General features: G+C 38.1%; 5 protein-coding genes and 1 long non-coding RNA gene across 14 annotated transcripts in view; 2 read left to right on the top strand and 4 right to left on the bottom strand.

Annotated features, from left to right (window-relative positions):
- Positions 1-24,804: 24,804 nt before the first annotated feature.
- Positions 24,805-61,905, bottom strand: LNP1 (leukemia NUP98 fusion partner 1). 6 transcript variants are annotated; one of them, XM_023260089.2, is made up of 6 exons: positions 61,468-61,705; positions 57,522-57,561; positions 55,242-55,405; positions 40,801-41,001; positions 30,225-30,455; positions 24,805-25,308 (listed from the first exon to the last, which is right to left on the bottom strand). In XM_023260089.2, the coding sequence occupies exons 4-6, from the start codon at positions 40,960-40,962 to the stop codon at positions 25,159-25,161; spliced, it is 543 nt and encodes a 180-aa protein (XP_023115857.2). In that variant the 5' UTR covers positions 40,963-41,001; positions 55,242-55,405; positions 57,522-57,561; positions 61,468-61,705; the 3' UTR covers positions 24,805-25,158. The 6 variants fall into 6 exon arrangements, with proteins under 6 accessions (XP_023115857.2, XP_019695176.3, XP_006936058.3 ...); XM_019839617.3 differs by lacking the exons at positions 57,522-57,561; positions 61,468-61,705 and adding an exon at positions 61,735-61,905; XM_006935996.5 differs by lacking the exon at positions 57,522-57,561.
- Positions 47,035-54,424, top strand: LOC109503416. 2 transcript variants are annotated; one of them, XR_006584999.1, is made up of 3 exons: positions 47,035-47,136; positions 49,274-49,378; positions 54,031-54,424. It is a non-coding gene; the product is annotated as an uncharacterized LOC109503416 (long non-coding RNA). The 2 variants fall into 2 exon arrangements; XR_002162375.2 differs by having other exon boundaries at positions 54,065-54,418.
- A 126-nt stretch (positions 61,906-62,031) lies between the features above and the next one.
- On the top strand, positions 62,032-95,880 carry TOMM70 (translocase of outer mitochondrial membrane 70). The gene is made up of 12 exons (XM_003991582.5): positions 62,032-62,513; positions 75,572-75,745; positions 77,957-78,083; positions 79,689-79,798; positions 82,732-82,880; positions 84,484-84,691; positions 86,468-86,602; positions 87,611-87,718; positions 88,622-88,738; positions 91,996-92,093; positions 92,660-92,782; positions 93,780-95,880. The coding sequence occupies exons 1-12, from the start codon at positions 62,187-62,189 to the stop codon at positions 93,931-93,933; spliced, it is 1,830 nt and encodes a 609-aa protein (XP_003991631.1). The 5' UTR covers positions 62,032-62,186; the 3' UTR covers positions 93,934-95,880.
- Positions 95,881-115,847: 19,967 nt separating this feature from the next.
- Positions 115,848-136,675, bottom strand: NIT2 (nitrilase family member 2). 2 transcript variants are annotated; one of them, XM_045036813.1, is made up of 11 exons: positions 136,033-136,675; positions 132,607-132,725; positions 131,005-131,125; positions 129,859-129,947; positions 123,670-123,763; positions 123,084-123,158; positions 121,943-122,129; positions 120,119-120,217; positions 117,927-117,982; positions 117,486-117,578; positions 115,848-117,380 (listed from the first exon to the last, which is right to left on the bottom strand). In XM_045036813.1, the coding sequence occupies exons 1-10, from the start codon at positions 136,058-136,060 to the stop codon at positions 117,487-117,489; spliced, it is 960 nt and encodes a 319-aa protein (XP_044892748.1). In that variant the 5' UTR covers positions 136,061-136,675; the 3' UTR covers positions 115,848-117,380; position 117,486. The 2 variants fall into 2 exon arrangements, with proteins under 2 accessions (XP_044892748.1, XP_044892749.1); XM_045036814.1 differs by having other exon boundaries at positions 115,848-117,578; positions 121,943-122,021; positions 136,033-136,656.
- A 3,644-nt stretch (positions 136,676-140,319) lies between these two features.
- On the bottom strand, positions 140,320-199,615 carry TBC1D23 (TBC1 domain family member 23). The gene is given in 20 exon segments (XM_003991580.6): positions 140,320-141,989; positions 142,812-142,891; positions 142,893-143,007; positions 144,542-144,677; positions 146,994-147,082; positions 150,642-150,686; positions 152,077-152,216; positions 155,616-155,725; positions 157,422-157,464; positions 159,749-159,919; positions 163,482-163,574; positions 164,866-164,988; positions 166,604-166,707; positions 167,533-167,579; positions 167,673-167,797; positions 170,596-170,719; positions 174,586-174,790; positions 175,802-175,907; positions 177,270-177,381; positions 199,345-199,615. Coding segments are annotated over 20 exon segments (2,103 nt in total). The 5' UTR covers positions 199,398-199,615; the 3' UTR covers positions 140,320-141,907.
- A 36,620-nt stretch (positions 199,616-236,235) lies between these two features.
- LOC101098325 (cell cycle control protein 50C-like) overlaps positions 236,236-243,922 on the bottom strand; it is a 26,738-nt gene continuing 19,051 nt past the window's right edge. For both annotated transcript variants that reach the window (XM_003991597.6, XM_006935995.5), the window contains exons 7-8: positions 239,438-239,647; positions 236,236-236,688 (exon numbers count right to left, since the gene is read on the bottom strand). In XM_003991597.6, coding sequence (XP_003991646.3) covers positions 236,498-236,688; positions 239,438-239,647 — 401 coding nt within the window. In that variant the 3' untranslated portion in view covers positions 236,236-236,497. The remainder of the gene's footprint in view (positions 236,689-239,437; positions 239,648-243,922) is intronic.

Genomic DNA, 243,922 nt, shown 5'->3' with positions numbered 1-243,922 from the left:
CAGTTAATATTCACTTAATGTAAAAGGCTGGGTTTCTTTCATATATACATTGTGACTATATTTATATGACATCCTTACAATACAAAGTTATAGAAACAGAGAATGGATTCATGATTGCCAACAGTTAAGCAGGTGAGAGCGGGAGGGAAATGAGCGTGGCTATGAAAGGGCAACCTGAAGGATCCTGTGGTGAGGGGCATGTTCTGTAGCTTGACTGTATCCATGGCATGTTGTTGGGATATTGTACTATAACTTTGCAAAATGTTACCACTGAGGAAAACTGCTTAAATGGTGCATGAGCTGTCTCTGTGTTATTTCTTACAACTGTATGTGCATCTGCGATTATCACAAAATAAGAAGTGTAATTTAAAAAATATTTTTTACTTTATCTCCCTCACCTCCTCCTGGTCAACTTAGTAAAACAGTTTGGTCACTGAGCAAAAATGTGGCTGTCTCCAGAAAGGGATACTGTCCTCTTGGCAGCTTCCTGGGTACTGTTTGGGTGGAAGGGGTGGAGGGTTATACAGAGGTATTTTGAGAATTCAGAATTCTGCCTTGGTGATTCTTGGGCATGATGTTTCATTCTTTCCCCTACTGGCAACACTAGGTCATCTAGGTTGGTATAAGGTGCAGGCTGGCCAGAAGGGGGCCTAGAGGATTCAAATTTCATTCTGGTTCAGCCACCTCCATCCTCTTGTTGGATTGACATGGTCCTAGATCATAAGGAGAATGAACACTTGATTGCGTACACTGCCAAGTCCTCCTACAAAAGCCCATGCAGGCACAACTGGAGGACGTAATGGATCTCTGTAAGTTTCCTTAAACTGTGTTTGTCTTTCTTGCACCTGACCCTCTGAACAAAAGATGTGGGTGTGAAGTGGGTGTGATTAGGAAAGAGGTGAGGTTATAGTTACTGGAACGGACACACTGATTTTGTAGAGACACAGGGAGAGCAACAGCCCTAAGGAGGGACACCATAACCCCTGGAACACAGGGAGGAGTGGATGGGAACATTAATCATAAATTGTGTTTCAGAACTGCCCCTAGGGGCTTTCTCCCCAAGGAAAATACCAGTTTCTCCCAAACTGTTGCAAGCATCTCAGATGACACTGCGGGTATGTCATACCCTATCAGACAGCCCTCAGACAGCCCAGAACACAATTTAACCTTCCCAAAGAGTCTGGAAACAAGGGATGACTCCAGTTTCTGTAATGCCCTGACACAATACCTGTCAACACCTCTGAATGGTTTCTTCACTCCCATTCCCAGTCATCCTATGAGTTAGTAGCATAGACAAACAGGACAGGTTGGACTGACAACCCTGGGGTAGTCTTTCTAAAAACAGAGACTAGTGGGGCACCTGGGTGGCTCAGTCAGTTGAGTGTCTGACTTCAGCTCATATCATGATCTCATGATCTATGAGTTCAAGCCCCATGTCAGGCTCTGTGCTGACAGCTCAGAGCCTGGAGTCTGCTTCAGATTCTGTGTGTGTCTTTATCTCTGCCCCTCCCCCACTCACACTCTGTCTGTCTGTCTGTCTCTCTCTCTCTCTCACAAAAAATAAGCTTTAAAAATAAAATAAAATAAATTAAAAAAAAAACACAGACTAGCTTCAATTATTCTAACTTAACTAGGAACCCTAAGGCTTACTAACTCACCAGGGGGCTACATCGGAGACACTGTCAATCTATACCCCCTCCCCCACACCGCTGACCCCCCCCCCCCCCTGAGCAGAGACTTCCCAACAATTGTCAACAACCTTAGTCTTTCAAGGGACACCATGTGCATTCCTAAGAATGTACTTCTTGAAGTGAAAGCCAGGCACTAACTTGCCTCCCTCCCCAAAACACAGTGAATTGCACCTTCAGAATTGTCACAAGAGACCTACAAGTGTTTAAACAAATACCACCAGCAGATCACGTACCTCTCAGACCAAGGAGAAGATCTCTCAAAACTAAGACTATGCTTAGCTACTTGGAGATGCTTGCCAGAAGGATAAATGACTCATTACTCATGTGGAACTCTCATGTCCCCCTACAATGGGAGTCATCTAATTAGAAAAAAATGGTGCAAAATTTACCTCTTACTATAGTTGATCTTGTTCCTCAAAGGCATTCAGGTCAGGATTATTAAGGATGATAGACTGTCTCCTTATGGGCCAAGGCAGAGTTTGTGCAATCATAAATATATCCTGCTGAATTTAGAGTTATGCCTTGGGCCAAATGAAAAGATCAACAGAAATTTAAAGAGAAAGACATTTGGTTTTCTAAGGTTGACCCTGATGGTTTATGGGATCTGTTTAGCTGGTGAATCCAGAACCTTGGGCAGAGAAGGAGGGAGGTTTGAGGTCAGTCCAGCTGCTCGGAGTCCTATTGATGGTAATTAAATTACCATCAATAATGGTAATTATTGTTATCCAATACTGGTAAATGATTTAGCAATAATGGTAAATACTGCTGTCCAATCATTGTCCTTAGTTAAATGGTATCCAAGATAAATCAAAAGATTAATCAGATTGGCTGAAGGAGTGGCATACGTGTGGGAAAATATGCTCCAAGTAATGATGATAAAGAAACAAGAGATGGATATTGTTTGAAGACAATTTTCCATAAGACAACACTTCTGGTTGTCTTATGAGCAGAAGTACTGACAGCCTTTCTTCCAGATTATCTTTTCAAGAATGTTTGCATTTTGTTTAAGCAATGTTTAAGCAATGTTTAAGCAATATATCAGCCCTGGAAAATAGAGAACGTCTCCTTCCAGAGCAGAGGGCATAATAAAGAAAATGTCTCCTTCCAGGGCAGAGTTGAAATGGTTCGCTTGCAACCCATTATAAAATATTAGGGTTTTCTAAGCTCAGGAACCCATTATATGTTCAGGCATCAACTGTCTCTCATTCTATAGGATTTGAGGTTCTGAGAACCAGCCCACATGCTGACACTCTGGCTGCTGTTATTACTATGAATAGTAAATTGTCCTTCCACTCTGACCCAGAAATCTCATGTCCTTTTTCATCATTCATGACACTGTGACAGACTAACATGTTAGCTTACATGTAGGGGACAACTTCATAACCTTTACATTCCTTGATAGAAGCACCATGGTCTATTATCCATCACCCCAGATCTCTCTCAGTCAAGGCACTATAGTTGTTACTCTGACCTTGTTTGCCTTCAATCATTAAATCCACCCTTGTATCTGAGGTTAGGTGTCTCACCTGCAATCTCATATTCTGAAATCTCATCATTGCCTTCAGCAATGAAGCCCAGCACCATGACAGCATCTTCTATCATTACCCCTAGCCCATGGTAGTTTCTCAAAGACACCAGGTGTCCCACCTTGTCATTAGAGCATTCCTTATTACCTTATGAATGGAATGTCCCCTGGACCCTCTTAGAAAACATGATCAAGGGTGGGTCCTCTTGTCTCATATAATAAATCCACTCTAATATTCCCAACTTCCTGAGCCCCCTGACCCCTTTTTCAGTACTCTGCCAAGGCAGTTCTGGAATTTCCAACTGTTTTATTATAAATCTTTATCACGCCCAAGCTTCATTGAGTCATTCCAGCAGGCTACTAGGACAGACTGCAAGTGTCCTTGCCAGGTCATCAAATGCCAAGCACAGGAGAGTGCTACCATGTTTATAAACTTCTTCCCATCTGGTCTTACATTTCACCCTATGTACTCCAATGTTCACATGTATTTTTTTACTGGTTCCTGCTAGTTCATTATAGCTGGGTCCCACAATTCTTTTGGGAAGCAGTGTATTTCATCTTGGTGACAGAAGTGTATTTCTTCACTTAGGCTATTGGTTTAGAGGCAGTGAGGTGTAGGGGGCAAATCTAAGAAGAAGGAACACTGCCTTGTGAAGCAGCCACCTCAGGGGATCTTTCATGGCTACCAGGCAAAGTGACACCACTGTCCTCTAACAAAAGAAAGGCAACTGCTTTTGCCAACCTCAAGGATTTAGGGAAATTAGGAGGTCAAGATTCTAGAATACCTATTCAAATATCTTTATTGCAGGTGTCAGAGTCTCACTGCTTGGTCAGGGCTCTGGTTGTAGCATAGAAGACATATCAAGGCTACTTATTCAGTTTTATTTGCAGGTCTGCTAAGTTTTCTACTAAATCTTGGGCTTGATTTTCATCCCCATATGCTGATCCCTATCAGTGATGGAGTTCTCTTTAAACACTGCCTTTGAGGCTTCTCTGCTTTCATAGCCTAGGTCAAGTTTATAGTTGCCTGAATTGAGCCTGTCATTCTCTTCTTTGAGGCTTTTGAGGCAATTAACAAAAACCTGACAACTCCCTAATTCATAAAATCTGTTCTAATATAGTTCAAGTGCTGACCCTGTGGTATTGTCTAATGTTTCCTCTTCCACTTATATATACTTCATCCCAAGGCATGAAAAGTAACAATCTGAGGGTTAGGGTTAGGGTTAGATGTCTGAAGCCAAAAGTGAAAAGATCCACATTCAGTGTTTGAAGTGAGATGCTGTTCACCTGAGGTAAGACTTCTCACAGGGAATTATCTGCTACAGCTGCATTAGAGATCTGAAGTGGGCTCGAGGGATGTGACATAAGGCAGCAGAGGCATCAGCTATATCTACCAAGCAAACAGAAGGGGAAAGTGGAATAGTAGAAAATACTAAATTTTTTAAAAGTCAATAAGGGAGAAAAAAGAGGACCATAGAACAGGTGGGACAAATAGAAACCACTTAGCAATATGGTAGATTTAAGCAGCAATATATCAGTAATTATATCACACATAAATAAACCAAACAAAAGACGTATTGTCAGGGTAGACAAACACACACACACACACACACACACACACACACACACACACACAGAGCTGTATGCTATTTATCAAAAAAAAAAGCATCTATAAATATGAACACTAACCAAAAGAAAGCTAAAAAAATCATATTAATAACCAAACAGAATAGCCTTTACTGCAAAAAAATTAATAATAATAGATATTTCATAATGATAAAAGATTCAATGCACCAGGAAGATATAACCATTCTATTATATACACCCAGTAACACAGCCGCAAACTATACAAAGTGAAAACTGGCAGAACTACAAGAATAGAGGGACAAATCCACAATCATACAGGATATTTTTTTAAATTTTGTTAATGTTTACATATTCTTGAGAGAGAGGAGAGAGAGAGAGAGAGAGAGAGAGAGAGAGAGCATGAGCAGAGGAGAAACAGAGAGAAAGGGAGACACAGATTCACAATCAGGCTCCCGGCTCCAAGCTGTCAGCACAGAGCCCAATGTGGGGCTCAAACTCACAAACCATGAGATCATGACCTGAACCAAAGTCTGATGTTTAACCAACTGAGCCACCCGGGAGCCCCAATATGGCACATTTTAATAACCCCTCTCTGCGATTTATAAAACAAATAGACAAGACAAAATTCTAAAAGTGTAGACAATTAAAAAAAATTTTAATGTTTTTATTTATTTTTGAGACAGAGAGAGACAGAGCATGAGCAGGGGAGGGGCAGAAAGAGGCGAAGACACCGAATATGAAGCAGGCTCCAGGCTCTGAGCTGTCAGCACAGAACCCGATGCGGGGCTCGAACTCACGGACTGTGAGATCATGACCTGAGCTGAAGTCGGACGCCCAACCGACTGAGCCACCCAGGTGCCCCAAAAGTGTAGAAAATTTTAAACTCACAATTAACAAACAACTTGACATTTATAGAGTACGTAGAACCATATCAAACATCTGCATAATACATACTCTTTTCAAACACACACGAACGTTTACACAAGTTGATTATAAACTAGTCCATGAAATAAAAACCAACAATTACAAAGATTTTGAAGTCATACAAGATATGTGTTCTGACTACAATGAAATAAATCTAGAAATCAGTAACTGGAACTAAATATAATATATCCATGATTTGGAAATTTGGAAAAATATACTTCAACATAACCCATGAGTCAAAAATGCAATCACAATGCAATCACAATGGGAACAAGAAAATGTCTCAGCTGACTGACAGCATATCAGAACTTTTGGAATGTAGGGAAAGTTGAAACTTGATAGTATTAAATACATATTAGAAAATACCAGGGAGTGCCTGGGTGGCTCAGTTGGTTAAGCGTCCGACTTCAGCTCAGGGCATGATCTGGCCGCTTGTGAATTTAAGCCCCACATCAGGCTCTGTGTTTACAGTTTGGAGCCTAGAGCCTGCTTCTGATTCTGTGTCTCTCTCTCTCTCTGCCCCTCCCCTGTTCACGCTCTGTCTCTCACTCTCTCTAAAAATAAATAAACATTAAAAAAAAATTAAAAAAAGAAAATACAAGAATGGCTAGAAAACCAATGATTGAAGCATCAAGAATATGGTAAAAGAACAAATTAAACCCAAAGAAAATAGAAAAAGGGAAATAATAAAGTCAGAAATACATACATTTTGAAATGAAGGGGTGACTGTATGGCTCAGTCAGTTGAGCGTCCAGCTCTTAATTTCATTCAGCTCAGGTCATGATCTCACGGTTCATGAGTTCAAGCCCATATCAGACTCTGCACTGGCAGTATGGAGCCTGTTTTGAATTCTCTCTCTCTCCCTCTGTGTCTCTGCCCTCCCCCTCCTCAAAATAAATAAATAAACTTTTTAAAAAATGAAATAAATGACAAAAGTTGAGATATAGCCAAAGTAAAAGCGATGAATCACCGAAGTAGTAATTAGTAAAAGTTTATTGGGCACACACCAAAAAAAAAAAAAAAAAAAAAACAGTTTGCAAAAAAAGGAGACTCAAACCAAAACACGGAATGAGGTTCAGGGACATATTGCTGTAAAGCAGCTTCTATCAGGGGAAAGCAGTGACTGTTTATTCTTCACAGTGATTGGTGAAGTGATTGGTTACAGCATTGCAATTTTCTTAACTGATAGGGAATTGTTCAAGGGTTACTTCATATCAACCCTGAGAAACATTTTAAGTTTTGCTTATGGTTTTCAGAGGCATAAGCAAGAAATGGATCAGGTCAAGTTAGTCTTACAAAGTAAGCTAAATAAAGCTCTGTTTGTACGACTAAACTGGTTTTGTCTGCTCAGGGAAATTTCAAGGCTCATCTCTGCTTTTTATTTTAACAATGTATATATATCTATATATATATATCTATATATATATATAGATATATATATATAGATATATATACATATATATATAATGATATGAAAAGATATTCACAATATATTGCCAAATATTTTTTTTAAAGTAGAATATCAGGTATTTTAAGTCTGTTTATAAATGTATAAAAATGTTATCTCAGGAGATTGGTACTATGTATGACTTTTACTCTCCACTGCATATACTAGAATGTAGATTTATTTCAATGACTATACTTACATTATATATTTTCAACTTTTAATTTTTAAGTAATTTCAAAATTACAGAAAGATCAAGATCAGTACAAAGAACTCCTGTACATCCTTTATGCAGATTCTCCAATTATTAATACTTTCCTACCAAATTTGAGTTCACTCTGTCTCTGTCTCATATAAATATTTGTATTGAACACAAATACAATGTTAGCATTTAATCCAAAAAGTCAAGTTTCAACAACTGTTCCAATAATGTACTTTATACGTCAGGATCCGTTACAAGACCATGTGTGCATTTGCCACGTTTCTTTGCTCTCCTTCAATCTTTTTTAAAAAATGTGATTATTTATTTTTGAGAGAGAGACAGAGCATGAGTGGGGGAGGGACAGAGGTAGAGAAAGACACAGAATCCAAAGCAGGCTCCAGGCTCTGAGCTGCCAGCACAGAGCCTTATGCAAGGCTCAAACCTATGAACCGCACCGCAAGATCATGACCTGAGCCAGGTCAGATGCTTAACTGAGCCACCCAGGTGCCCCTACTCTCCTTCAATCTTAAACAGTTTTTTAGTGTTTCCTTGTCTTTCATGACCTAGATTCCTTTTGAAGAGTACAGGTCAGTTACTTTGTAGGACCTCCTTCATTTGGAATTTGCCAGATGTCTCCTTATGAGTTATGCATTTCTGGAAGCAATACCATCAGACCAGGAGGCACATGATATTGATTTGTCTTATTACTGGTGATATTAATTTTATCCTTTGTTAAGATGATGTCTGCCAGGTTTTCTACTATGAAGTTAATTATATACATATTGTACTTCTTACATAAGTAAGAAGTACTTTGTGGGAAAATACTTTGAAGCTGTGTCTACATTTGTTAGTTGGCATTCTACTGTAAAATAAGCCTTTCCTTCTTCCCCATTTATTTGCTTTTTTTTTTTAATTTAATCTGTATGGATTAATGGATTCCTACTTTATAACGGGTAACGTTGTAAAATTTTTTATTTTGAGTCTTAAATTGGCCCAGACTTGGCAAGTAGAAGTCCCTTCAATTTAGCTCATGAATTCTTTTGACACGTAGCCAGCATTCTTTGTTTATTTCTTTACTTTCTGGTATATGATGTTCCCAGATCAACTGGTCTTTTTATCTGCCTCAACCCTGGAGCCAACTATTTCTCCAAGTATCCCTGATTCCCTAGGGTGGACAATGGTATTTAGAAACCAAGAAAGGGGCTAGATGTGCTCACTGCTATTGTGTTATTGCTTCTAGGCCCTCTTAGTGGAGTGTGTGTGTGTGTGTGTGTGTGTATGTAAAATATAATCATTATATATGGTAATATTTTGTATTATCATACTTAGGGCAATATTTAATCAATGTCAATTTCATGATCTTAATGATTATGCTATGTCATGCAGGAGAATGTCATCATTTTTTAAAAGTACACATTAAATTATCCAGAGGTAATAGGGTATATTAACAAACTAAAATATTAAAAAATTCAACATTTATTTTTAAAAAATAAGGTTTCATGTCTGCCACTTGCTCTCAAGTGGTTCAGAAAATAATCGCAATAAAAGAGAGAAATTTATGTATATATATGCACATATATGCATTTATCCATATGTATTCACATATATATACACACACAGAGACATACATACCTATTTGTATATATTTAAAACCCCAGTTTCAGCCCCACACCATAGGGCTTATTCAACACACTCTCGCACTTTCCATATTTGAACCTCCTTTCTCTGACAGTGAGATAGTTGGCTTTCATGAACCTCAATATATTTATTTATAGACTCAATCTCCCTGAATGTAACTAACCTTCCAGCTTCACCCGCAGATTCCTTAGTCCTAAGACACGCCAACCAGTACACATAAACATACCTATGCATACCTATACATGCACATAAACCAACTACTATAGGTCTAACCCTTAATCCTGAGGAAGGGAGAAAGAAGAAGAAAGGAAGAAGAACAAAGAAAAGGAGGAGAAAGGGTAGAGGAGGAGGAAGAAAGACTACTAAATGGCCTTTTGACTAAATTACCCCTTATGGAAGGAGAAGAACAAGTAAGGAAGAAAAGAAGGAAGACAGGGAGGGAGGAAAGAAAGAAAGGAAGAGAAGGAGAGAGAGGAAGGATGTGGGAAGGAAGGAAGGAAGGAAGGAAGGAAGGAAGGAAGGAAGGAAGGAAGGAAAGAAATATGACCACTTATTATATAACTTCATAAAAGACTTAAAACTTCTTCCAAAAATAAATATGAAAAATATGTCTAGAAAAGACTGGAAAATGTTGCTAAAATATTAATCACACTTATGTCTAGGTAGTTAGGTTTTGAATCATTTTTATCTACTACTTGTTTGTTTTACACTTTTTTCAATAATCAACATATAGTACATTATACTTTTAAAATAAAATAATGGAACAGAACAAAAGTCCACAAATCGATTCACATGTGTATTGATGTTTGTCAAAGATGTGAAAAAAATTCAATGGAGAAAGGATAGAGCTTTCAACAAATTGTTGAAACAATTGGGTATTCATGTACAAAAAATAAATAAAATATCTTTCCAAAACCCATGTCTGCCCATACTCTGCAACATATACAAAATTTAGCTCAAAATTGATCATAGATTAAATGTAAAATTAAAACTATATAGCTTGTAGAATACATGGGAGAAAATCTTTCATAACCTTGGGTTCGGTAAAGATTTCTAAAATACACCAAAAGCACAATCCATTAAAAAAAAAAAGAAATGAGAATTTGAACTTCATTAAAATTAAGAACTTCTGCTCTTTGAAAAGCACCATTAAAAGAGTGAAAATACAAGCTATCTATTGGAAGAAGATATTTGCAAATCACATACCTGATATGAACTTGTATCCAGAACATATAAGAAACCCTCAAAAACCAAAGCAATTAAAAAAAAACTACCCAGTATTTTTAAATGGACAAAATACGTAACCATATTTTATTAAAAAAAAAAATACTGATAGCAAATAAGCACCTGCAAAGATGTTCAATATCATTCATTAGTCATTTGAGAAATGGAAAATTAGAACCACAGTGAGATACCATTACATACCTGTTAGCGTAACAGCACTCTGACTGATCTTGAGGGTTTACCTGCTTCAGCTTAGGCACTCTGCTTGCTGACCAAAACTCCAGAGTTTGTAGCAGGTTCTTCTTGACATACTGCAAACTGCTGGACTTGAGGAACAAAGGACCAGATTTTCTGGAAGGTAAGGCCTGACCACACTCGAAAACAGACACCACTGACCATGGTGTCCTCAGTAAGAGATTCTGGGTCCAGGGGCAGGAGTCCGTACTGCTTTGCCAGGACATGGCTTGATGGACTACAGGTGCAGCTTCTACTGAAACACCTGGGAGTCTGGCAGAGGCGAGGAATCTGAAAGCCCTACAAGAACAAGTGATCAACGGTTGAGGCCCAGCTTCTCCTACACGTGCCCCCTGACCATTTCCCCTGCTTCCCCCTTGAAAAGCTTCCTGCTACACCCAGACTGGGAAGCTGGTCTTTGGGACATCAGTCCACCATCTTATTTTAGCTTCCTGAATAAAGCAACCTTCCCTTTTCCACCAATATTTGTCTCTCCCATGTTGACTTTCAAGCAGCAAGCAGCAGAACCTGAGTTCAGAACCAGTCCTCTGTCCGGTAACATTAGAATGGCTAGAATCAAAAGATTGGCCCCACCAAGTGGTGAGGCTGTGGAGCAAGTAGAATTCCCATGTACAGCTAGTGGGGACAAAATAGTATAATTGCCGTGGAGAACAGTTTGACGGTTTCTTCCAAAGTTAAACTACACTTACCCTATGGCCCAGCAATCCCATCCCTAAAAAAATGAAACCCTAGGTCCACAGAAAGACTGGCACATAGATGCATAACTACTTTATTTGTAATAGTCAAAACTTACAAACAACCCAAACGTCCATCAATAAGTAATAGGATGTGGTACCTCCATATAATGCAATACTACTCAGCAACAATCACTGTAGATGAATCTCAAAATAATTGGGCAGGGTAAAATAAGTCAGACAAAAATTTCTGTATGATTCCATTTATATAAATTTCTTTAAAAAAACACAAATTAATCTTTAGTGGCAGAAAGTAAATAGATCCAGGACAGGGTAGGAGGGTTATGGGAAAGAGAAAAGGAGAACTTACAAAAGGGTACAAGTGTATACATGTGTCAATATTTATCAAATTGGTACCTTTTATGTGTATTTAATAATAAAAAAGAACAATTATTAAATTGTAAAATATAAATATGTACAGTTTATTTTATGCCCGTTATAACTTTATAAAGCTGTTTTAAAATGATGTTTTTAAATAAAATAATGCTACCCAAAATATCATTATGGCAGAAGTATTTTATCCCACAATTTTTTCCCAAAGAATCCATTCACAGATTCTTTTTTTTTTTTTAACACTTATTCATTTTTTGATAGAGACAGAGCGTGATTGGGGGAGGAGCAGAGAGAGAGGGAGACACAGAATCCGAAGCAGGCTTCCAGCTCTGAACTGACAGCACAGAGCCCAACACGTGGGGCTCGAACTCACCTCCCACAATTATTTTTTAAGAATAGATTCTTATAGGGACATGTGGGTGGCTCAGTTGGTTAAGTCCAACTTAGGCTCAGGTCATGATCTCACAGCTTGTGAGTTCAAGCCCTGCGTTGGGTTCTGCACTGACAGCTCAGAGCCTGGAGCCTGCTTTGGATTATGTGTCTCCCTCTCTCTCTGTCCCTCCCTGCTCGCACTCTCTCTCTCTCTCTCTCTCAAATATAAATAAGCATTTTAAAAATTTCAAAAAAGAATAGATTTTTATAAGTAAATTTACTAGATCAAATAGTAATGATATTTTTAATGTTCTTGAGACACAAATTACTTTCAAGAAAGGTTGAACAAATTGTTACTGTTAAATATCACATCTCACCCTCCCCAAGCTGAGAACTATTTTTTTTAATGTTTATTTTTGAGAGAGAGAGAGAGACTGAATGAAAGGAGGGATGGGACAGAGAGAAGGAGACACAGAATCCGAAGCAGGCTCCAGGCTCTGAGCTGTCTGCACAAAGCCCATCACGGGGCTCAAACCTGTCAACTGTGAGATCAGAACCTGAGCCCAAGTCTGATGCTTAACTGACTGAACCACCCAAGCACCCCTCTGAGAACTAATTTTTTAAAACATTTGCAAATTTGATGATTTTAAATGGCTTCTTATTTTTATTTACATTTTTATTACTATGGAAGCCATATTTTAAACAGAAAATTGACAAACTCGAGAGGCTCGAGGGAAGGCATTTAGGGTGAGGGAGCTGTGGAACTCAGGTTCTGTGAGGGATGATGAATAGCACAGGAATATTTGCCTGAGGAAGCCCCAAAGGACGCAGAGAAAGTCCTGAACTGTCCCTTCTAGGAACTGTAGGGCTATCTTTCAGGGAAGGAACAAGACCTATGGTATAGGGCACTAGAGGGAAAGAAAAAGATCAGATTCTATGTGGCCAGAGCTCTTACCAAAGGGAGATTGTAGGTCAGGATGAAAAAGGATCTGGTTTTGTTTTGTTTTGTTTTATTTTGTTTTGCTTTGTTTTGTTTTGGTGGTAAGAAGATGAGTGACCCATAACAGCAGTGTCAACACTGTGAGCCTTAACACAATGAAATAGGCTGCCTTCCCAGCCCTGGCAATCGTTAAGAAAAGCCTGGAACATATGTGGCAGACCCATTGCAAAGGGAATTCCTGACTCAAGGAGGAACTTGGATGAGACAGTCTTGAATCAGATGATCTTTATCACCCCCCCCTTTTATTGATATGTAAGTAGCATACATCACTGGATAAGTTTCAGCGTAAAGATCTGGCTTAACACATGTTGTGAAATGATTACCACAATAAGTTTAGCTAACATCCATCATCTCAGTAAATAGAATACAGATACAATAAAAAGAAATGGGAAAAATTTTTTTCCTAATACAAGATTAGGATTTACTCCCTTAACTGCTTTCATATATATCACATAGCAGTGGTAACTATAATCATCATGTTGTGCATTACATGCCTAGAACTTATTTATCACATGATGTTTAAAAGTCATCTGATTTTGTTTTTCTCATTCCTCCTCCTCTATTTTTCTTTTTTTTCTATTTGCTTCTACACTTCCCTGGGAATAGTGACTTGTCATTATCTTACTATGTTTGCAAATTGAAGGGTGAGAAATAAAGCCACTTGTTTATAAGAACATAGTGAGAAGCCTTTAAACACATATTAACTAATCACAGATGATGGATGTATTTCAGAGATGAGAAGAGAAATTCCTGAGAAAGTACTTGGCTGGCTCCATAATCATGTTAAAATGGCTCATGACCAGCACACCATTATTATTACCCCTTAATGAATGACTAACCAGTGCCCATCCCAGACAGAATATCCAAACAAAAAGACACAATAGTCATTACAAAGATTTCATCAGTTGCACTTATCTCTCCACCAAAACATTTGAAGGCAATTTATATACTGGCAATGAAACCATGTACTGTGAAGAAGGATGTATAACTCACAGAACACTGAGGAGGGAGGAAGTGAGAGGGAAGGAGGTAAGAGAGACAATGTCTTCTTCATTAAACCCTGAAAGCAGCTAGATGGGGTGTTTGATGCCATGCTAGAAGGTTTTGGTTTAATAATGAGGGGCAGGTCTTCAAGCTAGAGATTGACACAATCATGTGTTATTAAGAGTTATCTCTGAGGAAGTGATGTGTTGATTTTTGTATACTATCTGTCTTCTTCATTGGGATATGAGCGCCTGAAAGACAGGTGTTTTATCTGTTTTGTTCATTGGTGTAGCCCCAGCACAGCTCAGGCAGTCAAAATATTTTTGTTTAATGAACAAATGAATCCTAGCAATTAGCAGGCAAATGAGAGACTGAGCGATCAGGAGCCAAGGCAAGGTGTGAGTATGTTCTGGAGTCTAAGCCACTCAACAGCTGCTGGGCACACAAGGCTGCATAGGCTGGGGGAAAGAGAACAGGTAAGATGGAGGGGTGTCACAGTTACTGTTGTTTTTTGTTTGGTTGGTTGTTTACTGAGATAAGATTGACATATAACACTATGTTAGATTCAAGTGTGTGACATAATTATTCAATATGTGTATATGTTGGTAAATGATCGCCATAGTAAGTCCTCTTAATTAACATCCATCACCACACATACTTAGGATTTTTTTCCTTGTGATGAGAACTTTTAAGATCTACTCTTTAGCCGCTTTCAAATATGCAATACAATGTTGCTGACTATAGTCACTATGCTGTGCATATGTCTCCATGATTTACATATTCTGTAACTGGAAGTTTGTACCTTTTGACCACCTTCACCCATTTTGCCCACCCCCCCCCCCCATCCCACACCTCTGGCAACCACCAGCCTGGTCTCTGTATGTACTAGTTTGGGGGCTTTACATTTTTTGTTTTCGTTTTTTTAAGATTCCATATACAAATGAGATCATATGGTTTTTGTCTTTCTCTCTCTGATGTATTTCATGTAGCATAACCCCCTCAAGATCCACTCATGTTGTTACAAAGGCAAGATACCCTTCTTGTTATGGCTAAATAATACTCCATTATATAATACACACACACACACACACACACACACACCCCACATCTTTTTTATCCATTCATCAATTAATGGACACAAGTTGCTTCTATATCTTGGCTATTATAAAGAATGTTTCAATAAACATAGGAGTGCAGGTACCTTTTCCAGTTAGTGTTTTTATTTCCTCTAGATAAATACCCAGAAGTGGAGCTGCTGGATCATATGGTAGTTTTATTTTTAATTTTTTGAGTAATCTCCATACTGTTTTTCCATAGTGACCACACCAATTTACATTCCCACCAGTAATGCACAAGGGTTCCCATTCACTATTGTTTTTTTCCTCATATGTGCAGATGGGGCAGAACTGTGCTCATCCAATTAGTGTGATAACTGGGTGCAAAACTATAGCAGAAATTTGGCTAAAACATAAATATATAATCCAAGGTTAGAATAGGACGTTTAAAATTCCAAAGATGGAGAAAAATTGAATTTATAGTCCACCTCTTCCCTAGTTTAAAATTTACCATTGTACCAAATGCAAATCATCTGTACAGTATTTTAAGCCCTCTTTTTCCTTTTGTGCTCCATGGATATAACCAGTTTGTCACCTTCCTTCAGGTACATTTACCTTTAAATGTATTATAAATCATGAAAATTACCCACTATTTATTTTGTTTAAACCAGCCTCTGAGAGTTTTGATAAGAAATGCTACATTTCTTTCTATTTGAAAGTAAGGGTAGTGGTTTTGTCATCCATCAAACACAGGCTTCTCAATGCCCAGCATTACTTGTCCGAATGTCAGCTCAAGTCTGCCCCCTAGAGCAGAGTAAACCAGTGTCCTGACAGTGTTGCTGAACTGTATTAAGTTCATAGTTCTGACCCTGGGCTTTTCCAGACGACTGCCATTTTTCCATTTTATATGTTCCTGCATTATTTGAAAGTTCATCAGATACTACTTTTATAAGTATAAAAGTTTCCAGTTTAGGAGATACATATTAGCTATAAGAGACTAGTACATGACAGTGTCTTGACTAAAATAGGCCTCCAACTTCAGTTCAGGTCATGATCTCGTGGTCTGTGGGTTCAAGCCCCATGTCAGGCTCCGTGCTGACAGCTCAGAGCCTGGAGCCTGCTTTGGATTCCGTGTCTCTTCTCTCTCTGCCCCTCCCCGGCTCTCTCTCTCTCTCTCTCTCTCTCTCTCTCTCTCTCTCTCTCTTTCTCTCTCAAAAACAAACATTAAAAAAATTGAATGGAGATGAAGAGGAGCTCAGGATGGCTTCAAACCAACCAGGCTCCCACTTGATGACTGGTAAATGATGCTACCATTCACTGAGATAGGGACGACAGGGGCAGGGGCAGACTGCGGGCAGACAGGACACAAGACAGTAGTTTACTTTTAAAAGATGAGTTTGAGGGACACCTGAGTAGCTCAGTCAGTTAAGTGGCCAACTTCACCTCAGGTCATGATCTCATGGTTTGTGGGTTTGAGCCCAGCGTCGGGCTCTGTGCTGACAGCTCAGAGCCTGGAGCCTGCTTTGGATTCTCTCTCTCTCTCTCTCTCTCTGTCTCTCTGCCCCTCCCCTGCTTGTACTCTGTGTGTGTCTCTCTCTCAAAAATAAATAAACATTAAAAAAATTTTAAAGATGAGTTTGAAATGCTTGTGAAATCTGCAGCTAGTCGTACATCCAAGGGCCAGTTGTGTGTGTGCATGCATTGCTCTGGACAGAGGTCTGCACCCCAGGATATATTTGGGGATCTTCCACATGTATGTAGCTGATGCCATGGGAATGTTTGAAATTCTCCAGAGAGAATGAGGAGTGAGACAACTGCCTAGGCAGAGCCCAGAAGAAAAGCAGTATTCAAACGATAAGGATCCCTCACCAAAGACCAACCAGGAGTGATCAGAGGTACAAGGTAACCCAAAAGAATAGTAGGTCACAAGAACCAAAGAAAAAGTTTCAAAAGGGGCAGAGTGGACAGCAGTAGCAGATGCTGACAGAAAGTAAGTAGAGTGTATTTTCATAGAATGTGACAGTAAGGAGATAATAGGGTGACTTTCATGGAAACATTTTCTATAGAGGGTAGACAACCTCTACCTTATGCCACAGATTGAAGATTGCCACAGACTGAAAACTGAGAAAGAAATGTAGATATCTCTTCAAGTTTTCTTTGAAAGGGAAGATAGTTAAAATTGGTAGCTATTAAACATCATGGATGATACCTAGTGGTATATTATGAGAGAAGGTTTTTAAGATAGAAGGATCTTGAGCATGTTTCAAAGCTATTGGAGGGGCCCCTGGGTGGCTCAGTTGGTTAACCGTCCCATTCTTGATTTCAGCTCAGGTCATGATCTCACAGTTTGTGAGATCGAGCCCCGTGTCAGGCTCTGCTCTGACAGCAGGAAGCCTGCTTGGGATTCCCTCTCTCCTTCTCTCTCTGCCTCTCCCTCACTCATGCTCTCTCTTTCTCTCACAATCAATAAATAAACCTTAAACATTTTTTTTAATAAATAAAAGCTATTGGAAAGGAACCATTAAAATTATGCACTAGACTTACTGATTTGAAAAGGTGTTAATGTTATATTGCTAAATGAAATGAGTTCATGTCTCAAAAAAAGTTTTTATGTATGTGTGTATGGATACACACAGACAGTATTCTAGAAGGGCATATGGCAAAGTATTAACCATGTTTATCCTTGAGTAGGTAGAACAAAATATTTTAATTGTTATTATTTTCCTTTATCTGTATTTTTATTATGAGAAGTATTGTTTTGTGATATTTTTAAAAAGGCAATAAGCTAGCAACTTCCTTTTCAGAGTACTCTCTCCTCCATGTGCTATGGTCCTGAAAGCATATTGAAGACAGACATCATTCCAGTTTGATGAAATATATTATAAAATTCTTAACCATGATTTTTACAAGGACGGCTACCCTTGAGTTTGGGGAGGCGAAGGTAACCCAGGTAACCTGGCTCAAGTAGGAGTCGGCTACTGTGTCAGCCAGCCCACCACTCTATCCAGGGGTCTTCTCATCCCGAGGGTGGGCTACCTCTCCCCACACCTTTCTGTATTCTATTAGCAGACCATCACCAAATCTGAAACTTGGTTGGCAAGACTGAAAAGTATGTGAAGCAAGGATAGGGAAACAAATGTTTCCTTCACAACTACAGCATAATGCGGACCTTGATGGTGGGCCAGGCTCCATCCTCCTCCTCAGTGGTGGCAAATAACGGTCAAAACTCACCATGTAATAGCTTGAAGTCATCTTTTCATGTGTGAAAAGCATCATACTGCAGTCTAAGACCATATGAAAGTGCCAATCCAAAATGGATGAAAGTATCTACAAAGAACTTTTCACACTCAACACCCCAAAAATAAATAATCCAGTTAAGAAATGGACAGAAGACATGAAGACATCTTTCCAGAGAAGAAATCCAGATGGCTAACAGACATATAACAAGATTCTCTACATCACTCATCATCAGTAAAATACAAATCAAAACCACAGTGAGATACCACCTCATACCTGTCAGAATGAGTACAATTAACAACACAGGAAACAAACAGATGTTGGTCAGGATGCAGAGAAAGCAGAACCCTCTTACACTGTTGGCATGAATGCAAACTGGTGCAGCCACTCTGGAAAATAGTATAAAGGTTCCTCAAACAGTTAAAAATAGTACTACCCTACAACCCAGCAATTTTACTACTAGGTATTTACCTAAAGGATACAAAAATACAGATTCAAAGGGACACATGCACCCTGATATTTATAGCAGCATTATCAACAATAGCCAAAGTATGGAAAGAGCCAAAGTGTCAACTGGATAAAGAAGATATGGTGTATATGCATATACAATGGAATATAACTCAACCATCAAAAAAGAATGAAATTTTGCGATTTGCACTGACATGGATGGAACTAGAGGATATTATACTAAGCAAAATAAGTCAGAGAAAGACAAATACCATATATTTTACTCATATGTGGAATTTAAGAAGCAAAACAGATGAACATAGGTGAAGGGGAGAAAAAGAGAGAGAAGCAAACCATAAGAGACTCATAACTACAGAGAACAAACTGAGGGCTGATGGGGGGAGGTGGATGGGGTATGGGCTAAAAGGTTGATGGGTATTAAGGAGGGCACTTGTTGTGATGCACTAGGTGTTATATGTAAGTGATGAATCACTAAATTCTAAACCTGAAACCAATTCTACCATATATGTTAACTAGAATTTAAATAAAAACTTGAAATTAAAAAAAAGGATTAAGGTATAAATTGTATGAAAATTGAAAAAAATTCAACATCACTCACTTTCAGGGAAATACAAATCAAAACCACTGTGAAAGTGGTCCACTTTCTTACACCATACACATAAATAAATTCAAAATGGATGAAAGACCTAAATGTGAGACAGGAAACCATCAAAATCCTAGAGAATAACATAGGCAGCAACCTCTTTGACCTCGGCTGCAGTACCTTCTTATTTGACATGTCTCCAGAGGCAAGAGAAACTAAAGCAAAAATGAACTATTAGGACTCCATCAAGATAAAAAGCTTATGTGCAGTGAAGAAAACAACCAACAAAACTAAAAGGCAACCAACAGAATGGGAGAAGATATTTGCAAATGACACATCTGATAAAGGGTTAGTATCCAAAATCTAAAAAGAACTTATCAAACTCAAAACCCCCAAAACAAATAAACAAGTTACTAAATGGACAGAAGACATGAATAGACATTGGAGAAGACATCCAGGTGGCCAACAGACACAAGAAAAGAGGCTCATCATCACTCATCATCAGGGAAATACAAATCAAAATCATAATGAGGTATCACCTTCCACATGTCAGAACATCTCAAATTAACAACACAGGAAACGACAGGTATTGGCAAGGATGTGGAGAAAGGGGAACCCTCTTACACTGTTGGTGAGAATGCAAACTGCTACAGCCACTCTGGAGAACAGTATGGAGATTCCTCAAAAAGTTAAAAATGGAGCTACCCTACAATCCAGCAATTGCACTAGGTATTTACCAAAGGATATAAAAATACAGATTCAAAGGGAGACATGCACCCCAATATTTATACCACCATTACCAACAATAGCCAAATTATGGAAAGAACCCACATGTCCATCAACTGATGAATGGGTAAAGAAGATGTGAGATACACACACACACACACACACACACTGGAATATTACTCAACCATAAACAAGAATGAAATCTTGCCATTTGCAACAACGTGGATGGAGCTAGTGTATTATGCTAAGCAAAGTAAGTCAGTCAGAGAAAGACAAATACCATATGATTTCACTTATATGTGGAATTTAAGAAACAAAAGAGATGAACATGGGTGGAGGGAAGGAGTGAGGGAAACCATAAAATAGACTCCTAACTATAGACAACAAACAGGTTTGATGGAAGGAAGTGAGTGGGGGTCAGGTTAAATGGGTTATGGATATTAAGGAGGGCACTTGTGATGAGCCCTGGGTGTTGTATGTAAGTGATAAATCACTAAATTGTACTCCTGAAACTAATATTACATTATATGTTAACTAACTGGAATTTAAATAAAAACTTGAAATTAAAAAAAACACAATGAGGTATCACTTTACACCTGTCAGAATGGCTAAAATCAAACACAAGAAACATTGTTAGTAAGGATGTGGGAAAAAAGGAACCCTCATGCCCTGTTGGTGAGAATACAAACTGGTGCAGCCATGTAGAAAACATAGAAAACAGTATGGATGTTCCTCAAAAAATTAGAAAAAGAACTATCATATGATCCAGTAATCTCACTACTGGGTATTTACCAAAGAATACGAAAACACTAATTTGAAAGGATATATGCACCCCATGTTCATTTCAGCATTACTTACAATAGCCAAAGTATGGAAGCAGCCCAAATGTCCATCGATAATGAATGGATGAAGAAGATGTAGTATATATATCCAATGGAATATTATTCAGCCATAAACAAATAAACAAACAAACAAACAGAATCTTGCCATTTGCAATAACTCTCTTGCAATAAGCTAGAGAGTATAATGCTAAGCAAAATAGGCCAGTCAGAGAACGTCAAATACCATATGATTTCACTTATATGCAGAATTTTTTAAATTTATTTTAAGAGAGAGAGAGCACAAGCACAGGTGAGGAAGTGGCAGAGAGAGAGGGAGAGAATCTCAAGCAGGTTCCGCACTGCCAGCACAGAGCCTGACCCAGGACTCGATCTCATGAACCTTGAGATCGTGACCTGAGCTAGAATCAAGAGTGAGATTCTTAACTGACTGAGCCACCCAGGCACTCTCATAGGTGGAATTTAAGAAACAAAACAAACAAACAAAGGAAAAAAAGAAACAAACCAAAAAACATACTCTTAACTAAAGAGAACAAACTAACGGTTACCAGAGGGAAGGTGGGTGGGGGGATGGGTAACATACTAGAGAGAAGATTAAGAGTACATTTATCATGATGAGCACTGAGTAATGTACAGAATTATTGGATCACTATATTGTATACCTGAAAGTAATTTAACACTGAATATTAATGATACTGGAATTAAGATAAAATTTTTAAAAAGAAAATAAAAAAAATACAAACCATAGATTGCTATTTTACTTTTCTCTCAGTTTTCCTCCCCTTTTTTTTCTTTTTCTTTTTCCTTCTTTTTACTATCCATGACAAAGTTAGTGTGTATCTTACATAAGGAACCAGCTATAGTATTGATTATAACTAGTAGTTTTGGAGATATTCTTTACAGAATGGAGACTCTGGCTGCCCTTGGGCATTTGAAGAGCCAAGACAGAAACAAAGAACAAATAGGGGAAATGGGCAGAGGACCTGAAGAGACATTTTCCAAAGAAGACATACAGACATACATACATACAGACAGACAACAGACATATGAAAATATATTTAACATCACAAATCATCAGGGAAATAGAAATCAAAATCACAATCAGATATCACCTCATACCTGTCAAAATAGTCATGATCAAAAGGACAAGAAGTAACAAGTACTGATGAGGATGTGGAAAAAAGAGAACCATTGTGCACTGTTGGTGGGAATGTAAATTATACGGCCACTACAGAAAATCATATACAGTTACCTCAAAAAATTAAAAATAGAACTACCACATGATCCAGAAATGCTGACATTTATCTGAAGAAAAGAAAAACACAAATTCCAAAAGAAATACACTCCTGTGTTCACTGAAGCATTATTTACAATAGCCAAGATATAGAACAAACTAAGTGTCCATCAGTGGCTAAATGGATACAGAAGATGTGGTATATATATACAATGGAATGTTATTCATCCATTAAAAGAAAAAATGAAATCTTCCCATTTCCAACAATATGAACAGACCCTGAGGACATTATGCTAAATGAATAATAAGTGACACAGAGAAAGACGCTGTATGATTTCACTTATATGTGAAATCTAAAAAACAAAACAAAGGAACAAGTAAAACAAAACTCATAGATACAGGGAACAGACTGGTCGTTGCCTGAGAGGAGGGGGATAAGGAAGTGGGATCAAGAGGTACAAACTCCTTGGGGCATCTGGGTGGCCCAGTCAGCTAAGCATCTGACTTCAACTCAGGTCATGATCTCGAGGTTCGTGAGATTGAGCCCCATGTCGGGCTCTGTGCTGACAGCTCAGAGCCTGGAGCCTGCTTCGGATTCTGTCTCCCTCTCTCTCTGCCCCTCCCCCATTCATGCTCTGTCTCTCTCTCTCTCTCTGTCCAAAATAAATAAACATTAAAAAAAAAAAAGGTACAAACTCCCAATAATAAAATAAATAAGTCATAGGGATGTAAGTGAAGAATGGTGACTATAGTCAATAATATTGTGTTTCATATTTGAAAGTTGCTAAAGGAGTAGATATTAAAAAGTTCTTGCAAAATTTAAAAAAAAAAAAAAAAGGGGGCGCCTGGGTGGCGCAGTCGGTTAAGCGTCCGACTTCAGCCAGGTCACGATCTTGCGGTCCGTGAGTTCGAGCCCCGCGTCGGGCTCTGGGCTGATGGCTCAGAGCCTGGAGCCTGTTTCCGATTCTGTGTCTCCCTCTCTCTCTGCCCTTCCTCCGTTCATGCTCTGTCTCTCTCTGTCCCAAAAATAAATAAACGTTGAAAAAAAAAAGTTAAAAAAAAAAAAGTTCTTGTAGGAAAAAAAAGATTTTGTAACTATGTGTGGTGATGGATGTTAATGAGCATTATTGTGGTGATCATCTCACAATGTATACAAAAATAAAATCATTATGTCATTCACCTACAACTAATATAATATTAAATGTCAATTATACTTCAATATAAAAAAAACTAAATAGAGAGAATTCTGATGTCTTTTCTCCTAAAGAAGAAAAATTGTGGTAACCATATGGCCTCAATGTGTTAATTAACCCAATTGTTGTAATCACTTCACAAAGCATACACATGTCAAATCATCATGTTGTACTATTTAAAATACACAATTTTAGGGGCACCTGGGTGGCTCAGTCAGTTGAGTGTCTGACTCTTGGGTTTGGTTCAGGTCATGATCTCAGGGTTCGTGAGTTCAAGCCCCATGTCGGTCTCTGCACTGACAGCGCAGAGCCTGCTTGGGATTCTCTGTCTCTCTCTGCCCCTCTCCTGATCATGCTCTCTCTTTCTGAAAATAAATAAACTTTAAAAAATTATAAATAAATAAAATATACAATTTTATTTGTCAATCATATGTCAATAAAGGTGAAAATTAAGAAAAAAAAAAAAGTTCTCACTCCAGCAACACATATACTAAAATTGGAATGGCATGGCCCCTGAACAAGGCTGACATGTAAATTAATGGAGTGTTCGATATCTTTTCAATAAGTCATGGGATATAATGTAAGTATGGTGACTACAGTTAATAATAATGTATTGTATGTTTGCAGGTTGCTAAGAAAGGAGATCTTAAAAGTTCTTATCACAAGAAAAAATATTTTGTAACTTTGTGTGATAATGGATGTTAATTAGACTTATTGTGATAATTTCACAAAAGGTTAAAAATATCAAATCATATTGTAGACTTGAAACTAATGTTATATGTCAGTTATGTCTCAATATAAAATTAAAAAAATAAATAAGAATATGGTCTCATAAAGTTAAAACCCAGAGCATAAAGCTGACCTCAGTAAATCAATCTCCACCCATGTGATCAAAATCATAAGCTATTGCCAGGTCCTGCTTTTCTCATATCCACTCATTTCCATGCACATCACACACACACACACACACACACACACACACACACACACACACACACCAAGTAAGGAGCCAGCACTAAAAGGAAATTAAGGTGCAAGGGGCATCTGGGTGGCTCAGTTGGTTAAGCGTCTAACTTCGGCTCAGGTTATGATTTCGCGGTCTGGGAGTTCAAGTCCCACGTCAGGCTCTGTGCTGACAGCTCGGAACCTGGAGCCTGCTTTGGAGTCTGTGTCTCCCTTTCTCTCTCTGCTCCTCCCTTGCTTGCTCTCTCTCTCTCTCTCTCTCTCTCTCTCTCTCTCAAAAATAAACATTAAAAAAAATTTAAATAAAAAGGAAATTAAGGTCCTGCCTCAGGTTAGGAGCATGAGTCAGAATGAACTGGGCTCTGGCCCTAACCCTGCCACCTCATCAGTGAGTTCCTGAACTTGTCTAAACTTCAGTTTCCTCAGCCAGCAAGTGAAAAGAATAGTTCCAATCCCAGTGTAGTGAGGATTATTTTAGGTGAGCCATTGAAGAACCTGGCACAGTACTTGGCATGTTAATTACCAGTTCTCATTAAATGGTAGCCATTAGATGTACTTACATAATTACTTCTAATAAAGAAGTAAACCTAGAGTCACACCAATGTCTTTTATTTGAAATTATTTGCAAGGTTGATGTGGAAGAAGAAGAGTTTGTGAAGATGGGTGGGTGGTTCTTTAAATATCTCTCTTTACATTTTTAAGAATTACTTATTCTATTAAGATACCTTTGATTCTCCTTGTGCCCATAAAAGGACAACAACTCTCAACTAAGAGGCCAGAAGCAGCTGGAGCAGGTGCCCAGTCACCTTGGGGGACTGCCACACCCACTGCCGGCTGCAGTCACTCAGCACCCGCAGACACTCTCTTACAGCTACCTCCACCTGGCCTGGCATTCGGGGACCCGAAAAACACAGTGGCATCTGTAGTCATGATGTGGAGACAAAATACTATTTGGGCTCTTTTTCAAACAAGGAGGGCGTGTATTCTTCTCTGTGTTCTTCCTTCCTAGATTTCCTTCTTTCCTCCATTTTCTTTCGAGATTTTATCTCCATCCTCAGACATTCTCTTTCATTTCTCTCCTTTCTGCTCTCAGGTCCCTGAAAGAGAAAGGTCAGAAAAGGGTAGGAATGTACTAACAGCTAACAACGTGCAACATTTCTCCTATCAGAGATGAAGAAAGCCCTGCTCATGTAGTAGACTTGCCCATCTTAGTTTCTCATAATAAGTTAGCATAAGCCTAAGTGTGTTGCTAAAGGTTTTAGTCATAAATAAAGGGAATGAGCCTTGGGTGTCAGCAGAGAGACTGTGGAGGAAACTCAGCCTGTACACAACCCTGTGTCTGCCTCTGACATGTAGAAAAATGTGTTCTCACAGTACGATATGATTAATAGTCTCCTGTTGCTTTTCTGAAGAGGACTATGACAAGTGAATCATACATGGACTGATTCTAACTTCCCAGGGTCCACTTCTTTTAAATTACATTAATAGTAGGGTTTGCATTAGTTTTAATGTGTGAAGAATGGAGTGTTGAGGAATGACATCCAACCACATTGTCATTCCCCAACAGGTTGCCCAGGGGTCCACATTCACTGATTCACTGAACACACACTACTGCTCTAAGATCAGGGGATAACAGCACTAGCTAAAGCCCACTTCTTCAATATTACACCTAGGTGGACAGTGACAGGCAATCAATAAGCCTAAAAGGCAACAAACGATATAACAGATAGTGATAAGTACAACGATGATGAGCAAACAGGGTGATATGATAGGGAAGTGTGGAGCGGGGAGGGGAAAGTTTCTTCAGTTTCCATGGTCAAGGAGCATCTTTCAAAAGAATTACTGACTAAAGAATGGCACTGATAAATGTGCTGATGGTGCCTACTTACACTTCTATTTTTAAGAAAAAAAACCAAATAACATCATTACTGTCCCCCCGCCTCCCTATGAACTGGAAACGCGGGGGAACGCCTGAGTGTCTGTCAGTGTGATGAGAGGCAGTCAGATGAGCAAGATCGTGACTCAGTCCTGCAGGCTGAGTTATGAGGGTGTCCGGTTCCTGCAGTGGTGTCAGCTACTCTTCAGTGCTGAGTTGTTTTCACACCTACATGGCTTCATTTCTAACTATAGTGGTCCAGGGGTCAAAGCCACAAAGCCAAACAAACGGTGAAGCTGGGATGCAGCTTAAGAGAAACCTAAAAATTGTACCAGGTCTGTAAATGTGCCTCCAGATTGTGTTTGTCAGACCCGGTAGCTATATTAGATCCATCAGGCTGATCAAAGTTCATACTAAGCAGTCATGAATGTCTCTAATACTTATAAGAGCAGTACAAAAAAGGAGGAAATACAGTGATGAGTACTTTCAGTCTGGCTTTTTCCTTATTGAGAATAAAGATTCTCTGAGCAACACTCATTAATAATGAACTGAAATCAGGGTGCCTGGGTGGCTCAGTTGGTTGAGTGTCCCAATTCAGCTCAGGTCATGATCTCACAGATCGTGGGTTCAAGCCCCGCATCAGGCTCTGTGCTGACCGCTTGCTCAGAGCCTGGAGCCTGCTTCAGATTCTGTGTCTCCTTCTCTCCCTGCCCCTCCTCCACTCATGCTTTGTCTCACTCTGTTTCTCAAAAATAAATAAATGTAAAAAAAAAAATGAACTGAAATCTGTTTTCTTATTTCATTTAAAAACAAAATGTAAAAATTTTCGAAATAAGCCAGTTGAGTTTTTCAATATCAAAATGAAAGAATTTAATTTTGTTGGTCATGATCAGGTTACAAAATTAGCTTGTGGCTCTTTTTGATGCTGAAGGATAAAAAATTTTAATTTACATGTTACTATACATTTGGCTCCCAACCAAAATACATATCATTTTTAGATTTGCTAAGAAACCACACTTTTTAGTGTAGTTAGCTTTAGAAAAGTATGTCAAGGGGCGCCTGGGTGGCGCAGTCGGTTAAGCGTCCGACTTCAGCCAGGTCACGATCTCGCGGTCCAGGAGTTCGAGCCCCGCGTCGGGCTCTGGGCTGATGGCTCAGAGCCTGGAGCCTGTTTCCGATTCTGTGTCTCCCTCTCTCTCTGCCCCTCCCCCGTTCATGCTCTGTCTCTCTCTGTCCCAAAAATAAATAAACGTTGAAAAAAAAAATTAAAAAAAAAAGTATGTCAATTGTTAAGTAGGAACAAGTTTTAAAGTAAACATATGTTCTAAATTTTTAATTTTACATTAGGATAAACTTTAAAGTATATACTCTTTAAAAATTGATATAAAAGAGGGGCATCTGGATGGCTCAGTTGGTTAAGCGTCCAACACTTGGTTGATTCCACAGTTCATGAGTCCAAGCCCTGCATCAGACTCTGCACTGAAAGTATACAGCCTGCTTGGGATTCATTCTCTCTCTCTCTCTCTCTCTGCCCCTCCCCTGCTCACACACTCTCTCTCTCTCTTAAAATAAATAAAGAAACTTTTAAAAATTTATATAAAATAAAATATTCAATAAAATTATTTATCCTATATACATTTATGTATATAATATGAAAAAATAACTGATTTTGTGAATCCCTAGGAGGTTTCTAGCTATTATACATAGCCGTGAAAAGAGTTCTTGAGTCAAAAAATTGAAAATGCTGTCTTGATTGCCTCAACACTCAAAAGGAAGACCTTGGGAAATGAAATATTAGCAAATATTTTAGGGATAATATGATGAGTATCTTTTTAAATAGGAGAACTGATTTCATGCTTGCACACTGTTAGGACTTATAATATTAGCAAATGATATCATATAAGCAGTTATATAAGATGTGGATCATGAGGACATCAGATCAACAAAGAACTGTTAAGATTAAGGTTTTTTGTTTTTTTTTTTTCAAAATATACCGTGACTTGCTCTGGAAAAAAAAAAAATTAAGGCTGATATGTCTCCTGAATTAATATAATGAATTACTTTAACATGTAATTTTAAAACAAGAATCCTTTCATTTCTGTTTTATTCCTGCCGAAAGCTCATAATCTAAATCTAACCATGAGGAAATATCAGATAAACCGAAATTAAGCATCATTCTAAAAAGGTGTCTAAAAAAGAAGCCTGTATTCTTCACATGTCAGGGTCATGAAAGACAAGGAAAGACTGAGGAACTGTTCCAGAATAAAATCAATTGGGGGGATGTGAAAATTGGTTGCAATACATGATCTGGAATTTCACTATAGAGAATATTAATGGGGCAACTGACGAAATATGAACAAGGTCAATAAATTAGATATAAAAGTATTGTGTTGGTGTTAATTTCCTGAGTTTAACTATTATACTGTGTCTTTCTTTTTTTTTTTTTTAATTTTTTTTTTCAACATTTATTTATTTTTGGGACAGAGAGAGACAGATATTGAACGGGAGAGGGGCAGAGAGAGAGGGAGACACAGAATCGGAAACAGGCTCCAGGCTCTGAGCCATCAGCCCAGAGCCCGACGCGGGGCTCGAACTCACGGGCCGCGAGATCGTGACCTGGCTGAAGTCGGACGCTTAACCGACTGCGCCACCCAGGCGCCCCTATACTGTGTCTTTCTAAGAGAATGTTCTGCCCTTGTTTGGGATTGAGGAAGGGGAGAAAGATACAAGTAAATATAACATAATAACATTTGGACGGAATCTGAATGAAGAGTGTATTTTTTATACTATTCTTGCAGCACTGTTCTAAGTCTGAAACTGTAGTGTTTTGAAAAATGATATAAAGAGGGGCGCCTGGGTGGCTCAGTAGGTTAACTGTCCAACTTCGACTCAGGTCATGATCTCACAGTTTGTGAGTTCGGGCCCCACATCAGGCTTTGTGCTTTCAGCTCAGAGCCTGGAACCTGCTTCTGATTCTGTGTCTCCCCATCTCTCTGTCCCTCCCATGCTCATGCTCTGTCTGTCTCTATCACTCAATAATAAATAAACATTTAAAAAAAATTAAAAACGATATAAAGAAAAGACAAAACAGGAACTCTTAATAATATTTAGGTATGGTAAGTGACAGTTGCTCACTATTCTTCCTTCCTTACTCCTCTTATGATCAGGTGGAGAGAGCAGCCTACTGAAGGACAATCACACCCAGGGTCACTCTCTGATAGAAGTGAGGTGCCAGCTGCAAGGCAAAGATGAATGGTGACGGTCCCAACAGCCATCACTGCTAACCAGAAGGCATTGTGTTCACATGGACAATGAGGTAGGAAGCACCCGCAAGTCTTCCTCTGTACATTCATAGGACATAGCTCAAAAACCGGGTGGCAATATGCCTAGTTGCTTATTTTTCTGCCTGGTGCATGGCAGAGACATATTATTATTCCTGTTTTGCAAAATAAAACAAACAAAACACAGAAAAAAGAAGTTATTTTTCTCAAGGCCACTCAGCAAACATGTTGCATAGTTCAAAAACTATCCCCAAATTAATAGGTCTCTAGTTTATTACTTTATATATCAAGTTTGGCATTTGGAGTTTCTAGTTTCGCCCATTTCATGCCTGTCTCTCCTTCGTGTTTTACATAGACTCCCACAAGGCCCTCTGAATGCCTGGACAGCTCCTACTCCTGGACACTCACTAGATGGGGTTCAGAGATCTCCTTCTGTGTGCTTTTTAGAAGTGCAGGGGAACACACTGCCGTCACACACTATCTGCTACAGAATTAAATACGAAAGGAACAGTTGGGGTAGTTTTTCCCTTCTTCAAATAGTGAAAGAAGAACAAGTCACGATTATTTATAAGAGTGACAAAAATAGTCTCAAAGAACCAGAGGACCTCAGTAACAAAAACATTCCACCTATAGTCCTCCAGAAATTCTTCTTACACTTATTGGAATCCCCAATAAAAATAATTTAAAAGATGAATATGCATCTGGGCTATCTAAAACTGAGTGTCATTTTTCATAGACCTCATCACTAAACTGTAAATGAAGAAGTAAGAGTTGTTCTCCTCAAACTTGGGGAGGATGAACCCCTTTGGGTTTCCTTTTCTAAAGTGGTTAAATATTCAATAACTCTGTTACATACCAAAGAGACAGAGCGTCTGGTTCTAAAGCACAGTTGTTGTTCAAAGGACTCTGAGAATGCTTGAATTTTGGAATGGGATCTTCCTTTTGATTCCAGTGGCTCCTTGAATGACTCATCTGCTGAACATTTTCTATAATCCCGCATGTGGGTATGGCATCGAAATCCCTGGTCCTCATGAGAATGCCTTCTGGGATGGCTATCAGATGATGTGATTCTGGGAAGCACAGGAAACTGGAAATACAGAATAAAAATTTTTATAATATAAAGAGACTGTACAATATTAGCACAGGGACAGATTATCCATAAATTACCAACTAAACAAATCTCATGTTGAACTGAAATTTTACCTTTTTGATTAGCAGGACATTCCTTCTACAATGAAGGAGAGTCAATTGATTAAAACATTAAGTAGAACATCCCAAGACTAACTTTGTTCGTCCTCCACCATTAGGGCAATATAATGAAGCATTCCAGGCCCTAAATTGATACGTAAAAATAAATTCCGAAATAAAAAAAAAAAACTTTAAAGAAGCTATAAATGTTTAAGAAATAATGCAAAGGTGAATAGTTATATGATTGCTATATTTAGGAAGAATTTCTAAGCAAAAGCAATGGAAAAAGCCAAAAGGAAAAAACTAATTTAACTGCATAAAAATAAAGCTAATGTGCAGCACAAGCAACATAACAAAATTCATGGTAGATTTAAAAACTTTAAAAATATTTGCTACATTTTAGTAATGTTTAATAATAATATCCTGAAAAGAACTATCTCACATACATATAAACATACAAGTCATATAATATATAGTATCAATGTTAAAGTCATAATCAGAAAACAATCAAAGGACAGACAGTTCAGGGAAGCCAATCTTGAAAGAACTATTCTCTTAGGTCGCCTGGGTGGTTCAGTCAGCTAAGGGTCTGACTTTAGCTCAGGTCATGATCTTGAGGTTTGTGAATTTGAGCCCCTCATTGGGCTCTCTGCTGTCAGCACAGGGCCCATTTTGGATCCTCTGTCTCCCTCTCTCTTTGCTCCTCCCCCACTCGCTCACTCTCTCTTAAAAATAAATAAATATATATAAAAAAAAAAAAAGAGGGATGCCTGGGTGGCTCAGTTGTCCAGTTTCGGCTCAAGTCATGATCTCACAGTTTGTGGGTTTGGGCCCCGCGTCAGGCTCTGTGCTGACAGCTCGGAGCCTGAAGCCTCCCTCAGATTCTGTGTCTCCCTCTCTCTCTGCCCCTCCCCGGCTCTCGTTCTCTCTCTCTCTCTCTCAAAAATAAATAAACATTAAAAAATTAAAAAAAAAAAAAAGAACTGTTCTCTCAATTTTTCTCACTTCCCAACCGACTCCAATTTAGCTTTTGCACGCAAGGCTGATTTTGGTCAGGATATTGGTCTCAATGTTGCCAAACTCTGTGCACCTTTGCTCTTTAATCATTTTGTAGCATTCAATCCAGTAGCACAAGTGGCTCCCCTGGAAACAATCTTTCCTTGTCTTCTACCACTGCAGCTCAAGGGTGATCTTTCTGCATTGTGTTTTAGACATTGCTACTCCCTTGTTCCTCTAGCAGCTTACAACTATTGGAGTTCCTCTGGGTTCTAAACTAGTCTTTCTTCCCTTCCTTTCCTTTCTCACTCTACACTGTCCCCCTAAATATCTCATCCTCGGGCTTCAGTTTCTAGCTATATTATGATTTCCTAATGTGTACTGTTAGAGCAGACATCTCCTTGGAGTTTCTGCACCCTCAAGTTTCCTCATGGTATCCCACTAGCACCCAATCTGACTTGTGCAAATCTGAACTCATGACCTCTCCTCCCCAAACCTGCTCCTCCTGTGTCCCCTAACTTAGAAGATGGCACCACCATGCACTCAGTTACTCAGACCAGTAACTCAGGAGCCACTCTTCACATTCAATTGCCACGTCAGCAGATTCCACCTCTCAAATGTCTCTAAAAACTATCCATGCTTTTCTAGCACCACTGTTACTATTGTAATTCAAGGCACCCAGATCATCTTTCAGCCAGGTTACAGAAGCAGCCTCTTCATAGTGGATGTCCCATATCCACGCACTCATTTATTTTGTTGTTCCTGCAGCAGAAAGAGTGGGGAGGACAACCACCAAGTCACAACTGATCACTTTTCGTTTTGCACCTCATCTTGTACCACTTGCCCTTTTGGTGACAGTCTCACTGGTTAGTCACTTCCTCCAACTCCCATGCTCCTACCCGGCACAGGCACCTTCACAGGTGGTCCTCTGTGCTCATGACCACTCACCACCCCACCACATTACCTCAGGTAATGGCTAATCATACTCAGTCATTCTGCATTTCCACAGAAACCCTTCTCTACTGCCCTGGTTGGTTCCGGTCCCAGTTAGATGCCTTCCTGGGATCTCGTACTTCTCCTGTATGATACTCATCACAACTATACTCAATATTTGGGGTAATTTTGTTACACGTCTCTCTTCTCCATTAGACCATATGCTCCATCACATCAAGAGCCATGTTTCATCCTCTGCTAGAATCCCACTATGCAGCACTTTGCCTTATTCACAGCATGAGTTCATTAAATATATATTAGATGAGGGGTACCTGGCTGGCTCAGTTCGAAGAGCATGAGACTCTCAATCTTGGGGTTGTGAGTCTGAGCCCCACATTGGGTGTAGAGATTACCTTTTTAAAAATCTTAAACCTTTTAAAAATAAAACCTTAAAATATATATATGTATATGCATATACATATATATATACACATATATATTCTTTCATTCTCTCTCTATATATATATATGAATAAATATACAGAGAATGAATGAAAAATAAATACCAAAATACCAGCTGGTAAAAATTGTTTATGCTTATTAGTAGTCAAAGATTATGGAAAATGAAATAATACACAATCTTACCTTTCAGTTTTAAAACAAAAATGTTACTAATGGTACCAATACCATCAAGAGTGCAGGGATCTAGGCTGGTAGGACCACAAATGTGGATAGCCTTCCCAGAAAGCTGTTGGCAATATGTGCCAGGGGGCTTACAATATCCCCCTCCTTGGATCCATCCATTGCACATTGTTGTTTGCTGTATTGTGTCCCCCTGCCCCAAATTCATATGTTGAAGCCTTATATGAGTAGCTCAGAATATGACTACATTTGGAGATAGGGCCTTTAAAGATTAAGTCAAGGTAAGACCATTATGGTGGGTCTCATTCCAGTCTGACAAGTGCCATTATAAGAAAAAGAAATATGGACACACACGGAGCGATGCCAAAGATAGGCTCACACAGAGGAAGGACCGTGAAGACACAGCAAGAAAGTGGCCATCTGCAAGCTGAGAAGAGAGGCTTTGGAAGAAACCAAACCTGCTCACACCTTTATCTCAGACTACTAACCTCCAGAACTGTGAGAAAATAAATTCCTGCTGCTTCAGTCACCCAGTCACCCAGTCACCCAGTCTAGTCACCCGAAAAAACTAATACACATGTCTAGAAACTTTCTCTCAAAAAATAATCAAAAATGTGGTTCAAGATTGTAAAGCTACTAAAAAGACATGAGGTAAATTTGTATATATTATTCCATTTATTATAGGTAATACAGAGTACTTGGTGCTTTGGATAAACTGGGGAGCTAAACAGGCACAGTGTCCTGCAGAGAGATGATGTCTGCATAGGAGAAGGACACTAAACAAAAAGGGCATATGCCTACAACCTTGGCCAAATGCTGTAAAGGAAAAGTTCAAGGTGCCTTGAGAGGATATAATAGGGTAAAATAATGTATGTTTGTGTGGGTGCTGGAGTGGCTAAGAGGATCGGGGAGACTTTTGTGAAGGTGTGATGATTAAGATACAATCTGAAGGATGAGCAGGGTTAATTAGGGAACAGGGAACACTTTTCTGCCTGAGGATGAGCCCCATATGTGCCACAGAAGAGCTTGCCGGCTGGAAGGAAAAGAAGCTTGCTGAGCGGGAGCGCCTGGGAGGAGGGAGGTGGGAGGAGGGCTTGAACCAGGATAACATTGTAAGATGGACAACCTTAAAACATACCTGAATGTTTTGAAAGGTTTTCTTTGTGCCATGGAACTTTTTTTTTTTTTTTTTTAGTATTTTCTAAGTTTTCTGCAGTGATCATGTATTATATTATCGAGAAAAAAATGGTACTTTAAAAACTTGAGACTGAGACACAGAAGAACACATACTAAATGACTCCACTTGCATGAGGTCTCTAAATTCCTCAAACCCATAGAAGCGAGGAATAGAGTGGTGGTCGCCAGGACTTGAGAGAAGGGGGAAACAGGCAGTGGCGAATCAATGGGTATAAAGTTCCAGTTATGCAAAGATGAATGAGGTCTAAAGATCTACTGTACAGCCTTGGGCCTATAGTTAACAATACTGTATTGCACACTTAAAAACCTGCTAAGATGGTAGATCTAGTATTAAGTGTTCTTGCCACAATAAAATTTTAAAAATAAAATTTTTAGGGGCTCCTGGGTGGCTCAGTTGGTTGAATGTCCAACTTCGGCTCAGGTCATGATCCCGTGGTCTGTGAGTTCAAGCCTCGCACGGGGCTCTGTGCTGACAGCTCGGAGCCTGGAGCCTGCTTTGGATTCTGTCTCCCTCTCTCTCTGCCCCGCCCCCCGCCCCCCACTAACGCTCTGTCTCCCTCTGCCTCAGAAATAAACATTAAAAAAAAAATTTAAAATAAATAAATAAATATAATTTTTAAATTTGAGGTTGGATATGAAATGAGGATGTTTGCACAAAGGGCCTAAAAGAATGGCAAGAGTTATATACTTAATATTATATACTTAATATTTCCTATCAGATAGGTTTTTCCAGTTGTTTGTTTTTGTGTGTGACTTTGTGGGAAACAGGCTTAAAAGAGGTATCTAATCTATTACAGGGAGAAGTTCCCATTTTTTAATATGTTTACTTACCATGCAAGCTCTACTTTTGGAATTTTATATGCCCTTCTAGTGTAATTTTCCTGGCAAAGACATGAAACAGTGCCCTAGCTTATTTTTATGTAGCTTATTTTTACCAAGTACGTACATATCACCTCCACAGCCATGGACTAGCCTTAGAGGTTTCTCTCCCACACTGTGAGTGTGGGCTCTTGCCCATGGGATGGGATCCTTCATTTTGAGCTCACCAGCTGGGGTCCCAGATGACAGAGTGACAAAGCGTGTACAGACACTGCCTTCAGAGCAGTCACTGTCCAGTTCCCAGTTCTGACCCAAGGCATAGGTTCTCACTTTAATTAATTAATTAATTAATAAGAAATCGGTGGGGCACCTGGCTGGCTCAGTCCATGGAGCGTGTAACTCTGGATCTCAGGATTGTGAGTTTGAGCCCCATGTTGGGTGGAGAGATTACTTAAAAATAAAATCTTTAGGGGCGCCTGGGTGGCACAGTCGGTTAAGCGTCCGACTTCAGCCAGGTCACAATCTCGCGGTCTGTGAGTTCGAGCCCCGCGTCAGGCTCTGGGCTGATGGCTCGGAGCCTGGAGCCTGTTTCCGATTCTGTGTCTCCCTCTCTCTCTGCCCCTCCCCCGTTCATGCTCTGTCTCTCTCTGTCCCAAAAATAAATAAACGTTGAAAAAAAAAATTAAATAAATAAATAAAATAAAATAAAATAAAATCTTTAAAAATTATAATAATAAATAAATAAAAAGACATTGGTTATGTAAAATTTTCCTCTGGAGAGCTTAACTACTTGATATTCTTTGTCTTGGCTTTAATTGCAATCACCCTTCACTTGTACCCCTCCTGCTCTCTGTGTAAATACAAGCCCCTGAGACACCCATTAACAGCAAAATGAGAAACAATGAGGAGAAAGTTCCAGGTGCTGGGATAATAAGACCCATGTTAAGTCGTAGTGCACAGTACCAGAGTACCACACTCTCTGGGGACCATGTCCTTGACCTCTGACCTCAGAACAAATCCTGGGAGGGAATCATCCTTCCCTTTTACAGATGAGGAAAATGAATCTTAGGTCAGCTAAATGTCTCGCCTAAGACTTATGCATGCAGGTGGAGAGAAAGAGAAAGGGCAAGCTTTATGGTGTCTCTTCTTATAAGAGTAGTAATCCCATCTCACCTCATGAGCTCATCTACACCTAATTACTTCCAAAGGCCTCATCTCTAAATACCATCACATTCGGGGTTAGGACTTCAGCATATGAATTTTGGAGGGTTAGCAGGGGGAGGGGGCGACATCAGTCCATAAACAGAACATATGCCAAATGCCAACCACCAGTATAAAATTACCTACTGTCTTGCCATTGTGATATAAGAGAGAAAGAGAAACATTAGAGACAATGAGGGAAAGGCAAAATGAAAGACTCTAGAACTTTTTGCAGTACTTAACTAAAGCATCATCTGGAAAAAAATTCCCAATTTTCAACACTTCCAGCACATAATAATAAGAAGCATAGGTGCTCATTAGGTACCAGGCAATGTCCTAATTACATTACATAAATTACTTATTGAATCTTCCCTACACCCTTATGAGGCATATGCTGTTCCCATCAGTCACCTTTACATATGGTCAGAGAGACGTAGGTAACTCAGTCAGTTACGCTGCTAGTGGCCGACCCTGGGTGGCTGCCTCTGGAGCCCTCCCTTCCTCCTTCTCTACTCTGCTGCCCTTCCAGCGACTCCTCTACATCCAGTAGAAAATAGAAAACAAATCCATAGAGCGTTATGCTAAAAGTGCTACCGTAGAGTTGTCACTGTTGCCTGAAACTCTATCACTAGTTTCATCTTTGGGATTAAGGCATTGTCTCCTGTTGAAATTAAATATAAATTTAACCTGAAAAACAAGAAACCACTGTTACTCACGTAACTTTAGGGCATTCCTTCTCCTCAGGTTTATGAAAAATCCTCTGAGGGGGCCATGCCCCGCCCGCTCCGTGTAGTGAACAAACGCGGGCAAACCACCCCTATGGTGAGATACTGTAATGGTGACAGTGTGTAGCCATACTCAGGTCAGTCAGGATAAAAATGAAAATTATAAGTGTCTTCTATTGCTTTAAATTGAGACCATGAAGAGAGAATATAAAAATGGTTAAAGGAGATTATTTATTTATTTATTTTGAGGGAGACAGTGTGCCTGGGGGAGGGACAGACAGAAAGAATCCCAAGCAGGCTCTGGGATGTCAGCACAGAGCCCCACACAGGTTTTGAACTCAGAAACTGGGAGATCATGACCTGAGCTGAAACCAAGAGTCGGGTGCTTAACCAGCTGAGCCACCCAGATGCCCTAAAGGTGATTATTTTCAAAAAGAAAAAAATGGGGACACATAGGTGGCTCAGTCCGTTGAGCATCCAGCCTCTGCTCAGGTCATGATTTCTTGGTTCATGGGTTCAAGCCCTGCCTCGGACTCTGTGCTGACAGCATGAAGCCTGCTTCGGAGTTTCTTTCTTTCTGCCCCTCCCCTGCTTGTGTTCTCTCTCTCTCTCTCTCTCTCTCTCTCTCTCTCTCTCTCTCTCTCTCTCTCTCAAAAATGAATAAACATGAAAAAAAAATTTTTAATCCCTTGGGTGCAGACAGGTAGAGGCTTATTTTTATATCCCCTCAAATGATACCATGTGGGCAAGCATATACTGTGCCTACCTTGGAGCATAGAGGAAGTCCTGAGAAAGCATTTAGAATTAGCAAAGCTAGGGGTGCCGGAGTGGCTCAGTTGGTTATGCACCCAACTTGAGCTCGGGTCATGATTTCATAGCTCCTGAGTTCAAGCTCCCCACTGACCAGCTCTGTGCTGACAGCTCAGAGCCTGGGGCCTGATTGGGATTCTGTGTCTCCCTCTCTCTCTCTGCCTCTCCCCCACTCACACTCTGTCTCTTTCTCTCTCTCTCTCAAAAGTAAATAAACATTAAAAAATAAATTAAAAAATAGAATTAACAAAGCCCTTGGCCAGGGAATTTGGTTCTTCCTTGAAGACTCCTTTCATTTAGCATAATCTCCCTTTCCATAGGCCCAAACTGTGCCAAAGGATGGTAAGAGAACCATGGTAAGGTACAGAAGATGCCTAGAAAGCTGAATAGACTAAAGTCTTTAAAATCCGCTTTCAAAGAGCAGAATAAATAAGGAATACAGAAACTTTTACTTGTGGCGCTGGAGGTACAAGGCACATCAGTTCAGTTAATGAAAGGGACTTCATATCACTTCATTTTTTTCCACCAAGAACATCAGGACAGTAAAGTTAGATTTTTAAATTCACTTTAAATCAGCAATCATAGATCATTAAACTGAGGCTTGTTAAAAAATAGTGTTCTCTAAAAAGGACCACGCTCTACCCCTTGTCTACCTTGTTCTTTCTGACAAATTGTATTTTCCACTAGACTGGAAGTTCCACAAGCTCAGAGATTTTGTTTGTCTTCTTGTGCCCTATAAGCCTATAGAGGCTTGCATAATGTCTGGCACATAATAGGTATTCAATAAATATGTTCAATGAATCAAGGCTCCATCGCTATGGTTTTGCGGAAATCATGAGGCTGAAAGCCATATTAGAAACCACATTCAAATGGGAAAGAAGGAGAAAACTCTTCTCTTCCAACGCATGTAATATTGATGGATACAGGTTACTAATAGGTTGTGAGAGGGAAGAGCCTTAGATTGGAGCAGTGGGGAGAGAAGAAAAGAGATAAGGCTAAGAGTAAGCTTTTCTTTTTAAGTTATTCATTGAGCTCAAAGCAAAACACACACACAAAAAATGAAAACCTAATGGTTCTCATATCTCTAAGGTAAGAAAAACCTGAGTACATTTTAGAATTCAAACAGTTAAGTATCCAACTACAGGCTCTCTTCATAAATATGTGGCATAATGTGACCAGAGGTGGAGATTCAGACCCCTATTTCCCAGGACTCTGCTCACCTCACTCTGGGTCCCCTGCTCTGTGTTCTGTGCTTATGCTCTTGCTGTTCTATTGAATAATGTGTGGTCATATTTATTCCATGCTTTGCATCCTTAAATAAGCACATACTTTCTGCATGTTAGTCTGATAATTATGGAAGTCACTGTTGACTAAGAGAATCTGAAGAGGTTAATTCAGGCAAATGCTCAAAGCTAGTATGAGCAGGAAAAGATATATGGACATCTTTTAGAAATGTCATACATAACAAATTCCACCCTGATAGTTGAAGGCAAACAGCACTGAAACCTAAAAATGGATTCTCTAAAAAGGGTGGATTATCTCAGTATTAAAAGTCTAATAAATCCTAAAATTTATTCAACAAAACTGTATTTTAAAAGTCATGTGTCTTCTTTTGTTTTCCTATTTTCAGTGGCTCCAAAGGGCTGTTGAGATAAGTAGCAAATCAGAATTTTTCTCTTTGTTTCTCCCTGGTCCTCACTATCTGGAAACTGGAAACTAATTACACTTCTGGTTCACACATTGTGAATACCTCACTCAAAGTGGAACATAAGAGATTAAAACGAGAGTGTGATATGCAGGTGTTCATTTACAACAGAATCATGGACAGTTAGCACTCGAAGGGTTCCCAGGGATCATCCAGTCCAGCCTCTCTTCTTTTTTAGTTAAGGTACCTGAAGCTCAAAGAGCTGTTGAAACTTGCCCTTAGTCCCTGAGTATGCATTTGGTAAGAAACCTATTTTCAAATATTTGTGCCTCAAAGACATTCCTCAAAACTTGCTGGTCAGTGGGAGTAAAAGAGATTTTGCCTTACACACTTTTATATCCCTTATAAGCATTAAGCATCTGAGAACTCTAGGGATAAAAATGAAATAAAATAACATTACCCCAAAACTTACTTGTTTCTGGGGTTGACAGAGGCAGAAGGTTGAGAATGTATTCTCTACAGCTGGAATTCTAAGTGACTCATGAAAAAGAAAAGCTGTATTATTGTTGTGTAACTGGGAAGCAGAGGACACGTGTGTCTGCAGTGGAGTCTTCTAGCACCACAGTTGAACAAAGAGAACCACTGTCTGCACCTGCTGCGGAGTCCTCACCTGGTCAGGCCCACCCACTCCCCATCAGGGGCTTTCCTGCTTGCATCTTGTTCCCTAGACATTGGGTGTTTGCCTTGCTGAGGGCAGGACAATTGTGGCTCCTTCTACCCTCAGGAAACCAAAGGGGAACCAGAAGAAAAAGGATATCAAATTTTTTCAAAGGTGGTGATTTATTATGTGGAATCACCAATTCTTCAGAGGTTATCAAATAGTGGAGCTTATTTTCAGTATTTTAAAAAGACTATAGGAAATCACACATTGACCCATGCCGATGCTGCACAAACTATAATATCAAGTGTCTTTCCTTTGGCTTGAATTATATTATTAACCCTCAGAAGGATTGTCTCAGGTTTATCAGTAGCTCCAAATCGTAGTTAAAGATATCTTAGACTACTAAAAATGAAGAAATCTTTACCTAATAGATGAACATCAGTTCCCCTGGAGAACAAGATAAAGTAATAAAAGGGATTTTTGTGGATATAAAAAGGTTTAGAAGTACTGCTTTTTAACCAAAGAAAATTTTATACCAAAGGCCTCTTCAAAAATTATCCAATAGAAACCCCCCTCCCCTAGTCCAGCTCTCCCCTGGTTCTCTGATAATAACTCACTGGGCAGGGCAGGGAGGTTTTCCTGTAACTGGCAGCTTGTGATCCATGACGGTCTCGGAGTCCTCTCTCATTCTCTTCTATCCAGCTGTGACCCCAGAAGCTGCTCATCCATTTGGCAAAAGACACATCATCATCATCATCATCATCATCTTTGTGCTCCATGTATAGGTGATTCAAGGTACTGAAGGCCTGTCCCTAGATCTGACAGAGAGCAATATCATCCAACAGGGCTGACTTGATGAAACCCAGGATCTCCCCCAAAAGACAAAATGAAACTGGTATTTTCAAATGCTCTCCGATAATGGGATTCTTAAGGGAGAAAGATTTACTAAACAACCACTTCACCATCAGGCAGCCTCAGGGAATGTCTATTTATAAATTGTGCAGCCCACATTCCCTCCCCTCCCCCTGTCTTTTTAAATTGAGGCTTTTTAATCCTTCCATTGCTGGGGCTTGTGCCTCCAAGCCTAAGGGTGGGAAGCACAGTCCACTGCCTGGTTTTCCCTGTGCTTTGCTGCCGATGGCATGTGATGGCATCTCCAGCTGTCAATGATGATGGAGCATGACCTTATAATATGCCTGTCAGCTCCAGGCTAGTTCTGAAATGGGGCCACTTACAAGGGACAGACTGACTACAGCCTGCTAGATGGCCAGCTTTTGGCATGTTATATTGTCTGCTAGATACACTCCTAGTAAATAAAACTGCTATTGATACAAAATCCTGGGATTAAGGGAGCATTTTTTTTTACTGATGTATCATTTATATCTGCATAAATGTAAATTATATACATGTATGTATATAATGTACAAATATTAAGTGTTCAGTTTGATGAATTTTTTACATGCATATACCCATATATGATCACCACCATGCAGGTGAAGACAAAACATTTCCAGCATCTCAGCTGGCTCCCTTTGTCCTTCCTCCAATCCATCCTCCCTCCAAAAGGTTGTGACTTCTGGCTGCTGACTCTATAATTTTGCCTGTTTTTGAACTTTGTTTCAATGGTATTATACAGAATGTATTATTTCATATCATTCAATGTTATATTGGTGAGATTTATCCATACTTTTGTAGTAATGGTAGTTCATGCTATATAGTACTGCATTGGATGAATATCCCACATTTTAAAAAATTCAATCTACTAACTGATGGCCATTTTGGGCTGTCATTTGGGTTGTGTTCAGGTAGGGCTATTATAAAAAGCTTCTATGAACACTATAACCTTGCCTTTTAGTGGGCATTTTTTGAGATAACAGGAATAATACATTTATTAAACCCCTGCTTTGTACCAGGTATGAAGTCAAATATTTTACATATTTGTAAATGTACATATTTTTAAATGTATCCTGGGAGATTTGTATCACATTTTATAGATAAGGACAGTGAGATTCAAACAGATCATCACTTGCTCAAGGTTAAATTACTACTAAGCAGCATAGCCAAGTTTGAAGCAAGGAGTAGAATAATGAAGTCCAGACTCCACCATTCCACCAGTATTCCAAGAAAACTTTGAGAAATCTTGCATTTGTAAACAGAGGTATCTTGGCCATTTCCCATATGAAAACTCTTTGAGCTGCAAAAAGACACGCTTAATAATTGTGACCAGTGTTTCTAGAGCATGGTACCACAATTTCTAAGTTGCTAAGGGAAAATAACCAAAGCATAAAATAGCTTGCAACATTTTTACTTCTTGTTTTAAATAGTGAGAGATACAGGCTTGTAACTTTGTATATTTTTATTACAGAATGCAGAAAGCCTGCTTCTCAATGGCCCAGATGAGAAAAGTTATAACTATAAATGTATGCAACCACTATTGGTTGTCTCTATTATTAAAGAAAGAAACATGGTAACTTCATTGGGGAAGCAGGATAGGTATGTCCACAAAACTTAACTATGGATAAACCTCTTCTTTTCTATTCCTCTTAAGACAGGAATGTCTTTTCTTCCAATTTTTGAAACAAAATAATAAATCTATGACCAGAGGATTGAAAAACCAGAACAGGTCATACCTAATTATTGCTTAAAAGTATTTTGAGGAAAAGAAATAGGACATTATTTTAAAAACCTCTTTGAGTGACATCTATGTCTTGGAGTTCTGAACCCTTCTTATATTGGGAAATGTGCAGATAAAGTTATAAATATGGAGATTTATTATGTGGAATTGGCTTATGCAATTATAGAGGTTGATAAGCCTTACAATCTACCATCTGCAAACTAGAGACCCAGAAAAGCCAGTGGTGTAATTCAGTCCAAGTCTAAAAACCTGATAACCAGGGGAGCCAATGGTGTAAATCCAAGCCCAAGGGTAGGAGAAGATGAGATATCCCAATTTATGAAGTGAGGTGGGGAAAAAGGGCAAATTCCTCCTTCTGTCCTTTGTTCTAATCAGATCCTCAACTGATTGGATGAGGCCCACCACACTGGGGAGGACAATCAACTTTATTGAGCCCATCAATTCAAATGCTAATCTCATCTAAAAACACCCTTACAGACACATCCAGAAATAGTGTTTAATCTGGGCACCCCATAAAATTGACATAAAATTAACCATCACAGGCACTAACCCCATTCATGAGGGCTCCACTCTCTCATTTATCTCCCAAAGCCATTATCTACAAACCATCATATTATATTTAGGCTTCAACATATGAATTTTGTAGGATTACAACATACAGCCCATAGCAGGGTCCCACATAAACAGCACCCATTAAAAACCATGGGCACTAAGTCCCAAATGAGAATGTAGACACTTCACATGTGTTGCCAAAACTCATTACTGGAGAAATTAAACACATCCTATAATAAGGCTTCAATGGAAAAAATATATATATATTTTGGAAGCTTGTGCCTGGCTTTCTTCAGACTTCACCCAACATGCCCTTTACCATTTTAGATTTTATAAATTGTATCCTTTCAGTGTAACAAATCTTATCCATAAGTATAACTATATGCTGTGGATTTTTCTAGCAATCTTTAAACTGGGGTGCCAGTTGGTGTCAGAAGTGGGATTCATTAAAAACAGCTCTGACTCACTAAAATATGGCTAAAACAGTGTTTGGAGAAAGGAGGTATGAAAGGGATACAATTGTGAACCTTCACCTCCCAATGGCCACCTAGTCACCTGTGGTATGAAACAGCAGCGGAGATGATGTCTCTTGTGAAAGGTGAAGGTTACCTATGGAATTAAAAATGATAGATCCAACCCTAGGAGAATTAGGTTTATTGGCTGCTTTCGGCCATGGTAGCTAAGGTGAAGGAAATAAAAAGTGCAGGCTGAGTGACATCTTTAGGTTTTGTTCTGTCCTTCAGGTGGGAGGAGAATGGGTTCAAACATTCCTTTAAAACATTTTGTGTGAGCCAAAATGTTGTATGTTTGTATTGTTCACTCCCCCAAGTGGGAGGAAATAAGATTAAGTCAGTTCCAAGGCTGGAGAAAACTTTACACAAATTAGGAAAAAAAGACAGAGATGGGGGGGGGGCGGGAGAAGAAGAGGGGAAAAATAACAATCTACCCACTGGTGCAGCAGCCTGTTGCATTCCAGCTGGGATCTCTCAGTAGTTGTAATGTTAATCCTAAAAGTGTTGAATTTACTGCTAAGGTTTGAGTAAACTTGCAACAAAAAAAAAAAAAAAAAAAGAAAGAAAGAAAAGAAAAGAAAAAGAAAAGAAAGAAAGATTAAGAAACTTTCTAAAATGTGTTTATTTTTTGTTTTATGGCTATTGCATCTGGGTATATAATTTTTTTAATGATTAAAAAATATATGCTTGTAATTTCATAAAGGCTAGAAGGATTATTCTAATCTGGTGAAGTCTCCCAATAAAAGTGTTAATATAACATAACTTTCTTGTTTGGATGGATTAAAAATTTAAACTCTTTGAATTTCTGAATATTGAAATCTTCATAACTAATTATTTTTGCTATGATTTTTGCCTGTTGGACCCTATGAGAAAAGGCAGACAACAGAAAGAGAAATATTCTCCACAGGAAAATATAGTTTATTTTGAGAGAGAGAGAGTGCCTGTGGGCCCATGGGTGGGGGAGGCGCAGAGCAAGAAAGGGAGAGAATCCCAAGCAGGCTCCACAATGTCAGCACAAGATCATGTCATGAACTGCGAGATCATGACCTGAGCTGAAATCAAGAGTCAGACGCTTAACTGCCTGAGCCCCTTAGGAGCCCCTGACCTTTATTGTTAATGGGACTTGTTTGTTTAATTTTAATTTTTTAAATTTATTTTTAGAGAGAAAGCACGAGCAGAGGATAGGGGCAGAAGAGGAGACAGAGAGAGAGACAGAGAGAGAGAGAGAGAGAGACAGAGAGAGAGAGAGAGAGGGAGAGAGAGAAAGAGAGAACCTTAAGCAGGCCCCATGCTCAGCACAGAAGCCAACTCAGGTCTCAATCCCATGACCCTGGGATCATGACCTGAGCCTAAATCTTAACCAACTGAGCTACCCAGGCGTCCCAGTGGGATTGTTTTAATTGGCTAAATCCAGGACTGTGGAGGGCATAAGAGAGTCAGTACAGCAAGTTGCCTTCACCCTGCCGCATGGGGTTCTACTGATGATAATTTTGCTCTAAAAATGTCTTGGCCAAGTGGGGTAGACTATGTGGAAAAGAGTTAGCATAGTAGCCTGAGACTACATATCCTTAGAAAAGCCTTCCTGCAAGGTTGGACCTTGACTGGCATCTGGGAACCTGGCTGGTTAACTTTCCCTAGTATTATAAAATTTACCCTAATTAATGAGTAGTCTAAATAGCTTATCCAAACTTTGGTTTATGCTGAACAACTAGTTTTTTTTTTCTGGAAGTCTGGAATTTCTGTACATGCTAGACAGTGTGTGCCTCATGACCATCATCCAATAAAAGGCCTGGGGTCTGAGTTCCCGGTAAGTTTCTCTGGTAAACAACACTTCTCATTAATGGAAGAATTAAGCATGTTCTATATTCCAAGGGCTCTTGGAAGCTTGAGACAGGTTTCCTCCAGACTTCACTTATGTGTCTTTTTACTTTGATGATTTTTCTTTGCATCATTTTATCAACTGCATGTTGAGCCCTGTGAGTCCTGTGAGTCACTGCACCTAAGGCTGGTCTCCAGGACTCCCCAATACAGGAAGGAAAAGGAACCCTTCACAACTTTGGCCAAAAATTCTCCCAAAGAAATAAGCTATGAAGTTACCCCCCAAATGAAAAAGAATTTGGTCTACATTATATAAAATCAGTCCACTTCCATTTTTTCTCCTACTTTAGCTCATTTACTTAAAGGTATGAGAAAGATGGCTCCCTGATTTGCCTGAACAAAGGTCCTTATAACAAACCCGGAGTAGCAAGGGGACAGCAGCAGCAGTTGTCAGGTCTTGGCAGCTGGCGGAGAACTGCTCTTCCAGTCTGTCTTAGAATCCCTCACACAAGAGGAGGCCATGTCCCAACCTGGGAGCCTGGCCACCAGCTTCCCCTGGCAGATCCCTGGACACCTGCCTTGAGGAGACAGTGCCAGGGGCACTGGACCAAAGGGAGCTGCCCTTTGGCCCCTGCTCTAATGTTCTGCCTTGCCAGGCCCACGGTGTGTACTCAAAAGTGTCAAAGGGGCCAAGAGAGTTGAAATTTTCTAGAAAGTTTAAATGTGTGTTTTCTTATCATTCTTAATGTGAAAGGAATTACCTTCCCTTCGAGGGTAGGAAGCTCGTGGTGTGTGTGCTCTCATAAAGCAGTCAGACATCATGGGTACCCAGGGAATCAGTGAGAATAATCCTTGGGCTATGTGAAAATGAAGCGGCTTTTCGATGCCCCCTCTCACATTCACTGCTTCAGGAGATTACTATCATGAAAAAATGATTTTCTCTTTATTTCATTCTCTCATTTATTTATTTCCCTTTATTTACTGCAATGCATTCCCTTTATTTCATTCTCTATAGCCCCTATGGTTATAGTAATTTAATTTTTTAGTTCATTTTCTTCCTTGGCAGTTAAAGGGAAGAATTATTCCCCATACTATTTTAAAGCTTTCCTGAGCCAGTCTCATTCGAGAAAGGAGGTGCTATGTATGGGAGAACTGAGCTGCTACATCCTTATATATTTATGTATAGTCAAAATACATCAGCGGTTTTTATACAGTTTCTACTTGCCAGAAAGGAGTGCTTGAATATTTGAAACTGTGTGCTGTTATATTTAGTGTCCTGGTTGTTAGAATGTTCTTTTGCAGGCAACATGTCATAATGTAGTCATCCATTTCCATGATTGTTATCAAGTTACACTGAAGTTTGCAGTGTATCAGGTTACACTGTTGAAGTGATCATCAAAGGCACGACTGCTTGGTGTTTAACCAAGGGTCTGAAAGTATGTATTATTTGAGGGCAGATCATCATTATTTCTTATTCTAAAAAGTTATGTAGCTTATATCATGAAAACTATTTTTAAAATATACTATTGTTGATGTAAAAAAATATATGAGGAGGATGGGCGCCTGGGTGGCTCAGTCCATTAAGCCTCCAATTCTCTCATTCTCTCAGGTCATGATCTAACAGTTGGTGAGTTTGAGCCCTACAATGGGCTCTGAGCTGGCAGCACGGAGTCTGCTTGGAGAAGTCTCTCTCTTCCTCTCTTTCTGCCTCCCCATCACTCGCAAACACGCGTACTCTCTCTTTCTCAATATAAATAAATTTTAAAAATGTATGTATATGAGGGTGGAAAAGGTTTGCCTACAAAAATATTGGTTAGATAAATATCTAGTTACTTTGGCATTAAGCATCATTAAGTTCTGCAGGATTTGGGCTACTGGTGGGTTTCATAATAGTCAAAGTCATTAGATGCTGGAACAGGTTTTTATAAGACAATACATCATCTCTTCCACAGAGAACTTTAAGCATGGCATTCATTCTCATCTGCCAGAGATGGAATCTGTCTAGCTTTGCCTCCAGTAGTATTATTAATTTTATGGTCTCTCAAGGTCTTGTTGATCCCTGAGCAGCTATTATTCTAAAACAGATTGCACATCCTATTTGTTAAAATTTGCCATATATGGGGCGCCTGGGTGGCGCAGTCGGTTAAGCGTCCGACTTCAGCCAGGTCACAATCTCGCGGTCCGTGAGTTCGAGCCCCGCGTCGGGCTCTGCGCTGATGGCTCAGAGCCTGGAGCCTGTTTCCGATTCTGTGTCTCCCTGTCTCTCTGCCCCTCCCCCGTTCATGCTCTGTCTCTCTCTGTCCCAAAAATAAATAAACGTTGAAAAAAAAATTGCCATATGTAAAAGAAAAAAAAAACTTTATCAGTTTAGTTCATCAGTGTGTTATACTTCAGAAAAGGCTTCCTCCAAGTCATTAATTACAATTTCACCGAAACTAAGGGTAATGTCTCAGCACTTTCTTTTAATCTGAGTCTACAAGCCTCCCCATAAGAAATGCCTCAGAAAAGAACTGAAGGAATTAGAGAATCTTTTGAGCTCACTTCTAAGAGGGGCAAAATTGTGCATGTACAATAATGGTGTAGACCACCAAACATTTAAAGGAAACTGTGACAAAATATGACAGTTAGGAAAAGAAATTGGAAAGTCTGAGTCAATAAACAATGGGTGGTCTTCAGACTATTATAAATAAAAATTTTAATGAAGCTCCAGAACAATATTTTCTGAGGATCAAATGCCATATAATGTTAGTATGAATATAGTCTTTCTGGAAAGAAATATATCAAGATGTATTAAGAAGATTTTTAAAAAATATTTATATTCTTTGATCCAGAAATTTCTCTTCTTAGTATTATAGGTATATAAACAGGTACAACAAAAGATATTTGTTCATCATAACATTATTTAAAATAGCAAAAATATGGAAACATCTTAAACATATGACAATTGAAGACCATGCTAATAAATCATGATATATTCATATAACAGAATTCTGTGCAATCATAAAAAAGCGAGGGATTTAATGACACAGAAAACTTCTCAAAATATTTGTCAACTTGACTGGGCCATGTTACCCAGATGTTTGGTCAAACATTATCCTGTATATTTTTGTGAGGGTGTTTTTGGATGAGATTTACATTTTTTAAGTGTAAATTGTTATTTATTTATTTATGGCAAATAAAATTTCAAAAAAAATTTGAATATAGTTGACACACAATGGTACGTTAGTTTCAGGTGTACAACATAGTGATTCCACATCTTCATATGTTATATTATGCTCACCACAAGTGTAGCTATGTCTGCTACCATACAACATCATTACAATATCATCAACTATGTTCCCTATGCTGTGTCTTTTATTCCCATGCCTTCTTCACTCCATAACCAGAAGCCTGTATCTCCCATTCCTCTTCATCCATTTGCCCATCCCTCTGGCAACTATCACTTTGGTCTCTTTATTTATAGGTCTAATTCTTTTTTTGTTTATTCATTTGTTTTATTTTGTAGATTCCACATATAATTGAAATCATATGTTAATTGTCTTTCTCAATCTGATTTATTTCACTTAACATAAGACCCCTAGATCCATCCATGTTTGTTGCAAATGGCAAGATCTCTGGATGAGATTTATATTTCAACTGGTGGACTTTGAGTAAAGCAGATTGCCATCCATACTGCAGGTGAGCCTCATTTAATCAAATAAGCCTAAATAGAAAATAAGGTTGACCTACCCCCAAAACAGGGAATTCTACCAACAGACTGCCTTTGTACTTCAACTGCAATATTGCTTACCCATGAGTCTCTAGCCTGCTGGCCCACTCTGCAAATTTTGGACTTGCCAGCCTCCATATCATGTGAGCCAATTCTTTAAAATAAATCTCTCTCTCAATCTCTCTCTCACTCTCCATAACACACACACACACACACACACACACACACACACACACACACACACACACACACATATCCTATTGGTTTTGTTTCTCTGGAGAACCCTAATATATACAATTCATTAGTATGATCTCAAATATCAACTATGAATCATGGATTTCAGATAATTTTTATTTGTTCTTTATACTTATTTCTATTCTTCAAGTGATTATGCATCACTTTTGTAATCATGAAAAGATGCTACTTTAAAATTTTTTAATGTTTATTTATTTTTGAGAGAGAGAGAGAGAGAGAGAGAGAGAGCACAAGCAGGGGAGGGGCACAGAGAGAGGGAGACACAGACTCTGAAGCAGGCTCCAGACTCTGAGCTGTCAGCACAGAGCCTGATGCAGGGCTCTAACTCACGAACTGTGAGATCATGACCTGAGCCAAAGTCAGAGGCTTGACAACTGAGCCACCCAGGTGCCCTGAAAGATGTTATTTTAAAACAACTCATGCATGTCATACTTAATGGGGAAAGACTGAAAGCTTCCCCCCTGAGATAAGGAAAAAGGCAAGAATTCCCACTCTCACTACTTTTATTCAACACAGCGCTAGAAGTTCTATCCAGTTCAATAAGGGAAGAAAAATGGAAGTGAGGTGAGGGAAGGCATACAGATTTTAAAGAAAGAAATTAAATTGTCTCTATTTGTGATAATGATTGTCTCTATATAAAATCCCAAGGGATATACAAAAAACACTCCTAGAACCTAGAAGTGAGTTTCAGCAATGTTACAAGATACAGACTCAATACAAAGAAAAATTAACTGCATTTTCTACATACTGAAAATGAACACACAGAAATAAAATTAAAATTATAATACCATTTACAATTGCTCCAAAGAGAGTGAAATACCTAGATACAAATCTAACAAAACATGTACAGACACTGTATGCTGAAAAGGACAAAAAGCTGATAAAAAGAAATCAAAGAAGATGAAATAAATAGAAAGGCTTACTCATGAATTAGAAGAGTCAACAGAGTAAAGATGTCATTTCTCCCCATACTGACCTCTAGGTTTAATATAAATGCCTATCAAGGTGTTTGTAGACATAGAAAAGCTTACTCTAAAATTTATAGAAATTCAAAGGACATGAAATAGTTAAAAACAGTTCTGAAAATGAAAAATAAAGTAGGAAAATCATGCTATACAATGTGAAGTCTTACTGTATAGCTACAATAATAAAGAATGTTCTATTGATAGAGAAAGACACACATGGACCAATGGAACAGAACAGAGAATCCAGGAACAGATATAAATATATATATTTAAACTAGATTTTGCAAAAGTGCAAAAGCACTTTTGGCAGAGTGGGGGTGGGGAGTAAGGAACAATCTATTCAACAAATGGTGCTGGGACAATTGGACATTCACATTTTAAAAACTGAATCTTCCAGCAGCCATCTGGCAGTGCACATACATGTGTGTTTGCCCTGTTTAAAAAAATAAAAAAAGTAAAAACAAAGTAAAAAATGAATCTCGACCTATGTCTCACATCTTATACAAAAATTAACTCACAATGGATCACAGAATTAAATATAAGTTGTGATGTTATAAAGCTTCTAGGGAACAAAATGGAGACAATATTTGAGATCAAGAACTAGGTAAAGAGGGGTGCCTGGCTGGCTCAGTTGGTGGAACATGTAACTCGTGATCTCAGGGTTGTAGGTTTGGGTGTAGATATTACTTAAAAATAAAATCTTGGGGCACCTGGGTGGATCAGTGGGTTGGGTGTCCAACTCTTGATTTTGGCTAGGGTTGTCATCTCACAGTTTGTGGGATCAAGCCCTACATCAGGCTCTGCACTGACAGTACAGAGTCTACTTGGGATTCTCTCTTCTCTCTCTGCCTCTCTCCTACTCACACACACACTCTCTCTCAAAATAAATAAATAAATTTTTAAAAAATCTTTAAAAATAAAATTTAAAAAAATAAAAAATAACAAAGCAAAGAGTTCTTAGATTTGACACTAGACATATAATTCATAAAAGGAAAAACTGATTAGCTAGATTCCATCATATTAAGAACTTTTGCTCTGTAAATCACCCTGTTAAGAAAATGAAAAGAGGGGCGCCTGGGTGGCGCAGTCGGTTAAGCATCCGACTTCAGCCAGGTCACGATCTCGCAGTCTGTGAGTTCGAGCCCCGCGTCAGGCTCTGGGCTGATGGCTCAGAGCCTGGAGCCTGTTTCCGATTCTGTGTCTCCCTCTCTCTCTGCCCCTCCCCCGTTCATGCTCTGTCTCTCTCTGTCCCAAAAATAAATAAAAAACATTGAAAAAAAAATTTAAAAAAAAAAAAAAGAAAATGAAAAGAAAGGCTAAAGACTGGGAGAAAATATTTGCAAACAATGTATCCAACAAGGACTAGTTTCTAGAATATATATATATAACTGTCAAAATTCAACATTAAAAGAAGAGCAAAAGACATGAAAGACACTTCATTGAAAAAGACATATAGATAGCAAATAAGCACAAGGAAAGGTGTCGGCATCATTACCCATCAGGTAAATGCAAATTAAAGACAAAATCAGTTATCACTCTAAACACCTATCAGAATGGATAAAATTTATTAAGACTAGTGTAAACACCAAATGCTAGAGATGCAGCAGAGACGCTAACTCATTCTTGCCTTGCTGGTAGGACTTAAAAGTGGTACAGTCACTTTGGAAAACAGTTTGCTAGTTCATTTTAAAACTAAAAGTGTGGGGCTCCTGGGTGGCTCAGTTGTTTAAGTGTCTGACTGTTGATTTTGGCTCAGGTCATGATCTTATGGTTTGTGAGATCGAGCCCCAAATTGGAATCTGTGTTGACAGTGAGGAGCCTGCTTGGGATTCTCTGTCTCCCTATCTCTGCCCTTCCCCGACTCATGGCATGCACATGCATGCTCTCTCTCTTTCTCTCTCTCAAAATAAATCAGTATTGGGTATAATGCACTATTGGGTATTTACCCTTGAGGAATTAAAACCTATGTTCATGCTAAAACCTACACGTGAATGAATATACAGATTTGATATACACAATTTAGATTGTCCTCAAGAGAATTATGCTGAGTGAAAAGTCTTAAAAGAATTCATACTATATAATTTTATTTATACAACATTCTTGAAATAACACAATCATAGAAATGAAGAACAGATTAGTGATTGCCAAGGGTTAAGGATTGGGAGCAGGGGGTTGTGGCTATAAAAGTTTAGCATGAGAAAAACTTTGTGATGATGGAACAGTTCTGTATTTTGATTGCAATGGTAGTTACAAGAAACATGTGTGAAAACTGCACAGAATTTTAACACACACATACGAGTGCATGTATGGCTAATGAAATCTGAATAAATTTTGTAGATTGTATCAATGTCAATTTTCTGGTTTGATATTGTCCTATAGTTATGCAAGTTGTCAATACTGGAAGAAGTGGCATGAAGGGTACATGGGACCTCCGTGTGCATTTATTTGCAACTTTCTGCGAATCCATAATTATTTCATAATAAAAGTAAAAAGAAAAATGAGTACTACTAAGAAAAAGAAACTTCTCTAAATGGGTAGCTACAAGATCAAAATGCTGTTGAGCTAGAGGTATTCAGGGATGACAATAATGAAGACAGCATAGGTTTTCAATTTCTCTGAATCCCCACATAAAAAAGCCAGTAGAACAATTGTAGAGGAACATATCCATAGACAACTCTACAGCAAATATTGATGACAAAATGGGCTCCGCCCCCAAGTGGACAGTGTGAGTCAAACCACCAAAAGCTAAGACCTGGGACAGTTGTCCAAGCAGGAGGAAAAAGAAGGAAGCAACAGGGCATCTGCCAGACCTGAGAACAGGAGAACCACAAAATAGCCAATAGTTTGGCAAACATAAGGGACCAGTTTAAGAATAGTGCTAATCTTTCATCCACCAGCATTGCTAAATTATTTTATTATTTCTAGTAAATTATACTTTTGGGGGTTCTATGGAGACAACCAGATTGTTCATAGATAATGAAAAGTTACTTCTTCCTTTCCAATCTCCTTTTATTTCTTTTTTTGTCTTATTATTTTGTCTAACACCTTCAGTACTATGTAATAGAACCTGAAATCCCTGACTGATTCTTGACTTAAAAAAGAGAAAAGTACTAACATTTCATTGTTAGGTATGATAATTTATTTAGACTTCCAGATGATCTTTATAAAGCTTCCATAATAAAAATGTTTTTATAATTGTGTCATGGGCAATTATGGCAAGATAGTAACAATGGTTAAATCTTAGTAGAAGATGGTGGTAGAGTAAAAATAATTGCAACTTTTTTGCTACTTCTCCTATGGAAAGTTGGAGTCTAATTCACCTCCCCATGAATCTGTGCTGGCCCTAGTAACATGTCTGACCCATAAAATGTGGCAGAACAAGGCTTTACAAAGCTATGCAGCTTCTTCCTAGGGCTCTTGGGACATTCTCTCTAGGAACCCTGAGATGGCCCTGACTGCCATGCTGGAAAGGCCACAAGAAGGTGTCTCCCTGAGTAATCTGAAATGCATCCAGTCTTCAAGCCATTTTCACCAAGGTGTCAGGCACTGAGTGAAGCTTTCTGGAACCCTCCAGATCAGGCCATCTGCCAGGAGTATAAACTATTGACACCAACAGGAGAGTCAATCAAGCCTTGCCCAAACTCCTGAGCAATAAAACTTTAAGATATAATAAAATGGTTGTTCAAAGCCACTAAGTTGTTTTAAGCCACTGCTACTTGGGATAGGTTGTTAAGCAGCAATAGGTAACCAGAACATAGACACAGAAACTATCTTTTATGGTTTTACATTTTTTCATAATTTAGCAAAATTGAGTCTCCTCCTCATTGCTGGATTTGAAGCTAGTTTCCACTGGCTTGGAAAAACAACAAAAGGTAAAGATAGGGGAAGTATAGCCTAGAGGTCCTCAGGTTCAATGCTAGATCAAGGCTAAGATCAAGTTTGTATAACCAAGGTTCCTAGTCTAGTAGGAATGAATTAGAAAATGGTACCCTTTTTTTGGTGGATATTCCACTGCAGGCTGATCACTTAGTGATGGACAGTATCTTCATGCAATTCAGAAAAAGGAGCACCTTTCTCCAGGCAGACACAGCCTGATATCAGACTGAGGAACAAAATGCAGGCTGGACCTTAGCCCCCACTTGATCCAGCCTTCTTGTGTAGGGCACAATTCATGTAACCTATATATAATATCTTTATAAGTATAAGCAAGGCAACATTTCCACATGTGCAAATGACACAAATTCTTGTGGGTGGTGATGAACTAAATTGATGAGGATAGAAAGATCTTAACAAATCTGTGAGTGGGCAGAAAGGTAGCAAATGCGTGCATCAAGTATATGCATGCACGATCAGTCACAGCTAAGGAGAGGGAGCTAGGGTTAAGGATAAATGCAGAGGTTCCTTCTGACAGCAAAAAGAGCAGCTACTTGATTGAATCATAAAGTGACATTCCCCCTGAGAACAAAGAAGTACCACCCACTTAACTGATGCTTTGATGGAAGTTTAATAAGGCGGAATCCATCAGGAGAAAAATTAGAGAAAAATTAACAGCATGAGGGCTCAGAGGAAACATGGACTTCTATATATCATAAGTAGGGTATGAAGGACAAACCAGTCAGGTCCCAATGGAAGCAGCTTCAGTGGTGCAGATGGTAACAATGACTACAGCATGCTTGGACTGGAAACCAGTAGACAGGATGATGGTGGATGGTGGGGAAGCAGACTATTTCTGGTGATGGCAGCAGTGACAGCATGAGCTGGTCTCTTAGCTGATACCTGTGGTTGCACAGCAATGGTGGCATTAGATTATTAATTTTGGCAACAGTAATGGAAATGAAGCAGCAGTCAGGGAATTGTTCAACAAACGCTTCACCAACTCTTTATTCAGCACTGACCACGTTTCAGGTATCATGTTGGGTGGATAAAATAAGTATGTTAACAAACAATTATTATGTGCTCAGCCACGTAATAGATGTAGGAGCACAAAATGACCAGAACATTATTTCCACCCCTCAAGGACTCAGAATTGAATATGGGTAGCACATGAGAACAAATAATTATGGCAATGTAGGAGTTGTGAGGGGGAAATATATATTGTTGTGCAGGTCCAATGCAGGAAGAGAAAGCATATCCCTTTGCTCTGACATATAGCATTACAGGAGACATTGTGTTATGCACTGTTTAAGATAAAAGATGAATCAGATATACCTTCTGATCTAGGATGATTATAGTCTAATAGATGAGGCAGGACAAGTATAATTCTATAAAACAAGGTAAAAAGAGTTCTGCTTTAAGAAAGTTCCAGAGAAGTATTTTGGGAGTTTAAAGGAAGGCTCATATATAGTAGATATACTATATATACTATTAAAATAGACTATTTTAAGTAAATGAAAATTCTATTTATTCTATCCTAAATGTCATTTTTTTTCCTTTTTTGATACCCTTAAATATCATTTCCTTAAAACAGTATCTATTGAGTGCTGACTATATGCTTTGGCCTGAATGTTCGTGTCTCCCCTGCATATACCAAATTCTTAGGTTGAATTCTTAACCCTAATGTGATGGTATTTAGAGATGGAGCCTTTGGGAGATAATTAGAATTAAATGATATCATGAAGGCGGGTGGGGCCCTGGTCCTATGCAATTAGTGCCTTTCTAAGAAGAGGCACTAAAGAACTTGTGCACATAAGCACTCACTCTCACATGCTCTCTCTCTCTCTCTCTCTCTCTCTCTCTCTCTCTCTCTCTCTCCCTTAGTTACCACAAAAAAAAAAAAAGAGAGGTCATGTGAGGACATGCCAGGAATAGAGCTTTCACTAGAAACCAAATTGGCCAGAACCTTGATCTTGGACTTCCCCGCTTCCAGAACTGTGAAAAATAAATTTCTGCTGTCCAAGCCACCCAGTCTATGGTATTTGGTTATAGCAGCCCTAGGAGACTAATACAGATTTTGGCACAGTGAGTGAGGCACTATTCCCCCAAAACTCATGTCCTCACAGGTAAAATACATTCATTTCATCTCAATAGCCCCCAACTACTCATTCCAGCATATACTCTAAAAGCTAAAGTCCAAAGTCTTGTTTCAACATCATACAAATCAAACATGGATGACAGAAAAAAACTGAGTGAGACTTATGATTTATCCTGAGGCAAAATTCCTGTCCAGCTATGAACCTGTGAAACCACACATGTTACTTCCTTCTGAAATACAATGATGTGACAGACAGATTATAGACATTTCCATTCCAAAAAGGAGAAATATGAAAGAAGGGTTGAGGGGTCCCAAAAAAGTTCAAAATTTAGTAAGGCAAATTCCATTAGATCTTAAGGCTCAAAAATAATTTTCTTTGTTTCCATACTCTGCCCTCCAGGCCCAATTGGGTGGCAGGGTCACCTCAGTGAGGGAGGGGTACAGCCCAGTCCATGCAGCTTTCTACAAGGGTGACTGCCTCTGAGGCACCTGGTGGGCCCACCCTTTGAAATAGAGGAGGAACCAGCCCTGCCCTCTGACTCTGTAGTGGGAATGGCAGTCTTCATTTTTGAACAGCCTCTGGGGTCATTGTTCCCTTTTGAAAGATAAGGCATGCTTATAGCAGAGTAGCTCTATGGTCCCAGACGGTCTCATATATCACAAAAGTCCAATAGCCTTCCTTCATTCTGCCGTTCCCCCTTCATTTTGGTCCTCTTTAGTCCCAGCTGGCAGTGTTTCTTCTGGTATTACTCCTGGCTCTGCTGAGATGGCTGATGAAGCTCATGAGTTGTACTCAAGATCTACCAAACAGTTGTTCAGCCATACCATTAGTGTTTCTTTGAGAACAAGCTTTCTCATCTTTTGCAATATGGATAGGCTAAGAATTTTCCAACCTCCAGTTTTTAGTTCCTTTTTACTTACCAGTTTCTTCTTTGGTACATCTCTCTCCTCTTCCATTTTACTGAAAGCGATAGGAAGGACCCAGACCACAGCTTCCATATCCAATTTTATCACTCATAAGTTCTACCTTCTACAAAACACTAGGACACAATTCAGCCAAGTTCTTTGGCACTTTATAACAAAGATCATTTTCCTCCAGTTTCTAGTAACCTGTTCCTCATTTACTCTGAGACCTCACTGAAAGAGCCTTTAACATCTATATTTCTACCAACATTCTGTTCATGATTATTTATGTATTTCAGTAAGAAAATGGATGCTTGGTCTCCATCTCTCACTTTTTTCTTTCTGAGCCCTCAACAGAATTGCCTTAAATGTCTTTGTCTACCAATAGTTCCTTCACAGAAATCTTGGCTTTTTCTAGCACATAACTGAAAACTCTCTCAGCCTCCACCCATCACAACTCCAAAGCCACATCCACATTTTTAGATATTTCTCACAGCAGCACTCCACTCCTAGTACCAAAATTTGTATCACTTAGCATGCTCCAGAGAAACAATTTATTGGATATATATGTTTATAAAGATATTTGTTATAAGGAAGGGACTCATGCAATTATGGAAGCTGAGAAGTCTCAAGATCTGTAGTTGAGAGACACCCAAGAAAGCTGATGGTGCAAATTGCAGTCTGAAAGCTGGCAAATTCAAGACCCAAGAGCCAATGCTTCAGTTAATTCCAAAGGCAGGAAAACCAAACAAACAAAAAAAACAAAAAAACAAAAAACAAAAAAAAAAAAACCAAAAAAACAATGTCCCAGCTACAGGCAGTCAAGCAGTGGAACCTCCCTCTTACTGAGGGAAGATCAGCTTTTTTATTCCTTTCAAGCCTTCAACTGATTAGGGCCACTCACATTAGGAAGAGCAACCTGCTTTACCTAAATGTTAATCTCATCCAAAAGCAGCCTCACAGACACACCCAGAATAATATATGGCCAAATATCTGGGCACCGTGTGGACTAGTTGTCCAGATAAAATTAACCCTTACACTATCTTCTGGGCTCTGGAGTACAAGATGAACAAACTTTTTGTAGAGTTTATGTCCTATGAGGGGTCACATAAATAAATAATTTCAAATACTGCCAAGTGCTATGAGTGTTGACCAATAAAATAGATGAAGTGTATGGAAGGAGGTGGGGGTGGGCAGGCATTTAACCTTATAGGAAGTAGAGAAGGTCTAAAAGTTTCTGAGCTCAAGAATGAAATTGGAATTATGCTTTGGAAAGAGTAATCTAGTCGCTAGGTGCAGAGTAACACATAGAAGAGAGGTTCTGGAAGCTGGGAACCTAATACAGCATTCAGAAAAGATAAAATAGAGAAAAGAGGGTCTGTGGACTCACTGAAGGCTTGAACACCAATCAAGCAGCTATCTACCAATTCTACAAATAATAAAGTCTTTCAGGTAGCAATGACAATTAAGGGCATAGAATTATACAATTTTAAAGCTATGAGGAGCCTTAGAAATGATCTAATCTGGGGCACCTGCGTGGCTCAGTCAGTTAAGCGACCGACTCTTGATAATGGCTCAGGCTGTGCTCTCACTGTCTTGAGATCCAGCTGCTTAGAGCCCCAGATAGGGGTCCCCACGGGCTGAGTGCGGAACTGGCTTAGGATTCTCTCTCTTCCTCTGTCTCTGCCCCTCCCCCACTCATGCTTTCTCTCTCAAAAATAATAAACATTTTAAAAAAAGAAATCATCGAATCCACTGGTCACATCGGTGCTCACAGTCTCACACACACACACACACACACACACACACACACACAGCTCAGTAGTATTAAAATCTAGAATGAGAACTCGGGTCTTGCGACACCTGGCTGGCTCTGGCAGTAGAGGATGCAACTCTTGATGTCACAATCATGGGTTCAAGCCCTATGTTGGGTATAGAGCCTACCTAAAACAAAACAAAACTCAGGTCTTTTGCATCCCAGTCCATTAGATGTTCTACCTCATTCAAGTGACTCCTAAGATACAGACCAGAGAAGAGATAAAGAAATCTTCTATTGAGTGCCATGAATCTAGCAAGAGAAAGAAAATGTCTGTGTTCACATACACAAAACTTCAGTTTTCTTAGAAACTATTTTACTTCTCGCCTTTCAAATTTTAGAAATAGAAAATTAAGCAGTGAATGTCTGCTATTTTGCAACAAACAAGATACGAAGAAGACCTTAAATATTATCTAGTTAAATCTTTCATATAAAGGTGTGAGAGGTGTGTTTTCGCTATTTCACAGCTTAGAAATTTATGCATCAGGTCAATAAGGTCATAGAACTAGTGACATGCAGTTCTATATTATAATCAATTAGGAAATGATAGAGAAAGTGGGAAAAAAGATGAATAGGCTAGGGAATGAAAATGTTATGTTTAACAAATCACAAAAGAAACAAGAACAAATTCATTTACCGATGACAACCTTAAAAATCAAACCAACAAAAGCAGCCCTTTAGGTAAATATAAAAGTGTTTCAAGAAACTCTAACACTGATGTCTTTGGAAAGGGGACCTGGGTGGCTGGGGACAGGGAGATTTTTCACAGTAAAACTTTTATAACTTGTATTGCAACCATAACAATGTTACCTATTCTGATAAATAAGTAACAGCTAAAAATAAAAACCTTCAAATGACTTAGTTCCTGCCAATAGTAATTACTAGCATTCTACAATCCCCCGAGGCTGCTGAAAAATGGAAATTTCAAGAAAGAAAAATACTAATTCTATTCTGAAGAGGCAAGGGTGAAATTACATTAAGGGTCAGAAGACTTTCCTTTGAGGTTTGGGAATCAAGAAGGAAGAGGACTACCTACCCCAACCACTATTTGATCAACTCAATTCTATTGCTATTATTTTTAAATTTTTTTAACGTTTATTTATTTGTGTGACAGAGACAGAGCATGAATGGGGAGGGTCAGAGAGAGAGGGAGACACAGAATCCAAAGCAGGCTGCAGGCTCTGAGCTGTCAGCACAGAGCCCCACGCGGGGCTCCAACTCAGGGACCGTGAGATCCTGACCTAAGCCGAAGTCGGATGCCCAACTGACTGAGCCACCCAGGCGCCCCAATTGCTATTATTTTTAGCTCATCTTTTAGTCTGTTACTAAGGAATCCCTTTACCTGAAAGCAATTTACTAACTGGAATCTACATGAAGCGGGAGAAAAGCAATGATCCTGAAACATTCAAATCAGCCCATTCTAATTTAATCCGTCTATTTTGGTGCCACTTACTACATTGTATTTCAATCTTTATGTAGCTCTACTGTGATGTTGAAAATTCTGTTGTGCCCCAAAGCAAAATGATCATTTCTAAATTTTTAATATAAGGGTTTGCAGACCAGTGTATTTGAAATAGGGAGTCATAGCTCTGAATTGATTCTCTAGTAATACCTGCCTTTTCCAATTGAAAATACTATGACTTCCGAAAAATTCCTTGCAAGGGAAATGCTTGTATTTTAAGATGTCTGGTCCAGAGCACGGGGAAAGGACTTGACAAAGCCATTCGATATATGAAAGCTATGGATTGACATTTCGGTTTAGGAATGAAGCAAGAAATCTGAGACAGCTAGTGCAAAACACCCAAGGCAGCGGGCGGATCAAGCACTGCGGAGGGCGCGGGTGCTCCAGGGATCGCGATGTGGGCTGGTGTGTCAGGAGAAATCCAGCACAAGGCACAAATATGTACTGGAAAGCCGCTAGTAGGTGGGAACTCTGGGTCTTCGCATTTCTACCCACTCAGTTCCCGTACATCATCATCGCTTTCGTAACTGGTGCAGACGGTGAACCATAGGGACTTAAGCCGTTTTGGCCGAAGCAAATTTAGATTTACCCGTTTCCCCCAACTCTGATTTCTGCTATCTGCCCCCAATCTAAATGCCTCCAAACTAAAATCTGGCCATAGTAGAAATAAAAGAATCAGTGACTACCTATAGCTTTGAGCTCTTCTTTCATACACCTTTACAAGTCCTTCTAATCCACTGGCTTCACAGACATGAAGACATAAAACCAAGCTACAGGACCTGAGAATCTAAGAAGCGCCTACGTGGCTGAAACGGGTAAACGAGGCCCAAATTCTACCAATAAATTGGGCTATTTGGGCTACGCCCCGCCCACTGCTCCTGCCAGCCAATAACATTCACAACTCTTCAGCCACTCCCGCCCATTCGTAGGGCTGCTGCAAATCCTCCACTGACCGCCTGCGCACTGTAGATCCGACTTATATGCGCCCCTCCTCCGCTTCTCAAGATAAGAGGACCCTCTGAAGACGGAGAGGACGACACTGGCTACCACTGGAGGCCGAAAACTCCAGAAGCTAGTGTCACAAACAGCGAGGGGGCTTAAAGAAAGAGAAGGAGCCACTTACGACGACTCTCCCGCCCTGTTCCCCCTAACCCGGAAGTAATTCTCCCCTATTTCCGTTCCCGCCTACGGTTAAGACGGGAGGAGAAGGACGGTAGGGTCTGGCCCGGCATGCCCTGGGCTTCCGGTGACCTCTGGCCCTTTTCTGTCGTCCGCTCTTGCTTCCCAGCGTGCTCGCTCGCTCGCTCATTGCCTCCCTTCCCTCCTTCTGGTCTTCCTTCGCACGCTACCTGGTGACTGAGGCGCCCGCGACCAGCAGTGAGGCGGTGGCGGAGGACACTCAGTCATGGCCGCCTCTAAGCCTGTGGAGGCGGCGGTGGTCGCAGCGGCTGCGCCTAGCTCCGGGAGTGGGGTGGGCGGCGGCGGTGCGACTGCAGGCCCCGGCACTGGGGGCCTGCCGCGATGGCAGCTGGCGCTGGCAGTCGGGGCTCCCCTGCTGCTAGGTGCAGGTGCCATGTACCTGTGGAGCAGGCAGCGGCGGCGCCGGGAGGCTGGGGGCCGAGGAGACGCCGGCGGTTTAAAGCGCAACAGCGAGCGGAAGACCCCGGAGGGTAGGGCCAGTCCGGCCCCGGGCAGCGGACATCCCGACGGCTCCGGTGCTCACCTGGAAATGGTGAGAAGTAGCCCTGGGCCGTGGAGGTGGAACCCAGCGGGTGCAGCCTTTTCTTGACGAGTTGTGCAGGTCAGGGGGCTTCCCGTCAGACGAAAGCTGCCTGGAAGCACATGAGGTTAGGGACGCACATTTCTGGATGCTTTTGTAGGGATTGGAATAGCCCGAGGGCACAGGTTAGCGGCCTTCTTTGACAGTTTCCTTTTAGTTTCAGAAAAATACATATGTGGGGGTTTTTGTTGTTGTTGTTGTTTTTAGTTTTTTGTGAGTGACACAGCATTTATCTCTGGTGTTTTGGGTACGGGGGATATTTGCAAATGGGATGATTGTGTTTAACTAGTGAGGGAAGCCAAATTCCATGAATGATTAGTACATTGTGGTACAATGTAGTACATTGTGATAGGAATTGTGATTTCCAAGGCCTAGAATTTGATAGATAATAACCTTTAATAATGAGCCACCCCGTTATTTGAAGTCTTAGGGTATGGGATGGGTAAATACAGTGACTGTTGGTTGGCAAAGCGAAATGGTGTTGAGTAGCATTTGCTTTTTTATCTATGGGAATGAGTTTTTAAACTTTCTGGGTAGAAGCATCTTAAATTCGTTTTTAAATTTTACCTGAAAAATTACCAGACCAAGCCTGGCCTGCGTGATAAAGGTTCTTTGATGTCAGGCCACGCATCAGAGTATCTGCTGAACTACTTTGTATGGTTTTGTTGAACAGACTGTTAAATCCTTTTGGTATCTGACAGCTGTGGGCAATTGACCTGGCTACATTTAACAATACCGGGATAGGGTGGGGTGGAGGATTTTATCTGCCTCTCGGATTGTACAGTGGTAATTCCAGAGTAAATCAGAGTTCATTGAAACCTTTGATCAAAAAACTCCCAGTTAAATACATTTGCAAGTCATTTCCACCTTACATTATTCAGGTTAAAGACAGAGTTTTGCTAAGTAGTCAAATAAGCTTTAAAGGAAGTTTTATGTGGGAGTGAACTACCATAACTTCATGCCTAATATATGTCAGACATTGTGCTAGGCCATGAAGAGAGCCAGAGACAGTCTTTGCAATGGCAGAGTAAAACATTGCCCCCTCACCCTAGCTTTTTTTTTTTTTTTTAATGTAGAAAAATGCAGTGTAGTAAGCTGGAAGAACCTATGGACTGTGAGAACTAGGAAATGTGCACTCTATGGTGGGCTCTCCAGCATAGTTACCTTGGGAAAGTCATTTGATCACTCTGATCTTAGTGTCATCCCATACAATAAGAGAATTAAAATACTTTCTTTCAGTCTCATTTTTTCCAGCCCTGAAAATTGGTGATTCTGAATGCTAATGACAAATCTGAAATTCTCTGGTCATTTTTATTTCATTTGTTAGTTTAACTTTAATCACGGAAGAATAATGAATGAATGAAAAATATATAAAAGCTTTTAGTTCTATAATCACTAAAAAAAAATAATTCTTACACATGAAACTTTTTGACATTTTTTTGTAGTTTCAAAAACTTCTCTGTCTCACTCATTTGGTGTTTGAATTTAGTACACCATTGGTATAGAATTTAGCAAACTGTCTTACAGATTTTAGATTTTCTTGAGTCCATTTTTAGTTTTTCAGCATTGCCTGGGATAACAGGGTGATGATTTTTAAATTTTTGGAGTGTTTTGTCGTTTTATCAGAATAATTTTTTATTAATTCACTGCTGCTAAAAATTAGATTTTAAGATTGACTTCTTTGTGTAACTTGAAAATGATTTATTTTTGACCTTAAACTGAGCAAAACACACATATGGTTGTTCACCTTGTGGAATTTGTGGGCTTATATTCTTGCTTTGAATTACTAAATGATTCTTCACTAAAGCAACAGTAGGAATGTCTTTTCCATTTTTGTAAAGGAAATTTGTGTTTTTACTGATGGACCAATAAATACTGAAAGACTATTTTTTGTCTTTTTTATAGTCTGGTCCTTAGAATTATTATTAGATTTATCTAAATATAACTGACCGCTAGTTATAATTTATTTATTATCTGTGGTTGGAGAAATTGCTTTATATTTGAATAGCACCTTTCAGTTGGCAACCTTAGTGGGTTTTGTAAATAAGGAAGCCATTTGTTTCAACTGATGGAAAAACTGGCAGAATCCTGATGCTGTGTTCTTTCTCCACCTGAGCAATAGCTATAATTTTTAAGGGAATGAAGGAATGGACAAATACTGTCTGTTCAAGGTTCAGTGAATAAAAGAGAAAAGCATTGTTTTTTGTCTGTTGGCCTATGTTTGCCTTAATGTAAAATGAACTAATAAAACTGGCTGGCTTGAGATTTTTGTGTACAATGTAGACTGTATCCAGTTATCTTTTTTTCTGGAATAAACACCGGAAAGTAAAAGCAGAAATTCATATTTCTGTTTAATTAATGGGGATTTTAGGATTTCACTAAAGAAAGGCATCTAATTACAGTTGATAGCATCTGACATTGAAATACTTCAAGTATTAAATCATGTTCCATTTGGGGGCACTGGAAAACCTACCACAAGGTGCTATTTTGCTTCAGTAATGTTTTTAAAAAGACTTGAAGAATTACAGATTTCCAAAGTTGGATAGATTCTTTGAAGATCATCTTATCCATATGGCTTCTCAATCTCTGAGTCTCTGAGGTATCACAAGGGACTACCACACCCACATATATACCAAGTATGGTATTCTGGCTGCACAGATGTCTTAGGTTTTTTTTTTTTTTTTCAAACAGGATTTTTTGAAAGGTGCATTTATTTAAAACTTTGATTGGCTATAGTAGCATTCTATCCTGTTGTTTTTTAATTTGATAAAAAAAAATAGTTATTCTGGTGTTCAAGCTTTTTTAATGTTACACAGTAGTTATCCCACATGAAATGGTTAGAAACCACTAATCTAAGTCAGCCCTCTAGAATGGGAAAGGAGAAATGTACTTAAGCATTTTAATTAGGAGAGCAAAGACTGAGTGACCTGGTGTTTTCAGTCATCTTTGAAATGAAGTAATTCTCTCCCCTCAAATGATCTGTTTCTAGTCATTTTTTAAATTTTTTTTTTCAACGTTTATTTATTTTTGGGACAGAGAGAGACAGAGCATGAACGGGGGAGGGGCAGAGAGAGAGGGAGACACAGAATCGGAAACAGGCTCCAAGCTCTGAGCCATCAGCCCAGAGCCCGACGCGGGGCTCAAACTCACGGACCGCGAGATCGTGACCTGGCTGAAGTCGGACGCTTAACCGACTGCGCCACCCAGGCGCCCCAACTAGTCATTTTTTAAAAATCAGGGTCACTGGGGCACCTGGGTGGCTCAGTTAAGCATCTGACTCTTAGTATTGGCTCAGGTCGTCATCTCATGGTTTATGGGATCAAGCCCCACATCAGGCTCTGTGCTGACAGCACGGTGTCTGCCTGGGATTCTCTCTCTCCCTCTCTCTGCTCCTCCCCCACTTGTTCACTCTCAAATAAACTTTAAAGAAAAACCAGGGTCACCAGTGACATTTCTATGTAACTAAGTACAGTGAACACCTTTCAGTCTTTATCTTAACTTGATCCTTGGCAGTGTTTTACATTGTCTTCTCTTAATTTCATAACTTCTCCTGTGGCTTCTGACACATTGTATTCTGGTTTCCTTTGCCTTTTAAAAAATTCCTGATACCTCCCTTGCTGATTGTTCTTGGTCTCCTTTCCAGGCTCTTTTCTCTACCTTTTCCTTTTGGTGACCTTCATGGTTCTATCATAAGCATTCTCTTACTTTCCACACCTTCACTGGATGCTTGCTTGCTGTGCAGGAACTTATCACGTATACTGATAGCTTCCTAATTTCTTGTGTATAGCCTACACCTCTCAAGAGGCCCAAATTTAAGGGGGAATTCTCACTTCATTACCTTACAGCTATTTCACATCCAGACTCCTTCCTGTTTTTCTTGAGAATACCAACTAATGTGCCTCATCAGACTACTTTCCTAAGCCAGAGACTTGGGTATCATCCTTAACTTTTAACTATTGGCATATTTTCCACATCTAATCCAGAAAAACATCCAGAAGAGTTTTAAGCCTGACTGCTACATTCCCACAGCCATTATTTCTCAACTGAATAACTGCTACTCTCATTGTCTTCCTTGAATCCATTTGTCACTACCAGAATAAAATCCTGACAGTTATGTGCTTAAAATCATTAAGTGGTGTTCTGTTCATTGCCCAACAGATAAAGTTCAAACTCATCATCATTTAAGATCCTCCATGATCTTGATCCTGTTTACCTCTTCAACTTTATCTCTTGACATTTCCTCTTATTTCTTGGCTTTGGATATTCTGTGAACACTGCCTAATACTCTACCTTCTCATCCTTCAAGTCACAACATGTGGATCATTTAACCTTTTCTGAACCCTTTACCTGGGCATAGGTTATGTGATTACATAACACTGAACTTTTCCCTTCCATAGCACTTACCACGTGGTACTAGAGTTGCTTATTCATATCTTTCCTACTATACTCTTGAATATGTGAAGGCTGGGACTGGCTCTATCTCACTATTCTCAGAACCTAATAAATGCCTTGTACAAAGCAGGTGTTGAGTCAGTGTACCAATGAAGCTTCATTCTTTGACATGTGTGTGTGTGTGTCCACATCTCCACAAGTTGAATATTTTTTCAGAATTCAGCTTTTCATTTTTATTCCACCAGTCAACCTAGAACTTGGTGTAACAGTCTTAAACCTTACTTAGACATTCTTTTTATAAATCACTTGATTTTGTATGAACTACAACCATAATCCTAAAGAACCTGCATTCTTACAAATGAATTCTTAGGTAAAGAGTGTTCTGTATTATGATTCAGTGGGTGGGGTTGGTTGTAGATTTTTGAAATATTGGGATATAATACGGGAAAGGACTTATTATCTCAGGTGTTATTCATATAATAGGTTTTATTCATATAAAAGTATTTTTAAAAGACTTTCTCATGCTACAAGTTTTCCACAGTTGATTGCTACTTCTGTTAAGCTGGGATTCGAATTTTTAAATATGCTTTTGGAATTTGGTAAATTTAAGAGAATGAAGCCATTGAAAAGAAACAGTGTTAAACCACTTTGTCTATATTTTGATATATGTAAATGTGTATTATGGTGATACCCATTTTATTTTCTTACACATAGATTACCTGATTCCAGCTCATTTCCTTTCACAGTAACTATATGTGATTATCAGAATAATAATTTGTAAATATTTGCTGAGCATTTACAGTGAGTCCTTATTGCCAAATGTCTATCATTGAAAGCTTTCTATAATGTAGTCAATGTTACCATTGCAGGACTTGTTTTAAAGGACCCTTTCTGGTCTGAAGTGTGTGTGTGTGTGTGTGTGTGTGTGTGTGTGTGTGTGTGTGTGTGGTTTTTCCTCCTTGGAGTATTTTCCTGGCTGTTCTTTATTAGTCATTTTTGTTCCAGAGCACATTCCTGTAAGTAACCTTCACTGACTATCAAATCTCCATTACTTTTTTTTCAACTTTGTATTCTACTAAATTTACTGGCATTATACCTTAATATCTGTTCCTTTGGTCTTTAAATGTTACTTGTTTTTTCCAGAGTAGATTAGCCTCTGCAAAAGGTACAGGGTAGATTTGTAGGTTTTGCCTCTTGTTTGACAAGTTCTAGCACAGTGCTTATGGAGAGGAGACCTACATATTTACTGTGTTTTTCATTGTTTCCTTTTAGATTTATTACCTGAGTTACTTGTTTTTAATTCTTGTGTCTTACCCAAATACTTTTGGATATGTGTGTGTATATTTATATGTAGTTGCTACTTTGATTCTAATAATTTTCTGGTTATTAGTTACACAGTTTACTAATTACCTAATCACATTTTCCCGATGTGAATTGGGGTTTCGGGTTTTTTAATCAGTGGTGATTCTTTAGAGAAGCTGCCAGTCTACTTGTTTCTTGACCTGCCTCTAGTGTTCCTTCAGGGTAAAGACTATCCTGTTGATTGTGGAGTCACATCAGATGTGCTTTTTATTAAAATGAATTCAGTTATATTTCCTTGGCATAAAGAAAGAAAAAGATCTAATTGTGCTGATGACTCTCTTTGTCTTTTCATTTAAAGACCTTTTGCCCTAAAGTTAGTAGTTAGCAAGATAGGATATCTGAATCTGTTTTGTTTCAGTTCCAGAGTGTGAATCTGGATGTGATTGTAATAGTATTCTTCATAAAACGTGGATGACAATCCATGCAGTACAGAAGTAAAGTTTAGGCAACCTGGAGTGGAATTGCTAGAGTTTGAATCCTGCCTTGAGCAAGTTACTCAGACTGTCTGGCCTTCAGTTGCTCTTTATGTAAAATGAGGATAGTAATAGCACCTACCATGCATCTCCAGTGTGGTGCTCTGCTAAAGATTTGTCAAAAGTAATTTTGACAGTTGATTTTTTTAAATGTTTATTTATTTTTCACAGAGACACAGTGAGCAGGGGAGGGGCAGAGAGAGGGAGACAGAGGATCTGAAGCAGGCTCTGTGCTGACAGCAGAGAGCCCGATGTGGGGCTCGAAGTCAAGAACCACAAGATCGTGACCTGAGCCAAGTCCAGTGCTTAAGGGACTGAGCCACCCAGGTGCCCTTTTTACTTAATGCATTAACTTCAGGATTCCTTGTGAGATTTGGCTTCAAATATTTATTGAATTCATTTAGCAGAATCACATGGAATCATGGAGTTAACTCTGCTGAACAGTTATTCATTATGAAAGAGATGGAACTTACCCAAATCATGCATGGGGGGAAAAAAACTAAGTTTTCTAGTAGACCATTTTAAATCATACTTTATGTGACATACTAGGCAGATGTCAACATCTTTTTCATAGTTCTTCTGTATTCTAACCAGTATTGATGAAGTTTAAATTTACACTCATGTATGAAAATTGAGTATGTGGCTGAAGTGGAGTAACGAAAGTTTGGAGTCTTGTGTGTAGGTCTTGGTGGTGGGAAGTTCCTGGAAGGTTTTGAGCAAGGAATGACATGATACAATTTACTTGTTAAAAAGAATTTTCAGAGCAATTAGAAAATAGTTTGTTGTAATAAATGAAGAGAGAGCTGCATTTTCACATAACTTCAGTGTAAAATATTATGGAATGTTCAGAACCTGAAAACAACTACCCAAACCAAAAGTGATTTCCAGTAACATAAATGGCTTTTAAATGTCTTCTAAACATAAATGGTTTTTAAATGACTTTTAAACCACCTGAGTACATTTAGATATGCAAACACACCATATGAAATAAACTGGCATTTCAGGATGTTCCCATTATGTTTTAGATCAGTATGTCTGCATCTCATTTATCAAATATGCTTTCAAAATTGTCTTTGAGCTTGTTTTCTAACTCCAATCTTTAATTATGAAAGTTCTTATTATAACTCAAGAATGTAGACTGGTGGCGGCAGGTGGGGATTACTGAAAAGCAGTGTGAAGGATTCTTGTAGGATGGAATTAAAATCCCTCATAAAGAATTGTTCGTCATGTGTTCTCTAATACAAACTTTTTTGTCCAGTGCATTTATTTTAATTTCTGCCTGGTTTTGGCCTCAAAGCTTGTGAAAATAAGGTCTAGTTCCTGATGTAGGGGAAGTCTGGCATTGTGTTAACCAGCTTTTTGTCCTACATTTCATCAGTGGGCCAAAATGATTAGTTTTTCTGTACTGTCCTTGCTGTAATGCCATTCTTTCTCTGCATTTTTATTTTTTTTATTAAAAAAATATTTTAATGTTTATTTATTTTTTAGAGAGAAAGAGAGCACAAGCAGGGGAGGGGCAGAGAAAGAGAGGGAGACTAAGAATCTGAAGCAGGCTCCAGGCCCTGAGCTGTCAGTACAGAGCCCCTGTGCAGGGCTTGAACTCACAAGCTGCGAGATCATGACCTGAGCTGAAGTCGGACGCTTAACCCACCCAGGCCCCCCGTCTGCTTTTTTATTAAGGAAGGGAAATAGTTGGACAGAAAGTAATGAGGCAGACAGTGGGCTTGGGGTGATAGGGATGTTAACCAAGGTTGTGCTCTCCAGAAATGTGGTTTGGTTTGCTTTCTGGAGTGGCAGTGGAAGCAACTGAAAAAAATTTGCACTTGGTGATTTGCCTATGTAATTTGATCCTTTTCCACACAGTGTCATTCAAACCATTGTTTTTTTTACAGTATAATAAGGAAAAAACGTTAATCAGATTCTAATTTTGGCCTTAAGAGTTAAAAGATTTTTTTTTTTTTTTTAAGACTTTTCAAGCCCAACATGAGGCTTGAACTCAACAACACCGAGATCAAGAGTCGCATGCTCTACTAACTGAGCCAGCCAGGTGCCCTGGAGTTAAAGAATTTTTAATAACTTTTAAAAGGAGCTATTATAAAACGACTAATGGAGGAAAATAGCTAATTGAAAGATTCACTTGGTTGGTTTTAAGTTGATTTAGACTTTGCTGGATAAAAATAAGTATCCATCCTCTAAGTAGAGAAAGGAAAGCCTTGTGTACTCATCTCTCCAGATATGTCTGTTCTTTTAACTTGTTAGCCCTTGCTATAACTGCCTCCTCTTGTATTCTGTATGATATTATTTAGCCTTAAACTGCTAGTAGACAGGAAGGAGTTCATTACCTGTTTCTGCGGAGACAAGGTCATTACTCTGTCCAGAAGATGTTTTTATCTAATCTATAAATCTTTATTAAAAATACTGAATAAGGGCACCTGGGTGGCTTAGTCAATTGAGTGCCCGACTTCTGGTTTCAGCTCAGGTCATGATCCCAGGGTCGAATCAGGCTCCATGCATGGAGCCTGTGTAAGATTCTCCCTCTCTCCCTCTGCCCCTCTCCCCAGCTCATGCTCTCGCTTGCTCTCTCTCTCTCTCTCTCTCTCTCTCTCTCTAAAAAAATTAAAAAGTTAAAAAAAAAATACTGGGGCACCTGGGTGGCTCAGTCGGTTGAGCATCTGACTCTTGATTTCAGCTCAGGTCATGATCTCACAGTTGGTGGGATCGTGGGATCTAGTCCCTCGTTGGGCTTTGCACTGATAGTGCAGGGTCTGCTTGGAATTCTCTCTCTCCTTCTCTCTCTGCCCCTTCCCCCCTTCTCTCTCTCAAAATAAATAAATAAACTTTTAAAAACAGTCTTCAGTAGGTCTGTAGTCAAATATACTTCTCACATGCTTTTAATATGCCACATTATTTTCTACATAAACAGTCCCTAGTGTTTAAGGATGTGTATTAGCCATGTCCTAAATGAGTTAGAAACATTGTAAACGTTTTGCCAAAAATTGGAAGAATGTTTATCTTGATATTTAGTATCAAAAGTAACTTTCCTTATTTTGAAGTTTTATTAGCCCGTAAAGATTCCTGATTATGATGTGTTCTTGGCAAATTGAGCCTTTTATCAGTAAAGCTGTCCTTTTGTGTTCCATCTGAGGCTTTTTAATGTTTTTTTGGTCTGATACTGCCTTATTTTTCTTAGTGTTTGCCTTCTCTAACTTTTATAGTCTTTTTGACCTGTCGCTTTGTTTTAGGTCATGCCTGATAGCATAGTTTGAAATTTTTTTAATATGGAGATTTAACCTATTGACATTTGTTGTTATTAACCTGTTTAATGATTCCTGCCATATGTAACCTTTTTTGTTTCTTCCTTTATCCTCCCCTTTCTACTTGTATTGATAATTTGCCCTACTTTTGGGTCTATTTTTAGTGATAAGGAAGTTATACTACCTCTATTTCTGTTCTTGCAGTCAACCTTAAAAACTAGTTTGGCTAGGTATAAGATTCTAGATTGGAGATAATCTTTCTTCAGAACTTTAAAGTTGTTACTTCATTGTTTTTTAGTACCCCATGTTGGTGATATTCTAATACCACTTTGGTTCTTTTTCCTTTGTGGATAATCTGTTTTTTCTACCTAAAAACTTTTAGGATTTTTGTTGGCAAATTTCACCATGATGTGTCTAAAAATGTGTGTTATTTCAGCTCCAGGAATTTTCTTTTCTTTTCTTTTTTTCTTTTTTTTTTTTTAAGTAGGGCTCACACTCAATGTGGGGCTTGAACTCACAACCCTGATCAAGACTTGCATGCTCTGCTGACTGGGCTAGCCGGCGGCCCCTCCAGGAATTTTTCTAATATTTCCTTCAACACACCATTCTGTGCCTTTCCTTCTAAATTCCAGATAGGTAGATGTTGGAACATCTGAATTTATATTCCATGTCATTTAGGTTTTCCTCCAAATGTCTCATCTTCCTGTCCTCTATTTTCATTGCATTCTGACAGATTTCCTTGGCTCTATCTTCTACTTGTTAATTTGCTCCTCAGTTATGCCCATTCTAATATATAGTCCCAGACTGTCTATTAAGGTGATCTCAGCAGAAACTGAGTTTTTTCTTTTAATGTTTATTTTTGAGAGAGAGACAGGGAGGGAGAGAGAGAGGGAGAGCGAGAGATATCTCAAGCAGGGGTGGGCAGAGAGAAGGGAAGGCACAGAATCTGAAGCAGGCTCCAGGGTCCAAGCGGTCAGCACAGAGCCCGATGTGGGGCTCAAACCTATGAAATGTGAGATCATGACCTGAGCCAACGTCATATGCTTAACCGACAGAGCCACCCAGGCGCCCCAATCCCAGAACGTCTGTTGAGTTGATTATAATAATCCTTTTTAATTTTCAAGATGTCTAATTAGTATTCTTTCAAAGCAGACTCCTTTTAAAATGACTGTGATAGCCTCTTATTCCCCTGATGTTAAAGTTTCAGTTTGCCTGGTTTATCCTGTTTTCTCAAATACTAGTTTTTCTTTTTGAGTTGAGTGCCTCTCTCTTAGGGTATTAAATTTTTTTCTATGGTAGCAGTTCTCAGCAGTTTGGTCTCTTGTAAGACAGCCAAGGTATGCCTATCACTTACCTCTTGGGTGTAGGGGATCCTCGCTCCTTCTGGATGACAGCCCTAGTCCGGGCTCACTTCTCCTCTCAATGGAGTGGGAGGACTGTAGGGGCTGCTTCAAATGCACTTTTCCAGCAATAACTTGATAGTTACCCTCCTATAGTCTATAGATATATAAGAGATTCCTGATTGTCTATTATGGATATTTTGTGCTAAAGATTTTCACTGTCAAAGCGTTTGGAAGATGATTGAGGCTTTTGACAAATGGAAGATTTTATATTCATCTTTTAATTTATTTGTGGTTTATTTGGGTCTCCTACATCCTAGTTTTAAAATATGTTCCTTATTGACACTAGCTGGCTTAAACTAGCTGTTTAATATTCTGAACTTAGATAAAAGGAGTTTCCAACAAATCTTTGCACACTATACTTTTAAAAAATAATTAGAGGGGCGCCTGGGTGGCATAGTCGGTTAAGCGTCCGACTTCAGCCAGGTCACGATCTCACGGTCCGTGAGTTCGAGCCCCGCGTCGGGCTCTGGGCTGATGGCTCGGAGCCTGGAGCCTGTTTCCGATTCTGTGTCTCCCTCTCTCTCTGCCCTTCCCCCGTTCATGCTCTGTCTCTCTCTGTCCCAAAAATAAAAATAAAAACGTTGAAAAAAAAATTAAAAAAAAAAAAAATAATTAGAGTAGTACTTGGATTAAAGGAGAAGGGAAACAAAAGGTAAATAGTGGGGGGAAAGCAGCAAAGAAAAATGAAGCAAGAGTAAGGGGGAAAAAGAGCACATTCAAAAAAAGGTTGGTGTTTCACTTTTCTGTTTAGGAGTGAGATGCCCTGGTCCATAAGCAACTTGGCTTTCACGGCTCCTGTAAGTTATTTGTGAGGGCAACTACTTCTGCTTTTGTTTTGTCAGTGCTTACCTGTTGCAGACATTATGTATTCTTTCATAATCACATATTTGTTAAAGTTGGATGATGCTGGGGCGCCTGGTGGCTCAGTCGGTTGAGTGTCCAACTTCAGTTCAAGTCATGATCTCACGGTTTGTGGGTTCGAACCCCATGTTGGGCTCTGTGCTGGCAGCTCAGAACCTAGAGCCTGCTTCGGATTCTGTCTCTCTCTCTCTCTGTCTCTCTCTGTCTCTCTCTCTCTCTGCCCCTCCCCCACTTGCGCTCTGTCTCTCTCTCTTAAAAATAAACATAAAAAAATTAAAAAATAAAGTTGGATGATGCTGACAAACAATAAGTTTTGGGTAAAGACATGCCACAAAGCTCTTGGACTTAGCAGCTAGAACCTGGATAACTGGAATTGTCTCCAGAACGCTTCCCAAATGTTGACTGAAGTATTCACAACTGTCCTCAGTGGGTACTACCTACGAACTCTTCTTATTGTACACAGTATGTAAGTTGGGTCCTCTAGGAAGACTCTGAGACTAAGACAAGAGTACAGAAAATTTATTGATGAGCAAACAACAGATTTGGGATAACAATTATAATGAAGATGACAAAGTGTGTCTAGTATCTATTCTATACTATTGACAAACAGCCCAACAGAAAAATAGCAACACACATGAATAAGTGGTTTTCAGAATAAAAAAGCCTCATGGCCAATAAACATGAAAAGATTTTCAGATTCATTAATAGAGGAAAATAAATCAAAATAATATTGGAGTATTACTTTATACCATGGTTTTTCAATGAACTTGGCACTATTGACATTTTGGATTTGATAATTCTTTGTGTTGGGGGGCTGTCCTGTGCATTGCAGAATGTCAACAGCATCCCTGATGTCTACCCACTAGGTAACAGTAGCAGCTACCCAAACCTACCCCCTGCAGTTGTGACAATCAGAAATTTCTCCAGACATTGTCAAATGCATCCTAACTGGTAGTCACTTCTGACTGATAACCCATTAGGTTGGCAAAAATTAGCTATCACAACTCTTGCTGGCAGGAATGGCAGGAAAGTGGATTTTAAATATAAAGTACTACAGCAGTTTTTTTGAAATTAAAAATACATAAACCTTTGGCTTAGCAATCCTACTACTGAGACTTTATCCCATGAAGATATTTATATGAAGTGACTTACATCATAAACAGCTATTCTACATACCCATTTTTCTTCTGTGAGTTTATCACTGTTTAGTCTCTGATCTTAATCTATTCCTGAGTATTGATAAGTGTTCTTTCTTCTCATTTCAGAACTCTCTTGATAGAGCGCAAGCAGCCAAGAACAAAGGCAACAAATATTTTAAAGCAGGAAAATATGAACAAGCTATTCAGTGCTATACTGAGGCGATCAGTTTGTGCCCTATAGAGAAGAATGCTGACCTTTCCACATTTTATCAAAACAGAGCTGCTGCCTTTGAACAGTTGGTATGTATCTTAGGGGTTTTTTTTTTTTTCCTGTTCTTTTTGTTTTCTTTATTTGCATAATGTTTCAGTTAGTACCACTCAAACCTAATAAGTTTTTTGAAGTTTTGAAATTACAGGCTTTTTGTTTCCATATCTTTTAATTACATAACTTTTTTAAGAACAGATTTGAGTTTTGCTGGTTAAAAATATAATCTAAGGTTATATATATCAGGTTCTATAAAATTAGACAATACAGGAAACTACAGTGGAGTTTCTGGTAACCCCATCCTTCTCAACAGTTTGAGGCTATTTTTTTCAATTTTTTGTTTCCATAAATATTAATAGTAGCATGCGGGGAGACGAAACTTATTACACAGAATTGTTTGTGACATTCTTTAATTGCCACTATATCTTGTGCAGCTTTTCTTAGCACATGCAGATTTGTTTTATTCTTTCTGAAATGGTATATGTAGTAGCTGTTACATGGTTGTATACTGGAGAACATCTAGTGATGAACATTTGGGTTGTTTCCTGTTTTACCTATTGCATTCAGTATTTGAGTAAATATTTTCATTAAGTATTTTTTTGCATACTTTCGGGAGGATAAAATTCTAGAAATGGAAATCTAAAGAGATAGCATCAGCACCTACTCCCAACAATATGAGCATGCTTGTTTTCCATTACTCTCGCTGACTATATTATCAGTCTTAATATTATTTGCCATTTTTTCTCATTGTTTTAATTTGCACTTTTAGAAATGTTGCTGAAGTTCACTATTCTTTTCTGCGGTTATTGGGCATTTGTAGTCTCCGCATTTTTTTGTTCAACCAAATATTACTGACTATCTTCCTATACGGAAGGTTGCTATGGTACAGGCTGGGTCTATAAAAGCAAATCATTATGCATAGAACTCAAGAATAGCTAAACAATGAACTATTTAAATGACATTTTCACAAATGCTTTAAATAATTAACATGATTCAGTAATAAAAAAATGACTAGAGATAGGATTGGTGCATAAAACAGTAGAGGAGACAGTGTTACAAATAGAGGAAACGGTGTGTATAATTGCTCTGAGGCAGGAAAGAGTTTGGTGTGATTAAAGAATTATAAAGGATCCTGGAGTATAGAGAGATGCAATTGGAGAGGCAGCAGAGGGCAGATGAGACAAAGTCTACAGCAGTAAGGAATTTGGATTTGATTCTGAGTGTAATGGCAAATATTTAAGGGTTTTAAGTAAGGCAGGGACATCCTCTAAAATTGCTTTCAATGTTCTGTCAAGAATATATTGTAGGGAGGCAAGAGTGGAGATGGGGACACCAAGTAAGGATGTTGCTGAGGCAGCCTATGTGAAACATGAAGTAAGCTGAGACCAACAAGTTGCTGTTATATTGGATATGAAGGGTGAAGAAAAGCAGGAATGTAAATAATAGTGGAATGGGGAAGGAGTGAGACAGCTACGTAGAAGTTGAATTGAGAAATGTCTCTTTTGGGAGTCATCTAATTTTCTATTTTATATAATGCCAGGATGTTAGATGTGGTCACCTAGGGTGAGAGAAGAGATGAGACCTTGAGGACTCAAGTGGAGGGGAAGAATTTAGCAAAGGGAATTGAGAAGGAGCAGCCAGTGAAGTAGGTAGAAATCAATTAGAGCGGCAGTTCTTTGGAGGTTTGGCAATAAAGAGGAACCAAGAAATGGGGTAGTAGCTGCAGGGAATTATGGACTCAAAGGAGGGTTTTTAAAAGATGGAAAATAACTAGAGTAAGTGGTTTTTTTCGTTTTTTTTTTATATGCTCATGGGAATGATTCAGTAGAGATGTAGATTGATGTAGAGGTGAAATAGCTAACAAAGTAAAGTCTTTGAAGTGGAGAGAGTATGGATCCAGCTCACAAGTGGAGGATTGGCCTTTGATGAAGAGGGGTGCTTCCTCAGTTTTAACAGGAGGGAAGGAGATGATAGGAGCACAGAGATGCAGGTAGGTTTGTAGATTTGGTGGTAGAGAGATGGCCTAAGTATGTCCTTTGCCTCTTTTTGAAAATCAGGTTGCTTTTCTTTATTTACAGGTATTTACAGAGCTGTTGTAATATATTGTGGATCTTAACTCTTTTTATGTATTGGGAATATTTTTGTGTGTTGTGAGACTTAACACTCAGCCTGTTAAGTTTCGAAAAGTAATTTCTGTTGAACAGCGATTCCTTTAGTGTGACTTTTTTTAATACTTTCAATTACAGCAAAAATGGAAAGAGGTGGCACAAGATTGTACAAAGGCTGTTGAACTTAATCCCAAATATGTGAAAGCTCTCTTTAGACGTGCAAAAGCCCACGAGAAGCTAGACAATAAGAAGGAATGTTTAGAAGGTGAGGGTATTTTTGTGTTTACATATGAAAATTATATAAGGCTTTGTAGTCATTGGTAAGTTTATATGAAGTAGAGAAATCACTTGTATTTAAAAGTTAGATTCTTCCCCAACTGAGAATTTGTTTTCTAATTTAAATTGAGATTTCTGATACTTGAGTATTGTTTCTGTTCTCAATTATGGGACTAAATTAGTATTAAGATTTGAAGTTTATATACCATACATTTTTAACTTGGCAATTAATGAGCATCAGTGTAATTCCATGATAAAGAAATCAGAAAAGAGGTTTTAGTAAGTGATAGTGTTGCTAAGATTCTACATATTTTCAGTTAATGTCCTATATAAACATGAAATAATTTTCAGATGAGTCATTAAAGAAAACATTTGTATTTTTGTGCTTGGTATTTTCAAACATTATTTTATACCCAATTGGAAATTATGTATTTGGTACAAAGCATCAGGTGAATTTGCCATTCTGAGTAAATTCTGTAAGTAAATATTCTGCAGCCTCTAATTGGCCATATCTGCTTCTAAAACTCCAATTAGAATATAGGCTACTGGCTTATTTTAACGTACATTTTTGTGGGTGACGTGGAGCTAAACCAAACTGATTTCTACAAGCTAAATCTGCTTTAAAAGCATCAATAATCAGATTTAGCCATAATTACTTTGTAAAATAACATTATTTAAAAGGAAAAATCCATTTTATTTTTAAAAGTCTGGATTACCAAGTGAGAGTGGTTTAGAGAACATTTTAGAAAAATTTGAGGTTTTGTGGTGGTGTGTATTTTGGTGATGGGTAGAAGGACTGTTGCTTTGGAAAAAGAGAATTCTGAGTTTTGAGCCAGCCCTTGAAGTTATTACCAGTTAATAATTGGCAGAAAGCTGATTAAGTGGATTTTAGATAGGTGGACTGAGATGGGAAAAAGACAGTGACTTTGGCATTAGCCAGGTTATCCGGGGAACATATGGACAGATTGACTTGTTTGGAGGAGCAAAGATTTGGAATTCTGAGAAATTGAATTCAGAAAGAGTGGGAACAGCCAATGCTTGAATACTCTAAAAGGTTGAGAGGTTCAGGAACCACTGATCTTTTAAATTTCAAACCACTTTATCTTCAGCTATGGCATAACCAGATGAAAATGGTATTTTGAAGCAGATTTAATTGAGAGCTCCCTGGCAAGATGGCTTTGGACACAAGGAATAACTTGTGAGGTCTATAAAAAGAATCAGACATGAGAAAGCCACATTACATTGATAAGGCCTTTAGGTGCTGGGCACAAGGGAGTCTTCCTGGATTCTTCATTTATTTACTGTGTAGAATGTGAGGGTGGTAAGAAACATCACAAACCATACAGGATAGTTCCTTGGATTTCACAGGTGAGAAAAGTGAATAACCAGAGAAGTGGAATGAATTTCTGAGTTTCGAGTTTGAGTTATAGAGTATATAAAACTAAAGTGTTGAGAAGCAAATTATTGGAAATGGAATTGATAGCTACATCAGGCCATCAATTTGGTTTGGCTTTCTGTGGTACATGGTGCCCATTTGATGCTGCTAATCATCTTTGCAATAATTTTATACTTTTGTTTTTTCCATCATCTCTAGATGTCACTGCTGTGTGTATACTAGAAGGGTTCCAAAATCAACAAAGCATGCTGTTAGCTGATAAAGTTCTTAAACTTCTTGGAAAAGAGAAAGCCAAAGAAAAATATAAGGTAAATCTAAGTTGGTTAATAGAGGGGATATACATTGTGAAGAGTCATTTTAATTTACACTGCTTGAACTTGGGCATGATGGCAGTGGTAACAACTGAAATTAGATCTGTGTTACACTTCTTTTTCTGTAATATTGGGCTTTTGTGGCTTATCTTTTTAAAAGAAGAATGTAGGCTATATGCAATATTGTATCTGGAGAATACTGAAAGAATTCATCTGTATTAGAGGTTGCCAAACAAAGCCTATGGACCGCATCCAGTCTGCCACCTGTTTGTATAAAATTTTATTGGAACACAGCACTCAGCCATCATTTTTGGCTGCTTTTAAGCTAAAACAGCAGAGTGAGGTGGTTGTGACAGGGACTGCATGGCCTGTAAAGCCTAAAATACTTACTACCTGGTCTTTTATAGAAACAATTTGCCAGGCCCTGTCTATATCATTAAAGGTATATTTTTAAGTGTATACTGTATAAATTGGCATTGGTTTTAAGCAGTCTGTAACAGATAATTTAATTCAAGAAGCCTTATTGAACAAAACTCCATGGTGGCCATTTTAGAAATAAATGGTCCTTGCCCTTACAGAATTACAGTTTAGTGAGAGAGACCATTAATAAGTATAAAAGGCATGATGTGGGGAAGTGTCATGAGGGATAGAAGTAGTGTCATGGGATTACCACAGGCATCACTAAATATCTGTCACTGGAAAATTTCTGCTAAACTTCAGTAATATTAAGGCAATTGTTCCTTTTTTCTTTAAGAATAATGTTTCCCTTAAGTTGATTTTAATAAGCTGTGTGTTTTTTTAATTTTACACCCCTGAATATCAGCTGAGTTAAACAGTTAAAATGGGTTTCTTCACTGCAGGACTTTCATGTGCTAGGATATGTTGTGAATCTTGGAGAGGAGTATAGCTGTAGTTGTTCTCGGTCTCTTTAAACTGTTCTTTTTTTCCCCTTGAGCATTTCCTAGAACTGGGATTCCTCACAGCACTGTAAAATATCATTTAATAGTCTCACAACCTTGAGGGAGCCTAATTTCCTTGTGTATATTTATAATGTTATTGTGGAGTGATTATATTGGTTGGTCTTCAGGGTGCTCAGAAAATACAAGATAACCCACATTTACATAGGTTCCAAATTAGTTTCCACTTATATTTTCTTTGAAGTTTTTATTTAAGTAATCTTTACACCCATTATGGAGCTTGAACTCACAACCCCGAGATCAAGAGTCGTTTGCTCTTGTGACTGAGACAGCCAGGAGCCTCTCCACTGCTCATATGCTACCTTTGTAAATTACAAAATACTTTTCATGTTATTGTTTTTATTTCTACAACAGCCCTATGAGAAAAATAAGGCAAGTATATTTGTTGCCATTTTACAGATAAGAAAACTGAAAGTGACATGTGCAGGGTCACATGGCTAATTAGTGGCACAGCTGGAACTTGTATCTTATTCCTTTGTTACTTAAGTCCATCACTTCCATTGTATTTATTTTAAATGTGTAATTCTGTGTGGAAGGCAGGAAGATACCTTTTCCAAGCTGAAATAGTAAACTAAAAGTAACGATTTAGTCTGTCTTCAGCAACTGCTATTTAAAGTGGCAAATGATTGCCACTATATATTCCTATACAATCTTTAGTGAAATACTGAAGTTAAGCATACTTGTCATTTGATGGGTGACCAATTGATTTACAGTATTAACCTGTATAATCCTAAATGAAGACATTGAATTTCTCCCATAAAAGTAGGGCTTTCCCTAAGATTTCCTTTGTCTTCTTTCCCAATCTCATCTATTCTAGATTCGATAATTTACTTACAAAGCCAAATTCCCTTGGGGTGCTGGGGTGGCTCAGTAGGTTAAGCCTCCAATTCCTGCTTTCAGTTCAGGTCATGATCTCATGGTTAGTGGGATTGAGCCTGTTTAGGATTCTCTCTCCCTCTCTCTGCCCTCCCCTGCTTGTGCTTGCTCTGTCTTCTCCTCTCTCTCTCTCACTCGCTCTCTCAGAATAAATAAACTTAATAAAGAAAAAAGCCAAATTCCTTTTTGTCCTTCTTCAAATACAAAGGCATTGAATCTACCAAAAAAACAGGAATGGTATTTATTATGCATACAATTTAAAATACCGTATTTCAACTTAAAAATCTTTGGGTTAGATTTTCAAGATAAAGGATCCAAAATATAAGGGCCCTATGGTTATGTTATTCCCTGTACCCTCTTGAAGATTTTATCCTAATTGGACTAAAAGGAAATAATTCTATAATGGTGAATCACATTGCCATGCCAAAAAGTAATGAAAACAAGAAATGTGATTTCATTCAGACTTTCAGTGGCATTTACTGTAATGGAGATCTTCAGATGCAGTACAGCTGGAGGTCAGATGAAAGCCCATGGTAAATGGACTTAACATTATAGCACCTGTGTAAGATGTGGTCTTGAGTGGTAAATTAAGATGCTGATCTAGAACAGAGACCAGAAGGAGATAATTTTTATTTTTTATTACATTTTTTAAAAATTCATTTTTAAGTAATGTCTATACCCAAGGTGGGGCTCAAACTTACCAGCCCCAAGAGTTGCATGCTCTGCCAGCTGAGCCAGCCAGGTGCCCCAGGAAATAATTTTTAACTTGGCAGTTATTTGCCTCCTGTGTTTGAGATTTCCCTTTCTTGGACTTTAACATGTAGTCCTAGGAGGTCTGGATATTTTACATCTTTGGAGAGGAGAGGTGTCATTTAAAACCTGCTTTGAACAACTGGGATGAGTAGCTTTACCAGTTCTACTGTCTCTTGTCCTGTGGTTTGCAGTCTGATATTCTTCAGTTATTTGAGAATGAGATCCTAGTTTTTACAGCAGTCATTCTCAGTATTGTACAAATGTACCTGCTTCTTCGGTCGGTGTTTTCTCATTTTGAAATATTTAAATGTGATTGAATTTCAGAATCGTGAACCTCTGATGCCATCTCCACAGTTTATCAAATCTTACTTCAGTTCTTTCACGGATGATATAATTTCTCAGCCCATGCTTAAAGGAGAGAAGTCTGATGAAGATAAAGACAAGGAAGGAGAGGCCTCAGAAGTTAAAGAAAAGTAAGTTTATCAACTGTAGTGTCTACGTAGTACCACATGATACTCTCAAGAGGATTCCCAGTGAGTCGAATAGCTGACTGTATTTGAATAGGGGCACTAACTTGAAAATTATCATGTAGCTCAACATACAGATGTTTTAGTGCAGGGAAGTTTATAATTTATAACTGTGAGATGCTTAGGAGTGCCCCATAGAGTGACTTTCTTCCAAGTTTTTCCTGCTTGCCTAGCCATTCTTTGGGCTTCTTGTGTCTGTTTCTGTAGAAAACTGAAACCAAAGTACAAGATGCTGTGTTTACAACTGAGGATCAAGTCATGTATGTATAGAAGTCACCTAGTCTGCTCATCCATTTATATTTATCAGTATTGTGTTTTGCTGTTAAGGTTAGCTCTCCTTTCTAAGAGAAGGTATAATATTATTACCAACATGACATTTTTTAATGAGTTGGGAAGAAAAGGGAATATTTGTTCTAGTAGCAGAGCATAATTTTGTGTCCATGGAATATTGGAAAGTTTGAGGAAACATTGCTTTTTATTTGTATGTCCCTAATTTTTCAACCAATGTTGGCCACCTTTTAAGGGAGGATACCATGTATAATTGTAGTTGATACACAGTCTTTTCAGAAAATTGTAGTACAGCAGTAAATGTTGAAGACCATGCCAATAATTTCCTCTTCAGGTTAGGGAACATTCCTTGCTAGAAAAATTGCAGTGAAGTTAGAGTGCAGGGAATATTACCATGTAATTATAGGAGAAGTTAGCAGATTTACAAGATTTTGACTGATAAGTTACTTGCCAGTTTTCTCTACTCAGGATATATAATGAAGGAAATGAGAAATGTATTTTAACTTACAGAGACTTATATTTGTAAGACCCCTTAAAGGTCAGCTAGTCATCTTAGAAGAATACTGATGTCACTGTATTTTAAAAATTTAGGGAACGGTGATTTTTTTTAAAGTCCTACTTAATAGAAGAATCTTCCCTTAAATTTGCTTCTTTGATATTTCCACCTATTCATTCTAGGTCTGTTTTGTAAACAACACAACTTCTGGGTGAGAGTCCTTCAGATAATTCTTTGCCTCCAGTATTGCTCCTTGACAGTGCATTTTCTACAACATAGCCAGAGTGTTCTCTACCAAGCAGAGATCAGGTCACGTCTCTTCCCTTGGCTTAGTGACCTAAACTTAATTATCTCCTAATTCTCTGTTCTTTCTGTTAGGCATAAAATAACTGTTGAGTGACATCAGTATGCCACAGGTGTGAAGGTGAATAAGACTGGATCCTTATCCATGATGCAGATCAGTCAGTCATTAGCTCATCCTTTAACATATATAAATGTCGAAGCCTGGGCAGTAACCCTCGGTTTCTGCTGTTGACTCTGCTGTTTACTTTTTTTTCCTAGTCTCCAAGACATCGAGAAAAATCCCAGTCCACATCAGAAATCCTAGTCCGTTATTCCTCCACCACCACACCACCCCATTCCAGTCCTATACTGGAATGTTAAGGGGAAGTAGATAGTTGATTAACTCTAGCATATGAAATGTTGAAGTTTCAGCATTTGATCCTTCCTTAGTAAATAATTTCCTGTGTTCATTTTTATTTTCAGTTCTGGATATCTAAGGGCCAAACAGTATATGGAAGAAGAAAACTACGATAAAATCATAAGTGAATGCTCAAAAGAAATAGATGCTCAAGGCAAATACATGGCAGAAGCATTATTACTACGAGCCACCTTCTACCTGCTTATTGGCAATGCCAATGCGGCCAAACCAGATTTAGATAAGGTCATCAGTTTGAAAGAAGCTAATGTGAAGGTACATTTAAAAATGTGTGTGTGTGTAAAAATTGATTAAAAAAAGGGACTTACAGGTTTTCCCAAATTTTCAAATTTTAGTTGCTATTCTCCAAAAGGCTGTTTTTATTTTGGAAGGAACTACCCCTAATGATGATTGGGTCAGTATGGTGAAACTGAAACATAAATATGAGTGATGTTTATCTTTAGCTAGGAAAGGATTTTTTTTTCTTTTTTCTATGGCATCTGTTAACTTGAGCTTCCCGTTATAGCCACTGCTTACTGTATTAGACTATATTTGGATAGGGGTAAGGGTGATATAGCAGTGCTATAGGTAATACTGTAAATAAAAATACAATAGGGAACACAAGATTATAAAATGCATTCAATAAAATAAACACATTTAATCTGAAAGATTTTTGTTACATGAATTAAAAAATAGGTTCTAAAAATATACAGAGATATATTGAAATATACCAAAAGTTTTTGTAGTTGCGTAGTTGGAACAGCTTTTTATCTTCCAGGTATTCTTATGTGTACATAATTATTTTCATAATTAAGATTTAGGGGGACCTGTTGAATTATATGAGTCTTCTACTCAGTGTTAACAAGACAAAGCTTAGCTACCAATTAACTAAAATTTCTTACTAGTTTGTTACATTTGTTCGGCCTGTTTGCTCAGTGAATTAAGTGAATTCTGTCTTTTTTCACCTCCAGATAATTCATTCATGTATTTTGTGGAATATAAAAGTTATTTTCAAGGCCTGAATTTTTAACAAACTATCTTAACTTCTTATAAACAAAAATAATTACAACTAAGTATTATTAAAAGTTCCTTTTAGAACTACCCTACGACCCAGCAATAGCACTACTAGGAATTTACCCAGGGAATACAGGAGTGCTGATTCATAGGGGCACATGTACCCCAATGTTTATAGCAGTGCTTTGAACAATAGCCAAATTATGGAAAGGGCCTAAATGTCCATCAACTGATGAATGGATAAAGAAGATGTGGTTTATATATACAATGGAATACTACTTGGCAATGAGCAAGAATGAAATCATGCCATTTGCAGCAACATGGATGGAACTGGAAGGTATTATGCTGAGTGAAAAAAGTCAGTCAGAAAAAGATACTATGTTTTCACTCATGTGGATCTTGAGAAACTTAACAGAAGACCATGGGGGAAGGGAAGGGGAAAAAAATAGTTACAGAGAGGGAAGGAAGCAAACCATAAGAGACTCTTAAATACAGAGAACAGAGGGTGGATGGGAGGGTGGGGGAGAGGGGAAAATGGGTGATGGGCATTGAGGAGGGCACTTGTTGGGATGAGCACTGGGTGTTGTGTGTAAGCGATGAACCACGGGAATCTACCCCAAAAACCAAGAGCACGCTTTACACACTGTATGTTAGCCAATTTGACAATAAATTATATTTAAAAAAAAAAAAAGTTCCTTTTAAAATGAAGTTTTCAAATTGAAGATACACTAATAACATGATCTTTATTTTTATTTCCTAGTGATCACAAATATGTTCTGTTTTTGTTAAAATTGTGGGGGTGTTCTTATTTCATCGAAAGAAAATTTACATGTACTTTTACCTCAAAAAAATTTTTTTGGAGAAGAAACCTATTTCTTCCTTCATGACTATAACTTTTTGTTTTAATGGCAAGTAGTAATGATGCTTATCATATACCCTGTACAAAGATTCACTCAAAATGTCAAAATGTGGTGTTCTCTCTCTCTCTCTCTCAAAAGAAAAAAAAAGACCTTTTCTTTTCTCATTTTGGTTATGTAGCTTCGCGCAAATGCTCTCATCAAAAGAGGCAGCATGTACATGCAACAGCAGCAGCCTTTGCTGTCTACTCAGGATTTTAACATGGCTGCTGACATTGATCCTCAGAATGCAGACGTTTATCACCACCGAGGACAGGTACTTTTCTTATCAAGAGTTCTGACCTTTGTACTAAGGAATAGGATACTAGTTTTGAGAAGGTTGTCAAAAGTTTTCTTGTGTCACTTCTGATAGCGTGAACAAAGTATCAAAGTATTTCACAGTCTGGGTGGGCGTTTATGTAGTCCTGTCTTGAATATTTGTCCTTTATAAAAAAAGAAACAGAAGGCTACAATTACTGGCTTGCCGGTTTGAGTTTGTTTTTCACGTATTTCTGGCTTTTAGGCTTTCAGTGAGTAAAACATTAAAAGCATTTATTGAATATTTTAGGTTAATGCTAGAATCAACAGGATGATTTCTGTGGGCTTGCTGTAAGGAAATAGCATCCTAAACTATCCAAACAGTACAAAAAAAATCTCTTCTGAATGGAGTTTTATAGTATTTGGTTTTTTAGTAAAAACTTGGTTTTTAGTAAAAATACACAGTGAAGGAAATCATTTCCAATTCCACCCTTATCTGGGGAAAACATGTCTTTATAACCCGTTTAACATGGATGGCTTCTTGGACTACATTAGGGTGGAATGTATAGGCTACATTTCCATACAACAGAAAAGCTGAAGTTCTTTCTAATGTAGGAAAATTTTACCTAATACTTCTATCTGAAGGCTGTTAAGAGATGTTAAGATAATCTCTTAAAATTCTTGACATTTTGATCCTTACTGGTAGTGTCTTAAGATTAATTTGAAAGATAATTACTCTTGTCTGATATGTTTGATATTTGAAAGTAGGGATGTTTTAGTCTTCTAGGAGAACAGGTTTCTTGCTTAAGAGTGACCAAAACTGCAGTACAAAAATGGTGGGTTTAATAGTATTTAATGTTTTTGAAAAAACTGGACACTAGTTTTTAGAATCTTTCCTTTAAATGATAGGATTTTCTAGTTCATGGTTTCTAGAAAGTAATTTTGTATTGAATACTACATGCTTAGCATTATGCTAAATTGTGGTAAGAGACACTGTATAGATAATTGTTTTTTTTTTCTTCCTTAGCTGAAAATATTGCTTGATCAAGTTGAGGAAGCAGTGGCAGATTTCGATGAATGTATTAGATTAAGACCTGAGTCAGCCCTGGCACAAGCTCAGAAATGTTTTGCATTGGTGGGTTCTACTTTCTTTTGTATTTTCCTAAACATCATTTTTATTTCCCATTGTTAACAAAAATAAGTGTTTCATTGTCTACAAAACCATCACCTATTTTTCTGCCAAAGGAAGACTACAAGAGAAAAACTGTTGGTTTAGGGAAATGGAAGTATAGTTGCTAATTGAGGTTTTGCTCCTATATTTCTCTGGATGTTTTGAGTTTATCTTGATAGATGTTTGTCCCTGATTTCATCCTCCCCTAAACAGCACCGTTCTTCTTACTTTTCTACCATAAACTAGCACAAAAAACAAAAGCATTTTGAGGAAGTACTCTTCAGTCATACCACATAACTGCTTTCTCATCTCGCCTTTGTAAAGCTGTTAATACTCAGAAACATGAAGCTAAAAATCAGGTAAAATAAGTCCATTTCTAGTGAAATGAGGTACTTCCAGTTAGCCCTTAAAGTCTGAGTCCTAAAAGAGTTTTTCTTAAAGAAATTGGGTCACAAGCACATTTATATTATGGATGAAAAATGTTACTAGATGAAGCTTTATAACACCTGTAGTAAGGTGATAATAAATTATATTTAGAAGCCACCATTTACAAAATGGAGAGCGTACTGGACTTCTAAAAGCCCTCATTTATATGCAGTGGTAACTTATACGTTAGTATGCCTTCTTCTAGATTATTAAACATCTTGAAATTGTATAATGGCAATGAAGTCATAGTTGTACATAGCAAATGGAGATATATCCAGAGATAGTTTCTTGCAACCCTTTTAGATGCAGCAAATTAGGTTAGCAAATCACCTGCTTTTCTGGAAATAATTTTGTGATTTTTGTGTGACTTTTGTAATATGTTAAATTCCATGAGTTTTTGAGTTCTTGATTTGACAGGCCTCTTTTGATTTATTTCCACAGTATCGCCAGGCATATACAGGAAACAATTCTTCACAAATCCAAGCAGCTATGAAAGGTTTTGAAGAGGTTATAAAGAAATTCCCAAGGTGTGCTGAAGGCTATGCACTGTATGCTCAGGTAAATGTGATTTTTCATATTTTTTTAGTGGGCAGTCTTTTTTTTTTTTTCTTTTTTCTTTTAAGATTTTATGTATGTATGTTTATTTTTTGAGAGAGAGAGAGAAAGGGAGACACATAATCCAAAGCAGGCCGTAGACTCCGAGCTCAGAGCGGTCAGCCCAGAGCCCGACACGGCTTAAACTCACGAACTGTGAGATAATGACCTGAGCTGAAGTCGGACACTTAGCCTACTGAGCCACCCAGGTGCCCAGAACCCCTAGATGGAGAGTTACATGCTCCACTGACTGAGCCAGCCAACCAGGTACCCCCAATTACCAGTCCTTTTAAAGAACTGCATTCATATGCTGAATTCCATATGGAAATCCGAAAACTGTGCTTCCCTGTTGCAGCTTCTATGAATACAAATAGCTCTGTTCCTGTTTTGATTTTCCTGGCACCAAAATGGTCTTGAATCACCTCAGGAGTGGCTCTTATGTTAATACAGTTTGAAAACCCTGGCCCTAAACTCCTAACATGGGGAGTCTGAAGTAGAGCATTTCCCTGAAGTGTTCATTTGGATTGGGTTCGCAAAATTAATTCCTTTAGGAAAATTTACCCTGTGCAATTGGTGAGAAGAATGTCCAAGGAAAGGTTTTTCTTCCTCTTTGATCATTGTTCTTTTAAATGGCTAGATAGGCTGTAACAGCTTATTTTATTTCTCTATGGTTTGCCAACTCTTGAGCTTTCCTTGCTTTAGGATTGAAGGTGTGGAAAGTGGGATGTACATTTGAATTTTTTTCACTTTTTAATTGTAGTCTGAAGTCTCTGAGAAATTACTAATTTTCAGTCATCCATTTAAATGAAAATGGTTAGCTTCTTATAGCCACAGTTAGACTTTTTCCTGCAACTAAATGATCTTGGAATGGCTGTTTTCTTTCTTAGTCTTTAAGTTGAAATTTGCTTTTGATATATTCATAAACCAGACATCTCAATACACTGTATAATATCTTCTCTTACTCTTTTTTATTCTAAATAAATGTTTTCCCCCTGACCCAAACATCACAGAAATAGGAAACATTTAAAAATGACCATCTCTGGGGGCGCCTGGGTGGCTCATTCAGTTGTGTGTCTGACTCTTGATTTCAGCTCATGTCATGATCTCACTGTTGTGAGATCGAGCCCCATGTCAGGGTATGCCCTGAGCGTGGAATCTGCTTGGGATTCTCCCTCGCTCTCTCTCTGTCCCTCCTCTGCTCGCTCGTGCAATCTTTGTCTCAAAAGTAAACTTTTTTTTTTTTAAAAAATGACCATCTATGGTAGATTCCTACCTCCAAACCTTTCTGAAGGTTGTTTTTGTTTTTATTGTCTTTCATGCTACCTTTAGTCAAGTTGTAAGTGCCACAGGCCATAACTTTTTTTTTTTTTTTTTTTTTTTTTTTTTTGTGAGTGGGATGATGACAAGATGGACTCGTGTTAGCTCTGTTCTTTAAAAGTCCTAATATCACTGCATTGTTAGGAACTGAGATTCAGGATATGAAGTACAACCCAGAAATTCTTTAAATTGAGTGTGAGGAGTGCCTGGGTGGCTCAGTCAGTTAAGCGTCAAACTCTTGATCTCAGCCCAGGTCATGATCTCACAGGTTTATGAGTTTGAGCCCCACATTGGGTTCTGTGCTGACAGAGCAGAGCCTGCTTGAGATTCTCTGTCTCCCCCTCTCTTTGCCCCTTTCCTGCTTGCTTGCGCTGTCTCTGAAAAGTAAACATTTAAAAAAAAAAAAAAAGTAGGAGCACCTGGTGGCTCAGTTGTTTGAGTGACCGACTTATAGTTTCGGCTCACTTTATGATCTCATGGGGTCTGAGCCCTGCATCCTGCTCTGCACTGATAGCATGGAGCCTGCTTGGGATTCTCTCCCTCCTTGTCTCTCTACCCCTCCCCACTAGCACTCACTCATTGTCTCTCTCTCTCTCAAAAATAAAAACATTTAAAAACCTTTTTTTTTTTTTAAATGAATTGAGTTTGAAATGATCTTATCTCTCCTTAGAATTTCTAGACAGGATGATGAAACATTGCTGATTACGCACAGTATTTAATTGTGAAAGCATGTATAAGATAAAATTTTATAAAATGTATTATATAAGTTAAAATAGGACAAACACACATTATAATTGTATGACATTTTTATTGAAAGGTACACTTGGGTTTGATTAGGTTTGATTAGGAACAAACCAGAAGACGACAGTACCACCCTATTCTCATCACGGAAATGAAATTCAAAAGGATTTTTTTTAGCACAGATTTCTATAGGCAGCTAAAAGAACAAAGGCCACTGCATAGCTTTAAAGGAAACTCATACTAGGTACGGGTCTTCAGAGTTTTCCTTATTGCACATGCCCTGTCTCTATGCCATCTTCAGAACAGCTGTGGCTTACTCGGGCTATCTTCTTATCAGCCCTAACATTACTAGTCTGTTTGCACTAAAATAAGTATCCTTTGACCCCTCTTCTGCTTTTTACTTCACATATAATATATATGTTACTTTATACACAAATAGATGTGGTTACATAGTGTAACCTTTTTAACTCTCAAGCTTGAGCTTAGATGCTAGCCAGCTCTCAATAGTTTCAGTGTGAACTGATATCCATGTAACCAAGCCTTCCATTTCTGCCATGGGATTTGCCCTAAAATAGTTGACTGTAGCTGCTTTTTTTTTTTTCTTTTATCAGTCATTTTTAAGGAATCACTTTGGTAACAGTTAACACCTAATTGAATTTATTCTTCCAAACGAGTGGCTCAGTTGGTTGAGTACCCAACTGTTGATCTCGGCTCAGGTCATGATCTCGGAGTCCATGAGATCAAGCCCGGTGTCGGGGTCTGTGCTGACAGTATGAAGCCTGCTTGGGATTCTCTGTTTCCCTCTCTCTGCTCCTCCCCTGTTCTCTGTTTTAAAAATACATAAATGAACATTAAAAAAACAAAATAAGAACTGGCACCAAGAGTGGGATTTTCTCTACAGTGTACCAGATCATCTGTTCTTGTAATATCACTAACCACTTGCCAAAAAGAAAGAAAAGTTAATATTTCATATTTATAAGAATGCTTTGTAAAAAAAAAAAATAATACTAAGATGTAACATTTTTAAATAAGTTTATATCCCCAAAACAGAATTTGGTAATGAATGGATAAATTAAGTAAATTTTAATAATTAGTAAACAATATACTTTTAATTGTTTAGGTTGACAGTTACCTTAATATAACTGAAGTATCTCCTCATATAGGCATTAACAGATCAACAACAGTTTGGTAAAGCTGATGATATGTATGATAAATGTATTGATTTGGAACCAGATAATGCCACAACATATGTTCATAAAGGGTATGTATATTTGTGGTTCTCTTTGTTTCTGTAAGAAACTGTATTTCCTGCATAGTAATAAGATGGATTTCTTCTAGTCCTTAAGAAAGGAAGTGGGGGACTGTGATAGAGAGTGTCAGTGAGTTAACTGACAAATTTCCTAATGCTGTGTGGATGCTTTATTAATTTTTGAAATTGTACTTACATTTCATTTTTACACAGCAATTAATGTACTAGCATAAAGATTTCAGTTCTGAACATCCTGTCAAATATTACCTGTATCAAAGTAAGTTTTTTCAGTCCTTGTGTACTTGAATTATCATTAAGAAAAAAACTTAAATTATACAAAGTAAGAAAATAGGCCATGCAAGGTAAGTCAGTAGTAGAGCCTAGACCTTTGGACACTTTTTTCATAATAAGGAATTTGGACTATAAAACCAATATAAAATTGAGGGGGGGGAATTAATGCTGATTATGGTTTTAGTTGGGTTTTCCTTGTAAATTCATTGAGGTCGGAAATTGAGTCACGTACTTATCCTAATGATACTGTGCCATCGTCCCATCTGACTGCCTTGTTGCATTTGCAGTTTACTTCAGCTTCAGTGGAAGCAAGATCTGGATAGAGGTTTGGAGCTCATCAGCAAGGCTATTGAAATTGACAATAAATGTGATTTTGCATATGAAACCATGGGAACTATTGAAGTGCAAAGGTAACTCCTACAGTATGTTAGAAAATTTAAGGCAGCTCCATAGATACTTATCTTTTCATTCTTCTCATTACAGATATGTTATTGTCCATATCCATTAAGTCTTAATATGTCATGCCTTTTGAAGCAAGCTTCCCTTGGGGCGCCTGGGTGGCGCAGTCGGTTAAGCGTCCGACTTCAGCCAGGTCACGATCTCGCGGTCCGTGAGTTCGAGCCCCGCGTCAGGCTCTGGGCTGATGGCTCAGAGCCTGGAGCCTGTTTCTGATTCTGTGTCTCCCTCTCTCTCTGCCCCTCCCCCGTTCATGCTCTGTCTCTCTCTGTCCCAAAAATAAAATAAAACGAAAAAAAAAAAAAAAAATGAAGCAAGCTTCCCTTAAAAGTATACAACTTTGATTTGCCTTGTTTCATTACTTTTTCAATTTAAAAGTCACTCTTTAAGGCCCCTGGATACTATTGTTCTCTGAGGTTACGTCACTGCCTTTTTTTTTTTTTTAAATCTATCTTTGGGGGGTGGGGGGAGAATGCAAGCAGGGGAGGGGCAGGGTGAGGGCGACAGGATCTGAAGCAGGTTCAGCACTGACAGGCTGACAGCAGCGAGCCCTACGTGGGGCTCAAACTCACAAACTGCGAGATCATGACATGAGCTGAAGCTGGACACTCAACCGCCCCATGTCACTGCTTTCTAAAGGAGCCTTATGATTTAGTACAGAAACACAATGAATTTAGGAGCCAGACGGGATTATAATTTTGAGTAAGTCATTTAATTTCTAGTCTCACTGTTCTTATCTGTAAACAGAGACTACAGAGGTATAATGTAAGCACATAGTATTTATAATAGTAGCTAACATTGAGTGCTTTCTTTGTGCTAGGCACTATTTTGTTTCTTATAAAGGAACAAAGAATTTATTAGGATCATAGTTGAACCTTAGTGGTCAGAAACTTCACTGTATTCTGTAAAATTCCTATAGGATGTGAAACATTTAAAATTTTGTTCTTTTAGAGGAAACATGGAGAAAGCCATTGACATGTTCAACAAAGCTATTAACCTGGCCAAATCGGAGATGGAGATGGCTCATCTGTACTCACTGTGTGATGCTGCTCATGCCCAGACAGAAGTTGCAAAGAAATACGGATTAAAACCACCAACATTATAAAATAGGGGGAAAGAGAATGACCCTCTTTTTAGAAGTTTACTCCCTTTTCAACTGAACCCTAAAGACACTGTCATGAACTGTGTTGAATGGTGGAACTTAGTATTTCTGTTTGTGCTATTGTCATTCATTACAGGTTTCATGTCTAGGTGTTGTGGGAGTGGCTGTTGAAGGAAGTTTGCAGTGTTGCAGCTTTTATTCCCTGTGCAACAAAAGCTTAGAACCTGTTAAAGGGATATGAAAGCTGCAAAGAGTACAGATGATAATTAGCCATGCAAATAAAAACTTTGATTTGTTGATTTGGCTTTTTTTTTTTTGAGGCGGGGGATGGGGGGCGATGGTTATGTTCTGGATGATTTGTGTGTGTGTGTGTGTGTGAGTGTGCACGTACGTAATATATTTTACAGCATGTTGGTTTTTAAATTCATATAGTAAGTGCTGTAAAACTAGTTTCTTTGATTCAGTTAATCCCTTTAGTTTTTTATTTAAGGAAACAAAGCTTAAATGGGGATTTTGTTTTGAAGGCAGCAAAACTGAGACCCTTTAAACCACTGTCAGCGTGCACAATGCCTCTGATTCTGCAGAATTGTTAGATTCAGTGGCAACTTAAGCCTTTTGACCCCATTCAACTCCAATGGATAATGTACATTGTTCCTAAAGTCTATAGCAACTGGCTTTCATACAGTAAATCACACAGAACCAAATATTCTGGTATATATGCTGGAAGACTGAAAATTAATGGGTGAGTGAACCAGGCAAGAGGTAAGATGAAATAGAAATGGGTTTTAATTGCCTGTGGCTACTTTTTATATTAGGCACACTATTTAATAGTGTACTTTTGAAAGAAAATTCAGGTTGGTTGTGTGTATAAAGATGAAGTGTAATACATGGGAGTGTTTAATTAGCTTAAAATTTGTAGTGCAGAAATGTGGCTAAAGGTTCCAAAAGGATATGTTTTGGAGTCAGAAGCATAGTATTTCCTAAGGTGGTAAGTTTAGTGTTTTAACTATGGCTATGTGTGCTTAAAGAATTTTAAGCCAGTATTTTCAGAAGTGCTGAAGAAATGTGGAATGCTTTTTGTTTGGAGCTAACCTTGCTCTCTAGTGCCTGACTGCCCATGCCTAGATCTTTACTAGGGACACTGACAGTTTTATCTTTATTTCACCTTCTTACTGAAAAAAAAAAAAAAATTTGTTCTTGTTTTCCAATTGTCACTTTTCTAGACCATCCTTTTGTTTATATGCTGGATTTTTCTGGTGGGAGAGAGGTTGTGTTCTTAAAGTGTCTCGTTTTGAGATATTTGGAGTTGGGAGAGGTTTATTTAAGTCTGAGTATAATAAAAAAGCAAGCAAGCCTTTGGTTACACTCTGGAAATGAATTCTAATTGGTTTACATTTTTGGGAGTAAAGGAGCATTGTATCCCCCTGTAAGAGGGTGCTTTATCCTAATGAAGTCAAAAAGATTCTGTCTACAAGTGCTACTTTTTTAGAAACTATGAGAAATGACCCCTTCCAAAGTCAGTCTGGAAGACACTGAGGAGGCCTCTAGTGGGGACAGTTTAACATAACTGAAGATGGCCTGGATAATGGAAAGTTTGAGAGCTGTGCATTTTAGTTCTTAAACTATGTACCAATTATCATGATCCCTGAATACAGAAGTGTTCTACATATCTGAATAACCTCGGACTTAAAGTTTTTATTTGCATGGCTATATTTATATTAACACTGGTATTTTCTTCTCTTCTCCCTTCCTACCCTTTGGGGTTGGGTAGAAAAAGACACGAAGGAAACTGAAGCATGTGCCATTCAATACTATCATTCCAAATCCTCATGGACTATTGCTTGTTCTGAAAAATTTGAAACTGCACTGAAAGCTGCATTTGTCTGTATCTTTTCTTTTGTAAATGACCTCACATGTAAATTCACCAAATAAATATTACATTCAAGCTTTTCTATCTGTCCTTTAAATAAAAAGATAGGTACTTTATTTATCATAGTATTGAGTAAAACCATAATCATTCTCTTATGGGCTTAAACTAACTGAAAATAGGTCTCATTAGTATATGAAGCAAATTAAATTTTTGGTGTGAATTGTGGAGGTTCCTGAGAACATCTGTCCTTCCTGTTGGAGAAACAAAGCTCCAAGAAGGGCTACCAGAGCCAGCTTCCTTTATTGCTACCTATACCTGCCCTTACCTATGCTTGCATGGCAGCCTAGAAGTCTGCCAACCAGACCTGAGCCTTGTGTCTAACATGATCTTCGAACTGGTTTCACCAAGTTTTAGTCACAGTTTGCAACCACTCTAGTCTTTCAGAAAGGATGCCTGACATTATCTGTCTAGTAACTGAGGTATAAATAGGAATATATCCCAAAACAACAGTACAAAATTTGGTTTTAAAACAATTCTGGTAGAACTTTCAGGTCTCTGGGAACTCAAGGCTGCTTATAAACAGGAGGACCATATGATTTAAGCAAACCAGGAAACTTCTGAGTATAAAAGTAATAATTATTTAAGCCTGTTCTGGGTACACTGGGCTCTTTGCTATTTGTATATATAAGAAAATAACATACAAGGAGGGGGGAGTAATTAATCCTAAACTCAGTCCTCTTTAAAACTGATTTGTGAATAAAGTGATAGAACTTTAACTTGATCTATTTTCAAGCCTTAACACACTGATTGAATAATGGTCCCCCAAAATATACCCACATCTTGATCCATGGAATCTGTGAATGTTAATTTATATAGCAAAAATGAACTTGGTAGATATGATTGTTAATGATCTTGACATGGGAGGATTATGCTGGATTATCTGAGTAAACCCCAAATGTAATCCCAAGTGTGTTTGTAAGAGGGAAATTGCAGACAGGAGATTATGTGACTACAGGGAGAGAGTAGAGTGACGTGGCCACAAACCAAGGAATGCTGGCAGCCACCAGAAGCTGGAAAAGCAAGAAATAGATTCTGCCTTAAAGCAGATGTTGGCCCTGCCACTAAATTTGTGGCAACTTGGTTACAGGACTGATAGGAAACTAACATACACTCCTCCCATCTATTGTGTACACGTGGCTTACAATTTAAAGGAATTCTTTTAGGTATCTCAAAGTCCAGCACGTCTTCATGTACACTTAAATTTTGGCAAAAAGTGGTTTAGGCAATGAATGTATACCCAGGCCACAGTGTGGAGGTTTAATCAAGAGCTGGAACATTTGTGATGTAAAATACATGTGATCATGGTACACTCAACCAGACCAAAAGGCTGCTCCTTCAGTTATGAGGCAAAAGTTGACACACCAATCTCCGATGAATATAGATGCAAAATTCAACAAAATATTACCACACTAAATCATACATTAAAAAAAGTCATTTACCCCAGTCAAGTAGGATTTAATCCATGGAGATTCAAAATTTGCAAATCAATGTACTATATCACATTAATGAAAGATAAAAAGATATTATCGTCTCAATGGATGCAGAAAAAGCACATGACAAGTACAACATGCATTCTCTCAAAGTAGGTTTAGAGGAAACATCTCAACGTATTAAAAACGACATATGAAAAAACCTATAGTATACTAACATACTCAATGGTGAAAGCTTTACTTCTAAGATCAGAAACACACACGTGTCCACTCAACACTTACCTGGAAGCCGAGCCACAGCAATCAGACAAGCAAAAAAACAAAAGATATCCAAACTGGAAAGACGTAAAACTTTTGTGGATAGCACAATGCTATATACAGAAAATCCTAAAGACTCCACCAAAAAACTACTAGCACTAATAAATGAATTCAGTAAAGTTGCAGGATACAAATCGACATTATGTAACAGATTATGTAACATATATCTGTTACATTTCTACAGACTAATAATGTAGCAGAAAGAAAAATTAAGAAAGTCTTATTTACAATTGCATCAAAAAGAATAAACTTTAGGATGAACCTTAACCAAGGAGGTGAAAGACATGTACTCTGAAAACTATAAAACCATGATGAAACAAACTCAAAATGGAATAAAAAGATACCATGGTCATGGAATGGAGGAACCAATCTTGTTAAACTGCATACTACCCAGAGCAACCTACAGGTTTAATGTAATACCTGTCAAAATACCAACATTTTCCACAGAACTAGAAAAATTCTAAAATTTGTGTGGAACCCAAAAAGACTCCGAATAGCCAACGCAATCTTGAGAAGAACAAATTAGAGATGTATCACTATCCCAGATTACAAATTACACAACTGTAGTAATCAAAACAGTATGGTAGTAGCATGTTAAAGGACCCATAGATCAATGGAACAGAATAGACATCCCCAGAAATAAAACCATGCTTATATGCTCAATTAACCTATGACAAAGGAGGCTAGAACATAACAGGGAAATGACAGACCCTTCAATAAATGGTGCTGGGAAAACTAGACCACTTTCTAATGCCATACACAATAATAAACTCAAAATGGATTAAAGGTGAGACCTGAAACTATAAAACCTGCAAAAGAAAACAGTAATTTCTTAGACATCAGCTGTCACATTTTTCAAGATCTGTCTCAGCCAAGGGAAGCCAAAGCAAAATTAAATTGCTAGGACCACATCAAAATAAAACGCTTTTGCACAATGAAGGCAAACCATCAACAAAACAAAAAGGCAACCTACTGAATGGGAGGAGAAATTCACAAAAGATATATCCAATAAAGGGTTAATGTAAAAAACATAAAGAACTTCTACAACTCAATCCCCCCCCAAAACAAATAATTCACTTAAAAAATGGGCAAAGTACCTGAATAGACATTTTTTCAAAAAAGACATACAGATGGCCAACATACACATGAAAAGATACTCAACATCACTTATAAGGGAAATGCAAATCAAAACCAAAATGAATGGCTCAAATCAAATCAGAATGTCTCAAATAAAAAAGACGAAATAACAAGTGCTGACAAGGATATGGAGAAAAAGGAACCGTCCTGCCCATTGGTGGGAAGGCAAATTGGTGTAGCCACTGTGGAAAACAATATGGAGGTTCCTCAAAAAATTAGAATTACCAGATGACCTAGTAATTTCACTATGGGCTATTTGCCAAATAGGAAATACACTAATTTGAAAAGATATATGCACCCCTATGTTTACTACAGCATTATTTAGCTAAGTTATGGAAGCAGACTAAGTGTTCATTGATAGATGAATGGATAAAGAAAATGTGGTGTCAAGGCGCGTGGGTGGCTCGGTTGGGCATCCAACTCTTGATCTTGACTCAGGTCATGATCTCATGGTTTGTGGGATTGAGCCTTGGCTCTGCACTGACAGAATGGATCCTTCTTGGGATTCTCTCTCTGCTTCCTTCCCAGCTCACACACGTGCTTGCTCAAAATAAACAAACTTAAAAAAAAAAAAAAAAAAAGGTGGGGGCACCTGGGTGACTCAATTGGTTAAGCATCTGACTTCAGCTCAGGTCATGATCCCACAGTTTGTGAGTTCCAGCCCCACATAGGGCTCTGTGTTGACAGTTAAGAGCCTGGAACCTGCTTTGGATTGTGGCTCTCTCTCTCTCTCTGCCTCTCCCCTGCTTGCATGTGCACGCTCGCTCTCTCAAAAATAAACATTAAAAAAATTTTTTTAAGAAAAAATGTGATATACATATATATATCATATATATTATGTATATGTATGTATTATGTATATATATGTATATATATATGTATAGATAGGTAGATATAACACACACATATAGTGGTATATTAGCCATAAAACAGAATGAAATCATGCCATTTGTAACAACATGGATGGATCTAGAGGGTATAATGCTAAGTGAGATACATTAGAAAAATACCATATGATTGCACTCATGTAGAATTTAAGAAACAACAAAGAAAAAAGAGACAAACCACATTTCTATACACCAAATGGTCACCAGAGGGAAGGGAGGGATAATTGAAATAGGTGAAGGGGATTAAGAGTACACATACCATAATGAGGACTAACATATAGAGTTGTTAAATCATTACACTCGTGCCTGAAACTAACATAACACTATGTTAATAAAGAAAAAGTGGAGATGCCTCTGCCAATATATAAAAGAAACATGAAAGGATGACACTATTTCCAAGTATGTTTTAAGTGTTGAAATTAGACAATATGAAAAATAACTACACTCTGGTGTACTTTAAGGTGACAGAGCACAAATTCTATTGGGGATTGACAGCTAGTATTCTTTCTAGATGGTCTTCATGCTAGAGGGTATTTAAGGTCCTGCTGATCACTGGGACAGAAATGGCAGTGGTGCCTGTCACCAACCAAAGGAGGAAGCTAAAGGTGGGAACACACTAAGGACCAACATGACTACTGCCTTTCAGAGTGCAGAGCACTTAATCTTGCCAGTTCTTTTGTTGGCACTGGAAGAAAACAGAACTCTGTGCAAGCATTGTCCTAGAAGCCATGGGAGGGCTCAACAGATACAAAAGGCTTCCAGAGCAAGTGTAGGGGGGAAAGACTATGACTAAAACTAACATCTGGGCATCATGAAAAGTTTAAAGTACGGGGGACTGGACAAAGTACGTAAGATTCTCTGCAGAGATGTCCCATTGTCTAAATTATCAATGAACTGCTGTATTAAACAACTTGTACCCAATTTTATCTCCGAGTGTCTGCCTTATGTCAAGAATTGTGAAGGATCTAAGATTTTACCTAGGACTTGAGATCCTAGGTCAGAGACATGGACTTAATTAAGAACAGAAAGCTTCATGTTCGCTTTGCTTCCCTTGTACCCCAGATACTATGGAGATGATCTGAAATAATCTAAGTGGATGCTGCATGGGCAGTGGGACTGTGTCACAGATGAGAGACTCTGAACATAGGAAACGCAAATCTTAATGGGCTGATTGCAAGCAAAGCTGCCTGACTTTGGCAGCAGAGGAAAACATTTTTATTATACTGGTTTGTAAATAAACCTGTCCTAAGCTCCAGAAAGAGACAGTCTCTATATTCCAAAACTTTCACACTTCTTTGAAAGGACAGTCTGGAAGAAATGCCTCTGTTCACAAGACAGGCAGAAACTTAAGAGACTCACTGAGAAATGATTACCCATCTCTACATGTTTTTACCTTCTATTCACCTCAAGCTTAATCTTTCACCAGTTCAGAGGATGATGCTGTCTATCTGGGACGATAGCATGGTGCAGGGAAAAGTATTAATGGCCTCAGCATGAAGTGACTTAAGTTCTAACTAACGTTGCTTTCCACCAGTTGCATTATCTTAAGTAAATGAAGGTCCCACCCAGCTCTAAGTTACATGAAGTTATACCATGTCCCAGATCTTACCCAATTAGAATCCTTTAGGGTAAAGAAATGATTCCAGCAAACATAGAAAACTTATTTAGCCAGAAAACTTGTACATGTATTAGTGCAATCTGTAGGAAAAAAAGTCACTCCAATTCAACTTGTTTTTACTGAGCACCCATCATGGTGAGGACTAGCCACGTAAAGGGCATAAAGGCCTTGAGGAACTCCAAAACTAATATGACAAAATTGGTGCCATAAAGTTCTATACAATGTGGTATGGAAACACAACAGTAACGAATTCTGCTAAGACTTGAGGGATAAATAGTATTTGGGTAAAGAGCTTCCTAAAAGATGGGGAAACCACCAGAATTTAAAAATAAAACCTAAGTGAAGAGACATTATGAGTATGAGTTGAAATAAGCCTCTGAGTCCAGCAAGATGAAGCTTTTGTGTTTCAAAACTGGTGAGAAGATGCCAATAGTGTAGCTACATGTTTGAGAATTATCAGCATATATTTAAGACAACATGTAGATGAGCTTACTTCAGGAGAAAATTAAAATGGGCTAAAAATAAAACTTTTGGAAACATTAACATCTAAGGGAAAAAGGTGGCAATGAAAAAGTGGTCAGACCACTTACCACAGTGAGACCAAGGTCACATTGATGGTGTTAGGTTTCAGAGAGGCCAAATGAACAAGTCTACAAATAGATCATCAGTAATCTTCGTCAGGTAAGTGTCATTGGAATGGTGAGGGCAGACTCTGGCTGCCAGGCTCTGAAAAGTAACTGAAAGATCAGAATGGACTAGTAAGCCGAAATGACTCCTTTAAGAAATGTGTTTAAAAAAAAAAAAAGAAAAAAAGGGCAGTTCTAAACTAAATGAACCTCAGGAGGTCTACGCCAAAACACATAATAATTAAAATGGCAAAGTTTAAAGATAAAAAGAATTTTAGAAGTTGTAAAAGAGAAGCAAAAGTTATATATAAGGGGAACTCCATAAGGCTATCAGATGATTTTTCAGCAGAAACTTAATAGACCAGAAGGAGGTGGCATGATATATTCAAAGAACTACAATCAGGAATACTCCACTAGTCAAGGTTATCATTTAGAATTGAAGGAGAGATAAAGAGTTTCCCAAACAAAAGTAAAAGGAGTTCTGGTCTACACGAAATGTTAAAGGTACTTAATTGAGGGAGATGGGGGAGGTGGGGTAAGGCCATAAGTTGAAGTAAAAAAATTATGAATTAAAAAGATGTAAAATATGACAACATACACCTAAAACACGCAGGAGTAAAAAAGAAGAATGTGTTCAAACTTAAATGACCACCAACTTGATATAGTTTGCCAGATAGTTAGAATCCTATATATGAACTTCATAGTAACCACAAACCCAAAACCTCTAACAGATACACAAAAATAAAGAGAAAGAAAGCCAAGCCTAACACTATAGAAAGTCATCAATCACAAGGAAAAAGCAAGAGAAGAAACAAAAAAATACAAAAACATCCAGGAAACTAACAAAATGGCAATAAGTACATATCAATAATTACTTTAAATGTAAATGGTCTAAATATCCAATCAAAAGACAGAGTGGCAGAAGGGATGGGGACAAAAGCCATCTATATGGTGTCTACAAGAGACTCACTTCAGTCCTAAAGACACATACAGACTGAAAATGAAAGGCTAGAAAAAGATATACCATGCAAATAGAAGTGGGGGGAACAGGGGAAAGCCAGGTAGCAATAGTTAGACAAAATAGACTTTAAAACAAAGACTATAACAAGACAAAAAGAAGACCACTACATAATAAAGGGATCACTCCAACAATCCAAATCTCAGTAAGTTTAAGAAGGTTAAAGGCATATCATGCATTATTTCCAACAATGATATGAAACCAGAAATCAATCACAAGAACAAAACCAGTAAAAATATAAACATAGAAACTAAACCATATGCAACTACACAACCCATGAGTTACAAAGAAATCAAAGAGAAAATAAAAAAAAAAAAACTACACATAGAAAAATGAAAATGAAAACACAGCAGTCCAAAATCTTTGAGAAAAATCTCAAATTAACAATGTAAACTTACACCTAAAAGAACTAGAAAAAGAAGAAAATAAAATCTCAAGGTTAGGAGAAGGAAGAAAATAATATAGGTCAGGGCAGAAATACATGAAATAGAGACTGAAAAAGAAAAGATCAATGAAACCAAGAGTCAGTTCTCTGAATAAATAAATATTGATAAATCTTCAGTCAGATTTAAAAAAAGGACAAAAATAAAATCAGAAGTGAAAGAGGAAAAGTGACAACACCCACAGAAATGCAAAGGATTACAATAAAAAAAATTAGCAGCAAACTGGACAACCCTGAAGAAATGGATAAATTCCTAGAAACATATGTCTTTAAAAAATGAATTACATACATACATACAATGGAGTATTACTCAGCAATCAAAAAGAATGAAATCTTGCCATTTGCAACTATGTGGATGGAACTAGAGTATATTATGCCAAGCAAAATTAGTCAGAGAAACGCAAATATCCTATGACTTCACTCACATGAGGACTTTTAAGATACAAAACAGATGAACATAATGGAGGGGAAGCAAAAAAATATATAAAAACAGGGAGGAGGACAAAACATAAGAGACTGTTAAATATGGAAAACAGAGGGTTACTGGAGGGGTTGTGGGAGGCAGGATGGGCTAAATGGGTAAGGGGCATTAAGGAATCTACTCCTGAAATCACTGTTGCACTATATGCTAACTTGGATATAAATTTAAGTAAATAAATAAATAAACAAATAAATAGGAAAAAAAACTGAATCACAAAGAAATAGAAAATCTGAACAGACCAGTAACAAAATTGAATTAGTAATCAAAAAACTGACAAAGGAAAGTCCAGGACCAGATGAATTCACAGGTGAATTCAACCAAATATTTAAACAAGAGATAATACCTACTCCCCTCAATTATTCTAAAATAGAAGAGGAAGGAAAGCTTCCAAGTACATTTTCAAGGCTAGCATTACCTTGGTATCAAAACTAGACAAAGGCACTACTAAGGAAGAAAACTACAGTCCAATATCTCTGAACACAGATGCAAAACTCCTCAACAAAATATTAGCAAACTACATTCAACAATACATTAAAAGGATAATTCATTGCAATCAAGTGGTATTTATTCCAGGGATGCAAGGATGGCTATTTGCAAATCAATCAACATAACACCACATGAACAAAATGAAGGATATGAATCATATCATCTCAGATGAAGAAAAAGCATCTGACAAAATTAAACACCCATTCATGATACAAACTCTCAATAAAGTGGATTTTGAGGAATCATATCAACATAATAAAGGCCGTATGTGAAAAAAACCACAGCTGACATCATATTCAAAGGTAAAAACCTAGAAGTTTTCCTCTAAGACCAGACACAAGACAAAGATATCTGATAGCCTCACCACTTTTATTCAACATTACTACTGGAAGTCCTAGTCCTAGTCACAGGAATCAGACAAGAAAAAAGGAATAAAAGACATCCAAATTGGTAAAGAAGTAGTTAAAATGTCACTATTTGCAGAGACATACTAGACAGAGGAAACCCTAAAGACTCCACCAAAAAAACTATTAGGAATAATGAATACAAAATTAACACAAATCAAAAAAAAAACAAAAAAAAATTTAACACAAATCAGCTGAGCTTCTATACACTAATAATGAAGTAGCAGAAAGAGAAATTAAGAAATTAAGAAATTAGAGAAATTAAGAAAAAAATTTAATTTACAATTGCATCAAAAAGAATACAATACCTTGGGGCGCCTGGGTGGCTCAGTCGGTTAAGTGTCTGACTTCGGCTCAGGCCGTGATCTCACAGTTCATGAGCTCAAGCCCCGCACTGGGTTCTGTGCTGACGGCTCAGAGCCTGGAACCTGCTTTGGATTCTGTGTCTCCCTCCCTCTCTGTTCCTCTCCCACTCCCACTCTGTCTCTCTCAAAAATAAAGATTAAAAAAAATTTTTTTTAAAGAATACCTAGAAATAAACTTAACCAACGTGGTGAAAGATGTGTATTCTGAAGACTATAAAACAATGATGAAAGACATTGAAAATGACACAAATGTAAAGATTTCCTATGCTCACGATTGGAAGAACCAATCTTGTTAAAATGTCCATTCTACCCAAAGTAAACTACAGATTCAATGCAATCCCTATGAATATACCAAAGCATTTGTCACTGTAGTAGGATAATACTAAAATTTGTAAGGAATCACAAAAGATCTCAAAAAGCCAAAGCAACCTCAAAGAACAAAAACAAAGCTGGAAGTATCACAATCCCAGATCTTAAGATACAGTAATCAAAACAATATGGTACTGGCACACACACACACACACAAAAGAAGATACATAGATCAATGGAACAGAATAGACATCCCAGAAATAAAACCACGCTTATATGGTCAATTAATCTATGACAAAGGAGACAAGAACATACAACAGAGAAAAACAGTCTTATCAATAAATGGAGCTGGGAAAACTGGACAGCTACATGCAAAAGAATGAAACTGAACCACTTTCTTATACCATACATAAAAATAAACTCAAAATGGATTAGAGACCTAAATATGAGACCTGAAACCACAAAAGTCCTAGAAGAAAACATAGGCAGTAATTTCTCTGACATCAGCCACAGCACTATTTTTCTAGATCTATCTCCTCGGGCAAGGGAAACAAAAGCAAAATTAAACTTGTGACTACATCAAAATAAAAAGTTTTTACACAGTGAAGCATACTGTCAACAAAACAAAAAGGCAAACTACTAAATGAGAGAAGATATTCACAAATGATATATCCAATAAGAGGTTAATATCCAAAATATACAAAGAACTTATACACCTTAACTCCCAAAATACAAATAGCCCAATTAAAAAATGGGCAAGGGACCTAAATAGACACTTTTCCAAAGACATACAGATACAGATGTCCAATAGATACATGAAAAGATGGTCAACATCACTAATCATCAGGAAAATGCAAACCAAAACTATAATGAGGTATCTTATACCTGTCAGAATTGGTAGAATCAAAAAGACAAGAAATAACAAGTGTTGGTGAGAATGTGGAGAAAAAAGAAGCTTGTGAATACTGGTGGAATGCAAATTAGTGCAGGCACTGTGAAAAATGGTATGGAGGTTCCTCTAAAAAATTAAAAATAGAAATTCCATATAACCGAGTAATTCCACTATTGGGTATTTACACACACACACACACACACACACACAACCACAAAAGCACTAATTCAAAAAGTTATATACACCTCTATGTTTACTACAGCATTTATAATAACCAAAAAAATGCAAGCAACCCAAACGTCCATAGAGGAATGCATAAAGATATGATCTATATGTACAATGGAATATTAGCCATAAAATGGATGAGAACTTGCCTCTGAGACAACATGCGTGGACCTAAAGAGTATTATGCTAAATAAATCAGAGAAAGACAAATACCATATGATTTCACTTATATGTTGAATCTAAAAACCAAATGAATAAACAAAAAGCAGAAAGAGGTTCATAAATACAGACAACTGATGGTTGCAGGGGTGTGGAGGGAGGTGGAGTGTGCAGAATGGGTGAAAGAAAGTAGAAGACACAGACTTACAGTTATGGAATGAGTAAGTCATAGGGATGAAAGGTACAGTAGAAGGAATATAGTCAACAATATTGTAGTAGTGCTGTGTGGTGACAGAGGTAGTCACCCTTGAGGTGAGCACAGCATAATGTACGACTTACTGACTCATTATGTTGTACACCTGAAAATACTGTAACATTTTGATAAATTAGTAATAATAAAAAGAAATGTAGTTAAAAAATGGGAGTTTTTTTTTTATAGGATGGTATAGTTTTAAGGGAGAATGACTTTACAGATACAATAGTAATAATAGTTGAGCACAAAGGAACACATTTGTAGGTTTAAAATATTTCAAGAAGAGCTAGGCATCACAACACTTAGAATATTACTACACCTTGTCCACCATGCTCCATTTTTCCAGATTCATGTTCACTTGGTGAATTATGAGCCAGCTGTGAAGTAATCAGTGAACAAGAAGTAATGTCCTCACACGTTTGAGTTTTGGTATTTGATGGTAGATCTAGAACTTAAGTTTCTTTCTTTCTTTCTTTTTTTTTTTTTTAAGTAATCTCTACACCCAACATGGGGCCTAAACTCACAACCCCAAGATCAAGAGTTGCACGTTCCACCAACTAAGCCAGCCAGGGGCCCATGTGGCTTAACTTTTTAATTTCTGATTTTAACAAGACCATTTTATCCGAAAGCACATTCTTTCTTCCAACTAACTAGCTTTTATTTATCCTTCAATCTTTGATCAAAAAGATACAGAGCTGAATCAAGATAATAACTTGACAAGAAATATGAAACTGCAACACAAAAGTGGTTATAAGGCATAAAGGAAAAAAGCCCATATGAAACCTGCTACCCTGGCAATTATGTTTGGCCAGTGGAGACATCACAGAACACAGCTTTTCCCGTGCCATCCCCTGGCTTCATCAGACCCATTTACTACCAAAACACACCCCACAGTGCTTAGGAGGCAACATAAAAGACATAAAAACTACTGTCAGTAGAGCAGATCATTGATCCTGAAACCTCAACTCTTTGTCTAAACCTTTTTTCACTTGGTAGACTTTGCACAGACCTAATTCTTGGTGGCAGCAAGAAGTCTTTCCCTAAACACCCACTTGATGTCACAATCTGACTAGTAGTCAGTTTAAACCCTGTAATGTTAGTAATTTACTCATTTGCAACCAATGCAAAACCCATTCTCTGTTAGCCCTCAACTTTAAAAAGCTAGGCCAATGTTTAGGGCCACTTTCATGACTACCAGTATATCCTGGCTTATTTCAAACAAGGACATAATTTTTGTAAGGGAGTCACTTCGATTAGTTAAGTGTGTTGCCTTATCTAAACTGCAGAAGAGACAGCCTAGGAAAATTGCCAGGAAATGGAGAATGACTACTAATGTGTATGCAATTTCTCTTTGGTGTGATTAAAATGTTCGAAAATTGACTGTGGTGATCGGCACACGATTCTATGAATATACTAAAACCACTGAATTGCAAACTTTAAAAAAATAAACTGCAGGAGAAAGACTGCAACATATGATAACAGACTTCAAAGTATTATGCAAAAAAAGTATCATTGCCTAACTCAACAAAAAGTGAGGGATTACAGGGAGTGACCTTTGAACAGAACATTTTCATGGCCTTGAATTGCAGTGTTCTACTGTTTCAAGCAGACCAAATCCTGGGTTCATTTTGATCAGTATTACTTTATTAAAGGTAGAATCTGGGGCCATGTCACCACATACTGTATGAGAATAAAATGTAACACACTAATGTAGATGCCTACTTTATTCATTTACTTCACAGTCTTCAAATGCACCAGAAGGCAGGATCACCCAATATAACACCAAAAGGACAAGATGACTTGCATTTAATGAAATACAAAAACAAGTTCTAGTATCCATGTGCTTTATCTGATATAGGAATGCTACATAAAGATAAAGTGTCCTTCCTTCTAGAGCTTCAACTAGATAGTTAAGTTGGCTTGTCCACTGGTTTCCAAACTATTCTGAGCTCTTTGGAGGAAATACCATAAGGTGTTTTTTGGGGACTAAAGGAATCCAAGGCAGAGGGCTCCTAGACTCTCCACACCCACATCAGCCAGATCATTCTTTCATTGTTACAGATATAAGGTTTACTGCAAGATTTTCTATTAAAAAACTGTTTCAGGGCCACCTGGGTGGTTCAGTTAAGCATCCGACTCTAGATTTCAACTCACTGATTCATGAGCTTGAGGCCTGAGTCGGGCTCTGTGGAGGCTGCTTAACATTCTCTCTCCCTCTATGCCCCTCCCTTGCTCACGCACTCATGCTCTCTCAAACTTTAAAAAATTTTAAAAATAAAATAAAAAATTGATCACACTAAAATTATAATGTTTACATTTTTTTAATGTTTATTTATTTTTGAGAGAGAGGGTGGGAGGGGCAGAGAGGAGGATAGAGGATTTGAAGCTGGCTCCGTGCTGAGAGCAGACAGCCCAATGTTGGGCTCAAACTCACGAACTGTGAGATCATGACTTGAGCTGAAGTCAGACACTTAACCGACTGAGCCACCCAGGCGCCCCTAAAACTATAAAGTTTAAATATTTGTCTGTGGGCCTACCAGGATACACAGCAGTGATTCTCAAAGTGTAGCTCACAGTTACCTGAAAGTTTTGACATCCTTTAAAAGAATCTTTTAAAGTATTTAAAAATACTTTAAGTAAGCCTTTTAAAGTATTTTTTATAATATTATGAAGTTATTTGGGAACTTCTACTTCAGGCCAAGATGGAGTTACAGGGATCAGATTTACCCTCCCCTCCAAAATAGCTAAAAAAAAAAAAAGACTATGTATGAAACAGTAGTTTTCAGACATCAGACCTCAGGACAGTGATCCTAAGAGAAGGTAAACAAAAGAAGTGAACCCTCTAATTGCTCTAGCTTATGAAGTTTCCAGGTTGTAGCACAGGGAACATGGCTGGAGGTTAACAGTTTCCCTGAGTTGAGGAGGGAAAGTTGGCAGCCTTAGGAAGCAAAGATGGTAACAGTTCACAGGGCAGAGGTACTGGAGAGGAGAGAGTTGCATAAAGAGGTTCAAGAGATCTGCAGAGAGCTGTGTTCACATCTTCAGCTAAGTACTGATCAGCACATGGATATGAGGAAACTACCTGAAGCACAGGCAGGAACCACTTAACAGTAACAAAGAAAAGACAGATACTGATATATCAGACACCAATAAAGAAAAAAATACACTGAAGACCCAGAAATTAGCCAAAAGGAAGTATCAGGAAAAAGACTGGGTGGTGGGGGGGCAGAGAGGAAGGGAACAATAGCATCATTGTTGATGGGACAGTTCCAAGAACCCTGATGTATGCATAATTAAGAAGGGTTCCTAATATTTTAAGAAATCATAGCTGATGTTCTAAATTGGATGAAAATTATAAAACCAAGGATGTAAGAATAGTAAAGTACTTCTAAGTAGAAGATAACAACAACAAAAAATGCACTAAAGCACATCACAAAAAGTTCTATAAAATTAGTGATGAAGAGAAAAATCTTCAAAGCAGAGGAAAAAAAGGCATTATAGAGAAGGAGAAAGGATAATAATGACAGTACACTTTGCCTCTAGAATGCAAGCCAGAAAACAGTGTAGAAGCAAATTTAAAGCATTCAAAGGGGGGGGGGAAATGGTGAATTCTATTATCAGCAAAACTATATTTTAAAAAATGAAAGCAGGGGCACCTGGGTGGCTCAGCAACTGAATCATCCACTTCAGCTCAGGTCATGATCTTGTAGTTTCTGAGTTCAAGCTCTGCATCGGGCTCTGTGCTGACAGTTCAGAGCCTGGAGCCTGGTTTGGATTCTGTATCTCCCTTTCTCTCTGTCTCTCCCCGTCTTGTGCTCTCTCTCAAAAATAAACTTTAAAAAAATCTTTAAAAAAATGAAAGCAAAATAAGAACTTTTCAGACACACAAAAGCTAAAAGAATAAATCACCAGCAGAGCTACACTACCGAAAATGTTAAAGTGCTTCAAGCAGAAAGAAAATGGATCTACGTTAAGGAAGAATATCAGAAATGGTAAATATGTTGGTAAACAAAAGATGTTTATGTGCTTTTTAAGTATCTTCAATAATTACTGGGTATGTAAAACAAAAATAGCAATGCATTGTGGGATTCATACATGTTGAAGTACAATGTATGACAATACAAAGGGGGAGTAAAATGAAGTATAGTACTTTAAGATTCTTACATATCAAGTGGCATATTACTGTATAAATGTTGATTGTGATGTTAAAAATGTACACTATAAACCACAGAGCAACAAGTAAAATAACATAACAAAGAATTATAACTTGTAATCCAACAAAGGAGATAAAGTGAATCACAGAACAATATTTATTTAATCCAAGAGGAAGAAGAATAGGAGGAAAAAGAACAAATGGGATACAAAATAAAAAAGATGGTAGATTTAAATACAACCATATCAATAATCATAACAAATATAAATGGCCTAAATACCCCCAATTAAAAGGCAGGGATTGTCAAACTGGATAAAAATGCATGGCCCAGCTATATGCTGCTTAACAGAAACTCACTTTAAACATGAAGACACAAATAGGTTAAAATTAAAAGGTAAAATGGGCAAAAAACAGATACTTCAAATGGAAAAAGGGTCAATTCAGCAAGATGATATAACAGCCCTAAATATTTATGCACCTAATAAGAGAGCTTCAAAAAAACATGAAACAAAAACTGATAGAAGTATAAAAATAGACAAATCCATAATTATACTGAAATATCAACACCTCTGTTGATACAAAAATTAGAAAATCAGTATAGACAGAGAAGACTATGTCACATTATCAACCAATGTGATTTAATTGACATTTATAGAATACTCTAAACCTAAAATTAAAATATACAATCTTTTTTAATTTTTTTTAATTTATTTTTGAGAGAGACAGAGCATGAGCAGGGGAGAGGTAGGGGTAGACAGAGAGAGAGAGACACAGAATCTGAAGCAGGCTCCAGGCTCTGAGCTGTCAGCACAGAGACCAATGCAGGGATCAAACTCATAAACTGTGAGATCATGACCTGAGCTGAAGTCGCTTAACTGACTGAGCTACCCAGCTGCCCCAACATACATTCTTTTCAACTTCACATGGAACATTTACTAAGATAAAGCATACTCTGGCCCATAAAACAGTCTCAATAAATTTAAAAGGATTCAAATTATACAAAGTATGTTATCTGGCCACAGTGGGATCAAATTAGAAATCAGTAACAGAAAGATTTGGAAAATCCCCAAATCTTTATAAACTACATAACACATTGGGGTGCCTGGGTGGCTCAGTTGGTTAAGCGTCCGACTTTGACTCAAGTCATGATCTCACCGTTCCTGAGTTCAAGCCCCACATTGGGCTCTGTGCTGACAGTTCAGAGCTTAGAGCCTGCTTGGAATTCTGTGTCTCCCTCTCTCTCTTCTTCTCCCCTGCTCATGTGCTCTTTCTCTCCCTCTCACTCAAAAATGAATAAACATTAAAAAAAAAAAAAAGATAAAAACTAAATAACACAAACAACCCTTGGATCACAGAAGATGACTAAGAAAAGTCAGTATTTTTTTATAATTGTTTTCATGTTTATTTTTGAGAGAGAGAGAGAGAGAGAGAGAGAGAGAGAGAGAGAGAGAACACGAGAGAATGAGCAGGGGAGGGGCGGAGAGAGAGAAGGAGACACAGTATCTGAACTAGGCTCCAGGCTCTGAGCTGTCAGCACAGAGCCAGACATGGGTCCTGAACTCCGCAGCTGTGAGATCATAACCTGAGCTGAAGTCCAATGCCTAACCAACTGAGCCACCCAGGCACCCCTAGAGGTTAATATTTTAAATTGAATGACAATGAAAACACAACATATCAAAGGTTGGGCATGCAATTAAAGCAATCCTGGGCCATTTATAGCACTAAACTAACCTATATTGGAAAGAAGGAAAGGTCTCCAATCAAAGATACTCAGCACACACTTTAAGAAAGTAGAAAAATAAGAGCAAATGAAACCAAAAGTAAGCAGAAGAAAATAAATGAGCAGAAAGCGATGATATCAAATCTGAAAAAAAAAAGGTTAAAAAAATCAATGGAATCAGGGCAGCTGGGTGGCTCAGTCAGTCAGTTAAACATCCAACTTCGGCTCAGGTCATGATCTCACAGTTCATGAGTTCGAGCCCCACAATGGGCTCTCTGCTGACAGCTTGGAGCCTGGAGGCTGCTCAGATTCTGTGTCTGCCTCTCTCTCTCTGCCCTCCCCTGCTCGTGCTCTGTCTCTCTCTCTCTCAAAAATAAACATTAAAAAAATTATAAAAAACAAATCAATGGAATCAAAAAATGGTTCTATGAAAAGATCAATAAAATTGATAAACCTCCAATCAGAATAATCAAAATTAAGAGACAAGGTGCATATTATCACACAATTCTTAGACCACTAAAGAGAAGGAAATACTTCTCAAGTCATTTTATGAGGCCAGCAGACCCTGGTACATAAACCAGAAAGAGGTATTACAAGAAAACAAGAGACCAAACTCCCTATGAACAGAGATGCAAAACTTCTTAAAACATTAGCAAATTAAATTCAACAATATATAACAAAGGACTTTAATTCATTATGGTCAAGTGAAGTTTATGCAAAGAATGGAAGGTTTTACACCTTCAAAATCAATCAACGTAATTCACAATATAAACAGTCTAAAGAAGAAAAAAAAGACATGTTTGTCTCAATGAAGACTGGAAAGGCATTTAAAAAATTCCAGCATCCTATCCTGATAAAAACTCTCTGCACATAGCAATAAAAGGGAATTTCCCCAACCTGATAGATGGCATCTATGAAAGGTTACATGTTTTCAGGACCAATACAACTTATGTCCACTCACTACTTCTACTCAACATTGTTCTGGAACTTCTAGCCAATGCCATAGGCCATAATTAAATGAATGAAAGAATGAATACATGAATAAATTAATTATTTAATGAATAAATAAATATATAAATGAATGAATGAATGAATAAATAGGAACCAGATTGGAAAGGAACAAGCCTATTTATTTTACAAACTGTCTTCATTTGCAGACATGATCATCTATGTAAAAAAAAAAAAAAAATGCAAAATCTACCCCCAAAATGTTGCTAGAGTGAGTTTAGTGAGGTTGCAAGATGTAAGATCAAATACAGGAATAAATTATATTTTTACTAGCTATGAAAAATTGGAAATTGAAGTTTCTAAAACAATACTACAGCATCAAAAATATGTAGTCCCTATGGATAAATCTGACAAAAGATATATATTACCTTTACACTGAAACAAACAATCATTGCTAAGACAAATTAAAGGCCTAAATAAGGGAGAATATAGCTCACGTTCATGGGTTGATATTAAGATGTAAATTTTCCACAAAACTGTTCTATGGATTCAACATAATCCCAATCAAGATGCCAACAAGCTTTTCTTCTGTAGAAATTTACACTCTCATTCTGAAATTTATATGGGAATGTAAAAGACTTAAAATAGTCAAAACAAAAAAAGAGCTGGAAGACCAACACTTCCAGACTTTAATATTTATTATAAAGCTACAATAATCAACAGTTATTTGTGTAAAAATAGATGAATAGATTGATGGAACAGGAGAACACAGAAGTAGATCAAGATAAATACAGCCAATTCTTTTTCCATAAAGCTGCCAAGGCAATTCAATGAGAATAAAATAATCTTTTCAACAAATGGTGCTGGACCAGCTGGATAGTCGGGGGCGGGGGGTGAGGGGTGGGGAGGGACGGGAAAGAAAGAAAAGAATCTTGACTCTTCACTCACGCCATATATAGAAAACTAACTATTCAAAATGGATCATAGGACGCCTGGGTGGCTCAGTTGATTAAGTGACCAACTCTTGATTTCAGCTCAGATCAGGGTCTCTGGTTAATGGGATCGAGCCCCAAGTCGGGCTCTGTGCTGGCGGTACAGAAACCTGCTTGATATTCTCTCTCCCCTCTCTCTGCCCTTCCCCCATTTGTGCTGTCTCTCAAAATAAACTTAAAAAAATGGATCATAGGCCCAAATATAAGAGCTAAAAGTATAAAACTTTCAAAAGAAAACATAGGAAGTTAGTGACATCTAGTTTGGCAATTTCTTAAATACAACATTTTTTTTAAATAATTTATTGTCAAGTTAGCTAACATACAGTGTAAACAGCGTGCTCTTGGTTTCAGGGGTAGATTCCTGTGATTCATCGCTTACATACAACACCCAGTGCTCATCCCAACAAGTGCCGTCCTCAATGCCCATCAGTCAATTTACGCCTCTCCTCCCCCCCTCCCACCGCCACCAATCTTCAGTTTGGTCTCTGTATTTAAGAGTCTCTTATGGTTTGCTTCCCTCCTTCTCTGTTTGTAACTATTTTTTCCTCTTCCCTTCCCCCATGGCCTTCTGTTTTCTCAACATAAAAAAGACAAACTTCAAAAGAAGAAAAAGTAATTAACCAGCCTTCACTGGTAATTAAAAACTTTTGCTCTGTAAACAATACTTTTTAAAAAAAATGAAGACTTTTTTTTCTCAGACTTGGAGAATATATTTGTAAAACATGACACGCGACAGATGGTTTTTAACTAGAGTATATAAAGAACTCTTACTGATCAATACAAGGATAAATAACTGAATCAAAACAGGGGGAAAAGATATGAAGGGACACCTCACTGAAAAGGATACAGGAAAAGCACAGGAAAAGATGATCAGCACTATTAATCATCAGGAGAATACAAAGTAAAACCACAATGAAATCACATCACATGCACATTAAAAGAGCTAAAATCAAATTATCACACCAAATACTGGTGAGGATGCGGAGCAACCGGGACACTGACAGACGGATGGCAAGAAATAAAATGGCACAGTCACTCTGGAAAATAGTTTGGCAGTGAAATACACATAGGCCCCTGCCATTCCACCCCTAGATACTCAAGAAAAATGAACAATTTGTACAAAATGTTTTCTAGCAGCTTTATTTCTAATAGCCAAAAACTAAAAAGTCGAATGTCTATCAACAGGTGAACAGATAAATACAGTGGACTACCATTCAGCAATAAAAAAGAAATGAGTGATACACACAGGAATGAGTCCCCTAGTAATTACGATGAGTGAAAGAAGATGTAAAAAAGTATACATATGGCATGATTCCACTTTTGGGTTATAGAAAATTCAAACTAATCTACAGTGACAAAGCTGATCAGTGATTGCCTGGGGAGGAGAAGAGTGGCTGAAGGGATTACATAACAGCTTAAGAAAACACCAGGGGAGGGTTCATTATCTTGATGAGAGCGCTTTCATGGATGTATACATGTGTCAAATTTTACCAAATTGTAGACTTAATTTTAAAACGTCATTTGCCTTTTTCACTCCTGTACTCCTCTGGGTATACAATGCCGGTTCCCAAGGGTTAAATGACACATGACGATATCATCACTCTTATAGCTAACAGAATGTGTGCTTGTGTATTATTGTAAGGTTTTGTTTTATTTTCCAGGATGATAAATATCTCTACATATGTAAACAGTGGTGTGCTAGAGCAGGATTACACCAGCTCACAAGTGCCCACTGTGCATCTATTTCCAACTCTGTGTTTAGAGGGGTCATGTTGATAGTCTGTACTTGGCCACAGTGAAAGTATTTATACCAAGGAAATTGGCAAATACTACTGCAACTACTGCAAAATCAAAATCAGGGCCTTTTTTTTTTTTTTTTTTTTTTGGACAGCTGGTTGTTAAATGTTTATTAGCCCACCACCAACTGTAACATACATAAAAACAAAGTTCATTGGAATCCTTAATTTTTAATTGTGCGAAAGGATTCTGAAAACCACTAGGCTAAAACCACTAGCTTGCCTTCATCAAGCTAGAAAGTGTTACTAGGGAGAAAAGCAAAAAGACAAAGATATTTTCAGACACTCACCCCATCAAGAAAATCTTTTACAGAGACTCATACTTTAGTTGCCTTGACCAAATGCCACTGCTGCCATTCTTCCACAGGACTCCCTGTTGATACTACCTTTTCTCTAAGACCAGGAGGGTCTGGGGTTGATTCACTGGCTCCTTCTTGAATTTGAAGAGCCCCAAGGCTGCCGGGAAGGGATGGGGCTGCCATTTCCTCTAGCAAACACCAAGGGTCCATAACTTTGCTTTCCATAGCTACTCACAGACTAAAAATATAAACTTCAACATCCTACTCAAGAGAGAGTGGCACCAGACCAAATCTTCTACGTAATGGATTCTAACCCCAGCAGTGAGATAAGCGGTATGTGACATAAATCTATCGGTACCAGGTGAAGCAACCACCAGGATACCAAGATCTGATACTTTCACCAACTGCTATGAAGCAACTTAGAATGGGAGTTATGGCCATCTCCTTTTCCTTCTGCTCGCAAGGCTAGCCTGAGCCCTTTTTAACTATCTAATATGGTGTGAAAAATATCATGTGTTGATGCTCCATCATCTCAATAGAGAGTTCCCAACAAAGGAAAAGTCTGAAATTAGAAAAAAAAAAAAAATCTCCTTAAAGAATTCAACAGGGAGTTGATTACATTGCAGAAACATCATCCTGTTTTTCATGACATGTTAGAAGCATAAACCTTAGGGCTTTTTCGCCTCCACTGCGTAAAGGTCTGATCGCTTCTGGCTAAAAATGGGGATTTGCTGGCGTATTTCAGCCAACCTCTTCAGGTCTGCAAAAACAGGAAAGTGTACTATTAATAGGATGTAACTCCTCACTAACCAATGAGAATTTCTTCCCCAAACAGTATAAAAACCACCAGACTCTCGGCAAGTAACTCAGGAATATAGAGGCCTTGTCCAAAGGCACCCGGTGACCTGGTGGTCCCGCTGGAGTTATTTCAAACCAAATCAAGAAAACTCAACCGGAATTATAGCCCCCAGGGTTTGGCCAGAGAACCAAAGATAAACGAGAAGGTGGCACAAGGGAGCCCCTCCAAGCGACAGGAGCTTCACAGCTAGGAATCACCTCAGACCAATGGGGACGCCAGAGACCTCAACCGTGCCGCAGCAGATCTTACCTATGTCTGAATACACGATGGTCTCTTCAGTGCCAGCCTTGGCAAGGACATCTCCCCTGAAAGAGATTCGGAAGGGAGTAGGTCACTAATGTTTGTGGGTATCAGGATCCCTATTTTGTCCCACCTCAGGCCTCAGGGGAAGGAATCTGAGATTAAAGACAAGAAAGGAGGGACATAAATTCCTGTTCCACCATTTAAGTAGCCATTTGGCCTTGTGCTAAGTCACCTGCACTCTCCATTTCCTAGTCTATAAAGTGGAAATCAGAGCTCTGTGAGGACTTAGATTACAGAGTATGTTCTGTAAACTGCCAGCTGCTAGGAAACGGTAGTTCCTCCATGATTACAAACCTCTGAAAACAGAGCTACCTGTAAACAGCGGGAAGCTCTGTCCCGTCCCTTCCTGAGTGCAGATCAGAAAGAACCCTTTCGGGAGGGTGGTCTGGCTCTGCTCCTTCATGCTTTCCGAGGCTGGGGATGGTAAGGTTGGGTCTGAGCACAGCCCTGTGGTGCCTGGACCTCCTTGTGCCTGTGGTCCCTGGGTCCCTATGTTATTGGGTTTCAGTTTTTGAAGGAAAGGTTTCAGCCTGGGGTCTGGATAGAAGTGGTGTGTAAAGCACACCCCAATAGGAGAGGAGCCTCACACTTAGAAACAGGAACACTCCCTCCCAAATCTGGGGAAAGGCTGATGTGGAAAAGATTCCAGTGCTGAGTCTCTTGGCCCAAAGCAGGGCTTCAAAAACATCTAGTGAAATGAAATTTCTCCAAAGCACAAAATAAAGTAATCTGACCTAACAAACAATCTGATACAGTAATTGGTTCCGTTTCCCAGATGGCCACAAACAAATTTTTGGCACAAATGAGCTACAAACATCATCATTAATGCCACTTAACTGAATTCATTTTTATTCTTTTCTATTTCTTCCCCATTTGCTCTGGTATTCAAAGATCTCCCTCTCTGGGTTAACCCCAGGCAGCCATTCCTGATGTCAATATAAGACCGAGGGCCCCCAAGTCCTACAGATAGAATTCTGAAAAGAATAAAGTACAACTACTTTGTGTCAGAAGCAGCCAGCCTGATCAGCAATGAAGTTCATCAGGAAAACCCTAGCAGGGAAGCAGAGCTGCCCAGAAGGCCAGGAAGCCTGTCACTAACAAATGAACAGAGGAACTTGAACCAAGTTTAAGAAAATGTTCAAGACAACTTAATCCTTCCAGTCTGCCAGTGCCTTCCAAATCCTAATATGCAGGAGGCTCCCTGGAATCTCTCACTGGTCTTATCTTCCAAGGCCTTCCCCTATCACATTCTTTCATCTTTGGGGCCTAGAAGGTCAGAAGAGAGAATTTCAGACATACCCTAGTGATATATAACCCTTCTCGGCCTTGTTACTGGCATATTTATCCTGAAATTATGTAAATACACAGCAGTATGTGTGTAATCATACAGATGTGTGAGTGGTATGGAATAAATCAGAGTTCTAAAGTCAGAAGTCCTGAATCTAAACACCAGTTCTGACTACTTTATCCCACGAACTTCAATTCTACCATCTATAAACTGAGCTTAACATAGGAAAAGTCTCGTTCACATGGAGGCCATGTGTGTGAAAGTGCTGTGGAAACCATTCAAGTACAGACCATGAGTTACGTACAGTAACATACAACTGGGTGTGCAGGTGGGAGAACTCCCATGCTGGCTTCTCTAAGACAATGCTTTACACTCTCACAGAGGACAAGGTCACAGTTTTGGTTAAATGAACCCATCCTCCCCCATCTTCTAATCATTATGCAGGGAGCAAAATCCTCACCCTATAACCCATTTCTGCTCTAGAACGAATCACCTAGCTTAAATTTTAACCAAAAGCCAACAATCTGAGAGCCTCTTTTACTAAAATCACCCACCCATGACTGCTGCCATGCTTCCCCCATGTGATCCAAGTCTGACTGACAACAAAATCTACTCAGAAGCTCAGAAGAGGGCTAAGGTCAAATGCTCAATCAAGAAAGACAGCAGGCCCGATTCTTTCTCACGTGGTTTCCAAGTGCAAGTGTCTCTCTCAGACAAAGTGGAGACCAAGGAGGCATGTGAGGATGGGGGGTTGGGAAGGGGCAGGGCTGGTGGGGAATCAGACAACCCACCCCCCCAGTGCAATCTCTCCCAAGCTCCTGGAGAGTCTTTCCCTGCTTAGCCAACTCACCAAGGACTCACAACAGTGCTGTGTCCCCAGGCAACATAGGAGGCCTGATCATCCCGGGCAGGAGATGCCGTGGCCACATATACCTGATTATCAACAGCCCTGTTGTCAACAGACAGAAAAGAGGTAATTCATATATTATAGATTGGCAACATTTTTCTATCCCAAGGGTACAGATCCTTCTTTTAAAAACTGGGACGGAGTGGGGGGTGCCTGGGTGGCTCAGTTCGTTAAGTGTCGGGCTTCGGCTCAGGTCATGCTCTCAGTTTCTGAGTTTGAGCCCCGTGCTGGACTCTGTGCTGACAGCTCACAGCCTGGAGGCTGCTTCAGATTCTGTGTCTCCCTGTCTGCCCCTCCCCTGCTCACGCACGCATGCTTTCTCTCTCTCTGAAAAATAAACATTAAAAAAAATTCTTTTAAATAAATAAAATAAAATAAAATAAAATAAAATAAAATAAAATAAAATAAAATAAAATAAAAACTGGGACAGGATAGGCTGGCTCAGACATGGAAGGGAACAAACGAAGACATGAAACCCTCTCTTCTAAAAGTATATTTAATGCATACGCCACTTCTCAACTGGGAGTGATTTTGCCCAGTAGGGCCATTTGCCAATGTCTGAAGACACTGACTCTGACTTTTTGACTTTCATGATGGGGGCTGCTATTGGCACCCGGAGGGTAGAGGTCGGGGATGCTACTAAACATCCTACAGTGCACAGAACAGCCCCTATAACAGAGAATGAGCTAGTCTAAAATGTTAATACTGCCACAGTTGAGATCCTGGCCTGAGCCAACTTTTTAACATATAAACGAGATCTTCTCTGGTTAATCAAGTCAAGGTGGCCAGAGAGACTGGACTGAACTTGCTGGGGCCAAACACTTTGCAGGGCTGCGTGGCATCTCCATGCCCCCAGTGGCCGCAGCCCTATCATCTCAAATTAGGTAAGAATTTCAGGTGGTAGGCTGGGTACATCAAGCCACCTCACCTGGGAGCATCCTGGGCTCAACCAACAGGTCCATGCCAGGCCATTCCGCTATCTCCCAAGCTTTTCCTGCTCCCTACAAGACTGCATTAATTAATATTCACAGTATCAGACAGCCCTACCCCATCTTCCACCAAGCAACCAACCAAACACCTCTGCTTCCTCCTCCAATAAAAATTGCCATCCTCTTTAGAAGTGAGAATAGTGGCCACATCTGGGCAAAGGAGAGGGCAGACGGAAGGGGCAAAGGGGAACATTCTAGAGATCCGCAAGTGTTCTATATTGACCGCGGCCAGAGGTGCATACACATGTAAAAACTCCCCAACCTACAGACTTAAAATCAGTGTACTTTCCTCTAAGTATAGGATACCTCAACTAACAGAACTGTAATGGAGAGAGCCAGTGTCTCTGACCAGTATTTCATGGTTTTCAGCACACTTTACACAGACACACAAGTCACACTCCTTTCTCCTTCCATATTACATCCACCTCAGCCATCTGCCCTTCACCACTCACTCCTCAGCCTCAGGGACCCAGGTAACAGCTACTGTGACATGCCAAAGACACTGTGCAATGCCTGGGATTCGCAGAATAGAAAAACAGTGTCTTGGCAGGGTATTCTAGGACTAGCAGAATGAGGTAAGGGCTGGGGTAGGAGAAGCATCACGATCCAAGCAACATAGTCAACGAGTGATTCATCCTTTCCCACTGCATCTGGATGTCAGGGCACCTGAATCAGGGGCAGCATCCTGTATCAGGAAGGTTAGTTCTTCCCCCAAACTGGAAATCTCTGCAACAAGGCAACACTGACACTTGAAGGTGTGCCTGAGATGCTTTCTTACCGGCCTCGTTGAAGCAACTCCCAGTGGGCTGGTCCAGTGGTCAAATTAAAAGCTCCAGGATATACCAACAGCTGGCAGCCTTGAGACAGAACGGCCAGAGAAGAATGGGTGCAGGTTGACACCACCCCACACTCAGTCCCCATTTTGGTCCTTACCCAGTGGGGAACAAACTCAAACTCTCCCAAACCTAAAAAAAAAGATGTCCGCCAAGGTAGGATTCCTTTGGGGACACATACACACTGCACACAGACACAGAAGAACAGTGCTATTGATGACCGAAACCACGGTATGTGACTTCACAGATTTCTGTCAGCACCATATGGCCAGCTCTGCGTGGCCAAGGACCACATTTTGTAATGCTTTTCAAATGAAATGAGGGGCAGAGTAGGTGCTCTAACACTGACAGAAGTACACAGAGACCGCCAACGCAGAGCCTGTGCACCCCCCACCTGTTTGCTGACCAGGCAGTCACAACGCCTGCACCCATTTCACTTGAAGTGACAGTCAAGTCCAAATCAGAGTAGCTTGGACAGTCTAGTGGGATGCTCCTATTTGTTGACTACCACAAGAAGAGCTTTCTAAGCTCTCCTTCCTTAGTCTCCACCCCATGCCTATGAAAAAATGGAGATCCACGCTGCTGTAAAGATTAAATAATTTACTCAAAGTATCACGTCCATTAAGGGAAAGAGCTGGAACCAGAACCCAGATCTCGTGACTTGGCTCCATGCTCTTCCAGGACAGCAAGGACACTTGTTCTCTGGACCAGAATGTCACTGACTACATTTGTACTGTGCCCAACATGCAGGACCACTGAGTGTGAAATCATGACAGGCACCATAGACCATATCCTCACTTCTAGCGGGCTCCAAGCTACTCTTTCCAAATACAGTAGCAAGAAGGGTTCGAGGGGCAGAGAAGATTTAGGAGCATGGCTCCTGCTTAGCTCCACGGTGTGCTGAAATGCAACCTCCAAACAGCTGTGCTGTCCATGTGCAGCAACGTCTGAGCAGCCGGATGAGGGTGGACAGAGTAAGGCTTCGCCTCCGGTTTTTCTGACCAAGGGCTCCCTCCCTCTACCCACGAAGACCAGGCCGGAACCAAACCTGGAAGCACCTCCACAGCACAACCTCGGTGATCTCACCTCTCTGCGCGTAGATTTGTGCGAGCTCTGCAAAGCGGATGTCGTAGCAAATGCCCAGGCCCACTCTACAGTAAGCTGTTTTTCAAACAGAAAATGCACAAATGAAAAGTTAACCTCTTTTGCAACATGGCGTGGCAGGGTAAAGCCTCCATTTGAGATCACCAAACAATGAAGGTAATACATTACCCAGGGCCCATGGATGGAGAAAATGTACAAGCTATGCCTGCTTGGATTTTCCCTCACGAAGACATCATTTATGTCAGCAGATTAGAAATAAGAAGTTCATTGTAATTGAATGCTTACTGTCTATGTGGGAAGTATTCAATCACAGCCTGACAGATAAACTCTGGAAGTGATCATACGAATAGTCTGTGACCAAATGGCAGAGCAAAATCATGACAAACCCGTAGTTCTCCATTCAGCCCACTATTTCTAGATCTCTGGCCATTCTATACCCTTCTCATTTCTGGTCTTATAGTCAGGGTATGTAAAGAAGTCGGGGAGGAACATAAGAGAAAAAAAAAAAAAAAAGAACGCCTGACCCTCGTCTACTGAGACTGCTGAAACAGGTGAACTTAGTACTTACGAGTATCAAATGTGGAGAAACTATCACCGGGACTCAATGTTTCAGATTCGTGAAATGTAATTTTCCCCGGAACGTCAATATCAAACAGATGGAGCTGCATCACAAGTAACGGATTTGGTTACCTCTTTTCCCGCAGGGTTCACGGCAGCAATTTACAAACATCCTTCCATGCCCAGAAATAGGGATGCTCTAAGATCAACTATACAAATAGTAACCCCAACCTGCCCACAACCCAACCCACAAGCTGACATCTTATCAAAATGAGCTCTAATATACAAAACTGGAAAAAATCCACAAAGCGGTAGTTTTATGACACTTCTTTCCTATGTAGTATGCAAGGTGATATCTAGGTTTCTTACGGAAGGCAGCTAATGTGTTACTTTCTTATTCAGTATAAATGCTACTGAAGTAGTCTTCATCACAGAATCATAATCAAACTGACACATTGGCAGGAGAGGTGGAGAGTGGGTACTTAAAAATCGGTACAATTTTCCCAACTAAATGCAACAATATATAAAAAGTGCAACACATCATCTGAAATTGGATTTATTCAAGGAAAGCACGTGTTAACATGAGGAAATCAATGTAATTTACTACAAATAGCTAACAAAATAAAGGAGAAAAGTCATATGAACATCTTAAGAGGTACATAATGAGCATTTGGCAAACTTCTAAATCCATTCATATTTTCAAAACAAAAGAAAAAAACTCTTCTGGGAAGGGTATTCCCTTACTCTGACATAGCATCTGCAAAAGTAAAAAAGGAAGGAACATCATACTTAACAGTGAAACATTAAAAGCCTTTTCATACTGAGATCAGGAACAAGACAAGGACTCCTCCTATTCAGAGGATCTCAGAGATCCTAACCCAAGCAACAAGGCAACAGAAAGGAATAAAAACCATGAGGATGAGAAAGATAAAATTAACTCTGTAATTATTCTCAGATGATATAACAATGTACCTACAAACTCCAAAAGAAATCTACAGCTGAAATTAAGGAGTTTAGCAAGGTTACAACATACAAGGTCAGTACTTTTAAAATTAGTTGTACTTCTATATACTAGCAAGAAACAGAAAATGAAAAGGCATCAAAAACCACCAATTAGGAATAAATCTAGCAAGTGATATACAAGACTGTACCCAAAGCACTATAAAAACAATTCAAGAGAAATTTTTAAAAGCTTGAATAAATGGTGGGATATACACATTCATGGACTGGAAAACTCAATACTAAAAATATGCACTTCAAACAGTGAGGTTACAAGCACAAATAGCTAGTTGTTTAGCCCCAAAGCTAAACAACTTTAGATAGAACAGAGGAGCTGAGGGGTGCCTGGGTGGCTCAGTCGGTTAAGCACCGGACTTCAGCTCAGATCATGATCTTGTGGTGAGCCCCATGTTGGGCTCTGTGCTGACAGCTCAGAGCCTGGAACCTGTTTGGATTTGGATTTTGTGTCTCCTTCTCTCTCTGCCCCTCCCTCACTCATGCGTGCACACGTGCTCTCTCTCAAAAGTAAATAAACATTAAAAAAAAAAAAAGAATGGAGAATCTGAAGTTACTGCCTACCTCACAAAGGAAAAACAGTATGGTGTTTGAGTACAATGAAGTTAACTACTTACTAAAACAAAAAAATTCAACCCTTTTCAGAGTAATATAATAGAAGCTAGAATCTCAACAACATAGAATCCAATATGCAATCCAAAATTACTAGACACACAAATAAGAAAATGTTACCTAACTTTAAAGAAAACATAATAATCAATGAAGCAGACCCCAGCCTGAGTCAGATGTGATAATTACCAAAAAGGAGCTATTAAACTAGGCTCAAGGTTATAAGGAGAAATATGCTCTTAATGAATAGACAAAGAGGATATAATTAGTAGAGAAATAAAAGTTTATCTGAAATTTTAAAAGATTTCACTGGGATGGCACAGAGGAGACTAGGGATTACAGAAGAAAGACTCTGAGAACTTCAAGACAGATGAATGGAAACTGTCCAAGCTAAAGAAGATAGAGGAAAAAGGTTGGAAAAACAAAAAACTGGAGTCTTGGAAACCTGGTTTGGTAGAACAGTATCAAAATTGAAGTCCAATAAGAAGAGAATGGAACAGAAAGGCATTTAAAAAAATAATGCCCCAACGGGACGAAAGAGTTAAATTTACAGATTAAAGAAGCACAAAGCAGGGCTCTGGGTGGCTCAGTCAGTTGGGCGTCTGACTTCAGGCTCAGGTCATGATCTCACAGTTTATGAGTTTGAGCCCAACATCGGGCTCTGTGCTGACAGCTCAGAGCCCGGAGCCTGCTTCAGATTCTGTGTCTCCCTCTCTCTCTGCCCCTCACCTGCTCACACTATCTCTCTCTCTCTCAAAAATAAGTTTAAAAAATTTTTTAAAAAATAATAAATAAGCACAAAGCAAGAGAAATAAAAAGAAAACTATATCTACATAGGCACATCAGAGTCAAAACACTGAGAACTAAAGATTATGGAAAACATTTTGAAGGCAGACAGAAAAACACCACGAATTACATACAGAACAACAATACAAATCACCACCGAATTCTTATCAGAAAAATGCTTAAAAAGAGGCTAGGAAATACATGAAAAACATTGCTCAAATTTCTAAGAGAGAAAAGAAAACTGTCAACCCAGAATTCTATTCCACCAAAAATATCTTTCAAGAATGAAGACAAAATAAAGATATATTCATAAACCAAAACTAAGAGCATTCCTACCTACCAGATCCTCACTACAAAAATTCTAAAGGAGATCTTTCTGTTTGAAGGCAGATACCAGACAGAACTAGGATCTTTAGAAAGAAAAATACAAAGAAGCTAAATATTTCAGCAAACAAAATAATTTTATCTGAATTTCTTTACATACAAATGATTACTTAAAAACTTAGTGTTTTGTGGGATTTATTATGCAATACGTATGACAACTATAACAGAAAGAGGGGAGAAGGAAGGAAATTGATCTATATAATTGTGACGTTCTTAAATTTCATATGAAATAGGAGGATATTAATTCTAAGTAGACTATGAAAAGATAGGGTGTGTATGGTAATCCTCAGGACAACTTAAAAAAAAAGCAAAGAGGTATAACTAAAAGCCAATAGTTAAATTAAAATGGAATTCTAAATAATACTCAACTAAACCAAAAGAATGCTGGAAAGAGGAACAAAGAAAAAAACCACTAAAATGTCTAATGCCTAAATCAAACCATATCAATAATTACATTAAATATAAGTGAAGTCAGTGCTCCAGCTAAGAGGCAGAAATTGTCAAAATGAATAAAACAAGACCCAACTGTATGCTAGCTACAAGAGAATCATTTTAATTATAAAGATACACGGGACTTCAAGCTGTATTACAAAGCTGTAATCATCAAGACAGTATGGTACTGGCACAAAATCAGAAACTCAGATCAATGGAACAGAATAGAGAACCAAGAAATGGACCCACAAATGTATGGCCAACTAATCTTTGACAAAAGCAGGAAAGAATATTCAATGGAATCAAGACAGCTCTTCAGCAAGTGGTGCTGGGAAAACTGGACAGCGACATGCAGAAAAATGAACCTGGGCCACTTTCTTACACCATACACAAAAATAAACTCAAAACGGATGAAAGACCTAAATGTAAGACAGGAAGCCATCAAAATCCTCAAGGAGAAAGCACACAAAAACCTCTTTGACCTTGGCCACAGCAACTTCTTACTCAACATGTCCCCAGAGGCAAGGGAAACAAAAGCAAAAATGAACTATTGGGACTTCATCAAAATACAAAGGAAACAATCAGCAAAACTAAAAGGCAACTGACAGAATGGGAGAAGATATTTGCAGATGACATATCAGATAAAGGGTTAGTATCCAAAATCTATAAAGAACTTATCAAACTCGGGGCGCCTGGGTGGCGCAGTCGGTTAAGCGTCCGACTTCAGCCGGGTCACGATCTCGCGGTCCGTGAGTTCGAGCCCCGCGTCAGGCTCTGGGCTGATGGCTCGGAGCCTGGAGCCTGTTTCCGATACTGTGTCTCCCTCTCTCTCTGCCCCTCCCCTGTTCATGCTCTGTCTCTCTCTGTCCCAAAAATTAAAAAAAAAAAAAAAAAAAGTTGAAAAAAAAAAAAGAACTTATCAAACTCAACACCCAAAAAACAAAGAATCCAGTGAAGAAATGGGCAAAAGACACGAATAGACACTTCTCAAAAGACATCCAGATGGCCAACCAACACATGAAAAAATGCTCAACATCACTCATCATCAGGGAAATACAAATCAAAACCACAATGAGATACCACCTCACACCTGTCCAACTGGCTAACATTAACAACTCAGGCAACAACAGATGTTGGCAAGGATGTGGAGAAAGAGGACCTCTTTGGCACTGCTGGTGGGAATGCAAACTGGTGCAGCCACTCTGGAAAACAGTATGGAGGTTCCTCAAAACATTAAAAATAGAACTACCCTATGACCCAGCAATTGCACTACTAGGTATTTATCCAAGGGATACGGGTGTGCTGTTTTGAAGGGACACATGCACCCCAACGTTTATAGCAAAACTATCAACAATAGCCAAAGTATGGAAAGAGCCCAAATGTCCATCGACTGATGAATGGATAAAGTAGAAGTGGTGTGTGTATATATATACAATGGAGTATTATTCGGCAATCAAAAAGAATGAAATCTTGTCATTTGCAACTACATGGATGGAACTAGAGGGTATTATGCTAAGCGAAATTAGTCAGAGAAAGACAAGTATCATATGACTTTACTCATGTGATGACTTTTAAGATACAAAACAAATGAACATAAGGGAAGGGAAGCAAAAATAATATAAAAACAGGGAGGGGGACAAAACAGAAGAGACTCAAATATGGAGAACAGAGGGTTACTGAAAGGGTTGCAGGAGGGGGGATGGGCTAAATGGGTAAGAGGCATTAAGGAATCTACCCCTGAAATCACTGTTGTACTATATGCTAACTAACTTGGATGTAAATTAAAAAAATAAATTAAATACACCTGCCTAAATAAATAAATAAATAAATAAAATACAAAGATACATTCAGGTTGAAAGTAAGGAATTAGAAAAAAAATGTACCATACAACAGTAAGTATAAGATTAGAATGGCCATGGCAATATCAGAGATAAACTTCAAGACAAAGATTATTGTGAGAAAGAAAGGGATTTCACAACAATAAAAGGATCAATAGCCAAAGTATTTAACAATCTTCTCAATGTATTTGCATTTACCAAATGTCAACGTTCCCAAAGTGATCTCTATTTTCAGTGCAATTCTTTTTTTTTTTTTTTTTATCATTCTAAGTATTTGCTTTATTTATTTATTTTTAATTTAAATCCAAGTTAGTTAACATTTAGTGTAATTACGATTTCAGGAATAGAATTTAGTGATTCATCACTTACATATAATACCTAGTGCTTACCCCAACAAGTGCCCTCCTTAATGCCCATCACCCATTTAGCCATCCCCCACCAACCTCCCCTCCAGCAACCCTTAGTTTGTTCTCTGTATTTAAGAGTCTCTTATGGTTTGTCTTCCTCTCTGTTTTTATCTTATTTTCGCTTCCCTTCTCTTATGTTCATCTGTTTTGTATCTTAAATTCCACATACAAATGAAGTCATATGTTTGTTTTTCTCTGACTTATTTTGCTTAGCATCATACACCCTAGTTCCATCCACATTGTTGCAAATGGCAAGATTTCATTCTTTTTGATCACTGAGTAATATTACATTGTATGTATGTGTGTATACATATGTATATATATACACATGTGTATATATATATGTGTGTGTGTGTATATATATATATATATACACATATATATAGATACAGATATAGATATAAATATATTGATATATACACATATACCACATCTTCTTTACCCATTCATTAGTCGATAGACATTCGGGCTCTTTCCATACTTTGGCTATTGTCAATAGTGCACTATAAACACTGGGCAATTCTAATCAAAGTTCCTACAGATTTTTCCTTTGCTGAAACTGACAGGCTAAGTCTAAAATTTATATCAAAATGCCAACAGGCAAGATTCGACAAGTTGACTATACCAACTAGTCAAACGCCCCACATGTGTAAAATTTGATGAGAGGAACTAGGGGATTTCACAGCAAATTCTCAAGAGGTAATGAGGCTTGCCACATTCCCTACTTACCTTTCTATATTTTATCAGTAAAGTTCCATCAGGCCCAAACACAGCACAGGTGTTATAGAATTTCCCAGCATCCTCTTCAGGAACAGAACCTTTCATTGAGAAGAGAAACACAGGAGCAAAGAAAATATTCTGAATAAAGCACTCTTGTATGATAACAAGACAAACACTTGACAAACTGTCACTTGGGTCCAACAATAAAGCATACTATGTTCTAAGGGTTATTTAATTATGTTCTTTTTTGTCTTCTTTAATATGATGTTTCAGAAACAAACTCCAGAGTAGAGATGAAATGTAATTAAGTCAGATGCCAAAGACAGGTTCAAAAATAACCAAACTGTTTCTGAATTCTGCTTTGATCTTGAGCTACAAGATCTGTTAATCTATAACACTAGAGAAACACAGAGGATTCACTGTTGCTCAACTTCAAATCACCAGGTCCTGCAAAGTAATTGTATCCCCATTAGGCCTCATGATGGGAATGGAAGCCAATCCTGCCATCACTGAATGTAGTTCCCGCATTTCTTTTTTCTTGCTTGTCTTTTCTTCACCTCTCATCTGTTTCTAATTCTTTTAACATGTCATAACAGAGAATAATTGTTTGCTAGATCTATTGAACAGCTTTACTGTACTGATTTTTATTTAAGCAAATACATTTTAAAAATTTATTTTGAAACCACATTTATTTCAAAACCATACTTCTAAAGCTACCTTGATATATGTGGCCTCTTTATGAGAAAACAAAATTTCCTAACGTTGTATTAGTATAATGAAAGACACTCCAATACAGTGTTTTCTTTCCACATTTCCACCTGCCCTGTATTCCCATTCCTTCTCCAGGGAAAAGTCATCATTATCAGTTTGGTGCGTCTTTATACCATACTTACTATGTGCTATATATACAAACACATATGAAAATATATAACCTTTCGTGGCAGGGATTAATCTGAGAGTGCCTGTTCATATCATACGGAACGTGCTTCTTCCACATACCTGTGTCTTGAACATTTTTCCACATGATTACGTAAGATCCACCTCATTCTTTCAATGTCTGACTTACATGCTTTGTATTTGATTGCTTAAATGAAACAAAAATTATTTGGATGTTTCTCATGTTTAGGTCATTATACCTTGAGGGTAGGAAGTTACCTCCAATGAGATATATGCTGCACTCCTTTGCTACTTCAGAAAGCTTCTGTGTAGATTCACCAGGAATTTTCTCAGCATATTGGGGAAAATATTTCGTGCCATATGGACAATTAAAGCATTCCTAGAATAATGTTGGCAGAGAAAAGGGGGGGGGGGGAAACCGTGAAAATAGCCCACCCATTTTAAACTTAAACTCAGAAGACACAGCTGCCTCTTTTAGCCCTGCTCTCAAAAGGGTAAAACACAGCCGATAAGAAAAACACTGGCATCCTAGCCTGTGGCCCCGAGCCGAACTTGACAGCTGGCTCAGGTTGGGCCAGAGGACACAAGTCATGTGTGCTCTCTCAGATCCCTGTCACCCCAGCAAATCCGCCTCTCCCTCGGTGTCCGCAGAACTCTGAGTTCCCACCCTGGGCACCTGAGCCCCATGACAATTGGTTTTAATCATAGGACTTCGGGTGTTAGAATGAATCCATTGGCTCAAAACTATATTATTAACTACGTAAAGCAATAAAGCCTGTGTTTGAAAAAATATAGAAATCTCTCATTCTCCAGGATATGCTATCTGCCACAGCTCTGTGAGAAAAGAAAAGCAAAAACTAGACTTTGATTCTAATTCATCATTCACTGAGACTGTGCACCAGGCACTGTGCTAGCAAACTCAAACCTGAGGATCATCAGCTTACACAACACACGTTAGAGAGGGCACATGCAGAATTAGGTGCTTTCATTCTCGCTCCTGGCAACTTAAAGCAACAAGTGACCGTGATCAGGGTACAGGCGAGTCCCATAACTGTGGCCATAAGGAAGACTGGATTCACATTAAGATCTCAAGCTCCCTTGTTAAAGATTCTGACTCACTGGCCACATCTGTGATGGACTGGAGCCTAAAACATAAGGTGGCCCTGAAAATTCTCTAGTCAATCTAAGCAGGGTTTACAAAGGGCCACCTCCTCCCCACAGCGCAAAAGGGAGAGAGGAAGAGGGGGCTGCCTGGAATAGTTCAACCACTGATCCCAGTAGTCCTTTGCCCCAAAATGCAGTATAGGCATGTCTTAGCATGAGCAGAACCCAGCTCTGGGCCAACACTACACCTGCTGACAAGCAAATGTGGTGCAACCTTTACCTGGTTCTGTTCTAAAAGCAATCACCTAGGAAATACATGCAGAGCCCTACTGGCTTACTACAGGCTACCATATTTAGGAAGATACTGCAGGCTTCCTAAATGTCTCTAGTAATTTCCAGTTTTCAACCATTTGCTAAAAATGTTGGAGCCTTAGCACTACAATCAGTTATGTGTGCCATGGTCCTGGAAAGACTTACTTATACAAGGAAAGAAGGTAAGTATCCAAGGCACTGAGTATTCTATCTTTAAGTAAGCCACACAACTTACCAGGATTCTGAACACGACAGATGATCCCAAAGAGCTGTAAACACGCTGGCACATCCTATCACAAAGACCCTTAAACATGGAACAATCCTGGGGACCCATAAGACCCTGCTGGACCCCAGGACACAAGAAGACAACGAGAGGTAGCAGCCAGTATTCTACTGGATCAGAAGTTCCCAGAGGGCAGCGGCCACCTCCGCCTCCATACTTACTGGCAGAGAAACTATTTTGGCTCCTTGTGTTGCTGCCTCCCGCACGAGGCCACAAGCTCGAGTGAGGTTATCTGATTTGACGGACGAAACCTGAAGTTGGATGAGGGCCAAGCGGAAAGCTGAGGACGAAGATACAAGAAAACAGCTGTCAGAAGACCTGACTCCTGGATCAAAGCAACTCTCAACCAGAGACAGGTTCTGCACCCCCTCCCCAAGACATCTGACAACGTCACCACTGTTGGGGTGCCAGTAGCTGCTGGTGCGTAGGCTTCAGGGACATTGCTAAACACGCCACCGTACACAACAGTCCTTCACAACAAAGAATTATCCAACCCACAATGTGAATGATGTGGAGGCTGAGAAACCTGGGGACAGAGCAACACCTCTGGGCGAGGCCCCACGCCAGCACAAGAGCCTCAAGCGAAGCAGGCAGGGCCACCTTCTTACATACTACTGAGAACACGGCTTGAAGGAAGAATGAACTTGAAGATGGAACTGTCCCTTACAGTTTGCTCTTGGGACTCAAGCTACCCCTGTTCCAGATACGGAGTGCATCTTAGTGCAGGTGAAATCCCTTGGAAACTACCCAATCACTGTGACCTGGGGCGGTCAGCCCAATGGAAGGGGAATTGCCCGCCTCCACCTCCCCACCACCAGCTGGGGCAGGGAGCAAAGGTCCAGCCGCTGGAGGGAGGGAAGCCTGGCGGCTAAGGAGCTGCACATGTGCTTAGTCACGGGGCAGGGCCCCTGGCCACCTGTGAGGTTTTGCTCTGGCCCCATGAATATTCCTGTGCCCCCAAAGAGCACAACATTAAGTGGCAAATAACACCACGAGAGGTTGCAAGGGAGACTGTTAGAAAAACCTAACAGTGCTTTTTCCTGTTACTCGAGTAAGAGGCTCCATATTTTTATCAGGGACTGAGTCCCACAGAGCCAACAAGATTTGCTGTCAGCCAAGAAGGTCAGGGGTTCTTCCAGGCTTATTCCTTCTTTGAGCTAATAACCACACCCTATATGTGCTTTTCCTATATTCTCTAGAGTTCTCTTGTAACTCTTATAGTCATCACCCACTGGTTAATAATTTTTTATATACAATTTCCCGTGTTCAAGTGACTGGTGTGGTTTCTACGTCTTGCCTGGACCCTGATTGACGCAGTTTTTGCTCCTGGTCTGACGGGAGGCGACATTAAAGGATCAAAAACACGTGGCAAGCTATGAAGCTCTGCAAAACTTCAGGAATCTTCAGTAAAGGCCTTCCCTAGCTTCCCTCCCCCACCGCTGCTCTAGAAAACTAAGCTCTAGAACCTGAAAACCATTAGAGTTCTCCCTCTGGGTATCTGCTGTACTGGTGCAAATGTCCCCAGAAGAGTCAACACCGACAGACCCCGATCTCTGATGGCCTGTTTGGCCCACTGTGAACCCTAAAAGTAGGAAAACTCAGATGCTCCATTCCTTGGTGTATCTTAAAAACAGTGAGAAGAGCTAAATGTAACCCTGAATGTAGCTTGTTGAATAGTTTCAGAATCTGAATGAATACAAAGGAATCTAAAACAAGAAACGAAAGCTGGGATAACTTTGGAGCAAACTTTAGCTGTCACCAGAACATCACACAGACCTACTAAAAGTCTCCACGGTAATTCAGGAGCTGGGCTTTGTCTCTGCTCTGGAGGGATTAAAAGATGAATCCACCATGGCTATGCTGAGAGTTTCCTCTCTCCCTCATCCTATCCAGAGAGTCCTGATCCAGGCTTGGGACTGTCTGACATTCTGCAGATTACCCACTCCACACAGGGGCTGAGACACAGAAAGGCTACCATCGGGAAGTTTCTTGATGTGGAAAACAATACTAGTCAATTCATCTCCTCAGCTGTAAAGTGAAAATTACAATGACTTTTAAGGTTCCTGGCTGCCCTAATATTCATCATCATCTAACAATGAAAGACTTACCAAAGGGGGTAAAAAAAAAAAAAAAAAAAAAGGATAAAACATAGTAAAGTGAAGGGACCAATGTGGGAAAAGCATACGGAATGTGCCAGGCCCTCTATACATGCAAACATCTGTGAAGCGTCATTAACACTATTTGGTAGATGAGGAAATTGCAGGGGGGGAGGGAAGCTGCGCAAAATCAGTGAACAAAGTCAGTGAGACAATCCAAGCCAAAATCTGGAACTGTAAAGCAGGACAGGAACCGCATTTGTTTGTTTCTGGGTGGGCCGGGGAGAGGTCATGTAACTTGAAAACACTCCTCAAGGAAATCAGACACCATCCTCAACACCATCACGAGCCACACCTCTCAAGCCCACCAGCCTCAGTCTCGTCCTGGCTCTTCAGAGACAGCAGGCACATCCAGAGGCAGGTGTGTAAAAGGACTTCCATACCCCACATTCAGTCAGCCACTGACTTGCTCCGAGCACTGGCAGGTTAAAATGAAAACCAGAGCACTTGCACAAACCTTAGCATCTAGTGGGGGCCTCGCAAGACCTCAGGAGGGGCAGTTGATGTCCATTTTACAGGCCAGGAAACTGAGGTTCAGAAAGATTAAATGACCTGTTGCCACAGACTGAGGCAAAACTGTATTAATCCAGGTTTCCAGACTAGGGGTCCAGGACACTCCAAAGCCTCATGTGAAAGGATCGGGCAAAGACCTGGGAACAAAGAAAGATGGCTGGAAACGCCCCCTGGGGCTGATCCAGGATAGACTTGTGTAACATGTAATACCTAACCCGAAAGCTCAATGTCCAGGTGCAGAAACAGCTTGTCCAGTTTTTTCTGTTTGGGAAGAGGGCATTCTCCACTGGGTGTGACGGGCGGTGCAACATGGGGCAAGTTAATCAGGCCTCTTACCATACAGCCCAAATCAGAGAAAAACGATGCTTCATTTTCATATGACGGGGTTCAAAACACAAATAATTAGGATACATGCTTTTGCAAAACTCAAGTTAAAAAATCAATCTAAGGTGAATACAGTGAACGCGACACCCCCTGGATAGTCTCGCTTTCTCATGCAAAACCTAACAGCCTCCAAGAATCCCACAAGGCAGAGGTTCCCACACTCGAATAAGTCTCCTAATTACTGAAGGTGCAGTCTTCCGGTCGGGGCGGGGAGAAGAGGGCGCGGAACTTGTGTGCACCCGTCTCCCTCCTCTTCCGCCGCAGGTGAATTTGCAGCCGGCGGTGCCGAAACGCAGCTAGAGCCACGGGACTCAGGAGGAGCCCTGCAGTGAGCAAGACGCGGGCCCTTCCGGTCGCGAGGCCTGGCGCTCCCGAAAGCCTGGACTCCCCGGGAGTGCGCGGGGCCGCGCTCCGCCGCCCGAGACCTCAACCCCGCGGGCGCCGGGTCAGGGAAGGCCCGGGACGCGGCGGGGACACAGGCGGAGGCGAGGGGCTGAGCCGGCGATCCCTCCCCCGGGCCGCTGCACTACTTACTGGCCATGGCTCTCTCGAGCAGCACCATGGGCGGCGCGGCCTGACCCGGTTCCCTGGGCGGAGAGCGGCGGCCCGGCGAGAGGCGGCGCAGAGCTGCACGCAGGACTTGGTGCGGCCGAGGCTCCGCCTCCGGACCGCCTCCCGGTGCCGCGGCTCCGGGGAGAGCGTGTGGTCTTTCCCGCGCTCCAACACCTGTTTAGGTGTCCGCTGTTGGCGCCACCAAGGAGCAAACCATGGACCAAGGAGAAGCGACGAATAACAACACGCTCCAGTAAAAGGAATGCAAGGCAAAGGGGTACATTGGAGTGGTGTTCAACAATTGGCCAGCGAAAGGATTGAACCTCTTGCTGGTTAGAGCACCTCTAGCCGGCAATAATACTGTATATGCTGATTGCCTTGGGCTCCTTGAACAAGTCGCTCTGACGACTGGGGATGGAATGGGATGGAATGACCTACGATGGTTTAGTCACGCAAGACATCAGTGGGATCTGACTAGAAGGCTGCTAGGTCATGGAGAAGAAAAGAGCGACAAACATTGTTTCCTCAAAAATTCAGACCTCTTACATACTGAAATATGCTAATATTGTGTGAGGACTTTTGCATTTGTATTTTTTAGGATTGTGTGTGTGTGTGTGTGTGTGTGTGTGTCTCATGTCTTTGTGGTTTTTGTTGTCAGGTTTGGGGATCAAAAATCACAAAACTAATAAAATCTTGCCATCTTTTTCTTTTTTTCTTTAATGCTCTGTCCTGGTTTTTAAAAGGATACTCTAGAGGCGCCTGAGTAGCTCAGTCGGTTGAATTTCCCACTCTTGATTTAGGCTTGGGTCATGATCTCACAGTTTATGAGGTCGGCCTGCGGGCTGCCTGCTTGGGATTCTCTCTCCCTCTGCCCCTCTTCCCTGTTTTCTCTGTCTCTCAAAAATAAATAAAAGGATACCCTTAAAACATTTTTGGAATAATTGGGGCTATTTATGAACTGGATATTTGATGCTTTAATGAATTCTGTGTGATGATGACATTGTCATTATGCCAGACAGTATCTTTACTCTGAGGAGAAGTATTTGCTGAAGTATTTAAGGGTGAAGTGTCAGAATATCTGACTTGAAAATGGTACGTAAAAAGAAAATATGTGCTTATACAGAGACAAAGCAAAGGTGGCAAATTAAATCTAACAGGAGAAAATATAGCTGTTCGTGTACTACTTTAAGACGTTTTTAAAAGTTTTTAAAACTTTCTTAAGCTGGGAGGAAATACATAGCAATTACGGGTTTTATTTTTTTTGAAGATTCAACAATCTGGACCTGGATTTGTAGCAAGAAGATAATAATCTGTTAATTTCTGCTATGTTTAATTAGCCCGCTGAGATTCCTGCGTCAATACTGGCCACTCACAACCTGTCAAAAAAAAAAGGTCACCCATTTCATTTAGATTTGCAAGTTCATTGGCATAAAGTTGTATGTAACAGTGGTACCAAACATGGCTGGGCATGTTATTGGAACATCGAAGCAGAGACATCCAGTAGGGAGTTAGTCCTAAGCCTCAAACTCCCATATGCAGGCTGGAGGCTGATTTAGGAGTCATCAGCAATTTAAACTAAGACAAAACTCAATATGGGTGACAAGTTGCAAGTGGACTATGAAAGGCACAGGTGTAAGAGGGGCCTGTGAAACCTGATAAGGGGCCACCTGAGAGGTAGGAAAACCAGGAGAGAAAGGGACTTCAAGACCAAGAGTCTGTGGGCACTGTCTTCCCTATGTCGCATGCAGGGAAGCCAGTGACTTGGATTCTAGGGAGGGAACGGTAAGAAATAATACAAGCTGTTCTTGAACTTTCCTTTAGAACTTTCTGGGCATAATGGAACCACTAGTCACGGTTCCAGTTCTGGCTCTGACACTGATGTGATGTTAATACCTAAGGCAAATCATCTCGTTCTCAGGACCTTTTCATCATCTGTAACACAAGAGGATTCAGAGGCAGAAGGTGAGAGGCTGGATGACCGAGTTTGCACAGTCCTCCTGTCACTTCACTCTGACTCTTCAACCACACAGCTCTGTCTTCACGTTTCCATATTCCCTTTTATCTGCCACTTGAAAAGTAGCCAAAGAATTAAACGACTACACTAAATGAATCTCCAGAGCCCAGATCAAAAGCTGGAAGTGCCAACCATGTCTCACAGTTTTAATAACCATTGCCAGGCTGGTACTGATCAGATTTCTACTTTTACTCCAGAGGATCTCTTCCAGCATCTCCAGCTGCCCGAAAGCCATCTGTTTACACGTCTTGACATCAATTTAAACTCAACCATCTGAAACTAATTTTATCATCTCTAAAAGAGCTTCTCCCAGGGGCAACTGGGTGGATCAGTCGGTTAGGCCTCTGACTTCGGCTCAGGTCATGATCTCAGAATCTGTGACTTCAAGCCCCACGTCAGGCTCTGTGCTGACAGCTCGGAGCCTGGAGCCTGCCTCGGATTCTGTGTCTCCCTCTCTCTCTGCTCCTCCCCCACTCATGCTGTCTCTGTCTCTCACAAATAAAATTAGAAAAAAATTAAAAAATAAAAGAGCTTCTCCCAGCTTTCCTCTTACATATAGGCATCACCATTTATGCTGTTTTCCAATTCTCCTAACGCCTCATGCCCTCCCCTGGAAAATCTAAATCACTTCTGTATCATTCAAGTCTTTTCTCCTCCATCTCTGGTTAAGAACAGGGCCCTTCTTACTTTCCTGCAGTACCCCTTGATTGCTGCCTCCTTTTCTGTCCTTGTGACCACCATTCATGGCTAGGTCTTTCTCATTTTGGGGAGACTGCTTTTAGGCAACTTAACTGGCCTCCTTTCCCTCAGCATCTTATCCTCCAATCACTCTTCATATAGCAGTCGGGGGGGGGGGGCTAAGTTCAATTTTTCAGGGTGAGGTAGTTATACAAATGACTAATATAGATGAAGGGCTGAAAATTAGAATTGGAATCATCTCCACAATAAGAACAGAAACTGTCAAAGTGGATGAGATCTTAGAGGAATGTATGGTACTCCAAACAAAAGATCAAACTTGGGAATTACCAAATTGGGCTTAGAGCTTTGCACAAGTGTCCATCGAGTGATGAATGGATAAATAAAATGTGATATATCCATACAATGGAATATTCTTCAGCCTTAAAAAGGAACGAAATTCTGACACATGCTACAACATGGATGATGCTTGAAAACATCATGCTAAGTGAAATAAGCCAGACACAAAAGCTACTTGTTGTAATGATTCCTTTTATCATGAAATGTCCAGAAGAGGCAAATCCACAAAGACAGACAGGAAATTAGCAGCTGCCAAGGACTGGAGGGAAAAGGGGAGTAACTGCTAATGGGTAGGAGTTTCTTTTTTGAGCAACCAAATGTTCTGAAATTAAATAGTTGTGATGATTGCACAACTCTGAATTTGCTAAAAAGCACTTTGTAGACCCTTCAAAAAGGTGAACTTTATGGTATGTAGGTTATATTTCAACAATTTTTTAATGTTTATTTCTTTTTGAAAGAGAGCACACTAGCAAGTGGGGGAGGGACAGAGAGAGAGAGAGGGAGATACAGAATCTGAAGCAGGCTCTGAGCTGTCAGCAGAAAGTCCGATGCAGGACTCGGAACTTGTGAACCGTGAGGTCATGACCTGAGCCAAAGTCAGACACTTAACTGACTGAGCCACCCAGGTGCCCTGAAGTGATTCGTTATCTTAGGTGATAATTCTCAGGGAGTAGGGAGGGAAGAGGGGATACCTTCCCTTTCATTAACTCAATTTCTTTCAGCCTTGGTTTTCTAATCTTGGAAACACAGAAAATAGTAACAATCTCATAATGTTGCAAACTCTGCAATCCTTGAGAGTCAGTAAGAGGTGAGTATCCCATAGTGAATTCTAGTTCTGTACTTAGTGGGCCAGTTAAGGAAGGATGAGCAGCCTTGTAAGTGCCTAGTACAATCAACAAAATGTATTTTTATTTCATACTCATGATTAGTAACTGTGATGTTATTTCAGAAGAAGAAACTAAAGTTCTGAGAATTTAAGTGGTTAAAGGTAGTAATTTATTCATGTGGAATTTAATGTCATTAGTTTTAAACTAACTCTTTCCCCCTCCCTATACAGATGAACACAAACAGGAATCTAATACTTTCAAACTTAAAACCTGAACATTAAATTCCACTGAAGGATAGTCCTCAAATTTCTAATTTTGTGTTATCTACACAGATTTGCAAATGGGGGCGGGGGGAGGGAGGGAGAGGGAGAGAGATTGTCATTAAGAACAAAGTTCTGAGCAAATTGTATTGGTTTATTTACAATTGTAATTTTATAAACAGTAACACAAACATCTTTACATTAATATTATGAAAAAAGTCCCATGGCTGAAATGGGCAAAAAATGGAGACTTCACGGCATTTGTAAAGGGGGCACCAAAAAGAAAGAAAAAAAGAAAAGAAAAAGAAAGCAACACAACCGTTGTGGGTAAAGTCATAAATATAGTATGCACCAGGTGCAATTTCACGCAAATGTCTTCAACCACTCAAGAAACTGCTTTTATTTAGATATTAGAATAAAATATCTTGAACTATGTTGCCTGTTATTCGCTTGATTTCCATTAAGTAAATTAAAATAACTGGCTATAAACAGTGTACATCTAAATATTTTTTCCTATAAACCCCTTAGAGATAATCCATTGCGTTTTAGGACATAGCAGATTGTTAGGATTTGCTACTTCCCAAAAAGACTTTATAAGGAGTCCTTCCATAGCCCCAAACATGTTCCCGATTTCTCTCACCAGATGTGTCTTATATAGACCTCAATAAATTAAATTGAGAAAGCTGCAAAGTAAAGCAGATCACCTTTTAGTTCTGTCAGATTAAGAACATAAAAATAGTTTCGAACCACTGGAACAGAACACAAAAACCAAAGAAGAGTAAGAAATTTCAGAAAGAGCTGATAAAACAATTGTAGTTTATATAGCTCTCTGATTATTTGGCTTTTATTTAAGTGGATATTCGCTGTGGTCACAGACCATAATCTCAGTAAGGATAAATCAATGTGTGCACAACAGCTGTTCTGAAATATCCCAAATCAAATATTCCACTTGTAATAAAGACCAATGACATTTTTATAGATACAACTCTGTCCCCCAAATGTTTATTTTAATCTTAATACGCCTACCTACTTATAATTTTAACCGTTCCTTAGAAACCAGTAGGATGAAGTTTAAGATCTGAAGCACTCAGTGTTCAAATCATTAGCTAATGGGAAAAGATGATTTAGAAACTGATACTCCAACATTTCACTAGCTGGACTGCATTTCTGGGTTGGCTGGAATCTTTATCTGCTTCGTTAAAAACATTTCACATTTTTTAAGAACAGGAACAGCAAGCTAATTATTAATCTATGTAATACTTTCAGTTTCTGATACTGCCAAGTGGATAAAACTAAATGTAGCAATTAAAGGGGTCTCTTCAACTAACTCTATCTCTAATTTTCAGTGAAGACATTGCAAGTATATATGTGCATGGATGTTTTTAAATCTGAAAGTGATGCATATTCCCTTTTAAAACACAGCTCTTCAAAACAGAACTGCATTCTGTACCCTTAGTTCACAAGGGTAGAGGGTCAGTTACCTCAAAGTCATTTAATAACTGACCTTTATAAATCATTTTACAAAACCGAAAATGCAAAAGAAAATTTAAGTAAAATTTTAACTGTCTAGAAATTGATTATAATAATTTACACTTAGACCTGCAATTCAAGCACCCCCATGAGCAAATGAAAGGTCTTCTGTTAGTACGCAATCCGGAAAGTATGTCCATGTTTCTTTCTCTTGGTTGCCTTAATTTCTTTTGAAATAATTCTCTCTTATATTAACTTTCCAAAGCATCCAAAACTTTCATGATCTGTTGTTTAATGGCTTTAGTAGCATCTCCTGCATTTGGAATCAAATACCTAAGGGGGGAAAAATATACATATATATTAACATAAATTGTTTTCCCTTCAGGCCTCAGCTTAGGTGACACTTCCAATGCAAAGCTTCCCCTAACCTACAAAGCCAGCAGACATACCCTCATATTTACTCCCCATAACTTATTTCAATACATGAAAGCATATTTTGAAAGAAAGAAAATCTAAGTGTGCAAGCTGATGACTCTTCATAGCCAAATGGAAGGAACCAGAGATCTGGAGTCAGGACAGCTCCATTTGGTCCTGTCACAAGCAAGGTGTGAGGATTTGGAAGTCATTCAACTCCTCTGGGCTTCACATTTTTATAGGATTATAAAGATGGTTTAGTTTCCAGATAAGTGAGGTCCTATGGCCCTTGATGCCCATCCATGAACTGTTTTGTCACGGGTCCACAATAAGATAAGGAGTTTGTGCCAGATTGTAAATTAAATATAACACTCAGCACGTTGCTTACTTCACGGATACTTTTTCAAAAGAAGAATTTTTTGATGAACGGAAGTAGAAACACTGACTTATATTCTGAGACAAGCTTCTTATTTGATAAACCAGCATTTAGTGCAGCAATAGTATAAGGACCCTTCTGTCAAAAAGTTAATGAAATTAGCTATGAAACTTACTGAAACCATGTGTTAATAACTAATTGACATATGATTAAGGGTATGGAAGAAAAAGATAAGCAAAGAATACTAATTAAAAGTGGCTCAAGTAGCCTATGCCACCATCTATTCTCCAAAAGAGAGAAACAAACTGTGTTTAATAATGAACTAATTCAATAATTCAGATAATACCATTCTAAGAAAATCTTACCTTTCAATTGCCAAGATTTCTATTCCTGAAGCACTGCTATTTCCATACTTGAAAGTAATTAGCTCAGGATGCTTTTTTTTTAGATGTAATTTTAACTACGGAATTTAGTGCTTGTCGAGACTGTATATAAGCCAATCCTTTCCGTGAAAGAATCTCCCTTAAACAGTACATGTGTGTTGCAGTAACCAACAGATGACTTAAGAGGCAAAAAAAAAAAACACATTAAACAACAAAAAGAATTTTAGACACGTCATGCAAAACAGCTGTTACTTCAACCAAAAAAATATTCAACTCCAGATGAAATTACTTTTGAATTAAAATGAATCATCTATAAACAAATAAACTACCCAATAAAAGTTCTTAATTTTCCTTTAGTTGTATGGAAAATTAACATTTTATTAATAGGAAATCCTGTAACTGTTTAAGAGCAAAGTTTCTATTTTATGTAATAAAAAGTACAATACTATTAGAAATCATTAAAATAATATTTTTAGAATCTATTCTATATGGTATATGGAATACAGTCCTTTTGAAACTTTTTCACAATACTGCCTATATTCATAAACTACTCTCAGTCATTATACCATAGTGTATACTTTACATCAAAGACCACTAAGCAATAGTTGGGCTGTCTTACATATTTTATAATATTCTGTAACTGGATCTTGAAGGTAAAATGGGCATGGTGTTATTAACACACCCCCTCCCTGTGTCTTAGCTCACTTTTAATGTAATGCAATGATATACTCATACACTTTTGTGTAATACAGTAAAATCTTGGATTGTAACTTGTTCAGTGAGTGTCCCAGAAGACGAGCAAACCTTTCTAATACATCGTAACTTGATAAATGAGCGATGTCTTACGAGTAGTACATGATGCCAAACATCACATGATCACAACTGAGCCAATGGTTCCTGAAATTCGCTTTGATACACGAGTGCTCTGGATTACAAACTTGTTTGCAGAACAAATTATGCTCGCAAACCAAGGTTTTACTGTGCAGTAAAACTATAAAAGTCCAAAATGCAGGACACTCTGCAGAATACACAGCCTAGCCTCAAAAGATTCATTCATCATGCAGAAAAGGGGAGATGGTGGTAAAGGCAGAAGTAGTGTTGCACACCGGCTGAAACTAAATAGATTGACAGGCAAATACAATGCGGGAACCCTGACTAGCTATTGGATCAAAAAGGAAAAAAACGACTATAAATAATACTTTGGGGGCACTATGAAAAATCTGAGTGTGACATGTATGTTGAATGATGTTCATTTTAAAGTTTTTAAAGAGTGATAATGCTATTTTAAAAAAAGTCATAATGCTATTGAAGTTGTATAAGAGAATGCTCATGTTCTTGGGAGATTTACACTAAAGCATTTTGGGGGGTTAAGGGTCATATCTGTAAGATTCTTCTGAATGGCTTGAAAAGAGAGAACTGTATGTGTATGTGTGTCTATAACTAGATATATAAATAGATTGGAAAAACAAAAAGAAATTAAAATCGTGAATTGAGAGAGGCTTATAAAGATGTTCAATGTACTGTTTCTTCAACTTTTTAGAGTATTTCAAAATAAAAAATTACATTAAAAATATTTTAAAAATCAAGACACATAATACAAGTTGACAAAGGAAAATTATATCTTATTGTACTTAAAGAAAATTTCTCCTGTGGTTAAGTTTTTTATTCCCCAAATTTAATTTTACTTCTGAAGAAGGCATTTAAAAAAGTACCTAGGAAACATGTGTCCACTTTCTTTCACTTCTTTACAAGGAAAATGATGCTTGACGTCTGGCTTGTTTATCCAAGTCTGAATGTTTACAACCTCTTTTCTGTCATCATCTGACATTGAAGAGCTGTCAATTTCATCTGAAAGAGTTTAAAGGTTAAAAGTGGGAATTACCAACTTTAAAAATGAGACATTCCTTAATAGCCAGGAAAAAAAAATTGAGTATTTTAAGCATACAGGTTGGGGGAAAAGAAAAAAACAATTCAAATCCTGTTACTATGTTTCCTTATGCCACTGGCATAATACAGAAATATTATGAAGCATTAGGCTACACGGGAAGAAAGTCAGGTGAAAATACTAAGAATACCCTGTAACACTGTGTGTCAACTATACTTAAATAAAAAATAAATAGGGGAGCCTGGGTGGCTCAGTCAGTTAAGCATCCAACTTCAGCTTAGGTCATGATCACATGGTTTGTCAGTTCGGGCCCCACGTTGGGCTCTGTGCTGGCAGCTTGAGCCTGGAGCCTGCTTCAGATTCTGCATCTCCCTCTCTTTCTGCCCCTCCCCTGCTCATGCTCTGTCTCTCTCTTTCTCGAAAATAAATATTTAAAAAAAAAATTTAAATAATAAATAAAGTAAGTAAGTAAGTAACTGTGCCTAGATGGCTCCGTCAGTTAAGCACCCGACTTCAGCTCAGATCATGATCTCACAGTCCGTTAGTTGGAGCCCCACGTCGGGCTCTGTGCTGACAGCCCAGAGCCTGGAGCCTGCTTTGGATTCTGTGTCTCCCTCTCTCTCTCTCTCTCTCTGCCCCTCCCCTGCTCATGCTCTGTCTCTCTCTCCCTGTCAAAGATTTAAAAAAATAAAACAAAAAATAAATAATGTAAATAAATTTTTTAAAGACTACACTGCCTGAGGAATTTCAACTTTTTTGCTTTATGTAACAGGACTCTAATCTCTAGACTATAGAAAGATGGCTAAATTGTCCAATAATAAGCATCTATCTTGAGGGCAAAGATGTTAGAGTTCTTTTTCTCTTGCTGCTTTTTGACTTTAAGAAAAACAACAAAAATCCATCCTTGGATAAATAAGTAAAAATCTCTACAGTAGCAGTAACATTTATATAAATAGTAGACCTTTCAACTGTATTCTTCTGCAACTGCTTCTTCACTCTGAACACTGTAAAATTTATACATGTTGATACACATAGCTCTAGTGTTCTCATTTTCATTACTGTACAATTTCCCAAATACAAATATATGCATAAATATATGGCACATGTATGTATACTATAATTTATCCATCCATTTGCATCTTGGGAATTAAAAGAGTTGAAATGAAAGTTATTAAAGAAAGGAGCCGAAATATTCAGGGACAGACTGATAAATAACAGGAAGATAGCAACAAAAATAGAAGGGAGAGGAGAAAAAGAAACAATGAGAAATAGCACACAGAAAATTTCATTTACCTCAATGCAAGTTTTTAGGAAGGTGATTTTGTAAATATTTATTAAAATGTCAAATGTGGCTCCCTATAATGTATTAATCTTACTGCTAAGAATACAGCCTCTGTGTGTACTTACAAAAGTTCAGATAGTTATGTATAAAAATATCTATTGCCATTTGAAACAAACAAAAAACCTGAAAAACTACCAGTGTGAATTTTGAAAGACTGATTAAATAAATTATGGTGTGTTTATGTGATAGAAAGAGAACTAAGGTGGAATATGGGCTGAGATGGAAAATATACAGCATGTATTACTAAGTAGAAAAAACAAGGAGAAATTTGGGAAGGTTTTTTTCTTTTATTTGCTACATTGATTTACTGCTTTATTTTTTCTAACCCAATACACAGATTAACATTCGTTATTATTACTTAACCAGGGTAATCTTGGCAGCAGCATTATGAAGCAAAGTAATAAATCATTTTTAAAAATATAAAGACAACCATAGACGATGATACAATTTGCCTGGTACAATATCCCCACCTTGTGGCCTTTTAGGATATTACCTCGAATTTAAAAAAGCTCTTTCCAGATGTCTCCATTTTGGAATTCCCTGAACTTTAGTCCCACAGCTCTCAATCTCCCAGGTGGGTGGATCAAGGGGATTTAAATAAAATCCCATGGATTTAAATACTATTTCAACACGGATAATTCCCAGATCAGCACCACGTTATTAGACCGTCTCTCTTCATCTAAAGACTCCTATAATCAAATGCCTACTCAGCATTTCTGCTTGAATTCTAACAGGCATAACTTAAGAGGTCTAAAACCAAACTCTTAGGAAAAAAACTAGAAAAAACTCTTAGGAAAAAAGAACAGACTCTCCAATCTCATCTACAGAATTTCATTGTGTCTTTTTTTTTTTTTTAAGTTCAGCTAGTCTCAGAATGATCTCTATAGTCATTCCTGGTGCCTAAGGAAAGCATCTACAGATAAGTGTATTACTACACCTGTGTCGTATTCTTCTTCATCCCCAATGCTGAAAACAGGCTTTACACCACGGTAAGGCTTGCCCACTCTGTCACTGCTGCTCACATGCCTATATTCAAAGAATTTTAGAGGGGAAATTATCACTTAAGAAGTTAACCGAAGATTTTTACCAAGTATCATTTGAATATTTATACAAAATGTATACATTCTTTGTTCCTCACCCCCATATACCACCCAGCTTTAGAATAGCTATCTATGTTAAGGAAACTGTAACAAGATAGGAAATTATGTTAGCAAAAGTGGCATAATGTCTTGACAGGCTGAATGTTTTCAATCTGTAAAAATTAAGTTTTAAAACAATTTTATTATTCATATTAGAACTAGTGCTTAGATCTGTGTAGCTTTAGGGAAGTCATTTAACCTCTCTGTGATTCTATTTTCATATCTGTAAAGTGGTAGTTAACAACAGTACCTACCCTTCAAGGTTACTGTGAGAATTAAATTAGTTAATATTTTGTAAAGCTCTTAGAACAATGCCTGGCATCTAGCTAGTACTATGCACATGTCTGTTAGGTAAAATAGACTATGGAACTGAATACTCCAATTCTAGGAGGGGTGTTAAGGTTTTCTTATATGGGGCAAATATTTTTGGGGGGTTTTGGGGGGATATAAAATGGGATTTTTCCTCCCATTTTTTTAAATCAGAGTTTCAGTTGTACAATATGATTCAACAATTCTATATATTACCCAATGCTCACATTATAATCCTCTTTTTTTTTACTATTACTTTTGCTTTAATAGAAACTAACATGCTACTAGTTCTTTTACATAAATGTAAATAAACCATGAAAATTAATCTGCCTTTCTTTTTCAAGTGGCAGAAGCATAAACAATAAACCTGATTAGTTCTTGCAGGAAGTATAACCTCTTTTTACTATAAAAATTTATACCTCAGTACTTTCCAGGTAATCTCAAACAAACCAAGAAGAAAAATTAAAATATTTCAACAAAATACATGTTTTTGTGGGAAAAGCACTGTATATTTGTAAGATAAAAGTCCCATCAAGATTATCTACAATGAAGAAAAACTGGCTTATTTTTATTTATTGATTGATTGATCATATATCAAGAGATAGTCCAACATGGAAAAAATTGGGGTTACACGTCTTTAATCTTAAATTCAATCTTTCCAGAATATAGAGATAAAATATGTATTTTAAATAATACATATCATCAATCAAAATCTTATCATAACCTAATTTTGTTCAATGAGGCTTACTTAAATCCTTACTTCTCCCAAAACATTCCTCAATGGAACACTTACTAGAAAAAACAATGAGAGCTAAATGTATAACATTCTTTGGGAATTAGAAACTAATCAATACATAATTTACAGTTTAAGTTAAATCATAAAATCATTTTATTTTATGTTAAAACATATCTAATGTAAAGTTATCCAGTAAACTATCAAACTATACTCATTAGATAAAGTGAAATAAATAATTCAAATACCTATGAAACTCAGAATCAGCCTACTTATAAAAGACAAAGATAATACAGCTTTGTCTAAAAATACTTTAGTGCCATCTAGATTATAAAAATTTATGATTAAATTATTGGTTCTCTCCTGACATTAAAGCATAATTAAACCGATGTAATGTCGAAAGTAACAAGGATAATGTTTATAGTAAATGCATGAACCAGAATTCAAGTATGCAAAGTGAAAAGTTTTAAAAAAACTAATCATTATTGATCTACATTTATAATACAAGGCAGTTTTTATAAAGATTGCTAAAGATTACTGGGTTATTACTTCTTAAATATTGGCTAAAAATTAATGAAATTTGGGGCGCCTGGGTGGCTCAGTCCGTTAAGCGCCAACTTCAGCTCAGGTCATGATCTGGCAGTTCATGGGGTTCAAGCCCCATTTCAGGCTCTGTGCTGACAGCTAGGAGCCTGGAGCCTGCTTTGGATTCTGTGTCTCCCTCTCTCTCTCTGCCTCTCCCCCACTTGTACTCGGTCTCTCTCTCTCTCTCTCTCAAAATTAAACATTTAGAACAATTTAAAAATTAATGAAATTCACTGTCTGGACTCTTTTTAAAAAGCAGTGTATTTATACTTTTTTAGTTGAAGTAACAACAGAAACATCTATAACATATTTTGACCAGGTTCTAATTTATTTACTGAGCTCAGAAAGAAACCCAATTCTAACTTTTCACTAAATTCTATTTTCAAAATAGATATATTTACCTGTAGATCAGATAAAATAAGTTAAATTTTTATAAATTTAAGAATTTGGGAGAAAACCTGGGAGTTAAAATTAGACTAATTCAATGGTCCTATAACAAGAAAAGGTAGAAAGATGATTCACAAACAGATTATAATTTTAAAACAAGCAAATGCCTTTAAAATAGTCTCAGGTAAAATTGTAATAGAAGCTCTGTAATTGGCATTGTGCAGGAATAGTTACAGTAAATAAAAACTCTTACCACTAAGTTAACAGTGAACTAGTGCTTTTAAAAATGTTACTTCTAGTCACTGAAAACGTTGAAATGACTAAAGAAAAATTCAACTCCATAATTTCAAAGCTTAATTTATATTTAAAATACAACTAGAATTTCTTTTAAAATCTCCATAGATATTGCTGTAATTGATATTCTAATTTAAACTGCTTAATGGGGCACTTTGGTCGCTCAGTTGGTTAGGTGTCTGATTCTTGATTTGGCTCAGGTCATGATCTCATGGTTCTTGGGATTGAGCCCCATGTTGGGCTCTGCACTGATGGCATGGAGCCTGCTTGGGATTCTCTCTCTCTCTCTCTCTCTCTCTCTCTCTCTCTCTCTCTCTCTCTCTCTCTCTCTCTCTTTCAGAATAAAGTTAAAAACAAAATAAACTGCAGAAAAATGCTGTAGGTATAAAAACTACAAAGCTATATAAAGGTATTAAGTTAGTAGAGTTCTTCTGTGCACCCTAATTGAAGGTTCAGTAGATTTTTAAACTTTAGACTTCTATAATCTAATGACAAGTACCACATGTTACTAGGGACAGAGAAGGGATGGATTATACATTAACATGTCCACCATGACCTAATTTCTTTCATGGAAAACTAAAGAATTGTGGTTCTTTGGAACTGATTTAAATATGTGAAGTCACCAACCTAAATATACAAATCTAATTAAGAAAAATCTTTTAGAAAAATCATAAAATTACATAATATACTTGAATTAACAACAATTTTGAACTATGAACAATGCCCTTTGTTAGGTGCGATAATACTCTATACTCTTAGGGCAGGAAATAGAAATACATGATCTCCAATGCTAACACTCTGCCAACTCTGAGACTAATTATTTTCTTTGTTTCACTCCTCTCTTTCAGAATAAAAACTGCAGGTTTTATGAAGTTCTTGGATTTGAATGTACTTGATTTTCATCTGAGGAATGGGAAATATAAAGAAGCATGCAAGGAAAAAAAAATTAAAATGATCAAGCCAAAAAACAAATACAGCTCAATCAATATCACACATTCCTAAAAGCAGAATAAGAAAAATTCAGCATTTGAAAACAGCTGCATCAAATTTAAGCCAAGACAGTGTGAGGCTTATAGACAGCATGAGGCATGCTAAAGAAAAGGATGGTCCCGTAAAGCTGCTCTACTCATTGGCTTACCGCTCTGTACATGCTCTGTCTGGCCAAGGAAGATTGAAAGACATTCTATAGCAAATTGAGGTAGAGGACAGAACAAAATGATTATTAAAAATACAACAGCTTTAAAACAAAAATATAGTATAATCACTTTTTCTAACCCAGAGCATACATTATAAAGAAAATGTTTTGATCATCCCAAGTACAAAGAAAAATGAAGAAAAGCCAGTTTAAAGTCAGAGTTATCACTTGTTCATTTTAAAATAAAATGTTAAATGTTCATGCTACCAAATGTAGCAATAGTACTCTAACCCAGAATGTACTGAAAGTAAAAAAGTTATAGGCTTTTGAGAACAGACATAATTTTAATGAGCAAAGAAGACTTTCAGGCTTGATAAAACACTTTAATATTATTTATGAGTTGACCATTTTAGACAGGTACAAATTTTTTGGATTTGTGAAAATAATCCATTCTTCCTTGCTATTTACTAAATGGGGGGAAATGTACTTTTGTATGCATAGGTACTATAACTAATAAAGTAACAACAGTAAAATCCTAACATTCAATTCTTAAAGTCAAATATTTCAACTTTCCTAGGATACTGCAAAATAAGAAAGTGAAATTAATATCACACATTTTCAAGACCAGATCTTCTTAGAAATAAGTTTTATGCTGGAATTATTACATTAGTTTTGAACTGTACAACAAGAAAGATGAATTAGACTAATATGTGGAGGAGAAAACATTATGGACTCTCAGTTCCAATAAGAAACACTGTAGCAGACATTCTTAAATTTATCAAACTGTGTCCTTCATTTGTAATTCGTGGGAAAACAGATGTCACTTATATTCTGTGGACAAAATTCTATGAAGAGCTAAACTCTTAAATTTAAGAAAATGGGTTTCTGGGGCAACTGGCTGGCTCAGTCAGTGGAGCAAGCATCCAGGTTGTGAGTTCGAGCCCCATGTTGGGTGTAGAGATTACTTTAAAAATGAATTAATTGATTAATTTTAAAAAAGAAAGAAAGAAAATAGGTTTCTGCTTTATTTAGCATGAACAAATTTTCTAGGTTATAAATTCCTGGAGGAGGAGAAGAGTTTCCTGCTTTGAGATTACTGCATTTAGTAGATGATTCCCATCCATTTGACATGTGGGAAACAGCTACTATATGAAGAATAATGCATATAATGGCATCTTAATATTTTTTTTAATGAATGGCATAAAAGGGCAGAATCATTATTTGATTTTTATTCTGAGCAGTAGGGGAAGAGAAATCTTTGCAGTCAAGTGTTATAGCAATAAAGGACATCTTTGCAATTACAATGAAAACTGAAATTATCCAATTAAAAAATGTACTTTGATTCTTTTCTAGAACATATTCAATTCAACTATCATTTACTATTAAGACACATGTCTTTAGTTACCCATCATAAACTCATACCATATAAGCAACTCACCGGTCCACAGGAGTTGATGTGTTCTCAATAAAACTGATAACTTTTTCCCTGACATTAACAGATTTCGTCTTCAAAGCAACAGTCATTTTATTTACTAGTGATTTCATTCCTCTATCATTTGAGCCGTTAGAAGATTCACCCTAAAAAAAACAAACAAAAAAAAAAGAACTTACTAATGAATTAACTGTTCTCCTAATGACTGTTAGACACACTACTGCTAAAGGTTATCTAGAGGTTATGGACTGAATTGTGTCCATATGTTAAAGTTCTAACTCCTAGTTCACCTCAGATAAAGACTGTACTCAGAGATATTAAACTAAGGCTGAGGTCATACAGGTGGGCCCTAATCCAGTATGACCGGTGTCCTTACAAGAAGAGAAGGAGACCACATACACAGGACCATGTATATCCAGACAGACCAAAAAGGCAGGCATCTGCAAGCCAAAGAGAGAGGCCTGAGGATACATAATCCAACCTGCCAACCCTGTGATTCCAGATCTGCAGCCTCCAGAACTAAACAAAATAGACCTCTGTGATTTAAGCCAACTACTTGGTTGTATTTCGTTATGGCAGCCTTAACCAACCAATATACTAGGTAAAACCATTTTAGGGATGGGAGTTAGAAATGAAAAATGCGGATGTATGTTGTACATACAAATGTGTAAAGTCTGAAAATACCTTCCTTACTCAATAAAAAATTAAGTTACTGACCTTTTCTTAATTTCAATCATAAAATGTAAATCAGCAAATGTATAATCAGAATATCATTCATGTAGCTAAATTTTTAAACATTTATTCCTTGTAAAATTTTGCTGTTTAAATATTTTCACTTAGACCTTTAATTTTCTCAAGAAAACTATCCTTATGTACCTAATATAACAGATATGAGTATAATTCTTAAAATGTTTCATGGAATTGCTCCCATATTCGTTAGAGGGCAAACTGGCAATAGGTGTCAGTTTAAAAGTGTGCCTATATATTTTTTTACTTATACTTTTAGAGAGAAAGAGAGTGCACCCATTTGAGCGGGGGAGGGGTACAGAGGAGAGAGAGAAATCCAAGCAGGCTCTGGGCTGTTAGTGCAGAGCTCAATGCAGGGCTTGACATCAGAATGGTGAGATGATGACCTGAGCCAAGATCAAGAGTCAGATGCTTAACCAACTGAGCCACCCAGGCGCCCCAAAAAGTATGCCTATCTTTTGCCCATTAATTCCTCTTCAGAACTTAAGAGAAAGAAATACTTAGAAAGCACTCTAGGACTTCAGTACTGTTGGATGGAAATTTATATAAATTTTTAAAAAATGCTTTAAAAATTTTTTTTAAGTTTTTATTTTACTTCTAGTTAGTTAACATATAGTGTAATATTAGATTCTGGTGGACAATACAGTGATTCAATACTTCCCATACAACACCCAGTGCACATCATGACAAGTGTATTCCTTAATCTCCATTACCTTTTCTTTTAAAGCATTTTAAAATGTTAGAAAAAGCGGTGAGAAAAAGCAGAAAATAAATCTATATGTACACTCTGATCACCATTTTTAAAATAAAACACTAAAATACATATGCATTAAAAATATTTGAAGGAAATATTTCAAAGTATGAAAATATGAATAGCAGTTGTTTTCTTAGATCTTTCATACTTACATATGATGCTAAAATAAACATGTCATTTTCATTTTTAAGTGAAATAAATCATTAACACAAAAACCACATTTCTATTTCCATATCCAAATTTGAAATCAACTTAAACTGAATATAGAAATTAATTTGGTATTTTTCAATATAACACATCTGTAAGACAGTTTCTTTAACAGCCTCAATCATTGTTTTTTAAATCTGAAGAAAGAAACTTGAACAGAATTACTTTCTACATTGTGGGTGGCAATATAAATTAGAAGAATGTTGTTTTTAAGGGCCATTTGATAATAATGCAGAATTCAAGAATCCTGATATGTAATCTTTTGATCAAGTTATTGTACTTCTGGGGCCAAATAATCATGGCATATGTACATATATAACTACAAAAATTAATCAGAAAAAGATAATGTTTACAACACAAAAAAGACAAATAAAGGCAATGAAAATATTCAACAACAGGAAATTGAATAAATTATAATATATCCATACAGTGGAATACTAGTTAGCTATTCAAAATAAAAATACTGCAAATGTTTATTAAATAGTGATCTCACATGAAGAGCTCTTAGATACCAAGAAGATTAAATTGAAAACCTACTTCTTAGAGAAGTCTTATGTGCTGATAATTTGACAATATGCTTTGACTTATGTGGCTGAAGATAAACTGTAATCATCTAATGAATTACAATTTTATAATAACTGCTATTAAATATGTGACAGGTACAATACTATACATATACTTGCACATTTAATCCTCACATCACTGTGAACAAAGTTCTGTTATTATCATCTCTGTTGTACAGATGGAGAAACCAGAGCTGAAAAGGTCTTACTGAAGATCATGACAAAAGTTAGGTTGTAGAGATAAAACCTGAATACCATTAAGCCAGACCGGTAAACCTAAGCTAGTAATAACAATGACCTGTACTATAGTTTCCTTCTATTTCTGTTTTAAAGAATGATCATTAGGTAGATGTGGACCCTTACTTGTTAAGAAAATGATTTGATGACATTTAATTCAACTGACATAAAATATTCTTGAAAAAGCACAAAAGACTTATTGCCCAATTATTTCCAAAGCAGCACAGAAAAGTGAATTTACCAACTACAGCAAAACCTTGCAGTAACATACATCTCTTTAACTAAAAATCAAATATAATGGGATTGGCAATCAGTTCCTGTCTTCTTCTGCCTGGCCCATTCTCAAATATGCATGGACTGAAGTTATGATCATGTACATTTCTGGTAGGGAGGGGTATAGACATGGTCTGCAGGAGATGTGACTGTAAGCCTCAGTATTCTTCTGGCTCATATTAATTGGGAGATTCCTAGAATGAGATCACTTGAGAATCCCAGCTAGTCATAGGACTCAGTATTATCTCCATTGATATTTAAGCTGGGGCAGAAAACTGTCACTAGATGACACCTAACTGCAGCTGGACAGGGAGAAATTTGAATTCAGCAAGTGGACCTCCAGAACTCCTGGCTAGTTTAGCTGTGCAGGCCTGTTCCATATAACATTAACCATGCAATAACACGACTCCTCACTATATGTGTTTGAAATTTTTTTTTTTTTTAATTTTTTTTTTTTCAACGTTTATTTATTTTTGGGACAGAGAGAGACAGAGCATGAACGGGGGAGGGGCAGAGAGAGAGGGAGACACAGAATCAGAAACAGGCTCCAGGCTCTGAGCCATCAGCCCAGAGCCTGACGCGGGGCTCGAACTCACGGACCGCGAGATCGTGACCTGGCTGAAGTCGGACGCTTAACCGACTGCGCCACCCAGGCGCCCCTGTGTTTGAAATATTTTGACTCCATTTCTGTTACAGTGAGCTTAATAGTCACATTTTCTGGGCATTTATCCAAATATGGTGACACATTCTACACATACACTTACATCAACAGAAGAATTGATACTGCTTCTTGAGCCTGAGGTACTAGCAATCCAATGGCCATATCCATTTTCTGGTCCATCCACATTAATATCCGCCAGGTGCTGTTGCAGTGCTTAAAATAAACAAGAAGGGGAAAAAAACAACTCACATATCAACCCCCTTTGGAAAGATTCGTTACCAGAGAATATAATAAACATGTCATGGCTGAATGAAAGAGGATACAAAGATGTAATTACAGGTATTTTTTTCTGCACTTCAGTAATGAAGGACTCTAAGCTACAGAAAGCCGCCTTCTTCTCCTTCTAAAGCCCTCTGCACAACTACAGTTTTTCTTAATTGACAATAACTATATATAAATTTGACGCTTTCCTCTCTGGAAGTATTAAGAGATAATCTCAGCAACATTTTTATGATATAAAAAATTAAAACCTATGGTGGCTTTTGTTTTACCATAAAGAGATATCAATTAATCTTTCCCATAATAAAGAAGGCATTAGCTGCTATGAAAAGAGAGGTTATTCTTGGAAAAGAAATAATTCATAATTAGAAAAAAGCTTCTGGAACCTAGACTATACCATAAAAGACTGCTTTTCAGACACTTTTGATAGTAAGTTTAATAACCAAGTTCTGTATCATTGTCAAAATTCCTAATAAACACTGGGCTTAAAGGCCAATACTTGCTTAACACTATTAAAACAACCCCATTTGTAGATCACTCTGGGTATGAGCCCCAAAGATTGTGAGTTATCAGGCCATGATATATAGGAAATCATCATAATCCTTGTTAATATCGACAAAGAGGAAAAAGATCCTAATCTGTAAAAATTCTAAGTTATAAAACAAGAAGATTATATTAGGTCAGAACTTAATCCTTATGAGACTCTCATGATTCAAACTCAATTCTATTACTCAACAAATATTAATTTGATTTTATTATTAAAGGCTCTTTATTTCTTGATTGAAATATATTTGACCTATAACACTATGTAAACTTAAGGTGTTTAACATGTTGATTTACATACTGTAACATAATTTCCATTTCAGCAACAGTTAGTACCTCTATCAGATCACATAATTACCATTTCTTCATGGTGGGAATAATTAAGATTTAGTCTCTTTGCAAGTTTGGTTATGATAATACTGTTGTCTACGTTCACTACACTTACAGTACTCTAGGACTTACTCATCTTTTAGTCACAAGTTTGTACCCTTAAAAAATACAATTTGCAAAAAAGACAGGCTATTTTTAAATCTTTTTATCCTGACCTAATCCTTCATAAATTCTCAAATACTTGCTTGCAGAGATTTTCTGTTATTTTACCATCCTGGATTGTCAGATATTGGTCTGAAGATTTGAAAACATCAGCTTATTTGTTTTATTCCATTCAGCCAATATTTTTTTAGCAGCTAATACTTTCAAGTATTTCAAAAACAAAATAACAATGAAACAAGCAAAGAGTATGAAAAGTATTCCTCTTACCCATTTCCCAGTCCTATCTATTGCACCTTCTCCACAAAGACAAACCATGTAGACAGTTTTTCATGCCTCTTTACAAAAATACTTTTTACAAATACAAGCTCATTAAACATATCTACTGAATTAGTCTTCCATTAAATATTTGCTCATTTCAATTGTCTATTATGTTTATCTGTTATCTATATGTCCTGCTGGCTTTCCCTTTTCGAACATACAGAATGTCTGAAGAGAGAGTTTATCCACTAACTAATCTGGTCACTCCCAATCAGCTCTGGTGATATAATTTCCTCTGAGAAATGGAAGCAAAGCAACAAATAAATTAAATCCTTACCCATAAAGCCTCCACTGGCAATGCTTACATATTCTTTGTTTTTCTGTAGCAAAAATAGAATTTAAATTATTCCAAAATGCAATTTAATCAAAACCTCTATAGCCCTATAAACACTGACACATGTTATACATAGTTATATATTAAGTTTCTGGACTTTTTGTTTTCTTTGACATCTGGGACTCTGGTATAGAGAGATACATACATTTACCTTGTATACTGTAAGGTCTGGCGCTTGGTGGAAAGAAGGAGACAACCTCATGGCTCCTATCAAGACTGTGATTTTATCTGTATTATAGTTCCAATAATATAATAACAAGTCAAACTAAAATCAGTTAATTGTATTTTTAGATATAATTAGAGTGATTTTTAAAAGATTTCAAAATATGTTGTATCTTTTATAAAAAGGAAATATAAAAACAATTATTCTAGCTAATTATGAATAAGAAATAATAGAATGTTACCATTTTACAAACTACTATAAAAATTAATGGATCTAATGTGCACTGACAGAGAAAGAGACAAAAAAGAAAGATATGGGCAGTACATACCTCCTGACCAAAGTTCACACCACCCAGGACTTCCTGTCCGCCCCCCCTCCCAAAAAAGTAATCTGATCAAGTCTCTAGATCTAATTACCAACTTAGAGGAAATACCAGGGACAGAATCTGATAAACACCACCATGTGAATGCAATTAGCAAAATCTAGTAGGTGGGGGACCCACTATAAGATAACGTACCCAGTTTTTCCAACAAATATCTGCAAGGAAAAAAAATTAGGAAAGGGAACCTATACATTAAAAGAGATTTAAAGGATGTCAACCAAGCAGAATGTCTTGTTTTGGATCCTGGGAAAATCAGAGAAACTTGAACAATAGTTAGGTTTTTTTATAATAAAGTATAACGACAATGTGGTTTTATGTCTTTATAAAGAGTTTATATGGTTCAACTCTATGTACTCTTGATTTTGTTTGAAAATTTCCATGATAAAAGTTGGGGGAAAACTTTCTAAAACCACATCAAGAACTTGAGTTATAAAAAATAAGTTCACAATATTTCAAATTCTTGCCATGTGGTATGTTAATGTTCACAATCTATAGTTTACACCAGAGCATTTTTAAAATAGGCCAATTAATTTGTAAGTAAAATGAATCTGAGACCCTATTTTTGTTATTTTGTGTAAGTTTCTAAAATCTCTCCTTTAATAAGGTATAAAATTATCTTACAACCCTTCCCCCATATACCTTGTTCCTTCTCGTGTTTTGTCTTTTAAGGATTCTTTCCTTTAGACTTACTTTCTCAAAGCAGATTGCCAGTAAAGTACAACATGAACAGAAATGGATCCAAATTTAGTAACTAGTGCAACACCATGCCTATGGTCTTGCTAATTACGTAAGTCAGGGTCATATAAAATGAAGACTTTAATGTATAAAATACCAAAGAATACCTAACAATTATTTTTATGAAGAAAGAGCCATCACTGAGAGAGGTTTTGTAGAGAACATAGAGGAACAGGCTGCATAAAATCACTGATACAAATTAGACAACATTCAAACACAAAAAGGAAAGATGGCCAAGTATAATGAATATACATGTATATTTATTCTATTTCAAAGTAAATATATTAAACTGAATTATGCAGTTACTGTAAAAAGTACTAGGGAATGAACAGACATAAACAGCAACCCAACAGAATAATCCAGAAATAGATCCTGATGCACTGAGGAATTAAAAAGGTGGTATTTCGGGGCGCCTGTGCACTGAGGAATTAAAAAGGTGGTATTTCGGGGCGCCTGGGTGGGTGGCTCAGTCAGTTAAGCATCCAATTTCGGCTCAGATCATGATTGCATGGTTCATGAGTTCGAGCCCCATGTCGGGCTCTGTGCTCACAGCTCAGAGCCTGGAGCCTGCTTTGGATTCTGTGTCTCCCTCTCTCTCTGCCCCTCCCCCACTTGTGTTCTGTCTCTGTCTCTGTCTCTCTCTCTCTCTCAAAAATAAACGTTAAAAAAATTTTTTTAAGGTGCTATTTCAAAGTGATAGCACAACTGGTTAGCTATCTGGGAAAAGATTTTATTTTTTTTATTCCTACCTCACTTATTACACAAAAATAAATTCCAGACGATTCAACACTTAAGCATAAAAAGTAAATCATAGAAACATGTAAGAAAAATCTCAAGAAGTCCTTTCTTGGCAAGACAGAAAACTTGTAAGCTGTAAAGAAAAACTTCATATAAATTTGACAATATAGATAACAGTACAAATTAACCTATGAGAACTTCCTGAAGATGACAGCAATAACCAAGCAAAACTGAAATAATCTGTCAACATACCTGTAAAAAGTGTGCCAGGACCATGTTCATGTACATGTCTTCTTCCTCTCTACCACTGCCCATAAAACAGAGGTGCTCCCCACCAGCAATGGAGCCGGATTCGATGGACTGCTTCTGTGCTTCCAGCAAAGATTTTACTGACTGTGCAAACTCAGATGGATTCTGGAGCATCTAGACAATTTTTAAAAACTAAAAATGTGGTAAACTTGTGTTTCACATACATTTCCAAATTCGAAATATTCTTCCAGACAGAAAATATTTACATAGCTACCATGAAAACAAAGGAAAAAAAGGCTTGGAAACAATCAGCAAAACTAAAAGGCAACCGACAGAATGGGAGAAGATATTTGCAAATGACATATCAGATAAAGGGTTAGTATCCAAAATCTATAAAGAACTTATCAAACTCAACACCCAGAAAACAAAGAATCCAGTGAAGAAATGGACAAAAGACATGAATAGACACTTCTCCAAAGAAGACATCCAGATGGCCAACCGACACATGAAAAAATGCTCAACATCACTCATCATCAGGGAAATACAAATCAAAACCACAATGAGATACCACCTCACACCTGTCAGAATGGCTAACATTAACAACTCAGGCAACAACAGATGTTGGCGAGGATGCGAAGAAAGAGGATCTCTTTGGCAATGCTGGTAGGAATGCAAGCTGGTGCCCCCACTCTGGGAAACAGTATGGAGGTTCCTGAAAAAACTAAAAATAGAACTACCCTACAACCCAGCAATGTCACTACTAGTCATTTATCCACGGGATACAGGTGTGCTGTTTCAAAGGGACACATGCACCCCCATGTTTATAGCAGCACCATCAACAATAGCCAAAGTATGGAAAGAGCCCAAATGTCCATCGACGGGTGAATGGATAAAGATGCGGTGTGTGTATATATATATACACACATACACACAATGGAATATTACTAGGCAATCAAAAAGAATGAAATCTTGCCATTTGCAACTATGTGGATGGAACTGGAGGTAATTATGCTAAGCGAAATTAGTCAGAGAAAGACAAAAATCATATGAATTCACTCATATGAGGACTTTAAGAGACAAAACAGATGAACATAAGGGAAAGGAAACAAAAAGAATATAAAAACAGGGAGGGGGACAAAACAGAAGAGACTCATAAATATGGAGAACAAACTGAGGGTTGCTAGAGGGGTTGTGGGAGGCGTGATGGGCTAAATGGGTAAGGGGCATTAAGGAATCTACTCCTGAAATCATTGCTTCACTATATGCTAACTAATTTGGATGTAAATTTTAAAAAATAAAAAATAAAATTAAAAAAAAAAGGGAAAAAGGCTCTTGTAAATAAAATCCCTGGGATAAGAGAAGATAAATGCATATAAATGTACCTATAATACATTAGAACAAAAGTTGAAGATTCAGAGAAAGATGAAACACGCAAAGAAAATATGCTAAGAAAAAAATCTGGTTTCTTAAACAAGCTATGGTGTCATTAGGTATCATGACAAGAAAAGTTTAACACTGAGTGAAAGGGTCCATAGCTAAAAACAATACATTGAAACAAGGTATATTTTTTAGTTTCCACTTATATGGCAAATGATATACTTCTTAGAAGGCAGTCAGAAATAGTAGAAGCCAATTTATTTATTAGCACTACTCTAGGTACATGAGTTAAAAGGACAAAAAAAGTTAATTTCTTTCCTTCAAGGAACAGATATGCCAATAACTTCAAAAATTTGTTACAATGTTACAACAGGGCTACATAAAAAGCACAGTGACGCTGCTCCTGAGCGACTTGTCAGTTAGGTGTCTGACTTCGGTTTGGGTCATGATCTCATAGTTCACGGGTTTCAGCCCCACACTGGGCTCTCTGCTGTCAGTGCAGAGCCCACTTTGGATCCTCTGTCCCCCTCTCTCTGCTCCTCCCGCTCTCTCTCTCTCAAAAATAAATAAACAAAAAAAAAATACAGTGAAAATCCGAGAGAAAAACCGACAAACCACAGAAAAGCAATTTGTAAAAACAAAAAACAAAACAAAGTAAACAGTGTACTTGCAAAAAGACGCTCAACATTATTAGTAATTACCACCTTGTAATTACTAACCTCAATGATGGTTTTTCACCCATCATTACTGTAAAATAAAATGTACTATAATGCAATGATGAAACATTCTTAATGTTGTAAACATTCTCACTGTAAAATAAAATGTGCTATAAAATGCGATGTTGAAACATTCTCACTTAGTTATAAAGTGTAAGCTGGGTCAGTCTCTTTAAAGGGTGATAAAGCATTTCTAGTAACGTTTTATATACTCAACCCTCAAACCAACAGTTCTACTTTTAGTAGTCTATTTTATAGAAGTATTTGTACAAGTTCACAAAACATGTATAAGGATCTAACTGCAGCATTGTTCATTACAAGAAAACTGAAAATAACCCAAATGTACATCAATTGGGCAATAAATTATGGTATACCTGTACCATGGTCCACTATACAGTCATTAAAAAGAATGCACTTAGGAGCAATTGGCTGATTCAGTCAGTAGAGCATGCAACTCTTGATCTTGGGGTCATGAATTCAAGCCCCACGTTGGAGCTTACTTAAAAATAAATAAATAAATAAAGCGGGGATATTAAAAAAAGAATGTACTGAATGGAAAGATCTCTAAGAAACAGTTTGGTGAAAAAATAAGTGAACTGTTAACTGAAAAATCAAGTAAAAAGAAAAAGGAAGCAAGAAATATATAAATATATACTAAAGGTCTGGAAGCTTAAACAAGCTGATAATACTTAGCTCTGGAGACATTCTTTGAGTTTTCTGAAGAAAAAAATCAAGTTTTCATGAATCACTTGAGCAAATTCTTAAATAAGCATAAAAGAAAAACTAGGCCCTCCTAGGCAAACCAAGGATGAGAAAGGCTCAGGTTCACTTTCAGGATGCAAACAAGCTTGGATTACCTTCCTTAATGCACCCAAAACTCTCTGAGTTGTTCTACCTCTATATTCCCTAAGCTTCCTCTCAATACCACCTAAATTCCCCTCCATGCCTTTTCAGGCCTTAGCATCACCTTTTTCAGATGAGCTGGATGAAAGGCAGACTGCATAGTTAGCAAAAGGGCTTACTCCCTTTTCTGTCTTCCCTAATCTCTGAGGCTCTTATAACCAGAATGGTTTAAATGATGTCAGTCCTACTTCTACCAACTGCTCTAAGTATTTCTGACAATATTTAATTATTTACTTCATCTTCTCCTGTAAGTAAAGTGACCCTTGTATAAAAATTTTAACAAGTGAGCACCTGTATGCCACATACTATCCTTATTAAATATTAGTTTATGCTTAAGTACTCATGATGGAAAAAAAAGGCTTATAGTAAAAATTTCTAGAATAATTACCCAGTTATAGAAAGAGCTTATATTTATAGAGTACTTACTAGATGCAAGGCACTATGCTAAGTGCTACATCAGACAATTCACAGTAAGAAGTTTAGAATTTACTGACATAACAATGGTAAGCAATAGTAAGCCATACCTAACAGTGTTTGCATCTACCCTCATCATACCAAAAGAGTGTCCTGGGTGAAAAGGAAACCCGAGAACACTTTTGTTATAAGGGCAGAGACTCCCTCCTTAAGCAGAAAGAAAATGTCCCCAATCTAGTACATGTATATTTATTTCTGAGCTAAGGAAGAAAAACCTATTTATTCTCTTACTTTATTAAAAAATTTTAACTAGCATTTATACTAACCAGATCTGAATCTAAGTGGAAAGCAGTTGACAAATGCCCGGCATTATACTGTTCTGCAGGACGGCAATCCACCACAAAGAACCGGACTCCTTCCTAAGAGAAAACAACATGTGACATACTGCAATTTGCCATGAGGGTTACATTTGACACAATATAGTATTACAATTAAGCAAAGAAGAGGGAATAGGTTTATTAAAAAAATGGATCTCACAGAATTAGGAGGACCCAATTAGCAGAGATACAGGAAAATAACCTCAAGATCTTTAAATAACTATATTTGTTTTGAACACTTTGTATATACCGTTCCTGACTAGAAAGTCTTAAAATATGTAGCAGGAGAATGTCATTTTGAGCTATAATACTATACTGGAATTTAAAATTTTAATGTGTATGTTAAACGTATATTTTAAAACTATGTAGTTATAAACACAGACATAGATATAATTCCTATTTCTGCAAATAAGTTTACAAAGTTGCCAACAATTAAATTCATATAAGAACATCTTTTGGGGGTGAGAGGAGGTTCTGGAATGCCAGTTTGAACTGAGGAAGTTCACATGAGGATCTTTAAACTGGATTACAGGTTTTCATTTGTTTTTAATACTAGTTCTAATAAGAAAAACGTGAAATGTTTGTTTTCAAAAGATCTATTGTAAAACACCTGTCTTTCCATGGCTGTTCTTCTTTCCTCCATCTTTGAAATACACCCCACCTTCCAAATACACATACTCATGGTTAACTGTTGCACTACTAGTAATACACATATTGAAAAAAACTGGCTCATTAGATTTTTATGAAGATAGGAGACAGAAAATTATGGTATATCCTCAATTCTTTGTCAGATGCTTTATGGCATTAGACCATGTAATTCAATTAGCTGTATAATTACCCAGAATTTAACTAATAAATGCTAAATTCACCCTTTTAAGTACTTTATACAATATTCTGTTGCTTTGCTAAAAGCAAAAGATTTGGCAATTTACGAAAACAGTTGTCAAGAATAATTCATTATTGACAATTAAAATCACACACAAGCTGGCAGTTTTAAAATAAGCATGTGGGAGCACCTGGATGGCTCAGTCAGTTGAGTGTCTGACTCTCGATTCCAGCTCAAGTCACGATCCCAGGGTCATGGATTGAGCCCCATGTTGGGCTCCGTGCTGAGCGTGGAGCCTGCTTGAATCTCTCTTCCTTCTGCCCCTACTACCAAGTAATGCGCACACCCTCTCTCTCTCTCTCTCTCTCTCAAGTAAAAACTTTAAAAAATGAACACGTGGACAGAAGATTAAGCACATTAATCACTCACAACAAACAGGGAGGAAATGTTGGTTTTTGCATTTAAAAGGGACATTCCTCCAACAAACTGTGGGTTTTCTTTATTTACCCCTTGAAGCTGATTTGCTTGAAGGATCTCTGACACCGAGATGGCCAGACAAAGAGCCTGACTCAGGTCTGCATCGTCATCCTTAATTCCCAACAAACTACTACCAAATAGATGGTGATTATCCTGTTTGTAGAAAAATTTTTAAAACATTATGAAGAAAAAACAAAATCAATCTTTCTTTCAAAAAATATTCTTAATAAACCATGATGAAAAGAAAATAATTATATAATACCCTTGAGTCATGTGATTTTTAAAATTTAATATTGTATCATCTCAAATCTTATAGGCTAATGGCTACAAAAAGACTATATAGAAAAAGTCCTTGTCAGAGTTCATACAAAATAAAAGGCGATGAAAAACTAAAACATTCTACGTAGTTGTTTCCTACAATATCACCTATATACTATTAAACTATTTAATATCACCTATAAACTATCTAAAAATATTAAATTTTTAAATGGTTACAACTTTTCATATTTTAACATAATAAAAACAAAAATAAGGCATAAATTATGCAATATACTGATCTACAGCCTGGTTTAATTAGCAACTGCTAGTGCAGATTATTTACTAGGTCTGAAGAATAAAAGCTGTTCCTCTTACAAGACTGAAAAGAGTAAAACTTCTTTTTCATCCAGCATCCTAAACCACTATCCCATCATCTGACTTGTCCCACTTTGTTAGGAGCTGAGGTGGTCTACATAAGGCAATTATTAAAATAGCTGAAATTAGTCCCTAGAAACAAATCTCTTTTTTAATTAATTAGTTTCAGGGGAAATGTTCTTAAAAGATATTTCTTTTCTGCCTTTTGACACATATTATACTGAACATAATTTAACCTCATCTTGCTATTTCAGCGACATGACCACCAACTAGCAATTATTATTATAGAATGCCTAAAAACAAATAAATAAAAGACAATACTGCTCTCACGGGCACCTGAGGTCATAGACAAATCTGCTTATTTTATAAATGGTAATTCTGTGCCTCTTCCACTATTAGCTTTTGCTTCTTGGAGTTTTACTTTCTAGGACTCACACCACTTGTGTTTCTAATCTGGTGTCCTTTCATTTGAAAGCATTTGTCTGGCCTGAGAAAGGTTCTAAGTCTCTATGTGACTAAAGGACCTTTTGGTCACAACTCTGCATCATTAAAATTGTGCAAAGTTGAACTCCAGATAAAGGAGACATAATTATACATCCTCCATCAGATTTCTGTAATATTTAAAGTCAAGAAAGCACTAGCATAAGAAATCTCTCCATTTTCTCATGATCAGAAATAATTAATAATCAGAGTGAGGTGAAATGGTTCCTAGCATATGTGTATGCTCTCTTTTCAATCTGTCCCTCCACTGGGGCAAGTATTTATAGTGAAAAATCACATAAAACTGCAACACAGACGACAGAAAAGAGGGGCACCTAGGTGGCCTAGTCGGTTAAGTGCCCAACTCTTGATTTCGGCTCAGGTCATGATTTCAATGTTCATGAGATCAAGCCCCACCTAGGGCTCCACACTGACAGAACAGAGCCAGCTTGGGATTCTCTCTCTCCCTCTCTCTCTCTGCCCTTCCCTGCTCATGCATGCTCTCTCTCTCTCTCTCTCTCTCTCTCAAAATAAATATTAAAAAAAAAAAAAAAAAGAATGACAATCTAGAGTATTTTAACTGAAGTGGACACAACATGAACAATAAAACAATGTACAAAATGTGAAATACTGAAGCTGGTAATTTGTCTTATACCTTCCTAAATGAAGCTGGTGTTTTACTGCAATAATACTGAGCCAGAGAGAAAAGGTCTTCTATATCTTCTAGATTCAAACTGGATGGAGTATTTTCTAAGAACTCTGAAAAACAATTACAGATATGAGAACATTTTTAAAAATTGTGGAAAATACAATCATGAACATTATTTATGTAGCAAAGCTAGAATATCTTCAACATAATAAAAACTACATAAATGGAATGTCAATAGTGAAGCCTTTAAAACTGCTTGAGGAGCAGTGGAGTTTCCCAAAGGAGCTGACACTATTAATGCAATTCTGCTGTTAGTGAAACATTGTTTCAGGAAATCAAATCATATTCATTAGCCTTGATTGCAGCACTGTGATTTATTTAACAAACACATGTTAAGTGCCAGGGCCCCTGGAAACAAAAAGTGACTAAGAAATAATTCCTGACTTAAGGAATTCTGTCTTGTGTGAGAAATGTGAAAATTAACCACTATAATGTTGTGAGATAAACATTATGATACAAATAATACAAAGTGGCAGTACAAAGAGGAAGTAATAACTAAATCTGTGTGGGGGCTAGAATGGCAAAAACCCAAAAAAAGTACCAAATTTCCACAATGAAAGTAATTATGAAATCTGAGTATTCAAAGGTAAATTAAGAAGGAAGAGGGGAGAAAGAGGAGGGCATCTGGTATGAACAATGAAACGTAAGAAACAGTATATGAAAAGGAACTGAAAGACTAAAAAAAACATGGAAGAAATGAATGAGGATGGCAAAATCAAGGGAAAATAGGCCTTAAGGTCTGTACCTACAGAGTGTATATGAGTTGAATGAAACCTCAGAGTTCTGTAGACTAATCTCTGAAATATACAGATGAGAAAACTGAGTTTTAGAAAATTAAGTGACGTGAAATATTTTCTCTACAGTAAGTTACTTACGGATAACTTCTTCTTTGCTATCAGACTCCTGTGCTAAAATAACTTCTCTGTAAAAGAGAAACAAATGAATTTGAGTTAAATATTAACAGAACATCCTGAGACTAGAAAGGCAAAGAAAATCTAAGCAACTTGATACTTACTTTGCATTAACAAGGATTATTAACATTAAGAAATAAATAAAAAATGGATCTGCTTGTTGTAGATATCCATCCCATATTGCCTGAGTGACTTCAATGGAACAGTAACATGCAAAAAGGCTTCCAAGCTGTAATCAGGAAATGAAATGAGACATAAACCACTGGAAATGACCTGTTCTTTTAAAAGTATGAAAACAAATGTGTAACATTATATCCAATTATCTGCACCTGATACTTAATGTGTAGCTTAATTTTAATGTATGTAATGCAAAGGCAGAATATGTAGATTCAAGGCATAATGACACCACTTACTAGCTGTGTGACTTAGGGCATATTACTTAACCTCTAACTAAAACTCCCATTTCTACTTAAAAAGGGGGAGGGGGGAGAATACTGCTACCTTTCTTCTACCATTGTTGTGGAGAGATAATTAACCTAGAGTATCTAAAGTCACTAATACATATATGCCATAACATAATAACTGGCATAACTACCACTATAAGGGTACCCAGCATAATTATTATGGTTCTTCACCTACAAGGTAACTGTAAGGATCAAACGTGGTTAGTTAAGAACACAGAGTCAACTTTCAATGACAAGCAAGGTGACTTGCTGCCAAAGCTTACATGTCCAACATCTGAAATACATGAGACATTTATATCCCTGTGTTTCAGGAGCTCTGTGGTCTTCTCTCTTAAATAAAAGAGCTGTTTAATAAGTTTCTCTAGAGCCTGTGTTTTAAACTGCATAAACTCAGTGATCTGTTTATTCAATTTTCATTAGCTACAGAAACAATTCCATTTAGGGGTTTAAATTGAAAACATTTTTAATGGCTAATGGGAACATATATATTGGTGCATATTTTGTGCCAGTACTAAACTACTGTCACATATCCTTTATTATCTCTTATTTAAAATAGTCTCACAACAGTCCTTCAACGTTGACATTTTTCTCCCCATTTTACATGTGAGGAAATAAACTGGTGTTAAACAACCTTCCCAAGCTCAAAGAGATAGTGAGTGGCAGTATTTACACTAGAAAAATGACCTGAGATTCCACAGCCCAAGCTAACTGCCATTACACTTCACCACAAAGCTTTTAAGTAGAAAATGTTACTAATGTTTTTTTGTTGTTTTAAAAATTACTATTACAAATAAGATTACTATTACAAATACCAGGGGCACTTAGGTGGCTCAGTCAGTCGGTTAAGTGTCCGACTTTGGTTCAGGTTATGGTCTTGCAGTTTGTGAGTTCAAGTCCCCCATCGGGGTCTCTGCTCTGCTGTCAGCACAGAGCCTGCTTCAGATCCTCTGTCCCCGTCCCCCCCCCCACCACCGGCCCCTTCCCCACTCATTCTCTCTCTCAAAAATAAGTAAACTTTGAAAGAAAAAAAGGTTACTATTACAAATCCCAAAGATGTAAATACAAATAGAACTGCAATATATGCATACATGCAATATATGGCCATCATTAAAGTCACATAGCCAAACTACAGCTATCATTGCATTGCTCACAGTTGTAGGTCCCTCAAGGTTTAAGAATTAGCTTTAACGGTTTCATCTCATGATTAAAAAAAAAAAAAAAAAAAAAGACTGCATTCCATAGACATGATACTAATAGCAAGAACTAGTTGGGGCATTGACTGAAGAGAAACCAGTTGTTTTAGTACTTGGTAAAATCTACTACTGGAACTGAGGACTAATTCAGAGTTGTGGCAACAGAAAGAGCATTTCTGAGGCATGATGTGACAGCAGAGACCTCTATAAGGCATCAGAATGCTCAGTTTTTTACTTGAATACAAATAAGTATGAATGGCAATATATGAATCTCAGTGAAACTACAATTTTATAGGTGTTTTATGAATTTCTGAATATATAATCTTCTAGGACTCAATCACTGTTTTAGAAAGATCTTCAAGTTAATTGAGAAGAGCAGTTCTCAAAGTGTAGTCTGAGGAGCCCTAGACGTCCCCAAGAGTATTTTTTACAGGGGAGTCCACAAGGTCAAACTATTTTCATAATAACACGTGAACTTTAATTGCCTTTTTCATACTCGTTCTCTCACAAGTGAACAATACTTTTCCAAAGGCTACATGAATTGTGGTACCATCACAGACTGAATAAAGAAGCAGGTATGAGAATCTACCTATTTGTGATCCAGCTGAATATTGAGATTTGCAAAAATATAAAACAATGTCACTATTCTAATTTTCTTTTGGAAAATACAGTTATTTTGCATTACAAAAATAGGCTATTAATGTTAACATGTAATGGATTTATCACTACTTCCAAATGAATATTTAAATTTCTTAGTTTTAATTTCTAACCATCATAATCTGTATAAACTAGAGATCCTCAATAAACATGGGGTATAAAAAGTCCTGACACCAAAGGGTCTGAGAACCACTGACCCAGAATAATAAAACTTCCCATTCAAAATATATAGAATAACAGAGCAATGAGATGTACTTTGTATTTCTTTATATTGATCATTTCTTAATGATCAATATAATCTTAAGTCATTTTTCTCATGTTTGGATATCAATTCTTATACACACCATCAACAATTTAATCACACAAAGTTTTAAAGTGAACTGATACATACCACATATTTACATATATTACACGCCCATATTAGCACATATTGCATACATATATCTCACAAGTATTACATATGAATGTACTATCTATGCAATATGAGATACATGTAAAACAAAAGGCTAAACTTCATTTTAAATAATCTGAACTAACATGGTCAAGAACTAAAAAACCTATTTTGGAAGTACCAATAATTTTACTCCTTTGGTTTAAGTAGTAACGGTCTATAATTTAGTACTTTTCTTTCTCTTCCTTGGGGGAAAATAAACCTAACTATAGTTTTATAGAAAGCTATTTTTCATTAAGTGTTCCTACTTTCACTTTATTACCCAGTTGAGTGCATAGGAGTCTGGAGTAATTTTCTTTGTATCAAGAAAAGAACAAAGCTCAGGCTCATGGTATTGGATGAGTAATCGGAAAAGATGAAATGGTCTTCCCTTCAGAGAACAATCCCTAAAAGACAAGAGAAGCAAGGTTTTTGCATTAATGGATCAGAAATGATCATATCAGTAACTAGTCCTCCTGCAACACCCACCTCCTTCTCCCCACCCCCCAAAATGCCTGAACACCACAGCATTCACAGCAAGCCTACCTGATACATCAGCCAGAAATCTCTTGCTAACACCTAATATCCCTGATTTGACAGAAAGTTTGTAGAAACAGCAGGTCTACAGCCAACTCTAAGGAGATTCTCTCCAGCTCAACCCAGGCAGCACTCAAAAGAAAGAACTACAGGGACCACTGGAAAGAGCAGGACCATTTAGGTTATTTTGACAAGTTCTACATCCCAAGAGGAGAACTACAGAGGTCTAAAAAAAAAAAAAAAAAAAAAAAGGTCCAGCTCTCTTCTTCCCCTCCAAATACAAGGAAACACCTAGGAAGGCTTTAGGTTAGCTCCATAGTAGTTAACATACTCAATTAGGAATGTCCTTTAGCAGAGGTAAAAGTCTGAAATGGCCACAGGTAACAAAATACTGGATCAAGAGCCTTAGTTGAAGTGGCCTGGGTACTAGTGCTCAGAATGAATCCCAAGAGGTACAAAACACTTTATTAAACAAGTGTACTACTTCTTGCCTTCTTCCCTTGTGTCTAATGAATCAATAAAAATGTAAACAGCTCAAGGACAGGTGATCTCAATAAAAGTCAATATTTACTGAGAAAATATCACATGCCAGACACTGTAACAGGCACTTTACAAAGTTATCTAATTTTATCTTGACAAGCAACCCTATGAAACAGTTACTATTATTCTCCTCATTTTACAGATGAGAAAACTGAAGCTTAGCTGTGGGCAAGTAACTCACCCAAGGTCACATAGTTTAAAAAGTCAGCTAAGAGCTGTACACAAAAACTGTGCATTAAACTATTATGCCATGCGACTCTTCTCTATATATAATTCAGTATTTCAACAAGCGGTATTTTGGTAGAAGCACAGTCTCCAAAAAAGCAAATTGTAAAGAAATTGAAATGAAGCAAAAGGCTTCATGTGAAAAAGCTAATGAAATGAATGTCACAGTTTTAACATAAAAGCACTGATAAAGAATATTGTCAAATGCTATTTAAGTAGGAACAATGAAAAACAATTTCTGCAAAACCAAGATCTGAGATCAATGCCAGGATTTGGTATGACTCTCTATCTACTTTTTTTTTTTATATTGTAGATAACAGGGAAATTTTGTAGAGAAGGCCCTAGGCTGTTAATTCAGAAGCCCAGAGACAGAACTGGATTCATACTGGCAAGATTACCTCTTCCTTCACCTGAATACTTTCCCCACTCTAATAAATGCAAGGCAATTGACTGTTAAGGCAAGACACGGAAACCTTAGAGTAGGGACATAAAATTGTAGGAACCATTGCCTAGTATGTGTCCCTAGCAGGACATCTCAGGGAGTCAGCTACTGCAACAGCATCTATTCATTTAATAGCTCTGTACTGCAAAGCTACTCTCCACTGCAAGGCACTGTGCTTGACTTGACAGGATTCTACCCATGTTACACTGGATCTGTAATGAGAAGATACATTACAATGGAATTCTTCTAGCAGCATTTTGTGGGGCTGTGTTCTATCCAGAGGCATTAATGCTGACCCTGCCTGGAGTGCTGTATTACATGTGGAACTCATAGAAACAGTACCTGGAGGAACCTAACAAGATAGTGTACTATACAACTCAGGGTAAAGCCCCCTCCCCTACTATTACTAACTGCCACTACCAACATAGTCTCTAGAGAAAAAGTTGGAGCATCATGTCCCTTGCCATCACTAGCTCTGTTACACCGAGCAGTGGTAAAATACAAGCAGTTGAGAAACCTAGTGCAACTGAATGATTCGTAAGTATGAATTCCAGTCTTGCTCTACCACGACCACAATCCTGATTCCCGGCATCTCTGGGTCTGTTTTATGTATATGAAGCACTGTGGCTTCAAGGTAGCAAAGAGGTTCTCTACCCTGGGGAGTTTTTAAAAAATATGCCTAGGCTCTACCTAGTGCACTTATAGTTGAAACTTCAAGGACCCACATGTTTTAAAAGTTCTTGGGCTAAACAGACATTTCCCCAAAGAAGATACACACACTGCCAGAAAGCACATGAAAGATGCTAAACATCACTATCACAGAAATGCAAAGCAAAACCATAATGAGATATCACTTCACACTCATTAGTTTGGCTATAATAATTTTTTTTTTAATGTTGACAGTGGAAAAAGTGGGATCTTCATTCACTACTGGTGGAAATGCAAAATGATATACTTATGGAAAAGGCTGGCAATTCCTCAAAAGGTTAAACATAGAGTCACAATATAACTCAGCAATTTCACTTCTAGGTACATACCCAAGAGAAATGAAATACATGTCTACACAAAAACTTGTACACAAATGTTCATAGCAGCATTATTCATAACCAAAATGTGAAAATAATCCAAATGTCCAACTGTTGAATGAGTAAATAAAATGTGATATAGCCATGCAATGCATGTAAATTCACAGACACAGAAAGATTGCCTCAGGAAGTGGTTGCTTAGGGCTGACAGTGTTGGGGGAAAATGGAGAGTTGACTACTAATGGGTACAGGATTCCTTCTTGGAGATGAAAATGTTCTAAAAAGTTTTGTGGTTATGGCTGCACAATCCTGTGACTATACTAAAAAACAATGAGCTATACACACACTAAAAGGATAAATTTTATGATCTGAAAATGGTATCTTGAGCTATTAAAGAAAAAGTTATTCAGTGGTTTCTAACAAGCAACCAGGGTGGATAACTGTATTAGTTAAAACACAGGTGGCCATCCAAACTTAGGTTCAAATCTTGACTCAGACATACACCAGACATGTAATCATGAGTAAGTCTTTAATCTCTTTCTTTGCCTCAGTTTTTGTACTTGTATATCAGAGATACCTACCCTTTAGCAGTCACAGTTTAAATAAGAAAACACACAAAACACCTGCATTTAGTATAGTGTGTATCACAGAAAGCAGTAAAGAATGGTAGTCATTTAACTACCGAGCTCCAGAATAGTAGAGTTCTCTACTTTGGCTGCACATTGCAGTCAACTGAGAAGCTCTAAAAAAAACAATGATGCCTGGGTGCCCTTCTCAGAGATTTGATAGTCAGATATAAAAATACGCATCAGGATTTTTTAAGAGCTCCCTCAAGGACTCCAGTGTGCATCCAAAATTCCCTGTGCAGATTATGTCAAAAGTTCCTCTTCGCTCTGAAATCCTGACTACCTAATCGGTAGCACGGGGAACTACAAGAATTCTTTCCGGCCTCATGGATGCAGCCCCTGCACTACCTCTCCTCTGGCCCTCCACACCTGCAACCATCTAAACATCTACCTATCTAGTCTTAGCCCAAGGGTCACTTGCCCAGGGAAATCATCTCTGACCTCCAGGACAAGTTAGGTCGCCCCCACTGAATATGCCTTTAGCATTCTATATTTCATCTTCCTAATACTCAGCACACTCCTAATTACTCGTTCAGTGCCTGCATATATAGGATTACATTTCAAGCTGTAATGCTAGCACCTCACTTAAGGCAGCACTACAAAAATTTTACTTTTCGTATAGACACTATAATGTTATTTTTATAAGGAAAGAAATTATAATAGGGATACTACCAAAAGATTGTACCAACTTTACAGGCATAAATTCTTAACCAAAGAACCCTTTAAAAAATGTTTACAACCACAGAAATAAAGTCAAATAACAGTTAAGATTCAAATACTTGAACCTTTTACTTTACCACCAAAGTAAATCTAACTTTAGTTCAAAACAAATCAGACTTTTATTCATTTATAACTATTATTACTAAAACGTGTTTTACCTGGGGATGTACTTATTCATGATAGCATAAAAGCAGTTGTATAAATCGCTGCGTGGCAACTGAAGATGCACCAATGGTTTCAGTAGATGTATCCAGCTGAGGGATGTGCTGTAGTTAATGTTACGTGATTTACAGTAAAAGGTGATTACGGATTCAATATCCAAAAGTAATTCTGTTGCTTTCTCTTGTGGCACTGAAAGCTGTTCTAGAAAATAAGTGTCAAAATTAAGTTACCAAGGGCCTGTTAGAGACTCAGTTATTGCAAGTAACACTTGTTTTCAAACACACAATACTTCCTTAGTGTACTCAGAGCATGACAAGGGCAAAAGAAAACTACGCAAAAGCATGTTTCCTTTTATTTAGTATTTACTAGCTATTCAGTATTTAACTCAATAATACTTGACCTATATATATGTTAAACATAAAAATGGGCAATCCGAGGTAGAGAGGTAGGAAAGATGTTTAACCCATATTCCTGGAAAGCAAAAAGGTGTTTTCTAAACAAAAGATTATCATCTACCCAATGATGGGCAGCTGTCACTATAGCTTTGTCAGAGAAGGTTATTAATTCCCTACCAATAAATTCCCTTTCCTTTGAATACACTAGCAATAATGTTTCTGTTGTGGTTAGTACACAAAAGCCTATCTAATAAAATTTAACTAAATTGTAATAAAAAGAAAAACAAAAAGACACTAAGGACTATAGATGAATTTAAAAATACAAACTAAATTCATTTAAGCTTGAAAAGACCTTGTGGAGTGACAGGAAACCTTTTCATCCATGACTTAAAATAGTTTTGTGGGTTTTTTTTTTATTACAGATCATTACCTATGATCTGCAAAAGTTTATAGGTAAACTTTTAGAACACAGACCCCTTTAATGTGAAGACTAAAGATCATACAGACCTTTTCACAAAAAAAACAATTTTAAAACTGCAACAAAACTATAAAGGTACCAGAAGAACTGAACATATAAGCCAAAAAACAAAAAAAAAAACAAAAAAAACCCTACACTAAAAATTGGGCTCTCTTTCTTATAAATACTAGATATTACTTCATAAGAATTTCCAAAGAGAAGTCCTACAACTGTTTACTAGCCGTTCACAAATTTAACATATCCCAAACTGTAACAAGATGATTCTATTAAAGAGTAACTCTTCTACCTCACAATATTATTTTCAAAATTTTTCAGTTTGAAAACAATTATTAAACTTACCGATAAACTCTACACAATCTTTGTGAATGGCATTCTGTTCTGGCAAGTCTAAAATACCATCCCATGATGCCAAACTATCACCTTTTCCTGCAACATTTAGAGCAATCTGGAAGAAAGATAAAAGCAATTAGCTTTGTATGTCATGTCTCATTTTTAGAAAATATACTGTAATAATGGAAAGTCCTGAATTTTGAAATAATAATACATACTTCAAAGATTACAAAGTAATGTATTTACACTCCACCAAATGCTGATCCCTTCAGTCATATCATAATGACCACAATTATTTTAAACCTCCTTACATTAAATTTTACTACTTCATGTCAATCCAGTGAATAGCATACACAAATTTATTTCAGCAAACATCATCAATATTATAGACTGAATGTTTGTGTCCTCCCACAAAATTCAGATGTTGAAACCTAATCCCCAATGCGATGTTATTTAGAGGTGAGGCCTTTGGGAGGTGATTAGGTCATGAGGGTGGAGCCCTCATAATGGAATTAGTGCCTTCATAAAAGAGACCCCAGAGAGCCCCTATCCCTTCAGCCATGTGAGGACACATTAAGGAATTATTATTTTTTTTAGTTTAATGGTATTATGCTTATTTTAAAAGTCTTTATCTTTTAGACTTTCGTACTGAAGTATTTTAGTGTGCTACCAAGGATTTGCTTTAAAATAATCCAGTGGGTGAGACAGGGAGGAAAGCATAGAGATACTAATCACACAAGACTGGCCAAATATTAACAGTTAAAACTAAGTGATGGGTCATGGGGGTTCATTATGTAAGTCTACTTTTGTATGTGTTTTAAATTTCTACAATAAAACATTCAGAATGCTATGTACAATTATTATTCCATTTCTGTTACAGATATATGTGCAGAGAAGAAAAAATAAAAAGATATATACCAAGACATTATTATGTGTTTTATCCATAGGTGATAGGCAGTAGATAGTTTTTATCTTATCTGCTGCTTGTATGTTTTAACAAACAGTATTTCTTTTGTAATCATAACAAAATCTTAATTTAAAATTAAAAAGTGACACATGCACTACAGAACAGATGAAGAGGAAAATAAAGCAAAGTAAAATGTCCTATAATTCCAACACACAGAGAGACCTATGTCCTCTCCCCACCTTGTCTTTAATATAGCTGAGATAATTCCATGTCTGCAATTATAAATCCTATTTTACTCATTGGTTGCATTTTCTCATTTCATTAAACAATCTTTATAAACATCATTTGTAATGACTACAAAAGAAAAAGCATTGCCCTTCAAAACCTATATTATTAAATAACCAAACATGACAGAAACACACCATTTAAGTTGCTCTGTTTGATAAATTCTCTAGATGCAACATGGTCAGAAGATGATAAAGTTTTCTGCAACTTAGACAAATGAACATAAAAATTCTCAAATGTTATTCTTAAGTGATGACATTTTGCTTTAGTTTTCAGTTACTTTACCTTCCAAACTTTGGCCCTCAGATTAGCAGGTAGTGGTCTTCCCTGAATTATATTTCTCAAAGTTTCAAGATCACAACCTCCTGCTTCCAGAGCTTCCGCAAGATCTTTTTCCCTAAAAAACAAGTCCTTAATAGATCAATTCTACTTATTTTTTTCTTATTGAAGATTAATTTATAACCATGGCCTATTAAAGGCTGTGTGTGTCTACGAAGAAAAGGTTCTCAGTAGCCAAAATGTAATGCCAAGGCATACACAGCATTTTGTTTCCTTGGAAGGGAATCTAGGGTTTCATGCAATTTACTCTTATTTTGCACTTAGTTCTAACAAGCTCAGTTATGTTTTCTAAAATTAAAGAAATTTAAAAAGAGACGACAGCACAAGCAGGATGACAGCACTTAAAAGTCACAATAATATTACTATTCATGGTAGTAGTACTGACTCACACTTTATAGAGCACTATCTTTGTGCCAGGCAGTGTTCCAAATACTGTCCAGGTGTTATTTTGATTCTCACAACAACCCTATGAAATAACCACAATCATCACTGGCCCCAGTTTACATATGCAAAAGTTGAAGCAAAGAGGGGTTATATAGTTTATGAACACTCATCTAGTAAGTATTCTAGCCAAGATTCCAATTTTAACAGTCTGGTTCCAGAATTTATGCTCCTGATATTATGCTAAATAGTGGCAAAGAGGAGAAATCATAAAATTCTGCCAAGAATTCAGTGCTGTATGGGAATACTTAGTACATAACTCACACAGGTATCATGCCTAGAGCTGTGCCTAGCTTACAGTAAGTGTCCAATAAATGTCAGATGAACAAAAAAAGTTCTAATGGCATCACCATTTTATATATTAAATATATATATATATAATATATATATTTTTTTAAAGAAAAAGAATACATCATTGAGTGCATCAGCAAGCAGTTATGTACAGTCTGCTAGGTTTAAGGAGAAAATTAAACATGAAATAAATTTTATTTTTGTTTGTATACGGTTAAAAAGAATATATTTTTCAAAAACTTTCACAAACATTATGAATTGTTTTTTAGCCATGAAATAACCACTTAAAATACGTAATTCTCTCAGAATTCTCAAAAGCTGAGTTTTAGTCATTGTTTATAATTTTAATGTACAAAACATAAGAAATCTATATAAATAAAAATCCATAACTCAGCCAGACAATTTCTAAAAATCTTTGAAGCAGCCTGAAAGAGTCTCCCACTACAATCAGGAAACCAAGATTTTGTCACACTGGGGGTGGGGGTGGGGGGGGGGGGTGGGAAGATGATTTTGAGGAAAATAATTTACTACCATTTCACATTCTCTTAATAAGATAATGTAAATCTCCCCTACTGACAGGATTCCAAGAATATTAGTTTAAATGGGTAAATTTACTAAAGTGTTACCCTCTTAATGGAATGGAATTAAATGAAATATATATAATCACTTGGGATCATATTCAAAACAAAAGTAGTGATCAAGGGGCGCCTGGGTGGCACAGTCGGTTAAGCGTCCGACTTCAGCCAGGTCACGATCTTGCGGTCCGTGAGTTCGAGCCCCGCGTCGGGCTCTGGGCTGATGGCTCAGAGCCTGGAGCCTCTTTCCGATTCTGTGTCTCCCTTTCTCTCTGTCCCTCCCCCATTCATGCTCTGTCTCTCTGTCCCAAAAATAAATAAACTTTGAAAAAAAAAATTAAAAAAAAAAAAAGTAGTGATCAAATTTTAGCTACTACAAATTCATAAGAACAAGAATATAACTAGTAACCACGCAAGAAACATTTTTTTTTCCTTTTGCTATGTGGTCACCAAAGTGTTGGACAAGAAAGTGAGGGAAAAAGATTTCAAGTCTACTGTTCAGAAATGCTTCAGGCCTATAGTTGATAAAGAATGGGGTTTATCTCTTCTCATCTGGTCAAAATGTACAAGAGAGCCTGTTAGAATGTGAAAGGTTGTTTGTAACCATAAAACAAAGAAAATTTAATGTGATCTTTGAGAAATAAATACCATATTTTTAATGATTAAATATGTAAATGAACTGTAAATACCATCATATGAGATAGAATTCTTCTACCAAATAAATGAAGAACTAGAATTTTTCTATTTTTCAGGGCAAAAATCCTTGGTTTCTTTTTGAAGTAACTTTGCCAAATCCCTTACTATTCCAGACAACAAAGTCGGTATTCTAGGGCAAAATGCCCAACCCTCGACATACTTTTTAAATCATAATAATGTACAAGCACATCCCTGTTGATACAGCTGCTGTTGTAGTCTTTGATGCTGCCCCCAGGGAACCACAAACATGGTCTCCAACAGTACAACCATGAGCAAGAAACCAGAATACGCTCCAACTTAAGTAGTAAAAGGCATCTCTCACAAACTAAATTAATGTTATCTTCTGAACAAAGTATTCAAAAGTTCAGTTATCAGACCTTCAACATTACAAATGCACTTGTAAAAAGTAGCAAAACAGCTGAAAATAGTGAAGTTAAATAATTCACGTAAGGGTCAAGTTCCTATCGAGAGATAGGAACTCTATGGCACTTAGCTCTCAAATAGAACTTTCCTTCCCCCTAAACCAAGTTTCCTTCTACTTTTGAGCAAGCAATACCTAACATTCAAAATCAAGACACATGTCTGGGGGGATATGATGGTGGGGGGGAGTTTATGGTTTTTTAAATCTTCTTTGAGGTGAGAATATTCAAAGTCAGAGTGGCTACAATGAACAAATTAGGACACTATAGACGCTGGAGAGGATGTGGAGAAACAGGAACCCTCTTGCACTGTTGGTGGGAATGCAAACTGGTGCAGCCACTTTGGAAAACAGGGTGGAGGTTCCTCAAAAAATTAAAAATAGATCTACCCTATAACCCAGCAATAGCACTGCTAGGAATTTACCCAAGGGATACAGGAGTGCTGATGCATAGGGGCACCTGTACCCCAATGTTTATAGCAGCACTTTCAACAATAGCCAAATTATGGAAAAAGACTAAATGTCCATCAACTGATGAATGGATATAGAAGTTGTGGTTTATATAAACAATGGAATACTACTTGGCAATGAGAAAGAATGAAATATGGCCTTTGGTAGCAACGTGGATGGAACTGGAGAGTGTTATGTTAAGTGAATAAGTCATACAGAGAAAGACAGATACCATATGTTTTCACTCTAATGTGGATCCTGAGAAACTTAACAGAAGACCATGGGGGAGGGGAAGGGGGAAAAAAAAGTTACAGAGAGGGAAGGAGGCAAACCCTAAGAGACTCTTAAAAACAGAATAAACTGAGGGTTGATGGGGGGGGGGGAGGGAGGGGAAAGTGGGTGATGGGCATTGAGGAGGGCAGCTGTTGGGATGAACACTGGGTGTTGTATGGAAACCAGCTGACAACAAATTTCATAATAAATCAATCAATCAATCAATCAATCAATCTTCTTTGATTATGGTGGCTTCTTACTAACCTCACAAGCCAAAGGTTGGTAGAAACGTACTGGGGATTCAGATAGCTCTTAAAATAGGAAAGTATAGGTCTTGTCCATTTATCCTAGTTAAATCTGGAAAATAAGTAACTGTCTACTTTGCTAGAAGATTCAACACAAAGCAAATCCAAAGCTTTGGGGTTGCCAAGTAACAGAAATGCATCTCTTCCTAACTCTATGACATTGAAAACCATACTATTTGTTAGTACGACGCTACAGGTTATTGTTGATGACCTATCAAGGACACATTTTCAAAGCCTAAATAAAACAACAGAATTTCCCCTCACCTGATGGTTTGTGGCAACATCACCTAAACACTGTAACCCAAGTTGCTTTAGAATTATAGCAAGGCAAACAATGTCACTAAGTTCATATGAAGTTAATGTTTATTCAAACTAGCAACTGAATTTTTCTTCTTCAACCAAATGGTGAGTAACTTCTAGCATATGGAAGCATTTGCACAATGCAAGTTAAAGGGGTATGATGGGGGGGAACATGAATTTTTAAGCACTACCAAATTAAATACAGATTTCTAAATGCTTCTAGGATTAATAAATTCAATTTAAATTTTTGTACATAATTATTTTCTAAATATATTGAATCCATTCAAAATTATCATTTTTAAAAGCAACTAGGATTATGCATGTTGTGTTCCTAAAAGTCAAAAAGTCAGAGAAAATCTGCCACCGAAACAAAAAAAACTGTTTATTTCACTTTTTTCTAAATTGTTTTGCCCATAACCACATTCTAAAAATCTTCTTTTCCCTATAATCTCAAAATTTATTAAAACTTTAGCTGTACACACTCCAAACAGGAGGTGAAAACAACGCTTAGTTTATCTCTTATTTTTTTTTACATGTGTCTTTCTGCACTTAAACTCTACATCCATTATCAGCCGTTCTCCACTCCTCCCCACCCTACTCCCAGCCTCTGGCAACCACTGATTTACTTTCTTTCCATACACACTTACCTATTCTGGACATTTTATTTTTTAAAGTTTATTTATTTTTAAGTAATCTCTACACCCAATGTGGGGCTCAAATTCACAACCTCAAGATCAAGAGTCTCATGCTCTCCTAACTGAGCCAGTTAGGTGCCCCAATTCTGGACAGTTTATATATGGAATTTTATTTATGCAGTCTTTGTGTCTGGTTTCTTAGCATAATGTTTTCAAAGTCTATCTATGTTATAGCATGTATCAGTACATGTTTTTTATTGCCAAATAATATTCCACTGCATGTTATACTACATTTTATTTATCCATTCATCAGTTAATAAACATTAGAGTTGTTTTAACTTTTTAGCTATATGACTGTCTCCTAATTTTGAAAATATGTATCAACAGTTAAACTACTTAAGTGTATGATGCATATGCATCATTTACTATTTATTCTCTTTAAGAAGGTCTGGAAGAATTTAAAAATCAATTCTATTAAAACTTCACACCTCGGAGTGGCAGAAGCATCTGCACAGTTGGAGGGAGAGAGCCTGGCAGAATCAAGGTGCGTGTATGTGAACTGGGGGAGATAAAATGGCATAGGCACGGAGGGGAAAGAACACTTTCTGTGGAGAGACAAAAGGGAGAGAAAGAAAGAGGGGTTGTGAAAGTGCAGCATCCAGTTAGCACAAAAGGAAAAACCTCTCTGGACCCTGGACAAGGGAAAGAGATATACAAGAGTACCAGTTTTTTGAGGGTTTTGTTTGTTTGTTTGTTTGTTTGCAAACAGCCTTTGGAGCTGAAATTTGGAGGTTTCATAAGTGACTGACTTTCTCTGGAGCGGAGCCAGGAGCCCTAGCACACGCTCCTGGGGAGAAGGGAGCCGGCCGAAGTGCACAGCCCGGTGTAGCGATCTCAGGGCACGCTAGGAGAGAATAGTCCCCTCTTCCAGAGTGCTCTGGGAAGAGGGTTTATTGCCTCCCCAGGACAAAAGACCCTGAGGGTACCAGCCAAAAAGCCTTTTATCAGCAAGACCATGAGGCCCTACTCTGGAACAGGGGAGAGGAGCCACACAGAGCTGGGTCCTTTAAGATTCGAAGTTTTGAATCCCAGCTGAGTGCCTAGAAGGAGCAGGAGAACTGTAGAGCAGGGAAAACTGACTGCCCTCGCTATTCTGAGGGCTGCCTGAACAGCGTGGGTTGAGACACCTGGGCCGGGGAGGAAAGATTGGCGTGTTTCCATTTTCCCCCCAACACCAACATGGTGGGACTTCAGAGAGCAGCACAGCAGCCCCCAGTGGAAGCAGGACACGCTTACACCAAACCCCGCCCCTCTGTGCCTGGTAACTGTTTGTTTATTGGAGCAAGACTGGCTGACCAAAGCAGCTGGCCTCTCCTCCAGACCAGCACAGCCACCTGTCCCAGGCACCAACAGACATCTGTTTCTTTTTCTTTCCTTTTCTTCTTCTTTCCTCCCTCTTCTTCTTTTTTCTTTTAGAATCAGGCTTATAGTTTCTGATTTGTTATGGTCAAACCATACATACATACATCCATATATATATATTTATTTATAAATATATATTTTTATATTTATATATATTTATAAATATATATGAATTCTTATTTTATACATTTTTAATTATTTAATTATATTTATATTACTTATTATATAATAATTTATTTATATATAATATATATATTTTTTTATTAGGCATTTTTATTCTATTCTTTTATCATATTTTCTCTTTTGTCTTCTTCTTTATTTTCCTTCCTCTTTCTCTGGAATTAGCCTTATAGTTTTTTGATTCTCTATTTGGTTTTCTTTTCCCCCCTTCATTTTTCTTTTTATGGAATTAGGCTCCCTCCCCCCCCCCCCCCCGCTTTTTTTCCCCAGAGTTACTTCAACAACAAATCAAAGCACACCTAGTTAAAGGTCCAAACACTCACCATTACAAGCTAGGAGGAGCTCTGCAGAGGACTGACCAGTGGGACAGAGCAGCCAAATGCAACAAAAGAGTACATGCAACATATGCCAAAAACACTTCCTGGAGTGTCAGGCCCCAGGCAGCATATGACGCCTTTTAAATATAGTAGTACTCAAAGGTGCAAGACACATAATAAGCTCTTAAAACACACAAAAAACAGAAACAGCCACAATGACAAAATGGAGGAATTCTCCCCAGAAGAAAGGTCAAGAAGAAATCAAAGCCAGAACATTACCCAAAACAGATATAAACAATATATGTGAACATACATTAGAAGAACAGTCATAAGATTAATAACCGGGCTTGAAAAAAAGCATAGAAGACACCAGAGAAACTCTTGCTGTGGAGATCAAAGACCTAAGAACTAGTCAGGATGAATTTTAAAATGTTATAACTGAGATCCAAAATAAACTAGATACAGTGACAGTGAGGATGGAAAAAGCAGAGGAGATAATAGGTAAAACAGAAGATAAAACCATGGAAAATAATGAAGCTGAAAAAAAGAGGGAAAGGAAATTACCAGATCATGAGAGGAGAATTAGAGAACTAAGTAATTCCATGAAACGAAACAATATCCATATCATAGGAGCCCCAGGAGAAGAAGAGCAAGAGAAAGGGGCAGAAGGTTTATTTGAACAAATTATAGCTGAGAACTTCCCTAATCTGGGGAAGGAAACAGGCATCCAAATCCAAGAGGTACAGTGAACTCCCTTCCAAATCCACAAAAACAGGTCAACACCATGACGTATCATAATGAAATTGGCAAAATACATAGATAAAAAGAGAATTCTGAAAGCAGCTAGGTACAAAAGGTTCTTAACCTTCAAGAGTAGACACATAAGGTTAGTAGCAGATCTGCCCACTGAAACTTGGCAGGCCAGAAGGGAGTGGCAGGAAATATTCAATGTGCTGAATAGGAAAAGTGTGCAGCCAAGAATCCTTTATCCAGCAAGGCTGTCATTCAGAGTAGAAGGAGAGATAAAAGCTTTCCCAGACAAACAAAAACTAAAGGAGTTCATGATCACTAAACTAGCCCTGCAGGAGATCCTAAGGGGGACTCTGTGAGTGGAAACAGCAAAGACTACAAAGGACCAGAGGCATCACAACAAACATGAAATCTACAGGTAACACAATGGCAATGAATTTGTATCTTTCAATAATCACTCTGAATGTAAATGGATTAAATGTCCCAATCAAAAGACACAGATATCAGAATGGATAAAAAAAGTAAGATCTATCTCTATGCTGCCTATAGGAGACTCATTTTAGACCTAAGGACACCTGCAGATTGAAAGGGGGGGGAGGGCTGGGTGGCTCAGTTAGTTAAGCATCCAACTTTGGCTCAGGTCGTGATCTCGCGGTTTATGAGTTCGAGACCTGTGTTGCACTCTGTGCTGACAGCTCGGAGCCTGGAGCCTGCTTTGGATTCTGTGTCTCCTCCTCTCTCTGCCCCTCCCATGCTCATGCTCTGTCTCTCTCTGTCTCTTAATAATAAATAAACATTAAAAAAAAAAGTGAGGGGATGGAGAACAATCTATCATGCTAATGGATATCAAAAGAAAGCCAGAGTAGCCATATTTGTATCAGACAAACTAGATTTTAAAATAAAGACTGTAACAAGAGATGAAGAAAGGTATTAAATCATAATTAAGGGGTCTATCCATCAAGAAGAGCTAACAATTATAAATATTTATGCCCCCAACATAGAAGCACTCAAATATAAAAATCAATTAGTCACAAACATAAGCAAACATTGATAATAATAAAATAATTGCAGGAGACTTTAATACTCCACTCACAACAATGGACAGATTATCTAGGCAGAAAATCAATAAGAAAACAATGACTCTGAATGACACATTGGACCAGATGGACTTAACAGGTATATTCAGAACATTTCATCCTAAAGCAACATAATACACACTCTTATAGAGTGCATATGGAACATTCTCCAAAGTAGATCACATACTGGGTTACAAAACAGCCCTCAACAGGTACAAAAAGATTGAGATCATATCATGCATATTTTCAGATCACAATGTTATGAAACTTGAAATCAACCACAAGAAAAAAATAGAAAAACCCCCAAATACATGGAGATTAAAACTTCACATCTATTAGAATGGCTATTATCAAAGAAAGAAAGAAAGAAAGAAAGAAAGAAAGAAAGAAAGAAAGAAAGAAAGAAAGAAAGAAAGAAAGAGAAAAGAGAAAAGAAAAGAAAAGAAAAGAAAAGAAAAGAAAAGAAAAGAAAAGAAAAGAAAAGAAAAGAAAAGAAAAGTGTTGGTGACAATGTGGAGAAAGTGAAACCTTGGGCACTATTGGTGGGAATGTAAAATGGTGTAGCCACTATGGAAAACAGTATGCCTATTCCCCCAAAATTCCCCCATAAAATATAAAAATACTGTATGATCCAGCAATTCCACTTCCGGTTATATACCCAAAAGAAGTAAAAGCAGGGACTCAAACAGATATTTGTGGACCCACATTCATAACAGCATTTTTCATAGTACCCAAAGGTGGAGCGAACACAAATATCCTTCAGTGGATAAATGAAATGGGATACACACAAACACACACACACACACACACACACACACACACACACACACACACAAATATCCTTCAGTGGATAAATGAAATGGGATACACACACACACACACACACACACACACACACACACACAGAGGAATATTATTCAGTCTCAGAAAGGAAAGAAATTCTGCCACATCTACAACATGGATAAATCTTGCATACTTTATGCTAAGTGAAATAAGCCGGTCACAAAAACACAAATACTGTACTTATTTGAGGTATTTAGAATACAAAATCACAGAGACAGAAAAAAAACAGTAGTTGTTAGGGACCGGAAGTGGGTCCGGGGTATGGCAATATCCATTAGAAAAAGAAACAAAATTGTGAAAGGTGGCTACTTCAGAGAAATGAGATGGGAAGGACATTTACTTTGCACATAGCATTAGTCAGTAAAGCATTAGTTAGTATATACATACGTATATGTATATATTAGGCTTATTTATTTTGAAACAGAGAGACAGAGAGAACAGGGGAGGGGCAGAGAGAGAGGGAGAGAGAGAGAAAATCCCAAGCAGGCTTTGCACTGTCAACGCAGAGCTCAACGCAGGGCTCAAACCCACGAACCATGAGATCAAGACCTGAGCTGAAGTCAAGAGTCAGAAGCTTAACCATTGAGCCACCCAGGTGCCCCAAGCTTGAGTATATTTATAATATTGATTATATTTGTATCAATATCGTATTGATTATATTTGTAGTGTTGAATAACTTAAATACTTATGGATTCCTTTTTAACATTTATACTCTTGCAGTCAACAAAAATTGAGAATGAGTAAAATGATTCAGCTAAAAGCATGTTCAAAGCAGTGCTTACTATAACCATGAAAACAACGTAGCTCTCTTAAAATGAGGAACTGATTTAAATCAGTAGATGGAATACCAGGCAACAATTTAAAATGCTGAAAAACAATTAATGACATGGAAAATGTTCAACATATTAACCACAGTGTAAAGTGTAAAGTTTAAAACTAAGGGCAGTTTTAAAATTAACATACAGGGGGCGCCTGGGTGGCTCAGTCGGTTGAGCATCCGACTTCAGCTAAGGTCGTGATCTCACACTCCGTGAGTTCGAGCCCCGCGTCAGGCTCTGTGCTGACAGCTCGGAGCCTGGAGCCCGCTTCAGATTCTGTGTTTCCCCCTCTCTCTGCCCCTCCCCTGCTCATGCTCTGTCTCTCTCTGTCTCAAAAATAAATAAAAACATTAAAATTAACATACAGCATATATATTCAAAAGAAATAGTACACTATTCCTACTCCCCACCCACTCTTTCCCACACACACGGGGAAACTATTTAAAAAATAATAAGGGATGCTTGGGTGGCTCAGTTGGTTAAGTGTCTGACTTCAGCTCAGGTCATGATCTCATGGTCTGGTTTGTGAGTTCGAGCCCCGCATCAGGCTCTGTGCTGACAGCTCAAAGCCTGGAGCCTACTTCCAATTCTGTGTCTCCCTCTCTCTCTGCCTCTCCCCCTTTTACACTCTGTCTCTCTCTCTCAAAAATAAACATTAAAAAAAAAACCTTTTTTTTGAGGGGCCAAAAAAAATTTTTTTAATGGTCTAAGATATATTATTGTTTGATAAAAATAAAAATTTAAAAGCTGCACTACTGAGGAAATCATTAAAAACCCAAAGCCTGCTATGTAAACATCCTAAACATGCTATTTCTACTGCATAGGATATTACTCAAACTTCTGAGTCTAGTAGCATTATTAAACAGAGCCAAGAGATAAAATGGACTCAGAACTTCTTGCATTCACAGATGTAAAGAACAATATAGCCTGTGATGATTATTCTCCTTTCCTCAAACATTTTCACCACATTTGTTTATTCAACAGGCCCTATACATGACCTACTCCCTTTCAAAAAGTCATCTCTCGGGGCACCTGGGTGGCTCAGTGGTTAAGCATCCGACTGTTGGTTTCAGCTTGGGTCATGATCTCATAGTTCATGGGTTCGAGCCCTGCATCAGGCTCCACACTGACAGAGAGGGGCCTGGTTGGGATTCTCTCTCTCTCTCCCTCTCTCTGCCCCTACCCTCCTTACACTCTCTCTCTCAAAATAAATAAACTTGAAAGCAAACAGTTAACTCTCTCCTTCCTTTTACAATTCAATTTCCTGAAAACAGTAGTCATCATTCATCTCTAACTTACTCTCTCCCCATTCACTTAAACCCTTTATCCCTCTACTGAAACTGCTCCAAAAAGTCATCAGTCATCTCAGTCCTTGTCCTCTTTACATATCTGCAAAGTTAGATTCTCTCCTTAAAACACTCCCCTTCAGTTCCCAGTAACTTTCCTATATCTCTCTCTAACCCTTGTTCTGAATTCTTTCCTTCCTTGCCAAAAGTACTCTTTTCTTCAAACCTTCAATAAATTACATTGAGCACCACTACCTGCTGGCGACTGTGTGAGGCACTGGAGATCTAGCAGTGAACAAAAAGTCCTGCTCTCAGGGTGCCTGCGTGGCTCAGCTGGTTGAGCGTCTGACTTTGGCTCAGGTCACTACTCATGGGTTCGAGCCCCACATTGGGCTCTGTGCTGACAGCTCAAAGCTTGTAACATGCTTCAGACTCTGTGCCTCCCTCTCTCCCTGTCCCTCCCTCGCTCATGTTCTGTTTCTCTCTCTCAAAAATAAACATGAAAACAAATTTTTTTTCTTTAAAAAGTCATGCTTCATATAGCCTACATTCTAGCTGGCTACTCCAAGGTTTTATCACAAGTCCTATTATCTAAAACCCACTCATCAAAAGCAGCTCCTTCTGAAGTGTAGTCTGTTGGAATTTGTTTGGCACAAACCTCTGATCAGTTACTTAAAACTCAAAAATGACCACCAACAGACTGTGTAACAGTGTCAAGTTGCACATATTAAGTTGTGGTTTCATGACTTACTTTGTGTTATTTCTTAATGCCCAGCTCATGAGACATCAGCATCAAAAGCTTTGTCTGAACTTATTTTGCTATTGTTGGCACACTGGTTACAAATTACTACCATACCAATACTCCTTAATTAGTTCCTAAATATTTTGTGACATTTGTTAGAAATAGAAATAACACAACTTTGTTACACATTCACTTGTACAGTAGATATACAGATGAAGTTCAGTGACCATAAGGTATGCATAACTTGTAACTGCATAACTTATTTTTATTTTTTTTTCATTTTTTTAATATATTTAAATCCAAGTTAGTTACATATAGAGTAATAATGATTTCAGGAGAATTTAGTGATTCATCACTTACATAGAACACCCAGTGCTCATCCCAACAAGTGCCCTCCTTAATGCTCATCACCTGTTTAGCCCATCCCCCCCACCCAACACCCCTCCAGCAACCCTCAGTTTGTTCTCTGTATTTAAGAGTCTCATATGGTTTGCCTCCTTCTCTTTTTTTTTTATCTTATTTTTCCTTCCCTTCCTCTATGTTCATCTGTTTTGTTTCTTAAATTCAACATATGAGTGAAATCATGTGGTATTTATCTTTCTCTGACTTATTTTTTTTAAGTAAGCTCTATGCAGGGCTTGAATCATGACCCTGAGATCAAGAATCACATGCTCTACCAAATGAGCCAGCCTGGTGCTTCACATGTAACTTATTTCTAAATACCAATCTCGGGGCGCCTGGGTGGCTCAGTCGGTTAAGCATCCGAATTCGGCTCAGGTCATGATCTCATGGCTCATGAGTTTGAGCCCCACATCAGGCTCTGTGCTAACAGCTCAGAACCTGGAGCCTGTTTCAGATTCTGTCTCCCTCCCTCTCTGCTCCTCCCCAGCTCGTGCTCTGTCTCTCAAAAATAAATAAACATTAAAAAAATTAAAAAATAAATAAATGAATACCAATCTCAACCCATCAAAACTTTCTAACAACAAATAGTATGAGACACATTAAGAAATGACCACAACGCCTTACAATCTGAGAGCACAATCTGGTAACTGTGAAATCTTGAAGTTCTGGATTTTTGTCAGAATCAACATACTTTTTACAGCATTTTAACAAGTTGTATATTTGAATGCCAAGGGAAAAAACATCTCATTCACCAGCTTTAAAAAAATTAGTGAAACTTTGTATCAGGATCAGATCCACAAAAGCAGTTTTAGGAGATTTCCTTATCAAATAATGCAATCCTCTCCAGAATTTGTTTAAGCGGGATCTTGTGCCAAATAAAGAAAGTGTAAATTTAGTCCTCTATGCTTGATAAGCCAAACAAAAAATTGTATCTACAGTATTTTAGCACTGTGCAACAGGCAAAGGAGACAGATCACAGAACGCTGCTCTGTAAACTACTAAAATTAACTACAAATGGAACAGATGCTTTAAATCTTCAGACTTATTTTTGATCCATAATCCATGTAGATCAAATTGCACCAATGGTACCTATGGTGTGTGCCCCTTTTGCTAAGAAAAAACTCAGGAATTTTTGCCTCAGCCAAAAAAAAAAAAAAAAAAAAAAAAAAAAAAAAGAAGAAGAAGAAGAAGAGGAAGAGGAGGAGGAGGAGGAGGAGGGGGACGGGGAGCAGGAGGGGGAGGGGGAGGGGGAGCAGGAGGAAGAAGCTGTTTGTCATAACTTTACTTTAGATGTGTAATGTTGCAATGCATTTGCTGTAAGACTTTGCTTACAAAATGGAAGAACATCTTCTCTACTAATGAGAAGCTGACTTTACAGAGTGCTCTAAATCCTTTCCTCTTTCATGCTTCCTCAAAATAAAAAGTTCCTAACATACTGTTCTTTTCTATACACATGAGGTGACTTTCCAGCGCTTTCAATGCACAAAGAAAAGCACCAGATTATTTTCCCCCAATCGAAGCAGTGGTTTATTTGGAAAATAGAGTATGTCCTTTGCCCAAGAGAAAGAACGGGATGAAAGCAGCACAAGTCAACACAAAACAGCACATTACCTGTTCCTATCACAAATTTCCAATTTATCCAAAATGTAATGAGAGAAGAAACACTACCAATATTCCTTTCCCTGAAACCATCATTTTATTTATTTTAATATATTAAATATAACTTATTGTCAAATTGGTTTCCATACAACACCCAATGCTCATTCCAACAGGAAACTATCATTTTAGAAAATAAAGGAACACTACTACAAGTGAGGTGACAACACTTTACATCATTTGGCAAGTCTTTCCAAGGGTGCTTTACCAATGAAGATTAATTTGGCAAGGAAATACATAACAGATTTTTTTAAAGCCTGGATTCCAACCATCAATGATAATTTATTTGACTAAAGAGAGTCTCATTTACTTTCATGTCAGTGGTTACATGTAAATAGAATCTACAACACAAAGCTCAAGAATTTCTGGTATTTAATTACACACCTATATGAAATAAATACATTCTTCTATGGGTCACTTTTATACTTCAAAACAAAGGCTAGAAATTCCCAAAAAGGGAAAGTAACCACAGAGAGTTATTTTAAAACTAAGTTTCTTATTTCTCCAATATCCCTGAATAAAAACAACAGAAAAATTACTGAGCTAATAAAGTTACTAAGCTGTATAATTACTTATGTTTTCTAAGTAAATATCACTACCATAGTCTCACAAACTATGAATAATAATTCCATTTTATATATGACTTAGATATATGTAATATAATTATATTACTTATATAATAATATATATTTAACATATAATTTATTATACAAATACATTTAAATATACAACATATATTATACAAGTATATATTATCTAGGTGTACTATATAACCATAATATTTCAAGTTCAAAAAACTAATCTATTTTTGGCAAGGCTATGAGAACACATTATGAAAACTAAGGTGCAAAGCTATAGTATATAATGTTCTGTATCACTTCCCACCATATCAATCATGAATTGTCCCTTCTTGTGTATATAACACAGACAAGGTATGCATATCCTTACAGCTTTATAGGTGCCACAGGTAACAAATATATATGTTCAACAATGTACATCTTGGAATATTGTGGCTTTCAAAACACAAGACTGATTGAATATAGGAATACCATATTTTTAATTGGGCTCTTTCTAGGTGTCTGTTCAACTATATGTGAAATACATAACATATATGCATTCAACTTTAGAAAGAGCACAGGGCTTAAAGAGATATAAGTTCTACTAACTGGGTTTGTCACCTGACCACCCTAAGCCTGCCTTCTCATCTCTAACAAGAAAACTACAATAATCCATAACTTCCACTTCTCATAGAATTGTCTTAAGAGCCAAATGAGACAGCATATATAAGCAATACATACAAGATAAAGCCCTACACAAACATATAATATTTTCTTATGTCTTCTTGCTAAAATTATTAAATATCACCATACCAATTAGTTTATGTAACAATTGCTTTAAATCAAGAAAAACACAAACTACAGCATTCCCACCCAACTATGGAATGCCGTGTCAGCTTACGAATAAGAAAAACTCCTTTAACCCTCAAGAAAAAGAAAGAAGACTTGAAACAAGTGATTTAATTACTGATCATTTTCTCAGCTCGGGTCAAAGGTTAGACAGACTCTTAAAAACAAATAAATGTACATCAAATTTCAGGAAATAAGTTTCTTAACATTGACTCCTAACTTACTGCTCTTGCATTTCCACAAGAAACAATTTCTCTTGTAAGCCTAACATAAGGGACTGATTTATCTTCCACTTATAATTCTCAATATCTAAGTCACTTCAAGCACTGTCCCTTTTCAAGCTGTATAATCCTATTCTACTCTGCTAGAGTGTATAACTTCCCAAAACACCAATATTTAGGTATCTTTAGAAGATATCTTCACATATTATTTGAATACTATGGCTAAAAAGATGAAAACATTGAAGTGCCCAAGCAAGACAGAACACTGCAAACTCTGGTTTTAAATCTGTCTCAGTTTTTTCCTAAAACGCTACACAGTAGCTTGAATATAACCAGTATTTAGTTAATGTTTGCTGAATGCCTTATAACTGCTTTGCTAAACTCTATTTTGCTTTTTGATACATGAGGGAAGCCACTGTTTAAGGTTTATACCAAGTAGAATCCACAGTTTAGCATAAGCACCAGAAATGATTTGCCAAGCATATTTTATCAACTCTGTTCAGGAGACAGAAGTTGGCTGTGTGCATATTGCAGTACACTTAACTTGGTGTGTCAGAATTACCTAAGTTGCCTCCAAGATGGGGAAGGCACCTGTACTCTCTACAGCAAAACTAAATGATATTGGATCCATTTTTTTGGCATTCAAAAACCAATTATTAACTCTTACCTGTAGATATTAAAACATCCACAGACACAAAATCCTAGAAGTTAATTATTCTTTAGGAATTACCTTTAAAAACAGTAAAATCTGAATTATAAGAAAAACATGAATGTAAATAGTATAAGCAAGTTAAGTCTTCTTAATTTCTAATTGTTTCCTGCACTATACTTACAGCTTACCAAATCAAATAGTTGTTATTTAAAAACACCTAATTCAGGGCACCTGGGTGCCTCAGTCAGTGAAGCGTCCAACTTTGGCTCAGGGCATGATCTCACAGTTTGTGAGTTCGAGCCCCGTGTCAGGCTCTGTGCTGACCACTCAGAGCCTGGAGCCTGCTTCGGATTTTGTGTCTCCCTCTCTCTTTCTGCCCCTCCCCCGCTTGTGCGATTTCTCTCTCTCTCTCAAAAATAAACAAACATCAAAAAAAACCAAACACCTAATTCAAGACGAGGTTTTTCTTCCTCTTCATTTTTTGTAAGATAGTATCTAGTCTGCCCAGAACCACAAGCTGTCAATATTCACCTTAAATGAGTTCTATTCTCTTTCATATTAAATGTATTTCTTTACTGATTATATCATTTTTGAAATTGCAATCACCTACTCTTTAAATCTTTCCTCATATTTCAATGCCTATGAAATGGGAAGCACTGAAAGCACTATATACAAAGTGCACAAAACTTTGAAAAAGACCCTATTATTCTCAAAACAATTCTATTCACATTTCAAATTAAGAACAGAAGCTTCTTTATGAACTGGTATTTTATAATTTTAAGAAGAGTTTAGCAATAAATTAAAATCACAACTTTAACGTGGATATTGTACAAAAATTTTAAACTAAACAAACTCAGAATACCAACAGTTGTTGTAAAATTAATATCTATACAAAAAAATGTTTTACTTATTTTTGAGAGAGAGAGGGAGAGAGAGGGAGAGAGAGAATGTGTGTGTGCACACTCAAAGAGAGAGAGTGGAGGGGAGAGACAGAGAGAGAGAGAGAGAGAGAGAGAGAATATCTTAAGAAGGCTCCACTCCCAGCACAGAGTCTGACGCAGAGCTCAATCATACAACTGTGAGATCATGACCTGAACCAAATTCAAGAGTCAGACACTTAACTGACTGAGTCTCCCAGGCACCCCCAGAAAACATTTTTTAAATCATGACTAGATCTTTAAGCATTATGTCAGGAAGAAAGCCTCAGAAAACGAGAAACATGTTCAAATCCAAGGCCAATTTCTTCAATACCGAGAAGAGTAATTATCAATCTTTGAACTATAAAAATTTAACATGGTTAATTTTTACAAATCTGTAGCTTGTTTAAATTTATATAATTTCAAACTCGTTGTAAATATTTTTAAAGGATTTCTCCATATGCTCTGAGCTAATGTGGCTGCAGGTTCAGAAAGTGAGCTGAGTATTTTTTGAAATCCATGGTTTTCCATAAAAGTTGAACATTATACAAGCAGAGCATTACACAGTTCACAAAAACAATGAAGTTAGAAAATGTATATGAAATGACAGCTTGGTATGTTATTGCACATGATTTGACAAAAGTCATGCAGACAATAAACATTTACTGAGCCACCTGCTATCAGCCACTGCACTTTAGAAGTTCACTATGTAAATAGCAATGATAAAACATGTAATCAAATAAATTATAGCATAATGTGTTAGGTGACAAAATATAACAGATTATATAACATATAGAGATACATTCCTCTGGCCAACTCATTTTGAGTTACACATCATCCAGAACCTTACTGAAGAATGTGGTCCATGAACCAGCAGAATTGCCATAACCTAGAAGCTAGTCAGTCAGAAATACAGAATCTCTGGGGATGCAAGCTGGTGCAGCCACTCTGGAAAACAATATGGAGGTTCCTCAAAAAACTAAAAATAGAACTACCTTATGACCTAGCAATTGCACTACCAGGTATTTATCCAAGGGATACAGGTATGCTGTTTTGAAGAGGCACATGCACCCCCATGTTTATAGCAACACTACCAACAATAGCCAAAGTATGGAAAGAGCCCAAATGTCCATCGATGGATGAATGGATAAAGAAGATGTGGTATATATATACAATGGAGTATTAATCGGCAATCAAAAATAATGAAATTTTGCCATTTGCGACTATGTGGATGGAACTGGAGGGTATTATGCTAAGCAAAATTAGTCAGTCAGAGAAAGAAAAATATCATATGACTTCACTCATATGAGGACTTTAAGAGACAAAACAGATGAACATAAGGGAAGGGAAACAAAAATAATATAAAAACAGGGAGGGGGACAAAACAGAAGAGACTCATAAATATGAACAACAAACAGAGGGTTACTGGAGGGGTTGTGGGAGGGGGGATGGGCTAAATGGGTAAGGGGTACTAAGGAATCTACTCTTGAAATCATTGTTGCACTATAGGCTAACTAATTTGGATGTAAATTAAAAAATAAATATAAAAATCATTAAAAAAAAAAAAAGAAATACAGAATTTCAGGTCCCAAGCAAATGTACTGAATCAGAATCTACATTTTAACAAGATCCTCAGGTAATTCCAATGCACATTTAAATTTTGAGAAGCACTAACCTAGAACATAACTGAAGATCAGTAAATAAGTGTCATCTCATACTTTCAAGATCTTCAGTCCCCACCCCGAGCCTTTTTGCAAATTGATACATAATTTTAATGTGGTCAGCTACCCAGTTTCACAGATTAAAACAAAACAAAACAAAACAAAACACTGGGAAATACCACTAACAACAAAGAAAGAAAACAGGGAATAAAATAAAAAGCAATTTCAAAAAGAGAAGGCTTTTGGGTCCATTTAACATAGCAACAATCTACCCTATCTGCCTAGATAGGTCTCACTATACTACAGAAGTATAACAGTAACTGACATTCTTAAATGTGCCTCCTCTAACTAGACCACAAATTCCTTGAGGACAGGGACCTAGTTTTATTCTTATACACTTATATCTGTAAACTGAATGGCTCTAAGTCACTGAGATAAGTTCAGGTTAGGCAATCGGATATATAACATATTTCAGAAACATTTCCAGCTGAAAAAGTTACAATAAAAATATGACTTTTTAATTAATTAATTAATTAATTTTTTAATGTTTTATTTATTTTTGAGACAGGGAGAGACAGAGCATGAACAGGGGAGGGTCAGAGAGAGGGAGACACAGAATCTGAAACAGGCTCCAGGCTCTGAGCTGTCAGCACAGAGCCGGACGCAGGGCTCGAACTCACGGACCGAGAGATCATGACCTGAGCCGAAGTCGGCCGCTCAACCGACTGAGCCACCCAAGCGCCCCATGACTTTTTTAAAACAGTAAATCCTTCCCATTCCATAACAACCCATTCACTAGTCTTAGAACAGAGGCTGTACCAAATCTATGGCTCCAAATCCAATGTCTTCTCTACATTCAAACTCACTCCTACAGGGCACCACTGAGTGCAGTGAGCATAGAAAATGGACAAAGATTACATGAGAACAGAAGGAGAGGAGAAATCATTGAACACCTCAGGGTTCCTCCATTCATGAAAATAAAAACAACAAAAATAGAAAGTCACACAAAAGACAGAGCAACCCTAGAAGAGAACAAATGCTACCCTTTAACAACCATTAATTCCATGTTCCTTGCCTCTGTGAACAGACTCCTGTTCACAATCCTAAGAACTCCTCAAAGATACCTTAACTCTAGAAACACTTCTCCTCATGACCTCCAATAAGCTGATCAGAGCCAGTTAGATACAATACACACTTTCAAGACAGCCACTTTCATGAAGTGCTAGTCATTACTCTTCAAACAATCATTTCATTTTCTTGCCCAAGTCATGGTCATGCTATTACTCCATTCAAAGGCCTTTCCCATCTGTTAATCTGAATGCACTATCCAACATGTTAGCCACTAGCCATGTGTGGCTATTTAACATTTGAAATGTGGCTAGATCCAAATGAGATGTAGGGTAAAGGTAAGGAACACGTGAAAGTTTGAAGTCTTCGTATAAAAAAAAGATGTAAAACTATCTAACTGGCTTTTTTTGAACAATCCTATGTTAAAATAATGTTTCAGATATAAATCAAAGAATTTAAACTGTTTCTTTTTAGTTTTTAATGTGGCTACTAGAAAATTTTACACTTCAGGGGCAACTGGCTGGCTCAGTCAATGGAGCATGCAACTCTTGATCTGGGGAGTGTGAGTTCGAGCCCCATGTTGGGTGTAGAAATTACTTTAAAAATCCTAGGGAAGGGGCGCCTGGGTGGCTCAGTGGGTTAAGCGTCCGACTTCAGCTCAGGTCACGATCTCACAATCCGTGAGTTTGAGCCCTGCGTTGGGCTCTGTGCTGACAGCTCAGAGCCTGGAGCCTGCTTGGGATTCTATGTCTCCCTCTCTCTCTGCCCCTCCCCTGCTCGTGCTCTGTCTCTCTCTGTCTCAAAAATAAATTTTAAAAAAAATTACAAAAATAAATAAATAAATAAAAATCTTAGGGGGAAAAAAGAGAAAATTTTAAATTACATACACGTTATATTTCTAGTGACAGCACTAGTCTAAAACCTATTGATTCTTCAAGGCCTAATTCAAACACCTTTGCTTCCATGAAGCCTTCTCTAATGACTGCAAGTGGAAGTGGTTTCTGTCCCCTGAAATCCCATAACACCTTCACATTCCCAAAGAACTGGATCAATTTTACTTTGTTACTGAGTTTACCTGTCACAGCTCCAACATAAGCAAATTGAGAAAAGAAACTCCATCTAGGTCACCAGTGAGTTTTCCTACTACACCTTGGAGAGTACATGCATGAACTTAGGTGATGCCAGACGTCTGCTGAGAGCTGATTTTCTCAACTATTATATTACCTATCCCTTTCAATGATTTTCATTTCTTTCTCAAGTATTAAGGTCCATGTGTAAAATGTCCTGTATTATTTTTAGGCAAACAACTTATTACATGAGCTACATACATGTCAGATGATGAAAGAGCAAATCTAAAACTAATGCATGTGGTCGATATACTTAGGTTAAATATACAAACTCAACAAGCTTCTAAAGGTTCCATATATTTTTGTCTTAAAAATGTATTGTAAAGATTAACTATTTCAAAAGTAGGAGCCTTTCCCAAAGATTAACGATACTAAATGACTAAAGTCTACCAAAAAATTATTGGAGGTCCCCGCCCCCTCCACAGCTCCGAGTATAAGTCAGGTAAGCATGCAAACGCTTGGGAGCAGCAAGAGCAATATCCACAAAACGTCCAAAAGCTGTGTAGATTGAGCGGTAGAAAGAAAGAGACAAGAAAAAAAAAAAAAAGTCGACTTGTGCGAGACGAATGGTAGAAACGGTTGAAACGCAAAATGAGAAATAAAAACTAGAATATAAAAAATATCTCAACTCTGTGGGAGGGATCCTCCCTGGGTGTATCTCTCAACCTCTCCGGCAAACGTTGCGGTGGTAATTTCAAGTGTCTTCTTCAAATGGTATTCTAGTGCCTCAGCTCTAACTTCGTTCCCTACCAACCTACTCTAACGCCCCGGGTCAGGGACTCCTGCCAAACCCAGCCCTAAAGCCACCCTCTCCAGCACGTTTTAGACACCGGTGAACGAAACAGGAGGACCTCACTGAGGCCCAATACCTGGACGACACTTCTATCATTTGGAGTCCGGCCTTAGACCCTTCGATTTGATGGAGCCGGCTGAGAGGAGCGGGCCAGCAGAGGGGGCGGGGCAGGGCGCTGGACTTTGCCCAGGACGGGTCTTCCCGTTCCAGGTCGGAACCTGCTGGTGCCTCAGGGACAGGCAGGATGGTGAGAAGAAAGAATAGAGAAGCAGAAAGAATCAGCCCTAGGCTTTCACTCACCAGCCGTCACCGCTCGACGTTGGCTGTGGCAGGACCTCTTCTCCTTCCGCCATTGCTGTTGACGTCCACGTCACTTTGCCGAAAAGTGGACCTGGCGCCCGGACCGACTCTGAGACCCAATGTCGTAAAAGGTTCTCGGAAGTCTGGGAGTGAGCTTCTGGAGAGGAAAAGAAAGAGGGAGGAGGCAAGAGACGGGAGCAACGCGACGTCCCGACGTCCCGACGGCGAAAGGCAGCTTGGGGGAGGAGACTCGGCCAAAGCAGCTGCCCCTTCAAAGACTACATGTCCCAGCATGCCGCGGGGACTGGGCGGATGGAGTGGGTGGAGCTTGATGAGGGAGCGTGACCTGGTAAAAGGTCCTTGTGAGCGTCGTTTCTTAGCGTCCGTTTGGCTTGCTTCTTCATTGCATCTTGGCGTCGTACTTAAAATCAGAATTGGGAGTCCTAACTAATGGAGAGAGTAGGGGAGGGGGGAATTCCATAGGGAAGGTGGGAGTAGGAGGAGAGCCACATTTCAGTCATTTCCAACTAACAACTGGATTTGAGGAAACAGTTGGATGTAAGGAAAGGTCACCGCCCACCCCTATTTGTAGGGCGCGGTCAGAAGCACAAATGGAAGTCCCCTACTTTTTCTGAACGCTTGAAAGTTGTTTGGGGGGAAAAAAGGCGCTAAAAAGTAAAGGAAATATGCTCCAACCTCCCGCCTTTATATATATATATATATATATATATATATATATATATATATATATATGTGTGTGTGTGTGTGTATCGTGTGTGTATACACACACACACACACACAAACACACACACAATCTTCCTAATAACCTGGAAGGTCAAATCCAAGTTTAGATTTCTAGAAATCTTGGAGTTCCAAACCGAGCTGCCACGTTTCTTCTCTTCCCACCCTACTTCTTGTTTGCTCCACATCTACGGGCACTTTGGCCTCCACATCCAAGCTCGGTCCACATCACTACCACCACCACACACCATCAAAGCACTAGCCTTTTGTCTCCCCTTGACCATTCCTGGTGTGCACAGGCTCGGGAGGATGGACGTAGGGAAATGCTTTTGCAAGCCGTAGAACCAACACTGATGAAGTAGAGAAGCAGGTAACAGTATGAATAAATCTGAAAAATATGTTAAATGAACGAGAGATTGCAGAAGGATAGGTATAGTATGGTTTCATTTATATTTGGTGGTAAAAATAGGCAAGACAATATATTATTTGTGAATAGGTGCATAAGTGCTTTAAAAAAATAAAGGGAAATGATTTAAAAAATGGAATGGCAGTTCTTACACAGCCAGACATTAGTTAAAGCGGGGAAAACAGGTTTTATCCAGAAACTACTGACAATAGGGGAAAGAGCAGAGCTCCATTCCAATTGGCGCAGAGGTGATTAGAGGTTTTAAAGGGAGAATAAGGGAGTGGAGAGAATGGGGGCTCATTAGAGTCAGAGAAGTGAAAAATTACAGAGTTAGCCAGTGTGATTGTGATTGAGCCAGCTGTGTCTGCTAGCTGGCAATTTTTGTAGTTAGGATTCTATCCTCCCACAGACGCTGAGAGACAGTGGCCCTATCCTTCCTGATGATTACATTTCAAAGTAATGACTCTCAGGTCCTTGAGAAGGACACTTCTAAGTCATAAGAGAAAATTCTAAGCTCTTTCTAATAAATGCTCTAAGAAAGAGAGGTCAGGAATCCATCATCAGGGTTGGCTAGAACAGAGTAAATTCTCTTGGCAGTTGAACTTTCTAAATCGGGCATTTTAATGAGGAGCTGGGTTTCCATGGGGGGCTAGAGTCCTCCTAGGGGCATGGCATTAAGTTGCTAGAAACCATGTTCGACTTTGGTCAAGTCTCAAGGTTTGGACAGAATTGTTACCCGTGGAAAGCTCTGCAGGTCTCAAAATTACATTGGGAGGAAGAGGAAGAAATGGCTTCAATTATATTTTTAATATTTTGTTTCTTAAGAGCTGAGAAGTTGTAGTCGAGTAGGTGTTCAATATTCCTTATAGAGTCTATACTTTGGTATACAGAATTTTTCATACTTCGAAACTATTTGATTAAAGAAGCACAAAACATAGTCCAATCATTTCATTAACAACCAAAAACATGTTCACTCTCTTTCCAAAAGGGGAATAATCCAGAGCCACACATTATTGCACCACTTCCAAGCCCACAATCTTTTCGTGCTGCTCAATCTTTCTGGGGGAAAATTTCTTTTAATGTGGAATGAGTGTTTTGATGGCAACCATTAAAAGAAAATAAAAGGCATGGATCTAGGTCAATTTACCATCCTAACTTCCAAGACCTCCCCTGTGGCTCGTCAATTGTCAGTGGGTTTTCAGAAGCTTTTCTAAAATAGTTTTAAAAACTATTAAGTCTGTGACTTGACAAGCAGCTGTTCATTGCTTAAGGTGTTTCTAATCCTCAACAGTAATTCATGTTTAGTACAATTTTTTTTAATTTTTTTAACGTTTATTTATTTTTGAGACAGAGACAGAGCATGAATGGGGGGAGGGTCAGAGAGAGAGGGAGACACAGAATCAGAACCAGGCTCCAGGTTCTGAGCTGTCAGCACAGAGCCTGACGTGGGGCTCAGACTCATGGACCGCGAGATCACGACCTGGGCTGAAGTCGGACACTTAACCGACTGAGCCACCCAGGTGCCCCAGTACAATTTTTTTAAAACTTATTTTTTGAGAGAGCGAGTACAAGCAGGGGAGAGCAGATAGGGAGGGAGGGAGAGAATCCCAAGCAGGCTCCATTCTGTCAGCACAGAGCCCAACGTGAGGCTCAAACTCCTAAATCGTGAGTTCATGACCTGAGCCGAAATCAAGGTCAGATGCTTAACTGACTGAGCCACCAGGTGCCCCCATGTTTAGTATAATTAAATCAATAATTGCTTTATACTCTATGTGGTAAAAATATTATTCCATTAAAAATATATCTCTTGGGGGCGCCTGGGTGGCGCGGTCGGTTAAGCGTCCTACTTCAGCCAGGTCACGATCTCGCGGTCCGTGAGTTCGAGCCCCGCATCGGGCTCTGGGCTGATGGCTCAGAGCCTGGAGCCTGTTTCCGATTCTGTGTCTCCCTCTCTCTCTGCCCCTCCCCCGTTCATGCTCTGTCTCTCTCTGTCCCAAAAATAAATAAACGTTGAAAAAAAATATATATATATATCTCTTGACTTTCAAGCAGTTCTTCACTTTGTAGAAGACAAAACTTCTGTCTTCCACTCTTTTTAATAGGACCAGAGTCAGCTTCATGGGCATGCAACTTGTGCCACCACACAAGACCCCATGCTTAGAAGGGCCCTACACTTGGTTTAGTGCTCTGCTATTACATCTTGAAATTCTTAATGATTTTAGAATAGGAGGTCTCTTGTTTTAATTTTGTGCTGGGCCCCCCACAAATTATGTAGCCAGTCCCAGATAGGGTCACTATGATATTAATGTATAACCCAACTGGGGACAGGATTTCACTTGAAATTATTTAATAATATTTTCTGGAATATCTATATCATTTGTCCTTTACTCATCAACCTGTTCTGTGTTCTGCTGAGTTCACTCTCAGTTCGTGGTATTCACCAAGACAACATCCTCTTCCGCTGGTGGTAATTCTAGGAATCTGGTTATTAGGTGAAGTCCTTGAAATTTGGTATGCCTTTGGTTCCTCTGAATAGGTTCTACTGGTTTACTCTCCATGGTATTTTGTGTTTGCTCCTGTTTGGCTTGTTAACATCCAAGCTGCAGTTACTGCAGATCTCAGTGGTAGGTGAGTCCTCTGCCCATAAGCCCTGGGCTTCTCTTTCTCTTTCTCTGGACCAGGATCATTCACACTTTCCCCTCACTTTGCCTGGTCTTCTGGAAGGACAAACACCACACTCAGTTGTTAATCTCCAAGCTGCTGAGTTAGTAATGACCTTCTGGTTGATGGGTTGTTTTTTGTTTATCTTTTATCATAAGTTCTTCTTGCTTTGAATCTGGTTTGTCCACATTTTCCCCAAAACACCTCACTTCCTGAGATGACAAGGACCATGCTGTGGCTACAGAACATTTTCTAGCTGGCTGCAAAATTTTTTGGGTGTAACTTCTGAGTATTTTGTGCTTTAAAACAAATCTCATGGTCCTGCCATTTGCCTCAATTGTTATGTGCTTTAAGAAAATAGTATGGGGGTAGCCTGGGTGGCTCAGTTGGTTAAGAATCTGATTCTGGATGTTTGGCTCAGGTCATGATCTCACAGTTCATAGGATCAAGCCCCATGTTGGGCTCTGCACTGACAGTGCAGAGCCTGCTTAGGACTCTCTCTCTCTCTCTCTCTCTCTCTCTCTCTCTCTCTCTCTCTCTCCCCCTGTTCATCCCCCCAACCTCAGGATTACAAGTAGAATTTGTTCAATTCTAGTAGTGGATCTCTGCCGAAAGCAAGCAAGCCAGCCAGCCAGCCAGCCATCCCTGGGGCACCTGAGTGGCTTAGTCAGTTGAGCATCCAAGTTTGACTTAAGTCGTGATCTCACAGTTCATGAGCCCCATGTCAGACTTGCTGCTGTCAGCGCAGAGCCCACTTCAGATCCTCTGTCCCCTTCTCTCTCTGCCCTCTGGCCCTCCCCTATTCATTCTCTCTCTCTCTCTCTCTCTCTCTCTCTCAAAAATAAATTTTTTTAAAGCCCTTTTCAAGAGCTAGAGAAGACTTTATTATGAAATCATCAGTCTGTATTTTCTTACATTTCTCTTTTCTCCTAATTTTAAGATTTCATCAGTGATACTAGGAACTCTTTCTGTTCTTGTACTTCTTTATCTCTCTCTGGAGCAGACAGACTTGGAATCTCTTTTTTTATAGACCTGATGCTGGGCTAAGATGATGCTAATAGTGGTGACCATCTGGATCTGTGTACAGTAGTATAGCCATTCCAAGATGTGTTTCCAAAAAAGGTACACCCAGTCATCCACATAGGGTGTGTTACCTGCCTGCATTTCTGCAGCTAATGGTATCCCCACACCCAAATAGGAAGGTGTAGAATTATGCCATATTATCCTTGGACAAAATCAAGTTGCAATTTTTACAAAAAGGAAACTTTAATTCTCTTGGTTTTAAATGAAACTATAAAAAACAAAAATATTTTTCATCTATTATGTGCTGTTCTATGCCATATAATTATGTAATTTATATTTTATTATGTGTACTTAATTCATATTTTGACACATAGTTTATCCTCAATAAATATTTGTTAAGTGAACTCAGGGTTTTGTGGGGCTTTTTTGAAGTGTTTTTGAATGGATGAAGTCATTCACCTATATAGCTGGTTGGGATCAGGGCAGGTAGGGATTGTGAACTGATCTGTGTGGTCAATTATTATATTAGTGTAGAAGAGTTTATTTCACTTTTTTGTTATAATATTATAGCATTTTTAAAGAGAGAAATGATTATAGCTCATCCTTTTATTCATATTCGAGCAATTTCTTCTTGATTTTTTTTTTTTGCATTTTTAGGTGAGACCAAATAAATTGTATTAATCTACTGCTACTTTAAAATTTTTTTTTTAATTTTTTTTTCAACGTTTTTTTTATTTATTTTTGGGACAGAGAGAGACAGAGCATGAAAGGGGGAGGGGCAGAGAGAGAGGGAGACACAGAATCAGAAACAGGCTCCAGGCTCCGAGCCATCAGCCCAGAGCCTGACGCGGGGCTCGAACTCATGGACCGGGAGATCGTGACCTGACTGAAGTCGGACGCTTAACCGACTGCGCCACCCAGTCGCCCCAATCTACTGCTACTTTAAAAATTACCCCAAAATTCAGTGTCCCAAAACATTCATTATCTCACAATTCCAATGGGTCAGGAATTTAGAAACAGGTAAGTGGATGTTATGAGTCAGGGTGTCTTGAGGTTATTTGAAGCCTTCTGAAGTCATCTGAAGGCTTCACTGGGGCTAGAGGATCCACTTCCATGTTGGCTCACTCACATGCCCAACAAGTTGGTGTTGGCTATTGGCAGGAGGCCCACAGTCCTCTCCAAATAAGTCTTTCCATGGGTTGCTTGAATGTCCTCTTAACATGGAGTCTGGCTTCCCCTAGAGTGAGAATTTAAGAGAGACAAAGATTGAAGCCACAATATTTTCTATGACCTAACCTCAAAAGTCACATACCCATCATTTCTGCAATATCCTATCAGTTACACAGGTCAGGTCTGTTCAACATGGAAGCTAACTACAAAAAGGCTTGAATAACCGAAGGCAAGAATCACTGAGAGCCTTCTTAGAACCTCATTGCTACTTGAAGTAATATTAAATCTTGTACATTCACCATTGTCCAACCAACTTGTTCCTCAGGTCCCTGTCCATATCATTTCAGCTCTCTTCCAGCTAGTTTTCCTCTGAACTTGTGAAGTCACTGAGTCACACAGCATCTTGCATTCTGTCACTCTGAGAATGACAACAATTTTTAAGTTCTTTTGTAGCCTCTGTTACACCAAATAAAGGACTGAAAGTATAGATGGTGTCCAGAAGTTCTTGTTGAATATCAAGATATTGATTTCTGTTTCAAAATAATGACTTTTGAGTTTCAGAATTCTAAACTTTCTCAGGAATTTTTCTTTTTATCTTACAAGGACAGATGTCTTCACAATTATCAGAATTACTTCAGTTATTTGTAACTTTAAAATCCCATTAGGACCTGCATTCCAAGATTCTTTAAACTACTGAAGCCTAACACTTAATTTAATGATGAACAAAACCAAGTTAATTCCCATTCACAGATGACAAGTCAACAGTTGGCAACAATTTCAACATCTGCTATTAATTCACTTAAAAGTGTTAAGCAAACAGTGTTTAAAAAAAAAAAGATCTGGAAACTATACTATTTCTCCATTATCCTTCTAGTTGTTGTCTTTGCTGATCGAAGTTGACTCTTAATAGGTTATGTAGATGGACCCAAAGTAAACATTTTGATGGGGATTGGCCTATTCCTGAGTCTGGGATGGTTATGCTTTAATGTGGGAGCCTGTTTCACCCCTTCCTCATTCCAAATTTGTTTTCAAATATTCCAGACAAAAGGCTCTTATTAGGGTTGAGTCAGTGCTGATTGGAAATAGGGATAGTAAACAATATGTTAGCTGGCATTAGCCTAAATTTTAAAAACTTACTGCTTTCTATGAGCTCACACACACAATCTGTAAACAGTATCCTTAGACAATGGCTGTGCTATTCATTATGTATGATATGTCTCCATTCATCTCATACTCTTGGACTCACCCTTCCTTTTAGGTATCTTTCTTGCCAAATAAAATAGTAAGGAACCATCTAAGGTCATTGAATTTAATTACATGATATATGCTTTTAACAATATGTGTAAAAAATGTAGGTATGTTACAATTTCTATGAGTATGTTATTTCCAGGCTGGTTTGCCGAGTACACATGCTAAATTGTACATTTTATCATTGTCTACATGCCAAATTCACTTAAGAAGAATACAGAGTAGAAGAAAAAGAATTCTTAGGATATAATGAATGTGAAAATTACCACAGATACAAAAGCATTTTTTTTAATTTAGATTACAAAATTTTTTCTCTATAATTTTCCCATACCTTCATTCTGTACAATATCAGCTACATCTCTGTTGTTAATTCCAACCTATAACCTGCTAACTCCTATATCTGTATTTTTGTATTTTCTTTTGTACTTTCCATCTATAAATCTAGCCATGTACTGGGAGCTTACACTTGGATGACCCACAAACACTCCAAAGTCAGCATTTCTAAAACTGACTCATCATGTCTGCCTGGCTCCCCAGTCCCTACCATTTCTGTAGAGGTGATGGGTTTTATCATTATTTACAGTCATCTAAGCCAGAAATTTGGGAATTATTCTAGCCTCTTTCCTTCTTCCTTTCCATAGGTCGGCAGGGTCTATGGATTTTTTCCTCCCTAAATATAGGTCAGGTCGGGTCCTTCACCTCTGCAGCTCTTCTCTTGTTTTTATTCCTTGTTATGTTTTAAATGAAGGGATTCCTTAATTAGTCCCTACCTTCTTCCACTCTCCCCTAAGCAGTCAATAGCCTCTACACCAGGAGTTCAAACTGGCAGCGCTCAGACTGGATTTACTTAGCAGCTTTTATTTTGTTGTTATTATTTTTTTTTTTAAGATTTTAGTTTTAAGTAATCTCCACACCCCATGTGGGGCTCGAATTCACAACTCTTGAGATCAAGAGTCGCATGCTGTACTGACTGAGCCAGCCAAGTTATTTTTAAATCACTTTTATGTCTTTACACACTTTTCAGTTTGTCTCCCCCACCATTTCCCATCACTAAACCATACCGCAGTTTACATATTTGTTAACTGCATGGTCCTCAGAGGTATTTGAATTTGTGCCTCTTGCTGCATATTTTATAAAATGGAAATCTACCTCAAATCCTTCAGTTGCTCACCATCCTCTATAAAGAATGTTCAAATTCTTTATCAATGATACAAGACTCTCACAAACACAAGTACTCTCCCTTCTTCCTTTATAACATATACATCAGTCACTCTACAAGGCCTCATGCTCCATGAGTTTATGCCTTTGTGAAAGCTTATTCCCTCTACTTTGTTACATTCTACTAACCTCTCTCAACTGGTTATGCCTAGCCATAAGACTTGAGCATCATTTTCTCTGTAACCCTTTCTCTCAAGCATAATTATTCATTTCTGCCTTTTGTTACCACTTCCCCTTAAATACACCTCAATCATCACATTTATCACATTTTAATCATGTGTTTATAAATTTGTTTTCTCCACTAGGGATGAGATCTTTGGAAACAGTTTAATATGTTTACATTTCCAGTGCCTGGCATAGTACTGGATACATAACTGTAATTTGCTGTATGAATAAATGAATGAATGGAAAGTATATATACACATAACATTATTACAGCAAACTTATAGAGCATTTACTGTGTGTCAGGTAGTGTTCTAAGCACTTCTATTAGTTCATTTAGTCTTCCCAACAACCCTATGAATTAGCAATGAATGAATATGAACTTTGAATTCAAGTTAAATAGGCAACCGGTTTTCTGTCTTCATGATTTAAGAAGCACTTTAGAAGTAGAAATGATTGTCCTGTTTGTATTAAATGAGAAAATAATATGAATAAGAAGGACAACATTACTTCAGGGTCCTTATTTATCACAGGTAGGTGTGATTGCTCAGCTGGATGTTTCTGCTTCAGCTTAGTGAAATCCTTCCAAAGTGAGGCAAAAGCTTGTACCATCATTTTAGCCTAAAGCAAAGAATTTCTTCCTGCCGTAAAAATATTATTTTAAAAATTATTGACTACAAAAAGCATTTGATGATAATTTGTCATTAGAGACAAAGCCTATACTCCTACATAATGGTAATGCTCAAATTTTGCCTAGTCATAGTCTTTACAGTGTCTGATGAGGCTCTACATAATCTGAAACTCCAACATTCCCTTTATCTGGAAAGCTCTCTCCCCAGGTATCTTTATGGTTCATCTGGATAGATAGGGTTCAGGTAGGTCAAGATATGGGAAACACCTTCAGGGAGGGAATGACCTGATCAAATGCAGGAAAGCAACAGGCATGTTGGTGGTTGGAACAGCAAACCAGTGATGGGACAGACTGGATTCTGGACTCAGCCAGGATTTGGCAGGGAATAGAGACACTGAAGGTCCTCAAATAGGAGAGAACCTTGGAGAGGACTCTGAGGAAAGAGTTTCACAAAGATGAATGTAGACATGAGTTCATTGAAGGTGGAAGAAATTGGAGCTAGGCAGGAAGTAGTAAGACCCTAAGCGGGGATATTAGCCACAGAGCTGGAAGAAAAGTAATGCAAGTGGAAAGATTGTGGGAAGAGAAAGATTATGAGAGACAATGTGGGGAGGGGGGAGGGTGGTCCAGATGATAGATGATGGTCACAGCAGGACCAGAGCTCTTAGGAGGAGGCTGTGTTGGTGATAGAGGTTTGATTGAAATGGGGTATATTAGGCAGTTGTAAACAAAGCCATGGCCCAGAAAATTGGATTGAATTTGGTAAAATTCTGATTCTTGTTCTTTTTGTAAGATGAGAGGCAGCAATCAGGAGACAGAGAATGGCAATGGGCACTCTCTTATGCCACTATCAGAGGTGAATTGGTGCAACGTTTTTGGATGGGAATTCAGAAATATTCATTATCTAAAATATGCATACTCATTGAAACATTCCCTTTGGAATTTATCTTAATGAGATACTTGCACAATTGAGCAAGAGTATATACAAGGATGCTGACTGATGTATTGTTTTGTTTGTAATGGCAAAAAACCCCACAAACAAACAATGGAGTCAACCTAACTGTCCATCATTGAATGGCACATCTATATGATGAAATAACATGCCACTGGAATCCTTTTAAATATATATACGTATACCAAATTATAACCAGGTATACTTTAAATATCTTCCAAATTTATTTGTGAATTATACCTAAATAAAGGTGAAAAAATTAATAAAAAATAAAGCTCTTAAATATTTCCTCCCAACCACTAACGATAGTCCATTGATGTATGTTCTGGTTCTACATAGCCTTAAAAAGCTGGGTCAAACAGCAAGTCACTTCTTCTTGGGAATTGTGTTATTTGAGTTTTTTAATTTTTTTAATGTTTATTTATTTTTGAGAGACAGAGAGAGACAAAGCAAGAGTGGGGGAGGAGCAGATAGAGAGAGAGAGACACAGAATCCGAAGCAGGCTCCAGGCTCTGAGCTGTCAGCACAGAGCCCGATGAGGGGCTTGAAATCACTGACTGTGAGATCACGACCTGAGCTGAAGTCGGAGGCCCAACTGACTGAGCCACGCAGGCACCCCCTCATTATTTGTTTTTAAGCAAAACAAGAGTTGGGGAAAAAGCAAGTTGCAGAATGGTGTGTCTGGTATTTTGCTTTTTCCAAAAAATAGAGATATCCGTTTGGATGTGCACGTGGAAAAGTCTAAACGAATATGTAAAATTGTTAACCATGATAGTTTTTGGTGGATAGGACTTGAGGGAACTTTCACTTTATACATCTATAAATTGTGAGAATTTTTTCCACAGAGTATGTACTGTGTTTAATAAGAATAAAAGTTTGGAATTTTAGAAAAACAGATTTTCTTGAGGAGATCAGCAGTTCTTAAGGAGTATCAGTCACCGATACTAAAGGTGACATCATAAAAGTAGATCAAAGCAAGGAGAACATATGATGGACTTAATGCGTGAGAGAAAAGTGGTACGTGGCTTACAGGTATATGAAAACAAATGGACAAGGTCCTGCCTGGTTTGGCACCTCCTGAACATTCTAGTCCCTTCTCACACCACATTCTCCTCCCCCTCGCACTGTCTTCCTCTGTGTTCCTTGAATAAGACTTCAACATATGGACTTTGCTCATGCTACCTTTGCCTTGAAAAATCCCCTCACACCCGCAAACGCACAGACCTCAACATATGTACAACCTAGTCTTCACACCTCACCTCAATTGTCATTGCTCAGAGAAGCAAATGGGCAGCCTTTTGGAACATGGCCAGCCCCTTTAATTATATGTGTCTTTAGATACACTATATGTGACTTGAATGGGAGAAGCAAGAAATGAAAAATAGGACAGGGGAAACAAAGCAGAGGGTGATGTATGTGTTAATAACATTTGTGTTTGAAGCATTTCCTTCTGCTCTATATTGTCTTGTCTACCTGCTTCTCCTACTTTTAGGTTTACCTGTGGTTCTTCACAGATGTTTCCTATGCAGGGTACTAAGAGAATCCTGAAATTAGTAGACTGTGAACTCCATCAATATTATTGTACCATTTCCTTTGAACAAGTTCCTTTCTGCAGCCATCTATTGAGACTTTCATATATACCCAGTTCTGTTCGAGACCCAGTGTGGTAGGAAGAGCTTATCTAGTTCCCAGTTCCCACCTGTCCTACTTTTAGTTCTTCTATTCTCTTATTCAGTGCAAGCTTGGCCCACTACTGTGATTTTCAATCTTCTGAACATTGGAATAACCCAGGGCTAGCTTAACAAAAACCACACACAACAATGTGAGAACTTCACCCCCAGGGATTCTGACTGTGCTGGTCTAGGGTCATACCCAAGCATAGAGGTGTTCTAAAAGTTCCTTTGGGTGATGCTAATGTGTGTGCTTCATTAAGAACCACTGGCCTAGGGGCGCCTGGGTGGCGCAGTCGGTTAAGCATCCGACTTCAGCCAGGTCACGATCTCGCGGTCCGTGAGTTCGAGCCCCGCGTCGGGCTCTGGGCTGATGGCTCAGAGCCTGGAGCCTGTTTCTGATTCTGTGTCTCCCTCTCTCTCTGCCCCTCCCCCGTTCATGCTCTGTTTCTCTCTGTCCCAAAAATAAATAAACGTTGAAAAAAAAATTAAAAAAAATAAAAGAACCACTGGCCTAGATTAATCTTGAAACTGCTCTACTTGGAGAACTGGAAAACACCTGACTTCTGGAAATCAAAGCCTGAATGGTTCTGATGGCACTGGTCTCTCAGATGGTGTCAGACCTGCTTCATTTGAAAAGCTAGAAGCTGAAGGCAGAAAGCCTGAAAGACGGTGGTGGAGGCATTATCCCTGAATTAAGGCTGATGACTTCAGAGCACTTGCTTGCAGGAAATAATTTGATTACTTGTACAGCTGGATTATGGTCAGTCGGTCATGGAGGAGAGGAGCTGACTAAATGCCTATGGAGGCCCATACTAACTTTCAGATTCTGCTCTCTGTCACTCATTTGTCTCAAGACTTTAAGAACAAGGAAATTTTAATTTAGGAGTTTAATGCATGGGGCACCTGGGGCCGTGTGGAAGGTTGTGCTTTATTCTTTGGCACAGTCCAATTACCAGGACTCCTGACTCCCAAACTCCAAAGGTTACCACCAGTTGAAACTGTAAAGCAGGGTAACCGATTGCTAGGCCTGGCTCAGACACTAATCGAATAGATATAGCCTGCTTCAATCACCTCTGTGCTCAGGGCTTTGGTTTCCTCGGATCAGGGAAATTGAAGGTCTATCTAAGAGGTCTATCTAAGCCCCTTTCAGCTTTAACAAGTGACACTAGGTGGCACTCATGTAACTCCAATGGGAAGTAGCTGGTGCAAGTTGGCTGCCGGGCTCCTGTCCCTTAAAAGACCCAGGCGCATGCAGGGTGCAACTTGGGAAATCATGCCATTTTAGGAAGATTGCTTGGGACTCCTTTTATTAAGAAGAGCTTTTGGTTCTGTGGGTGCCTGTTATATTTTACCAACTGCTTACACTAATTATGTACTTCTTATTTCATATTCCTTTTTTATCATCTCAAGTTTAGATATATTGTATAGAAAACTATTTCTGTGGTTTAGTTACATTTGTAACATTGTCCAGACACACGTGCTGTGTGACATAAAAGCAAGTGTTGTTATCTAAGCAAATACTTAGTTCTCTCAGTCAAATGCCTCTGCACAAGTGAACTTCAAGCAGATGGGATTCTTACCTGTGATGAGTCACCACTGGACAGAGTCACCTAGACATGGTTCTTGTTCAAAACCTTGCCCCCCCCCCCCCCCCCCCCCCAGCTCGTTTGTCTTAGTGTTTCCAGGAGGTTCATTCTGTCCAGGTCATTTCAAGAATCCAGTCTGTTTCAACCTGGCTTCAGAACTGGACCTCGGAGGTGGGGGAGTTGGGGCCTTCATGATCAGATTATCGAAAGGTGATACTTTCTTCATTGGCAAAGGACATCCAAGTCATCTTTCAGATGCTTCCCTTCGATCAAGGACCACAGTGGTAGTATCTAAGGATTTAGCAAAAAAGTAAACATAAAGGAACTGAGTTTGAGGTCTAACTCTGTCAGATATAAAATGTAAGAAGTTACATATTTTTAATTCATTTTGGGAATAAGAGGTAGATGTCAATAACTTCATTACCTGTCAGTATAAGGGACCTTGGAATTGGATGAACTTCCTGGGTTAAAGCTATTTATAGTCACAACTTCTAGGATGTGGTGTAGTATTAAGTTTATGGTAAGGGAATGAATGTACATATGTGTGCACACTGGTAGAAGACTAAAAGGTCTAAAGCCAAAATGCACCAGTGGCATTATGGATGACCTTTATTGTCCTCTGTATACTTTTCTATATTTCTCAAATTGTATTTAATGCTCATGAATTTGTTTTATGTTTTGTCATTTCAAAATTCAAAAGAAAGAAGGAAAGAAAAATAAATGATCAGATTTCAGCAAAGGAAGTTATTTGTAAATTATGGCAATAATTTTATGCTTTATGGTAAAATAGCTAGTGTGATTTCAAAAGGGCATTGGACTACCTTCCTTAGAGATGCAAATTACTGGACTGGTCCAATCCGCTGATGGCAAAGGAACACCTGAAAGACTCTTAATAGTATTGTCATAAATGCACACAAAAGGAACCCTTAAAATGAGACTAGGATAGAAATAAAATATTTTTATAATTTGCAATTTCCCTTTTTCTCTTTTTTCCTTTTCCTTTTCTTTTCCTTTTTCTTTTCTTTATTTCTTTCTTTGAGAGAGAGAGAGAGAGAGAGAGAGAGAATGTGTGAAGAGGGGAGGGGCAGAAGGAGAGGGAGAGAGAGAATCTTGAGCAGGCTCCATGCCCAACGCTGGGCCCAACTTAGGGCTTGATCTTACAACCCTGGGATCATGACCTGAGCTGAAATCAAGAGTTGGATACTTAACCAACTGAGCCATCCAGGTCCCCCAATTCTCCTCCTCTTTAGTCAAAATGTAGTACTTTAAGTATGGGATTGGTTTTCTCTACAATGATGTTTTACATTTCAACTTCATGCTAATTCTACAAAGTTTGGCAGATACTCAACTATGGCTTCCTTTAGCGCTTTTTACTGCCATTCATTATTCTTAACATCTCCAAGGTAAAGAGCACTGGGATCGGATAAGATTTGGAGGAAATTTTGGCACAACTTTGGCACAACCTAGCAGTGTAAACACAGGTTATTTAAGTGTTCTGGGTTTCAGTTTTTCTATTTGTAAGGCAGAGCATGAGTACTGAGGTACCCCTACCACCTTAGTTATTATGAGGATAAAATAAGAATATATGCGGCAAGACTTTAAAGTTTATAGATCGGTTACTTTGGCAACACACGTTAAGGTGGACTTAGGAGTACAAAAGAGATCCTGAGTTCCCTTTCTCTGACCACAAACTTCTGTCCTTTGATACTGTCCGCTCTCTCTGAGCACTGAACATGCTCCTCCGATCCTCCATCACCCCTATTCTTCTATCCCTCTCTGTCTTGACAGTCATCTCCTTCTGATTTCTCTTGCCTCTGCAGCAAGATTCATCAGCTTAGACAAGAGATGGACATTTTCATGTTTCCTTCTCTTGTTCCTCTTGATCCTTTGTCTCTCATGCTTGTCAGACTGATTTCTAAATTTGAGTCACCCCAAAGTCTGCTTTCCTCCAAAACCTGAGTGATGAATCTTATTGGAGAAATGCATGTAAATCTATTGAATGGCAAACGACACTTCCATGACAGCTAATTTAATCAAGGCATTTACTGCAGCAACACTTTCATCCAATTCTTTTTGTCTCTCTATTGCACTTATCTAACTTCTAGGAGATCACTTACATTTATCCAATACTTCCTTGTGCCAGAGATGTCTATGTATCTGAAACACCGGCTTACACTCTTCTCCCTCCAACTGTTATATGGTAACCCTTGAGGGCTGGGTGATACTACCCTGGCTTTTGTTCAATGCCCAGAATAGTGCCATAAACTTATTTGGCACTGAAAAAAAATGAATGTGTAAATAATTGAATGAAGAAAAACTAAGCTTTTTATAGGCTGATTGCATATGCTGATTGCATGCTCGGGCCAATATCAAATATCAAATATGCAAAAACCTGAATACAATTCACATGCCTTGTTTTTCATGACTTACATAATAATCCTTGCTCATCAATGTAACTCAGATTTGGAGGGAAGTTAGCAGTCTACATGAATTCATCCACTCTTTTTTATTAACTCATCATTTCATCTACACGTTTAATAAAATGGTCATAATGTAACAAGAACTTCCAGTTAAAGGAAGAGGCATTTTCAGAAATGTTTTTTCCTTATGTTTTTTGCAAAAGTGGTGACAGAATTTCAAAGCCCAGTTTTATATTCCACAGTTATAATTTTGTGCCATATTTATATGACTTATTTGGCACTAAAATAAAGCTGCTATTGTAACACCTCTCCATATCATAATGTCTTACATTCATACCATGCTTTAGAGTTTAACAAACTTACTTCTTCAGTTTTTAAATTTCCTGTCACATTTACCTTATTGGCTCCTCAAAATCTTCTCATCACTTCTTGAGTGCCTTGTCTCCTTGTCCCCTCATTCTCCATCTTTGATTCCCTCAGTGGCCCTAGGAGAGAGCTTGGCAGATATTCTCATTCAGAGATGAGCAAAGCAAAACTCGGGGAAATGAGGTAAACAGCTGGTGGGTGATAATGCCTCTGATTACAATTTATATTATGTCTGTAAATTTCATTTGAATTAAGTGTTTGAATGAAAAGGAATCATTTGAGTAATTGAAAATGGAAATATGGCCAGGCACATAGCTACGCAAGTATTTGTTGAGCGAAAAAATGAACTTTAAAATTTTAATAGGACCTCATTTTTATAAGCTAGTTCTTTGGTACAATTCTTTTGCAAAACAATAAGGCAACGTACAGCAAGAGCCGTAGGAATGTCTGTTGGATACTCTTAGATTTAGGAATTACACTTTAGTTTCTCATAAAGAAAAAATCCTATAGGAGTAACATCCTTGAAGATGTTCTCAAGGTTATCAATACCAACCAAGATACTGAAACAGCCTCAAAGTTCAGGGTTTAGTATCTGCAATAGTATCAGGGTTTAGTATCTGCGGTCTCTTCCCTAATCACTTCCTCCATACCTCCTAAACATAGTGGTAGACACATAACCCAAGGCGACCAGATTACCCATCTCCACAGCCCACAGTGATTGGTTTAGGAATGAACTGTAAAATCCTTTCCTATGACTTTTCCTTTAGAATTGAGATCTCCTCTTTAGTCTGTGGTCAAGGACTAGACAAATGAAACCCTAGTATTGTCAGCCACATAGAGAAAGCCCAGCTAAGACCAACTAAGGCCAACACACAAGCAGAGGCAAGAGATGAAGAGAGACAGAGCTGGCACATTCTTGAAAACTGTGTTTGAGCCCTGGGTCCAGTCGTACCTAACATCTCTTCCAGCCATGCCCACTACAGTTATATGAACCATTAAGTCTCTATTTTTTTTTTAACTAGTATAAGTTGGGTTCTTGATATAGTTAAGAGTCCTGATTACTACATGCACAGAAAAGAATGCTACGTAACCTTTAAAATAGCAATTATGCAAGGCACCAGCGGGGGGGCTCCATGGGTTGAGCTTCTGACTCTTGATTTCGGTTCAGGTCATGATCTCATAGTTTGTGGGATCAAGCCCCTACTTGAGCCTCCTCGTTGATAGCATGGACCCTCTTGGGATTCTCTCTCTCTCTCCTTCTCTGCCCCTCCCCCATTTCTTAAAATAAATAAATAAACAAACATTTCTTTAAAAATAGCAATTATGCAGAAACATGGGAAAATGTTTACAACAAAATGTTAAGTGGTAGCAACAAAAGACAAACTAGTAGGTGTGTACGTATACAAGGAAAAAGGTGGATGTGTTAACAGTACCTACTCCCAAATGGGAGTGAAAAGGTACACTTTTCCTTTTCCTTTATATACTTCTATTACTCGCAAATATTTCAGGGAGCATGTATAATACTGGTATTGTCATTTAAAAAGAAATGTCCCTGGGTGCCTGGGTGGCTCGGTGAGTTAAGCTTCTGACTCTTGATTTCGGCTCAGGTCATGATCTCACAGTTTATGAGTTCAAGCCCTGAGTTGGGCTCTGCACTGAGTGTGAGGCCTGCTTGGAATTCTCTCTCTCTCCCTCTTTCTCTGCCCCTTCCCCACTCTTGCTTTCTCTCAAAATAAATAAATAAATAAACTTAAAAAATAAATAAATAGAAACGTCACCCAAAAAGTACATACCTTAGGATTACCATAATATAAATACACTTAATCACCTGGAAGATAATATGAAAATAGTTATGGGGCACCTGGGGAGCTCAGTAGGTAGAGCCTCCAACTCTTGATTTCTGCTCAGGTCATCATATCATGGTTCGTGAGATGGAGCCCCACCTCGGGCTCCATGCAGAGCATGAAGCCTGCTTGGGAATCTCTCTCTCTCTGACTCTCCCCCGCTCACACCCATCTCTCACTCAAAACTAAATAAACTTGTTTTTTAAAAAATAAAATAGTTATTATGCTAAAAATTGTGATTTTAGGAATGCCTGGGTGGCTCAGTCGGGTAAGCATCTGACTTCAGCTCAGGCCATGACCTCACCACTCCTGAGTTTGAGCAGCGTCTGGCTCTGTGCTGACAGCTCAGAACCTGGAGCCTGCTTCATATTCTGTATCTCCCTCTCTCTCTCTGCCCCCCCCACTTTCTCTCTTTCTCTCTCAAAAATAAACATCAAAAAATTTTTTGAGTAAAAAAGTTGTAATTTTAGTTTTTAAAAATTTTTCAAAAACCTCTTGAGATGATTTTAATTATTTATTGGCTTTTCAGCAAGAAAAAAAAGACATTTTAAAGAATATAATGCATGAACTCTGTCATAACTTCATTTTCTTTTAAGGCTTATTTATTTATTTTGAGAGGGAGAGAGAGACAGAGAGAGGGAGACAGACAGGGAGAGAGAGAGGGAGAGAGAGAGAGAGAGAGAGCAAGCAGGGGAGGGGCAGAGATAGATGGAGAAAGAGAATCCCAAGCAGTCTCTGCACTATTCAGTTCGGAGCCCAGCTCAGAGTTCTCTCCCATGAAACATGAAATCATGACCTGAGCAGAAATCAAGAGTCAGCCGCTTAACTGACTGAGCCACCCAAGCACCCCATCTCTGTCATAACTTTAAAGATTAAGACTAACAAAGGATAAGAGTAATCTCATTTACTGCGAGTTTGTTTATAAATTAGAATTCCATTGTCAAGTTAATATTTTACTTTTACTTTAACTTCACATTGCTTGTGAGGTCATTCAGTGGTAGATTCTTTGGCTTTCCTGGTCATTTCCTAACTCCTAGGAATTTTTCCTAACTCCTTTCAATGATTGTATGATTGGAAAATTTGTTCAAGTTGATTCATACTAAGACTAGGTGTGGAGGAAATCATCTTTTCTTTTGCCTTATGTTAGTATTAGCCCTGTTAGTTAATTCCATATAAGATATTTCAGCTCTCTCCTAGTCAGATTTCCTCACCTAGAAGATGAGTTTAGGTATACAATTTTATATATAAAATACAGATTTTACCCAGAGATGTGGCTGCTTTTTTTGGTTTGGCTTATTTAGTTTTGCTTATAATAAAAATTTACCAGTGAATATTTTTTTTTCAACGTTTATTTATTTTTGGGACAGAGAGAGACAGAGCATGAACGGGGGAGGGGCAGAGGGAGAGGGAGACACAGAATCAGAAACAGGCTCCAGGCTCCGAGCCATCAGCCCAGAGCCTGACGCGGGGCTCGAACTCACGGACCGCGAGATCGTGACCTGGCTGAAGTCGGGCGCTTAACCGACTGCGCCACCCAGGCGCCCCAACCAGTGAATATTTTTAAATGGTCATCTCTTTTGGTAAATTTAGAGTAATAAATTTCTACATAGTTACATCTACTAAGAGAGGTGATATATACCTATATTCTATTCTTTCTACCTCATATTGGGGTATATGAAATGATCGGATAATTCATAACATTCAATTGTAAAGTGCTGTTTCCTACAAAGAGGGAATAAAAACACAATTAATACAAGGCACAACATTTCTTCACCTTCAATGTAATAAAGCACAGTTTTAGTCCTGGCCAAGAAAGTGAGAAGTAACTTAAACACTTTGAAAATGTCATTTATCTTCTTTTTGTCTCATTTTTTTTAAATTTATAAACTTGAAACATAATAATAACTTCCTTGACAATTTCCTAGGATATGTGTGTCAATTGATACTAACACTCTTATTGGAGCATGTAATAAAGAAAAGTGCACACATGAGAATTCTACAGCTTGATGAATCTTCACAAACTGAAACATGCTCATGTAGGACTAGAGACAGAATGCCACCATACTCTAGAAACACCCCTCATACCCCTTCAAGTCACTGTTCCTCTGACAAAAGAGCATTTGCTATCCTGATCTCTCATATTACAGATTTTGCCTGTGCTCGAACTCTGTATAAAAGGACTCATACAGTATGAACTCTTTTATGCCTGACTTGTTTCACTCAACAGTATATTAATGAGATTCATCCATACTGTGTGCAGTTATGGATCATTCCCTTTCTTAGCTGTATGGTATTCAGTTTTATTAAAATACTGCAACTTATTTATACATTTTCTGTTGATGGACATTTGGATAGTTTTCCCATCTGGTTTTCTGCATTGGAAAACAAATATAATCCTTTTTGTTGGGTATGTACCTAGAACTGGGATTGCTTGGTCATAGCTTGTATGTATGTTTGGTTTTAGTAGATAAGCCAAACAATTATTCAAAAATAATTGATCCAGTTAACACTCCCACAAGTAATTTATGAGACATCTGGTTGCTACACACCTTTGCCAACACTTGGTATTTTCTCTTTTGAGGTTTAATATAAATCAAATAATTTCATAAACCATAAATCTCCTTTAAGTGCAAGACGTTTCCCAATTTTATTTTACTCATTTGTCTTGTTCCAAAGTAATTTAAGGTGACTTGAAGGTAACACTGTGAATGCCCCTTCATTACAGCTTCTCTTTAGACTGTTACTGCTCTCTGGGGCGGCCTTAATTAAGCTATGCCTTTGTTAGGGCAAATGAAACCAAGCTCAATAACCAATCTAGATTAAACTCTTCTAATTTTACTTGGGCATTTCTCAGAAATGCTAATTACAACCCCTTAATTCTACTGACAACAGAAACTAATTTCTCCCAGTTTCTAAAACCTGGAAGAGCTCAATTGTATACCACAGGTCAGGAAAATTTAGCACACAGCAAATAACTTGAAATGCAAATCTAAGTTCCTACACAAAGTTAGTAACTCAAACACTAGGAACAGAATTCATCTGATTTCTTTTATGTCTACTTCTCTACTTTTCTACATCTGATTTGTGGGCTCTTTCTAGTAGTTCCACTAGAGATGTTTTTGGTTTTGTTTTTTTGTGAGAATAAGAGCAATGGTTAGAAGAGAGGAAGAAAAAAGCCTAATCTTAGCAATGGCTACAGTTATTAGCAGAGCAAGCACCACTATGGGTCTATTCTGTGATCTGACAAAACACTCAAGCTCTGGGAACACCATTGACCAATTGCCATCTTCCTCCTCAGTTTTTGCAGGCTCTGGCCCTAACCTTCCTCAGTTTTCCCCTCCACTTGCTTTAAATAAATGAGGTTTTGCTCTGTTAACTCTCATTTATACAACCCCACTTCCAAAGAAGTATTTACAAAATACCTTCTGTTTCCCTGACACTAAGAACCCAGAGATAAATAAGAGTCTTTAAATAGTGGACAGCCTAGTGAAGGAGACAGGTACACAGCTGGCTGTAACTGCTGAAATAGCAATAATAGAGCATGTGTAAACATACAAGGACCTTACTTTGTTACACAAGCTGAGGGGGGTCAAATGAGGAAGATCATTTGTTCTTCCTCCTTCTCACTTGCATTTACATTGTTACCTCAGTCTTAGGTTGCAATTACAGTAATTTATTCCAGTGGAAAGAAAATAACAATCTGGCCAATACAGTTGACCCTTGAACAACATAGGTTTGAACTGCACATGTCTATTTGTAGTGCAGATTTGTTTACAGTATAGTACTGTAAATGTAATTTCCTTCTTTTGTTAATATTTTCTTTTCTCTGACTGATTTTATTAAAAGAATCCAGGATATAATACATATACAAAATGTGTTAATTGACTATTAGCAATAATAAACAATAGGCTATTAGTATTTAAGTTTTGAGATTGTCAAAAGTTATACACAGATTTTTGACCATGTAGGATGAGGGGAAATTGTTGTTCCTAACTTCCACATTGTTCAAGGGTCAGATATATATGAATGTAACATCTGTAATGGAAAATGCTATCTTCCATCTTCTTGTTTATTTTGGGTTTTTGTTTTGGTTTAGGTTTTTTTTTTTTAAGGAGGGCGGTTGGTGCCTTCATAGGTATTCCTGGAAATCACTTGACTCAAAGCTCATGAGTTGTCTTCCACTGGGTCATTTCTGATTAACGCAGGCTGAGAAGTTTCTCCAAACAGACTGTTCATCAGCCTCATCTTGTGTCCATCTCACTCTTTCCCTCTCCAGCCCGTTATTCATAAGCTTGTTACATATATTTGATAAGAATTTAGTAGATATCTTCTCTTTATTACTCCATATGTACAAAAATAAAAAAATAGAAGATTGTTACAGCGTACACTAATGGGACCCAAGCCTTAAAGTGCATAGCAATCCTGGAGTGTTCTAAATGCAGATTTCCAGGTCTGACTCCAAGAGACTTTGACTCAGTAGTCTGACGCGGGGCCCAGGAACCTGCATTTAACAATCAACCTGGTTGATTTGGATGGAGGTGGTTCTTGGACCTTATTTGAGAAATGTCACTTTGGCTCCCATTTAACAATGATGCAAATGCTCTATGTGACTGAGAGGATGCAAATCTCTCTCTGGCCCCTATCTTCATGCAAACAGCTATTGGCACCTCTTTCATCAACAGCTCTCTCTCTCTCTCTTTTAATAGACTTTACTTTTTAGAGAAATTTCAGATTTACAGAAAAATGAAGCAGAAAGTACAGAGAGTCCCAAAGACCTCCTGAAAATCCCCTGGGTGCCCTACCTATTTATCCCATCTTCTCTTTCTCAAACTCTTGGCAACCATTAACTTTTTACTGTCTATATTTGATATTGTCCGTGTTTGTATTTTAGCCATTCAAAGAAGTATGTAGTGGCATTTCATTGTTGTTTTAATTTGCAATTCCCTAATGACATATCGATATTGAACATCCTTTCATACGCATAAACTTGCCATCTGTACATGTAATTGCTAATATCATCTACTCTCACTCTGTTTAAATATCTCCATGGGGCTGATGTCTCTTAATTCTTTCCAATCCCAGGTTGCTGTTGGCTTCAGACCATCCCCAATAGTCATCTTCTTCCTTACATTCTCTTTATTCCTATACTTCATTAGAACTGAGGGCCCTGGATTTTTCAAACAGTATACCAGTTCCTCTAGAGGCTTTGATTTGGGCTGCTGACAAAGAAATCTTTATTAAATCCTTGAAAATGATATTATTCAAGAGACACACAAGGGAAGTAAGTGATGAGAAGAGGAGGTACTAATATGAAAGTGGCCCCAGGACATTAGGTTTATCACAAAATCCTTTCTATGAGTCAGTTCATCTTTTCCATTCTAGTTTCAGGAAGGATATTTGACCCTATGGAATTAGAAGTCCTTTCCTATTGCTGCCAAACTGCTAAAGCCAATGAATATTCAAGTGAAACTTTACCCAAATTTGGGGCTCTGCTGACCACAGAGGACCCTCTGCCTGAGTTATGGCTCCTGAAACTTTCACACAGCTGTCTCTGGAGACAACAGAATGGAGGCCAAGTTTCTTGGATGAGCTGCAGTTTTCCAAGGATGTGGTTGATTCCAGAAAATGCACAGCTAATTTATAAGGGACTAGGAAGAAGGCAGCTGCCTTGAGAATAACATATTGAGGATTCCAGAGGTCAAGGATTGACCTCGTCCATATGGGAAACTCTCACTGGTGTGAACCGAAGAAGCTTGCATGAAGCTATAGGCCATCTAAAACCTCTGACAATGCTATTTTATGTTTTATGTTTAGAAAGAGGTCAAAGATGCAAATCTTGAAATACAGACTTTGTCTCTGCATTGGCTGGAGATTGATGGTATCTGAGCTGGCTGGAAGGAGGCTGGAGAGTCAGAAACTCCTCCTTTATCCCGGTGCTAGTCTTAATCCTTGGATTTAACTATTCTTTTCAGTTTAACAGAGTCCAACAGGTCTATATATTTTAATCCTATAGGAGAATTTTTCCAGTCTTTCGAGTCTCTAGAAGGCAACAAATCACATTAAAAGAGTCCCAGAATATCTGTCTTCCTTCTTCTTAATGCCTCTGCAAGATCATGCATTGTCTCACAGGATTGGTATGTGACAGATTCTATTTTGGGTCTTCCGATGATTCTTTCAGTCTTTCTTGAGAACTAAAGTTCAAAAGAATCTGTGCAACTGGAAGCCGCCCTCAGTCCCCTGGATTTTGCAGTCCTATTTTCAAAGAGGTCAGTGTCTTCTTAAGGGCCATGTGGAGGCTCCAGTGTATTCCCAGGAGAATGCATTCCTTGTGTTAAGTTATCTACAGAGCATCTTAGACAGAGTTCTGTTTGGTGATGTAGTGACATAAGATGTCTGTGGCTGAAGAATTTTCTGGGAGTTGTCAAATAATGGGACTATTTCAGTGAACCCAGTAAACCCTAGTTAATAAAATTCCCCATTGATGTGGAGACTGCTCATTTCCAATGAAACTAGCAAGACAGGAACCTCACACAACAAGCACGTTGTCCTAACTCTTTGGAAGACACTGCAGCTAAAAGCTACAGCCATCATCACTCCATCTCTTTTTGATATTTGACTTGTTCAAATGCTTAGCACACATGTAAAAGTCACTCAAAAAGGGTTTTTAGGATCTACCATTCTAAATTCCAAGCATGGCACGCTGACATTGAGATTTTTTTTGGTTGTGATGGTAAAATATACATACAATTTACCATTTTAGCCATTTTTAAGTGTACAGTTCGGTGCCATCAAGTACATGAACATTGTTGTGCTACCATCACCACTGTCCATCTCCAGAACTTCCTCCCTCCCCCAGCCCTGGTTACCATTCCACTCTCTGTCTCCATGAGTTTGATGACTCTAGAGATCTGAAGAAGTGGAATCATACAAATTTCTTTTTGTGACTGGCTTATTTGATGTAGCATAATGTCTTCTAGATCTATCTGTATCGTAGCATGTATTAGAATTACATTGCTTTTTTATAAATTTTTTTTATTAAAAAAAATTTTTTTAACATTTATTTTGAGACAGAGAGAGACAGAGCGTGAATAGGGGAGGGTCAGAGAGAGAGGGAGACACAGAATATGAAACAGGCTCCAGGCTCTGAGCTGTCAGCACAGAGCCCGACACGGGGCTCGAACTCATGGACCGTGAGATCATGACCTGAGCCGAAGTCAGACGCTTAACTGACTGAGCCACCCAGGTGCCCCGAATTACATTGCTTTTAAGGCTATTATAGTATTTACAGTTATGTACTATAGCGTATTATTATACGCTATAATATGTGTGTGTGTATATATATATATATTATATATAATATAATAATATATATATTATAGTTCTTTTAGGTATATACCCAGAAGCAGAATTGCTGGATCATATTGTAATTCTTCTTCTATTTTCTTGAAAAATTACCATACCATTTTCCACAGTTGCTGCACCATTTTACATTTCCACCAGCAATGAGTTCCACTTTTCATCCTTGCCAAAGAACTATTGAAATTCTTTGCCTATCTTATTTTTTAAATTATTTTTAATGTTTATTTATTTATTTTGAGAGAGAGCGAGAAAGCGAGAGAGCGAGAGAGCATATTAGCACTTGTGCAAGCAGGGGAGGGGCAGAGGGCGTGAGAGAGAATCCTAAGCAGTCTCGGCGATATTAGCCCACAGCCCAACATAGAGCTAAATCTCAGGAACGGTGAGATTGTGACCTAGCTGAAATCAAGAGTCAGAGGCTTAATTGACTCATCCCCCCAAGAGCCCAATCTTTGCCCATTTTAATTTGGATTTTTTGTTGCTGAGTTGTAATTAAAAAAAAACAAACACATATTCTGGATATTAATCACTTATCGTATACACGATTTGTGAATATTTTCTCCCATTCTGGGGGTTACCTTTTCACTCTGTTAATAGTCTTTCTGTGCAAAAAAGTTCTTAATTTTGATGAAGTCCTATTTATCTATTTTTCTTTTCTTGCCTGTGTTTTTGGTGTCATATCCAAGAAATCATTGCCAAATCCAAAGTCATGAAGCTTTTCTCCTATGTTTTCTTCTAAGGGTTATATAGTTTTTGCTAGAACGTCTAGGTCTTTGAGCCATTTTTTGTATAATTTTTATAAGTGGTGGAAAGTAAGCATCCAACTTTATTTTTTTGCATGTGGAGATCCAGTTTTCCTAACACCATTTGTTGAAAAGACTGTCGTTTCCCCATTGGAAGGTCTTGGTACCCTTACTGAAAATCATTTGACCATACACAGGGTCCCCAACTTACAGCTTTTCATTTTTATAATGGTGTGAAAATAATATGCATTCAGTAGAAATTTTACTTTGAATTTTGATATTTTTCTGGGCTAGCAATATGTGGTACAATACTGTCATGATGCTATGCAGTGCCAATGAACCACAGCTCCTACTCAGCCACATGATCACAAGGGTAAACAACTGATACACTTATAACCATTCTGTGTCCATACAACCATTGCTTTCTCACTTTCAGTACAGTATTCAATAAATTAGATGAGAATATTCAACACTTCATTATAAAATAGGTTTTGTATTAGATGACTTTGCCCAACTGAAAGCTAATATAAGTGTTCTAAGCATAGTTAAGGTAGGTTATGCTAGGCTATGATATTTGGTGGGCTAGGTGTATTAAATGCATTTTTTAACTTACTGTATTTTCAACTTAAGATGGGTTTATTGGGGCATAACCCCATGAGAAGTCAAGGAAGCTCTGAATATGTGAGGGCTTAATCCTGGGTTCCCTATTCTGTTTGACTTTATGACAGTATCATGCTGTTTTGACTGCGCTAGCATTGTAGTAGGTTTTGAAATCAGGAGTGTAAGACCTCCAACTTTGTCCTTTTTCAAGATTGTTTTGACTCTTTGGGGTCCCTTGAGATTCCATATGAATTTTAGGATGGATTTTCTATTTCTGCAAAAAAAAAAAAAAAACCCAAAACTGTTGAGATTTTCATAGGGATTGCATTAAACCTGTAGACAACTTTGGATAATATCAACATCTTAAAAATGTTAAGCCTTCAAGTGAAGATGGGATGTCTTTCAATTTACTGATGTCTTTAATTTCTTCAAACAACATTTTGCAGTTTTTAGTGTATGAATCCTTCACCTTTTTGGTTAGGTGTATTCCAAAGTACTTTATTTTTTTTTTGATGCTATTGTAAATTGTTTTCTTAATCTCCTTTTGTATTGTTCATTGTTAGTGTATAGAAACACAACTGATTTTTGTTCGTTGATTTTGTATCCTGTGCATGTGTGTGTGTGTGTGTGAAATTTTTACGATTTCCCACAAATAAGATCTTGTCACTTGTGAACAGAGATAATTTTATCTCTTCCTTTCCAATTTGTATGCCATTTATTTTTTTTCTTGCCTAATTGATCTGGCTAGAAATTCTAGTACTATGTTGAATAGAAGTGGTGAATTTCACAGTGGACATCCTTATCTTGTCCCTGATCTTAGAGGAAAAGGTTTCATTTTTCACTACTGAGTATGATGTTAGTTGTGGGTTTTCTTTCTTTCTTTTTTTTTCCATTTTTAAGTTTATTTATTTATTTATTTAGAGAGAAGAGGGGAGGGGCACAGAGAGAGGGAGAGAGAGAGAATCCTAAGTAGGTTCTGTGATGTCAGTGTGGAGCTTGATGTGGAGCCCAAAATTCACTAACTGTGAGATCATGACCTGAGCTGAAATCAAGAGTCAGACGCTTAACTTACTGAGCCATCCAGGCACCCCAGCTGTGGGTTTTTCATATACAGATTTTTTTTAACGTTGAGGTAATTTCTAGTTTGTTTAGTGTTTCATTATGAAAGGTGTTGAATTTTGTCAAATGCTTTTTCTACATCAGTTGAGATCATGGACCCTGAGATTTTATAACCGAGGAAATGGTTCTGATTCTTATCCCAAAAGATATTGGGAGAGGCCTCAGCAATTAAAAAATAACAGTTTGGGGGCCCCTGGGTGGCTTAATTGGTTAAGTGTCCAATTCTTCATTTCGGTTCAGGTCATGATGTCACAATTCATGAGACTGAGACCTGCACTGACAGCGTGGATCCTACATTGGATTCTCTCTCTCCCTCTTTCTCTGCCCCTTTCCCACTCATGCGTGAGTGTATGCACACATTCTCTCTCTCTCTCTCCTAAAATAAATAAACTTTAAAAAATTACAATTTTATTTCATAGAATGTTCTTTCAACCACTATTTTTAGTGGTAGAGATTTCCATTTCCTTGACCTGGCTACTGTTTTCTTAAGCCCAGATATAGCTAACTATATCACCCCCTCTTTCTTGGTAGCAATTAGAAGAAAAAGTAAATCAGTTTAGACTTATCATAGAATGACTGGCTATAAACCATTTTTATCGGATAAATTTAATTTTTAAATTACCATACAGTAAAATTGAACTTTTTGGTAGTATAGAGTTCCATGAGTAAACATATGTACAGATTCATGTGACTACCATAAAATCAGGATATAGAAGTGTTCCACTACCTCTTGCATTCTATCCCTTTACTGTCACATCCTCCCCCTATCTCGAATTCCTGGCAACCACTAACATTCTTCATTAGTATAATTTTGTCTTTTTGGTACTGCTGTACAGTATGCAACATGTTATATCTGTGAGTAGAAGCTTAAATGTGACTGATAACTTTGCTAGCAATCATTTTGAACAGACGTATCTTAAACCATGAGCCTGGTATCATCATTATGGTAGGATACCATTATTATAGATTCAGTATGTTGTATCAGCCTCAGAGCATCAGCCTCTGAGCTTCTATCAGTCTGCGGGGGAAAATGTTAGCCAAATAATAAGCGTAATGGTTGAGGACTGGGACCAATCTTTCAGCAAGTAGGTCACAAGAAATAATAGGAAGCAAAGTTACCATCTGTGGTACATGCTCATTTTAAGGACTGCTACATGTCATCATCCACCCATGAAGGGCAGTGAGGAGAAAACGTATTAAGCTGAAAACTACAGGACTGCACAAAAGATAATTTCTAACAGATTATAAAGCAATTATGTTTTGTTTCCACTGCAATGGCCAGTGAATTAATTTTTTGGTCTGTTGGATGAAACACATCTAGTAGAGTAAAATGGAAATAGCCATATTTTATTCATTAACATGGTTTTGGCTGAAAGTAACAGAATACCCAGCTAAAAGTGGCTGAAATAATAAAGGACTTTCTTATCTCACATAAAAAGTTCTCTAGAAGTAGGTGGTTCCAGGCCACTGAATCAGTGGTCTCAACAATATCATGAAGAATCCAGTTCTTTCCATCCTTCATTCCACTACCCTCAGTATGAAAAACTTTCGGTCCTCAACATTTTTGCCTCTTGGTTGCAAGATGGCATCATGTCCTCATATAACTGCATTCATATGTAGGAAGCAGGGGGCAGGTAAGGTGAAAAGAGATCTTTTCATGATCATGTATGCTTCTTTTTTTGTTTTGGAGGAAAATCTTTTCCTAAATCCCCCCATGAGATTTTCTCTTAAGTCCTATAGTTAGAACTGGGTCTCATTACCGAAGGCAAAGTATGTGTCTACCATTTTAATATTTATCATGTAAAGTGGGCTTTGACAAGAGGCAAGAAGGGTAAGGGGAAAACCTTGTGGGAATTTTTGTGAGGATTCAATGCACTAATGTATCTAATGAGGCTGGACACTTAAAGGGCTCCATCGTCATTTCTTTGTTTCATTTCTCCCTTTCTCCCTTTCAGATTTCCTTCCTCATTTTCCAGCTTCAGAAGAAAGGTGGAAATCCAGAAGCTTTGCTCACATTTCCCAAACAAAGGCACTGCTTCTCTCTTCTACCCCAACCTACTTTTTGGAGTTCTGCAGTTCTAATTTTCACAAAGTTTTTGGAATCTCCCTGACCTCTCAAGGAAGTTTCTGACCTCAGACTGAGGAATACATTTTTATGGCCAGCTCATGGATGTTGATTATAAAAAAGAAACTGAGATGTCAACTATATTTCAATAAAAAAAAAGAAACTGAGAAATCTTTATACAATAAAAAAGAAAAACCCAAAAGAGTATGAGTTATTTCTACAATTTTAGTCTGTACCAAAAATCATCTGTTTCAGTGGAGTGAAGCTCTTCCCATCAACAAAAAAAGAGCAAAAGGCACCCCTGTGCCTGTCTGTACCGAATACTGGGTCTGTGAGCGCCATGAGATGTTTCTTGCCATCAGAGCAACGACTTCAGTTTTTCCATTCCAACTGTGGTGAAAATGAATAAGAAAACTGGATTCTGCCTCTGGAAGCAGGATACAGGCTCTACACTAATCAAAAAAGGAAGATTCATTATAAAACAATATTTCACCATCCACGTTCTGAATCATTTCATGGACCGCCACAGGATTAGAATGGGAATATTGTACAAGCCTGACCCTCAGAGGCAAGTTGTTTTTTCCTAAATGAGCTCCTCTTGCTGCTTTTTGAGTCACTGCAATCCAAATCTTACAATTTCCCCTCCTTTTCTTCTAATCATACTACCAGACAGCTATTTTAGGGGGGCATGGTGGTTAAAAAAGGAGCCATGGCTCATCTGAAAATGCATTAACTGAGAAGTTTCAGTGAAATACTGGCCCTGTAAACAAGTAAAAGGAGAGTGAAATTTTTAGAAACCTGTCAGTAGTGATAAAGGCTTCAAAGGACTGGGCCCTATTTGCCAAACCAAGGTTGATTTAACAATGGACTCGTGAACCAGTCCTGATGAGAGGCATTCTGAGCTGGGTACCTGAGCTATTGCTCTGGCTCCAAGAAGGAAGAGTGGGATTCCTTGTTTTGTACCCATTGGCAAAGCCAGGTGAAAGCTGGTCTGCAGTTCTATCATTCATGAACATTCATAGACAAAAAATGTTGACAGCCACAGACCAGGCTGCTGTGGGATTCTATTGGATACACAGCAAAGGAAAACCACCAGCAGCTGGTGGCTGGGTTTCTGTTAGTAACATATGGTTTAATAGAGCCTCTACCATGAAACAAACCAGATGAAAAACCAGCCTTCATTAGGAAAGACTTAGTGAGGGCTGGGACAGATTATGTTGTGACCAAGTCAGGAGGTTTTCATCAACTTGAACACTGCTCTGTGCCCAGCATGGACTTAGGTGCTCTGGGATCGTACATAGGGAGTTGGAAGCCAGGTATTGCCCTGTGGGAGCATACTCTGTCTTCGCTCAGGGTGTGTGGGGAACAGATTGACATTCAGGAAACTTGAAAGTTATGTGAGTGTGGGATTCATGCCCAATTGTGTGAATGGATTCAAAAGGACACAAAAATCCATGTGAGATGAGTCCCTTGAGAGTAAGAGCCCCAACTGGCTCATTTTGGTGTCTTTAGCATTGTTAATTTGTCACACAAGGTACAGGTTTAATTGGTAAATTTTAAATAAAGGTCAACTCTCTACTTTTATTTTCCCATAATTTCAATCCTACACAATTTTATTCTCTGCATATTCACTTAGAATATGCACCTAAATAAAAGTACCTCAAAACCCCAATATGTTTTCTAAACAGTTCACACTCTCACACATGTACAAACACACACACTCACAAGCTCTCATGATTCTCACTGTTGTTCTTGTCTCTTTTGATCTTTGCTCACTTTTTCTCACTCCAGAACTGTTTCCAGGAGTTGAAGAAAGAGTAGAGTAGCACCTAGTTTTTCCAAGCCTTCACCAACCAGTTCACAAAAGCACAAGGATGAAAAATTAGAAAAGTAGAGAAAGAAGACAAAAGCTTGATGACGGGGAGAGAAGAGAAAGAATAGGGGAGAAAGAAAACCAGGAAGGTCAATCTTCCTGTTGTTAGTAGGGAGTTAATTGTAAATGATGATGCTTTTACCCTAATAAGGAGAAGAAGGATGGCCCCTAGATTTTTTTTCTTTAGAAGTTTTTTTTAATGTTTATTTATGTTGAGAGAGAGAGAGAGAGAGAGAGAGAGAGAGAGAGAGAGACCACACATGTGCATGCATGCATGAGTGGTAGACGGGCAGAGAGAAGGAAAGAGAAAATCCCAAGCAGGCTCCATTCTGTCAGCACGGAGCCCAACATGGAGCTTGATCTCACAAGCCCATGAGATCATGATCTGAACCAAAATCAAGAGTTGGACACTTAACCAACTGAGCCACCCAGGTGCCCCTGGTCCCCCATATTTTATAACAGGGTGAGAGTGTTGCAAAGACTAGCTGTTTTGGGCTTGTTGACTTGTGGAGAAGCAGAAATAAGGAAGTACACATATCCATTCTGTCAAAAAGTGCAGTGACTTATATTTCTCGAATAGTTTAGTTTCTCATGAACAGACTTAGGTTTGCCTAGGTCTTTTCCATTGAGTCAACTCTAGTGCAAAGTGAAATAAAGAGTGCTTTTTAAAAAAAAAAAACAAAAAACCTCTTGATTACTCGGTTAATGCAGATGCCTTCTGTGGTGATTAATTTTATGTCAAGTTGATTGAGCCATAGTGCCAGATATTTGGTCAAACATTATTTTGGATGTTTCTGGAAGGGTGTTTTGGGATGAAACTTAACATTTAAATTGGTAGATCAACAGGTAATCTATGACAAAGGAGGCAGGAATATATAGCAAATAAAAAAGAGTCTCTTGAATAAATGGTGTTGAGAAACCAGAGAGCTACATGAAAAGAATGAAACTGGACCACTTTCTAACACACACACACACACACACACACACACACCTTAAAATGGATTAAAGACCTAAAAGTGAGACCTAAAACCATAAAACCCCTAGAAGAGAATACAGGCAATAATTTCTTTGACACTGGCAATAGCAACATTTTTCTAGATATGATTCCTAAAGAGCAAAAGCAAAAATAAGCTATTGGGATGATATCAAAATAAAAAGCTTTTGCACAGTGAAGGAAACCATCAACAAGACATAAAGGCAACCTACTGAATGGGATAAGAGATTTGCAAATGATAGATCCAAAAAGGAGTTAATATCCAAAAATATATAAAGAACTTCTATAACTCCAGCATAGATGGACTTGGAGGGTATTATACTAAGTGAAATAAGTCATTCTGAGAAAGACAAATACTATATGATTTCATTCATATGTGGAATCTAAAAAACAAAACAAGTGAATAAACAAACAAATGAAGAACAGAATCAGACCTATGAATACAGAGAGCAAATTGATGTTTGCCAGAGGGAAGGGTGGTGGGTGGATGGGAGAAATGGAGGAAAGGGAGTAGGAGATACAGGCTTCCAGTAATGGAATGAATAAATTACGGAAATAAAAGGCACAGCAAAGGGAATATAGTCAATGACATTGTAACAGTGTTGTATGGTGACAGATGGTAGGTACACTTGTGGTGAACATTGCATATCATATAGAGACATTGAGTCACTATGTTGTACACAATGTTAATGTACCATTGTGTGTCAACTATACTCAAAATTTTTTTAATGACACTAAAAGACAATAAAATTTAAATAGCTAGAACACATAATATTTTTTGTTTGTTTACTTTTGAATATGTTCATCTAATATCTGGTTTAACATAAAACAGTGATATTTCCAGAAACAATTTTTTTTACGTTTTTTTTCTTAAGTAGTCTCGACACCCAACATGGGGCTCAAACTCACAACCCCACGATCAACTGTCCCACACTCCACTGAGTTGAGCCAACCAGGTGCTCCCCCCACAAAAAAAATGTAACTAAAAAAATTGATGGATGGAGTAAAGCAGACTGCCCTCTATAATGTGAGTAGTCTCATCCAAACAGTTGAAAGCCTGAAGAGAAAAAAAGACTAACCTCTCCTGAACACACAGACTTTAGGATTCCCATCTGCAATATTCACTCTTCTTGATTTCTCCAGCGGGTTGTCTTTTGGCTTGAACTGTTAACTCTTTCCTGAACGTTCAGGCTGCCAGCCTCCTGAATTAGATAATTGCATTTTCCGAGCCTCCTTAAAATAACACACACACACACACACACACACACACACACACGGTTCTGTTTCTCTGGAGAACCCTGACAAATACAGCATTCTATACGCTGACAAACGAAGTTGAGAAGCAACAAATGTGTTCATGCCTTTTTTGAGCCAGCACCGTAACTGAGGACTGTGGACTAGAGGGCAAGAACCCAGGATCTGAAGTCTCTGGCCTGGTTCAGGTGTAAGCTCCATTCTTTCTTAGCCGTCTGCCCTGGATCATTCACCTAAGCTTGAGACACAATTGTTCTGGGGACTAGAGCATGGCCAAACCCTAGTATGTTCCTTTTCTATGACTGCTGTAACAAATTACCACACACTCGGTGCTTAGAACAACATAAATTTATTCTGTTACAGTTCTGGGGGTCAGAAGTCTCAAGATGTCAAGAGGACTTCAGGAGGCTTCAGGCGAGGATGTTTCTCTCTTTCTTCAGCACCTTGAGGCTGCCTGCATTCTTTGGATCACAGTGCTTTCCTTGCATCCCTCCCATCTCCAATCTCTTGCTTCCATTGCCACATTCCTGCTATTCTTCTGATCTCCTGCATCTCCTATAAGGACTGGGCACACCCAGGTAATCCAGGATAATCTCCCCATACCATAACACCCTTAATTTAATCACATCTGAAAAGTCTCTTGACATCTAAGGTAATGTTCACTAGTTCTGGGATGAGGCCATGGGTATCTTTGGGGTGAGAGGTAAGGTATTATCTGGCCTACTACACCTGGACACCAGAGGCTACTAGTTACAGTTCAAAGGTGACATAGGGGAGGGATTCTGAGATTTCAGAGTTGGAACTTGAAATTTTGTGGGTTTTTTTTTTTTTTGGAAAAGTACTCAACTATTTGCTGAATGCAGAAAGTTGCAACAAAAAATGCTTTCTTAGCTGCCAAAGAGACAAACATGTGTTGGTACTGTATTTTTCTTTAAAATTCTCCTAGAGTCATCACAGAATAAAGCTTCCCCTGCCTTAAAAAATAAATATAGGGGTGCCTGGGTGGTTCAGTGGGTTAAGCATCTGAGTTCAGCTTATGTTATGATCTTGTGGTTCGTGAGTTCGAGCCATACATCTGGCTCTGAGCTCACAGCTTGCAGCCTGGAGCCTGCTTAGGATTCTGTGTCTCCCTCTCTCTCTGCCCCTCCCCCGCTCCTCTCTCACTCTCTCTCTCTCAAAATTAAACATTAAAAGGTTTTTTTAGGGGCACCTGGGTGGCTCAGTTGGTTGAGCGTCCAACTTCGGCTCAGGTCATGATCTCGCGGTCTGTGAGTTCGAGCCCCGCGTCGGGCTCGGTGCTGACAGTTCGGAGCCTGGAGCCTCTTTCCGATTCTGTGTCTCCCTCTCTCTCTGCCCCTCTCCTGCTCATGCTCTGTCTCTCTCTGTCTCAAAACTAAATAAACGTTAAAAAAAATTAAAAAATAAAGGTTTTTTAAATAAAAATAATAATAAAATAAACATAAACATGTTTTTACAAGTTAATATTAGATCTAGGTATACAAGTCTATTGGGATTCTTACTCTGCAGCTTTACTAAGTACTTCATTCAGTCTTCTCTAAGTTACCTTCAGCAAGGGGGTGCCTGGGTGGCTTAGTCGGTTAAGTGATGACTCTTAATTTCATTTAAGGTCATGATCTCATGGTTCTTGAGTTGGAGCCCCACATCAAGCTCAGCACTGACAGTGTGGAGCCTGCTTAGAATTCTCTCTCTCTCCCTCTCTCTCTGCCCTTCCTCTGCTTGCTCTCTCAAAATAAATAAATATACATTATATATATGTATATATAATACACACACATACATATATATACACACACAAACATATATATTTATATATTTAATATATATTATTTATATATTTAATATGTATATTTAATAATTATATATTTAAGATAATATATTATATATATTTAATATATATTAATATAATATATTATATATATATATTTAAGTTACATTTAGTAGGTATTTAAACCTTTTAAGATGGACCCTGAGAAGCTCCCTCAACACATATAATTCAAGTATTATAAATAAATACACATCATTTGCTTTCCAGGATATATCATCTAATATAAGTTCTAGAATTGTTTTGTGCCCTTAAATGCTGAATACAACTTTTGAGAGAATCTACAACGTTCAGTGCTTCCTTCTTAGCTACATGGATAGCTTTAGGAAACCCTCCGGCCTTTATTTTTGGTGTATTGCTATATATTGGGTGGTCAGAGCACTGCCATAATCTTTGCTAGGTATATACTTAGCAGAGAAAACTGAGTTTTGAATCCCTAGAAAGAAGAGAACATTGAATAAATAAGTTTTTAAAAATCATCCTGATTGCTAAATTCACTGCTCAGCAATTGTTAGAAAGTCTGTAATTTCTACCAGGCAATGAAGACTCATGGTCTGAGACTGAGGTTAAAAGTCTTTGGGAACCCAGACTGACTTACTTATGTCTGCTGATGGCATTCTTCCCTAGGCATTCGCCGGCCTTTGGCACAGGGCTTCAAATAAACACCTGAGACTTGGTTTAGAACTCAAGGATGGGGGCACCTGGTGGCTCAGTCGGTTAAGTGTCCAACTCTTGATTTCGGTTCAGGTCATGACCTCACGGTTTGAGTTTGAGCCCAGCGTTGGGCTCTGTGCAGACAGTATGGACCCTGCTTGGGATTCTCTCTCTTTCCCTCTCTCTCTGTTCCTGCCCTACTTGTGTGCTCTCTCTCTCTCTCTCTGCCTTTCAAAATAAATAGATAAATTTAAAAAATTAAAAGAAAAGAATTCAAGGATCACTTATCTTTCCCATTCCAAGGACACTTTACTAAATACATAATTATGCTGTTCCATCCTTCCTCCTCCACCGCTTTCTCCCCCTCTTCTTCCTCTTCTTCACCCTGAAACTCTCAGTATTTATCTTTCTGGGATTGCACTTGGTCGGTCAATCCAGTTCCCCTTGATGAAACATCCCAGTCATTTCAAGCCTTGTCAGAAATCATTGGCTCTGTTAGTTGCTTCATTGTCCATTTCTGTGTTTTCTTGTTTTCTTTTTAAAACTTGACTTTACCGTTCGATGAAGAGCGTTCTCTTTTCTTTCAGCATCAAGTGGATTGCCATCATGGAAAAGGCAGCCAACCATGTCACAGCTCCTGTCACTGTGTAGGCGAGACCTAAGAAAAGGCTACTGCCTCCACTCCATGTCAGGGTGGAAAGAACAACTGACTTTTCTCCTTTGAACCTGGTTACTGGAAAATCTAAAACAAGAAGACCTGTTAAGGACCTATCTCGACACTGTCAGCTCTACCACTGTATATCCTCAATATAGTACCAATATAGTATCCTCAATATCTGAACCACATAAATTTGTTGTTTTGTAGGTTAAAAGAATGGTTGAATATTCAATGTCATATTGTCTAATGTTTACCAAGCAATGTGGTGTATCTTGCTGGAATGAAATTAAGTAAAAAGAAGCCTTCTCTCACCATAGCTCTAGTCTATAAAAGAAATTCTGACACAAATACATCAGAATGGCTTACGGACAACTAAATTATGAACAAATATATTTAATTTCCTTTGGCAGACCCAAGGAAATGAAAAGAATACAGATGGGTTTTACAGCAAGCCTAAATTTATGTTTATGAATCAGGAGACCCAGCGTAGGCTAAAGTCCTTCATAGACTGTTTGAATTTCTACCTGAGGGAAAATTCTTCAAGACCAGTGAAGAAGAAAAAATAATGAGATAGATGGCAAAACATTTTTGGTGGGAAAGCTAAAGGTGGTGCATTCATTTGGGTTTTGAAAAAGCAAACATCCCTCACTGCCGGAGAGAAAATATTTGAAGTGGGTTTGCTATCGTTAGCATTTTAATGATGTCATTTTGATTATGCATGTGGCCTGAGGTTTTTAAACATCTGGTGCCTTTTGTAAACCAAACTAATAAACAAATAAAGGCTTCTCATAGCAACGGCACAGGACAGAAGCATTTCCCAGCAAAGCTCTTAAAAGGCCTCGAATCACTTGGCAACATGCGATTTAAAGGCACAAGGAAATTAACCAGTTTCCTAACAAGGAAACAAGTTCTCTCTCTTTCTTTTCCATCAGAATTCTTCACTGTCACCAAGTCCTTGAGTGCCACTTTGACCCACCTGCCTGTTTTCTTTCCTCAGTTCCATTAAGATCATTTCCTTGCACAAAGAACATCTTTTTCCCCTTAGGAGTGGTAGGTGTTTGCTGCAGCTCAGATATAGCTGTTCTCCTTGCATAGCCGCCAGGCCGTGAGGCAGGCTGGGTACCGCTCACATCAGGGCTCAGCATGGTGAGCACAAGTATAGGACTGAAACTCAGGATCTAGGTTCTGCTTGCTAGATTTACACTTGAGAGTCATCAGCATTAAAATATGACTGTGAGCGAAGTCACCTGAGGAGAGCTTGTCTCCAGAGGAGAAACAGAGTGTCTCCTTTGTTTGGAACCCATGCTTCTCCTCAACTTGAAACTCCTTATCATGCATTGTGAGGACATGATTGGTTTTTTTCTTCCTGTTTTGTGATTGCTACTGTAACTGGTAAGGCAGTCATAGACAAAGTTGGTGGCACCGGAAGATCTAATTTGAGAGACCGCTGTCAAGCAACTTTCAATCTCAAATTTTTGGGGGGGGGTTGCTAAAATCCTATTAAAAAGGTAATAGTCTTTGGCTTACTCTTTGATGTGTATGGATAATGCTGCATAAGAGAAATCAGTTTGTGGCTTTCATTTTCATTTTGGGAGACATGAAAATGAACAAACTGAAGGCAAACTGTACTCCTCATCAGTGAACAAAAAGGAGGCAACAGGCTGAGAAGTAGAGACTGTGTCACGTCGGTAGGGGCGTCTTTGACTGAGGAAGGTCCCCCTCCCCTGTCAGGATGGAGATATCCACACTCCAGGATAGAAGAGAAAATGGAGCTGGGAACTGGAGCACATGCAGTCAATTCACTTATTCTCAAGTATTTCTCATTCAAGCTCCCTGAGAGGTATAGAAACAAAGGAGGGAGACAGCTTTGTGTTAAGATCCTCTGGCCTGCCACGGGCCCCAAGAACAACCCCCAGTCAGTCCTGAGATGCTACTGGAAATGCTGATGTTTATTTGGGCTGATGTCCCAAAGTTTTTACAAGCCCTGGAAAGTTTCAGCTTCAAGGAGAATTAGGAAGAGACTTTAAAGTCCGATGATGACAGTGAGTATAAATTGCTTATAAATATATATATTTTTTAAAAAACAGTGTTTGGTGTCATTTTGAAATTAAGTCTTTTTGTTTTTAGATCAAGAGTTACATTTGTATTTTTGAACTAAGTAAAAAATTCAGAATCTCATATGAAAGCATGTATCTCCTAACTTGGACCTTATGTCTGTAACCAAGGCACTGACCCCTACTAGCTGGCTTTGTGCCAAAGGAGGGAAGAATAGCGTCTTCAGAGCACAGCTTACAGCACACATCACATGGGCTGGATGAACCCGACCTGCTTCTTGAGTCCGGGGCTCCCTTGGTCTATAGTTTTGTCTAGAATAAAAGGCTCTACAGTCTCAGTTTTCATTATTTTTAGCCCATTTTCTACATTTACTTCTTATCAAATTGCTCTCTCTTCATTACTATGGTCCTCCAAACTCATCCCATCTTACATAGCAGTCTTCTCCTCTCTGTTAAAGATCTCAAGGCTCCGTGGTACTTAATCTTTATTGGAGGATAGAAATATCCCTCCTTACTTACCCATACCTACTTACCTGATACTGCTTTACTGTTATTCCTAAAAAACCCATTGTACACATTTGATTACATAAGGTGTAGAAAAACAGCTATATGGTGGCAAGTGACAGTATTACCTATGAGAGAACTATATATTTCTTCTTCATATAGATAGATTAGATTGTAGAATAGAAAAGTAAAAAATGAAATAATTCAACAACTAGTGCCCAGATGGACACTGATTTTCCTTCATCCCCAGGAGCAAAAGTGGTATAAAAGGATACTGTAGGTAATGTTGAAACTGTAGTTACCAGCAGGCAAGCCTTCAATAAAATACTGTACTCGATTGAGTCGACGGTATAGTTTTTTGAAAGTGGGAAAGGCAGCTGTCCGCATCCACACAATGAAGTCATCATTGAGGAAGCCATTGTTTTCTGTATCCTCTAAATCCAGTTCATAGACAGGTTTAGACCAGTATGGGGGCTTTGCGGTTCCTGTGGGAAGAAAATAATGGACATGGTTGAAAGAAATCATCTATACCCATTCAGCTTTCCTTAGAATGTAGAGAATGAAAAAACTTTTGCATTCTTAAGAGAAATAAACATTAAGACTTTAAAAAAAGTGTGTGTGTGTGTGTGTGTGTGTGTGTGAGCATGTGTGTGAGCTCTCTGAATACATAACCACTAAAAATAATGGATTAAAAAGACTCTAGAGAAATGTAGGGGAAATAATGATTTGCCATAGGGTTAAAAAAGAACAGAGTATCAAATTATATGTATATTATGTGTTCAACTACATTAAATGCATATAAAGCACTGAGAAAAAACAGGTAGAGAAAATTATAATAGTGGTTGTATTCAGTGATATCACCATAGGTTCTGTATTTTCTTTAACTTCATTAGTAATTTAAAGAGAGAAAATTAAAACAAGATATGATCATTTCACCTAACTTGGTTAATTGGTAAAGAGAAAAAGAGTGACAACCCTTGATGATGCAATGGAAACGGGAACTCTTGAACAGAGCAGAGAAATGTGTGGATTAATAACACCTCTGGCAATCTAGGAACGTGCATCAAAATGTTTGATAAGGGTGCCTGGGTGGCTCAGTCGGTTAAGTGTCTGACTCTTGATTTTGGTTCAGATCATGATCTCACAGTCTGTGGGTTCGAGCCCTGCATCGGGCTCTGCACTGACAGTGCAGAGCCTACTTGGGATTCTCTCTCTCCCTCTCTCTTTGCCCCTACCCCTGTCTCTCTCTTGCTCTCTCTCTCTCAAAATAAATAAACTTTTTTTAAAAAAAGGTTTAATTATATTTTGGTCTAGAAATTCTACTTCTAGAAATGTAATCTAAGGAAATTATCATGTCTGTGCATGAAGATCGTGTTAAACAGAGATTCTCTGCAATAGTGTGCATAAGAGCTGAAGGCTGGAAGTGAGGAGGAACTGGTAGATGGTAGGCGGTGAAGAGCAAAGGTACTGCAAGCCTCTTCTAAATCCAGGAGGCCTAGTCGGTTTGGGTGCTGTGGGAATGTTGGAAGCACAGGAGGGAGGGCCAGTGCCAGGAAATGAGTCTGTTGAGTTTAGTCTCATTCTCATACTTCCCACTTTAGGGCCCATGGTGGGCATGTCTGCCTCTCCCACTCTACAGCAGATTCTTGAGTACAATGTCTTCCTCATCTTTTTTCTGCTGGCATTTAGTCTAGTGCCTGGCACATAGCAGGTATTCAATATATGCTCAATAAAGGAATGAGTGGTTCTAATTAAAGCTGACAGAAGTTGATCCTAAAAACTATATTGAATTTTAAAGAATGAGTTAATAATGGAAAATTGTTTAATGAACTTTTTAGTTCCAGACAATTGGTCCCAGTATTTGTAGAATACAAAATGAAAAAGGGAAAACCACTCTTTCTCAACTCTGACAATTAACTAAACTATTTTCTCTTAAAAGAAACCCAGTCGTGTTTTCTAAGCATGGGGTGTGGTGCTGGTAAAAGTGAGTACTGTGTTTGGTTGGATTAATCTGTTGAAGTATGTTTGTATTCTTAAACACTTCCTCAGGAAATAATCCTTTGCTGTAGAAACTTCCTCTGCAAATTCTGTGGAGCTCACCTATTTTGACCCTTCCCAAAACTTCAATCATTGTTGCCAGAAGAATTTTGATAAAAATTGAAATTGCCTTTGGTACCCATACTGTGGACCTCACCCTCTGTCTACTTTAGCCAGAGACATGCCCTAAGACAATGTGTCCTATGGGCACATTGACACCCAAGTCACCCAAGGAGCTTGTTAAAAATGTAGGTTCAAGCATGCCTTCTCCTACCAACCCCCGCTCCCACTCCATCCCATTACTGAAGAGTATAAGAAGTGTGGTTTAAGAGGCACCACTTTTCTTCATTTTCCAAGTTGGGTCATTTACTTTTATCCATTCATTCAACAATAAGCTTTTCTTGATTGCTCACTATGTATGAAGGAACAGGGATATAAAACTTCCTAATTTCCTCAGGGAATTCACAGACTTGAAGTGGGGATGACAAGTATTCAAATAGATAATTACAAGATAATGTGGTAACTCTTACAGTGAAGGTAAGAACAAAGTATAGCAGAAGATGAAAGCCAAGGCCCCTTTGTGTTATAGGCCTGTGGTTATGTGGGAAGACAAAACTATAGAATGCTGCCAAGTTCCTTTCAAACAGTAGGAAGTCAATCAGAGATAAAGTGACCATACATGCCCGTTTGTCTAAAGTAGTTCCAGCTGATGTCTGTTGTCTGTTATCCCAACTGACTTAGCATTTACCCCAAACAAATAATATGTTTATAACTCCATCCCTCCACCTTCCAGGTCTTAACAGGTAGTGTGTGAAATACCAATGTGCAGTGAATGGAGTACTTACTTTAATGTGTAATTAGTGAAAGATAACCAGAGACCCTTTCAATCAAAACACAACATATTCCTGTGACCTCTGCCAGCTGTTTGACACTCCAACTGATTAGGTCATAACCTCACTCTTGGCCTGTGAGATGCATGAAGATGCCAGTCTATAAGCCAGTGGGATCAATGGGAAACATGGGAAATTATAGGTTACATTATACATACATGATATATGTGGGAAATAGATGCTGAACGGTCTTGCTGAGAGTCATCTGAACTCCCTTGCAACTGTGGTTTTATTATTTATTATATGGTACAAATATGTAACTATTTTATTGTTTGGTATCAGTTTTTATTTGCTAGAAAGTCCCTGTAGCTGTGAAGAGTTAAAAAGGGAACACATATGTTTAATATAAAATTAAGTACAGTTTCTTGAGAAAGTTGATGAATGTGAAACTTGCAGTGTTAGTTGACATTTACCCCACAACAGGGGAATCATTGTGATGTCAGTGACTGAGTGAAAATTAAAAGACATAAATCTGCTGAAGAACATCAGAATCTACTTTAGAAGTTTGTGGCTATTTTTAAAAGAGTGTATCCAAAGACAATGCTTTACCTCAGATAGCTAACAGAAGGTCTATTTATATCTAATAATGTGAGCACGACCTTGACTTGTCATTTAGATCAAGTGAGCTTCCTTCTCCTTTTATTTAGAGGGTTTGTTGTTGTTGTTGTGTTGTTGTTGTTGTTACCAAAAAAGAAAAAAAAAAGCTTTCATGTTTTGCCTCTATTAGCACAAAAAACCACTTTGTAAACAGTTAAATGAGGCAAGTTTTACATTAGTGTCTTCAGATGTTTCAAATAGAAACACCAGACAAGTTAATTATAATGCTGGTCTGATTTTTTGGGTTTGATTTTTCATGGAATCAAAGCAAGGCTTTTAGATATTCAATCTTGAAAGATAAAGCCTCTAATATTATAATAAATTGATTCTAAATTCAGTTAAAAAATTCAAACAGCAAGTGTAAATTTTTGGCTTCGTAGTGATAATATAAATACAAATGTGGTGGAGCACAATATCAGAATAAAGATAATGTTCTTAATAAATTGAGAAATTTATTAATGTGTTAAGAACACAACAATGTTCTTAAATTGGTTGTAGTACATACATAATTTATAATTATATCCAAACAAGCTACACTATTTTACCAATCAAAAGAAGAGCTGTAGTTGTGCAAATTTAAATATTTTTGAAACTGAACTGCAAAAATTTTACAGTAATAGGGATGCTAAATTAAGGAAATACATCAGCATGGTATGTGGCCTGTCTTTGTTATATATCATCAACCAGAAATTTAGAAATATTTGAGCCTTTGAAGAACTATTTTATATACCAAAAGATGTGTCCTACAATGATCTCAAACTTTTTTGGTAAATAAGCCCTCTAACTTTTGGTTGAATTTAATTCAAAAGAGTTGAAAAATTTTAAACAAAGTATCCAAAATATGGAATATCAAAAAACTTCAGTTTTTGATTTAATGAATTATAGTTATTGAAAGCCAAGCTTGCAAACAAGAAGATATTAAAATTTACCCCCCAAAAAGCAGGAAATTATTGAACATATTACATAATAAGAGTTCAAAATGTGTACAAATTTAAATTTTAAATTCTATGATTGTGGGGCACCTGGGTGGCTCAGTTGGTTAAGTGTCTAACTTGGGTTCAGGTCATGATCTCACAGCCCGTGGGTTTGAGCCGTTGTCAGGCTCTGTCCTGACAGCTCAGAAACCTGGAGCCTGCTTCAGATTGTGTGTGTCTGTCTTTCTGTGCCCCTCCCTGACTCACGTTCTGTCTCTCTCTTTCTCAAAAATAAATAAACATTTAAAAACAAATTCTATAA

The sequence above is a fragment of the Felis catus genome, chromosome C2 (assembly GCF_018350175.1).
Source record: "Felis catus isolate Fca126 chromosome C2, F.catus_Fca126_mat1.0, whole genome shotgun sequence".
Taxonomy (NCBI): Eukaryota; Metazoa; Chordata; class Mammalia; order Carnivora; family Felidae; genus Felis; species Felis catus.
This window is presented reverse-complemented; position numbering and strand designations above follow the sequence as displayed.

Coding starts and splice junctions, on each gene's coding strand:
- LNP1 (XM_019839617.3), bottom strand. CDS start 40,962: ATGGAGCACAAAGATGATGATGATGATGATGATGATGTGTCTTTTGCC. Junction 30,456..40,800: donor AAACCTCCCTGCCCTGCCCA/GTGAGTTATTAT, acceptor CTGTATTTCCAG/TTTCCTGTGCTTCCCAGAAT. Junction 25,309..30,224: donor CCAGACGCTCTGTCTCTTTG/GTATGTAACAGA, acceptor TTTCTCTTTCAG/GGACCTGAGAGCAGAAAGGA.
- TOMM70 (XM_003991582.5), top strand. CDS start 62,187: ATGGCCGCCTCTAAGCCTGTGGAGGCGGCGGTGGTCGCAGCGGCTGCG. Junction 62,514..75,571: donor CCGGTGCTCACCTGGAAATG/GTGAGAAGTAGC, acceptor TTCTCATTTCAG/AACTCTCTTGATAGAGCGCA. Junction 88,739..91,995: donor GCTATGCACTGTATGCTCAG/GTAAATGTGATT, acceptor CTCCTCATATAG/GCATTAACAGATCAACAACA.
- NIT2 (XM_045036813.1), bottom strand. CDS start 136,060: ATGGTGCTGCTCGAGAGAGCCATGGCCA. Junction 132,726..136,032: donor GCTCGAGAGAGCCATGGCCA/GTAAGTAGTGCA, acceptor CTTCGTCCTCAG/CTTTCCGCTTGGCCCTCATC. Junction 129,948..131,004: donor CAGCATATATCTCATTGGAG/GTAACTTCCTAC, acceptor TCTCAATGAAAG/GTTCTGTTCCTGAAGAGGAT.